Raw genomic sequence first — 279735 nt, forward strand, 5'->3', positions numbered from 1 at the left:
ACTCCGCCGCCCATCGCTACTCCACGTACAAGTTTAGGACCCTTCAAAAACAACTCCACCAAGGCACCAATAGCTTCAACTGGAGCCAAACCCAGCTTCACCGCCGAAGCTACAGAAGCCTCTCGTCGATTTGCACTGGAATGGGGCAAAAAAAAAACAGGCTCCTCCCATCCCCACTCTAATTTGACAAATATATGCCCCTCAAGGTTGTGAATATTACAGCAGAATTGCCACACATAACTGCTCACTCCACCGTTCGAGCACCTCTGGTGGCAGGGGAACAGCGTGGCGACTAGCGAGGCTGACCCGGAGTAGAACATCGCTTGTTGCATGAAGGAGATGGCGAGCGCATAGTGCGTAGGCTCGCCCGCAGAGCGGTGGCCAGAGACACGGGAAGACGGTGGGGTCGACAACCTCCTCCTGTTGAAGGGATGCAGGGACATGCCACCCAAGCCCCGCGTCGCTTGGCAGCAAACTCTGGGCAGTTGTGGAGGCGGAGTAGCAACAGAAATTGCCAGGAAGCAACATGGCGGAGCAGAGCAGTAGAGCAGGGTGATATTGCGATACAGGGCTGGGCGGCAAGGAGAAGATAAGCAAGTAGTAGGTGGAACAGCTGAACGGATAAGGGAAGAGAAAAAGAGGGGAGAAAAATTAAAGAAAAAAGAGAAAAAAAATTATTAGCTTAATCTATATTCATTAATATTTTTGTTTCATATGATTTATATTATAAATTAAGAGAGAACATAAAATTTGTACAACAAGTCAAATAGGTAGGGGTATATTGGATATTACATTTATGAAAAATAGAAGAAGTCATTCTACCAAACTTTTATAAAACATTTTCAGCTCTATCGGAGAAGCCACTCCACCATAGAAGCTACAACTGAAGTCGAAGCCCTGCCAAACAGGTCTAGATATTCGACACTCTGAAAATGTGGCTTTGCAGATTTGCCACGATCAAGATAGGTGTAGCAAAATTGCCACTTATATCATTGACTCCTTGATTAGCATACCAATAGCATATATTTTACTTTTTTAGTTTATTTCCCTATTTACCATCAGTCGAAAAGATCAGAACGCTCTTCGTATGTGCACGTACCTAGTTGCTGGATCAATTCGGTAGTATAATTAGTGCCGAAAGAATATCGCGTGGAAACGTGCCCCCCATCTCCCCTAGAACTTCATGGGCCGCTTGGAGGAGGCTGTGGCGTGGCACGCTGCCGATTGTCATCTCGTTCATGAGCCGGCAGCCGGCGGACGACATGGAACACATTTTAGATTCTTCTGCACGGTATCTACTCTTGTTTTGTTTGGCAGAGTACGTTGGATTTAGGAGCTTAAACTTTAGTACTCTCTCCGTTCCAAAATATAGGTCGTTTTGACTTTTCTACATTCATAGTATTTATTATGCATCTAGATATAACATATGTCTAGGTACATAGCAAAATATATGAATCTAGAAAAGTCAAAACGAGCTATATTTTGGAACGGAGCGAGTACACTTATTTATATGCTAAATAGTAGGACTAAAATGAATAAAAGAGAAAAATAGCATGTTTATCAAGGAGTCAATGATTTAGTTGGTAATTTTATGAAACCAATCTTGATGGTGGCATATCTGTAACGCCACATGTTCGGAGTGTTACATATCCAAATTGTGGAGATGCCGACCACGTTCTCTCGAGGTGGGCTACCGTAGAATCGTATTAAATATCCAAATATCCAAATTCTGTGCTGGGTGCCACATGCTTCATGTGTGGAGAACTCTGGACTTTTGATCGATGAATTTTCCACGTGTTCGGAACAGAGTAACAGACAAGACGACGTTGATCGTCTCACCTTGCAAAAAGCTACACTAGCCGGGTTAGCTTTGCTAACAGTCTCGGCAGCTCTGAACCACCTGCCTTACGAAAAGACCGAATCGGTAATAGGCGCATCAAACTGACGTTCAACTAACTGAATGCCACTGTGTATACTGCATTGTTATTAGTTTAGATTTACTACATTATTAACCACGCAAGTGTGGGCTCGTAATGCTCGTACTGAATTCTAGCCAGCACTTGCGCAATTGCTCTTGGCCAAGTACTTGCGCCTTGTTGAACTTACAAGCTCCGTGCTGCACCCCCTGATTTGTACATAACCTGCTGAACTTATTGTTTATAGAGCTTGCAAAAAGCTTATGATTGAATGAAGTTGGTGGAAATCTGAAGATACAAGCACTAGCAATAGGTAGCTAGTGCAGTGGCATATCAAGAGGCAAATCGAATGCAGTTTTGCTTGTTGTATTTGGGACTTGATCGAGATGGATAGACTACCAAAAGGACGTTCAGCAGGACATCGATGGCATCATGACACCAACGAACTGATCATCAGGACGTTCAGCAGCAGGAGCTACGGCAAACGCACGCGACCAGTTACCAATCAAGCAATCAGATTATCCTTGCAGAACTATTTTTTTTTTAGAAAAAGGATTACAAATCCAGCCTCTACGTTCATGAACGTACACAGTGACTTATTACAAAGTTTGAAAGAGAAAAAGAGCACAACCAATCTCTAGGACAGACAAAGAACTACAGCCTTGCAGAACTACCTACCAACACACATGTCGTCTCAGACTCTCAGTTGACACCGACAGCCTCGCGGGCGGCGCCGATCGGAGCGGCGACCTCCGCCGACCACGCGGCCTCGAGAGCCCACCACGCCAGGGACGCCCGGATAGGCCAGCAGCGCGTCGGCGGAGCCCAGGTGGCCGCAGCATCAGTACGTGTGGCCACCAGATTTTGAATTTCGTTTGTCAAAAAATTTCGGACATGGCCGAAATCATCGAATTTCGCGAAATTTCGATCGAAATTCATTTTTAGACTATTTTAAAAATACTTTTAAATATATTTAAATTATTATTTCTGAAATTTTTAAATTTCGGAGGGGGGCGAAATTTCGTCAAAATTTTGAACACTGGTGGCCACGCCGCCGATGGTCGACCGCGTCCTCGGTGCGCGCTCTGGCGTCCTGGGAGGCGACAACGAGGCGCAAGGGCGAGGCCGTCGTCGTCGCGGGGGTCCAGGTCGACGGGCCGTGGCAGCACCACCGGGCTGGGCCCTCCTCTGCGGAGCGCAACGAGCTCGAGTCATGGCGATGAGGGAAACAAACAGGGCGTATCGAGGGACGCACAGGGGGACGGAGCACGGCAGTCGAGCGAGGAAGAAGGGGTCTCCTTGTGTAATTCCCATGACTAATATGGACCGTACGATCTCGATCCGACAGTTGGTAGTGACCCCAGGGTGGACGGTATTTCATTTACCGTCCACCCCTCAGGTCGTTGTCTCGCCGGACACCGTCGCGTTCCGGCCGTTCTTGGCACGCTCGTCTCTCCTTCCGCGTGCTGGCGTCCTCCTGAAGGTCCGGCATCGCTTGGCGCGGCGAAGGCCCTCCGCGACCGCTGCTCGCCAGCCCGAGACGTGCGCGCTGTGCGTCGCGGCAAGCTCCGATGGCGTCCGCCACGGGGATGGGTCAAGCGACGAGGAGGCTGCGCTCCGCCGCCCGAATAGGCCAGAAGCACCTAGGCGGCGCCCAGGTTTCCGCGGCACGTTGCCACGCCGCCGACCGCGTCCTCGGCGCGCGCTCTGGGCCTCTGGCGTCCTGGGAGCTTGGCGACAACGAGGCACAGGGCGAGGCTGTCGTCGTCGTCGTCGTGGGGGGGGTGGCGGCCAGGTCGATCCGTCGATGGATGGACCGTGGCGGCGCCACCGGGCTGGGCCCGACTCTGCGGAGCACGCGACGAGCCTCGAGCCATGGCGACGAGGGACGCACCGCCGGGGGGGACGGAGCGCGGCAGTTCGAGCGAGGAAGAAGGGGTCTCGTTGTGTTTCCATGCCTAATATCGACCGTACGATCTCGATCCAACAGTTGGTAGGGGCCCTGGGGTGGACGGTATTTCATTTACCGTCCACCCCCTCGGACGGCCTCCTAACGGTCTGGTATCGCTCCGACGCTCCCGGTGAAAGGAACCGGCGCGGCGAAGACCCTCCGCCAGCCCTAGACGTGCGCTGTGCGTCGCTGCAAGCTCCGATGCCGTCCGCCACGGGGACGGGGCGATGCGGAGGCTGCGCTCCGCCACAACAGACCTCGCGGCGGCGGTGTTGCAAGTCCTCTTGGTGCCTTGGTGGCCATGGCGTGGTCGTCGGAGGCCGTGAGCCCGTGAAGCTCTCGCGCCATGCCGCTCGACGCGCGGTACGCCGGATGCGCCACGGCGCCACGCCGTACTCGTTCTGGAGTTCCTCGACGCCTGGACGGTTCTGATCAGTTGCGAGGCACGCGCTTACTGAAGGAAGGAAGCAACGAACCAAATCGATACTCGATAGGCTTCAAATCCTGCATCTCCGAAGGACCAAACGCCACAGAGCTCGCCACACGCGAGAGTTTCCAACGTCTGCAGATGATCGAACACGTAACCCTGTCCCTGTTGATCCGTCAGGAAGCATCTCTCCTGAAATGTTGCTACTCAGTTTTCTGAAATGCCTGATCCCGAACGCAAGTCATTTCCTGAATATAATCCGATTTGCAGGAATATAGCTTAATTTGATTTGATGGAATATAATCCGAACGCAAGTCATTTCCGTGCACCGCCATCAGTGGAGGTATTCCTTGATTTGCAGGAGGTATCTCTTCTGAAATGTTGCTCGCCGGTTGTATGAAAGTCTCTGTTCCTGAATGCAATGCAACCGAATACTTGTTCGATACCTGAATGCAACTGAAAGTCTAGTCACTTCCTGAATGAAACCGCATTACAAGATTCCAGACTTAATTTGGTAACTGAAATTAGAGTCTAAATAGCACGGTAACGAGTCACGACAATTCGACAAATTCATAACAAACGTCAAACTAATAATATTTCAAGGGATACCACAGAGCTCACCGCATGCTTAGGCGGAATCCCTGCTTTGTCAATTGTTTGGTCATGAAACGTGCTACTCAGTTATCTGAAGTCTGAACTTTCTGTTCCTCGACGCATGTCACTTTCTGAATAAAATCACGTTGCAGGATTACAGCTTATTTTGATGTGCTGCCGCCAGCGTGCGCATACCATACTTTCTTCTGAAGTGGTAGCTACTAGCGAGTGGTGCAAATATTCTGTTAATACACTTGAAGGGATTTTTCTGAACAATACTGACATTTGTTGTTTGTAACTCGAGTCAGACTGATGATTGCAAGTCTAATTTAGCAACTGCACTACTCCTTGCTGAGTTAAAAGCACAACAATGGCACATGTACTAAGATTGATCTTATCGCAACTGGCGCAAATCCAAATTCTACAGTCAAGAACCTATGCCTTGTTGCAGTAAAAATTTAACAATAATTGGTTATTCTTTGGACTCCAAAAAATTGGTTATCCTCCACTAAAGTATGCCATAAAGTTCTCGGATGGCATTATAATTTCATAGAACTAAAAAGGATAATGGCACCATGATCATGTAAGTACAGTTAAAAAAATCTGCATAAACGGGGGACAAGAGAAGACGAATCTAGGTTTAATATTTTGTGTCATTGCACCTGATTGAAATTATCAGAACAATTTGCACCTGCAAATCTGATATAACTGGTTGTGTTATGACTGGAAAAGTATACGTGAGGAGAAGCACAGCATCTGACTGAACAAGAAGCAAGAAGCCGCGCCCACGTTGTAGCAGTTCTTAGCTTTATTTGAATCCGTGTGTAATCAGTTGTAAAGATACCCTATAACTATTGTACTCAGTGGTTAATGAAGGTTAGACTTGGAGATCAGTTAGATCTCTGGGTGTCTTGCGCAACCTCCCTGTGCACACGCTCCTTCCCTTGCGCTCGTCCTCTGTTCTTGCCCGACGCCGGCCGCCAGGACGGCGTCGCGCCCGCGCCGCCGCCGGGAGCCGAGTCCCCGGCCTCCCATCCACCACGGATACGCGCTACGCCGCTCGCACCCTGACAATCTGGTATCAGACTTCTCCACGATGTCTGGGACCTCCGCCACGCCTCCCTCCGCCGCCATAACCGCTCCTGTGTCTAGCGCGCCACCGCCGCATTCCGCATCGGCCGCCGCCGACACCCACCAGCCCCCATTAGTGCCGCCGCCTACGAATCCACTACCAACCACCTCCGCTTCCCCATCCACCAAGAGCTCCTCCGCTCTGTACACACTCACGACCGCCATCTACGGCCTGCAGCGGCAAATGAGTCAATTTGCGACTCGTTTGGTCACAGTGGAAGGGCGGCCACCGGTGTTCTCCAGCGAACCGGCAGTCTCCGTGCGCGGGATGTCCAACGCAGGTGCGCCCCAACCACCGCCGGGATATCCACCCCTCGGCATGCCGGGCTACGGCGGGATTCCGCTTCATCAGCCATCGCCGTCGGTCGTCGTTCACACCGAACCACCACACCAACCCATTCCAATCACCCAGATTCAGTTTCCCCACTCCCCATCCCAAATCCCCACCTTCCAGCACTCGCCACAAGATACCTACGATGAAGATGGAGAGGGCGTCGCTGTTCCACGCTACCACAAACTGTCGTTTCTGACGTTTGATGGCAAAGAAGACCCCATCGGCTGGCTCAACCGATGCGACCACTTCTTCAGAGCTCAGCGCACTCGTGAGGCAGACAAGGTGTGGCTTGCATCATTTCACATGACCGGCGTCGCACAACATTGGTTCTATATGCTAGAACGCGATGCCGGCAACATCAATTCCATCTCCTGGCCGATGTTCAAGTCCTTGTGCCAGCAGCGCTTTGGACCACCGCTTGGCACCAATCATCTCACTGACCTTGCGCGGCTGCCATTCCGTGGGTCTGTCTCTGATTACCAAGAGATGTTCCAGACACGTTTGGCACACGCTGGTCCTCTGTCCGCGGCACAACAAGTCCAACTCTTTACTGGGGGTCTTCCACAGCCTCTACGCACTGACGTCGAGTTACTACCACCTGCGGACTTGCAGCGTGCCATGGCATTGGCGCGCGCATTCGAACGCCGTTCGTCTGCTCTTCCGCCATCTACCTTCAGTCGCGCGTCCAGACTGCCGCCACGCCCAACAGCCACATCGGCCACTACTACAGCAGTCACGGCACCGGCTCCTACATCAGGTTCAGTCACTCCGTCAAATCCACCACGGCTGCTTCGCCGTCTCACTCCAGCCGAGATGGCCGAGCGCCGACAGCAAGGACTTTGCTACAATAGCGATGAGCAATATACCCGCGGCCACAAGTGCCCCCGGCTGTTTTACTTGGAAGTGACAGATGCTGAAGAAGATGACACTGAAGAGTCAATAGAACAGCAACAACACAAGGAGCAGCCTCCACTTATCTCTCTGCACGCCATTGCCGGCATGACAACGAATGACACGATGCGTGTTCGGGTCAAAATTGGAGAACATGAGCTCACAGCACTTCTTGATTCTGGATCCACTTCCAATTTCATCAACCGAGACATGGCTCATCAGATTGGTCTTCATTTTCATGACAGCCCGGGCGCTAGTGTGATTGTGGCAAATGGTGACCGTGTCGAATGTCAGGGCCTAGCTCGTGATGTTGCCACCAGAATTGGCTCTGATTTCTTCTCTGTGGAATGCTACGCAATTAACCTTGATTGTTTTGACATGGTGCTCGGCATTGCATTCCTCAAGCACTTGGGCCCCATCCTATGGGATTTTGATGAGCTGTGCATGTCCTTTTGGCATCGTGGTCATAGGGTGATTTGGAGAGGCATTGGTTCCCCCCAACGTCCTGTGTCCCGGCTTTACTCAATCACCCAGCCAGAACATCCATTGCTGGATCAACTACTGGAATCCTTTGATGATGTCTTTCAACAACCCTCAGGCCTTCCACCACAACGTTCCTGTGATCATCATATCCATTTGCTCCCAAACACAGTTCCAGTTGCAGTTCGTCCATACAGGTACCCACACCTACAGAAAGATGAACTAGAAGCTCAATGCAAAACTATGTTGGAGCAAGGTATCATCCGTCCAAGTACATCACCATTTTCAGCACCAGTTTTACTTGTCAAGAAACAAGACGGAACATGGCGCTTTTGTGTTGATTATAGAGCCCTCAATGACAAGACAGTCAAAGATAAGTTCCCCATTCCAGTGGTAGAAGAACTGATTGATGAGCTACATGGAGCTCGCTTCTTTACCAAGCTAGACCTCCGAGCAGGTTATCATCAGGTTCGTGTGCACCCAGATGATGTGGCCAAGACTGCTTTCCGCACACACCACGGCCACTTTGAATTCTTGGTTATGCCCTTTGGGCTTACAAATGCACCAGCTACATTTCAAAGCCTCATGAACAGTGTGCTACACAAATTTCTCCGCAAGTGTGTACTTGTTTTCTTTGATGACATTTTGATCTATAGCAACTCATGGACAGAACATCTTCAACACCTTCGTGCTGTGCTCACTGCCCTAAGAGAAGCCCAGCTTCATGTCAAGCGTTCCAAATGCTCATTCGCCACCAATTCAGTTCATTACCTTGGCCATGTCATTTCAGATTCAGGGGTAGCTATGGATATAGACAAAGTGCAAGCCGTTCAATCTTGGCCACAACCATCATCAGCTCAAGCACTTAGGGGTTTTTTGGGTCTAGCAGGTTACTATCGCCGCTTCATTAAAAACTTTGGTATACTTGCTGCCCCTTTAACAAACCTCCTACGCAAGAACAATTTCCAGTGGTCTGACCAAGCAACTGAATCATTTGTGGCACTCAAGTCAGCATTATCTTCAGCTCCAGTTTTACATTTGCCAGACTTTGCCAAATTATTCATCGTCGATTGCGATGCATCTGGAACAGGATTTGGGGCTGTCCTCCATCAAGGAGAGGGACCATTAGCCTTCTACAGCAAACCGTTTGCTCCTCGCCACCTGAAATTGGCAGTGTATGAGCGAGAACTTATTGGTCTCGTACAGATCGTGCGCCATTGGCGCCCATATTTGTGGGGCAGACGATTTCTTGTCCGGACAGACCACTATGCTCTCAAGTTCATGCTTGATCAGAAGTTATCCACAGTGCCACAACATCAATGGGTTAGCAAACTCTTTGGTTTCGACTTCTCAGTGGAATATCGGCCGGGCCGCCTCAATACAGTAGCCGATGCTCTTTCCCGCCGAGATCAACAAGAAGAAAATCTGCACGCCCTTTCTGAGCCATCCTTTCAGCTCTACACTGATCTCCGTCACGAAATCAATGCTGATCCAACACTTCGCCACCTCCGTGACAACATTGTGGACATCCGCGGCCAACAATGGCGCGCCGAGCATGGTCTGATCCTCAATGGTTCCAGAGTATATGTTCCTCCAAATTCACCAAGCCTCTCTGCAGTCCTTCACATGTCTCACACTCAAGCACACGAAGGAATTCAAAAAACATTACACCGGCTGCGCAGAGACTTCATCGTCGACCATGACCGTACTGTGGTTAGGGATTTTGTTCGGTCCTGTGCAGTTTGTCAGCAACACAAAACTGAATCACTCCATCCAGCAGGACTCCTCCAACCCCTGCCTGTCCCTGACCAAGTTTGGTCTGATATTTCCATGGATTTTATAGAGGGACTTCCAAAAGTGCACGGTAAAAGTGTCATATTAACAGTGGTTGATCGTTTCTCAAAATATGCACACTTTATTGCTCTGGGACACCCCTACACAGCATCGTCGGTAGCCCGAGCATTCTTTCATGACATCGTCTGTCTTCATGGATTTCCAACTTCTATAGTCAGTGATCGGGATCCAGTATTCACCGGCCATGTTTGGAAAGATTTGTTCAAGCAAGCGGGAGTCCAACTGAAGTTGAGCACAGCATTTCACCCACAAACCGATGGACAATCAGAAGCTGTCAACAAAACTATTGCAATGTACCTCCGCTGCATCACTGGTGATCGGCCCCGTGCATGGTTAGATTGGCTGCCTTGGGCTGAATATGTCTACAATACAGCCTACCACTCAGCACTCTGTGCTACACCGTTTCAAGTTGTCTATGGGCGTGCACCGCCAACATTGCTACCCTACAAGCCCTCATCAGCGCGTACGGCGACAGTGGACACTCTACTTCAAGATCGGGATGAATTCATCGCTGATGTCCGCGACCGCCTGCTCCAAGCGCAGCAGTATGCAAAACGACACTACGACACCACCCACAGGGCATTGGAGTTCGCTGTTCACGACTGGGTGTGGCTGCGCCTACTCAACCGCAACACACACTCTCTTCTTCACGGTGCCAAAAGCAAGCTCAGTCCACGCTATGCTGGACCATTTCAGGTGATCGAAAAGATTGGCGACGTTGCATACAGACTTCGTCTTCCGGCTGGTGCAAGGATCCATGATGTCTTTCATGTTGGAGTCCTAAAACCATTCCACGGCAATCCGCCAGTGTCAACTCCACCACTGCCGCCACTTCAAGATGGCCGCCTACTTCAGCAACCAGCCAAGATTTTAAAGTCCCAACTCCGCCGCGGTGTCTGGCATGTGCTGGTCCACTGGAGTGGATTACCTGAAGCGGACGCAATGTGGGAACCAGTTCCAAACTTCAAGGAGACCTATCCAGAGTTAGCTCGAGGACGAGCTGTTTCTGGAGGGAGGGAGAGATGTTATGACTGGAAAAGTATACGTGAGGAGAAGCACAGCAACTGACTGAACAAGAAGCAAGAAGCCGCGCCCACGTTGTAGCAGTTCTTAGCTTTATTTGAATCCGTGTGTAATCAGTTGTAAAGATACCCTATAACTATTGTACTCAGTGGTTAATGAAGGTTAGACTTGGAGATCAGTTAGATCTCTGGGTGTCTTGCGCAACCTCCCTGTGCACACGCTCCTTCCCTTGCGCTCGTCCTCTGTTCTTGCCCGACGCCGGCCGCCAGGACGGCGTCACGCCCGCGCCGCCGCCGGGAGCCGTGTCCCCGGCCTCCCATCCACCACGGATACGCGCTACGCCGCTCGCACCCTGACAGGTTGCAACATCAGAACAGCTAAAATGGGTTAGTCAGAACTCAGAATAGCTATTACCACACCAGAACGTTCTAGAAGAACTCAAGAATCTTCTGCCCTGTTGCTGTAAAGATTATTCTCTGATTTGGCTGTCCCCTGAACTTCAAAACTCTGATGGTCTTCTATAATAGTTAGGTCATTACAGTTTTCTGAATGCATTGAAATTTCTGAATGAAAGTGTGCAGAACAATCCCCATAAAGATCATGCAAGTGTTGTCACGAAATTGAAACAGCAAACTGATCAATGTGCTTAATATTTTGAATCTGCTTTGGAACTTAAAGTGGCCACATCAACAGCTACCCAAGCAACAACAATTGGGAAATTCAATATGGAAGTAATCCGTTCAGAACATTCACATCAGAAGTTTCATGACGAGAAAAAGGTGTATATGCATCAACGAAGTCCAATCGTAGGATCCAGAAAAAAACAGCAGGAATCATCTTTGCGATGACAGTTTCAGAAGATCCCCAAGAACACTAAAGAACGGAGGTCATGTAATCTACGCCAAATGCAAGCGGGCGATCAACTAGGGATGAAGCAAACAGAGCCTTACAGGAACAGGACCAATAGTCAATAGACCTCTCAGTTGACGCCGACAAACACCTGCACCATCCAGTCGGCGGTGTTGGCGAGCGCGGCGCTCACGCCCGCGAGTTGCCGCGCGGCCTGGAGGTTGATGTGGGCGTCGAGGCGCTCGGTACCGACGAAGGGCAGATCCGGGTGCTCCAGCAGGATGCTGATCGCGCACAGGCGCTCGCAGCACCGCACCGTAACGAACTCCTCGTGGTAGAAAGCCAACCGACTCGCCAGAAGTAAATTTGAAAATTTCCTTCCCCTCTTCTTCTCCACCCACGCTGCTCACGCTCGAAACACGACTACACGAGACGGCGAGAGAGAGAGAGAGAGAGAGAGAGAGAGAGAGAGAGAGAGAGAGAGAGAAGAGGAAGAGCTCGCCGCGCGGCAATGGAGGAGTGGAGGGAGCTGGCGCGGTCGGTGCCGGGAACCCTCTTGCTCGTCGTCGACGGCACCACGACCCGCCGGCTGCTCGCGTCCTTCGACCGCACCCACGGCAGGCTCCAGAGGGTCGTCAACCTGGCGGTCTGCCTCCAGAGCGGCGACACGGACCTCGGCAGACCCAGCGCCGGGCCCTGCCCCAGCTTGAACGTCGAGGAGACCCGCCGCGAGCTCGACCGCCTCACCGCGCTCCACGGCGCGGACGGGCGAGTCTTCGTCCTCTGCGCCATGTTCCTCGGGCACCGGGCCGACCCGCTGTGGGAGAGCTGGGAAGTCCACCGCGCCGCCGCGCTCGACCACGCCGCCGAGGCGCAGCGCTTGCTGCGCTCCGCCGCCACGCATGCTCGGGCGGCGAGGGCCGCCGACCGCATGGCCGACTCGTTTCACCGCCCGTCCCCGGCGTGGGACGCGTGGGTCGCCGCGTCCCTGAGCCACGCGCGCCGCACCATCTGGGTGGAGATGAGGGCACAGGCCACGGTGCGCCGGATGTGCGACGCTGTTGCTCTCAAGTTCTTCGACGCGTGGATGATTCTCAATCGCTGATGAGAGCGCGGCGTCTTGAAGCCTGCAACTGCCGCGCGCCGCCTCTGTTCGTCCCTGCAGGTCTTGGGTTTTTGCAAATCTGTCGATCAGATAATGTTGCTGAGTAGCTGAGCTCGCTGCGAGTTCCTAAAGCTATGTGATCGCGCTGATCATATCTTCTTCAAGAACTTTTGCCCTAAAGTGATCTGATTCCTGATTTTCTCTCCTGGAAGAGTTTGCTACTCAGTTTTATGCTTGTGCAACGTTGCACATTCCTAAATGCATGTCGATCCTTTTCTGAATACGTAATGGTTAGTTGTTCATTTGATGGCATCGCTTACAGCATGATTCTTCCCTGAAATGTTACTGTCAACCTGTGTGGAATACTGAATGCTTGAAATGTCTCTTTCTAAATGAAATGCCTCTTCTAAATGGTACTGAATTGTCTCTTAACTCCTGGGATTGTTCCATAACTACAACAACAATCTCCTGCGAATTGGGGTGGTTACTTTGTTGTGTTTCTTTCAAATGCTTCCTCCAGCATAACCTTGTGTCGACTGATAATTAGTTGCACAGTCACAAACTGAATAAATAGTAGCGATCTTCAACAGTTGCTCTGCACATCCTTATGATTTCCATTTCTATCTCATAATTACATAGTCCCCTGTTCTTGTAATTGATGATAGTCTGGTTATTTGATACTCGTACTTGACCACCAAACTTTATCTGATCTTTTACATTCTCTGCTGAAATGCTCCCATTCAGTCTTGTATAGTGTAAATAAAATGCCCGCTCCTGAGTGCAGGATGCTTGAAATGATCAGAAAGTTACTTAACCTAACTAGTTGTCACATCAGAAAAATATCATGGAAAAAGGGGCATGCACCAAACATTATCTGATTTGTCAGCCAACAATGCGTGCAAGCCCAAGTGTATCTAGCGGTCTTGCAAATTCTGCTTTTATCTGTTCCTAAGCCTAAGTATAACAATGGTCTGGTTGAATGATGGAATCCAGTTCCTGAAAAAAAACTGACGTTTTTAGTTCAATACTCCCTGGTAATCACACTGAACTCGCCAAAGGGATTCTGAAGAAATAGATATTCTGAAGACTCCATGTCTGAATTTTCTGAATGCTGACAGGCACTTAAGATGGTCATGGCTATCAATGCAACCACTGGAAATATCACGAGACGGAAATAACGAAGACTGAATATAGAATAGCATGCTTGAGACAAAAGTAGGCACAACAAGCACCATGCTAACACCAGTCAATCTAGAAATGTACAGACATTGGGCAATAGTAAGACTATACTCTCATAGTCTCATCCAGCTATTGCAGTAACACCTGCTCAGACTGCAAGCTTCAATTCTAGAAGAATTCAAGAACCTACTGCCCTGATGTTTTTATGACTGTCATGGAATTTCTGAATGATACTGAACAGCAGGACAATCCCACCATATCCAATTAACCATACATGTATATCATTCACTGAATTCAGGCAACAGCAGAAATCATTTGCACGATCACAAGTTTCTCGGCGTTCATCGTGAACAGGCAAGAACACAAGAAAACGTAAGAACGCAGGACAAGTGTTGTATGGCAATCCATCAGGTAGCCATCGAGCAAATCGCGAGTCCTACAGAATTCAAGAGACCTCTTCTCGTTGACACCGCCTATCTCACCAACCAGTGGGCGGTGATTGCAAGCGCGGCGCTCACCCTCGCGAGATCCAGCGCGGCCTTGACGCCGGCGTGGAGGGCGATGAAGCGCTCAACGTCGAGTAAGCCGTCCATGCCAGGGAGAACCGGGACGGCGAGCAGGTCGTCGGCCGTCCGCAGGTGAACGCGGCACGTCTCCACGCAGCCGCACGCTTCCTCGGCGCAAGCCCTGGAGCTCTGGAACAGGCTCAGAGCGAGCCGCGGCCGCACGGGGTGGTTGCCGTCGGGGACGTGCTGGACGGAGAGCAGCGGGAGCATCGGGTTGGCCGAGGCGCCGTAGAGCGCGAAGAGCTCGGCCGCCTTCATCGAGGACGCGGCGAGGGCTAGGTCGTCGGACGCGCCCGAGCTCGTGCCGGGCGCGCACGTCCTGCGCGTCGGCGCCGTGCATCCGCGACGCGAGGCGCGCCGCCGCGTCGGCGAGCACCCCGCGGGCGCGGACGCAGCGGACCGCCACCTCGCCCGCCCGCAGCCGGAACAGCACCGTCCAAGGCGCCGCCATGTCTCCCTCTCTCTTGGCCTCTTCTCTCTGTTGCTCGGTGGGTGTTCGACGGGTTGGTTGTGGAAGGCCTGGGCTTGCTCTGCAGAAGTAGCCAGCCTGGCAAGGTAAACCCCCGCGGCCGTAACGAACTTTTTACCTGGGGAAGAAGTGAATTTGTCACCCTATAAATCTCCCCCTCTTCTTCTGCTCGCACGCGACCACACCGCCACACGCCTGCAAGCAGAGACAGCGAGCGAAGGGGCGAGGGATCAGGATGGAGGACTGGAGGGACCTGGCGGGGACGGTGCCGGGCACCCTCATGCTCGTCGCCGACGGCGCGACCGGACTGCTCGAGACCGTGCGCACCGCCCACCGGAAGCTCGCCGCGTGCGCCCGCGTGCTGCGCATCCTTGAGATGGGCGGCGCGATCAACGCCGCCGACCTCCAAGAGGCGCCTTCCGCCAGGGCGTCCCTCGACGACGCCCGCCGCGAGCTCGCTCGCCTCCTCGAGCTCCACGGCAGGGCCAGGCGCGCCTTCGACCTCTACGACGTGCTCCTGGGGCTCGGGGACGAGCCGCGGTGGCGGCGCTGGGAACGCCACAGCGGCGAGACCTCCCGGCACGCCCGCCACGCGCTGCGGGGTCTGCGATCCGCCACCTCGCATCTCCTGGCGGGCCGGAACGCCCTCCTCGTGGCCCGGTCGTTTCCTCACCTGTCCGCCGACTGGACGGCGTGGGTGTCGGCGGCCCAGAACCTGCTGCGGCTCGCCATGTGGGCGTCGGCCATGGCGATCTTTGCGACGCGCCAGATGCTCGGCGCTGTTAAGGTGGAGTTGGAAGACGCCTGGATGGTCTTTTTCCTTCTGGATCGCTACCCCTAGGCGCTCGCTCGGCGTCTCTCGAAACCTGCAACTACGCGGTCGCAACGAACTCGATGAGTCTCTGAGATCATGCGTTTCCCCCAGTTCATGTCGCCGCGAGCTCGCCGCAAGAGTTCATTTCATTTCTGTACGTAGACGAACATACGTGAATCCAAGTTACTTCTATTAGGATCTCTTCTCGGATGTTAATTGCATGCTACTCTTTTGTTCATAGATGTTGCGACACGCATGTCATAATTGGTAGCTTAATTTCTGAATGCTTGCCAGTTGGTAACTTGACGGCGCCGCAGGATTGTATGATTCTTTGCGGAAATGTTACCAGTACCGACTTGTGCCTTGTCACTTGTCAGAGGTACTGAAATGTTTTGGAATTCTCTTCCTGAATGATACTGCAAATTGCTGCTTCCAACCCCTTGGAAAAAGTATGGATTCTTTCCTGAATGATACTGTTGTTTGCAGTTACGTTTGGCATTGCAACTGTTGATTCTTAGGAAAGAAAATACTGTTGTTGGATTGATCTCTTTCCTAATAGACCCAACGGTCTATTAGGACCTTGATTTGCGCCCTGATCGGGGGCGCCCAACCTTAATAGTTGGTGGGCCCCCGCTGCACAGCGCTAAATAAAGAGGGGTGAAGGGGCCGGGGCACCGTGACCGAAGTTCATCGCGCCGCCAGTACCCTCTCCCACATTCTAAACCCTAGCCGATCTAGAGGGTGCGCTGGAGCAGCGGGAAGCTACACCACCGCCTCCACCGACGTTGATCAGCGACACCACTGCCCTGCTCGTCGCTGCCTTAGAGCAGATCGTCATCAGCGAACCGGAGATGGCCGCCGGATCGAGCTCAAACGCTGGTGGTGATGGTCTCTCCCTCTACTCTCTCACTGCGTTCCTTCATATATCGTTTATGCAATAGATCTAGAGTCTTTTGTTCTTGATGTAAAGAAAAGGAAAGAAATCCTACTCGGTTTATGCACTGTGTCGATCCTAGAGGTCTTTCATTGGTATCAGACGCCTACACTAAGTGTAGATCGAGATGGGAAGTGTAGATTCGGTCACGAATCAAAGAATCAAAAGACAGCAAAGGCAAATCGGAGAAAAGAAAAGAAAAGTCAAAACCCTAACCCTAACCCTAAGGGAAAAAGGGTGGCGGGACCTTACCTGGGTCCAACCGCCGGCTCCACCGACGGCCACCGGCCGCGTGGGAGCCCAACAGAGGGCTGGCTCGCCGGCACACAGATCGGAGCCGTCGCTCGTTGACTCGGGACACCTTCTCCACGCGCGGGCTCGGACAGGGCACCACCATCGAGCCGCTCGACGGCGGCGTGCTCCCACACGGGGGAGCACGCGCGCCGGCGAGAGGGCCGGCGGCGGCGCCGCAGCTACCTTCCCCGGCGTTCACCTCGTGGCTGCCGCGTTTTTTCGTGGAGAGAGAAGACGGGGAGGGAGCGAATGAAACTAGGGTTCGGGGGCAGCCGGCGCTCGCCGGTTTTGATCCGCCGTGAAGGGCGGAGGGCCGTCGGATTCGATCCGACGGCTCACAGCGCTCGCGAGCGAGCAGGCCGGTTTAGGCCCAGGAGGGTGCCTCGCGCAGGCCGATTAGGCGGCCCAGGCCCACGCTGCGGCCTGGGCGCGGGGCGCCGCGCGTGTGCAGGCAGGCCGGGCGCCTGCTGGTCCGCAGTGGCGTGCTGCCGCCGGCCCAAAAAGGTAAATGCGCGCACAGTGTGGACATCGGGCCAATTTCTGGTCTGGGCCGTTTAAACAGTGACAGATTCAATTGTTTTTCGATTTTTCAGAAGCCCTTTCATAGTATTTTGATTATAGTTTAATCTCTATTCAATTTTGCACCAACGTGTTTATTGTTTAGAGATAAAAGTTTACAGTTTTGCTTCTGGAAATAGAAATTACTACATGTTTCCGCTGCTAAGATTATATAGTTGCTTTTATACTTTAATTCGAACCAACGAAACAATTAAAGTTTAAGAGCATGGTTAAAAGCTTATTTTAAGGATTATGGTATTGTTAATTTTCTGACCAACGTTGTTAATTACAATACTGTAATTTCATAGTTTTTGTGCATTTATTTCTATTTCTGCCCAACGGTGATATAGATTTAATTGCATAAACAGTTGTATGTTCTATTTTGACCAACGTTGGATTTTTACATGCAATTATTGTTATTATGTTCTCACTATTTTTTGAAATTTTCAGCGGGGATGAACTTGATGGGATTCATCAGTCACATCCCGACTCTAAAAGGAGACAACTATGGCGAATGGATCAAGAAGGTTGATCTTGCTTTCGTCTGTGGAGAAGTGGATGAGATAATCACCACTCCAAAGCCCACTGAGCCACCGGCTCCAGTGAGAGGGGAATCTGACACTGATGCTGAGTGGCAGAAAAAGCAAAGGGACTATGCTCCCTTAAAGATGGCTTATGATCTCGAAAAGACAAAGTGGAATAACGCCAACAAGAAATGTGTGGTAGTTATAAAGAACACAATTGATCCTAACATTTTGGGTTCAATTGGAGAGTGTGATTCAGCTGCAGAATACCTTGCAAAGATAAAGAATCAGTTTACTGGTTCTTCAAAGACTTATGCCACACAGATCATAGAGCAGTTGGTCACAAAAAGGTACTATGGCAATGCCGGTACGATAAGAGATCATATCATGGGGATGTGTGCTTTGAACTCCAAGCTCAAACCAATGGACTTGGATCTCAAAGAAGAGTTTATGGTGCACCTGGTGTTCGTCTCTCTACCAAAAGAGTTTGCAACATTTGTTGTAAACTATAACTCACAGCCAGAGAAGTGGAACATGGAAAAGGCAATTGCAATGTGTGCACAAGAGGAAGATAGACTCAAGAAACAGAATGGTGGGTCTGTCAATTTTGTGCATAATAACAAGAAAAGGTCTTTCCAAGCTGCTTCTTCCTCTAAAGCTAAAGACAAAGCCCCTATGCCACAAAAGTATCAGCAACAGCGTCAGCAACAGCGCACTCCAGCTCAAGATGAGTGCTTCCACTGTTTTGACAAGGGGCATCGCAAAGCAGATTGTCCCGCTTATTTAAAGATGATAATGGCAAAGAATGGTGAGAATGTAATTTCATTTGTTAATGAATCCCTATATTTAAAGTTTTCTAAATCTACTTGGTGGATTGATTCTGGTGCAACTGTGCATGTTGCAAATTCTTTACAGGGATTCCGTTCGACAAGGACTACGCTAAGAAGCGAAAGACAAATTAAAGTCGCGAACGGAGTACAAGCAGATGTGGAAGCTGTTGGCGATGTCTCCCTCGAGCTAGTTAATGGTTTCATGCTTGTATTAAAAGATGTTTTATTTGTTCCTTCGCTTCAAAGAAACTTGATCAGTGTATCACGCTTAGACACAGATGGTTTTGGTTGTCATTTTGCGAATGGCAAATGTGAAATATGGTTTGATAATAATTGTATTGGTGATGCTGTCCTTTACAATGATCTTTATTTATTATCTATGCGTGATAAAGTGCATTCTGTATGTAATGTGAATGTGAATGAATCCTTGTCAGAGAAAGAAACAAAGAAAAGAAAGAGAACTCAAGATACTTCATCGAAATTATGGCACTGTCATTTAGGCCATATTTCGAGGGGGGAATTGAAAGATTAGTGAAAAGTGAAATTCTTCCACAGGTAGAGTTTTCTGATTTTGAACAATGCGTTGAATGTATTAAAGGAAAATTTGTAAAGCAAATTAAAAAGGGTGCCAAACGAAGTGCAGGAACGTTAGAAATAATTCACACTGATATATGTGGACCGTTTCCTGTGAAAAGTGTGGATGGCTATGATTCGTTCATAACATTCACAGACGATTACTCCCGCTATGGTTACATTTATCCAATCAAAGAAAGATCTGAAGCATTGGATAAATTTAAAATATTCAAAGCTGAGGTTGAAAATCAGCTTGACAAAAGAATTAAAATAGTAAGATCAGACCGTGGAGGGGAATACTACGGTCGACATACCCCTTATGGACAAGTTCCTGGACCTTTTGCGAGATTTTTACAGGAAAATGGTATAGTTGCCCAATACTCTACACCGGGGGAGCCTCAGCAAAATGGAGTAGCTGAAAGGCGCAACCGTACACTAATGGATATGGTGCGCAGTATGATGAGTTATTCCACATTGCCATTAAGTCTGTGGATGGAGGCGTTAAAAACCGCCATCCATATTCTCAACAGAGTGCCAAGCAAATCGATGCCCAAAACGCCGTATGAGCTATGGACAGGAAGATAACCCTCACTGACTCACCTACGGGTCTGGGGGAGCCCAGCTGAGGCTAAAGTGTTTAATCCAAATATTGGAAAACTGGATCCCAAAACTGTAAGCTGCCATTTTATAGGCTATCCTGAAAAGTCGAAAGGTTTTCGTTTCTACTGCCCAGACAGACATACAAAGTTTGTAGAAACGAGACATGCTGTCTTTCTAGAAAGTGAAATGATCAGGGGGAGCATGGTACCTAGAGAAATTGACCTTGAGGAGAAGCGGGTGTATGTGCCTACTCCTATGATTCAAGAGCCATTTTTCTCACTACCTGTTGATGCTGCACCAAAAGTTCCTGAAATAGTGACGCCAGTACCTTCTTCGGTTGTTACTGCGCCAACTATTCCAGTTATTACGGTGTCAACACCTGTCGCAACTCCAACCATACCAATAGTGAGCGAAGGTTTGGAACCTGTCATCCAGGAACCTCCTGAACCCGCGGTTGGACATGAGGAGGAGGAGCTACAGCCCCCTATGGAAAATGTGCCAGAAGTTGAGGCACAAAATGTGCCACAAGCAGTGGCCCTTAGAAGGTCACAAAGAGAAAGAAGGTCGGCTATTTCTAGCTACTATGAACTTTATAATACAGAAGAGGTTCATATGGAGGGTGATCCCACTTCATATGAAGAAGCCATGAGAAGTATTCACTCATCTAAATGGCTGGAAGCTATGAAAGATGAGATGAAATCAATGAGTTCCAATGGTGTTTGGGACTTAGAGGAAATTCCTAAAAGAGCCAAAATAGTAGGCTGTAAATGGGTTTACAAGATAAAACATGACTCCAAAGGGAATGTAGAAAGGTTCAAAGCACGACTCGTGGCAAAAGGCTTCACGCAAAGAGAAGGGATAGACTATAACGAAACTTTTTCTCCGGTTTCGTGTAAAGATTCCTTCAGAATTATAATGGCATTGGTGGCACATTATGACTTAGAGTTACATCAGATGGATGTAAAGACGGCATTCCTTAACGGTGATTTGTATGAAGATGTTTACATGGCACAACCAAAAGGTTTTGTCGTGAAAGGAAAAGAACATATGGGGTGTCGCTTAAAGAAATCCATTTATGGATTAAAGCAAGCCTCTAGGCAGTGGTATTTAAAGTTTGATGAAACCATAAGAAAATTTGGGTTTAAAGAAAATGGGGAGGATAATTGCATTTATGCAAAGTTCAGAAGTGGAAAATTTATTTTCCTGATCCTATATGTGGATGACATTCTACTTGCTAGTAGTGATGTTGGTCTGCTACTGGAGACAAAGAAATTCTTGTCCTCAAACTTTGATATGAAAGATCTTGGTGAAGCTTCATTTGTTTTGGGAATTGAAATTCACCGAGATAGAACAAAGGGGGTATTAGGACTGTCACAAAAGGCATACTTAGAAAAAGTTCTAAAGAAATACAGTATGCATATGTGCAAGCCTTCACCTGCTCCAATAGTCAAGGGCGATAGATTTGGGAAATTTCAATGTCCCAGGAACCAGTATAAGATCGATCAAATGAAAGCGGTTCCATATGCTTCAGCTGTCGGAAGCCTACAGTATGCTCAAGTTTGTACACGCCCTGACTTAGCTTTTGTTACCGGGATACTTGGCAGATATCAAAGTAATCCAGGACAGGCACACTGGATTATGGTAAAGAAAGCATTACGTTATGTGCAAGGAACAAAAGGCCTCATGCTAACATACAGAAAATCCGATTTCCTAGAGATAGAAGGGTACTCAGATGCGGATTTTGCGGGGGACATCGATGACCGAAAGTCCACATCCGGTTATGTGTTCACACTCGCAGGGGGAGCTATATCGTGGAAAAGCTCCAAACAAAGCGTCACTTCATCATCAACGATGTACGCTGAATTTGTGGCATGTTATGAGGCCTCGGGGCAGGTTGAATGGTTAAAGAAATTTATACCCGGTTTAAGAGTGGTAGACAGCATTCAAAGACCACTCAGGATGTACTGCGACAATGAACCAGCAGTGTTTTATGCCCACAACAATAAGTCAAGTGGTGCTGCCAAACACATTGACATAAAGTTTTATGTTGTGAAGGAGAAAATCCAGAATCACTCTATTACACTCGAGCATATAAGTACAAAGAAAATGCTTGCGGATCCGCTCACTAAAGGCTTACCACCCAATGTGTTCATGGAACACATAGCCGGCAAGGGTTTAAGGGAAAGCCTGTGATTTCTGGAAAACAAAAGGGCCCAAGAGATAAAGAATTTGTTTCAAAACAGTGATGTGTATGGTAGCTGTTGAGTCCATCGGTCTTGGACCGTGACGATAAAACATGCTCTATTCATTAATCTGTGATGGAACAACTAAAGGAAAAAGTTTCAAGTTAAAGTATAAAGTTAAAAGAACAAAGTGAGATCAAGGGGGAGAATGTTGGATTGATCTCTTTCCTAATAGACCCAACGGTCTATTAGGACCTTGATTTGCGCCCTGATCGGGGGCGCCCAACCTTAATGGTTGGTGGGCCCCTGCTGCACAGCGCTAAATAAAGAGGGGTGAAGGGGCCGGGGCACCGTGACCGAAGTTCATCGCGCCGCCAGTACCCTCTCCCACATTCTAAACCCTAGCCGATCTAGAGGGTGCGCTGGAGCAGCGGGAAGCTACACCACCGCCTCCACCGACGTTGATCAGCGACACCACTGCCCTGCTCGTCGTTGCCTTAGAGCAGATCGTCATCAGCGAACCGGAGATGGCCGCCGGATCGAGCTCAAACGCTGGTGGTGATGGTCTCTCCCTCTACTCTCTCACTGTGTTCCTTCATATATCGTTTATGCAATAGATCTAGAGTCTTTTGTTCTTGATATAAAGAAAAGGAAAGAAATCCTACTCGGTTTATGCACTGTGTCGATCCTAGAGGTCTTTCAAATGTATCATATTGATAGTGTCTTCTGGTCTGTCAGAGCTGTTTCCAAGAAGGAAAAAAAATCTCCCTCCAAATCACGCTTTTGATCTCGGTACTGCCCGCTTGTGAAATCCTGTTCAGTGAGGTTACTCTGAATTTTGAAACATCCTGTGTGGTTTAAAATTAATTGTTAGGCAATACAAGATTTTGGCTGGTCGGAGGCTCGAAGCATGAAACATCACGAAGTAACCAATTCGCTGGAGATTGTGGTTGTAGTCCCAGATATATTCGTTCAAAACAACAATTTCATCTCATACGCATGCCACCATTAATTTTTTTTCTGCTGCCCAAAGATATTAATTAGAACTTTAGAAGCAACAATATCAACTCATGTCACCGTGAACACTCAATTGGGAACATTAAAGCAAATCAAAATTCAAATAAAAAGATTCGACGCCCTAAAATTACATAGCACTACACATTATTATTAAGAAAAGATAATTAAATACCAACGTGCTAATTCGACCGACTGCAGAAAATACCAACGTGCTAATTAAATACCAACGTGCTAATAAGCTGATCTAAAAAATTCATCCCGGCACTAATCCTCCTCATCGTCCCTGAGCTTCAAGTACTCTTCCAGCCCGGGGTAGAAGCCGGCCGGCGGCGGGTGCTTCTTGGCGACTCTGGCGCTGCGCTTCTGCAACTCCCTCTCGGGATCGTACTTGTCGAGCTTCCCCGCCCGGCGGTACTCCTCCTCCACATCGTCCTCCGTCATGGCCGCGTACACGTTATAGTCCTCGATCAATGCCCTAATGAACTCCTTCGCGGCGTTCCGCTCCTCGGGCGTCCAATCCTTCTTCCGCTGCGGAGGAGGAGTAGAGCTGGCACTTGGCGTATCGTTCTCCACCCTGGCTGCCTGGCCGCCCGGCTGATTCGCCATCGAGATCGGTTTGTCGTTCTCGGGCTGATTCGCCATCCCTGATCCTGCTGCTCCTTTCTCCATCGAGATCGGTTTGTTGATCTTCTATCAGATGAACTGAAGAATAGCCTGTCTGAATTTATAGGCGGCGCCCTCGAGATCGGTTTGTCGTTCTACCAGCAGAGTCCCTCTGAATTTATTTATAGGCGCCCTGCGCGTGCTCGGCCCTCGTACCCTCGGAGATTCAGGCTCGGATCGAATCCGGTTGGAGGACAAACGAGAGACGGCTCTCACCCTCGGAAAGTCGGACTCGGATCGAATACAAAAGAGAGACGGCTTCGTAATCGTATTGTACACTTATCGAATACGCCGCTGCGGCGTCCTGCGGGGTGGTCGCCGACACGGCTCGAACTCGGGTGCGTCCGACGACCTCGCGCTCGCCGCATGCTCTACGGAGGCGATCGAGCTCTTCGCGGTCCGCGGCCAACCCGACGGCGCCGCTTGCCTGCACATCCCCGGCGGCGACCACGGACGACCAGAGCACCAGGGGTTTCGCCGAGGACGCGTGCGACGGCGTGGAGTGGTGCTGCGGCCACCTCTGGACGGCCGACAGCCTGCTTGCCGCCGTACCGGCCGGCTCTCCCCGGCGTGGACGGCTTTCTCGACGGTGAGCACTTCACCGACCTGCGCGACGACGTCGAGGCCGCACTGAATGTCGCGAAGGTGGGCGCCGCTCTGGCCATGACCGCCAACTGGTAGGTGGGCGGTGCCGACGAGAAGAGCTCGCTTGCGTTTGCCATCGAACACCTGTCCTGTGTTCTTGTCTGTTCACGTGAACGATGAGAAGCTCTGCTCGCAGATCATTTCTGCTGTTGCCTGGGTCCTACTATTGATATTCCGTGGATGCATGCTTGCCCTTTGAATTGTTTTAAGTTTTTCATTCTGACCGATTAACTAGTTAGTATACCAGGTGGCATGTGCTTATGGGATTAGTGCTGTAGGTCTTGTTTTTTGAATACTCCTCCTAGTTATTGGGTATTTCCCCATCTTGGTATAATGGTATTGCCTTAATGTATATTACTCCAGGAGCTGTTGGTGTGATCATGTTAGGTGTCGATGCAGAATAATTGCAGATTCAGAATACTGAACGTAGTGATAACTTTCTATTTATTTTTCCTCCCTTACGCAGATATTTTGAACTATACCAGCGAGGTGAAATTATCATGAATTAGATCTATCGGGAAATTCAGATATAGCCTGAAAAATGCGATGGCATCACAATACTAGACGGCAACGAAATTAGAGTCCAAATCTTGGCGTCGGGTCAAGCGAATGAGAGTTTAGTCTCGCATGCAGACACGCAGTAGTGGAGTATCTCATGTGTTTCCCCTGGACCCGATGCTCATTTTTGCAGTTGTTTAAGTCATGTTTTGCCAATTGTCGTTGGTTTCACGGATACTGAATAGTCATGGTCGTGCTAACTGCTAAGTACCTATCAAGTGTCAAGTTTCAGGATGATACTTACATGGATCATTACAGTGTGTTGACGTAATGCCATTATCAGTTTACTTAACCTGATCATAGTGCCAAAATCGTCCTTTTGGCTATCTTTTGTTGTGCATGTTACTACTTGCTAGTTCAGTATATGGTCAGTACTTCAGTATGATTTCCAGTCCTCCAGGGACTATAAACAAACAATGTCAGGTTGTTCAGAAATGAATTTCATAACGAACAGAAAATTTCAGGGCCTCAAATTCAGCTGTGATCCTGCGATGCGATGTTTTTTTCCAGAATGTGACACGAATTCATGATTTGATCTTTTCATAATGAGGTCTGCCAGATACAGTGGTCAAAGAATCATGTAGAATACAGGGTCACGTCAGGCTTGCTATGCTCTCTCCATCTCAAAAAGTAAGTTATTCTAGGATTCAAAATTTATTCTAAAAATAAATCATCTTATCCTATTTAGAAAGAGTACATGCATGTAAGAATTAATTAGTGTCAAATATTGATTATAAATATGAACAAATATGATCATTTTTAGGATGATTTTTTTTATTTAGACGGAGGGAGTACCTCCCAACGAAGTATCCGTACTTGTATTTGGTAGTCAAAACAAGATTCAAAGCCGAGTCTCAAAACTGCTAGGGGTCGTGTCACACTATTCGAGGTTCTTTTTAGACTAGGACTCAACGTTTCTGATTTCGTTTCAAAACAGAAACAACGTTTCTGATTAAGAGGAAGCTAGTATTTTGTTCCCCTGGGAATCAACGGTGCAATGGCGCAACGGAACAGCAAACAGAACTATCAATCGGGAAAGAAACCAGACTTTTTCCAAGCGGTTGGAAGCAGCAAACAGCAGTATCATTCAGATCATTCAGGAAAGAATTCCATTCAGAAGCAGACATTTCAGTAGCACTGACAAGGCACAAGTCGGTAGTAACACTTCAGCAAGGAATCATGCAATTCTGCAGGGCCATCAAGTTACCACAATTGACAAGCATTTAGAAAAGGTTACTTGTAGTCAGGAAGGGACATGCGTGTTGCAACAGGCACACGAAAAAGAGTAGCATGCAATTAACACCCGATAAGAGAACAGAGTAACAAACGGCGCCACGTAAGAAGCTCAGCAACTAAGTTTCGGACTCAATGCTCACTGCTGGGCGCTGGCCCTCCGTGGCCTCCATCCAACTCAAAATCAGTCCCAGATGCTTGCGTTCACGATGTAGCTTCATAAGGCTTCTTTTGTTTGTTTCCTCTCTGAATTTTAGACTGACGCGTTGGATCGAATCCTGAACGCGGTGGCTCTTTCGTCCTTCTGTGGAGCTTTTGGTTTAGGAGGGATACCAGAATTGTGGCCTCCATGCTGGTGCAGAAAGGGAGTGAGGGCGTTGACGCGCACGATGTTGCGACGAAAGCCTGTCATCTGTCCTGCAAACGGAGATCCCATCACCACTTCCAACGTGTCAGCCCCTTTCGTCCCACTGCCACCTGCATGCAGAGAAACATCAACAGTATCAAGTAATTGTTGGGTCAGCAAGCGATTAGCAATGTTTTTATTCCATTATTTAAAAAAAAAGCAACAATGCTGGGCAAGGTGCTCGCAATCCGATCCAATGTTAAAATCGAGGTATGGAATAACAGAGGTATGAAATGCGCGTACCGTCTGGTGCAGGATCCTCGCCGGAAACCGTAGGTGGCAGCTCCCACTCCCACTCCCACGCATCGACGAAGGGCGAGTAGTGGAAGTTGCGGTCCATCAAACGTTCCTCAGCGCAGGCAAGGACCCGCCTCGCGCGCACGTCCAAGGCGAAGAGCGCCGTGTCCTGGAAGAAGTAGACGACGTCGTGGTTGGTGGGGTCGACGAGGGCGAGCTTGGGCACCTTGCCCCGCGGCAGGCCGGCGGCGACGTAGCTGTCGTGGGCCCAGATGTCGGCGAAGGATGCCTCGCACTCGAACCTCCAGGTATGCGGGCCCGCCGGGTTGACGAGCGTCCACATCGTGACGGTCGGGGGGGGGGGGGGGGGGGCGTTGACGGCGTCGCTGTCGTAGGAGAGGCCCTGGATCTCGACGTAGCGCAGCATGCCCTGGCTTGGCCTGACGAGGCGGCGGTGGTCCATCACGCTGGTGGGGCGGGGTCCGTCGACGAGGCCGTGCATCTTGCAGCCGGGCGGAAGCGGGATGAAGCGCAGACGTGGGTGGCCGTCGAAGGGGTTGCAGACGAGCATGCCGTAGGCGACGTCGACCCACCAGAGGAGGCCGTCGTGGGCGAAGACGCCGTGCTCGCCCCAGGGTTCGTGGTCCGGCGCGGAGACCAGCGGCTTGAACGCCCATTGGGCGGTGGCGGTGGAGTAGTAGAGGAGACCGCTGTAGCGTCGGGAGGACGACATGGGCGTGGGATGCAGGTAGACGACCATGTAGTTCCCGGGGCAGCGCGGGTCGGCGATGAGGCCGATGGTGCGGCTGACGAAGCGCTTGACGGGGAGCTCGGGGGGCAGGACCGGCAGCAGGGTGGCGGTGCCGCCGACGGTGTCCAACAAGTAGTACTCGGCGTCGACGACGTCCCGGCCCTGGCCCTTGTGGGAGACCCTGAGCAGGAGGCGCCCGGGCGCGGAGCCGAGAATGCACGGCCGGTGCAGCATGGCGTCGGGGACGAGGCGGTCAGGCAGCTTCAGGTAGGAGGCGCGCGGCGGATCCTGGAGCTTGAGCAGCAGATCGCCGGTGCCTGGGGCCATCGCCTCGGCCCCCGCGTCGTCGGCGCCGTACATGAGGGGGATCGTGGCAAGCGCCACCCACGCCGGGCGCTGCTGGCGCGCCAGCTCCTCGCGCGCCTCCCGCTCCGCCGCTTCCTCGCGGGCGCGCGACGACTCCGCCGCTTCGGACGCCATGGCTGTCGCGACGCGAGCGGCTACGGCGAGGCGCCTCGGTGCTTGGGGGTTGGGGGTTTTGGAATTGGGATGCTGCGCCGGGCGCTCAACTGGTGCTTTTGTTTCCGGAAGCGGAAGGCATCGCGTCGGAGCGGCGGCGCGGCGTGCTCTGTACGTAATAGCTGATAGATTCTAATCTTCTCTGTTTCTGGACTAGGATCACATCTAGTGTACGAATCGAGTACTAGGGTACAAGTTCTAGGTATAATATCAAGTGATTCATTCTAGACCTAGTACAAGAGAGAGACAGAGAAAGAGAGATAGGTGGATGAGAGACACAAACCATCCGCGGGAGTGGATGCAGAGGAGCCGTTGCCGGTGGGCGCCATCGCGTCGATGGAGCCGAGGATGGAGGCGAGGAAGTCCGGCTCTTCGAGGCGCTGATCCGGCGGCGGCAGTGGACGGCGCAAGTCCCGGCGTCCTTCAGGCCTCCACCGGCACTGACCGATGACGGGGTTGGCGGAGGAGGACGTCGTGGTTGCGGTGGCGGAGCTTCCCGTCGGCCTCGCGCTATCCCTAGATCGGTAGGGACTGTGGGAGAGGGTTATGGCGGCGGTGAACTTGGGATGCCGTGCCCCGGGCCCTCTACCTATTCTTTATAGCGCGGGCGACGGGGGCCCACCAGCCATGTTTGGCTGAACGCCCCCGATCAGGGCGCAAATCAAGGGATTGGCCAGATCTTTGGATCTGGCCGTTGGAGATCAATTCCAACATTCTCCCCCTTGATCTCTCATTGTTCTTATTCTTGTTCTGTATCTGAGTTTATCCATCCCATCGCAGATCAGCGTATAGGGCGTGCCTCGTCATGACAATTATTACTGTCAGATTAACAGCCACAATCACCTTTCCGGTCTGAAACAGATTCTTATTCTAGGGCCCTCTTTGTCCAGGAATCATAGGCTCTCCCTTAAACCCATGCCGGCTAAGTGTTCTCTGAACACATTGGGTGGTAGGCCTTTTGTAAGCGGATTCGCTAACATCTTGTTCGTTCTGATATGTTCTAGACAAATAGTTTGATCCTGGACTTGCTCCTTAACAACATAAAACTTGATGTCGATGTGTTTGGCAGCACCACTCGACTTGTTGTTATGAGCATAGAATACTGCTGGCTCGTTGTCGCAGTATAATTTCAGTGGTTTTTCTATGCTGTCGACCACTTTCAATCCGGGTACGAATTTCTTTAGCCATGTGACCTGCCCCGAGGTCTCATAATATGCCACAAATTCAGCATACATCGTGGAGGATGCTGTAACTGTCTGTTTGGAGCTTTTCCATGATATTGCTCCTTTTGCAAGAGTGAAGATGTATCCAGATGTGGACTTTCTATCATCTGCATCTCCTGCAAAATCTGAATCTGAACACCCTTCTATTTCTAAAGTTTCTGATTTTCTATATGTTAGCATGAGGCCAGTTGTGCCCCTCACATAGCGCAAAGCTTTCTTTACCATTTTCCAGTGCTCTATACCTGGATTACTCTGGTATCTGCTAAGTACCCCGGTAACGAAACTTAAGTCAGGGCGTGTGCACACTTGTGCATACTGTAAGCTTCCGACAGCCGAAGCATAAGGCACTGCCTTCATTTGCTCGAGCTCATACTGGTTCTTGGGACACTGATGTTTCCCGAAACTGTCGCCCTTGACTATTGGAGCAGGTGTGGGCTTGCTCGCATGCATACCATATTTCTTTAATATCTTTTCTAAGTATGTTTTCTGTGATAATCCTAAAATCCCTCTTCTTCTATCTCGATGAATCTCAATTCCTAAGACGAACGAAGCTTCACCAAGATCTTTCATATCGAATTTCGAGGACAAGAATTTCTTTGTCTCCAGTAGTAGATTAACATCACTGCTAGCTAGCAGAATGTCATCCACATACAAGATGCGGAAAATAAATTTTCCGTTCTTCAACTTCGCATAAATACAATTGTCCTCTTCATTTTCTTTAAATCCAAACTTTCTAATTGTTTCATCAAATTTCAAGTACCACTGCCTCGAGGCTTGCTTCAAGCCATAAATCGATTTTCTCAAGCGGCATCCTAAATTTTCTTTGCCTTCCATGACAAAACCTTTGGGCTGTGCCATGTAGACATCTTCAAACAAATCCCCATTTAGAAATGCCGTTTTCACATCCATCTGATGCAATTCTAAATCATAATGTGCCACTAAGGCCATTATTATTCTGAAAGAGTCTTTACATGAGACCGGAGAGAATGTCTCATTGTAATCTATTCCTTCTCTTTGCGTGAAGCCTTTTGCCACGAGCCGCGCTTTATATCTTTCTATGTTCCCTTTGGAGTCACATTTCGTTTTGTAGACCCACTTGCAGCCTACTGTTTTGGCTCCTTTGGGAATTTCTTCTAAGTCCCAAACTTTATTGGTATTCATGGATCTCATTTCATCTTCCATGGCTGCAAACCATTTGGATGAATTGGCGCTTTTCATGGCTTCTTCAAAAGAGGTGGGATCACCCTCATTCTGTATTTCTTCACTATGATAGACTTCATAGTCTTTAGAAATAGCTGGTTTTATAGTTCTTTGTGACCTTCTCGGGGCCACTGCGACTGGTATTTCTTGCACAGGAGGCTGTTGTTGCTCCCCCTCATCCATGGCAATGGGTTCTACTTGGTCCTGAGGAACAGGGTCCTCATTTCCATTTAATGCCAAGCTAGGAGAACCAACAACAGGTGGTGGCACCGCAGTTTCTTGCACTGCAACATCAGGTAGACTGACAGCAGGTGTTGGCACTGCAGTTTCCTGCTCTATCGGTGCCACAACCACAGGTAACGAGAAATAAGGCTCTTGAATCATCGGAGTGGGAACATATACCCGCTTCTCCTCAAGGTCGATTTTTCTGGCTACTATGCTCCCCCTGATCATCTGATCTTCTAAGAAGGCAGCGTGTCTTGTTTCTACAAACTTCGTGTGTCTGTCGGGACAATAAAAGCGATATCCCTTAGACTTTTCTGGATAGCCAATAAAATGGCAACTGACTGTCTTGGGATCTAGTTTCCCAATGTTCGGATTAAACACTTTGGCCTCAGCTGGACAGCCCCATACGCGAAAATGATTAAGCGAGGGTTCTCTTCCTGTCCATAGTTCATACGGTGTTTTCGGCACCGATTTACTTGGCACCCGATTAAGAATGTAAATGGCGGTTTTTAACGCCTCCATCCACAAATTAATCGGTAACGTGGAATAGCTCATCATACTTCTGACCATATCCATCAGGGTACGGTTTCTTCTTTCTGCTACTCCGTTCTGCTGAGGCTCGCCCGGTGTAGAATACTGGGCAACTATGCCATTTTCCATAAGGAACCTTGCAAAAGGTCCTGGAACTTGGCCATAGGGGGTGTGTCGACCGTAGTACTCTCCCCCACGGTCGGATCTGACTATCTTAATCTTTAAATCATGTTGGTTTTCTACTTCTGCTTTGAATATCTTGAATTTGTCCAATGCTTCTGATCGTTCTTTAATTGGATAAATGTAGCCATAACACGAGTAATCGTCTGTAAATGTTATGAAAGAAACATAACCATCTACAGTAGTGACAGGGAATGGTCCACATATATCTGTGTGAATTATTTCTTTAATTCCCGCACTTCGTCTGGCACCTTTCTTTATGTTCTTAACGAATTTTCCTTTAATGCAATCAATACATTGTTCTAAATCTGAAAATTCTAATGGTGGAAGAATTGATGTTGTCACTAAGCGCTCTATTCTCCCCCTCGAAATATGGCCTAAACGACAGTGCCATAATTTCGACGAAATTGCATCAATTCGTTTGCGTTTCTTAGTAACATTCTCATATGAGGAAACATTTTTATTCTCAGAACATACTGCATTCACATTCTCAGATAATGAAAGCAAATATAATTTGTCTTGTCGGAAGGCAAGACCAACACATTCTGAATTAACTTGTATCTTACACTTGCCATCACCAAAATGACAAGCAATAGCGTCATCATCTAATTTAGACACACTTATTAAGTTTCGTTGCAAAGACGGTACATAAAGAACATCTCTCAAACAAAGTACAAAGCCACTATGTAATTCTAAATGAAATTCTGCAATGGCTTCGACTTCAGCTTCTACACCGTTTGCAACTTTAATTCTTCTTGCGCCTCTTGGCAGGGTCCTCCTCATACTTGATCCCTGTAAAGAATTAGCAACATGAGTAGTTGCACCAGAATCAATCCACCAAGTAGATTTGTCATAACTTAAATACAGGGATTCATCTACAAAAGTAATGGTGTCCTCACCCTTTCTTAACAACTCTTTCAGGAATTCTGGGCAGTCCCTCTTGTAGTGCCCTCTCTTTTTGCACTTCAGGCACTGGTCTTGTTCAACTGGAAAATTTTTCCAGTCTTTCTGTGGAGGTGGTCTGAAAGGTCTCTTGTTATGCTGGAAGTTCTTATTCTGGAAATTCTTTTTCTTGTGTTGAACTTGGAAAGCAAGCTCACCACCATTGGAGTTCTTAAGGCGATCCTCTTCTTGAACACACATGCCAATCAGCTTGTCAATACCCCAATCTTCTGGAAAAGCGTTATAGTTGACATGAAATGCCTCAAACGCCTTTGGTAGGGACTTGAAGACTAGCTGAAAAATGAACTTTTCTGGCAAAGGCATGTCCATTGTCTTAAGCTTGTTGGCCATGTGGCTCATTTCTAAGATATGTTTATGATGCCACCGCCAGTGTATTTCTTGGTGATAAGCTGCTCAGCAAGAATGGCAGCATAAGCCTTGGAAGAACCAGTAAACTGACTCTTCACCTTTGCTAAATATTCTGAAGCGGTGTCACAATCTGGGATCGCCATCTTGATGGCATCTGAAGTGGAACCCTTCATGACCATAAGACACTTGCGGTTGGAATCATTCCAACGTGTCTTGTCAGCATCATATCTGGTCATAGCAGAGTCATAATTCTTCTCTCGGATAGCCCAAGCAGCAGCTTCTTCATTCTGTGCCCTTACGGGCTTTTCTGGTTCTTGTGGAGCTGGTGTTGGGATGGCCAAATCTATATTGGCCATCGCCAGAGCTATCTCCAATTTCTGGTACCATTTCCCATAGTTGTTGCCATCCAGTTCAGGAATGGCATTCACATAAGTCATAGCATTGGAGCCTGAAATTTGAATTCAAAATTTGTGAGGACAACAATAAATGCATGTATCAATTTAACGTTGGTCAAAATTAAAACATGCAATAATCTGTACATTAAATCTAAATCACCGTTGGGCAGAAAAAGATATAATGTATACAAAATTCTGAACAAAATTATAATATTACAATATCAACTTTGGTCAGAAATTACAACATTATAATATACTGAAAATTCTGAGAAATAAATTCTATAGGCCTCAATTTCAATTCTCTCGTTGGTTCAAATTAACATAGAGACAAAATAAATTCTTTGTAGCGGAAACATGTAAAATTCTAAATATTCAGAAGCATAATTCTTGTAAATTTTTGCTCTAAAAATAATACACATTGGTGCATTTATTTACAGAGATCAAATTCTAAGCAAATTCATTCAAATTCAAATTCAAAATGCTTCTGAAATAAAAGAAAAAGCGAATTCTGGAACTGTTCATGCGGCCCGAGACGGAAAAACGGCCCACGGCCCGTTTTCGCGCGGCCGCTCCCCCGCGCCTGGGCCCGCGGCCCAGCAGCCGACGGCCGGGCCGCCGTAACGGCCTGCGCGGTGCGCCCTCTTGGGCTTCTTCTGGCCTGCTTGGCCGGCGACCGCCCCCAGACCGTCGGATCAAATCCGACGGCTGGGAAACGCCCTCAGCGGAACAAAAAGGCCGCGGCCGGCCGGATCTCCCGGAAACCCTAGCGCCATTCTATTCCTTCCCCCCGTTTCTCACGCCCGAGCGAGCGAGCGATGGCCATGGCGGCCCGGGGAAGTCGGCAGCACGGCGGCGCCCCCCGCCGGTCCCCTCGCCGGCGCGCGCGCTCAACCGAGTGGGAGCGCGCCGCCGTCGAGCGGACTGGAGGTGGTGCACGGGCCGTGTGCCGGTTCTGCTTGGCGGACGCGGCCCCGCGCGCGGATGCGCGACGTCGAGCGGCGGCGGCCGGTTCTGCACCTTACGCGGGCGAGCCGACGGCGGCCGAGGAGGTAAGTCCCCCCCTTTCCCCGGTCGGGTTCTTGATTCTGCAGGTGGGTTTTTCTTGGGTCTAGGGTTAGGGTTCTACTGTTCTTGTTCGATTCGAGATCGAAACTCGATTTCTTTCATCTCCTTCTACTTTCTGAGCATAGATCTGAGTAAAACGAAACCCAAAAACCTCGATCTACAACTAGATCGGCGAATGATACCAATGATAGATTCTAATCTTCTCTGTTTCTGGACTAGGATCACATCTAGTGTACGAATCGAGTACTGGGGTACAAGTTCTAGGTATAATATCAAGTGATTCATTCTAGACCTAGTACAAGAGAGAGACAGAGAAAGAGAGATAGGTGGATGAGAGACACAGACCATCCACGGGAGTGGATGCAGAGGAGCCGTTGCTGGTGGGCGCCATCGCGTCGATGGAGGCGAGGAAGTCCGGCTCTTCGAGGCGCTGATCCGGCGGCGGCAGTGGACGGCGCAAGTCCCGGCGTCCTTCAGGCCTCCACCGGCACTGACCGATGACGGGGTTGGCGGAGGAGGACGTCGTGGTTGCGGTGGCGGAGCTTCCCGTCGGCCTCGCGCTATCCCTAGATCGGTAGGGACTGTGGGAGAGGGTTATGGCGGCGGTGAACTTGGGATGCCGTGCCCCGGGCCCTCTACCTATTCTTTATAGCGCGGGCGACGGGGGCCCACCAGCCATGTTTAGCTGAACGCCCCCGATCAGGGCGCAAATCAAGGGATTGGCCAGATCTTTGGATCTGGCCGTTGGAGATCAATTCCAACAATAGCCACCCTGGCGGGGGTGGACCCCACAACCGTAACACGACTACACGAGTCGACTGCCGCGCTCGTCTCTGTTCGTCCCTGCAGGTCAAGTGTTTTTGCAAATCCGTCGATCAGATGTTACTGAGCAGCTGAGCTCGCTGCGAGTTCCTAGTGCTATGTGATCGCGATGATCATATCTTCTTCAAGAACTTTTGCCTGAATTGATCTGATTCCTGATCTTCTCTCCTGGAAGAGTTTGTATGCTTGTGCAACGCTGTAGATTCCTGGAAGAGTTTGCCTTTTCTGAGTACTGCAAGTCTTCCCTGAAATGTTTCTGTCAACCTGTGTGCAATACTGAATGCCTGAAATTTCTTTTTTCTAAATGAAATTCATCTTCTGAATGGTACTGCGAATTGGTGTGATTACTTTGTTATGTTTCATGCTCCCTCCGTTATATCTGGTGTTGATTGTTGACTGATAATTAGTTGCACATTCACAAACTGAATAAATAATAGCGATCTTCAACAGTGGATTTGCGCATCCTTTCGAGTTCCATTCTATTTCACAATTACAGAGTCCCCGCGTTCTGCCGTTCATGAAACTAATGATAGTCTGGTTGTTTGATCATCGAACTTGACCACCGAAATTTATCTGATGTTTTTACATTCTCTGCTGAAATGCTGCCATTCAGTATCGTACTTGTGTGAAATGTCAGTTCCTGAGTACAGGCTGCAATTCAGTCTTGTACTGGTGTGAAATGTTCGTTCGTGACTGCAGGGCAGGCTGCTTGAAATGATCAGAAAAAAAAATTATGTTCATAACAAGCCCTAGTACAACACAATGGCCTGGTTGTTTGATGGAATCCGTTTCTGAAAAATACTGACGTTTGTTGTTTAATACTCCATGGTACTCATACCGAACTCGCCAAAGGGATTCTACAGAAATAGATAATACTGTACTGTGAAGACTTCGTGTCTGAATTTTCTGAATGCCAATAGGCACTTAAGATGGTCATCGCTATCATGCAACCACTGGCAATATCATGCGAAATAACGAAGAGTGAATCACAGCCAACCTACATATGTACAGACATGAGGTACTGTAATAGTAAGACTGACCTCTCACCCAGCTGTTGCAGTAGCAGCGCCTGGTCAGACTACAAGCTGAAATCAAGAACCTACTGCCATCATGTTTTTATGACTATCTTGGAATTTCCGAATGATACTGAACAGCAAGGAAATTCCACCATAATCATACATCTCATCCACAGGATTCAGGCAGCACAGCAGAAATCATCTGCACAATCACCAGTTTCTCAGCGTTCATCGTGAACAGGCAAGAACGCAAGAAAAGGTAAGAACGCGGGGCAAGCGACGGCAATGGATCAGCTAGCCTAGCCGTCGAGCAAATCGCTAGTCCTACAGAACTCAGAGACCTCTTGTTGTTGACACCGCCTATCTCACCAACCAGTGGGCGGTGACGGCAAGCGCGGCACTCAGCCTCGCGAGATCCAGCGCGGCCTGGACGCCGCACGCCGGCGCGGAGGGCGATGAAGTGCTTGGTTGGCATAATTCTCATTTGAACTTGTGATGAAAAGGTTATCGCTAAGTTATTCTAAAAAAATAGTGGCATTTGAGTTCTTGCCCCTATGTTACAACGTTACATAGCAATTGTGATTTTACCCCATTCTTTTTAACTTTGTGGTTTTAATATTAACTATTCACAAGTTAACGTGATTTTACCCTTAGTCAATAAGATTGGGACCTTAGTCAACGGTGAAAATATGGGCAAAATCGTATTGAATAAGGGCAAAATCACGTTGACTTATGAATTACAACGGTAAAATCACAACATCAAGGATAAAATTACAAAGTTAAGAAAAACAAAGGTATAATCGAAATCGCTTCAAAGTAGAGGGTAAGAACGCCAATTTATCAAAAAAGATATAAGGATAAATTATGCCTAAAAGTATATGGATGCTAGGAGGTTCTCCCAACAAAACTAAGTAGGAGGTTTTATCAACTAATAGGAAGAAATGCCAAATTTCAAGTAACTTTTAGGGGATCTTATACAGTTTAACCTATCCAAAACCGAAGGAGCTTGATGTACCAAACCCAAAAGAGTTGGAATTTCAAGTGCACGGCAACATAAAACATCAGGAACACATTTGCGTGCACGGATTGCCTCTTCCTCGATCGTTCTATTCCTTTCAAGAGGCAAAAGCGTCTGCTGGTTGCTGATATGGACTCATCACGCTCGAAACCCACGCGTACGCATGGTTCTTGGAATGAAATGGACATGTGCCCATTTCCCCGGCCGGATCTGGTGCTCGGAGAAAATTAAATGTGTGGTGCGGTGCACTGGTGCAGTTCCGCCCCGTGCTTACTGGCCTAGACCTGTCACGCAGTGTGCTCGACGACGTGTCACTTCAAAACGGAACCGCGTGCTGCCAAAATTCTCCTTTTTTTATCATTCGTAGGTACACGAACTAAACTAGTTTTTTTTTTTTGAACTGAGCGTTGCTATATAAACATCGGCATATAATTGTTTCATTTTTTGACAAAGTTTATGGGTTCCGGAAGGACCTTGTTTTGACATCTTTATAATCCTTTATTTTCAACTCATCCATAATTTCCAGTTGGGATAATCCGACGTGTCAGGCGGAGGGCCAAGCAGCCAACCGGAGCCCCACCGACTTTGACGAGTCGGGTCCGCCGAACCGGGGGCCCACGCGCGTGGCCGCGCCGGGGGAGTCCTACCGGCTTTCCGAAACGGGAAATCGCCCTCGCGCGCCGCGCACATGGCCGCGTCCCGGTCTCGCTCCGACGCGACACGAGCGGAGCCGCCCGCGCTTGCACCAACCCGGCACCCTGCCCCCCGCGGCGACAGCCACTCCCCTCCACCGAGCCTTGCCACTTCCATGCAAGCACCCGCCGCGCTCTACGCTACGCGCCCCGAGCGCGTTCCGGCCGCCTAAATCCTAGCCCCTGGCCGCGCGCCGCCGGCCGGCTTCAATTCCGCTCGTGCCTCAACTCAGCCGCCGGCCGCCGACCGGCCATCCGCGTCGGCCTGCTAGGAGACGGCTGGCCGTGGCTGTGCAAATTTCCAGATGGGTCCTTCTTCCTCACTTGCTCTCCTTGGCATGCGCGTGCGTGTATATATAGTCCGAGTAGAGAACCAATCAGCCTGGGTTTTGGGGGATTCCATTGCGTCCAGTTCGTCGAGAGGGGAGATGGAGAGGGGCGACGATGCGCCGGGGAAGAAGGCGAGGAAGCCCTACACCATTACCAAGCCCCGGGAGCCATGGAGCGCCGAGGAGCACGGCCGGTTCCTCGACGCGCTGCTCATGTGAGTGAGAGCTGAGGACTAGCTAGAGCATTCAGAGCAGCTTGTGCTCCGAATGATGTCTGAATCTCTGCTTCTTCCTTTCGGTGACGGGCAGGAAACGGTGCTGATGGCCATGGCTCTTTCTTTCTTCTTTCTTCCTATGCAGGTTCGGCCGCGACTGGAAGAAGATCGAGGAGCATGTCCGCACCAAGACCACCATACAGGTAACAACAGACAGATCCTGATTCCTGGAAACCCTGATCGAATGGGTGTGTATGTCAGTGCGTGTGTGGCTACTTCCATTTGGGGGGGGGGGGGGGGGGGGTCCAACGAGTACTGCTTCCACGGGGAGGCTGAATCGGCGGTGGCAACGTCGTGACGGACGATGTGCGCCGTGCGTGCAGATACGGAGCCACGCGCAGAAGTACTTCATCAAGGTCCAGAAGCTCGGCCTGGCCGCCGGGCTGCCGCCGGCGCACCCGCGCCGCCGGTTCGCCATGGAGCTGCAGAGCTCGGCGGCCGGGAGCAGCGCGGCCGCCGTGCCGATGCTGCACGGGGAGCCCCACGGCGCGCCGGTCGCCGTGCCAGGTCCGCCCGACGCCGTTGCTCACGGCTGCATCGGTTGGAACAGCCCCGGAGGTCTCCCTGCAGCTGCAGGCGGCAGCAGTAGTGGCAAGTCCTTGTCAATTCTCCATTGGAACAGTACCATTCAGGCAGTGGCTTTCTGAATGGTGATCTGACAGTGTTTCAGGATGTTTTTCAGAGATGCGAGGGTTGGACTGGGCAGGCGCTTCAGCTTCAGGGATTCCAGCATGGCTGAACAGTGACGCACAGAGCCAGATTGCACCACCTACAATACTTCCCGGTAATTTCGTCAGTCAACGAACTTTACTGTACTTTCTAAGTACAGACTTGCAGCCATGCTTTCGTGAAAAAAATAACCTGTTGCTACTGGTTCAGGTGGCAGCCAGTTCGTTGGGACTCCAAGCTTCAGCAGCACGAGCATGGTTTGGGCTGGCAGCAGCAGAAGCGGAGGATCGGCAATTGATTCTGCGCAGGACGAAGATGAACAGATTGAGCTTCCATTGTCGCCGGGTACTAACTCCATTCCGGTACCAAATAATTTATTTTTTGGAGTAAACATGAGCTGATGAAACAGCACAGTTGATTCTGAGATAACTGCAAGCTGCATCTTCTTCTGCAGATGATCTGCATTTCGCGCAAGTGTACAGGTTCGTTGGCGACGTATTCGACCCGAACACGCCGATCCCAGTTGAAGCCCATCTGCAGAAGCTCAGGGACATGGATGACATCACCGTCAAGACGGTGAGTATTCAGTGCCAATATCTTTCCCGCATATTGCAATTCACACTAGTCTCTCCTACTTAGTTTAAACCAAAACTTTCTTCTGCAGATCTTGCTGGTGCTGAGAAATCTGGAGAACAACCTGTCAGCCCCTCAGTTTGAGCCCATCGTAAGTGAAATTATCTGGCTGCTGGCAGCTTATTTTGTTAACTCTGCACTCTCTGAATCTGAATTTGCCTTAAATTGTGTGCCCTAATCCCACTCTGTTATTTTTGAACTTTTTATAACAGAGAAGGTTGCTGTCGAGTGTCGACGTATGATCCGAGAAGAGGGCTGTTTGGCCAATTGTAGAGTGCATAAGGTACAGGCATACAGCATGAAAAATAAAAACTGCAACTAACACATATGATGGACGTTCAGGCGTTCCAACCAAAAGAGAGAAGACTGAAGCGCACAAAAATGGTTAAACACCAACATGCCCTCTAGTCTGGCTGACACATATATTAGCAGATTCTAATTTTCTCGGGGTCACGTACCATAGCTTAATAATAGTCGTATGTAAAAGGCTCTGCTTTTTAACATGTACACCTACATCACGGTCTCTCATTGTCCTCTGTAAATTCCAGGCTGCAGATTCTACAGATTTATCCGGTACATGTTCGGATTTGTTTGGGGAAGGATTCATGTCTGAACTGAACATGCGCCGGAACGGCGCTGGGCTTGCGCGTGTTGCCCACACGAGAAACTTGTTCGGCGAAGTTGGTTGGTTTGGCGCACGTGCTGTATTTGCACGCGGCAAGAGGGCCTGCTGGTGGACGGGAAGCACTTGCTTTGCTCAGGCTGTCAGGCAGGTCTTCTTGGGTTTTTTTAGAAACACAGTACAGACGCGGACGCTCACAAACACACACGCAACCCTACCCCTATAAGCACCTCCGAGAGACTGAGCCGGCAAATCCTCGAGATTGACGAAGTCATCACAGGCGCTCCGCTGTCGACGGGAACGTCGCCTACCACTGAAAGCACAAACGCCATTAAATCCTAGAAAATTCGCTTCCACGGAGAGTCGAGCCCAGGATCTCAGGTGCTACCGAGGCTCTTGTAACCACTAGACTACAAATCCTTTCGCGGCAGGTCTTTTTCAGGTGTCGTGTTGCTTCAGCCGCGCGATTCAAGGCGGCGCAAAAAAGAAGAAACAACCCATGAGCCTATGATAACGTTTGCCGTGGCATTTGGGCTCCGCGTTACACGCAGAACGAATTTTCGGCCTAATAAGCTCCTGTCCGCCCGATTCAATCGGCGGGCCGATTTGGTTGCACTTGGCAAGTTTCAGGCTTCAGAATGAGAAGACAGCAGCAAGTACCGCAACAGCCAAGAGGGCATGGAGTATATTGTTATACGACCTGTATTATTACACTCGGCCTGTAGATACGCCTGTGGTAGTACGTACAACCCAAGCACACGTGAATTACATGAACACACACGACCACTCGGGCAGACCTGTTTTTATGACTAGACACGCACATGTACCTTATTTCGTCGTCTCGTACTGGTACGCCACCACGACAAGGACTCGATCTGCCTGCTTGCACTTTATTCACGAATATATATAGATGGAGTGTGTGTGTGCATGCTGCACCGCATGACTAGCTAGGCAGCGCGAGCGAGAGAGGCGTCGGTCGGCCGGCGCTCTACTTCCACTTCCTGTACTTGCCGCCGCCGAACATGCCGCCCTTGTGCTTGCCGCCGCCGTAGCCGCCGTGGTGGTGCCCGCCGCCGTGGCCGGTGTGGTACGACCCCATGTGCCCGCCTGCCGCACGCACACACCGCCGATTAATTATCTCACGTTATTATTAGAAGCTAAACCTTGGCTGTTGCATACTGTGATGTAACGTATACCGTACCGTAGTGCGCCGATGAGTGCGAGGGGTAGGCGGCCGGCGGGTAGCCGCCGTGCGGCGGCGGAGGGTACGCGCCGGCGGACTGCGGAGGGTACCCGTGCCCGTGGCCGTAGCCGTGCTCGTACCCGTGCCCGTGTCCTTTCCCGCCGTGGACGAGGTTGGACACGAACCCCGTCACGCCGCCGTTGTGCCCGCCGTGCATGTCGTGCCCGCCGCCCATGGCCGCCGCCGTACGCGTGGTCAGGCGGTCTAGCTGGCTCAGATTATCAAGCGCCGCGAGGTTTCACTGGACGTGAGAGATGGATGCTATGGCTCGCTCGAACCGGTGCGCTGGCTGCTGCCCTCTGCGGCGCGCCCCCGCCCGAATTTATACCGGCGCGCCCGCGGATTCTTGCTGCGCCTCCGGCCGGGCTCCCTTTCGAGGTGTGCCGGCCGAATCTGCACACGTACCGCTCCCCCCATGCAATATTCTTCCAGGGGCTTCACCAGGCTGATAAGGACAAGATCATGCATTGGATTCCAATTCTCTTGCCAAAATTCAAAAGGTGAGCGAGATGCTCGTCGCGTAGTATTTCACGGGTAGGCCGCAACTAAAGCCGCACACCTGGCACGTCTGATCGCCGTGCATTTTTTACGACCACCTCTGTGTTTTTTTTTTGGAGAAACAACGAACACCTCTAGTAAACAGGCCTCATGTTACGACGGGCCTCCACTACACCTACCAAGCTACAATTCTGTGGGCCTATGGGATAGGTGGGTCTTCCCTATAAGTAACTGGGCCGGTGCCTCAATGGGCTTACCGAGTCTGAATCGAAGACCAAGAGGCCGAGATCCTCCCAACGCCCGCCACGGCCGTCCATGACTTCGCCTGCGCAATCCGAGCCGTCCAACCCTCAAGCCGCGCCGATATAAACATGGTTGCCGCCGACGCCGTCCCGGGTCCCGACACCAAAACCGAGCTCTCGCGGTCTCTGTCCCCTCCCCTTCGCGTGGGGCTAGGGTTTCGTCCGCTTCGCGCGCAGGTGCCCCCCGGTTCCGGATCCCATCTCGTTCCCGTCGAATTCGTCCCTGATTCCGTAGTATGTTGGCTTGCGCTGTTCGATCCTTAGCTGGTTCGCGCGCCTCGGTGTCTCTGGGAATCGGGTGCGGTAGGATCTGCTAGACTTGGACTCGTTGGGTTCGCGATTGGTCTGTTTTTCTTTCCTTCGATTCGTACTTTGAGCTAGTTCGGGTCGATATTGTTTTGTGGTACAAGAATATAGTGGAGGTCGTCTCGATTCGATGCAGTTTTGGTGTTGGTATTGCGCACAACCACAAGAGGATCTGCAATACATGCTAGGTTTCTTATGGAGCAATCTGCAAGATTCGGGGCGTATCCGTTTCAGCGTTTTTGCTATTAGATGGTTGCAGTATTTGCTCTTGCAAAGACGTGATTCGGAATACGCCTTGGGTTGTTTTGACGCTGATGGAGTCATGGATGATAGTTTCCTAATCCGTGGACTTTTCTTTTCCCACTATGTTCCTAGTACGGATTCTGATGTATTCGATTATGTGTCGCAGTCAAGATGCCCCGCTACGATGATCGGTATGGTGGGAACACAAGGCTGTACGTGGGTCGTATCTCCTCTCGTACAAGGACAGAGGACCTTGAAGACATTTTCAGCAGATATGGGAGGTTAGCACGCTGGTTCCAGATCTTAAGTTGTTTTATGTGCTTTGAGTGCAGCAGAGTTTTTTTTAGTTTCGATAAGGCGAGGCTGCTGCTGCTGCTGCTGCTCTGTATTGCGACAATTTTTGAGTTCCGTCCAATTTACAGACCCACGCGATGCCTAAAGCAATGTTTGTTCTGGGTGGGATGGATGTAAAAGTATACTTGGTATTAGCACAAAACATGTCTTTCCCATCTGATTGAAGTGACACCTATTTGCACATGATCCTACATGAATATATACTAAGTTACAAGGTCTAGATCATGGCCAATTGCAACCACTTTCTTCTTGAGGTTTTATCAATTTTCCATTGCACATTAATTTTTATGTTCCAGATCAGATAGCACCAATTGAAATGTAATAAAATACTTTTTATTCTTTGCTTCCGTCTTTTTTGGAAATATATCAGCCTCTTCATTTTTCTTTTTTCTGTTGATGTTGGCATACACATGGTTTCTTGACTACTTCTGATGAAATGTCTAGGCTGCAGTATGCTGTTAAGCTCAGCATTCGTTCAGTTAGCATTAGATATCCACACGCCCTTCATATTTTAACTCAGATGATCTTGTTGAAGGTTTTGGGGGCTTACCCAACCTCGGTGTCCATGGTGGGAGGGTGTCCTTGGTGGCATTGCTGGCTGTTCTCCCAAAGTTTCTAGCAGGCTTTGCCGATTCTTTTGAAAAAAAAATCATCTGCCTTAATTGAAATCCACAGTTATCACTCGCATTTAGTTCCTTCTGACTGGTGATTCATTTATCTACCCATTTCCTGATGGCGTTACTGTTTCTGGAAACCATTTCCGCAGAGTGCGTTATGTGGATATGAAGCATGAGTTCGCATTTGTTGTAAGTATTCTTGCTCTAGTCATTTGTCTGAGCTAACGAGTTGTTTTGTCAGCTCATGACAAATTTCACATACGAGACCACCTTTTTGTATCTGGATTATATTGCAGGAGTTTAGCGATCCCCAGGATGCTGATGATGCAAGGTACAATCTTGATGGTCGGGATATTGATGGAAGCCGCATAATTGTCGAGTTTGCTAAAGGGGTAATCTACCAAGGCTCTCTTGCTATGCAATTTACATTTTATTCCTTTTCTATATTCTGATGCTGATTCACTGTTTCTTCTGAATACAATTTTCATTGTGGTCTAGGTTCCGCGTGGCCCAGGAGGATCCCGTGAATATATGGGCAGGGGACCACCTCCAGGTTCTGGCCGCTGCTTTAACTGTGGTATTGATGGGCATTGGGCTCGTGACTGCAAAGCTGGTGACTGGAAAAACAGGTGCTACCGCTGCGGAGATAGGGGCCACATAGAAAGAGACTGTCGGAATAGCCCTAAGAATCTCAGGTACCTCCTGTGAGATTTCTCTTTGTTACATCTGGATCATATCTGATTGTAAGTTTCCTTTTATGAAAATAGGCGTGGAAGAAGTTACTCAAGGTCCCCATCCCCTCGTCGTGGAAGGGGCCGTGATAGGAGTTACAGCAGGAGCCGCAGTAGGAGCTACAGGTATGCGTATCATCCTTACTTTGGCCAATTGGTTACTATGACATTTTTCTACCATACTTTTGCTATGTTTGTTATTTGTCATAATGTTCCATTGAGCCTGATTGTCAATGAGCTTACTGCATCTCAAACATTTTTTAAAACTTTATACGTTCAATGTGTTGTAGTGGTGTCATGCATTTGTTTTCTGATTGAGCACCTGTAGCTTGTTTTGACTTTTGAGCATGAGTATGGGCTGGACTTGAGAGTACATTTTACTAAACTAGTCAATTTCTACTTTGAGTGATCTGACCTCAGTTTCCTTTATCCTACATATAAATATACATTTTGAGTTATTTGATATGAAATCTCCTGTTCTATTTGGCCGCAGTTTCGCATATCCTACATATAAATATACTTAATTTGATTAATTTATGTTCTGCTTCAGTTGTTTCTCCCCCTTCGTACATGTTGGTATAATTTGTAGCATCAAGCACTGACATTGAATTCTTTACATAGCCGCTCCCGATCTCCAAGGAGGGATACCTGTGACGAAAGGCGATCAATGAGCCCTCGCGACAGCCGCAGCCCAAGGAGGAGCCCTCGCGACAGCCGCAGCCCAAGGAGGAGCCCTTCACCATCCAAGGGAAGGGGCCGTAGCCCCAGCAGGAGTCCTGCACCAAGGGAACGCAATGGCTCAGATCACAGCATGAGCCCAAGGAGAGCTGACAGCCGTAGCCCAGCAGATCACGAGCGCCGTGACCTCAGTCCGGTGGCCAATGGTCGTAGCCCAAGCCCCAGGGACTCCAAAGAAAATGGCAACCAGCACCTTTCCCCCAGAGGAAGTGCATCCCCCTGAAATGGTTTTTGATATTTTTCCTATGTTCATGGACCACCCCAAACATCCTTATGATTGGATCTGGTATCAATCTTTTCAGTGTCAGTTGTAACTTTAAAGTGCACATGAATCATTTTGCTTTCCTTTTATGCTATGAAAAAAAATTGTGTGCAAATCTTGGGAAGATTGTTTTCGTGACTAATCTAATTGTGTGGCACCGTACTCTCTTTATGTTCTATCATATTTTCAGGCCATAAAGGGCTTCTCGGGTGGTACCTGTCCGAGTGCTCCACAAATTGAAGCTGATTCAAGTTCTGATTCTGGAATGTTACAAAAAAAAAAGACTTTCCAGTATTCATATATTGCAGTCTGACAACGCTGAACGTTAACATGTTTCTTAATCTGACGATTCTCTGCGCTTCACCTTCACCTCCCGCCCCCATTGACCATCTGCCAGAAGGCACCTTGCATGGACACATCGGTGAGCTCGCCGTCGGCCACACCCTCCCCCTCACCACCGGCTTCGTTCTCGTGCGAGCTTCTCTGACGAGGATCCAAAGGCGGCGTGAGCTCACGCACAAAGTTGAGGCTGTTCACGTCGGAGAAGTCAAGGCCGCTGTCGTCCTGCAGCCGCATTACGAACTGGAGGCTCCACACGACGTCCTCCATCGCCGGCCTGTCCGCGCCGCGCACCGCCAGGCACCTGGCCGCCGTCTCGCCGTACTTGGCCAGGGCCTGGGGCCTCACCGCGGCGGCGATGCGGCGGTCGACGACCTTGCCCAGCTCGCCCCTGCTCTGCCAGTGCAGGGCCCACTCCACCAGGTTCACCATCGGCTTGGGGAGCCTCGGGTCCACCACCGGCCGCGCGCACAGCGCCTCCAGCAGCACGACGCCGAACGAGTACACGTCGGACCTGGCCGTCAGCTTCCTCGTGCGGGCGTAGTCCGGGTCGACGTAGCCGAAGCTGCCCTTCACCGCCGTGCTGACGTGCGTCTCGTCCAGCTCCGGCCCGGCCCTGGACAGCCCGAAGTCGGCGACCTTGGCGGCGAGGCCGCCGTCGAGGAGGATGTTGGACGACTTGACGTCGCGGTGGATCACCGGCTTGGCCAGGGCCGTGTGCAGGTAGAGTAGCCCCCTCGCAGCGCCCGCGCACGCCTCCAGCCGCTGCGCCCAGCTGAGCGCCCCCCCGGCGGCGGCGGCGCCGCCGTACAGGCGGCTCCGGAGCGAGCCGTGCTCCATGTACTCGTACAGCAGGATCATCTCGCCGCCGTCGTCGCAGTAGCCGATGAGGGACACGAGGTGGCGGTGGCGCAGGCCGGACAGCAGCTCGATCTCCGAGCGAAACTCCCGCGCGCCCTGCCGCGACTCCGGGCTCGCGCGCTTCACGGCCACCTTGGTGCAGTCGGGGAGCACGGCGCGGTACACCTTCCCGAAACCGCCGGCGCCGATGACCAGGTTCTCGTCGAAGTTGCCCGTCGCCTCCTGCAGCATGGCGAGCGGGAAGCGGTAGCTCGGGGCAGAAGAGCCAGCAATGGGGATCGCTCCTCCTGGCATGTCCTTGTCAGCGGTGATGCTGGGCAATCCTGCTCCGCTGGCACCCGGTCCTCTGCTGCGCAAGCTGAACCGGTTGAGGAGCGGCATCCATGGCGTCGACGACGGGCTCTGCGACGGTGACGGCAGCAGCTTCCCCTCTTTCTTCCTGAGGAAAATGACAAGCACAACGGCGATGGACACGACGGCGAAGGCTCCACAGATTGAGCCCAAAACAATGGCCAAATTCTGCTTCTTCGATCTGGCCGATGATGGCTCGACGACGACGACGGGACCCGAGCCGAAGTGCATCTTCATGATCTCTATCCCGTTCAGGATGGGGCCTGGGAACGCGCTGCTGTTCTTCTTCATCGACGACGACGACCCAACGTAGATTATGATCTTGCCGAGTGGGTCGCCGGAATCCAAGATGAAATCCATGTGGTATGGGACGGCCAGATCGCCATTCCCGATCGTGGACAGATCGAGACCGGTCACCACCGTGTGACTGCCCACGTACACATCGATGCTGAGCAGGTGAGGTGCCCGGCTCACGACGTCGCACCAATGGAATCGGATCAGGTAGCTCGCCGACGGCTGCTCGTCGACGTCGAACTGCCACGTCATCTGGTCCACCGCGCGCAGCATGACCAGCTCCCTGGCCGTGGCGTACACGACGCCCGGCGCGTCGTCCGGCGTCGCCTCGCCGGCGAGGTAGTTCAGGCTTCCGTTGTAGGCCAGCACTCGGGTGACGACACCGGCCTTGGCTGACGCGGCCAAGTAGCTCTGGTCCTCGGTCCACCCCCGCCAGAGCGTGTCGCCGGCGGCCGCGACCGCCGGGCCGCCCACGTTGACCCTGTACGCCGTGTGCAGCGGCAGCACGATAGGGACGAGCTGCTGGCCCAGTGACGCTGACGTCCTTGCCGGGCCAGCCATGAGGTTGTCGGGGACGGAGACGACCTCGACGGCGTTGACGAACGCGAGGCCTCCGGCGGCCAGCGGCACGAACGTGACGATGAGCGTGCCACGGGCGACGTCGAGCAAGAACTCGTGGGGCACCGGCTGAGGCGCGCCGCTCTTCGCCGGCGCGTAGCTGCCGATCAGGACGGCGTCCTGCGTCGACACCTTGAAGCTCGCGGCAGCGAGGTCGTAGCTCCGGCTCGCGAAGGGGAACAAGTGGAGGCGGACGAAGTGGCGGCCGGGGCGGCTGATCTTGAACGCGTAGGACGACGGCGCCGTGAACACCCTGGCGGTCTGGTACAGCGCGGCGATCTCGAGGCCGGGCGTAGCTCTTACGGCGGCGCTGTGAGAAGAGGTCAGGGTGACCGAGCCGGAGTCGTCGGGGACGAAGACCCTCTCGCCGACCGTCGTGGCGACCGAGGAGCCGCAGCTGATGAGGTAGTTGTCTGCAGGAGTGTATGCAGCGGCGCTGAAGCAGCAGAGGGCTGAGATGATCCCCACGAGGATCAGAGCTAACTGGAGCTTATCCATGGCGGATTTAACGTCCGATGGCAAGCTTGAGGTTGACGAGGAGTAACTACATATTAAATCAAGGAGATTGTATTTCGTCAATAGGTTGGTTCGTGAAGTCAATTAAGTTGCATAAACCGAAGAACAATTGATGGCGAAAGAAGAAGTACCTTGAGAAGTCTTCTGAATCTGATCCGAATGACTTACTGCTGCGCAAAATTCACAGGCTTACTTGCATGCGAGCATCCAAGTCTTGATCAGCTCTGAAGAATCTCGATCTCACGGACAAGAACTCACACAACCAAAGTACCAAACCGCTCCTGGACAAGGGCTACGCAGCAGAGAGAACATCGTGCTTCAAGATTCAAGCAAAACTATAAGTCCAAACAGAGCTCTCAGCGATGACAACATTCTACGCTTGTCGGAAGCTTTCAAGCAGGAACGCCGAAGAAACACGACGATGTGTGCGTCGTGTTCTGAATGAAAGGAACAGTGCTGTGCTAAATTCAGTCATTTAGCAAGCAGCAGTGGAGTCCACCATGGCTAACTGGATGGGTATACACAAAACTTCCTGCTACAGTATGTTACTATCACTTGACTGACGCTGCTCTTATCGGGTTTTTTTTTTTCTTTTGGAGTCTTGGTTGGCATGCGTATCTTGCTAGGAACCTACTAGGATAGAAATAGAATATAGATTGCAGGAAGAACACGACAAAGGTCAGAGAAAGACCTGCAATGGTTTCCACGGCAGCCAGAGACTTCAACGCGAGGATAGATCGTTATCAAAAGCGACCGACTTGGAAAGGCTGCTCCCCCGTGCTAATCCTGCATGCCGAACTAATTGACAGCTGCTTTATTTACTGTTTAGAGAGGTGACGATTCCTTCTGTCCAAGTAAACGGACACTGGTGTGGTGTCAACAGATTTGAAAGAAAGCGGCAGCACAACACTACTTGGGCTCACTGGTTCAGGAAAATGAGCAGACAAACTTGGGCCATATTGGGCTGGACGCCCTGCTGAAGAAATGTCTGTTGCGCCTGTGGGCTGGAAGTATATTGGGCCGAATGTATAAAAATTAGTAGATTAAAACAACGAAGGACATTTCACACAATTTTTTTTGCATATTAACCCTGAAGTTAGAAAAATTATGAAAAAAACATATATACTGGTACTGTCTTAAGGTCAGTGATGCTCATGTGACCTGTGAATCCATTTTTTTCCTTTTTGACAACAACCTCCAATCCATTTTTTTTTTGAGACGGGAGCAAGACATAAGTTGACTATTAAAGTTTGTTAAGGAAGTTGATTAATCTTAAAGATACACTCGCTCACATGATCACTATCTGAAAACAGACAACAGAACTACTGTACATTGCTTCCATTTAAATAAAACAGTGAGCACCGCTTTATTCAAAAAGAAAGTGCAGACAAAAATATAAGGCCCCGTTCAGTTCGCGAAAAAGTGACGAAAAGTTATTGTAGCACATTTCGTTGTTACTTAACAAATAATATTCAATCATGAACTAATTAGGTTTAAAATATTCATCTCGTGCTAATCAGTTAGACTGCGTAATTAGTTATTTTTTCAACTACATTTAATGTTGCATTTAATGTTCCATGTATGTGTCTGAAAATTTAATATTATGTTTACTGTAGGAAAATTTTTGGGAAGTGAACGGTGCCTAAAGGGGAATGAAACAAAAGAGGGGAAGAAATAGAAAAAAAAAGGGAAAGCGCAGGACCTGCTGGTTTTGAGCTCTGAAGCGCCTCCCGCAAGAGGAGTAGAGGACGCCGCGACCCCGCCGCATCCACCTGCTCCCCTCGCCGCCGTGGTCGTGATCCCATCCCGGGATGTCGTCGTGGCTGCGGAGCGCGGTCAGCAAGGCCGTCGAGGCGGGCGGCCGCAGCGGCGTGGCCCGCACGGTCCTGGGCTACGCCGACGCCGTCGCCCACCACGCCGGCCAGGCCGTCGCCGAGGGCGCGAAGATCATCAACGAGCGCATGGTGAGAGGCTCTCTCCCCGTCCCCCGCCCCACTTGTCCGAAACCTTTCCGATTGGCCTGAAACGTTCTTCGTTTTGGCGTTGAGGAGGTGCGAATTGGGAATGGATCAAGCGTGAGACTTTTGGGCTGCCGTTGCTAGGTTGCGTGTGATTCAAGCTAATGTTCTATTCTCTTAATCTGTATATGGAAATAGGGGAGCTTATAATTCGAGGTAGCAATAGAGTGATAGGTGATCTCTGTCACATTGCTATGTACTGGACGGGTGCCAAAAGGGGGGAAGGGTTAAAAAGCCAGGTGCTTTGGTCTTGGTCATTCAGGGTTCTTGCCTGCATCAATATGTTTCGACTGATTGGCCAAATTCCCGATTTACTAATGGCAGTTTGATCTTGGTAACATGTCTGCATGTTTTTGTGGGATTTGCAGAGCACTCAGAACTACAAAAGTGTGAAGCAAACAGTGAAGCGATTGGAAGAGGCGGCGGTTTCATCGCGTGGGGATGAGAGAGTTCAGGTGTTAAGGCGCTGGCTCAGGGCCCTACAGGAGGTTGAGGCTGAAGTTGGAGGTTCAGGTGGTACTCCCAGACAGAACTCAACTGAGCCAAACTCCTCGAAAGCATCTTTGGCAAGGGTACGCATCTGCCAATCAGATTTCATTTTCTTGGTCTTTTTCCTTATCATACGGGAAAATTATGTGACTTTACATCGTCATTTATAGGCTTGATGTCTGTGTGCTTTTTCTTCCGTTATAACATATCTGCAGGTTTTGTTTTATGATGCTGATATTGGAGGGCCTCCTATGAACTTCCGAGATGTATTCCTTTATAGCCAAGCGCTTGAGGGTATCACTCTGTCCATGGTGAGTTAGTTTAACGATGCTATCCTGGCTGTCAAGAACTCAAGTTACCATATACTCCTGTAATTTGTTTTTACTCAACCAGAAAGTGCTTGCTGTAAAATATCGCTGTTAAGCATGCCCTACTTTTCCCACCTTGCACAGGTTCTTGAAGCTCCTAAGGAAGAAGAGGTTTCCCTTCTTCTAGAAATTTTCGGGTGAGCTTTGCCCAAAACATGTCCAAATAATGTTGCTATGTTTTCCAACAATCCAAGCAAATTTCTTCGCAACCGTTGGTTCAAGACTTCAAGTGGATCTAAGTACACTAACAAATTACTCTGCTCGAGTACTTTATCGTTTTGCTTTAACAATACTTAAACTACTTAAACCTGTCTATTTTCTCCTTAAGTTCCCATAATAAAAACATATAATTAAGTGCACTTGGTCTGGATAGAACAGAGAAAGAGCATCTACACTCTCTTGTTGACTGGTCTAAGAAATAACATTTGCACTTGACTTTAGGATGTACAAGACTCTAGAAACTTACTACTTTGATGTGAAAAATTGTACTTTACCTTTAATGTTAAAAATTGATTTTATGAGCTTATGACACTGTTGTACGATCTTTTCCTTTTTGTAGTTCAAACTCTTACTGAATGTGTTATCTTCTCTTAGAAAATAATATTTTCAGCCTACAATTTTTTAATTTAGTTGCAGAAAATTCAGATTAGTCGCAACTTATCCATGTGTCTGGAAAAACCAAAATCATTGGTTTAACTGTGGCTTGATTCTGTCTACTGTCCTTTGAGTCACTGTATTCTTTTTCCTTCATGAGCATCCACTCCATTTTAACTAACAATCATTTCCTACAGAATATGTCTTACAGGAGGAAAGGAAGTTAATAATGCTATAGTGAGCAGTATACAGGACTTGGCAAAGTCATTCTCAAATTACCATGATGAAGTCCTGGTGCGTCTTCCAGCTGTCTGGTGCTCTTATGCCAAGTAAATAACAAAAAAAAAGGCTAAAATTATCATGTAATACATGGCACAAATCGTTCGGGCTATACAGTTGTTGTTATGTACTTGGTAGTCTACAACACTGCAAATGCAGTTCATATATGTTTCTATTCTTCTTTCCTGGTGAATTCAGTTTCCTTTTCTGTTCTGTGCCACATATTTTGCTTACTGCTGAAAAGGCATAATTATTTATCCTACCCTACTTGATTAGGGCTATATATTTTTTTGAGTGGATTAGGGCTATATTGCTTTTATGGAGAAAGAGTGGGGTATTTTATTTCACATTTTGAACCAAAATTTGCATAAATTTCTTGTCAAATCATTTTCTGTATCTGTATACAATGTAGGTGAAACGTGAAGAACTACTACAGTTTACGCAAAGTGCCATTTCAGGTCTAAAGAGGAATGCTGACATTGTGAGGTGATCACTTATCTATTATTCTTCTTGTGAACACTGATTTTTCATGCTGGTTGTCAATATCGTCTACATTTCTCATGTAATATGAGATCACACTTAATTGTTCAACACCAAATGCCAATAAGGAGATTTAGCCAATCATGGTGTTATCCCATGCAATTTCTAGCCTACGTGTCCTCAACCATCTTTTTTTTGTGACTTCAAGTTCTATGTTCCATTATTGTTTCTGCACCAGCAACATATGGAAAGCCTGAAAGAGTAACATGGTGCTTTTACCTGTCTCTGGGCTACCATTAGTCCTTTTGTTGTTACTCTAATATGTGTATTTCACTTCAGGATAGATGCTGAAGCTGTACAATTGTGGAATAAACTAGATGAAAAGGAGGCATCACGAGTTCAGTCAATTGATGATCCTGATAAAGTTGCAGAAAAGACTGCAACTGTTGAGGTGTTTACTCTGTGACATGTATTCGAATTAAGTAATTACTTTGTTTTACTTGTTTCTGCAGTGTAATTTGTCAATGCTTGGTTACATGTTCACAAAGGTACTTGAGATATAGCAATTAGCAGAAACTGCATCATTATGCACACATAAACTTTGAATTAAGTGCTTAATTATTTCATTTAAGTTTCTTACGATCCAGGCTCATTAAGAAAATACTCCATCCAACTATCCAAGGCCCATTAGCAAATCTGAAAAATCCATCTATCTAAGGCCTATTCCCGTTTTTGCTCCAAACGCCATGCGGGGCGATGCTTCGGTGATCGGTCTTGCAATTACTCCCTCCCACACGTGCATCGGGCTCTCTTCATGGTTGATCCGATGCTCCCGTGGCTGACTGACGGGCGAGCAATTTTTCACGAGCCTGTGCACAATCGATCCCGTCCATTGGCCGGAGTTAATACGGGATTATGGCACATCGTGTCAAAAGAGGAGGAAGTTAAGAGCTCTCTCTCCCTGTTAATTGTTTCTTGGTCTTTGAGTCATGAACAAATGGGCCTTGGATACTTGGATGGAGGGAGTATTAGGCAAGCAATTACATTAGCAGATGGCTTCTTCCTGGAACTAAATGTTATTAATACAAAGCCAGCCAATTTGTTTTGACCTGTTGCATCTTTTTATAAGTAACCTTGTTTTGGCTCCATAATGCTTTAGTTTGAAACAAGCTAACTCTATCTTCCACCTTGCCCAGTATTTCAAAGAAGCACTCACTGAAGTCCGGTTCTGCTCTAGAATGGAGGAAATTCTATTGAAGAAAAAATCGATTAATACGGGGGACTCCCTAGAAATCCACTCCCAAAAGGCATGTTTATTTTTAATCTTATGAATTTCATTTTTGGATTAGGTACACCTTTATGTTATGCTTATATTCAGTTTCACATTGACCAAACACCAGAGTTGCATGGACACTTGAACAAAGACAGGTTTATGTTTGTATTCAGTGATAGTTTATGAATCTCTTTAGTTCTAACTATGATATTCATTCATACTTTGCTATTCTTTATATAGTTCTTGAATCTTCATTTCTGAAGAAAGTGAATTGTTGAGTTATGGGATTCTGAGCTTCACATGTTTGTTCTTTATTACATTAATTTTCCATTGAACAGTCTATATCATCTGTTGTGTGGCCCATTCTTGTTGCAGCTTGATAACCATACATCAGTGTTGCACTGTAATTGTGGCTAACTTTCATGTTAGCCTTTGCCTCTGCCTCATTAGTTTGGACTTGCGAATTATAACTTGATAGTCATTCTGGATGAACTTTGCTTATATATATGGACATTTGGTGAAAAAAGGTGGTTTGCTATAGTAAGTAACATAATGGAAATGTTGCAGGTTGAGAAATTAAAGGTACTGGCTACTTCCCTTGCTAATTCATCCTCCAAGGCAGAGAAGCGTATTTTGGATCACAGGTTTAACTTCCTTAACTTTTTTATAGGAGTCTTTTAAAATTATTTGTTGATTCTTGTTAGAATCTTGAATCTTCTACAAATTTATAAGGACCCTGCTATCCCTTGAAATTTATGTTTCTGGTTGATGAAATCTAGTATGTATAGATTATTTCAGGAGATTATCATTTGAGAAATGAACCCCCAATTAACACTTGCTAAAAGAACATGTCTATGAACACATCAGACTTTACCTGTATTTGCTGTTACAGTACAATCTGCATTCTGTGTATTATGACATGACACTGTCTTCAGTGTACCAATTCAATTTATACTCCAGCTCACAGTATTATGCCAGACTTGATGTCTTTTTGTTTACAGATTAGCTAGCTCTCTGTTATTCATCAACAATATTATCAATATGCAACTCCTAGTCTATGTGAAGTCTGCTCACTAGAGACCACACCATGAATACATGTCGTGCTGATCACTTGCCACTATTGTTGGCTTTATGATTTTGTTTGATTTGTTTGGTACATTTTGGTACAAATAAATTCGTACAGAAAGCTTTGTGATGACCTTTCATATTTACTACTTCAGACGCCAGAAAGAAGAGGCCCTTAACTTCCGTGCTAAAAAGGATAATGAAGTGGTCGCAGTTGAAAAGGTAACAATTCAATGTCATATGTAAAATCTGTTTGTAGCTCTTATATACTATAATAGGCCATGTGACACATAATGTAGTAGAACTCTGGTTGCAATTTCAGTCTAGTATATAATTGTAACTATGCAGCTTTGCAAGCTTTTTCAGCTTATTTCCATTGCATCTGATAACTGTGAGGAAAACCGTTAACTTTACCTTTTGGTGCACTAGTGTTTGCACAATTCTTCATAAAATGAATGCACATGTAAGTTCTGCTTTGTTGTGATCTATTGGTCCCACTACCAAATCCTTTTTGCCATTGTGTTTCATATAGGATTTGACTGCTGAGATTTCTGAATTGGAGAAGCAAAGGGATGAACTTGAGGCTCAGTTGAAGAAGGTACATTATCCTGAGACCTTTGTGAAAAAGTTTACTTTCTTGTTGGCTTCTCCTGCTATTACTATTCTGTAAAAGGCAAACACTAATTTTGATCTCGATATTGTTTCTAATGTTTCATTATAAACAGGTTAACATTTCACTGAATGCTGCTGTTGGCCGGCTCAAGCAGACAAGGGAAGAGAGGGACCAATTTCATGAGGCAAACAACCAGATGGTCATTAGTTTACAAGCAAAGGTGCCTATACTTTCCTGATTATCCAGTTTCAGTTTTAATCCTTTTGTACTTGATGAGAGTGATGCTTTCCAACATGTTGCTAGTTTGATATTTGTTTTCTGCATCAATTCAGGAGAATGAACTTTCAAAATCTATTGACTCATGTAACATGGAAGCTGGTGTAGTCAAGACTTGGGTAAATTTCCTTGAGGATACATGGCAACTTCAGTCCTCATACAATGAACAGAAGGAAAATAAAACCAAGTATGTCGTGATTGTGGCCGTACATGCCTTTAACAACTTGCTTCCCTTTTGTCCTGTTGCATTTTTCGCCCTGTTGTAAAGCTACAATTAGAAATTGCATAATCCATTTCTGTTTGTGCTGCATATTGTGACCAAAAAATATGTTCACCTGATTCAGCTTTACTTTTTGTTCAGTGATGAGCTGGAGAGATGCACAACGAGTTACCTGAAGTTGACCAAACGTCACCTTTTTAATTTCAAGGTCAGTGGTTGGATATATGCTGTTCAAAACCCTTGTTTGAGTTTGTAGTTAAGACATTATAGTTTTGGAGTATATTCGATTCAGTTGTCATATGCAACTTTTTGTCTTGGGCAGGATTTTCTTAGTCCATCAATTGATCGGATCCGCACATATGTGGATAATTTGGCAGTCTTAAATTCAAGGTTATTCATTTTTTTTTTTGTAATGCCTTTCACGTTCTCTCCTTTTCTTACAAGAATAATGGAACTAACGGTATTGCATTCTTGTGTTTTGGACCAAATCTTGTAGGGAGGAATCAATAGAACATGGAGCGGATGATGAAATTTCCGAAAAGACAAGTCCACAGAAATCCCTTGAGGAGGAATATTTGGAAACTGAAAAGAAGGTTCTCTTTTAGTACCCACAATTGATATTGCTCTCTTTAATTTGTTGTTTCTAAGTTCATAACCTACTCAAACAACATCCTAGCTATCTGTATATTTGAGCAAAGTCAAGGTATTACAGAATGTGTGAACAGATATGTGTTTTAGCCTGTTCAACAATTTATAGAGAATGGATATCTAGCTGGCTGATAATCCCCACCTTTTCAGATTGTGGTTGCCTTTAGCATTGTGGATCGCACGAAGAAGATGTTTTATTCTGAGCAAGGGGCTAATTCTAGGTATTGCTGACTATTCTCATCTGTGGTTACTGGATTTTTTTTAGTTCTTATTTGCTGCAGTTGGACAAGTCATATATCCCCTCTTTTTTCAGGCAAGATGATGAAGAGATCAGGAACTTATTTTCTGAGATAGAGAAACTGAGAGAAGCATTTGAGTCGGTAGAAAGGCCAACACTAGACATTGAAGTCCGCAGGGCAAAGGACCCAACCAAGGACAAATCTGAATCGAATCGTCCAGCCAAGGACAAATCTGGATCGAGTCATTCACCTGTTCAGGCACCTTCCTCACCTAAAGATGTGCCTGTGGATTCTCCAAAATCTCCAGTGAAACCTGAGCAGATGCTGGACCCAGATTCAGAACTTGCGAAGTTAGAATTAGAATTTGGCAAAGTTAACAAAGACCATGAAGACATAAGTGGTTGGGACTTCGATGAGCTTGAAGAAGAGCTGCGAGCAGACATATCCAAATCAAGCAATCCAAAATAACCTCATGCACCCACCATTTGTGGGACGCATGTTCCCAACTTTCCGCGTGCTGGTTTTACAAAAAATCTGTACATACTTTGAGTTATTGAGTGTACATAATGTTGTTTCATTGTGTCCATGAGTGTTGTATACTCCCTGCAAGGGAGGCGGATGTTACACTGTAGTGGACATTAACAATGACGAGGCATTAGGTATTCGTTCGTTCTTATTATGTACATGAACACATGAATGGTGAAACTTATGTAAGCATTTTTTTTAAAAAATTTGGACTTTGGAACTTAACTAAAGCTGGTTTCCTAGACCGCAACAAGTTGATTAATCTGTAAAATCACGAAACAATAAAATTCAGAGTTTTCAAACCAAAATCTACTGAAAAAAATGAGCAATAGTTCATTTCAAAAATTAAAACTAAACAGTAACTATAAGATAGCAGTTAAAATGTGAGCTTCAGCAGATGTGTGATCAAACATACTAGATTCGACTTTGGTATGAGAGGAAGAAAAGCAGCAATGGCATTCGACTTTAAAGGGGAGCAATATTCCGAGTTAAATAATAAATGTGCATACAAGTGGTTTCCTTGCATATTTTCAGAAAGCAATACATTTTACGCATGTATCAGTAACACTAATTACGCATGAACACTTAACACAATCATACAAAACACTTTCAGAAGCAGTACATTCTAGTTTTGCATGCAATGCAGCATGCTACTTGTTGCAGCATCAAACAACTCGCATTCACAACAACCTCCCTGGTTGCTTTGCTGCTAGTAGCTCGATCTCTGGCACACACTTAGACGAGGAACACGGTGAACTGGAGCACGGTCTCGACGCCGTCGGTCTCGAGCAGCGCGCCGGACGCCGCCACGCCTCCGGGCCTGACCACGGCCACCTTGGCGAAGCCCTTGGCGCCGACGTACTTGCCGGTGCCGCCGACGATGGCGAGGTGGGACTCCGAGTCGGCGGTGCGGTGCACGCCGAAGAAGCTGATGGTGTCCTCGAAGCCGCCCTCCTTGAACATGGCCGTGACCGCCACCGTCTGGCTGACGCCCTCCTGCGAGCTGGCGATGTAGAAGCCCTGCGCCCGGCCCACCGCCGCGGACCCCAGCCCCGGCGCCTCCGTCAGCTCGTCGTCCACCACCGTCATGGTCCCGAAGAGGAGCTTCTGCAGCGTGGTGCCCTGCGGGAGGCTGCCGCCGGCGAAGACGGGCACGCCGCTCCCGCCGTTGCCACCGTTGCCGTTGTTGCCGACGGACTTGGCGGCGTTGGTGGCGCCGCCGAGGCCCGTGAGGAAGGGGATGTTGTTGTTGTCGATGGCGCCCGCCGCGCCGGAGTTGACGTTGACGCCGCTGTTGAGCGGCAGCACGGCGCCGTTGGGGCGCGCGAAGGGGAGCTGCGCCGTGACCGCCGCGTTGTCGACGATGCCGGCCACGATGCGCGCCGACGGGTTCGTGCCGCCCAGGATGTCGTGCATGAAGAAGACCATCCCGTGGTCGCCAGCGCCGCCCGCCCCCACCGGGATCGTGCTGGCGGCGATCGGAGCTGCCGCAGCCGGGATGGCATTGGCATCGACCGGTGCGTCAGCAGCCACGGGCGCCACGGCCGGTGTGGCAGCTGGAGCAGCAGCGGCGGCACCAGCACCGGCACCAATGTCGTCGGAGCTCAGTTGGCGCGTCAGCCTCGCCGCGGCGGCGCCGGACGCGATGAGCAGCAGGACAAGGAGGGAAGAGAGGGTGACGATGGCTGGCTTCTTGAACGCCATCTGAAGCTGTCTCTCTCTCCGCTGTGCCTGCACTGATGGTGCTGTCACTGGCTGCTCTAGTGCTCTCCCTGCTCTCCGAGCTGCGACTGTGAATGATGTTGGGTTGAGTCACTCGGGCATGAGATCTCTCGATATATAGAGATGCTCATTTGAAAATTTTGATGGCTTGATCGTTGAGTGGTTGGTGGCGGAGGAGTCGCTCACTTGCTCATCGGAGGAAGAACCAATGGTTTGGTTGCTGCGCTCGCGTGTCGTCGCGCTGTCTCTCTGTTCGCATGGGCGCTGGACAGCACACGTCACGTGCTGCGCAACTGCTCCACCACGCGCGCGCTGCTCATGGGCGCGGGCGCGGGCGCGGCCCATCTTCAGAGCCCCGTTAAAGGCCCAGCAATATTGATTTCGCGGGAGCGGGGGCCCAGTGACTCCGGCAGGCTGGGCAAACGTTTCGAGTCAAGCTTTTTTATTGGCAACTCAATAAAAAAACCATCAAATCACCTCATGTGTGACTGTCGGTCAAATCATCATAGAGTTGAATAAATTTTCTATTGTTAAAATAATTGAAAAATAGTTTCACAACTAAAAAAATTGTTCTAACAAAACACGAGTAGACATATTTTGTTAGATCAATTTTAGGCAAAAAAAATCTGAAATTCCGAAGGAGTAGGCTGCCGTGAGTCTACTCGGTCACACGCGTGATCCGAGCAGCATCCGGTCCAGACGGCACACAGAGGCGGAAGTCACGTTCTTCGATCCGATCGGACCTGAACCCCGGAATGCTGAGTTTAAAGTCGACCGTAACTCTAGCAACTTACGGTCGATTCTTTTTCCTCCCCCTTTCCCTTCCCCGCACCTTTCCCCTTCCTTTCCTCCCCATTCTCTCACGACGGATCGGGATCCCGCGCCTCCCCGCTGCCGACTCCCCGCCGACCGTCGCTCCCCTTCCTCCCCCGGAGCCGCGCTCCCTTCCCTCCCCCTGAGTCTGCTCCCCTTCCTCCCTGGAGCAGCCGCACCTCCCCCGCGGCCGCCGCCGCCTCCATCGTTGGACCGCCTCCATGGGACGCCGCGCACTCCCTCGCCGCCGGCGGCGCCGGATCCGCCTCCCTGGGCCGCCGCGCGCTTGCCCGCCGTCGCCGCCGCCGGATCCCGGCTCCCTGTGCTGTGCGGCGGGGGATGGGCAGCGCGGTGGGCTGCTGCGCGCTTGCCCGCCGCCACCGCCGCCGGATCCGGCTCCCTGCGCTGTGCGGCGGGGGATGGGCGACGCGGTGCACCGCCGACGGGCCGGCGGCGTCGGCGGGGGAGGTAGGTTTTTTTTTATTATTTTACAAATTTTTTTTACCGACCAAAATTTTACCCAAATTTTTTTTCTTTTTGATTTTGATGCAATTTTTTTTATTCTAAGTATTTTTTTTCGGATGCAAATTTTTTTCTATTCTGGATACAAATTTTCTCAAACTTTTTGTCTCTCAAATTTTTGTTTCTAACTTTTTCTCGTCAAAAAATTTTCTCTCCAAAATTTCTCTTAGAATTTTTTTTTCTAAAATCGGAAAACGACAAAAAAATTACTAAAAACGAAAAAAACAAACAGTCGGGAGATTGAAGCCCCTCTCTACGGTTAGCCGTAAATTAGCGATACCACTTGAACCCGACCGATGCGGGCTCTAGAAGACTGTAGAGATTTTTTCCCCTGGCCGGCTGGCCGCACCTTTTTCTTGGCCGCTTGCGTGGTGAAATGGCTTCGAATTCCACGGACCACGGGCGAGTCGAAGAAGGGTGGCGCGGTGAAAGGACACAACCCCCTTCGTCCAACCAGTGCCGTCACCATCGGGGCGTCGAGAGGTCTGCGCGGTTTCCTGTCAGCGGCCGCCGGGTCCACTGCCATCCGCCGCCGGTGGCGCCGTCCGGGCCAGTGGCCACCACCGTGCCGTGCCGGAGAGCGGATTTTGTGCCGCGCGCCAGTGCGCCGGCTATCTGTACGGTGGGGATGACGTTGAGATCAGCGACGGGAGGTACGATGGTGTACATTAAGTGTATGTAGGAACAGCTTGCAACGTATTCGAGTTTGTCGTTATATTTTAATGCACATGGACCGAGGGAGCAGGTGGACGCGTGGCTTCGGAGGTTTCCGGAGAGAGAATCTCGCACAGTACAATACCACTTGTAGAACACCACTTGTATAACCCAGTACTCAGAGTTGGAATCTTCAACATTAGAACCCATAGTAAATAGGACTGGCGGTCCAATTTCATCACGCCCTAGCAGATTAAAATAAAGAAAAATAAAGAAACTTCAACAGTTGAGCAATTAAATTTCTCCTCATACAGTGCGCCAACTTTTTGTGAATCACAAAATAAAGGAAAATAACTTTGTGCATGAAGAAATAAAGAATATCAAAATATTTAACACACGAATACAAATATTTTTGCAAGAAATTGAGAGCATCATCCAATCAATTATTTGGTACACTAACACGTACAACTAATTACATGAGGTCATGCACAACTATTTGTGCATCACACGATTTGAGATATTATTTGTTCAAGATGCACATATATTTTTGGATGCTAAAAATATTTAATTATCTTTTAATCAATATCTATGCAAAAGATATTTACCAAAATTTGCGGGTGACGCAAATATGTTATCAAACATGAATAATAGTAATTGTTACACACGTGCTCTTTGCTCTATGACATATGTGGAGGACTGCAGGTTGGGCTAGATGAGAGGTCGAGTGCTTCCCTTGCGCACCTGACTTGATCCAACTGTAAATAATAAAAACATGAATATGCACATATCATTTTGATGCAGATAGAAAAATGTCCAAACCATGGAACATGTGAGATGCATATATTTTAGTGCAGATAGAAAATGTCGAGACTATTGAAAATAGGAGATGCACAAATTTGTGTGCACACATCATTTTTTACAAGCTATGAAATAAATCAAGCAATAGAAATATACTAGATTGCACATAGTTTTGTGCACACGGAATATCACAATAAAATGTGTGTTGATCCTCATTCTTCATAAACAACTAATACAAATTAAAAAGGTACAAGACTCCGCGTATTCTTGTGCAAATAGACTATTGCCTAAAATATTTAGATGCATATTCTTTACAAACCACAAAAAGGAATTAGCCAAGAGTGGAATAAAAGGCTGCACATATTTTGTGCCAATAAAAAATTTCGAAATTTGTTCACCTCAATATGATGAGACTGTTTCTCAAACAAGAATCAATCTAAATGTTCGATAGACGATGAAGCATCCTATTTGGTGTAGAAAGTTATATCTTTTTCTTGCAATAAACGAACACACAAGAATCATAAATTGAGGTTCACAGATTACCTCTTGGCCGGCATTGTGCTGTGATGCCTAGCATCGCCCTCCACCGGTTACTGCTTATTGAGGCAATGCACAAGAACAAGTGATGCTCCCTCAAGGAAGCACTGCAGCTTGCGCACCCAGAGGCAGGAGCTCGAGCTTCAGTGCAGCGTGAACACATGGAGCACTTGGCCTGGATGCCAGATCCAGCCGCAGCAGCTTTGCTAAGCAAGATTCAACACAATGCACGAGATCTGGCTGCCGTTTAGTCGTCATCACCGTTCCTCTGCACGTATACGAACAATTTGTTCTGCCCCCCATATGGTTTGCTTGATTCACTGAAGCCACATGATGAATCATGCTGCTCACTGTCTAAATCATGGAACATTTGCAAATGCACACGACTAATTCATCGAGAACATGACTACTCATATGCTAGAACGTACCTTCCCATTCCGTCTTGTTGGCCCAGTGAGCCCGTTTCCAAATCCTCTTTCGTTGCTGGCGCATCCAAGGCTTGCTGCTCTGATTGCATCATATCTTCGTTAAGATCCAGTAATTGATCTTTGTTGAAATCGATACCGATAACACCTGCATGCTCCTTGCCTATCCGTTGCGCCATCCACTTGAGCTTAAACTGGAAGCACACCATGAGCCCCACGCCCCTGTGAAATCAACAGATCAGATCACTGCCAATCGACACGACCAACCAACGGATTGGAGGGGGCAAAAAATGGGGGAAATCGTTTCTAGTCCCCTCGAATTCCAAGGTTCAGGATCCAACCTTAGTGCGCCGAGGGAGACAACGTGCCGGGCAGCCGGCCGGCTTCGTGAAGTCAACGCCGAGGAAGATTCCACCAACCGCTTCCCCGCCGCGGTCGAGAGGCTTCATCGCGGCGGCCCCCGGCGACACTAGAGCTGGTCGGAGGCCCCGACAAGATTAGCGCTGGTCTGCGGTCCGCGTCGAAGTCGTATGCGGCCGCCTCCTTATCCGCCGGCCGCCGGCGCCACCACTGCGCTCGCACCGGCACCCCGGTCACGCCGCCTCCGAGACCTCCCCAGTTCCTGCACCTCGCCGGCGTGGCGGCGGCTCCACTGTCCTTGGATCTCTATCTCGAGGCCAGGAAGATGCAAGATGGCCGGTCGGAGAAGAAACATCGAGATCAAGATTTTTTTTGCCCATCATGTGGGGCCGTATACTGATGTATTCTTCTTTTAATAATTTAGGTATATATAATAGAGAAGGGAAGAAAATTCAATGACGGTTCCGTATCCCAAGAACGAGCGGTCGAACAGGATAGGTGTCTGTCCGTTCAGATACCCGGCGGAATGGCAGCGGGCGGCTCATTTTAATTTCCCGTGCCGTATCGGCCGCGGCGGAGCCACGTGGCTGCCCGTAACCACACATGTTAAAACCACCAGCTCCGCTGCTCTGCACGCTTCCTCACGGCACGGCCGTTGCTCTCGTCTCCCGTTTCACCAACCGACCATGCCTGCTTCCGCTACCCTGCCCGCGCTCGTCGTCGGCCTCCCGGCCCTCCTCGGCGCGTGCCGCCCCGCCGCCACGACGGACACCATCTCACCCGGCCGGGCCCTCGCCGGCGGCGGCGCCAGGATCCTCTCCAACAACAGCAAGTTCACGCTCGGCTTCTTCAGAGCTCCCGACGGGAACGCCGTCTGATCGCCCGACAAGTGGTACCTCGGCGTATGGTTCACCGCGGTCCCCAGGCTGACCATGGTGTGGGTGGACAACGGCGCGAACCCAGTCATAGACGCCGACGCCGCCTCGCCAGAGCTCACCGTGTCCGGCTCCGGCGGCGGCGACCTCGTCGTCGTGAACCAGGCCGGCGCCGTCAAGTCCGTAACCTGGTCTGCCAGATCCGCCCACGACGACGACCCGGCCAAGAACGCCACCAACACCACTGTCGTTGTGCTCCTTGTTGGGATCTTAGCTTCTTAGACGCCCAGACAGGGAGCATGAACAGTATGGAGATGGCAATAAAAGTAGGTGCTAAATTCTCCAATAATAATCAGAAAATTCAACCTTTTACACTTTGGAGAGGGGGGCTATTTATACCCCTAGCCCTCGGTTAGGTTTTCCTAAATTGCCCCCTCCCAACTTATTTACAGCTCACTTTTAGCCGGTTTCGGGGTAAAATTACAAGATGAGAGGTGTACAAATCCGACCTTCTCACGTATTCGAGAGGTGTACAAATCCGACCTTCTCACATATTCACATTTCACACACATATCTACAACCGACGAAGGTTTTCACAACATTCGGGGACCTCCGGGAGTCACAGCCATGAAGGTTCCATCAACGAGCAATCAGCCGTCACCTTCGTTCCCGAAGTTGATCCCTTTACCCGAAGGTCCTGGTCTTCGAACTTGTGTTTCTGAGCAACCGTTCGTAGGCGATATCCTTCGTCACCGAAGGTATTGGTCTTTGCGCTTGCGCTTCTGGGCAGCCATCCGTCACCTTCGGCCTACAGAAGGTGATATCCTTCATCCCGAAGGTCATGATCTTTGAGCTTGCGCTTCTTAGTATTCATCCGATACCTTCGGGTATGCTTGGCTTCCTCTCGTTGGGCCCTGCAAACGAGTTAGGGAGCATTTCCGAGGGTGAGGGCTTGACCCGAAGGTCCAATCCCCAACATTAGCCCCTCGAGGGCGAGGTCCGAAGCCGACGGTCCGAACCTGCGTTGAAGAAGAAGATTGCAAGTAACCTTCGGGAAGCTCCCGAGGAAAAACGTCTCCCGAACCATCGGCTGCAACGGTAAGTTTTGGTGTTGTACGTGTCGGGCTCCTATTGCGCCGCTTGGGTGGCCGACTCCTCGATTTTACCGTTGGTACTGTTGCTTTCCCTCGCCTATATAAGCGGAGGGGGGGTAAATTCTGTGCCCTCTCGAGCTTTGCATACCTTCGGCGCTTTCCACTATAAAGCGTTTCTTTCGAAGATTCCGTTTTCATGCGTGGTCAAACTTGTTGTTTTCCTTGGTGTAAGTGGATTTGTGGTTCATGGCTCGTACTAAGCAAACAGCGAGGTTGATCGAAGGTTCGTTTGAACCCTTTTTCCTAATTTGGCTTTCTTCGTTTTTGTGTAGATATGGCATTCATTAAGAGGGCAGTTCTTCGTGTAGACTCTGGTCCAGCTCCCGAAGGAGAGGCGGGTGGTTCGCAGCCTTCTCAGCAGCAGCAGTCCAGCGAGAGCCTTTCGGCGGTGTCCGCGGACGTGTCGGAACTAATGGCTCCGGAGAAACGTAAGACTTTGCTTTTCGAGCCATCTGTCGTTTCTCAGAGCACGATAGACTTCTACGTTTCGATGGGCTCTTTCGCCGAGGGGGTTTGTCGCCCTCCAGGGGCAGAATTGATTCCTGTACCGGAGACCGGCGAGGTTGTGGTCTTTAATGATTTTTTACAGCGGGGCTTAGGTTTCCGATGGATCCAATTGTGCCGAAGCTTTTGGAGCCATTTAACGTGAAGCTCCACCACTTTACCCCGAACGGGATTGTTGCATTGGCCAAGTTTCTGTGGGTGGTGCGGACCTTTGGAGGGGAAGTGTCCGTGGATGCCTTTTGTAGGCTTTTTCAGCTGCACTGCCAGCCTCGTAAGGTCTATGTAGATGATGATGCCGAGCTTAGCGAGGTTCAGAACGGCTGCTGCACCTTCGTTCCTCGCAAGCCGAACAAAAGGACCGGCCTAGAGAGGGTTATGCTCTCGACGGCTTACAAGAACAAGTGGGAGGGAAACTGGTTGGGATACTGGTTTTACGCCAAGATTGGCTTCCCTGATCCCGAAGGTTCTGTCGAGGAGAAGTATCTGCTGGCTTCGGACATTGAGATGTTCAATCACGTCTATCAGCCTGCCTTCAGCAAGTGTGGGCCGGGTTTCAAATCGTGTCTGGAAGCCTTCATGACGGCTTGCCAAGTTTGTGGGGGCAGGGATGCTCTCGAGGAATTTCTGGCTGCGAAGGTTTGGCCTTTGGCTGCTAGTTGGTCTCCGTCGAGGTTCGAGCGCAAGCGCTTTGCTGGCTTGAAGTATGATGTGACTTCTCTGTTTTTGGGCTTCGGAGGCCCGAAGGTTCCAGTGACGAAGTTATTGTGGGTGAGCTGGAGCGGCAGGCTGCGGAGATACTGGGTCCTTGGAACAAAAAGGAGTATCATTCCTTGGTGGAGGTGTACGGCGGTAACCTTCGGTTGAACCGGTGTTTGACTGAGATGGGCGTGGCCTACGAGGCTCGGCCGGTGCCGGCGAACACCGTTCCAAGAATGACTCCGCCGGGGAACGTTGGTTCGGAGGTTCCTGGGTCGAAGTCCAGAGGTAACGCTAAGGTGGAGTTGGCGGGGAGCTCCGGGGCTGTTGGCATGCGAGGTCGCGGGCGCGGTCGGAAACCTTCGAGCACGAAGGTTTCTGTTGTTAGGGCTCAGAGCGCCAAGAGGAAGGCGCAAGATGAGGAGGTTTCTTCGGGCGACAGCGGTACGCCCTCATTCATGGAAGAGCTCATGGGGACGGTGGGCGGAGAGATTGTAGTTCCCGAGGGGAGGCTTTTTAGATCTCGTTATGATCTTAGCGATGAGTACGGGACCATGCTTTTTGGTTCCGGCCATCGGGTTGAGGTGGCGAGAGCTCTGATTAACTTTCACTGTTCCTCCAAAGGTATGACAAAACGCCGGAGGATTCAGAGCCTTGTCAAGACTGGGGCCAAGCCTGCGGACATTCCGATGCCGCCTGAGCCTAAGCCTACTAGGCCTGTGATTGGTGTCCCGAAGGATGCAGCGCCGACGGCGGCGGTCGCCACACCTTCCCTTGCGGCGGGTGCCGAGGAGGGGGAGATCGCGGTTGGTGAGACGTTGCTCTCTCTCAAGGGCGGGGATTTCCCAAGCGGAGCCTCGGCTCTACCTTCGGATAGGGAGGTGGAGGTTCTGGAGGGGTTGAGCTTCGATGAAGCCGGTAAGCTTTGTTTCCTTGGTTTTGACAACCCTTGGTTTGTTTGTGATCTTAGATGGCCCCTCTTTTTATTTCCTTCGCAGCTGTGTCTGCGTCGATGAAGCAACTTTTGGCAGTGATGCATGGGCCTGGAACGACTGGGATTCTTCCCCCTGAAAAGGGTAAGGCGGGGTCTGATTGTGTTTAGCTTTTGTTCTCTTCTTGTTGTCCCCGAAGGTGATTTAGTGTTTGATTCAGAGTTTAATGCAGTCGTGGCAGAAACGTCCACCTCTGATGCTGCATTTATCGTGGCCGACTTGAGCAAGAAGCTTGCCCACGCTAGCCGTATTTTGATGCAAAAGGCCAAGGCGGACGCGGACCTTCGGGTCAAGAGCGTCACTGAGAAGCTGAGCCTGTCGGAGAAGCTACGGCGGGCTGAGGCGGAAGTTCTCGCTCTGAGGGATGAGAATGCACAATTGAAGGGGAAGTGCACCAGGCTGGTGGCGGCAGTGAGGGACAACGAGAGGGTTCTTGAAAACCTTCGGAAGACGGTAGAGGATGACGCCAATGAGAAGAAAGCTCTTAGGGATAAGGTTAGTGAGTTGGATGCGATTCAAACTAGGGTGGCGGAGCTCGAGGGGGTTTTCTCGGAGGTTGCCGCTCGGGCCGACGTGGTGTACCAAGAGTACAGGAAGGCTCTTGCTGCCCTTGGAGCGAAGCCTTTGCCCTTGCCTGAGCCGGCCGAAGGTCCCCAAGTTTTCTTTCAACTTTTGGACTGGTTGCTATCGGAGTTCGAGGGCCTCGGGGAGGTGATGAGCGTTGCGAATGATAACGCGGCGTCCATCTCCTTCAAGGGGCTTGTTAGGAACCTTCTCCGTGCCGGCGCCGTCGACCTCTCTAAGATCGAAGGGGACTTTCAGTACGTTGCCTACGAGGGTTTGTCCGAAGAGGTTGACAGAATTTAGAATGTCAAGATTGTATACTTCGAGCGCTTCTGGGAGCCTTCGGGGAAGGTTGCTGTTAGGACCCTCGCGGCTGCTGCGACAGGGGTAAGCTTTCTTTCAGAAGGCTCTGAGTTTTTTCTTTGTTTTTGGCTTTCTTGTAGTAAAACTTTGTTATTTGTGCAGGAATTAAATCCTGATCAACCTTCGGGGGTCGATGGGACACACGAAGCGAGCAGGTCTCCTTCGGGACGCAAAGCGGACGGATCGCCGAGAGCTCAAGTGTAAAGATTAGCTTGTAGGGGTTTGTTTTGGGGGCTTTAGAACTTGTTTGTAAATATTCCCATGCTGCAAGATGTGAACAACGCTAGGGTTTCGATGAGCTGGGAGGCTTTCAGCCTTGCTCGTCCTGGATGCAGTGTTGCAGAATACTTGTGCTGGTCCGGACGTGATTCATTGTAACCTTTTTTTCTTTCGTTCGCGTGTTAACTTCGCGTTGCTTCTCGATGCGTATATACTCTCGGGATTGTTTTTTCCGGGTCTTCTTGTTGCCCATCCTTCGGGCTGCCTCTCTGTGTGCATCCTTCGAGATGCCTCTCTGTGTGCATCCTTCGAGATGCCTTTGATCGGGAATCCTTGGAGATGACTCTTTTGAATGCATCCTTCAAGGTGCTGTGTTTTGTGCACCATTCGAGGTGCCTTGTGATGTGCATCCTTCGAGGAGCCTTGTGATGTGCATCCTTCGAGGTGCTGTTTTGGTGCATCCTTCGAGGTGCCTTGTGATTTGCATCCTTCGAGTTGCCTTGTGATGTGCATCCTTTGTGGTGCCTTGTTGTGTGATGTGTTAGGCATATTTGCACCTGAGGTTTGCAGAGTAGTACTGTCGTGGGGCTCTTGGAGAAAAACGTCTCCCTCCCCAGCCTTTGTTTTCTCTTGCCGAAGGATCTTCTTGGAGGTAATTTGCTATTGTCCGAGGCGACGCTCGTTAGGGCGGTTCTTGAAAAAACGTCTCCCCCCTTCCTAACGAGTCATTGCCCGGAGACATTTTGTGAAGAAGAAGTGTTTGGTATTCCGATAGATGATTTGTTTGCTAACGAGGCAACGCGCGGAAACTTTGTATTTTGTGAAAAAACGTCTCCCCCCTTTCTTTGCGCGCTGTTGTCTTCGAAGGGTTTTGTTCTTTTCGTTGCTGGGTAAATTGAATGATGTGTGCCGATGGTTAGGATGGAAAAAACATCTCCCCCCTTTCTAGCATCCATCCTTCGATTTTTCCTTAGTTATTTTGGGTTCGGACCTTTTGAAAGGTCGAAGCCCCTTGGCGTTTTTGTGATTGTTTCCGTTTTTTGCCGAATGTTTTTTGGTTCGGACCTTTTAAAAGGTCGAATCCCCTTGGCGTTTGTTTTGCATTTATTGTGCCTTTTGTGCCGAAGTTTTTTTTTCGGACCTTTTTGAAGGTCGAAACCCCTTGGCGTTTGTTTTGCACTTATTGTGACTTTTGTGCCGAAGGTTTTTTTGGTTCGGACCTTTTTGAAGGTCGAAGCCCCTTGGCGTTTGTTTTGCACTTATTGTGCCTTTTGTGCCGAAGGTTTTTTGGTTCAGACCTTTTTGAAGGTCGAAGCCCCTTGGCGTTTGTTTTGCACTTATTGTGCCTTTTGTGCCGAAGGTTTTTTGGTTCGGACCTTTTTGAAGGTCGAAGCCCCTTGGCGTTTGCTTGGATAAGTATGCAAAGTTTACGGATTTTGTTTACTTTACTAACTTATTGTTTTGTGTAGCATATAGATATTTGCCGAAGCTTGCCATTTGGGCTGGTTAGGCGAAGGTGACACTTTGTTTGGGGGAATTTCATTTCATTGAAATGGTTTACAATGGGTCCGCCTCGTCAAAAACCTCACCTCCGGTGTGGAGTTTCCTCCCTGTGAGGAAAAGAGTACGCCCCTTTTACAAAGTAAAGAGAACTGAAAGAGTTTGCGAAGGTTTGCAATCGCTTATAGTTTCGCGGTGCGACCTTTTTACAATCTTAAATGTAGTACTTTTTAAGGCTGTCCGCATTCCAAGGATGCTGCAGCTCATTGCCTTCGGCGTCAGACAGGTGATATGACCCTCACCTGTTGCACTTGATTACTAGGAATGACCCTTCCCACTTGGATTCAAGTTTGCCGGAGGTTTCTGCGTTTGGTTTTCTTTTTAGGACCCAGTCTCCGATTGTGATGCTCTTTTTTATGACCTTCTTGTCCCTCCATTTCGTGGTTTCTTGCTGATACTTTTCTATGTTTTCCGAGGCTTGTAGGATGTCTAGCTCCATGAGGTCTTTGTCATCCGAGGGGATGGCCTCAACTTGGTGGGTTACCCTTAGGTTTCGGTTTTTGAGCTCCTCTGGTGTCATTGCTTCGGCACCGTAGAGGAGCCTAAATGGGGTGAACTTGGTGGTTCTTGATTCTGATGTGTTGTGGGACCAGATGACCTTCGAGAGTTCATCGGCCCATTTGCCCTTTTTTGATCAAACATGCACTTTTTGATGCTGCCGAAGATGATGCCATTGGCTCTTTCGACGGCCCCGTTGAATTGCGGGTGGTACACCGAGGCAAAGATTACCTTCGTACCCACACTGTAACAGAATTCTCTGAAAAGCTGTGAATCAAACTGTTTGCCGTTATCTACAGTGATCTATCTTCTCACGTATTCGAGAGGTGTACAAATCCGACCTTCTCACATATTCACGTTTCACACACATATCTACAACCGACGAAGGTTTTCACAACCTTTGGGTACCTCCGGAAGTCACAGCCATGAAGGTTCCATCAACGAGCAATCAGCCGTTACCTTTGTTCCCGAAGTTGATCCCTTTACCCGAAGGTCCTGGTATTCGAACTTGTGTTTCTGAGCAACCGTTCGTCACCTTCGGTCGGACGAAGGCGATATCCTTCGTCACCGAAGGTATTGGTCTTTACACTTGCGCTTCTGGGCAGCCATCCGTCACCTTCGGTCTACAGAAGGTGATATCCTTCATCTCGAAGGTTATGGTCTTTGAGCTTGCGCTTCTTAGTGTTCATCCGATACCTTTAGATATGCTTGGCTTTCTCTCGTTGGACCCTGCAAACGAGTTAGGGAGCATTTTCGAGGGTGAGATCTTGACCCGAAGGTCCAATCCCAACACTCCTCAACAGCTGGAACCTCGTCCTCCTCGACACCTCCAACTCCTCGGCGCCCCGCACGCTGTGGCAGAGCTTCGACCACCCCACCGACACGCTGCTCCCCGGCGCGAAGCTCGGCCGCGAGGCCACCGGCGTGACCCGTCGCCTCGTCTCCAGGAAGAGCGCCGCCACCCCGTCCCCTGGGCCCTACTGCTTCGAGGTCGACCCGGACGCTCCCCAGCTCGTGGTCAAGCTCTGCGGCTCGCCCGTCGCCTACTGGGCCACCGGCGCCTGGAACGGCAGGTACTTCGGCAACATCCCGGAGCTGGCCGGGAACGTGCCCAGCTTCCACCTCGCGTTCGTCGACGACGCCCGGGAAGAGTACCTCCAGTTCAACGTGACCGCCGAGGCTACGGTGACGCGCAACATCGTCGACGTCGACGGCCAGAACAAGCACCAGGTCTGGATCGACGCGTCGCAGGCCTGGCTCACGCTCTACGCCGGCCCCAAGGCGCCGTGCGACGTGTACGCCGCCTGCGGGCCTTTCGCCGTCTGCAGCTACGCCACCGGGCTGCAGCCCTGCGGCTGCATGAAGGGCTTCTCGGTGAGGTCGCCGGTGGAGTGGGAGCAGGGTGATCGGACAGGAGGGTGTGTCAGGGATGCAGCTCTGGATTGTACTTCTGGTAACAGCACGGCATCTTCAACTGATGGGTTCCACTCCATGCCTGGCATTGGGCTGCCTGACAGAGGGCGTGGCATGCAGAACGTTAGGAGCTCGGCTGAATGCTCAACGGCTTGTCTGAAGAACTGCTCTTGCACCGCGTATTCCTATGGCAGCCAGGGGTTGTTAGAAGTTTTGGATCAACTAGCAGTAGATCAAGTGGGAGTACTCACTGATTCTTGAGGAATTCGACCTTGCCATCACTGGTTCGTTGGGGAATGACTGCTCTAGGGCAGCGACGCAGGGCACAGAGGCGTCGCGGTGGCGGCGGCGATGGCGAGGTCGGTGAGGGCCGTTGACGCAGCGGGTCGCCGAAGTTGTGGATGGCGGCTCCGGTAGCGGTGACGGCGCGGCACAGTGGTGCTTCCCGTCGCTGACGGCCCCCCTCTCTAGATCGGGTTAGGGTTTGGACGGTGGGAAACTGTAGCGGCGGCAAACCTTGTTGCCAGAGCCTCTAATCCCCACCTCCACTTTATAGGGCTGCGCGACGGGGGCCCACCAGCCTCATCTTGGGCTGGGCGTCCCCGATCAGGACGCGAGTCAAGGTTGGCCCAGTCGTTGGACTGGCCCGGTGGAGATCAATACTAACATTCTCCACCTTGATCTCACATTTGTACTTTAAAATTTCTCAATTTGAACTTAACTCTTTACTTTCTCTTTAGTTGCTTTGCTATTGGCCTCATCTCATTGCAGATCAGTACGTAGGACGTGCCTCATCATGACGGTTATTAGTTACCGTCAGACTTAACAGCCACAATGTACCTTTCTGTATTGAAACAAGACTTTAACCTTTCTTTGGGCCCTTTATTAATCCAGAAATCGTAGGCCTTCCGAAAAACCCATGTCGACTTGGGCGGTAGGCCTTTGGTAAGCGGATCCGCAAGCACTTGCTTGATACTTTGGTGCTCCATGATTTCATATGATTCTGGATTTTCTCCTTTGCAACATATAATCCATTGTCAATGTATTTGGCAGCACACTTGACATGTTGCAATAGGAGTGAAAACATTCGAATGGTATATTGCTGTTGTCTACCATTATCAATTCCGGGTAATAATTTCCTTAACCATTTTGCCTGTCCTGTAGCCTCATATAATGCTAAACTTTGGGTACACGACCCACAATATCACAACTATTTTGCTTTGGAGTTTTTCCACAATAAAACTCCAAACTCGAGTGTTAGCTACTACTGTGGGCTTCACTAAACTCGCCAAAACTTGATTCTTTTTACTCATAACTTTTTGAGAGTAAATATTTCTTTCTTACTTAGCATGAGGCTGACAATATTTTGCAAAATTGCAAAACATTCTATAACTCCATTCCAGTGATCTATTGCTGGACTGGACTTCTGCCAAAATGTCCCGGATACTTGCACTATGTCAGGGTAAATTCTTTTGAGCACTAATTTTGCTTCCAACAGCTGAAGCACATAGAATCTTTTCTTTTGATCGATCATATAACTGTTCCTGGAATCCTGAAAATTCCAAACCTATTACCCTTGACAATAGGACAGGCGTAGGCTTACTCGCATACATACTATATATCTTTTAGAACTCTTTTCTAAGTATGCTCTCTGCGATAGTCCTGATACCTTTTTTTCCGGTGAATTTCCTTTCCTAGAGCGAATGACTCTTCACAGAGATTATTTTTATCAAAACTAGAGGTCAAAATAACCTTCTTTGAACCTTTTCAGGAAAAGGATTTCCCATCTTTTGAACTTTGCATATTTGCAAATTGTCATTTTGCATTGACCTTTACTTAAAACCCAACTTTTCTTTGTTCTCATAAAACTTTAGATACTACTATTCTATGATCTGATATCATCAAGTGGTATCACAATATTCTTTTTTTTCACAACAAAACTATTTTGGTTATGTCATGTATATACTTTCTTGTGCAAATCTCCGTCGGGAGATATTGCTCCAACATCCATCTGATGCAATTCTAAAAGCAGTATGCCATCAATTGCATTTTGATTCTAAAAGAATCCTTTTATGAGACTGAATAAAATATCTCATTATAATTTATTCTTTTCTTTGCACAAAACTTTTTGTCATAAGTCGTGCTTAGCAACTTTTCATATTCCCTCCGGAGTCACGTTTCAATCTTGTAGACCCATTATAGCCTACTATCTTGGCTCCATTAAGAACTTATTCTATGTTCCAAAATAAATTTGGAACTTTTAGGTCTCATTATATCTTCCATGGCTTCTCGCCACGTCGATGAATGAGACAACTCAATTTATGACATTCATACAATGTCAAAACATATGTTGAGACAATTTCAGTGCTTGAATCATAGAAGTGAACATACAGTCCCACTTCTCTTCAAGCCTTAGTTCTCGGCATACTTTACTCTCCAGATTATCCCATCTATTGCAAAGATGGAATATCTTCAAACTTTTGTTTGGGTTTGTTCTTTACAAGCCTCAAAGGGTGCTATAAGCACCACCTTTTCTTTCGGGTGTTTTGAGCCTCAACTTTTTTTCTTTCTATTTAGAGCTGAAAAACTCCAAGAATCTTGTTTATTTTCATGGTTGCGGTATCAACATTATGACCGTTGTACTTTTTTGTCATATTCACTTTAATAGATCATCCTTGCTTTTAAAATGCATCGCATTTAACTTTGCGGGAAAAATTCTCTTTAAATTTTAATCTTTCTTGTCTTTCTAATCTTTCTCCCCCTCGAAATATGGCACAAACTTTGCTGCCATAATTTCGAAACTATTTTTAACACTTGTGAACGAGGAGTCTTTTATTACTTGGTTTATTCACATGATCAAGTCATGCAAACACAACGGGAGTACCATTTCCTCGTTCCATTTCAAGAGCTCATCGGAGTTCTTCTTACTGTTACACTTTCGAAGAACTCATCAGAGTCCTTCATATTACTATACCTTTGCAAGTCATACTTGCAATCTTGACTTTTGGTTCATATAAAACCTTCTTTTGTCCATCGACTATTTTCAAGTCACTATCCAACATGACACTATTGAAGTGCATGAGTATTTCTGGGATAGCTTAAAAGGCTCCCCCAGACTTTTTCTCTTTTCTGTGATACTCAAGTAGCACATGAGTCATCACAAACTTTCCCTGCCATGCAGGACATGAATGGCACACATGTTTAATTCAACGTTGGTCAAATTGAACATGCATCTTACTCATTTCAACCATTGTCTTCATTATTGAAGGACAAAAAAAAACATTTTATAGTGACAAAACTTTAGTCACAATGACTAAAATATGCATATATACTTTCTTTTCTGATTAAATCTTCTCGTTGGTTCCAATTTAATTAGAAAATTTAACAAATAACAATACCATGAAAAACTTTCGAAGCAGTTGCTTCTCTTTTCCTTATCAACCAAAAAGGTCAGAATGACACAAGCTCTTTTCTTTCTTAACCTCAACAATGCAGCTGAGTAAACTAAAAAAAAATTGTCTGTAGCATTGAACAAAATCAACTTTTCTTTGCTTATTTCTCTCAACTGGGAAGAATTGTATGCCTTAATTTAACGTTGGTCAAAATTAAAAACATACATTTTTCCGGTACTTTCAATTCTATATCACCGTTGGACAGAAATAGAAATAATGACTAGAATTAAAATTATAATATTGTCATCATCAACTTTGGTCAGAAAATGACAACATTAGAATTAACTTTAATCTTTCTTTTCTTTAAGAGCAAAATAATGCTCAACTTGACACTTAAAATGACAAAATAATGCCAAAAAGTCAACTTTGACTTTAAACAGCGGAAATCTTTCTAAAACTTAAACTTTAAATGTGGATTTTACTTTTTCTCACAGGGAAAAACTCATCTTAGCCTTTCTTTCTTTATTGCAGCGGAAAACTTTTCTTTCTTTTCAGAAGCAACCCTTTATATTTCTCTGTTCTCTGAAAAATTGATCATATTGATGCAAAATTTGTCAGAGATTTAACCTTGAACTTTAAACTCATAATAAAATTATAATATTGTTATCATCAACGTTGGTCAGAAAATAACAATACCATAATTTAACTTTAAATCAATATCTTTCTACTCCTCTATTTAAATTTTCCCGTTGGTTCTAATTTGAATAGAGGATAAAACTTTTACTTTGCAGCGGAAACATAAAAAAAACTATATTCAGGAGCATTATTGTACTCATTTATTCTCTAAACAATATACATGTTGGTGCAAAATTGAATAGAGATCAAATTCTATACAAAATTCTCCCAGAAATGCTTCTGAAAATGATGAGAGGAAAAAATACTGATCTCTTTTCTTTACTGTGCGCTCGACCTGGTCTTGAAAACGGCCCAAGGCCCGCTCGGCGCACAGCGCCCCCGCGTCCTAGACCACAGCGTGGGCCTGGGCCGCGAATTCGGCCCGCGCGCTCACCCCACCTGGGCCGAAACCGGTCCGTCTGCGCGCCAGCCGATCGTGGCCGTTGGATCTCATCCGACGGTCGCCCGTCACTTTCGCCAGGGCAAAATCGGCGCTCGCCCGCTCGCCCGGAAAACCCTAATTCCATTTCTTCTTCCCCTTCTCTCTCTAGCCCGGACCGAGCCGGCGGCGCCGCCGGCGGTCTGACGCCGCCACGCCGCGGCGGACCGGCCGCCACACCATGACCTTGCCATGGTGGCGCGCAAGGCCCTGGGCTTGTTTTCTTTTCTAGCAACGGCTCCGAGGAGCTCATGCGGCCGCCGTCGCCTGCGCCCTTGCGGTCCTCCTCGCCGGCGCCGCGTGCGGCCGGGTCGCGCGCGGCTCCGCCGAGGAGCTTCGCCGGGGTGCCCTCATGGCGGGTCCAAGATGGACGGCGCACAAATGAATGCCCTTTTCGGAGCCCGTGCGCACGGGCCTCGGCGGCGAGCGGCGGCTTGGTTCTGCACCACGCCACGACGAGCGGCGGCGCGGATCTATCCCGCACAACGGCGGTGGCTTCGGCGGTGAGAAGACCATGAAGATCCCGCCGCCCTTTGACTTGGCTAGGGTTAGGTATTGCCTTTCTTCCTTTCTGTCGATCCAATTCGAATCGGAATTGTTTCTTTCTTCAATCTTTCTGATTCTTTTTTTTCCCAACCGAGATCTACTCGCTAGATCGAGGCATCTGATACCATTGTTAGAAGTTTTGGATCAACTAGCAGTAGATCAAGTGGGAGTACTCACTGATTCTTGAGGAATTCGACCTTGCCATCACTGGTTCGTTGGGGAATGACTGCTCTAGGGCAGCGACGCAGGGCACAGAGGCGTCGCGGTGGCGGCGGCGATGGCGAGGTCGGTGAGGGCCGTTGACGCAGCGGGTCGCCGAAGTTGTGGATGGCGGCTCCGGTAGCGGTGACGGCGCGGCACAGTGGTGCTTCCCGTCGCTGACGGCCCCCCTCTCTAGATCGGGTTAGGGTTTGGACGGTGGGAAACTGTAGCGGCGGCAAACCTTGTTGCCAGAGCCTCTAATCCCCACCTCCACTTTATAGGGCTGCGCGACGGGGGCCCACCAGCCTCATCTTGGGCTGGGCGTCCCCGATCAGGACGCGAGTCAAGGTTGGCCCAGTCGTTGGACTGGCCCGGTGGAGATCAATACTAACAGGGGTGCCTTGTTTGGCACGATGGATTGATCAACGCAAAACAACCTCAAAGCAACGGTACTAACGCTGTTTCTAATGGAGGAATTCTTCATCTCCGTCTGGCTGCAAGAGAATTTCAGAAATCAGGAAACAACAAACGAGGAGTCATCATCGGCGTCGTCACCGGCGCATGCACTGGTGCTTTGAATCTGCTTGCGCTGTTCGTAATTTTGGTGGCCAGGAGGAAGAAAGCCAAGGACAACAACATCCAAGCGGGTGATGGCCGGCTTGTGGCCTTCTCGTACAGAGAACTGCGTTCTGCAACCAACAACTTCTCCGAAAAGCTCGGGCAAGGTGGCTTCGGCTCCGTCTTCAAGGGGCAGCTCCGCGATTCGACCGCCATCGCGGCCAAGAGGCTCGACAGCAGCTTCCAGGGAGAGAAGCAATTCAGAGCTGAAGTGAGCTCGCTCGGCATCGTCCAGCACATGAACCTGGTGAAACTTGTCGGCTTCTGCTGCCAAGGCGAGAACCGGTTCCTCGTCTACGAGCACATGCCGAACCGGTCCCTCGACGTCCACCTGTTCCAGAGCACCGGCGGCGGCGTGTTCCTGGACTGGGCCTCCCGGTACCAGATCGCCGCCAGGGTCGCCAGGGGCCTCGCCTACCTCCACGACGGCTGCCGGGACCGGATCATCCACTGCGACGTTAAGCCGGAGAACATCCTCCTCGACGAGTCGCTCCGCCCGAAACTCGCCGACTTCGGGATGGCCAAGCTCGTGGGGCGGGGCTTCAGCCGCGCGCTGACCACCATGAGGGGCACCATGGGGTACCTCGCGCCGGAGTGGATCGGCGGCGCGGCCGTCACGCCCAAGGTCGACGTGTACAGCTACGGCATGGTGCTGCTGGAGCTCGTGTCGGGGAGGAGGAACGCCTCCGGCGGCGTCGGCGAGGAGTGCCGCAGCACGGGGGCCTCCGGCGGCGGCGTGTATTTTCCCGTGAAAGCGGCGAGGGAGCTGGTCGAGGGGGACGTGGGGACGCTGCTGGACGAGAGGCTGCGCGGCGACGCGGACCTCGAGGAGGTCGAGAGGGCCTGCAAGGTGGCGTGCTGGTGCATCCAGGACGACGAGGATGACCGGCCGGCGATGGGGGAGGTGGTTCAGATGCTCGAGGGCGTGCTGGACCGCGGCATGCCACCGCTGCCGAGGTTGCTGGAGGCCATCTTGGGAAGACCACACTCGTCAACGCAACAGACGACAACTGTTTCAAATACGTCAGCAACCTTTACTAGTGCTAGTGGATCATCACAAAATTAACTAGAGGGCTGCAGCTGTTTTTTTCATAAATAATTGTATTGCATAAATCCACCTAAAAATCATTTTCTATTTTTCTTCAAAAAAATCATTTTCTATTGTCTCACTCCAGTAAAATCGTTCTTTTTTTAATACAATTACTCCATGTCACGCTTGCACGGATCTTCTAGAACAATGCTCAAACTTTCCTTTAGAATGCTCAAATTTCACCGAGCCTCAGTCCCACACTCCCACCTATGTCCATTGTGGCTCATGGTGGTGGGGGAAAAATTGCATGATGGTGGTCTGAAGCCCATAGTTATCAACATTTCACAGGGTTACTTTCTAATCTAATCTTGTAAAAAGACTACTTGGTGCTGACAACATTAGTGGATCAAGAAATTCGACATGCCACCATTGCCGTGAGGTTGATTGAAACCATCTTTGTGAGACCACAATGATCGTTCAAGCCATTATGTCATTTTACCACTCTTCAAGTCTAAGGCCAGTCTCAGTGGGAGTTTCATGGGCACAGTTATCTAGACTGAGAACTGACAGATGGGTTTTATGGTGATGAAACTCTCCTCACATCCCATGAAACTCCAACCTTCTCTCCTTGCCATGTCAGCAAAAGTGAAGGTATTTAATGTCATGAAACTCTCCATGAAACTTCCATTGAGACTGGCCTAAGAGGTTGCAGTCTTGCCTGGATTCTTGATCAGAGAGTCGGTTTGCTCATATATTGTATAAGCCCATGCTTCTGTTTATCTAAGCTCTACTACTCTCTGTGCAGTAACAGGGGTGTGTGAATTTCATGCCATGCATCCTGCTCCTGTGATATAATGCACAGAGAACTCTTGCTAGCGCTGATGGTAAATGCAGTTCAGGATAGAGGCCCTGAATCATACAGCAGGGCTATTGTTTGATTGTTTCTATTCAAAAGGGAATCACTAGCCAAACAAGTCCGATGTTGGTTCCTTTTAAATGTTTATAATCACTAGGTGTATGCCCGTGCGTTGCTACGGACAAAATAAACATAAAAGAAGCCATCCTACTCTGATCACCACTATATTCAGCAAGCAGCAAGCATTGCCATATCTCATGTTGAGCAACTGATATCGGTTCGCTGCAGTGAAGTATACTCAAGCATATTGGCTAACCATTGGCTTAGCATATTGCCACCCATAGACAAAGATTTTTCAAGCTGCACGAACACACCATAGTTGCAATCAATGCTTGTCGAATAACCAAGAAATCAGAAGGATGTTAATTCTTCATTCTTGTGATTCATGGTTGTGATGAAAACAGGAAAGGCTAACCGGAGGTTTAGCGTAGACACAATCACACAACATAAATTTCTTCCTGTACCAAGGAGCTAGTATGGTGAACCCTTTGTCCTTCCATTAGCTGCTGGGTTTACAGTGCAAACTGCTTGTGCCAGCTGCCAGAGGTTCATCACTTCCTTTGGGCCCTTACCTGCCAGAAACAATATTGATCGGGAAAGAACTGTTTTTATGCAAGAAACCAAGCAAAAGCATGGGGCTTGTCACAAGCATACGGATGAAATGAGGCCTCTTATTAGGACTTTTTGTATCATGCATGGATCACAATCTTCTTAACTAAATAGGAGTGGAGTTTCAGAACATTTGGAAAGATTAGCAAAGCATATTGATCCAAATATATATTATCATATATCAGTCATTAGGCCATCAAAGTTAGTCGGTTCTATGCATAGTAACAAGTCTTAGGTTGGCTAATCTAGTCAGCAGCTTTTTATGTACACATGAAGTCATGCATCTCTGTTATATTAATGTGTAGTTTTGATAATATTTTCTGCTAAATCGTGAAGCAACAATAAATTGAGCACACAAATAACCAAAGGAACATCTTGTTGCAGACTCCCTTCAATACTACAATAGTAGCGAATAAGGTTACATCTTTCATGTTTGGGGTAAACACCATGGTTATGTTTCAATCATTCATCTTGTTCAGGTCCCATCCTTTGACAATGCCAGACATTATAAGAGTGCCACCGGAGTCGGATGCAACCAGCTCACAAGCTTGAGGCATTTCCCTTTAGAAATGCATTATTATTGCAGCAGTTTCTTGGAGCCTACAGTATCTGAACCATGCAAGCTTTTCCAATCCAAATGTATAGAAGTTTCAACTCTTTCCCCGTTATGCAATATCTTCCTGGAATAAAGCAATCCACATGCTTCTTGCTAGAAGTAGCAGTTCGTGAAGAAGGCTCAGAATTCAGAATAAAAAAAACATTTGGACATCAGTTGTGTGATGAATCTTATATGCCTTCATGCACTGAATGTGGAAGATTGCAGTTTATCCAATGTTAGGTGGATAAGAGGCAAGTGTAAATTCTATCCTAGTATTTGAAAAAGAAAAATTAGTACTGAAAGCAGACAAACAGAAAAAGGAAAACAAATTAAGAAAATTTATTGTTTTCCATTCTATTCATTTTTGTATATATTGCTATCCACCTCCAAGACTCAAATATGCCATGAACTTAAACAAAACTGCAAACTCATGATAGCATGGAGACACCAGAATCAACGGAGAGCACCAAGTAAGTAATTGAAGCATTTCATCGAATATGTAATCCAAGTTCTGGTTGGGCCATAGCATCAGTAAAATGCTAATTTGGTAAGAATTCAGATAACTTATCTACTGACTTGTAGTGGTTGGAACAGGCCATCGCTCATCACAATCATCAGATAATACATGGCAATTCCTCCCTCGCTCAGAAGGTCCCTGACAGAAGCAAACCTACATGAAAAAAATATATCAAATAAAACCTTTGTGTGCATATATGGAAGACTCAAATTAGGAGCAGTGGATTTCAGAATGAGTATGGAAGGGAATGAAGCTCTTCTTCCAGTATTCAATTATAGCCCCGTTGACATAATATGTAGATTCGAGGAAAACCTACTGAGGTGGCATTTGTACCAATACAAATAATAGTGACAGAGAATCAACCTTGTTTTTTAGAATTCCAATTACAATTGCATCAAGCATATTAATCTACAGTGATAGATCAAGCATTGCCAATGCAGTGAATGTAGGAGGGGTCTGAATTGAAACCAATATGTGCTTGACCGAAGTGGATGAACAACAATTTCTCACAGGCTTCACAGACCTGTATTATGCCTCCTGAAAGCATATATCCCTTGCTCGAAGCAATGGACAAGTGATATTCATCTAAACAGAACAGAAATCCATTAGTAACCACAAAGAAGATTTTATCAGTCAGAAAAACACATTCACTCAGGAGTAATATGCTTTTTTATAACCAAAACAAGAGTCATATGAAAACAACTATTTTTTTTTTCTTCTAACAGATTTGCAAGCATGGAGGAGAACGAGAAGAGACTTTTACAGTCAGAGATATAGCTCATGGGGAAGGGTCTTCTCAGCATCGCTAACTGACTTATGCAATCACATCACTTCTGAGCAATGTTTTAAATAGCCGGCTAATGCATTTAGCTATTTATGTCCAAAAACAAGCTATAGCCGGCTACAGTGGGCTATAGCCGCAGCTAAGGGCTAAGTTATACATGAAAAATCTTAGCTAAATCTCTCTCAAACAGCTATAGCGGGAGATAGCAGAAGTTATAGCCGGAGATTTAAAACCTTGCTTCTAAGAAGCCTAGCACCATGTTCATCCCCACATTCACAGCCTAGCTGTGTCCCTTGCACTATGAAGAATTTTTCTTGGATGGTCGTTCTAGCACTCTCCTGTTAAATAGATCGGTGAAGCATTTGCACCCTACTGACTTCAATAATATAATATAATCTATCCTGTTCAACAGATGGGTCGGGCATCGCGCCCAGAACAATATGAGAAACGGAACTGTATTTTCTCTCCAAATTGATGCCCCAACGAACTGATAGAAGCAGGGTGTTGAAGATGAGGTCACCGGCGCGCGAAACGGTGACGACCGTGGGCGGAGATAGCGCAGAGATCGGCGGCGAGCGGAGGCCCTCCGATCCGCGCGACTGCAGGTAGGCGATTGCGAGTTCGCGGGCCGGCGTCATTGGGCAGTCGGCCGGGAGCGGCGGTGCGCCGGCTTGTCGACCCGCGCGATTGGAGGTCTGCGGTTCCGGTGTGCGGCTGGCGTACTATATCGACCTGAGGGCCGCACGTCGCTTCGGGCGCGGGTAGGATAATGGCCTCCGACTTGAGGCGGGCCGCCAGCGATCCGGGCGCTACTGTGACAGCAGCGGGTGTCGAGGTGGTGAGGCCCGCTCGCCGATCTGGACGTGGTGGGTATGGCGATGTCAACGCGCGGTGGCGATCCTGACTGGTGGGGACAGTGGCGTCAACCCAAGGCAGCAAGACGGCGATCCGGGCGCGGCGAGGACGGCGGCAGTAGAGCGGTGGGGAGCGCGCGCGGAGGAAACGAAGAAGGAATCCGGCGGTAGTTTCGGTAGTCTTCCTTTCGTCAGACGATACAATCGCGTGGGACGGGCGGCCAATGAAATCGTGTGGTGCAGGCTGGTCGCAAGCAACACCACGATGATCAGACGGGTAAAAATCGCCGGCGGTGAGACGACGGGGAGGAGCGACGTACGAAGGCTGGAATGACGATGGAAAAAAGAAGTGACCCTTAGCCTCTTTTTTATTTTTAGTAGTAGAGAAGAGATAGTACGCTGTATAAACGGCATCAGCGAGTTGACTCCTTCCAATTCCAGCTCGTTTATGCATTTACAGTCAGGTGCTTGCTTGTACCAACAGAATGAGTGGCATCAATCACAATCCACATCACAAACACAGCAATTCTCGCGAAACCAATCATTGTATTCCATTGCAGTGAGGCCTACGGATACTATCATCCTGAACTGCTTGAAAGAAGGTTGATCGGCTCCTCTGTTCAGCAGGGAGCCAATTCCTTCCAGCTCGTTATGCAATTCATATTCCATTGCAGTGATTCTTGCAAGAACAAAGCCAACACATTGCAGTGAAACCACCCATCAATCATATTCCATTGCAGTGAGGACAATGCATTCAGAACATTACTACAAGAAAGCACAGCAAGGAACGAACGGCCCGTGCATCTAGATCTAGTCCTCCCACCGCGGGCAGGTAAACGAGCACCACGACGACGGACGAGCAGCAGAGGCGGCTCTAGGCCCTCTCGCCCCTGATGCGGCGCGCGAGCTGGATGTCCTTGGGCATGATGGTGACGCGCTTGGCGTGGATGGCGCAGAGGTTGGTGTCCTCGAAGAGCCCCACCAGGTAGGCCTCCGCGGCCTCCTGCAGCGCCGCCACCGCCGAGGACTGGAACCGCAGGTCCGTCTTGAAGTCCTGCGCGATCTCCCGCACCAGCCGTTGGAAGGGCAGCTTCCGGATCAGCAGCTCCGTGCTCTTCTGGTACTTGCGGATCTCGCGCAGCGCCACCGTGCCCGGGCGGAAGCGGTGCGGCTTCTTCACGCCGCCCGTCGCCGGCGCCGACTTGCGCGCCGCCTTGGTCGCCAGCTGCTTCCGCGGCGCCTTGCCGCCGGTGGACTTGCGCGCCGTCTGCTTCGTGCGGGCCATTGGACGGGAGGTGACGGAGCGGCGGCGAGCGGGCTGGAGGATTTGGGGATTGGAAACTGGAATTCGATTTGCTGTGGGAGGATTCGGTTTTGCTTGGGGTATTTGTAGCGGCGAGAGGGTGGGGGAGGCGGGATCGCGAAAATTTTTGGGAGGCGCGGGCGGGGGAGGCGTTGTGGCCGTTGGATGGAGATGGACGGTGGGGCGTGGCGCTTCTGGGGGTGGTGATCCGCGTGCTGGGTGGTGGTGCGCAGCCATTGGCAGACGCGGCTTCGACGAGGATCGGTAGCCCCACCTGGTGATTTCGGCCGCGGCTGACGGGCTCAGCCCACGATGATTATTTTGAGCCCATTAAACACCCACCGTTTCTCTCTTCTCTTAATTCTAATACAGCCCAGCTCGCCGGGATAAACGGGCCAAAAGGAACGTGGTCCAATCGAACCCAAGGCCCCACCGAAATTCCTCGCCGCCGCCGCCGCCGACTCGCCGTCTTCCTCCTGGAGGCCGGCGCCCCTCCTCCATCCATCCCACCGGCAGGGATGCTGAACCCCTGCCTAAACGTTCTAGGCCGACACGACGTAGGCGTCGAGCTCGTCAGTGGCAACGGGCAACATCCACTTCCTCGCCAAGCTCCCCCTGGTCGGTATTGGTTGATGTCTCTCGTGTTTACTTTGACTGAGCTGCGATTGGTGATGCTACCTATATGCCACGAGGGAGGCTCTCCACGAGCACGACGAGGTGGATCTCCTCTACTGGACGGCGAGCGCGTGAGGAAGCTGCAGCAGAAGCAGACACCTGGTCTATAACACCGGCCGCAACGACCAGGTACAAAACTTTCAGGCCGCTGGAAAGCACAAAGGTTTTTTCCTTTTGATCCTAGGAGTTGTTTATCTGTGAATCTGTGATTGCGCTGCTTAATTGAACCTGGACGAAGCTTATCTTCTGTGAGTACAATATAAATCTGCAGGCACTGAAGACGATTGTTCACCTCGCACTATCTGACATTCGCTGCACTGCAAATAACGTAGCACGGGTCCCTTCCCTGATGTAGTCTTTCAGCTGGCAGATTGCTCACTTGATGAATATCAGATAATAGAGAAGTTCCATAACCATGTTGTGATACAGATGGACAGTTGGGCACACTGAGAATGAGAGACTAAACCATGATGACAAACACAGAGATCATCCATTGGCTTGGACAGTGAATAAAAGAACTAAAATAGAAACAGGAATGCAAGGACAATAATGGAAAATAGCTAGTATTCAATCTTCTTTCTATAGTACCTTTTCGTATTGGATATCGGCACATTGTTGATTAAATGGGTTGCGACAGTCCGCAAAATCTCATAACAGCAACTTATTGCAGTGCTTGGATCATGAGACAAGACACGGATTTACAGCCTTTTACAAGATGACAGTAGAGACAAACCTCCCTACAATCGCGATAACAGAACCAATCTTGCTCCTTGTGTTCACTAAACTAACAAATTTACAGAGAAATGAAGAGGAGAAAAGGAGAGGCGCGGCAATTGCCGTCCTTTTGGAACAAAAAAAAAAATGGAGAGGAGCAGCAAGTGTCATGACTTCGACTTTGGGATGGCACCAATGATCGACTGGAAGGCTTGGGTTGTGCAGGGGATATGAAGGATCCCCTGCTGCTCATACCCGAACTCCTGCACCGCCAGATCTAGAAGCTCAAGGAAGTAGGGTTGCTTCAGGTGCTCCATGGGCACGAGGATCTTCTCCCTCTCCTCCCCCTGCCCTATCAGAATTGGTACATACCCTCGTGGAACCCTATCCTTCCTAGCCATGCCCTCCTTCCTTCCTCTTCTCCCTTGTGGCATAGAATAGAACTGATCTTCCTACCCCTGAATTATATACAACTCTGTTCCTTAACTGCATCGCATAAAGACATACATGACTTGCATAAATATATTAGGCTGCCAGTCTCCATTTGAATCCTTGGAGAGTTGCATATTTGTTTAAGCACAGGCAGTATTGCAGATAAATCCCCAAATCCAAATTTATTCCACATGACTCCTGTGTTCTATGCCAATAGCCCAATACTTATAGATTCTTCCCTTGGCTTGAGATGTTGACTTCATCTCTTGTTGTGCCACCTGTCTTGTTCCATGATGTCAATCATTTTTTTATGCTGTATTATGAAGGTTAAGTTGCTGCATGAATAGGTCAACCAGTGTTTAAGGAGCTACTTGATGAATGGCGAGTACACGAGGTCCTGGATTTTATTCTCCACATATACGAGTGAATATACGACACGGATGTACTAATGTGTTTTGCTCCTTTTTATAGTTTGAAGATTCATTTGTTTTCCCTCATCATTGAGCTGATGTCGTGGCAAGCAAGCAGCTTGATAGAGCTGCCTTTTTGTTTATGCCAAGTCAATATGGTGATATTGGTATTCTGCGTGTATTATTGTAGCCACTTCCTCTAGTTTATGTCGTTATGACACCCTGTTAGTTGTGGATAACTGGGGATGGACTAAAGTGTCTCCAAGTCAACTCATTAGTAACCTTTACTATTAAGCTTGGATGTATTTGATGCAATAAGCTATAGTGTGATTTGTCCCTTTGCAGCGTTACCTGAAACTTGTCAGGTAAAATGTTAGGGTACCTGTTCCTTGACTTATCCATTCGCTCATGTAAACTACAACTACTGTTCGTGCAGAGCGAATGCTAGTACATGAAAATGCTGTTCGAGGCTTAAGCAGCACCGCTCACCGAAAACCAGCGTGCACGGTGGATATCTTGCACATGAGCTTGCAGGGTTTTTTTTTTTATACCGGAAATGAACTCTGCAGACTTGCTGTGTAAGGATCTTTCGCGACTCGATTGAGTTGGGTTTTCGTTAGAACTAGAAAGATGGCGCGGCATTGGTGCGCCTGAGGGCCATTTGCTGGTGTTTTATACATGAAATGTAATGAAAGGTTGCCTCTTAAGACGAAGTTATTATAGATCAATTTTTTTAGTTTATATAATTTGTATTTCTTATGTAAGAGTTCATATGAAACATGTTGGTTCACGGTTGAATAGTAGCATGAAAAACTTGAGAACAAAAGGACAGAAGTATAGGTCCCATAGGCCTTATTTCGTGTTGTAGGATTGTAGTGCTTTGAATTTGAAATTGTAATATATAATAAAGCTGTAGATTTTGAAATTCTAAGCAATTTTTGTATTCAACACTTTTTAATTTGAATATGTTTGGTATGGTGTACATATTGTAGGTACGACGGACCACACAAGCATTTGTGCAAACGAATTGCGAAATCATTTTGAATTTTAAAATTTGATCTATAATAAAGTTGTAGTTTTTGGATCTTTTATCAAATTCTATATTAAACAACTCTTGATTTCAACATATTTTGATGTTCAAATTGTAATGGAATAGGGTTTGGTTTAATTTACTTAAAATCTGAGGATTTTTCTAAAAGAAATCATAAGAGAGGACTAGGACGGCGGGTTGATTTTATAAAGAAAATTAATGTTTACTTTGCAAAATTCCCTAAGTCGTGATGGCTAGACTGTGTATTGATTTCTCTAAAGAAAGAGGATTTGTTCGCAAAACTATCTAAGATAGGAGGTCGGACCGTCGGACTGCAAATTGATCTCTCTAAAACCAAAATATCTTTTTTACAAAACAAGCGGAAAAAATCACAAAAACTGTCCACACGGTTGTTCCAACGATCGCAAACATGGGCAGCGTGGCCATGCTCCAGGCCATGGATCGGCCGTGCTAGGACGCACTTTCGTGTTTTAGGATTAGAGATTTAGGGCATCGATTTTTTTTTCAATTTAAGTCTCATCACATCATATGTTTACACACCAATTTAAAGTACTAAATATATTACAAAATTAATTTCATAAGTCATGGCTTAATCACGAGACGAATCTATTAAGCTTAATTAATCTATAATTTGATCACTAATTGCTGCAGTAACCATCAGCTAATTTTGAATTAATTATTCTTAATAGATTCGTCTAGAGCCCTAATTGCAATTATACAATTAGTTTTATATTAAATTAGCATCTGAACATTCGAATTGACATTCGAATATTCGATATGACAACAACTAAACGAGACCTTAGAGGACGCGTGTCAACAGAGTGCACAATCTGATCAAGCCCAGCCCGACATTTCCTCCCAGCCCAGCCAACCCTGTCAGAGTTTCAAAAAAAAAAAAGCTAAACCTGGCAGCACGGCGCACGGTGCCGAGCAGCGAGCCGGCGAGAGTCCTTGCCGCCGTAGCAACCACAGCTGCTGTGCCGTGCAGCCTCTGCCGCTCCCGTGCGCCGCGCGCCTGTACCCGCCGCCGCCCAAAGGCCCCAAACGGCCTCGCGACACCGCCGAGGCAACCGCTGCCGCCCGAGCAGCCCCCCCACCCCCGCGCGCACCAGTGGGCCCGGCCGTTAACCTCACCTTCATACACCGGGTCTTCATAAAGAGGCTTTTACCTATGTGCCATTACAAATTGTTGGAATGATCTTCGTGCCATCCAAATTTTTGAAAGTTCCTCTGTACCTTTCAAGTTTCTTTTACTCAGGTGCCACTACCGTTAACGTTAACGGGTAGCAGAGAAGCCTGCAACTAGATGTAAAATTATATTTGTACCCATCACTCTCCCAGTCAATCACGGGTCCTCCGCTTCACCTTTCTGTTCTCTAGAAAGAAGGTGAAACCGGATCTCATCTGGAGCGGATTTGAGCGACGGGCAGGCGCCTCACGCGGTGGCAGCAGCGGGCATCGCGGCGCAGGAGGGCCGCGCGGCTCCTCGCGCTGCAGGGGGTGCTGCGCTGCAGGGGGCCCCGTGCTGAGGGGGCCCGCGCGAGCAGGGAGGGGCACGAGGCCCTCGCGCCGCGGGCGGGTTGGCGCGTAGGGGCGTGGGCCCACACGCGAGCAGGGAGGGGCGCGGGACGCCGGCGCCTCCTCGCGCTGTAGCGTCCGCGGCGGCTGGTGCGGGAGCAGCGCCCGACGCGGGAGCGGGCCAGCGTGACGTGCAAGCGAGAATTTGAGCAGATCTGACCAGGATGGCGGATGAGCGACCAGCTTGGCTTCCAGATGGGTGAGTTCTCGTTTGTGCCTTCAATTCTACAGCATCAGTGTCATGTTTGGTGTTGGTTGGATTTGATTAAACTGTATAGATATGTATGTTCATATGTAGGAATGACATCGAGACCAGTTTCAATTTAGAAATCAAGATAATTAGTCCAAGTATGCGAGGACCATGGTTTGGCTTTAACAAAGTTGTTGATTCAGACACCATAAATTTTAATGACCTTGTTGATGAAATTGTGGATAAGTTTCCTAGTGGGTACGGTGATGTGGTGAAGCTATTCTATTTCTGTGCTGATAGCAAGTCTAATATTGAAATTCATTCTGACCAAGACTTAATGAATATGTTCACGAAAGCGAAACATATGACTTCCAAATGTTGTCGCATGTCAATTGCATACCATAAACCTAATGCTAATCCACCAGAAATTCCATTATGGGATAATGTTTAAATCCCATGCACCTTGTCAATGCCAGCCCCTAGCTATGTAGAACATAGCAAAGCAATTCAACCTAGGACTGTTACAGAACCAGATCATGACATGGGAATTTCAGCCGCCCCTAGCTATGTAAAACAAATTGAATATGTGGGGGTTGATGAAGACCTTGATTTATACTTTGACGTCGCACCTACTTCTCATGGGAATGTTGACACAAGTGAGTAAAAGGATGAAGATTATGATTCAGGTTTGAATTCTGAATCTGATTCTATGACTGACTGCGATATGAATCCCGAGGTAGATGAGACTGTTAAGGATACATTACCATCTCACATACCTGAAGTTGCATACAACAAAGATGACCCTCCTATGGAAGTAGGGAGCATCTATCCAAACATATTTGAATTTAAGTTGGCTCTTGCAACACATGCTATCAAGAATGAATTTGAGTATAACATTGAAAAGAGTGAACCAGGGAAGTATCGGGCATACTGCACGGGCTATGTAGATGGTTGTAAGTGGAGGATTCATGTATCACGTACAAAGGGCGATCAGACTACTATACAGGTAATTTCTTTGTGCATATTTTGTCACTTATACAAAGGACATGTTCATGCAGAGCATGGCAAGTTTCTGGATTACCTTGTAAGCATGCAATTGCTTTTATCACCTCGATACCTGGAGAGAAGATAGAAGACCATGTGGACAACAACTACTCAGTACAGATGTTCAAAGCTGCCTATGATGGTAAAATTCCTTCTCTACCAGACAAATCCATGTGGCCCAAATCAGAACATGGTTTCTTCATGCATCCTCCATTGTTGAAGTCAACAACTGGTAGGAGAAAGCAAAATAGATACAAGGCAGCAGCAGAGGGTGGCAGCAAAGGAGCCAAGGGAAGCCATCAGTGTCCAATCTATCAACAGTATGGACATCGTTGGTGGAAGTGTAAGGATGGTGACCCAAACGACATAGCTGCAATGCTTGCTGAAAGGTAACATGGAAACTAAAGTTTGTAACTATTTTTACATGTTTGTTGCATTACTAGTTGCTAACATATTTGTCGTGCAGAGGTTCCCCTAAAAAGAAGAAAAAGAAGGTGCCACCAGCTAATATTGAGACTAGTATTGTGCTTGCAGCACCTGCACAAAAGATGGTCTTCCCTGTTGTACCTAGTGTTGTGGATCTATCAAAGAAAAGGAAGAACAAATCATCCTCAACAACTGGTGCGAAGAAACAAAAGAGAACTTCAGCTGCTGAGACTAGTGACCCCTCTGTGAGGTAAGCTAATTTTTAGTTCTATCTTTTTACCATTTCAATAGGTTTACTAATATCTCTCCTTTATCAGGGGGTCTGCAACAGGTTCAAATCAGCTAAATCTTTTGGCGATTACATATCCTTCTGGACCAAGTGAGCAGCACATGGATGACAAGCGAACAAGTCAGCAGAAGAAGAAAAGGTCCATAAAAAAATAACTCCAAACAAGTCTAGTCCAGCCATGGCAACTCGCAGCAAGGTCCCTAGTTCTCCTTCTAGTCCGGCCATGGGAACCAGAAGCAAGAAAAAACTAGATCTTTGATGAGTTTGCATGTGTATGCCATGCTTTTGTAGTACTTGAATCTATGTTTAGAGTTCAGACTAGTAATGAGGTCAATATGGCCATCTTTTGTGTGCAAACTTGACATTTGATCAAGCTGACTATGCACGTTGATGATGTATTTGGACCTCTTTTATGTCTAATTCTGTTTACTTAAATACTAATTGTGGTTGTGTCGATTGTTCAATTTTTGCCTATCTTGCAATATTATATTTTGATTATATGATGCGGGTAATTTTTATGTGCGCATATACATGATTACTCCACGTACACCCTGGCAGAATATGCTTGGCAGAATTAACAGTGGTACACAGGTAAAAACATGAAAATGTGTTGCATTCTACAACTAGGGGCAAAATCATCTTTTCCTATGCAAGTTAACTGCTGTTACAAGGAAAATTGATGGGAGTGGCACCTGGGTAAAAGAAACTTCCATGAAGGGTACATGGGAACTTTCTAAAATTTGGATGGCACGTAGGTTATTACAACAATTTATAATGGCGCATAGATAATTGCCTCCTTCATAAACCACAGACACGAACACCCACCAGTCCACCGAACGTTGACTGCTCAGCTGTTGGCTGCTGAGAGTGGACCACCACGTGTCTAATAAATCCGTGTCCTCTTTGTTTTGTGATCATCTGTTTTTTTTCTTTTGTTTTAATTTGCAAGCTTTGTGGTCGCCTTGTAATCTTGTTGGGGCTTTAGTTCTCTCGAATATGGCAATGGCTAGACTTAAATCTGGTTTGTAGTGGAGTAAAATCGTCAGGGCAAGTAGTTTATAACTGTCTTTCAGAAAAAAAGAAGTTTATATTTGGTTTTTGAACATTTGCACAACAATGCCTCATGGTATGTATGTATGTACTCAAACAACCTCCTGAGTCAAAAATTTGACCTCCTTTCTTACCAGAACTAAGCAGCTCTCTCCATTCCTACAAGTAAGCAGCTCTCTCTCAATTCCTACCAAACTAAGCAGCTCTCTCCCTCTCTTAAAAACAAGCCCCCCTTCGTAAAACCTGTCAGCAGCACCCTGAGTCAAAATTTCTACCAGAACTAAGTAGCCCTCACTGTAGGGTCTGCAGCCCGCCGCTCAACGATGACTTGAAGTTGAGCACTCCTCGGAGAGCCCTGCCAATACGGCTCCAGGGCTTGCCGTTGTCGCAACCTTCCAAGATGACCAAATACAATTGATCAGAAGTCAGAATGGTGATCGATTCAGAAATAAGCAAGTGGTCTGGTGGTGATTGATGAATGATGAGATACAATCTCAAGCCGTGCAAATTAACCAAAATCGATCACAAGTGATCAGTGCTATTGATCGATTCATGCATATATAGTAACAAGCCGGACAACATGCATGGCAAAACAGTACGCAGGCAGCACTAGATTTGCATCAGACATCAGTGCAGGTCAAAGCTTATTCTAAAAAAAAAATCTGTGCAGCTCAAAGTGAAAACTACGTACCTGAAGGGGAAGACCTGACGCGTCCAGGAAGAGCAGGTGGCACCTCCCAGGCGAGCACGCCGACGGCGGAGTGGAGGGCCTGCGCCACTTCCACTGACTGGCTCACGATGATACATTTGTTCTCCAAATCGACGCCGTATATGCAAGCCGTCCCGTTGAAGTTCTCAAAGAAGCATACGATCCTACTATCCCTGGGGTGGATGACAGCAATGGCATCTGGACGGGTCTTCCTCAAGAGTTCTGCCCAGGTACAGTTCGGGTCAGCTCGGATCTCCAGGAACGGCACCCGGTAGTCATCCACGAAAGTGCCCGCGGTGGTGTCAAGCGTGGACGCGATGATGGTACCAGGGGAGTCCGTCGGCCCAACGACTTTGACAAGCCGGATTTTCCCACCACTTAGCGCCAAGCTCGTGTGCTTGGCCACCACCTCACCGGACGTCAGCGTTGCTGTGGGGGCAGCGAGCCCGGGCACGCGGACCCGGCGCAGGCGCGGCTGCTGCGAGAACGGGTCGCAGGACAGGATGTTGCCATTCAGGAGGTCGAACCACCAGAGCTTCCCGGCTTGTGGAATCACGCCGCCGCAGCTCCAGAGCTCCGGGAGGGGCTCGGTGCAGGTGAGGTTCTTCTCTTCCCACGCTCCATTTCGTGTGGTGTAGCAGACGAGAGTGGCGTGCCTGGTGTGGTGCCGCAGAAAGGCTCGAGGAGGGCCACCATGCAGTGGCCCCCGCCGCGAGCGTCCTGGATCAGCCCCAGGCTGCGGGCGATGGGGGTAGGACCAGGCCCCGCATCAGGAAGTCGAGCGGTCGATCTTCTGCTGGCATCGCAGAGGATGAGAGTGATCTCACAGCCATGGGTGGCCTCGAGAAGCAACCAGCCGGAGTGGTCGGCTGCGCGGATCCGCACCGTCACTTCGGGATGTTCTTGGGCTTCTGGGACTAGGCTGGCGTCGATGATCAATGTTGAGACGCGCGGGGGAGCCTCCCAGTGGAATGTGATGCGTTCTTGGACACTGCTGACGCTGGCAGTGGAGTTCAGTATCACCCAACGCCCTCTCGGCGGCTGTAGCACCGTCCCTGCATCCGGAAAAGGCTCCGATACAATTCATCAGTGGGTCACAATCACAGGCTCCACAGCCTCACAGCAAGAGCAAGCAATGCATGGCGTGATGCTCCCATTTGAAAGCACAAATGTTAAATCGAAAGAAACTGATGATGCAAAGCAGAAATAACTTATCCTATATGTTCGACTCATTATCCAAAAGTAGCCTACGCGCAACAGTTTGGATTATTCACAGTTAGTTCTAGATAGACGACAGCCTTGAAGTTCCACTCTGTTCGCTGCATCCAGCCAACAGTATTTTTCTTTCACACCAAACCAGCACCAGCCACCAGCCACCAGCCAGCCAGCAGTACCAGTACCAGCCACCAGCCACAGCACAGCAGAGTGCAGCACGTGCATTGATTATGGAGAACGAAAAGGACTTCGTAGGTCCAAATGTGTCATTCATGCAAGATAATGTAATAATTAAGAAGAGCAAAGTACTAGGTTTGTAGGCCCAATGTACTTATCATTCATGCAAGTAATAACATCACTCGCTTAGAGGAGAAAATTTAGAGCATAGCCAGAGAATTGCAACTAAGGATAAAACATCTCAAGATGTTGACATCATATATAATCTGAAATGAGTACAAGATCAAGTTTTACACACAGGCCAGTCAAGGTTTTTCTCTCTCTGTAAGGTGGCCAGCCTTCCAATATCTGAGATGGCAGGATAAGGCAATGAACAATCAAATATCTATTTCTTTTGTGTTTGGTCAGCATATCAAGTTACCACACGCAAAATTAAAGGCCCAACAACAGAGCCTCAATTAAAAGCGGGGATGCACATCATGAGCATGCGGCTACACGGACAGCACCAAGAATAAAATTCAGGAAACAACTGCATTCGATCGACTGGTTAACCAAAGGAGAAAGGCAGGTGAATAAAATTGATTGATGCGCGTACCGTCGGATGAAGCAGGATCGTCGCCGCGAACCGTGGGTGGCAGTGGCAGCTCCCAACCCCACGCATCGACGAAGCGAGAGCCCTGCAACTCGAGGTTCTGAACTTGACGGTCCACCAAGCACTCCTCGCAGGCAAGGACCAGCCTCGCGCGCACGTCCAAGGCGAAGAGCGCCGTGTCCTGGAAGAAGTAGACGACGTCGTGGTTGTTGGGGTGGACGAGGGCGAGCTTCGGCACCTTGCCCCGCGGCAGGCCGGCGGCGACGTAGCTGTCGTGGGCCCAGATGTCGGTGAAGGACGCCTCGCACTCGAACCTCCAGGGATGCGGGCCCGCCGGGTTGACGAGCGTCCACATCGAGACGGTCGGGGGGGGGGGGGGGGGGGGGGGGGGGGCGTTGACGGCGGCGCTGTCGTAGGAGAGGCCCTGGATCTCGACGTAGCGCAGCATGCCCTGGCTTGGCCTGATGAGGCGGTGCTGGTCCATCTCGCTGGTGGGGCGGGGGCCGTCGCCGAGGCCGTGCATCTTGCAGCCGGGCGGAAGCGGGACGAAGCGCAGATGGGGGTGGCTGTCGAAGGGGTCGCAGACGAGCATGCCGTAGGCGACGTCGACCCACCAGAGGAGACTGTCGTGGGCGATGACGCCGTCCGCGCCCCAGCTCTCGTGGTCCCTGTCGGAGGCGAGCGGCTTGACGGCCCACTGGCCGGTGGCGGTGGAGTAGCAGAGGAGGGCGTCGTGGCGCCTGCTCACGCTAGCGTGGAGCTGGGCGACCATGTAGTGCCCGGGGCGGCGAGGGTCGGCGACGAGGCCTATGTTGAGGCGGGACAAGAGCTTCAGGCCCATCTCCAAGGGGACGACGGGAAGGCGTGCGGCGGTGCCGGCCTTCACATCGCAGAGGAAGTAGTCGGGGTCGCCCGGTCCCCGGGTGGCCATGAAGAGGAGGCGGTCCGAGCCGACGGCCACGATGCGGGGGAAATCGTTGCGCTCGCGCCGCCTGGCGTTGGGGACGAGGCGCTCGGGCAGCGCCAGGTAGGAGGGGCGCGGCGGGTCGTGGAGCTCGAGCAGGAGGTCGGCGGTGCCGGGGGCGATCGCCTCGGCCCCCACGTCGCTGGCGCCGTAGACGACTGGGACGCAGGAAAGTGCGACCCACGGGAGCGGAGGCGCGGCATCGCACGGCTCCCGCTGCGCCGGTGCGGAAGCCATGGATGGTTTTGCGTGGAGGCGAGTTGATTGGCTTCAGGAAGGGGTTGGAGGGGAGGGGATGGATTTATTTAGGCCGGAGCCCGGAGAACGGGAGGCGGTGGTGGAGGGGAGAGGCGAGATTGTTCTTGTTCCGCAGCAAATTCGGGGGCACGGCGCGCGACGGCGACGGCGGGGTGTTTCTGCTGCCAGCCTGCGCGACGGCAGTTGGGCGCAGTGGGTCCACTGAAGAAAGACTTGACTACTTGAGACATCACCCAATTTTTTTTCTTGTATATTGTTGTTAAGACCACTCACATCTGCTCTTCTGTTTTTAAAATGGAAATTGAACAGGTATGAGATCTGCACTTTCTAGTTTCTAGGATGTGCGTATCATCCACTTTTGTTTTTTTATGATCACTACTACTACCGAAACCAACATGGAACATCATTTTGTTGCATAACGTTAAAAGTACAATCACAATTTGAGAATTGAGTCACTTCGCGTCTAACGGTGTCGCAAGATCCCTCCAACGCACGTCAACGTCGCCCGCAAGACGAAATCATGTGTACACGGTTACCAACTTTTGATGAGTATTAGAACTAAATGTGATAAGAGTTTATGAAATAGCAATCATGAAATAATACATTGTGAAGTGAGTTTCATTTGTATTTTAATGATATGGTACTCCTGCAAACAACAAAATGAAGCTACCCACCGAGATTAGTTTTAAAAAAATACTACCCGAGACGTTTGTCTAGTATTTCTAAAATCTACTCTAAATTATCATTCAAGTAAAAATTATTTTCTATATCCTTTTATTTTTCAACAACTTTTCTATATTTTGTATGTAGTCTAGAGAGTTATTCTCATCCTCCATCTTTAATTAGCGAGAAATCCGAAATAGAGAATATCTATATTTAGATATCCAATTGAAGATGCTGTTCAAAAATATTTTTTTACCAAAATTTCTATTTCTATAATTTAGAGATGCTCTTTATTAATTTAGTCCATGGCTCCATGTGCCGGACACGGGAACCCGACCCTCTCGGAGTCGGAGGTTCAATTCGACCAAGGTGAATCGGTATTTGATTCCACGCAATAATAATGATAAAATAAAAATCGATCCACCTGCCAACCAAGCCGTTCGGCCACGAACGTAGCCAGCCGTTGGGCGAACTTTTTGATTACGTGGCAGGTGGGTGGCACTGCTTGGCACGCCGCCGCCTCTCTTCCCTCCTCCAAGAGCATCGGCACCGTAGATCCAATCCAACAGCCGCCGAGGCGCTGCCCCCTCAACGTCGCCGTCTCGCCGATCTCCTTTCGTCCCCTGTTCCCGCGAGTTCGGCGACGCGGACCCCCTCCTCTACGTCTGATCGGACTCGCGATCCCCGCCGCAGAAAGCTCCGTCGAGGGAGGGAGCAGAACAGCGCGCCATGGGGCCGTCTCGGCAACGCGGGGGAGCTTTCGACATCGAGGCATTGGCACCGGCCATCGCCGTCGATCACAACATCAGGCTCCCCAACTACTTCCGCATCGCCGACAGCCTCCTCACCAAGGTCCGCCGCCCCTGCGTTAAACCCTAACCACCGCCTGCCCCCCAAACCCAGCGCCCCAAATCTCCCACGTTAACTATAATTCTCTGATAAGAAGACAATCTTTCAACCATTCCCTGTCCCTGCACATAAAACCACTTCTATATCGCGATTTGGTGATTGTTTAATCTGGTAGACTTCACGCGACTGGCACGCTACAATTGATCTGATCGCAAGTCGTATTAAACAATTTTCCATGCTATGCGCAGGCTAACGTATATAGGGAGGAGAAGAACCTCATCCAGCTGTATGTTCTTCTCCTGAGATACTCGAGGTGTGTTGCTGAGCGACATTGTGCATTGCTACGCCTAGCTTTTTATTTCTAAATCAGTGTAAATGTTAAGCTGCAATGCTGCATATGACTTCTGATTCGCTGCAGGCTTGTGTACGAGACTATTCCAAAGCATCGCGACTACCGCACTTTCAAGTCAGGAGAAAAGGACTTCTTCAAGAAGGTATGTAGTTCCGACTTACAGCTGCACTACATTTGAAAAATGCGCAAGAGAGCAATTAATTTTGTACTTAACTGCTAAAATCTTCTAGTACCTTTTTTACACTTGACATGATCAGAAAGAAACAAAATGCAATCCTTAAAGCTAATGGTTATGGGAAAACAATTGGAAATAAAAATCATCTCCTGCTGAAGTTTGAGACATTTCTGTGTTTTTTGTGCATCACAGTGCCATTGGTTTTGTTGTAGAAATTATTGGATGTCATCGATGAGCTAGAGTTGCTGAAGCCAGTCGTGCAGCAGAGGATTGCAGAGCTTGATGTGGGTGATATTACAGAACCTCATTATTTAAATGGAACCTATGCTGCGAGTTGCAGGATTGACAAGCATTCGGCAGACTCAAATGCACCACAGGTATAAATGGCACTGTACTGCATTTTGTAGCTTGTAAATATATTCAGAATCAACTTGATGGAACAGTTCTGTTCTTAAAGTTCTCTAGTTCCTGTCATTATACTTCACCTTTTATTTTTCTATATATCTATTTATTGGTGATGCAACTGGGTCATTGCAGGATGTTATGAGACATCAAATGGCATCATCACCGAGTGTTAAACCTGTCAGGCAGATCTGCAAACAGTATGTGTATCTTCTGCCATATGCATGCCTTTGATATGTTGAGTTTCCTTTAATAGAATTGAGTGTTAATAATTGATGTTGAATCACGGGTGTTAATAGTTAAAATTGTTCTTTATAGATATTGAAATTTAAAAATTCAAGAATTTTTCAGAATATCAGAAGTCAAAGATTAATCCTGTTACCTTTCGCAAAACCATTCATACTGCTACTATTCCGTTCAGCATTTACTTCATTTCCAGTGCAACATTCTACTGATGAAGAACCTTGTTATCTTTTTACCATATACATTGCCATCCATTCAAATCAATTGGGTGTCTTGTTCAGTAATGCATCTTTTTTCGATTGCTAAATTGTGACTTTTGTTTATTCACTTGTGTAAATTTAACAGAAACATCGGTCGACCTTATCCAAAAGAAGATACGCTATCCAGGCACTCCATATTAGGGCCTGATGGACTTTCTGGGCAGGGAGTAGGATCTGTTGTTGCAATGAAGGTATAATGTTACTAATGTGTTTTCTTGAGAATTTAATCCTATCCAATATAACTAGTGGCTCATGGATTCCCTTACTACCTTTTGCAGGTTCAGTATCCAACTAATAACGAAATAACACAAAGTGATGTGTCTAGGTAATACTTGGATAAATCATAGATCTGTATTTACTATCTGCAAAAGTAATTATTCATTGTTAACATTTTTTTTCCAAATCTTGTGCACAATTTCTATGTGAAAAGTACTCCCTCAATTAAATGTACTATTTTAAAACTTCCCTAATCAGCTCTCCACTCACCATTACTCCAATTCTATGCAGTTTACTACCAACTATCTTGAACCAAGATAGCTTGAATTGCGACAATAAAGCATTGCTATATGGCTCCAGAACTGACAATGAAATACGGTTGTCTGTGCCAGTAGAAGAAGAATTGTACCAATTGAGTATCCAACAGCCTTCTTACCCACCAATGTTGTCACAAGTACATGTAGATCGACCAATATTTTCCTCAAGAGTTGCTGATTCAAAACCAGAGTGTGATATCTCAGATATTGACCATTATCGGCGTGTGGATGTTGTAAGTTCAAACTGCAAATTTTACCTTTATAAAATCATGGCATTGTTCGCGAGCTATAGCTTAGCAAAAATATGAGTGTTATGTGCTCTATACTTTTATTTTGAGTTTTGACCAATGGTTTCAATGTTGCTCATGTCAGCCAGAGGAGTTGACAGCATGTTTCCTGAAGGCTGCTGAGGCAAATACCATAAAAACTCTGGAAACATGTGGGCTTATTTTTGGTGCGCTGCTCATGGACCCAGAGGTATGTTTCTTTCTTTTTTTTTTTCCTATGGAGGCTTGGACAGTGATTTGGTTGGACAACTGACATTACCTTCTATTGTTATGTAGGTAGGCGAGCATTTTAAGGTGACAGCCTTGATAATTCCAAAACAGAAATCAACAAGTGATACGGTTAGTGTTTTTATGCTATCTATAATCTATTCTTGCATGTTCCCATAGTTCTGGCTACTCATTTTATTGCAGTACAGTGCCTAAAATGCAGCACTTTGTTAATGAACAACTTTTTTTTTGTTGCAGTGCGAAGCTACATGTGAAGAAGAAATACCGGAAGTTATTCAGAGCATCGGCTCACCTTACCAGCTTGGTTGGATTCATGTAAGCTCAACTTAATGCAACTTGACCACCTTAGATATTTGTTTGTTTCATGCCCATCGACCATGCACATATTTGGGATAGACATATGCGCTTGCTTACCATATTTTTCTCTCTTTTTTCAGACACATCCAACACAGGACTGTTTTATGTCTTCTGTTGATCTCCATAATCATTATTCGTATCAGGTAATGCAACTGTATCCTATATTGCTTTTGCCAATTAGTTGGTGCTATGGTTGATAAATGGATATATAGGTTTGTGTCATTCTTATCAGTTCATGATAACAGTTGTCTTTTTTTTTATTCAAACAAGAAAAATATCACTGAAGTATATGCGGCCATGTACAAAACAATCTTGTATTTTGTTATTCTTGAGTCACTGTCCATGCTTGGAAGTAATTCAAAATTAATGTTTGCAGTACACTGGTCCAATTGTTTATTTCAATGGCTAAAAGATATTTGGTTCATGTTACTTAATGCTTACTCTATGATTTTCTGAGTCTAGTATCAGGGAATCCTTTTTTGACTGCTTGTTTTGGTCAACCTATATAGAATACTATTAGATACAACGTGCACACAGATAATTTGCTTGTTTAATTGAACTTTAGTTTCCTTTTCACAATTTCTTCTTAGAAAATCTTTTGAAAATTAATTGCTAATATTTGATCATGTCTGGTCTTATTAACATACAGAAGGAGCTACACGAAGCATTTGCGATAGTTCTGGCACCTTCAAAACGAAGGTATCCTATCAATTTTCATCTTTGGCATCCCTTTATTGTGTAGTATTTCCTTTCAAGTATGTGTGATTCCTTTCATGGAGTTAATATTAAGCACTCATCTCGTCGTGCTTCTTCAGATTATGCAAAGTCAGTAACCCAATTGACAAATTGATGGAATGCGTTGTTCTGATCTTGACACTTTCTTAATTACTAGAATTTAGTACATACAGCATGGAGCTTCTCTGGCTGCTATGTTGTTCACTAGCTCATTAGTCCAAGGCAAATTTGCACAGATTTTGTAGTTTTGCTCATGATAATCAATTTGTGGTGCCCCTGTTGAACTGAAACTCTGTTTGCATGAGATGGTCATGTGGTCTTAACTATATGTTTTATTTGAACAGCAAAAAAGACCGTGAGAAAATATTTCAGCTCACGGATCCAGGTGGTATGCGTGCAATTGGTGATTGCGCTAAGAGGAGTTTCCATCCGCATGACTTGGGAACCTACAAGGAATGCTCCCACATAAAGTTGAAGTCTGCTTTAGCTTTTCGTGTTATTGACCTTCGATAACGCTGTGTGGGTTAGCACATTGTAGACTGTACAGGTAGGCCATAGCTTCTTCCAGTTGACTGGAAGTGTGATAGCCATCTACACTACATTTGAGGCTAGCTTTTCCTGAAGTGGTGGTATATATACAAAGGGCATTGCAGATGTGTGCCATGCGAGCGATTTGGTTCCATGGATCTTGTGTAGAGTTCTTCTAAAGACACCTTGGTTTGCTTTTGGTGGGAAAATGTAAATTGTCTGTACAACTGAATCATATGTCTTAAGTGCGGGTTGAAGGAGTTTTGCATGTCTATTCTTCTACCTACTTTGAACTGTTGAGTTATTTATCTACTGTTGTTGAGTCGTCTGGTAATACTTGATATTTGCGACTGCATTCTGTTAATTGAGGAAGGGAATATCTGCGGCTTTTCAGGTGCCGAGAAAATTACTTGCTGCGTGAAAAAAGAAAAGAAAAAACAATAAAGATGAGCAAACACAACAACTTAGTTTAGTCTTAGGAAAGTGAAATTTACACAGCTCAATTGGAGTATCATAGTATCATTTTTATTCTTTTTAGCTCCATAATATTGAATCGGTGAAATCACTACAGGGGTCTCGTTTTTAATGGGCACATCAACTACCACTGATTAAATAAGTAACTGAAAATGAGTATCTAAGATGAGTTAGAGAATCTCAAACCCAGAAGGGTATATTTTACCATTAGAAACCTAACACAAAAATTCCTAAACTTAATCATTTTTTGATCATTTATAGTTTGACACCGTTCGACTAACAAGATAATTCACATTCGCATCACTAAGTATAAACACAAACATGCACGTACTCTAGATAAAAAAAAGCATATATGTGTGGGTTTAAAATTATATAATATACTGCGGTTCCTTCATCTGAAAATGACTCGGAAAATGCGTGTCGCGCTATGTGGCAATGGACGTGTGCACCTTCGTCTTGTTTGTAAGTTTGGCGCATCAGTTCAATTCCTTTCTCCCAAAGTTTCCACAAGCACCAAATTAAATACTACAGTAGTACTCAGGATTACCACAGAGTCGCCAACATTTTTCTTGGATAACAAGAGTCACCAACATTGACCGTACAAACCTATCACACCTGCTCCCCTGACTTGGTGTAAACGAAGTGGCTTCATTCAGCTTATAAATGCTCCTAAATGACAACATGATCCTTTCACTGAGGCAGCAACAATCAGTGAAGAGACGTTCGCGAAAATCAGTGGAGTGACGCTTCGTGCAGTCGAGCACCATGTCCGGCGCCGGCGACACGGCACCACGCGTAGTCGAGGACTACCGCGGCGTCATCCAGATCCTCAGCGATGGCACCATCGTCCGGTCGGACCCCGCCGTCCTCCGGCCGCCGGAGTGCTTCCCCGACGTCCCTGGCATCCAGTGGGAGGACGTCGTGTACGACGCCGCGCACGGCCTCAAGCTGCGCGTGTACAGGTCGGCGGCGGCCGGCGGGGACGCCGGGAAGCTGCCGGTGCTCGTGTACTTCCACAGCGGCGGCTTCTGCCTCGGGACGTTCGCGCAGCCCAACTTCCACTCCGGCTGCCTCCGCCTCGCGTCGGAGCTGCCCGCCGTCGTCCTCTCCGCCGACTACCGCCTCGGCCCCGAGCACCGCCTCCCCGCCGCCATGGACGACGCCGCGGCCGCCCTGTCCTGGCTGCGCGGGCAGGCCGCCTCCGCGCTCGGCTCGGGCGTCCCTCATCCCTGGCTCGCCAAATCGGCCGACTTCACCAGGGTCTTCGTCGCCGGCGAGTCCTCCGGCGCGAACATGTCCCACCATGTCGCGGTGAGGCGCGGGTCGGGCCAGCTCCCCCTCGACCCGCTGCGCATCGCCGGGCACGTCCTGCTGACGCCGTACTTCGGCGGCGCCGAGCGCACCGCGGCGGAGGCAGCGGAGCCCCCGGCGGGCGCGCCGTTCACGCCCGAGATGTCCGACGCGATGTGGCGCCTGTCGCTCCCGGCCGGCGCGACCAGGGACCACCCGGCGGCGAACCCGTTCGGGCCGGACAGCCCGGGCCTGGAGCCGGTGGCGTTCCTCCCTTCCAAAAATCCGCTTAGATCCCAATCCGAGCCGTCACCACCACCAACCATGTCGGGCGACACGGCGGCGCCGCACGTCGTGGAGGACTTGTTCGGCGTCATCCGGCTCCTCAGCGACGGCTCCGTCGTCCGCGGCGACGAGGCCGTGCTCATGCGGCCGGAGCAGCCGTTCCCGGAAGTCCCCGGCGTCGAGTGGAAGGACGCCGTGTCCGACGCGTCGCGCGGCCTCAGGGTCCGCCGGCGAAGGGGGTAGTGTTAATAATAATAAGCTGCCGGTGCTGGTCCACTTCCACGGCGGCGGCTACTGCATCGGCTCCTACGACCAGCTCGGGGGAGCCGACCACCTCCGCCGGCGCCTCGCCGCCGAGCTCCCCGCCGTCGTGCTCTCCGTCCAGTACCGCCTCGCCCCGGAGCACCGCCTCCCGGCGGCGATCGAGGACGGCGCGGCGTTCCTCGCCTGGCTGCGCGCGCAGGCGGCGCTCGGCGCGGGCGCCGACCCGTGGCTCGCGGAGTCGGCAGACTTCGCCCGGACGTTCCTGTCCGGCGTCTCGGCCGGCGCCAACCTGGCCCACCACCTCACCGTCAGGGTCGGCTCGGGCCAGGTCGCGCTCGCCCCGGCGCGCCTCGCCGGGTGCGCCCTCCTGTCCGCCTTCTTCGGCGGCGTCGAGCGCACGGCGGCGGAGTCGGATCCCCCCGACGGCGTGTCCCTGACGGTCGAGATGGCCGACCAGTTCTGGCGCATGGCGCTGCCGGCGGGGGCTACCAGGGACCACCCGCTGGCCAACGTATTCGGCCCGGACAGCCCCGACCTGGAGCCGGTGGCGCTGCCGCCGGTGCTCGTCGAGGCGCCCGAGGGCGACGTGCTCCGCGACCGCGTGCTGCTCTACGCGGCGAGGCTGAAGGAGATGGGGAAGGCCGTGGAGCTCGCCGAGTTCAAGGGGGAGCAGCACGGCTTCTCCGTCCTGCGGTGGGGCGAGGCCAACGAGGAGCTGATCCGAATCTTGAAGCATTTCGTAGGCCAGACGAAGTGAGAGCTGCTGGGGGCGCTTTGGCGAACTGGTGATAAACTAATAATCCTTTGTTCCAAAAATAAAATGATATTATGTTTAAAATCTATATATCTAGGAAAGTTAAAACAATCTTACTATTACTGATTGAGGCTCTTTTTGGAACCTTCAGGTGATGCCACCTAGGATCCTAGGTGGATAGTCTAAAAAAATAGAGAAATTCTACAAATTCTCAAAAAAATCAGAAACATCTGGCCATCAATTCGGCAACTCTAATCATAATAGCATTTGTATCTATTATCTTTTTCTAATAAATTATCCAACTTTGCCATTACGAAAATAAACTAAAGTAACTCTATGCACATGTATCTAAATTATCCACCTCTGACATTATAAAAGATAATCTAAAGTAACCCCCTAATCTTCATATAAATTATCCACTTTTGTCATTATAAAATAATATCAAATAACTCCCTAAGTTTTCGTATATATTATCCAATGATATCATAATAAAAAATTGAAATAACCCCCAAATCTGAATCAAAATTATATTATTATAATAAAATCTTAAACACATCAATATAAAATTCTAAATTACTATTTCTATCTTTATTAGTATATTATTTATGATATTATTTATATAAAAATACTAACCATAATGGGCGTGTCACCATATATTCATGTATAAGAGAAGAGATAAGAATACCAATTTTCATGTTGTTCACATAGCTCAAACAAAGTGTTCAATTAAATACATATCAAACATATATGGAAGTATGATGTAAAGTAAGAAAAAAAATTATTAATAAATAAACCTATCACATTTATTATAATTATATAATGATAAATATGTATCTTTATAATACTGGATTAGAATATCTAATTGGTTAAAGTGAGCGTGAGATAGATAATTATTAGATATCTCTAGCTAGCCCGTACGAGAGCACGGGTTAATAGACTAGTTAATAATAATGGAATGAAGGGAGTATCAATTGAGTGTCGGTAGGTGTTGTTCCAATAATAGTGTTTCTGCTGGTGGAAAAGCCGGTTAGTTTCGGCTGGTTCAATAGTGTTCTGTGAGATGGAATAAGCCGAAAACAGAGAAGCCGAACAGTGTAAATTTAAAGTTCGTTGAAATACAATTTTAGTTATGATGTACCCCTAATACAGTATTGATGTCCGGTTAGAATGTTGATGATGTTCTAATACTAGGCCACGTTCAAACTAGCTTGCCATTGCTTCTCTAATAAATGTGTGCGCCTGTTTATATTGCGTTTCAGAATAGGTTTTGTTTACATGTATAAAGTTTTGGGTGCAAAGTACTGCAGCACTTTTGTTTATATTTAGTAATTATTGTCTCGCCATGGATTAATTATGCTCAAAAAATTTATCTCGCAAATTATAGACAAACTATATAATTAATTATTTTATTTAGCTATATTAAATATTTTATGTATGACTTAAAAGATTCGATGTGATGAGAAATCTTATAAAAATTTAAAAAGAGCTAAACAAGGCCTAAAAGAATCTTGGCTGTTGCGACTGAAACTAAAGTGGCTGACCAACCATATGAAAAATGGTGTCAAGTCACGGTCAGTTGGCACGCACGTCCTGCCTCGATTACGAGGGTGACGTGAGCGCGCAGTAAGAACCTTCGTGCACGGGGAAATCTATTCCTTGGCCCTGTGGAGTCTGTTCTTGTGGCCGTAAGTAATATTTTGATCGTTAATTACGGTGTCAAATAAAATCAGTTTACAAAATCAATTTTAAAAACCTTGTGCTAGGAACTCTGAAGAATCTAATAAGATTTTTTGACCGCATGATTAGAGGATGGTTACTGTAGCATTGCTATAGCCAATCATCGATTAATTAACGTCATTAGATTCGTCGCGAAAAACTATACACATTCCTTAAAAATGTTTCACAAATAAATTTTATTTAATACTCTATGCATGCAAGATTTTTTTTTCGGAAATTGTGCGCGCTGGATTAGTAGCAAGAACCAAACACGGGCAATAGGTGAAATCGATCCAATCGCTGAGAGTGCCTCCTGCCTCTGTTCATCTACCTCCTCGAGATCGAATCACAGGGAGCTCCTCCCGTCCCTGTTTATCTTCCTTCCCGAGCTCCGATGGCGAGACTTTGGGAAACGAGGTTGTTGGCAGCGGCTCTGGCCATCGGTGGCCTTAGAAGAGTGGGGAGGGGGCAGGGAAGCCCGGTGGCAGTGGCGGTTTGCTGGGTGGCGGCGATCGTCGAGGACACCATTACCCAAGGGGGGTTGGGGGCAGGGTTAACCATTTCGTTTTCGTTGCAAATCCCGGTGTTTAGCGGAAACGAAATTTCGTTCCGAAATTTCGGTAAATTTCGGCGAATTTCGGTGAATTTTGGCCGGATTTTTTTGAATTTTGAATTTTGAATTTTCAAACGAAATTTTCCGAAAAATACCGAATTTTTTTTCCCGGTAACTAGCGAAAACGAAATTTTTCGCCGAATTTCGGCGAAATTTCGCCGAAATTTCAAACCCTGGTTGGGGGGATGCGGGGGCGGCGACGTATCTCTAAAACACGAAACCTGGATCAGGCCTCTCATTGGGCCACGTCGACTGTTTTTTCTTGCCGTCCGATTTTGATCGGGCCATCCAAAAGCGAGCGTAGCATCCGACGTTTCCAGAGCCGTCCCGAGCGCTGTCTCCCTCAACCGGGCGACTCGTCGCCCCTACCCTACCCCGCCTCGCAGCCGCACCCCATCGGCGGCGCTCGTCCAAGCGGCAGCTGTGGCAGCATTCCGGAAGGAGATCATGACAGTTAATTTAACTTCCTGCCGCCATCCCCCGTGCAATCCGAGTACTGGGTCGGGCGCTCCGCGCCGAGAAAGATTGAGGCGGCCGGAGGTGCGCGGCTGAGGAATGAGGTGTGGCGGCCGCAGAGCACGGATGGCCTCCATCGCTAGGAAAGAGCACACATATGGCCGGAGGAAGGGCAATTAGGCTCATCGTTTCTGGATTTTCTCCTCCCTCTGGTCGTATTCAATGCTCCGGAAGAGCCGCGGCATCCGCGCAGAGCTAAGAAAGCACATGCGACGAAGCAAGCAAGTAGGACCGCGGCTCCACCGCACCCCTACCTATACGCCCTCCGCTTCGCAAAGCGCAGCCGGCCATTGCTCTGACAGGCCGAGCGGCCGTCAACACCGACGATGCCCAGCAGCTGCTCGATGAAATGTCTTCAAGGAAAGCTGGCTGGACCATAGACGTCACGCGACCATGTCTTGCTTGCATTCGATGAAGACTGCTGCTGCTGCAAGAAGTACAAGCTCCAAGAGCTAATGAATAATGGCAAGTACAAACAAATTTTTACTTATTTCCTGCACCCTTTGCAACAGTTATAAAAAAATCATACAAAGAATACTTTCTTTAAGCCTATATATTACTATAGAAAAATTGAAACTGATTCAGAGTTATATATTGCTGCTATAGCTTGTATTCAAATTATAATTTAAGCTACAGTATCCAAGAAAGAATTTATATTGGTGCTATCTAGAGCTTCGTCTCTAGCCAGTTTATTCAACAAAGCCAAATAGTCAATGCAGGTCACTAAGATTAATTTGTTTTAAGTATCACTAGATTCAGAGTTATGTATATTTCTGTAATATGAGCATTGACGGTCCATCTCTGCCTTGCTCGCCTATTGTTTCATCTCTACTTTTTCACTATTGTCGCTGTTCACTTGGAGAGCTGTTGCTATTCCTCAATGCACGGTGTCACAGACGGCAGGTCACAGAGCACGAATGGCAAAGACATGACCTCTAGGTATTCCACAGTACTGCTCCGTAAACAAATGTGACAACCTACAATTGATATTTTACTTCTATACCATTACTTGACAAATAAAATGCGCCTTTGTTTTATCATCTTAATATTTGTTTAATTGCTGCTAATTCCAAAAAGGAAAACAAGCGCCGCTCATCATTGTCCTTTGATCATATATCTATACTATTTTCTGTGCATACCAGGTCAGTGTGTTGGATTCACATGAAGAAAAGAAGAAAAATATATCGAGTACTCAAATATATCTATGTAGTTCTAGAATTTGGATAAGGTTTGCTGCAAATTCAATTCACTGAAAAGTGTTTAACTGGCCCAAGGTACAGCATGATGGTCCATCTATCTATGAGATATTTATAGGTATAACAGCATTAAGGTGATGCATCATCCATTCCACAGTCGTCATGTGCCAATCTGTTCCATTTTGATCAAGAAAGTTGAAATAATTTTAGCTTTGGCCTTAGATCCATAAAGATAGGACCGATCTTATATAGGAACTAGAATCGATTAATAACTTGCTAGCTGACACCTCCAATGTATTACACTTGCAATATAAGATCAAATTGATACAATTTTCTTTAATTTTTTTGAATCCAGTAGTAATAATTCAAACCAATCAAAGCTTACGCTAACAGACATTAGCATCTGAATGAAAATAGAGATTCTGCACTGTATGACTGCATTCACGTTGTGTGATTTTGGACATTTATAACTGAATTAATAAGTGAGGACATGTACAAGTGTGATTGGTCAATGGTTACATCGGAAGGATTTTTTAAATAAATGATCTAAAATGGCTTTTACGGGCCGAACCTTATGCCTAGAGCTGCATACAATTGATCCTGCAGCTGAATACATTGACAAATCTCAACAAGCTACTGATCTCAAGCTGTACACTAAGTGATAGTTCACTGTTAGCGATGAATCTGGCGGGAAAGGCCTTTTTCATACACAATGCCAGCGAGTGATATGAATAATGCATACTTCTGAGCCAAGAACGAAGTATAAAGAAAAACCTGCAGGAGTAATCTCACTACTAAAAAAACACAAATAAACATCATAATGTCAAATAACGCTAAACAAGCCAACTATGTAACAAAAAAAAACTGGCATTTGCATCAAAAATAAACGGAGGAATATAAATTTGAGGTATTGTTATAACGAAGATCTTCCTCGCCGCTCTTCTTTCACAAACTACCTACAAAATTTAAGAAATGACAATAAACAGAAAAGAAATAGGACAAAAAATAATAAAGATGGTAACATACTCTTGGAAAGATATGGAAAGATTCAGACTCTGCAAGAACAATATTAGTAGTCCGCCTCGTACCGTCATGCGCTGGCAGGCTCATGACAGCGCGCGGCAACGCCGCGCCTAGGTTTCTAGTGTGATTGAAATTGTTCCAATCGTGTATGCTACGAATAAGCCCAACTCTGCAAACCATTAGTTCTCACTTCTCAGCAAGCTCCAAAGCAGTCTGCATCCTCGACGTTCAATCACCAATTCACCTATCTGGCGGTGAAGCGCAACATGTCATGGAGGACTTTTTCAGCGTCATTCGGCTGTTCAGCGACAGCTCCATCGTCCCAGCGACGAATCGGTTGACTGAGCTTTTGATAATATAGTTAATTATAAATTTCATAGGATCATGGTATTTGTCTGCTGATATATCACTTTTACTCTGAAAAATTGATCTTTAAGGATTGCTCTTTTTTCCGGTGTAATTTTTATAAACAATTAGGATGTGATGTATTTCCACCATTTCAAATTATTAGTAGTTCATTTGTTTGACTTTTTAACCTCAAGTTTAACCATTTATTTTATTTAAAAAATTGATACGGATGGGGTATTATCATTTCATGAAAATATATTGATAATCAAAAGAAAAATGGCTAGGGGTGCCTTGTTGATCGTGCCATTTCATTGTCCGGTATTTTTTTCCTGACACGTCATTGCCTAGTACTAACTTCTATTTGTCAGAATCCCAGGCGGCGTCGCACTTGCGGGGCTGTGCGGCACCGCCGCAGATAATTTTACTCCCTGCTTTCACCTTCGCCTTGTTCGTTGGGCTGGAGCTGATTTAAGCTGATTTATGTGAGGAAGAAGTACTATAGCGCTGGTGGTACTGTAGCGACTGGTTACCGCAGCGGTTGATTACTGTAGAGTTTCAAATACCGAGAATCTAACCATATGCGATGGTACTGTAGCAACAGTGGTACTATATCGCTAGTCCGGCTGGACAAGCCAAGCGAACAGTGTGCGGGTGGTTGCCCCTGAAACCTCGCGGCCGTATCCCACACATGCGAAGCGAATACAAAATGCCAGACAGTGAGACACACTGTGATCAATCTGGTAGCTCTGGGATCCGATGCGAGCCGTCTTTTTTATTTTTATATTTTTCGAAAATATTTTTTATAGAAATATATTTTCAATTTCACAATTTACAGTTTTGTACATCTACCGCCCGCCAGGGGGCGGCAGGGGGCCTGCCGCCCTCCTGCCGGGCGGCAGGGACTTATATGTAAATAAAAAAAAATTTATTTGCGCGGTGGCTTTTGGCGGGAGCCTGCCGCCCCCTGCCGGGCGGCAGGCCTCTTGCCGCCACTCCACTGGGCGGCAGGGGGCCTGCCGCCCGGCAGGGGGGCGGCAGGCTCCCCACCACTGTATAAAGTCTTCTCTCCCCCCTCCCTCCTTATTTGCTTCCCACGACATCCAGAGAGCGGGAGGGAGAGAGGAGGGGTGAGGGAGGGAGTTGTAACGGCGAAGCCCTGCCGGAATTTGGATCGTAATCGCAGGTAATAAATATTTCTCAACTTTCTCGATCTAAATTATTTGTATGTTTAATTCTATAATTAGTGTATGCAGCATTAATCATATTTTAGTGATTTAGGTAATATTTTTAATATAATTTAGGTAGAATTAAGATTAGTTTTAAGAAAAACCAATTAGGTTTACCAACCAATTTTGTGGTATTGATTAGTTGTTTAATACGAGAAAAAATTTCGAGAAATAGTCAGAAATTGTAGAAAATGAAAGAAAATGTTAGAAAAGTTTATGGAAATATAAGAGGCTGGTCTTCTTACTATAGGTCATCTTGCTGAGAGTGGTTCAGTAAAGCTGGACAGGTCCCTACTGACGGCTCTGGTTGATAGATGGAGGCCTGAGAAAAACACCTTCCACCTCCCTTGTGGGGAGATGACACCGACCCTTCAGGACGTTGCGATGCTGCTGGGTCTTCCTATCAGTGGGGATGCCGTAGGGTCTCGCGTCGTCTCGCCTACGTGGTTGGACGATCTAGAAGAGCGTTTTGCAAATATTGACATCGCGATTGATGTAGAAGAGCTCCCAAAAGCAACAGGGCCTGCCAAGGCATGGATCCTGCAGTTCCAGGTACATACCTTGTTTTGTTACGATTAATGTTAGAGTTATGCTTTTGACTAGTGCAGTTATGGTTTTATTTTATAATGATCTCGTACTCATAAATGTTCATCTTTTCTATGCAGCCCGACAATTTGGCACATGATGCTGATGATGATAGCGTCACTCGATCCCTTGAGGCATACCTGTTGTGGTTGTTTGGATACATAATGTTCAACAACTCACACGGGGCCTATGTGGATAGGGTGATTGTGCCTTACGCACAGGAGATCGCAGAGTAAGAGTCGGCCTGGACCAGAGTTTCACAAAGAGCTCATTCTATGCTTGAAGCCTTTGGTAGCCAGACATCATACGATGACTCGTACGGTTCGTCTCAAGTCTCGACCTCGTTTCCTTGTGGTCCCACACAGCAGCAGCCTTCCCAAGCACTTTATTGGTCTCAGCAGCATTATCCAGGTACGTGAGGATACTTACTGACTTCCTACTTTGAAGCCAACAATTAATTCTCAGTCCATACAGGTGATGCACACCCACTTTATCAACCTCACGGAGGGACTCAGATTAGTACCATGGCACCAGCTGCAGGGATGTCATTTCAACCAACACAGGCACCACCACGACCTTTCGGTAAACATATAGTCGATATCTTAATTTCAATTAATTGTGGTATGAAGTCTAATTCCTTTTGTATTGACATATAGGATCACAACAGTTATATGATGCGGGACCTTCTTCGTATTACCCTACGGCGACAGCAGAAGAAACGCAAGGTAAATACCTAATCCGTAACCCGAATTTATCATGTTCTTCTTATTTATATGAATATTTTAAATAATTTGAACGGTTTACAGGATCGCACCACCAGCTTCCTGATATGGGTCATTCATCGTATCCACCACCAATAGGTACTTATGATGAATATGTACCCAAATATATGACTTATAAGACGATGATTAAGATATCTTAATTGCTACTGTATAGGGCCCACACAGAATACCTTTGAGGCGAACTTCGAAGATTGGAGTCGGTTATTTTCTACACCTAACCCGCAAGCCGATCCTACCTTCCAGACATCTGTGCCCACCGGACGTTCAGGTAGAGACGTAGGGCCTCCAGAGCGACACACCTACTCTACAGAACACGTCCACGCTCAGCTTAAAAGAGGTCGACATGGCCGGGGTGGCCGGGGTGGTTAGGAGGTGCTTCTAGCTGTTTCTGTATTTTTGTTATGTACATGTCATCATGTTATACTTATTTTGTTCTCATACATCACCTATTTCGTTCTCATTTGCGTATGTGTGTGAATTGCTAGCTTATACTTTTCATATTCATGTTCTTTACTAATTGTTTTTATTTGTATGCATATCTAAAACACATCTAATGGTGGCACTGCAATTTTGTTGGGGAGCCTGCCGCCCCCCTGCCGGGCGGCAGGCCCCCTGCCGCCCGGCAGGGGGGCGGCAGGCTCCCGCCAAGGGCCACCGCGCAAATAAATTTTTTTTACATATAAGTCTCTGCCGCCCCCTGGCGGGCGGCAGGGGTACAAAACTGTAAATTATGAAATTGAAAATATATTTCTGTAAAAAAATGTTTTCGAAAAATATAAAAATAAAAAAGACGTCCGATGCGAGTGTGACGTGATCACGGGAGCCACGTTTGAGTCTTCCACACAGGAAAGCAACAAACCAACAACTGAGTCCGTCATTGCATCGATCCAAATCCAATCCAACACCGCGATCGTGTGTCGTCAGTTAACCAAACCGGTGGTAACCGGTCTGGTCCGGCCCGATTTCGGTTTGGGTCGGTACCAAACCGGTCCAAATTTAAAATTCGAATTTACTTCAAGGTGCGACGAATCTAATTGTGTCAATTTTTCTTAAAAATTCGTCCATTTAGTATAATTTGCGGGCATATGAAGTTAAATAAAAAAATTGGGCCGGCCCATTAAAGCCCACCGCATATGGCGACCGATAAACCAGTCAAACCGGCTGGTAAACCGGTCAAACCGGAAAACCACTTTTAAACCGTCGATTTTTTGGTTAAAACACCAGTAACCGGTCAGACCGGACCGGTAAGCCGATCAAACCGGCCGGTATACCGGTCGGAACCGGTTACACATGTCATTTTGAATTTGGATTTGAATTCAATTAGTTTCCACCGATTTCCGGTCAAACCGGTCCGGTAAACTACTACCGAAGGACGACGGTTTGACCGGACCGGTCAATTTTGTAAACCCTGGTCTCCCCAAAGTCGTCGATCGACCACCGTCCACCACCATGTCGAGCGGCACCGCGCCGCCGCACGTCGTGGAGAACCTGCACGGCGTCCTCCAGCTCTTCAGCGACGGCTCCGTCGTTCGCGGCGACGAGTCCGCCATCATGCCGGCGGGGCGGTTCCCGGACGTCCCGGGCGTCCAGTGGAAGGACGTCGTGTACGACGCGACGCGCGGCCTCAGGGCGCGCGTGTACCGGCCGCCTGCGGCCGCCGCCGGCGAAGGCCGCAAGCTCCCCGTGCTCGTCTACTTCCACGGAGGCGGCTACTGCCTCCGCGAGTACGACCAGCCCATGTTCCACTCCTGCTGCCAGCGCCTCGCCGCCGAGCTCCCCGCCGTGGTGCTCTCCGCCCAGTACCGCCGGGCGCCGGAGCACCGCCTCCCCGCGGCGGTCGAGGACAGCGCGGCGTTCCTGTCCTGGCTGCGCGCCCAGGGCGCTCCCGGCGCTGCCGCCGCCGAGCCGTGGCTCGCGGAATCCGCCGACTTCGCGCGGACGTTCGGGACCGGCGTGTCGGCCGGCGCCAACCTGGCCCACCACGCCGTCGTCCGGGTCGCCTCGGGGCAGCTCGTGCTCGGCCCGGCGCGCGTCGCCGGGTACGTCCTCTTCTCCGCCTTCTTCGGCAGCGTCGAGCGCGTGGCGTCGGAGGCCGCTCCCCCGCCGGAGGTGTCCCTGACGGTGGAGACGACCGACAAATTCTGGCGCCTGGCGCTGCCGGTGGGCGCGACCAGGGACCACCCGCTGGCGAACCCGTTCGGCCCGGACAGCCCGACCCTGGAGCCGCTGCCGCTGCCGCCGGCGCTCGTCGTGGCGCCCGGGCGCGACGTGCTCTGCGGCCACATGCTGCGCTACGCGGCGAAGCTCAAGGAGATGGGAAAGGCCGTTGAGCTCGCCGAGTTCCCCGGGGAGCGGCATGGCTTCTCCAAAGGGCAGTGGAGCGAGGCTACAGATGAGCTGATCCAGATCTTGAAGCGGTTCGTCCGTTCGTGCACAAATGACTCTGAATGAGGTGAACCGGGTCTTGAGTTGGTGAAAATGGTGTTGGTCTTCGTGTCTGCCATTCATCTTCAAATGTAATCATGTCTTCCCTCCCAACTCCCATGAGGCCATGACTACCTCTACCTTCCTCTTTTCTGGCTTGAACAAAATCACCATCTTGCCTCAAGCCACTCTGATGCCGTCACATCTCACCTGGCTTATCCTAATTTAAACACCTAAGCAGCCCTTGATATTTCTGTGCCGGCCGTGTCTGCCACGGAACTGACGCGACCTCGCAACGTCGCAACCACATCCCACATGCCAAGACCGATGCTTGCTTGTCCGGTGTTGAGTGTGAGATGACGTGGACCATGTCCTCTACGCTTTGAGTCTTCCATTAATCCATTCAGGTTTCAGAAAGAAAAAACAACCACCCGGAGAATAATCCAGCGCTGCAGTCGTGAGTGTGCTGGCGGTGTCGCGACGTTCTTAGCCACCAGTCGTTCCAACGCCGTCGCCGATCGGCCAACCATGTCCAGCGACGCCGCGCCGCACGTCGTCGAGGACTTGTTCGGCGTCGTCCGGCTCCTCAGCGACGGCTCCGTCGTCCGCGGCGACGAATCCGTCCTCATGCCGGCGGGGCCGTTCCCGGACGTCCCCGGGGTTCGGTGGAAGGACGCCGTGTACGACGCCACGCGCGGCCTCAAGGTCCGCGTGTACAGGCCGCCGCCGCCGGGGGCCGGTGGAGAAGAAGGTAGCAAGCTCCCCGTGCTCGTGTACTTCCATGGAGGCGGCTACTGCGTCGGCTCCTACGACCACCCCATGTTCCACTCCTGCTGCCAGCGCTTCGCCGCCGAGCTCCCCGCCGTGGTTCTCTCCGTCCAGTACCGCCTCGCCCCCGAGCACCGCCTCCCCGCGGCCGTCGAGGACGCCGCGACGTTCTTCGCGTGGCTGCGCGGGCAGGCCGACCCGTGGCTCGCCGAATCCGCCGACCTCGCCCGGACGTTCGTGTCCGGCGTGTCGGCCGGCGCGAACCTGGCCCACCACGTCGTCGTACGCCTCGCCGCGCGGCAGCTCGCGGCCGACCCGGTGCGCGTCGCCGGGTACGTCCTCTTGTCGGCGTTCTTCGGCAGCGTCGAGCGCACGGTGACGGAGGCCGAGTCCCCGGCCAGCGTGTCCCTGACGGCCGCGGTCGACAAGCTCTGGCGCATGGCGCTGCCGGTGGGCGCCAGCAGGGACCACCCGCTGGCGAACCCGTTTGGCCCGGACAGCCCGAGCATGGAGCCGCTGCCGCTGCCACCGGCGCTCGTCGTGGCGCCAGGGCTCGACATGCTTCGTGGCCATATGCGGCGCTACGCGGCGAGGCTGGAGGAGATGGGGAAGGCCGTGGAGCTCGTCGAGTTCGCGGGGGAGCAGCATGGCTTCTCCGTGAGAGGTTGGGGCGAGGCGAACGATGAGTTGGTCCGGATCTTGAAGCGTTTTGTAGGCCAGATGAAGTGAACGGGTGATAATAGTTAAGGGTGTGTTTAGATCTTTACCTGTAAATTTTTTAAAAGAAAATTTTATTATTTTGGAGTACTAAATGAAATTTATTTATAAAACTTTTTGTACAGATGGGTTGTAAATCACGAGACTAATCTAATGAGACTAATTAATCCATGATTAATTTATAATTAGCAGATGATTACTGTAATATCACTGTTGCAAATTATGGGTTAAATATGCTCATTAGATTCGTCTCGCGGTTTACAACCCATCTATGCATAAAGTTTTATAAATAGACTTCATTTAGTACTTCATGCATGTGTCCAATGTATGTGTCCAAACAATTCGATATGATGTTTTTTGCCAAAAAAATTTTGAATCTAAACACGGCTTAAGTTGGTGTTGGCCGCTCTACCGTTCTTGGTTTGGTTTGTTTCACTCGTTATTCACAAAGTATGTTTTTTTAAACGAACCAGGCGGAAGAGCTGCCGATTATGTTAAAAAATAGATCAAGCTCAGATTGAGCAAACAATAAAAGGAAAAAAAAACTACAGAGCAACACCGGCCGGTTGGATTGGGGCATCAGCACGCGCCACACAATGCTAAAGAACACTCAACTAAACTCCACATCGGCCGGTTGGATTTGGACAACAACACATACTGAGATCAACTCATCTCCAACAACTGCTCGGTCGGATTGGGACATCGACCCGAGCCTCAACTTACTATATCCGGTTGGATTGGGACATCGACACGAGCCTCAACAAAAACCCCCGCTCAGTCGGATTGGGTCATCGACGCGAGCCACCACACACCCACCAACTCTTTTTTGTTTTTTCAAAGTTGAAAAGGAAAGGAAAGGAAAAGAAGAAACACCCCTGCTGCAGCTAGCCGGAAGAAGCAAACCACCACGCCGGAAATGCCTAGCGTCGTCTTCAGGACGGGCCACAAGGGCACATCGACGCCAGCCCAAGATGGGTTAGATTTTCATCCGCATTAACCACCGCACGTAAGGATGGTGAGGTATGAGAGAAGAGTAGAAGACGCCTCCAAGGAGGGAACGGCGTCCGCAGACGTCGTCGTCCAAGTTTTCACTTTGACCTCCGCCGATCCCACCAGAAGCTGAGCTGAGATGCATGAGACGGCCGGCGCCGCCAGCTATGCCACCACGGCGCCCAAGAAACACCTCCGTTTGGTCGCCATCAGCCACATCACCATGATGTCTCTGACGAACAACCGAGCAAGCTGCCGTCGGCCACATCACCACGATGTTGACGACACATCTCAGTGCGGACAAGCCCACGGTGTTGCAACAAGGAGAGGGAGGAGGAGAAGGAGGGAAGGGATTGGGGGAGGAGGAAGGGGACGATCTGATGGCCCCGCCGCCGCTCTCCTCGTTGCTCGCCGGCCTTCGGGCAGGCAGTTCTGGCGGCGGCGAGGGTGGGAGCGTGGGAGGCTGGGGGGAGGCGAGGCGGGGCTCCAGTGAGCCGCCCGTGTCGCCCCCAACGGGACGACACGGGGGCAAGTTTACTACCTGAAACTATAAAGTATGTTGTTGTTGTGTTCTCTAATTGACAGTTGGCGTGTCGACGCATACAGTTTTGGGTTAAAGGCTTAAAGCTGATGTGACTGAATGTTCTTTTTGTGAAACTAAAAGAAAATACTATATAGTAGATATTGAGATGTTTGTGATGATTTCGATCTCTCGGTCACACATCTAGAGATAAAGGTTGCGTCCGTGCTTTCATTCATAAATTTTGAGTATGCGCGCATATTTATAATTTTTTTTCTAGAAGGAAGACCGCGGAGGAGACTCCCGGTGCCAATCCCGAGGATGGAACCCGGGCTGCCGGCGTAAGAGTAAAAGAAATATGCATGCATATTTATATTTTAATTTGTGTTTGAGAGAAAAAGAATCTTGGCTGTGAAACAAAAGTGTCGAACCTCATATGTCACGCACACAACCACATCAAAAATGGCGACAAGTCGCGGTCAGTTTGAGTGTGACGTGAGCGCGCGGCAAGAACCTTCATACATCGCGTGCCTCACTCAGTGACTTTGAGTTTTCCATTTAGAAAAACCATCTGGTATATACTATTCCATAGAGCCTAGGTCCAGCTTTGCAAATCGTCGGTTCACGGCAAGCTGCGTCGAGCAGTCGTCTGCATCCTCGACCGACGATCACCAATTCACCAGCATCACCATGTCCGGCGGCGGCGAAGCGCAGCGGGTCGTGGAGGACTTCTTCGGCGTCGTCCGTCTCCTCGGCGACGGCTCCGTCGTCCGCGGCGACGAATCGGCCCTCGTGCCGGCAGGGCCGTTCCCGGACGCACCGGGCGTCCAGTGGAAGGACGCCGTGTACGACGCGGCTCGAGGCCTCAAGGTTCGCGTGTACAGGCCACACGCGGCCGCCGGCGACGAGGGCAAGCTCCCCGTGCTCGTGTACTTCCACGGCGGCGGCTACTGCATCGGCGCCTACGACCAGCCCATGTTCCACTCCTGCTGCCAGCGCTTCGCCGCCGAGCTCCCCGCCGTCGTGCTCTCCGTCCAGTACCGCCTCGCCCCCGAGCACCGCCTCCCCGCTGCCGTCGAGGACGCCGCGACGTTCTTCTCCTGGCTGCGTGCGCAGGCCTCGCCGGGCGCTGGCGCTGGCGCCGAGCCATGGCTCGCTGAATCGGCCGACTTCTCCCGGACGTTCGTGTCCGGCGTGTCGGCCGGCGCGAACCTGGCCCACCACGCCGTGGTCCGGATCGCCGCCGGGCAGATCGTGCCCGGCCCGGCTGTGCGCGTCGCCGGGTACGCCCTCTTCTCCGCCTTCTTCGGCAGCGACGAACGCACGGCGACGGAGTCTGATCCCCCGGCCGGCGCGTCCCTGACGGTGGAGATGTCCGACCAGCTCTGGCGCATGGCGCTGCCGGCGGGGGTCACCAGGGACCACCCGCTGGCGAACCCGGTCGCGCCGGGCGGCGCGAGCCTGGAGACGCTGCCGCTGCCACCGGCGCTCGTCGTGGCGCCCGGGCGCGACGTGCTCTGTGGCCACGTGCTGCGCTACGCCGCGAGGCTCAAGGAGATGGGGAAGGCTGTTGAGCTTGCCGAGTTCCCTGGGGAGCGGCATGGCTTCTCGGTCGGACAGCGTAGCGAGGCGACGGAGGAGTTGATGGGAATCTTGAAGCGGTTCGTCAACAAATGACTGACTGGATGAGGTGGACGGAGTCTTTGTCTGCCATTCATCTTCGAATGTATGGTTCTAGTATTCATGCTTTCGTCGTTCCATACTCAGCTAAATGTATTAGCCTTTATAAACCGTGGGTGTAATTCAGCTGGTAAGATTTCTTATAATGGAATATATCCATACAAGTTTGAATTCTAGATTCGGCATGATTGTTTGTTTTTTTTGAATTTATTTTAGAATTTAACGAGCGCTATTTTTTTCAGTAGTAGGTTAGGCGATGTACGTACCCATCGACAACGAGATGTTTGCGGCGATTTTGACAATTCAGAGAATTTGCCGACATAATTTCTCAGATGTGCTCATAAGTCATAAGGATACTGTATGTGAACGTCTACGTCTGTACTGTGTTTCACGAAAGAAAAAATCTATTAGTTGTTATTTGCCGTTTATATTTATCCATCTTTTCCTCATCTAATTTCTTCTGCGAGAAACATTGCAAAAGGATACGCGTATATAAACGCACGCGCACCCTCTCTATCTTTGAACACCTATTGGAATTAAAGACTTATAAGGACATGTTTAGTTGCCGGTCACATCCTGCCACGGTGCAGGTGTGGCGGCGTCCAAGTCCAAGGTTAGGCGCTGGAAATCGGCCCCACATTTGTGGCATCAAAATGAACTGGCTGGTAAACCCATATTATATTATATTTTGAAACAAGTAGGGTATAAACATGTGATAGGGCCTGGTAAACCCATATACTATTTTTTGGAATATATTTTGTACTATATTATCATTAGGTAGATATACTTTTATTAAAAAAAATCAGGTAGATAGATTGATTTGAATGAATTATTTAATCATGTTGTTGCTTTCTAATTTGCTTGTAGCTCAAGCAAAAATGGACCTTAACGAGCACGGCAGCTCTCACATATGCATACGGGTCGTTAAATAGTATAATATTTTGCCAAAATGTTTAGACATGTGTAAAAATTTGAAAAAAAGGAAAATATTTCCCAAAGAAAAGAAAAACCCATTTTCTATTAATACTCTATTGTTGCTTTGTTGGTCGCTCGAGTACTGACATGTTTTCGCTTTACACAATCGAATCTAATAATTTTTAGTTCAAATTGTTGTGGTAATGCATCCCCTCCCATGAGTACCTCTCTACCTTCCTCTTGTTTTGGCTTGAACAAATTTTACCATCTCACAACTTGCGTCATGCCGTCACATCTCGAGTGTGTTTTATCCGGATTTAAGCACAAGCAGCCCTTGATATTTCCGTGCCGGCCGAGCCGGCCACGGAACTGAGGCGACCTCGCAAAGTCGCGACCACATCCCACACATGCCAAGATTGATGCTTATTGCGTTTTATTGGTTTGATTTCAAAATTTATCTTGCTAAAATTAGGGTAGGTCAAAATATTGGCAAGACAACGGACAACAGAGCCGTCGCTTTTTTTTAGGGGGCGTGCCAACTTTACTCAAACAGCGTAGCTAGTACAAACTCCATCAGAAGGATCAAAAAACCAAACATGTCTTCCTAATGATTCATAAAACGAGCTTCTAGCTAAAGCATGGGCATCAGTGTTCGACTCCCTCCCTTCATGGACAACTTCTGCTCTTTCGAAATTCGCCATACCAGTCTTCATCTCTCTGATTACATGGCCGTATCGACCCATTCCAGGCCCTGCCATGCTTTGGACAACACAGGCGCAATCTGTGGCAATCCGCACCCTCCTGATCATGAGGTCCGCTGCAAGGGCTAGGCCTTCACGGCACGCCAGCACTTCCGCCGTCTCCGGGTCGGATATGCCCTTCACCACTAGGGCCGACGCTCCCATGAAAGCGCCCGCCCCATCCCTCGCCACCGCCGCCATCGCCACAATATCAGAATTCTTCGAAAGTGCGGTGTCGACATTTACCTTCATCAGGCCTTGTGGGGACGGAATCCATTTGGGAGCTGCAGCAGGTGCACTGCCCGCACCCGCGTCCCCCTTCCTCTCCACTGTCGGCATAGCCGTCTCCAAGTCTGCAATAAACCTCTCTATGAAGCTATGAGTGGACAACGGGCTCTGAAAAATATTTTCATGAATTGCCTTCCTCCTCGCATGCCAAATTGCCCACAAAGTTACAACAAGTCTCACCAACTTATCATGAGCGAGACCTGCTATTGCTTCGTGGATCCACCCGCGTGCATTGTCATCTTGTGCCTGACTGATGAAATCAACAAGTTTATCACATTGTAAAGCCCAAACGCACTTGGCCATATTGCATTCCAGCAGCGAGTGCTTCCACAAATCCTGACCGCCACAGATAGAGCAATTGCTTGTTTGTGCCATATTTCTGCGATGACGCACATCGCCTGTCAGAATGGAGTGCTTAGCGAGCCTCCATAGGAACACCCGGATCTTCGATGGGACCTTGACTGACCACAGATCCGTCCAGTCTTTCTGGTCCGCCTCGACATCTTATCTCCCCGGATTGTGTTCAATCCAGTTCGACCGCCGTTCCCGTGTCGTGACCGGCATCCGGTAAGCCGATCTAACAGAGAAAACTCCGGACTTCTTGTAATGCCAGGCCCATAGATCCTCCTGCCTCCGCCCAGACAGCGGAATGCTTCTGATCAGCTTGCCATCCATCGGCAGGAATTATGTGTCCACCGCCTGTAAGTCCCATGTAAACGTCAGCGGGTTAATCAGTTCACTGACCTTTCCCGGCGGTGTGTCACTGATGCAGCATATTGGCCGTAGCTGCCCATTCCTCGGAAGCCAATTTGACTGCCACACCTCCGTACCTTCCCCGGTTCCAATCCTACGAATTAAGCCTTGTTTGAGCACTTCTTTGCCATCGACAATAGCCCGCCAAACTCTAGATGGAGAGGGTCCCAGGTCTGCCTCCAGAAATAAGTTGCTCGGGAAGTACACTGCCTTGAGAACCCTTGCGCTAAGCGAGTCAGGATCTTGTAGGATCCGCCACGCCTGTCGTGCCAGCAGTGCAAGGTTGAAAATCTCTATGTCTCGGAAACCCACGCCTCCCATGTATTTTGGTTTGGCCATCTCCTCCCATGCAACCCAACATGTCTTCCTTTTACCCTCCTTGCTTCCCCATCAGAAACTCCGGAGTAGATTGTCAATGTGCTGGCATAGCCCCCGTGGTAGTCTGAAGCATGACATAGAAAAAGTTGGGATCGCTTGCGCTACAGACTTGATCAGGACTTCTTTTCCTCCAGATGAAAGAGTCTGTTCCAGCCAGCCTTGAACTGGCTTCCACACCCTATCTTTTAGGTACTTGAACGCCCCATTTGTTGAGACACCAACATCCGAGGGCATGCCCAAATACTTCTCACTCAATGCAACATTATGGACCTGTAAGGAGTCAGAGCCTCACGAATGCTCCCGCTGACACCTTTTGCAAAATGTATCGAAGATTTATCCATATTAATCCGCTGCCCAGAGGCTTGGTAGTAGATGTGTAGCACATCCTTCACCTGATCCGCACTCTCCCTGTTTGCCTTAAAAAACAGCAGACTGTCATCTGCGAACAGTAAGTGACTAACCATCGGAGCCGAGGCTGCCACTGTGATTCCCCTGAGGTTCGATGACTGGATTCTGGACTTCAAGAGGCACGAAAGGCCCTCTGCTGCTAGCAAGAACAAATATGGTGAGACTGGATCCCCTTGGCGGATCCCTCTACAAGGTACAAACCTCTCTTGTCGCTCCCCATTAAAAAGAACAGAGAAAGAAACCAAGGTTACCAATCTCATAATGGTGTCGACCCACAAACAATGAAAGCCAAGCTATAACATAATAGCCTGTAAATAGCTCCACTCTACCCAGTCATCGGCTTTTCTCATATCCAGCTTGAGGGCAGCGAACCTGCTGTCGCGGGCTCTCTTCTTCTTCATGAAATGCATACACTCATAAACTGTAATTATATTGTCAGTAATCGAGCGCCCTGGCACAAAGGCTGACTCCTCATCTGAAATAAGATCAGGGAGCACCTTGTTCAGCCTATTGGCCATCACCTTGGAGGCAATTTTATACACCACATTGCAAAGACTTATTGGCCGAAACTGGCCTAGCTCCTCCGGGCTATCGACTTTTGGAATGAGCACAATACAGGTGTTATTAAATATTGATGGATCATCCTACCCCCTCAGTACTCTGAGGACAACCGCAGTTACCTCATCGCCGCATAATTCCCAATGGCACTGGAAAAAATGTGCTGGCATGCCATCTGGCCCAGGTGCCTTGGTCGGAAACATTTGGAAAAGAGCTATTTTTACTTCCTCCTTCTCGAAGGGCGCCAACAGTCCCTCATTCATAGCCGCTGTCATCTTAACATGGACTGTGCTCAAAACACGGTCCATATCAGTCGTGCCTTCTGATCGGTACAGCGTCTTATAGAAATCTGTCGCCATAGCTCCCATCTCGTCCTCATTCTCAGTGAACTGACCATTTGATTTCTTGAGCTTTGATATTTTATTTTTCCTCCTTCTTTGGCTGGCCCTAAGATGGAAGAATTGTGTGTTCTTGTCGCCCGCTGATAGCCACATTATTCTGGATCGCTGTTTCCACATGATTTCCTCCCTGTAGTTCAGCTCCATAATTCTCTCCACCACCTTGATTTCTGCATGCGACGGCCCCACGCACGAAGGAACTGATCTCATACGGTCGAGTTCCTCATTTAGCGCCTTCAACTCCTGGCGGACATGGCCAAACGTCTGTGTATCCCACAAATTGAGACTCCCAGCTAAAGATGTTAACTTGTCATGCAATTCTCTAAGAGTATGCGCCTTCCCAGTGCCCTGCCAAGTTCGAGCCAACATGGCCTCAAACTCGTCGCGAGACTCCCACATCACCTCATATCTGAACATCTTCTTCCTGTGTTTCCTTCTTCCCCGCTCCACCTCCCTATCCCAGCGGAGGAGGATGGGGTCATGGTCCGAGGCAGCAGCAGTGAGGTGCGACACCTGTGCAAGAGGAAAACGAGAACACCAATCTGCAGTCGCTAGTGCTCTGTCCAGCCTCACGCGGCAGAAAGTTCCTCCCGCCACTTTCTTCTCGAAAGTCCACTTCCGACCCACAAAACCGAGGTCGTACAAACCACAAATGTCAACCATCTCCCGGAACCCCTCGATCTGCGCCCGGCTTCGTTCTTGCACCCCTGAGTGCTCATCTCTATGCAAGACCTCATTAAAATCGCCGATACAGACCCACGGTAAATTAGATGATGCCTTGATAAATTTCAGCATATCCCATGTCTTAGGGCGCTCTGCAACCTGTGCCTCGCCATAAACACACGTCAACCTCCAGGGGTCATGCCCATTCTCCGTAACAATAGCATCGATATGGTACTGGGAGAACGGTAAGATCTCAACTCTAGTATTATTGTTCCAGTAGATACCGAGTCCACCACTGCGGCCAGCACTACTTACAACAAAAGCATTATCATACCCTAGAGTATTCTTCAGACCTTCTACCCGTGCCTTGTGCACCTAAGTTTCGAGCACACAGCACGGTCGGGGAAACCTTCTTCGCGAGATCGTGAAGTTCCTTCACCGTCAAGGCGTTGCCTAGTCCTCGACAGTTCCAACTTAAGCAACTCATTGCTCCTGGCGGCGCTCCGACATGGAGCCCGCCTCATCGTGTGAAAATTCACCCCCTGCGTCTCTCGGCAAGACGTACACTGCTGTCATCCATTTGATCGCTGGTAAAACCGCACTGTCATCCTTTGTTAGCAACACCCCCTCTCGTTCCGTCTCACTGAGGCAGAGCTTCTGCTCCTCCACCTCGATGTCCTGCTTCCCTGTCTTCGTGCGCGAAAGTCCCGCCGCCATGGTCACCCTCATCCTCACAGATCGAAAACTGAAACCCACCAAAGCCGGGCAGCTGAGTCAGATTAGCCCCATAGTCAGCCCGAGTAGGAACAGATCGAACCCAGGTGAGGAGTAGGTGCGGCGTCGGTGGAAAATCCTTCACCCGGCGGAGATCACCGACGGAGTCGCTGGAACCCTGGCGGTGGCGCAGCCAGGTAGATTTCTTTGGCGCGCGGCCGTCTATGTGTCTGTCTGTTTACGGAGCCGTCGCTGGACAGGGTTCTTGGATCAAGGCCAATTGGCAGCCCACCTACCTTGAAGACGAAAAAAAATATTCGATGCATCTTTTTACAACAAATTAGTAAAAGATGAACCATAGCCCATTAGCCATCGGCTTGAAGAGCCTACCGCAGCCCAATTACCCGACTGCTCCAAATCAGCTTCAAGCCTTCATTCAACCCACGCCTGTTCTGTTCTGTAGCAGGGGCGATCCTCGCCGGCCGGTTCCGGCGGCGGGCATTGACGGCGACATCGTAAGCGATTCCTCCTCCACCACCATGCTCCTCCTCCTCGTTAACTCAATTTTGTTTATCTTTCCATTTCTCTACTCGAGATGAATCTGCCCTGTCTGATTGAACCCGTTCCCCCCTTTTTCGACGAACCAGAACCCGTTCCCCCTTTTTTGTGAGAATGTAGTTGTCGCTGATCTGTGTCCCTATATCCAGATGGTGATTCTCCGGTTATTTATGCTCTGATTGTATCAGTTAGGGTAGTTAGGGTTTTGGGGGTTTGGAAGGGGGTTTTGGGATTGAGTGGATTGGGTTTGGATTCGGGCTAGGGCTCTATGGGGTGGGGGGGTTAGTGGTACTCGACTCAGCCTCTTATGTTTCATAGTAGAACAATGCTACATCTCTTTGCTTAAATTTGGCACGTTTTCTTCGCAGTTCGAATACCAGCATGGAAATTCTGTTTTGCTGCTCTATATGCAGAAAATTGACTGATGCAATGAAAAGGAGCAAAGAGATATTTTTCAGTCAAGTATAGTTGTTTTGTAATGGAATTTGTCATGAATAAGGAGAATTGGATAGAGTCAATCTGTAACAAGTAGTGTTTTTAACTTGGAAACCTGATCGTTGATCATCCTTTCTGGTGTACCATTTTACAGAGTTCAAGAGTTCCAGCTCTCAAATAGAAGTCATTTGCATGATTTGTGTTAGAGTTGTGCTTTACAATTGTTCTCTCGGATCTCTGTCTTCTACTATGTTCCTAGTGTTTTACTAAGCAATATACTACCTGCGTTTACCTGGAAGAACGGACTCCTGATATCATGCCTATTCCTTCATCCTTTTCTGCTCTTCTGAAATGGTACATTCTGAAAAGCAGATTATAACCTGGATTCCTTTTAGCGAAAGTTTAACATTATTCCCTGTTGCTATTTACCATTATAGACATGGATTGCTCTATTCTTCTGCGGCCAAAGTTGTATATACTTTTGAGCTAATTGCCTCTCGTAACTAACCTGCAAAATAATGTTAGTCTATCTGATTCAAACATCTTGAAAAATGAATTGTTCTCCTGAGAAATTGGTATGCATTTTCCTCAGCGTTGTTGATTTGCACATCTGAACTATTTAACGGCAGTTAATCCGGAAGCATGTGTAACTTTCTTTTTCTGGTGACAGGTGAACCCTGAGAAATCATAAGACTCGACAAAGAAGGGATTTCATGGCTATTGATGGATTAACGATCAAGCTCTTGATTGACACCAAGGCTCAGAAAGTCTGCTTCGCTGAAGCTGGCGATGATGTCATTGAGCTCCTCTCCTGCCTCCTATGCCTCCCAATGGGCACCATCGTCAACCTGCTTACCAAGGAGCGCATGGTTGGTAGCATTGGTAATGTGCTTGACAGCGTGCAGGAACTGGACGCCAAGTATGTATGCTCAAGCAAGAGCAAGGAGCCCTATCTCAGCCCTGCCCCTGCCATGCTTTGTCCTTTGCAACAGCTACTGGATGCACCGCTAAATGTGAATAGCAGTGTCTTCACTTGTTTAGGGGAAATAGACAGCCAGACCGGTAGACGTATTATTTGTGGATATTTTTCAGATATCAAAGGCAGCGTATGCCCATCTTGCTACTGTTACATGGATGAGGAAATGTGACATGTCAGGAACAATGGGCTTGTGATCGGGACTACCAGCAAGGGGTTTGTGGTTGGGACTACCACATACACCATCACTGATGATCTCTCGATAACCCCAGCATCCAGCGTATCGAGCATCAACCTACTTGCACAGTGTGGTGTCAAGGACCTGAGCACAGTGCAACAAAGAACCGTGACTATTGGCAGGGAAGAGGTGACGTACTTTTTACATCCGCATTAGAAAAGAAAATTTGCACTAGCTGTTTTGCTCATATGTTAGTGCATTTGATGATTACTTTGTTCAAGTGCAGGCACTGGAGATATTCCTCGCTTCCCTGAAGTCCAAGACCGTACTGACTGATGTCTTTCTCCCAAAGAAAAAAGTTTGTTGCAAGGAAGTTGCTGCTTAGTTATTCATGAATGGGCAGTTTTTTCGAGGATCTCATGTAAAAATCACCACCACAACTTTAATAAGAAGGGTAGTTAATGGTTACAACTTAGAAGTTAAACTACTGCAGGAAATGGTTTTGTCAGAGCTTTGCTGGAGACAATATTCTATACATCCCTGCGGTAAGATGAATAACTGCCACTTGAGCCTTTCCTGTTAATTTGCACTGCATGGAAGAACGTCCTCTGCCTTTTCGTGTGCTATGCAATGTGGCAAAAAAGCTATGGATATGTGAGTTTGTCTTGTTTCACTGATAGCAGTGCTTGAAGAGTACTGTAACTGAGTTCATGACTAAGGGTGTGTTTAGTTCATTTTGCAAAAATGTGTAAAGATGTAAACAGGGCATTTGAAGTACTAAATGAAGTCTATTTGCAAAACTTTTTGCATAGATGTGTTGTAAATCGCGAGACGAATCTAATGATGCTAATTAATCCATGTTTAATCAATAATTAGCGGATGGTTACTGTAGCATTACTGTTGCAAATCATGGATTAAGTAGGCTCATTAGATTCGTCTCGCGATTTACAGCCCAACCATGCAAAAAGTTTTGTAAATAGACTTTATTTAGTACTTCAAATTAGCAAGATTTCTTTTCACTTTAATGCGTTTACGGTTTTTTGCGTTTACATGTAAAGAACTAAACAGCGCCTAAACAATTTATGGCAGGCAGTTGATTTCTAGTACTACTTGTCATTTCAGTTAATAGTAGTTTCTGCATCCTATGAAGTTGCTTACAACTGCAGGCTAACTGTGAGTTATGAACGTTTCTTCAAATTGCAGTCTCCCGATTCTGTTTAAACCAGGAATTCTTTGGTTTGGAACACGAGAAATGTTGATGCCAAAAAATTTAAATGTACAGTCAACATGCAAATATCTGTCTCGTTGGCTACTTGGCTATCAGTGTCATCTTCTCTGATGGGAATGTCTGCAATGTTGTTGGCTACTAGAGCATCGTTGTTTTTCTCGACAAAAAGAGTGCCGCCGCAACAAATCAGGCAGCGGCGTCGCCGTGGAGGCGACGCATACAACGCGCGTCGAGCCGTCAATTGCTTCTCGGAGCACACGCATACGCCGTAGACGAACGAGACGCCGACCTTGCTCTCTTCAATAAATGCATGTCGTGGGGGGTGTTTTTGTAAAAAAAAATCTGCATGTCTACAGCGCCGGCTAACTGTTGTACTTGCCCTAAAGATCTGTAGGCTAACCGTTGTATTTGCCCTAAAGATCTGTACGAGGAAGAGGATAGCTCTGTCATGATTCTGTTTGTCCAACGGCCTCCATGTTTTCCTTAAAAAAAAACGGCCTCCATGTTTGCCCAAGATAACTTATTTCGCAACAATTTAGAAGCAAGTATAGCCAAACCCTCTTGTGGTGTTGGGCTTGATTCCTGTGAAGTTTCTTCTGACAAACAGTAACCCATAGGATGAGGGTGACTGCTTCGCACGGTTGAACTGGATCATATTTTCGTTCTTGTTTCAGGTGCACACGCACATGCTTCCTGACTTCCTGGATTCATGCAGCCCAGGGGGTGGAATCGACACGGTCGCGTACTCGCGTCCGCGCGGTGAATTGAACGAAGCGTTTGGCCGCCGTCGCCCGACGGCCAACCGTGCGTGTCCAGCACTCCAGCTGCGTCGCAGGCGTGGCGCGCGCTGCCATCGATGCAAGCACGTCGACCTTTTCGTCTCCCAGGAGACCATTAAATCTCGTCTCCCTCTCGCCTTCCTCCGTCTCACGCTCGAGCTCCCCCCACAAACTGCTCGTCTTGCCACCGCTTCTCGGACTTGCCGAGACTCCGAGATGGCAGCGGAACCCGCCGCTCCTCTGACCATGAAATGTAGCTGCTGGTGGACACCAAGGCCGGGCGCGTGCTGTACGCGGAGGCCGGCAAGGACGTCGTGGACTTCCTATTCTCCCTCCTCGCGCTCCCCCTCGGCGCGGTCGCCAAGCTCCTCACCGCGGGCGCCGGGGCCGGCTCGGTCGTCCCGCTCGACGGCCCTGCCGCCCCCACCACCGCGGTGGCGGCCAAGCTCCTACTGGCCGCGGGCGCCATGGTCGGCTCCGTCGGCAACCTCCACCGCAGCACGGAGGCGCTCGACGCCGGCCACTACGTCTGCCGCCGCGAGGCCACCGGCGCCCTGCTCGAGCCGGCCTTCCTGCAGCCGGTGGCCGCCGCGCCGGCGCCGAGCGGGCGCCTCTTCAGGTGCAAGCGCTGCCCCTGCTCCCCTCGCTGCTACGACTACGCCGCCAGGGTCCGCGGCACGCCGTGCCCCGTGTGTAAGGGCTGTTGGGATTGATCTCACAACTCGGCCGAGTCAGACCCCTTGACCGCGTCTGATCGGGGCGCCCAGTCCGTTTGTAACTGGTGGGCCCTCGTCGCCAGCACCATATAAAGAAGGGGAGGGTGCCGGGCACCAGTACCAAGGTTCGCCGCCACAACCCCTCCCCACAGTCCCTACCGATCTAGGGTTTTGCGCTTGGCCGACGGGAAGCGCCGCCAGCACCACTGCAACCACCACCACGACCTCGCGTGCTCTCCCCGTCGACGGCCAGTGCCGGTGGAGGCCTGAAGGGTACCGCTACCCGCGCCGACCACCGCCATCGCCGGACCGCGAGCTCGTCGACCCGCACCTTACTGACTCCGACTTCCTCGCCTCCATCCTCGACTTGATCGATGCCATGACGCCCACTGGCACCAGCTCGTCCACTGCGCCACCTCCTGCGGACGGTCTGCTCCTCCTACCCTCTCTCTCTTTCCCTTTGTACAAGAGCTAGGACCCGGATCCCTTGTATTTCTACACTAGAACCATATACCCTGTACTCGATCTTGTATGCCTAGACTTGATCCAGTCAAGAACTCAATGCAAAGAAATCTAACAATGGTATCAGATTCCGATCTACAGTATAGATCGGGTCACGGGTACTCAGAAATTAGAAGGAGATGACAGAAACTCGAATCGATTTCGAATCGATCAAGAACCCCAACTTAGAAACCCTAACCCTAGAACCCCAGAACATCCAGAACCGAGCACCGGAGGGGGGACCTACCTCCTGGCCGCCGCCGCACGTCGGGGCGCGGTGCCGAACCCGGCAGCCGCCGCTCGCCGTCGCGCCTCCGCACGCGGGGCCACGGCCGCCACGCAAGTCCAGAACCGATTCGCGGGCTCGGGCACCGCCGTCAAGCCGCTCGACGGTGGCGCGCTCCCACACGGGTGAGCGCGCGCGCCGGCGAGGGGGCCGGCTGCGGCGCCACCGCTCACTCTCCCTCCGGCCGGCCACGGCGGCCGCCGCTCCACGCGAGAGAAGAAATGGGGGAGAGAAGAAAATGAATCTAGGGTTTCCAAGGGAGTCGGCCGGGGCAGGTTTTTGATATGCCGAGATCCAAGGAGGGCCGTCGGATTCAATCCGACGGCCAGCAGAAGCCGGCCGGCAACGGGTTGCTTCCGGCCCAAGGGGGGCTCCGCAGCAGGCCGGTTTCCCGGCCCAGGACCAGGCTGCGGCCTGGGTGCGGCGGAGCGGCTGCGCGGGAACGGGCCGCGGGCCACAAGTGGCAACGGGCCCGATGAACAGTAGAAGAAATGATTTTTTCTTTTATTTTAGAAACATTTTGAATATGATTTTGAGATCTTTTGTTTAGAATTTGAATCTCTACAAATAATTACACCAACATGTATTATTTTTAGAGCAGAAAACCACAGAATTATGCTTCTGAAATTTAGAATTTTTACATGTTTCCGCAGCAAAGAATTTGTTTTGTCTCTATGTTAATTTGAACCATCGAGATAATTGATATAGTCATATAGAATTTATTTTTTTTCAGAATTTTCAGTATATTATAATATTATAATTTCTGACCAAAGTTGATATTGCAATATTATAATCTTGTTCAGAATTTTATATACATTATAATTTTTTTGCCCAATGGTGACTTAGATTTAATGTACAGAATATCGCATGCTTTAATTTTGGCCAAAATTAAATTGATGCATGCACATTATTGTTATCCTCACAAATTTTTGAATCTGAATTTCAGGTCCGAATGCTATGAACCTTTTGAATGGCATCCCAGAATTAGATGGAAGGAACTATGAGAAGTGGTACCAGAAACTAGAAATTGCTCTGGCGATGGCCATCAATACGCCTCAGCCACAAGAACCAGAAAAGCCCATGAGAGCTCAGAATGAAACTGTTGGTGCATTCACTGCTCGTCAGAAGAGATATGATGAAGAAAAGACCTTGTATGACAATGAGATGGCACCGTGGGCGGATTCAAACCGCAAGTGATTATTGATCATTAAAGGTTATATCTCAGAATCCATCAGAATGGCAATCACTGTTTGCCCCACCGCTGCAGAATACCTCCAGAAAATAAAGAGTCAGTTCACTGGCTCTTCCAAGACTTATGCTGCTACTCTTGCAGAGCAGCTAATTACAAAGAAATACACTGGTGGTGGAATCAGAGATCATATCTTAGAAATGAGCCACATGGCTAACAAGCTAGCGACAATGGACATGCCTTTGCCAGAACCGTTCCTTGTCCAGCTTGTTTTCAAGTCCCTTCCAAAGGAGTCTGCGACTTTTCACGTTAATTACAACACCTTTCCAGAAAACTGAGACATTGAGAAGCTGATTGCCATGTGCGCTCAGGAAGAAGGAAGGCTGGAAAACGCCAATGGTGGTGGTGAACTTGTCTTTCAAGTCCAGCACCAGAAGAAAAAACAACCCCAGAAGAATTACCAGAACTACAAGAGGCCCTTCCCGCCAAGCAAGAATCAGCATGAAAGTGGTCCTTCCAAACCACCTCCATGAGAACTTGATTGGTCAAATTTTCCAGTTGCTAAAGACCAGTGTCTCAAATGTAAGAAAAAAGGGCACTACAAGAGGAAATGCCCAGAATTTCTCATGGAGCTGTTAAAGAACGGTGAGGACACCATTACTTTTGTAGATGAATTTCTATTTTTGAATTATGATAAATCCACCTGGTGGATTGATTCTGGAGCAACTGCTCATGTTGCTAATTCATTACAGGGGAAAAGCGGACCTCTGCCAAGAGGAGGAAGAAGAATTTAAAGTGGCGAACGGTTGAAGAAGCTGAAGTTGAAGCCATCGCAGAATTTCATTTAGAATTACATAATGGCTTTGTACTTCATTTGAAAGATGTTCTTTATGTACCTTCGTTGCAAAGAAACTTAATTAGTGTGTCTAAGTTGGATGATGATTTGATTATTTGTCATTTTGGAGATGGCAAGTGTGAGATACACTTTAATAAAGAATGTGTTGGTCTTGCCTTCCGACAAGACAAGTTGTACTTACTTTCATTATCTGAGAATGTTAATGTTGTAAGTTCTAAGAATGAGAATTCCTCCTCATGCGGGAACGGCACTAAGAAACGAAAAAGAATTGATGCAATCTTATAAAAATTATGGCACTGTCGTTTAGGCCATATTTCGAGGGGGAGAATAGAGCACTTAGTAAAAGCATCAATTCCTCCACCGTTAGAATTTTCAGACTTAGAACAATGTATCAATTGCATTAAAGAAAAATACATTAAGAACATAAAGAAAGGCGCCAAACGAAGTGAGAAAATTCTAGAAATAATCCACAGAGATATTTGTGGACCCTTCCCTATCACTACTGTAGATGGCTATGATTCATTCATAACATTTACAGACGATTATTCGCGTTATGGCTATATTTATCCAATAAAATAACGATCAGAAGCGTTGGATAAATTTAAGATATTTAAAGCAGAAGTAGAAAATCAACATGATTTAAAGATCAAGATCGCCAGATCCGACTGTGGGGGAGAATACTACGGTCAGCATACCCCATATGGCCAAGTTCCTGGACCTTTTGCAAGGTTTCTACAGGAAAATGGTATAGTTGCCCAGTATTCCACACCGGGCGAGCCTCAGCAGAATGGGAGTAGTAGAAAGAAGAAACCATACCCTTATGGATATGGTAAGAAGTATGATAAACTACTCCACGCTACCGATTAACTTGTGGATGGATGCGTTAAAAACTGCTATTTACATACTTAATCGCGTGCTAAGTAAATCGGTGCCGAATACACCGCATGAACTATGGACAGGAAGAGAACCTTCGCTCAATCATTTACGAGTGTGGGGCTGTCCCGCTGAGGTCAAAGTGTTTAATCCAAACATTGGGAAACTAGATCCCAAGACAGTCAGTTGCCATTTTATTGGCTATCCAGAAAAATCGAAAGGGTATCGCTTCTACTGCCCTGACAGACACACGAAATTTGTAGAAACAAGACACTCTGCCTTTCTAGAAGATCAGATGATCAGGGGGAGCATGGTAGCTAGAAAGATTAATCTTGAGGAGAAGCGGGTATTCGTCCCTACTCCGATGACTCAAAAACCTTATTTCTGCTTACCAGTGGCTGTAGCACCAGCAGTACAGAGAACTGCAGTGCCCACGCCTGTCGTTAGTTCTCCTAACGTGACAGTAAATGAGAATGAGGATTCCATCTCTCATGCTCAACCAGAACCCGTTGCCGCGGATGAGGGGGAGCAACAACAGCCTCCTAGACCAGAAATACCAGTTGCAGTGGCCCCCACAAAGGCCACAAAGAACTAGAAGACCTGCTATTTCTGACGATTATAAAGTCTATAATAGCGAAGAAATACAAATTGAGGGTGATCCCACCTCATTTGAAGAAGTCATGAAAAGCGCAAATTCATCCAAGTGGTTTGCAGCCGTGGAAGATGAAATGAAATCAATGAGTACCAATAAAGTTTGGGACTTAGAAAAAATTCCCAAAGGAGCCAAAACAGTGGGCTACAAGTGGGTCTACAAAACGAAGTGTGACTCCAAAGGGAATATAGAAAGATATAAGGCGCGACTTGTGGCAAAAGGCTTCACACAGAGAGAAGGAATAGATTACAATGAGACCTTTTCTCCGGTCTCATGTAAAGACTCTTTCAGAATAATAATAGCCTTAGTGGCTCATTATGACTTAGAATTACATCAGATAGATGTGAAGACGGTATTCCTAAATGGGGATCTATATGAAGACGTCTACATGGCACAACCAAAAGGTTTTGTTTTGGACGGCCGAGAAAATTTAGGGTGCCACCTAAAGAAATCAATTTATGGCTTGAAGCAAGACTCAAGGCAGTGGTACTTGAAATTTGATGAAACAATCAGAAATTTTGGATTTAAAGAAAATGAAGAGGACAACTGCATTTATGCAAAGTTTAAGAATGGAAAGTTTATCTTCCTTATCCTGTATGTGGATGATATCCTGCTAGCTGGCAGTGATGTTAATCTACTACTGGAGACAAAGAAATTTTTGTCCTCGAATTTTGATATGAAGGATCTTGGTGAAGCTTTATTCGTTTTAGGAATTGAGATTCACCAAGATAGAAGAAAAGGAGTATTAGGATTGTCACAGAAAGCATACCTAGAAAAAGTATTAAAGAAATACGGTATGCATGCGAGCAAGCCCACACCTGCTCCAATAGTCAAGGGCGACAGTTTTGGGAAACATCAGTGTCCCAAGAATCAGTATGAGCTCGAGTAAATGAAGGTAGTGCCTTATGCTTCAGCTGTCGGAAGCTTACAGTATGCACAAGTGTGCACTCGCCCTGACTTAAGTTTTGTTACCGGGGTACTGTAAAGATACCAAAGTAATCCAGGCATAGAGCACTGGAAGATGATAAAGAAGGCTTTACGCTATGTGAGGGGCACTACTGGCCTCATGCTAACGTACAGAAAAACAAAATCTCTGGAAATAGAAGGATATTCAGATTCAGACTTTGCAGGAGATGTAGATGACAGAAAATTCATGTCTGGATACATCTTCACTCTTGTAAAAGGAGCAATATCGTGAAAGAGCTCTAAACAGTCAATTACAGCATCTTCCACGATGTACGCAGAATTTGTAGCATGTTACGAGGCCTCCGGGCAGGTCACATGGCTTAAGAAATTCGTACCCGGTTTAAGAGTGGTCGACAGTATAGAAAAACCACTGAAGTTATACTTCGATAATGAACCAGCAGTATTTTACGCTCATAACAACAAGTCGAGTGGTGCTGCCAAACACATCGACATAAAGTTTTATGTTGTTAAGGAACAAGTTCAGGATGAAATAATTTGTTTAGAACATATTAGAACGAACAAGATGTTAGCGGATCCGCTTACAAAAGGCCTACCACCCAATATGTTCAGAGAACACTTAGCCGGCATGGGTTTAAGGGAAAGCCTGTGATTCCTGGACAAAGAGTGGCCCAAAGAAAAGATTTTTTTTTCAGACCAGAAAGGTGATTGTGGTTGTTAATCTGACAGTAATAATTGTCATGACGAGGCACGCCCTATACATTGATCTGTGATTGAATAATTCAGATGAAGAACAAGAATAAGAAACAAGAAGAGATCAAGGAGGAGAATGCTGGGATTGATCTCACGACTCGGCCCAAAGGCCGAGTCGGACACCTTGACCGCGCCTGATCGGGGCGCCCAGTCCGTTTGTGACTGGTGGGCCCCGGTCGCCAGCGCCATATAAAGAAGGGGAGGGTGCCGGGCACGAGTACCAAGGTTCGCCGCCACAACCCCTCCCCACAGTCCCTACCGATCTAGGGTTTTGCGCTTGGCCGACGGGAAGCACCGCCTGCACGACTGCAACCACCACCACGACTCGCGCACTCTCCCCGTCGACGGCCAGTGCCGGTGGAGGCCTGAAGGGTACCGCTACCCGCGCCAACCACCGCCGTCGCCGGACCGCGAGCTCGTCGACCCACACCTCACCGACTCCGACTTCCTCGCCTCCATCCTCGACTCGATCGACGCCATGGCGCCCACCGGCACCAGTTCGTCCACTGCGCCAGCTCCTGCGGACGGTCTGCTCCTCCTACCCTCTCTTTCCCTTTGTATAAGAGCTAGGACCCGAATCCCTTGTATTTCTACACTAGAACCATATACCCTGTACTCGATCTTGTATGCCTAGACTTGATCCAGTCAAGAACTCAGTGCAAAGAAATCTAACAAGGGCGAGATGACGGCGGAGGTGCAGATCGTGGAGCCCTCGGCCGCGGCGGTGGCGGGCGAGGGGAGCACCACGGGGTACGTGCGGGACATGGTGACCTACACCGTGATGGACGACCTCTCGATGGCGCCCATGTCCACCATCTGCGCCGTCGCCGCCCTCGCCGGCCTCGGCGTCTCTGACATCACCGGACTCCAGGCCAAGACGGTGGAGATCGGCTACAAAGAGGTGATTATATATCTTGAGGTCATGTATGCTTATTGGATTGTGCAGAGATTAGTGTGCTCTGATCTGATGCAAATTCTGACGTTTTCGTGCATGCGTTTTGATCCATGATGGGCAGGGCTTGGCTTTGCTGAAGGCGTCGTTGCAGTCGCAGACGGTGCTCACCGACGTCTTCCTCGGGGCCAAAGGGAGTAGTGGTGGTGAAAGAGCTGCTGGATTGGGGTCTCGGAATCCGTATAGGTTTAGGGGCAACTTTTAATTCAGGGGCTGCCAAAGCACAGTTGGAAGTTGATGCATTTTTGTTTCGAACTTGTTTGAACTTGGCACGGCTGAATATGCGTTCAATCGAACAGTTCCATGTCCTCATTTGCTATGCCAATTAGTGGCTTGCCAGTTCCTCCGATCCCTCAGTTCTAACGGTGCTTAATCTTGTGAGCATATTCTATTAGTAGGATCGGTAGGGGTACATACATGCAGCCAAACAAAAGGATGAACAAGTTGATGCAACACTTCCATATCTACAGTTGCTACTTGCTATTTGCCTATCAGTGTATGCATGTATTCCCTCTGTTCTAAGAGCATCTCCAAGAGCTCTTGTATCCATGACTAGTTAAAATCCTGATTTAGCTATTATGTAAAATAAAATGGCTAGTAAAACAGTGGTGAAATCCAACAGCTTCTCTAAATCCAACTGCGAGCACAGTTCATCTTCTCGGCCTCCCAGTTGCAAGGTCAAAATCGTCCGGCCGGCAGTTTGACTGGACGATTCCTCATCGCCGGCGAGGTTTCGGTGAGGGAGAAGAGACCGGTGTGCATCTTTGGCGTGAGAGGAACCTATTCCCGGAACCGCCGGCGAGCATCCCTGAGCAGCTTCTTGCCCCGCCTCCTCATCTTGTCCTTGGTGATGAAGCAGGCGCAGCGCGACGGGGTTCCCCGCGACCTCGCGCGGGGCCTGGGCGCCGCCACCGTAGACGACGGCGACGGCGACGGCAGCCGTGAAGGTGGCTGTCTCCATGTTGAGCTCGTACGCGCGCGTTGCCGATGAGGTGTCCCGCCGCCCTCCAGAATGCGGCCCCGACAGGGGAGGCCCGTCGGCGGAGGGATGCCGCGCCGGAGCAGAGGAGCCGCGGCGGCGGGCCGCACCGGCAGGGGAGTCACGAGATGGGGAAGGCCACGCCGAAGCGAAGGAGCAGCGGCCCGGGATGGCGGGGGCGGCGTTCGCTGGCGGCTCAGGATGGCGGGGCGGTGCTCGGGGGCGGCCCGAGAAGGCGGGGGCGGCGCTCGACGGCGGGGCATGCACGGGGGAGCAGGCCACGGAAGGTGTGCGGGGGAGTGGGCCATGGAAAATGGCTAGCGATACATGTCTTCTTTTTTTGCCCAGCGAGGAGGAGAGAATAGAAAACAGCCAAGCAAAATAGAAAGTTTGTTGGATCTGAGTTTTAATAAAAAATGTCTTCTTTTAACTAACTCATCAAGTATACAAGAGCTCTTGGAGATGCTCTAAGACATTTAAGGCTAAATTATGAAATGTCAGATGACTAAAAAAAATTGAGTCAGCATATCTGTAAGAAATGTTAACTCAAAACATGCTACATCGACATTTCTTAAAAAAATTGTTAACTCGACAAATCTCATAAAAGAAGTTGAACCAGTAAGCCAACAAATTGCTAAGAAAGGTTGAATCTCTAAAAGATTGAGGCAGCAAAAATGTTTAGGCCCTGTTTGGTGTCATAAGTTAGGGGACTAAGTCAGTAGTGACTTATAAGTCATAGCTGCTTGATTGTATATGACTTATAAGCTCATTAAAGATCATGTTTTATCCCATCTCCCCTCCTATTATGGCTTATGTGTGGGTCGCACGCGGAGAAGGGAAAAAGGAGGTGACTTATAAGTTTTAAATAGAGGTGTACCAACTTATTGCTTATATGTCTCATGACTTAAGCTAGTGCTGTTTGGCAAAATAAGTTACTTTTTACACTTTTCAACTTATAAGCAGGTGACTTATTTGAAACCAAACAAGACCTTAAAAAGGTTGACTAAAAAATCGAGCCAACAAAAGCTGAGCACTCAAAAACAGAGCAAGGGAAAGAACACCCTAAAAAAAGGAAAAATATGGAAGTAGTACTAGCATTTGACAAAATAACAAACTCGTCCTGTGGTGATTATTCAATGCAGGTCGAGTATTAGCAGGACTACGGTCTCATTTAACTGTACATTTATTCGATCTCCAGCTGAATTCTGCGTTGGGACTGCACGCGTACTCTGCATTGGGACGGAACGACGGTCTAGGTCTTCGATGGTTCCCAAAGAAGCAAGGAACGGTGCAGTATTTACTCGATCCCCTCTTCCCCAGGAATCACCTAGACGCTGTCCATGCTCCTCCTGCCACTATACAATGGCAAGGCTGCACACCTGAGTACTACCAGTCTACCACCAAGTCTCCAGCCTCCGAACCAACATGATGGCTCCAACCGGCACCATGCCCACCATGAAGCTGCTCGTGGACACCAAGTCCCAGCGCGTGCTGTACGCCGAGGCCGGCGAGGACGCCGTCGACTTCCTCTTCTCCCTCCTCAGCACGCCCAATGTCGTCGTCGGCGAAGGCGGCCGCGCCGGCGGCTCCATCCTCAACCTCTACATCGGCGCCGCCGCCAGGAAGCTTGTTGGCGTGGCCTCGAGCGCCGGGCATGGTGGCCACGAAGCACCACCAGCAGCAGCTGCGCCGCCGCCGGCAGCACCAGCTGCTGCCATGTTCACTGTCATGGACGACCTCAGGATCGCGCCGATGTCAACCGTCTCTGCCATCGCTCGGCTGAGCACGCTGGGCGTCAAGGACATCGGCGCGCTCCAGGAGAAGATCGTGCAGCTCGGCTACGCTGAGGTTAGTAGCATTTGACAGTGCAGAGATAATGATCCTTTGGTAGTTGCTAGGATTTGTAAAACAAGGAAGTTTTCTCGTGCAGGGTCTGGAGATGCTGACGGCCTCGATGCAGTCCAAGACGGTGCTCACCGACGTCTTCATTGGGAAGAAGAAGTCACTGATGTATGGTGTGCTTAGCAAGTTATGCGGTTCCAAGTTACTCTGGCATTTTAGCCTTGCTGCCTGTTATCGGCGCTCTAGGTGAGCTACTAGTCACCAAAGGCTGTAAGATCTGATGTGATTTGGTTGCTTAGTTATTTTGGTCTTTCTTCATGCGTGTGTCGCATAGGTTATCTGCCTCTTGCTGGTGTGCTTGAGATGGAGAGTTATTGGAAATCATGACGTTATAAATTGCCTGTTAGAAGTTTGTGATGAGTTTGAAAAAAATGCAATCCTGTGTTTGGATACCTTTAGATGAATCTTATAAGTTGTGAAGACATGTCTTCAGAAATAGCTCTATCATATGCGAAGCACTGATTTATTTTAATCGAACGGATCAAGGTTCAGAACGCTCGGCCAGTCGCGATTCGCGAATGGATCAAGGTTCGAAAGGGGCAAGCAAACTGGTAGCGAATAAACGCGAGATGCCGCGTAGCATCGATCTGCAGACACAGCGTGCCGCTGGGGCGCCGAGATAGAAGATGCGTGCCTCTCGCTGTCGTTCGCCGACGAGCACGCGTAGAGCGAACTCAGCGAAGGGCGGTGGCGGCGGCGCCACGAGAGCGCCCGAGGAAGAAGAAAACCCGCCTGCGTTGGAGAGGGGTAGAGACTTGAGAGCCTGCCGCGGCCGGATGCGGAGCGCGCGCGCGTTGGGCTAGCTAGGCCGCCTTCCTTAGTGGGCCGAGCCGAGCTGGAACCCGCTGCCAAATGCGACAGTCTGGTTTTCGGCACCAGGGCCCGGCCCACTACGGCCTAGGAAGTTTCTTGGCCGTCCGGTGGCAGAGGGCCGAGGCGCGCAGCGGAATTCCTATATATCTTCCTGGATTTTAACCTCCTCGTCTTCTCCACATCTTTTAGTGTTTGAGATTTAGAGTTTAGAGTCATTAGAGCTTCTCCAGTGGCCGAACCATACGGTGATGTGGCATCTGATGAATCGATTCATCCGCTGGAGAAAGCTGATTTTTACGATCTGACACAAGGTTCGACTCTCAGTTGGGAGTCGACTCCTGCGGAGTAAAAAAACAAAATCAAAACTATCTACGGTGAGAATCAACCAGGAAAAAGGTGAACTGTGGGCCCTTTGATCAGAATTGCATTAATGAATTCAGAGGAGAGAGAAAATCTATATTAATTTGGAGCATACATGGCGTCTATGATTCGGTTCATGCGAACCAACCACTGCTGATGCCCTTAGATCCATCTCAAACCTTAGCTTCCTCTCTCTCCCCCCAACATTCTTCCTCTCCACCGCCGACATCTCACGCCGTCTTGCTCCGCCGCCGCTCACGCCGCTCGCCCTGCTCCGCCGCCGCCTGCTTCTCATGCGCTGCTGCTCCGCCGCCTACGCGCTACGCTGCCTCGTCGGAGAAAGCTACCATCTGGTTGCTGTTCAACATTTTCAATATTTTCGTACTTTCAATTTCAACAATTCGTCTATACAATTTCAACATTTTGATTATCAAATGTTGAATCATTCATTTAAAATGTTGAACATATTTGCAGAAATTTATATAAAATAATTGTGCCAAAATAGACCTTAAAATGAATGGATTATCATCTTGATGCCCCGGGGCGCAGACCTGAGAAAATGCCTACGGGAACGTGGGAGCATTCCCATGGACCATGGGGCCATCAAAACGTCAGATTTGCCGTGCAGTCCCAATGCAGGACCTGCGCACGCTGTTGCAGTCCCAATGCCGAACAAATTGTGGTCTGCTCCATGCGTTTGGTTGCTTTTACTTCAGCTCGAGGTTGGCGCCCCAACCTTCTTCCCCCTCCTTCCCATTCAGACATTCAAATTCCAGAGGCCGCGCTCGATCCCTATATAGTACTCCCGAGCGATGGCCCTGCACGGTCACACCACAAACCTTCCAGTACTACATACACTGCTCGCACAAGGATGGCCCTGACGATCTGCCCAAGAACAAGGGCAAGCAGCTCGCTGAGCATGAGGCTGCTGGTCGACGCCAAGGCCGGGCGCGTGCTCTACGCCGAGGCCGGCAAGGACGTCGTGGACCTCCTCCTCTCCTTCCTCACCCTGCCCCTCGCCACGGTCGTCAAGCTCCTGAGCGCGGACGCCATGCCCGGCTGCGTCGCCAACCTCTACGGCAGCGTCGAGCGGCTGGACGCGGCCTACGTCCGCTCCGCCGACGCCAGGGCCGCGCTGCTCGCGCCGGCCGGTGGGTACGAGAGCGGGAGGCTCCTCCAGCTGCCAGCCGCCGCCGCCGCGGTGCCGGCGCCCGCCGCCGTGGAAGTCTACCAGTGCGGCAAGGGCGGCACCGGCGACTGCTACGGCTACGTGGCCGCGGTGAGGAGCACGCCGTGCCGCCACTGCCGAGGCGCGATGAACGAGCCCATCGAGCTCGTGGGCAGCTCCGGCGGCGGCGAGACGGAGACGGCGGCGGCTTCGGTCTCTGATCTTGCCGGCACGGGGTTCGTGAAGGAGGTCGTGATGTACACGGTCATGGACAACCTCCAGGTCGCGCCCATGTCCACCATCTCCAGCATCGCCGCCCTCAACGCCCTGGGCATCACGGACATCAGCTCGCTCCAGGAGGGGTTTTTACATTTTTACCATTATAACGGATGTCGCTCATCAGATTATCACTCTTAGAATGACACCTACATCTATACCAGCGGAGAGAAGTTTAAGTTACTTTTTTACCACATTTGCTGATGTGGTAGCCACGGCAGCAGGCCACGCGAGCGCCGAGTCAGCAGTGTGCCAACGTCGTGCTCCCACCGTTACTGCACGCTGGACCCTGTGCTTGATTTTAGGTACCCGCTGACCAGATTCTTGAAAAATCCCTTCTTGCTGAATCCCAGAGCATCAAGCAATGTATCTAGCTCATCAACCCGTAGCATACAAGAAGGGCGGAGGCCATGGACGCCGCCGCGCGCCTGGATCCGGAGGCCAAGTCCATCGTGCCGCGCCGCCAAGGCCACCGTGCCGAGCCGCCATGGCCACGGGCGGCAGGGGCGGAGCGCAGAGGCCGCCAGATGGGGAGGGAGGAGGAGGCCGCCTCGCCTCGCCATGGCCGCCGTGGAGGAGGTCCTCGCCGCCAGCTGCAGGGCGCGCGTGCCGAGCTCGCCGCCAGCTACAGGGCGCCGCTCCTGTTCGAGCCCGCCGCCGCGCGCCTGCTCCGCAGCCTGCCCGCGAGCGCCAGCGTGGGCCACGCCGCCATAGCGTCTGCGCCTGCGTCGCCGCCGCGGCCCCCGCACACGCCCGCCGCTGGCTCGCCGCCGCGGTGCGCAGGCCGCCGCGGTCTCTGGCGCGCACCAGCCGTCGCGCGCCGGCCGTCGCCCGCGCGAGAGGGAAGGGAGAGGGAGGGGTGCGCCTGGCCGGATCCCGGGCGTGGCTCCTCGGCCCGGCCACCGGCCACCGGCGAGATCAGGGCGCATTGCCGCCGCCTCAGCAGGAGCCTTCTCCTCCACCACGAGCTTGCAGGCTTCGTCGAACACCTTCAGGAACGCCGCAAAGGCGCCGACAAGGTGGGAGACGAGCGCGGCAGCGGCTTGGGGCGAGGGTGGGCTGGAGGACGCGGCCAGGGACTTGAACACGATCCACGCGTCGTCCGAGCGGTCCTCGGCGACAACGGCGAGGAGGTCGGACTCGAGTGCGGCGGCGGCCGCGACGGGGAGCGTCTTTCTGGGGGCGGGGTCATGGGCCGGGGGTGGGGGCTGCGGTGGCGGTTGGGGCCTCTGACGCGGCGCGAAAACGGAGTGCTGGAGGAAAGAGGAGGAGGAGACCCACGCGGCGAGGGGCAGAGGTAGCCGGCGCCGGAGGCGGAGTAGGGCGCTTATTTGGCGGCGGTGTTTTTGCTGTCGAGGTGTTCTGTCGGAGGGTCGGGCGTACCCAGGCGGGAGTCGGGCCCAGCGTGCAGTAACGGCGGGAGCACGACGTTGGCACACTGCTGACTCGACGCTCGCGTGGCCTGCTTCCGTGGCTACCACATCAGCAAATGTGGTAAAAAAGTAACTTAAACTTCTCTCCGCTGGTATAGATGTAGGTGTCATTCTAAGAGTGATAATCTGATGAGCGCCATTCGTTATAATGGTAAAAATGTAAAAGCCCCGCTCCAGGAAAAGTCTGTTCGAGTGGGGTACAACGAGGTACGTTCAATTTTTCTTTCGAAAAAAAAAAAGATGTCAACTAATTCGCGTGCTAGATTTCAACTAGTTCCAGTGGGGTACATCATGTTGTGCAGGGATTGGAGATGCTGAGAGCGTCGCTGCAGTCCAAGACCGTGCTCACGGACATCTTCCTCGGGAAGAAGACACGGGAGGCTGCCGCCGCGCCTTTGGAGAAGAAGAACCTGGAGGTCGCTGCCGCCGCGCCTTTGGAGAAGAAGAACATGGAGGTCGCTGCCGCCGCGCCTTTGAAGAAGAAGAACGTCGCTGCCGCTGCGCCTTCGGAGAAGAAGAAACCGAAGGCTTCCCCGTCATCAAAGAATAAGAAGAAATCGGATGCGACCCCGTCGAAGAAGAAGAAAGGGAAGGCTTGAATCTCGATGGCCTGTGCATTCGATCCACTCCTGCTATCAGTGCGGCAGTAGTTGATGCAACGCAACTTGTTACTGTTGCCTGTGCTGGTCTATCCTAGATGGCCGTTGCTACTGTTCCCAGTGATGTGTGACATGAATTCCACCAGTTCTGTATTTTGCCATTAACGTCACGTTTCGCTCTGCGTCGTTGACGTTGAGTTCTCGCACTATCCATTTTTTTTAACAAGCAAAACCTGGTGGACGTAAAAACGATTTTCATTCCTACTGGGCACCAAATAATTACTGAATTGGAGACCACCCCTGTACCTCAAAAGCATGTAGAAAACAGGTTGTCATCTATAAGACCAGTCTCAACGGGAGTTTCATGGCATTAAATACCATCACTTTTACTGACATAGCAAGGAGAGAGAATGATGGAGTTTAATGGGACCATGAAACACATCTGGCACGATTGCCTAGTTCTCAATCTAGGTAATAGTGTCCATAAAACTTCCACTGAGACTGGCCTAAAACCTATATAGGGTGTGTTTAGTTGGTGAAAAGTTTGAATTTTGGTATTGTAGCAAATTTCATTGTTACTTGACAAATGATGTCCAATCATGGACTAATTGGGCTTAAAAGATTCATCTCATGGTAATCAGTTAGACTGTGTAATCAGTTAGGCCAGTCTCAATGGGGGTTTCATGACATTAAATACCATCAATTTTGCCGAAATGTCAAGGAGAATAATGGAGTTTCATGGGATGTGAGGAAAGTTTCATCACCATGAAATTCATCTGGCACAGTTACCTAGTTCTCAGTCTAGGTATCTGTGTCCATGAAACTCCCACTGAGACTGGCCTTATATTTTTAACTGCATTTAATACTTCATGTATGTGTCAAAAAATTTTATGTGACGAGTACTGTAGGAAATTTTTTGGGAACTAAACAGGGCCATAGTTAGTTTCCACTAGAAATTTCTCTCAACATGCAAGTTGTCCACCTCAGCAATAATGCACTATCATATATAATTAAAACCCACTACACTAGTATTTTGCTATCCAGGTCAACATATCATGCAATCCACTAGCATTAATTAATAATAATTTATTCATTTATAAAATTATTAGAATATATATAATTATTTCATTCAGCCACGTTAACATGTGCGTCACTATTGGGATTCATAAAGATTTATTACTATTTCTTTGTTCTCCGAATCAGCCACATCATCTTCACTATTGTAACAATCCAATCAACTTCATGCACGTCTTATAAAATGTGTGTCTTATTTATTTATTTTTTTCTCTGAGAATAACTTTAAAAAATATTATTTTTCTTCCAAGACATTTCTCATATGGCTTTCAACGTAATCTCTACAAATACACCATTTATACGAGCTTTTTTTATTAAAAAAATCTATCACTTTTTTGTTTTTTTAACATTCTCGATCTAAATGTTTATTTGTTTTACTACATGCTCTCCATAGCATTTTATTTGAAGAATTATTGTATTTTTTTATTATAGTTTATTAAAAATCTCTCTGAAATCTAGCAGCAACACACGGGGGATCGCCTAGTTTATGATAAGGATAAACCACATATTAGATTTGGCAGCATGTCCCCCTCCATGAAGAGTTCAGGTTGGCTATAGCAGAGAAATATTTTTTGGAAAAAAATTGTGGCCGTCGATTTGGGTTGCAGGTGAACGAGGAGAGGAGGAAAATGAAGAAGAGAAGATGCTGTGCTGATAGGGTAAGGGTATAACTGTCATTTCGAATGCTAGATTGATGAAAAAAATGATAGATTAGAAAGGTAGAAACATCGCGGATACGAGGGAATTATTTACAGTGTCAAAACTACAAAGCGAATTATTTCGTGTGTCAAGAGTGTAAATTTCTCCAAGTGCAAGGAGCGAGCGCTCCGTTCAAACTTACTCCAGCTCCAGACTCGAGTAGTTGGGAGATCGCGATCATAAAGTCTAGTGATGTTTCACCTGACCTGAACGCTTCGGGTGAAGGGGAAGTACATCGAGAGCAGTGCGCAAACCGATTCGACCTCCGGCCGGCCGGCCAGCTCCAGCTGCATTTCTGCATTGGGACTGGATGCCAAGCATCGGTTCTTGAGCGGCGTTGCACGCCTCCCCTCCTTTCCTGCATCGGGACTCCATGAAAATAAACGGTCTTGAATTCTTGATCGTTGAAAGTTCACTATATGAGGTCACCCCCCTCATGTATCAGCAGCACACTCCAATACTCCAGTAGTTCAAAAAACAAGAGACAGTAGTGACACCACCACTATCCACCAGTGGCCATGGCCCCAACCACCTCTGATGCTAGTGCTTCCCCGCTCACCATGAAGCTGCTGGTGGACACCAAGGTCGGCCGCGTGCTTTATGCGGAGGCAGGCAAGGACGTCGTCGACTTCCTCTTCTCCCTCCTCACCTTGCCCGTCGCCACGGTCGTCAAGATCCTGAGCCAGGACGCCATGGTCGGCTCCATCGGCAACCTCTACCGCAGCGTCGAGACGCTTGACGACACCTACGTCCGCTCCGGCGACGCCAGGGCCGCGCTGCTCGCGCCGGCCGGAGGTTACGATGGCGGCAAGCTGCTCCAGCTGCCAGAGGCAGTGGAGTCCTCTACTGAATTTTACCGGTGCTGCTACAACAACTATACCGAGTGCTGGACACACATGTCTAAGGTGAGCGGCACGCGTTGTAAGCATAGCAGCTGCAGCGGCAAGATGACCACGAAGATGATCGTCGTTGCCGTGGATTCGAGCCGTGCTTCTGGTGGAGAGGCAGCGGCGGCGGCAGCCCAGTCAGGTCATGCAGGCAAGGGGTTCGTGCAGGGCGTGGTGACGTACACGGTGATGGACGACCTGAAGGTGGCGCCCATGTCCACCATCTCCGGCATCACCCTGCTCAACACCTTCGGCGTCACCGACATCGGCACGCTCCAGGAGATGACCGTCCAGCTGGGCTACGACGAGGTAACAACACAGGTGCTCATCATTTGCTTCCGCCGTACTCGAAATTTTATGTGTTTGTGATTCGTGTGCGTGCAGAGCTTGAAGATTCTCAAGGCGTCGCTGCAGTCCAAGACGGTGCTCACGGACGTCTTCCTTGTGAAGAAGTAGTCGTACTCGTCGTCGAGGTCTTGAAGGAAGCTGCCGCCGTCGTGCCAGAGATCTGATCTTTGTGGTTTCCGTCTCGTCCCAGCGTCAGAGTCCTGTCGCTTGGTTTACTTTGCATTGCAAGTCCTTTTTGTGTTGCTCCAAATAATCGTGTTACTAGATGTCAAGTTTCGAAGGGCATGTACTCAGTTGGCAACGACTCAGATTGGAAACTGAAAAGATCTGCGCACTTCCAAATTAGCATTGTTTTGATGAGAGTCACGTTCGTGCACGGCAAACGTATCCCTGGACTCTCCATATATATTCAGTTGTTTTACCTGCTCGCGGAACAACCTGTGCCTCGCAACACATCAGCCGAGATCGATCTACCGAGAGACATGGGCAACGCCGCCGCCATGCCGGCGTTCGCTGCCGCGCCGTCGGCGGCGGCGACCCCGACCATCAAGCTGCTCATCGCCAAGGACGCCGGGGTCGTGGTCCTCGCCGAGGCGGGCAAGGACGTGGTCGACTTCCTCCTCGGCTTCCTCGCCATGCCGCTAGCCGCCGCCTGCAACCTGACCGTCGGCGCCAAGGACAAGGACAGCCCGCTCGGCGCGCTCGCCAACCTCCACGCCAGCGTGCAGTGGATGGACCCCGGGTACTTGCAGAGCCCGGAGACGCGGGACGCGCTGAAGCATCGTCGTCGCCGTGCCTGTCGCTCAAGGGGCTGGCACTCCCGCCTTTCGGCGTCGTCGGCGGCACCTGCGGCTGGCACTGTCAGGACTGCCTCGCCGCGCGGGCGCAGGAGAGCAAAGGGTTCGTGCGGGGCCTGGTGACGTACACCGTCACCGACGAGCTCGCCGTCGAGCCCATGACCCCATGTCCAACATCTCACCGTCAAGATTGGCTACCAAGAGGTAATCTTTGCATGCAGTTTGGCTAAACACTTTCCAAAAATTTGTCATCTAGTTCTCTGTTTTTTTAGAATACCGTGGAAATCGAACTTTAAATTTCTTGTAAAATTTCTACCTTGCAAGTAGAATCTAAACGCGTGCACGGATCCAATTGCAGGGTTTGGAGATTCTGAAGGCGTCGTTGAACAAGTCCAAGACTGTGCTGACTGACGTTTTCCTGACCAAGAAGAAGAAGGGGGCGCGAACATCCGGCGACAAGAACGCCGGTACTAGTCAACAGCAGCAAGAGAAGAGAGCGCGGACTGATCAAGCGGCGGGAAAAGGGTTGGCTATTGAATAAATATAGTTTACTTACGAGCTTAAGTCGGATGTGAACAGTTTGATTTAGATTGCTGATGGCCTGAAAAGAGTGATATTTTATCTATTTGACGATTGCTGATGGTTTGAAAGCAGTGATATGTTTATCATAGAATGGCAGGATTTAGCACCCCACCACATGGCACACATCACGTTTCTTAACTAATGAGAAAGTTCTTTAATGCCATTTAGGATGGCGCGCTGATGATCCTCTTCCCATTTCTTATTGTCTATTTCTCTTGGATTTTGAATCTTATTGTCTATTTCTCTAGGATTTTGATATTTCAGTATTAGTTGTTAGATGTTGAAATGGTTCATATGCGGTGTCCCAAGATTGTGGTGGCTTTAGAAGAATATTTTTTAGTATTTTTTTCAATTTTTTGCTTGGTTACTGGGTGGTTACAGAACATCATTGTGGATGACGATGTGTTTTATTTTTCATGTTGCAGTGGCAAATTATTATTGCAACATTCACCTATGAACCATGCAATATCAATATATGCAACATCAAGATTTCTGATGTTAGTGCGATATTCTTTTTCTCTTGTTGGATGGTAATGATATACTTTTGTTCGTGTTTTTTCATGTTGCGATCTATGTTTTGGCGTGTTGGTGGATGGTGATGAAATTTTCTGCTGTCGCATGCTGTGTTTCTAGATGTTGCAACAAATATATTTTTCTAAAAATATTGCATGCAACATAATACATATGTTGCGGTGGGAATTTTGAGGGAGTTACTGTCCGATGCTAGTGTTCAGATGTCGGATGTCACGACGCTAGCAAGTCCATTTATTTAATGATCATCGAGTGAAACTAATTTAGTGTTCCTATTTATGCATTTTTTTATAAACTTGATCAAAAATAAAAAAATATTTGTATAAAACTAATAATATTTATAGTGACTGGTTCATGGAGATGGCAACCAAGGATTGTAATCGTGATGTAAATTAATATGAAGCTCTCAAATTGCAAAAAAGAAAAAAATAGGGGCAGGCCCGGCCCTGTAGTGTTGACAGGTGGGGCAGTCGCCCTGGCCCCCCAAATTGTAGGGGCCCCATCATGTATACGTTGTGTATATACAAAACTACTAAGATCTAAGTGCTAAACTGTGATATGATGTTAGCTTGTTACAAAATAAATGACCACTATCGATTTAGCTCAAACTGTGATATTCAGTTACAAATCAGCCCATCGACAACTTTGGGCCTTGAGGATGGGTGAGGCCATCCATATTTCAAGCGTACAGGCCTGCTGGCGTATCATCGAAGCTACCGAAAAATCGGTACTGCGCGCCTGTGTACCTCCTCATCGGATAGGAAGCATCGATCTCAAACTAATTAGTGCTCGATTCGTCGTTAGTAGGATTTTCATTTGTTCTAAGAGAAAGGGAATAGGGATGCAAGTTCTTGTAAATGTTAGTTGTGCTCTAATTTTGATGTAATGATATAACATTGTTTTCACTGTATGGTTTTTTTAATATCAAGGTTTTTAATCACCGGCTATAAGGTGTTTAACGGTAGGGCTGCCGTTATGGCGTTTAGCGGGCTATAGCCGTCATTTAATGGGCTATAGTCAACTTTAGTATGCTTTAAATGCTATCGCGGCTGCCCTTCTTAGGAGTTATAGGTGTCTATAAAGGTAGTTATAGCCGACTATTTAACACTTTATTTTATATACATCGAAATTAACTTTTGCAACTTATCTAGTTGGATACCTATATCAATTAGGGGCCTTCGATTTTGGCTTTGCCCCGGGCCCCAAAAAACACAGGGCCGGCCCTGAATAGGGGTGTCAATAGGTGAGGTGACCTTTAGGGGTACCTCCAAACCTCTTTAATTAAAAATTTTGTACTACTTCTCCAAAAATAATATTTTATTTTAAAAAACTAGTACAATATTTTGAACTGAGGGCTGGAGGTGCCCCTAAGGGTCAGCCATTGGCACCCCTAAAAAAATCAACTGCCAATAAAAGCATGCTATATCACTAGGAAAAAAAAACATGATTCCATCGAGAAGCCGCAACGTCAGCATGTATATACATTGCGCACGGGTACGGTGAAGGGAAAACACATGATTTTTTCTCAAGAAATGCCATGTCTTACAAATGGGAAAACCGTGAGTATCCAAAAATTTCCGTTTCGATTCGGAAAAAAAAATCCGTTTCAATTTGATCACGACGACGAGTGCGGCACTGCAATGCAACACGGTGACCAAGTAGGACACGAACACGAACACTCTGGCGGCTCCTACGCCGACTCGCCGCCTCCAACAACCGACCGTCTCCCATCTATAATACCAGCCGATCTCCGAGGGAAGGGCGTACCCCGTAGCACGTCTCAACATGAGCGACGCCGCCGCCACGCCGTCGTCCGGGACCTCCACCATGAAGCTAGCTGCTCGTCGACAGAGCGTCCCAGCGCGTCCTCTTCGCGGAGGCCGGCAAGGACGTCGTCGACTTCATCTTCGGCCTCCTCGCCATGACGCTCGGCGCCGCCGCGAGCCTGCTCCGCGCCGAGGGCGCCGGCGCCGGCGCCGCCACGCTCGGCAGCGTCGCGAACGTCTACGCCAGCGTGGAGAAGATGGACGCCGCGTACCTGCAGGGCCCCGAGGCCCGGGACGCGCTGCTCGTCAACGACAGCTTGCCGTCGGGCCCCTCCACCCGGCTCCTCCCCACCACCAGCAGCGCCGCCGCCGCCGCCGCATCTACTAGCACCACCGAGGCCCCGACCTACTGCAGCATGTGCCCGCCGCCCGGGATGCACATGCCAGCTCCTCTTGCCGGCCAAACCTACCTGCCGTACCAGTACCAGAACCCGTATTACGCTCCCACGCCGGCGCCGGCGCCGGCTCCGGCTCCCGAGAGCGGCGTCGCCCTGCTGCCGCCGCCCGACGCCGGCCTCGCCCTGCTGCCGCCGTCGCTGTACCGGTGCCACGCGTGCCACGCGCTGGGGTCGCCCCAGGGGAGCAGGGGGTTCGTGCAGGGCGTGGCAAGCTACACCGTCATGGACGACCTCACCGTCGCGCCCGCGTCCACCGCGTCCACCCTGGCGCTGCTCCGCCGGCTCGGCGTCAAGGACCTCGACGCGGTCGAGGAGAGGACGGTCACCGTCGGCCGCAAAGAGGTGACGCTCTTGGTGCACGCTAGCTTAATGTTATCAATTACCGATTCATTAATCACATGTACGCATGCCTGGTAATTAAACTCGTTTGCACGGCGTTTTTGCAGTGCTTGGAGATCCTCAAGGTGTCGCTGCAGTCCAAGACCGTCCTGACTGATGTCTTCCTGGCAAAGACGACGAACAAGAGGGCGCGCACTGCCGGCGACGAGAACGACGACGACGCAGCTGGCATCTCTAATTCTGAGTAGGATCTCCTAGTCGTAGAGGCAGATTGGAGATAAATAGACAGTGTGGATTCGTCTGAAGCTATTAGTCTCCAGTAGTTCGTTTTAGCCATGTTTGGCCTCCTTGTTTGATCATCTCAAGCTATTTTTATTAGCTGATTAAAAATTAACTCCTGAATTCAATCATGCATAAAATCGGTAGAAAACAATTCAAACAGGCACACAGAAAATTCAAGCATCGTCGCCATCTCCGTCTCTTGCACGTTGCAGACCCTGCGACCAGATCGAAGTAGCACGCTGTTAAGCCCAAATCGAGTCTTATTATTTTCAAATCTGATTGAACGGGCACATTAATGCAACGGCACAAGATCCGTATATGAATATTTGAAAATAGTCGGTGTTTTCAAAGTAATAATGAAACGTTTTGAATTTTAAACTTTTTTCCGGACAAGTTTGTCTATATATATTGTTTAATTACATTCCATATTCTCTCTTGGATCAAGATCTGAAAAAAGAATCGGTCCACATAACTTATATTTAACAGACCACAGATTTTATCTCAACTTTGGATACACTAGAATTTGAAATTATGTGTACACTGGAGTAGCTGAAAATTAAATAAAGAAACAAGACAAAGAAAAAAGCGATGAAATCAGAAATCATGGCCTCATGGGCCGATGGGCAAACTTTTCTATTGGTGGGCTTTCAGGCCTGGCGGCGTCAAGGACCTCGACGCGCTCGAGAAGAGAACCGTCGTCAGCATCGGCTCATACTCTCATTGATCCGTGATTGATTTCTTTACTAAATACTAATCGACGTCCTGTTGTTGTTTCTTTCAGAAAAAACTTTTCGCAGGCTCTTCGGATTCTCAATGCGTGTTTGCGCTCCAAGACCCGTGCTGATAGACGCGTTTCTGCCCATGAGGAAGAGAGGCCTAGTAGTCGTCAGGCAGTCATGACAAATGTTACATGACGCAGTGCAGAATTATAGAGTACGTTTGGAAAAGCTTATTTCACTTCAATTTCACCTATTTTGCGTCGAGACAAACAACCCTTTAATATAGGTGCTACTACCGTGGCACATCAGCACATGCTACTAGTACAAGCTAAGCAGCACTAAGCTCTTGATGAATCACCATCCAAACAATGGACGGTCAGCAAAAGATGGTCACACACTACTAGTAGCCTAGAATGCATCTAATGCATGCGCATACACTTGTGCACATTTCCAAGACCCAATAACGAGTGTGAGACTGGCTCAAATTCGAGCGTCGGTGCCATCCCACCTCGGAGGAAAACATCCGTGAAGACGGTGCTCGACTGCAGCGATGCCCTAAGAATCTCCAAACCCTGCGGAAAACAACGACCAAAGTTCTTAATCTATGTGTGTGTTTTTGACTTTTGTGTTGTATGGGCAGCAGAATCATCAAATTAGCAAACTATCTTCTCACGAGCGTTTTACCGAACACCTTATATGCATCAAAGCAACAAGTACCTAAGCATCAAACCATACATACAACAAACTGAGCAATGGTCAAATCACAAGAGCGAGTAATCACAACAGCTAATACATGCCTTTCATGGTTAGTCTCCAAAGAACCAACTACTAGTACTTCAATATGAGGTAAGATGATAACTGATCAGCACGCATGATAAGAGACATCCGGAGTTGATTCCAGAGTATCAGAAACAGCCACATCTCAATGTGTGTGTGACATGAAAGAGCTAGGCAGCTAGCTGCGTACCTCCTCGTGGCCGAGCCGCACGGTCGCCTCCTGGACCGCGGCGGGGTCGACGACGACGCGCCTCTTGCCCGCCGCCCCCGCGGCGCCGGTGGCCAGCGCAAGGACGGTGCGGGCGGGGGGTCCGATGGAGAGGTCGTCCATCAGGGTGCACGTCAGGGCCGCCGCCGCCGCCCCGCCCTGATGCTGCCCGCCGTGCCGGGAGCAGCCGGCCCCGGGCGCGCCGCGCGGCGCCTCCGCGTCCATCCGCCCCCGGCAGGACGGGCACCTCGCGCCGCGCCTGCCCGCTACGTACTCGTCGCAGCTGGCCCCGCGCCTGTCACTGCACACGAAGAAGCGCCGGGCCAGGGGCGGAGCCAGAAAGTCATTTTTTCCATTGTTAGGGGGGGCCAACCATACAAATTTATATAAAAATTTAACCAAAATTTAAATTTCTAATGTAAATTTTTGGATCATAGGGGGGGCCAGGCCCCTGCCCGCCCCCCCTCCCTCCGCCCCTGCGCCGGGCCTGCGGCGGCGGGGGCGGACGCCCACCAGGCGAACGGCGGCCGGCGGCGGCGTCGAGCTCGTCGAGGCTGTCGGAGATGTTGTAGGTGCAGCCGTCCCAGGTCACGTCGTCGAGCGTGATCGAGGTGTCCGGCGAGACGAGGAGGGAGTGGAGGAAGGCGACGGTGTCTCGGCTGGCCTCCGCGTATAGCACCCGCCGCTCCCTGGAGTTGATGACGACCTTCATGGTGACCTCGTCGGCGGCGGCGGCCGCCATTCTTGGACGACTGTGCTCGTGCCCACTAGTATCTTCCTTCCCCTCGGGCCTTGGCACGAACGGACGCGCGGCTGCAAGAACCGCCCAATTTGATACCATTTTAAACGAACCGCCGGTTATTATCACCCAGATGAGAGTTAACACGTGCTTGCCATAGAACGTGCCACGTGTTATCCCACATCTAGAGACACAAATAACCGACACGTCATTCGTTCAAAATAATATCAAATCCGGTAGTCCCGGTATGTGCTCCAACATACGCCCAGAATCAGCATATGCACATACCGTATACAAACGAATACATAGCCAACAATCCACAAAGAGCAGTTATATACTATCAGAGTTCACAACTTAATATTACAACTTTACATAGGTGGGTTTCAAACTTCACTTACAAGCCTTGGGCTCACGAAAGTCATATTAAACAGAAACATAAAGTTTATTGCATTTACATGCTCTCACGAAACTCGATTACGATAAAGACTTACTAGAGTAATGACGCCTTGCTCAAGGACATCATTACCGCCACCACGACCTACTCTTCCCCCGCGTTTGGATCAGCGGGGTAGAAGTGGCCAAACACCACCTCTGGCTCACCTGCAACTAGGTTTAGAAAGCACCCTGAGTACAAAAGGTACTCCGCAAGAGTTACGCGGTTAAATAAGCAAGGATCATGCATTGGCTCAAGTAAAAGTTTTAAGGTTAAGTAATTATTGCATAAGCACGAGCTCTCCACACTGGAGAAAGCTGATTTTTACGATCTGACACAAGGTTCGACTCTCAGTTGGGAGTCGACTCCTGCGGAGTAAAAAAACAAAATCAAAACTATCTACGGTGAGAATCAACCAGAAAAAAGGTGAACTGTGGGCCCTTTGATCAGAATTGCATTAATGAATTCAGAGGAGAGAGAAAATCTATATTAATTTGGAGCATACATGGCGTCTATGATTCGGTTCATGCGAACCAACCACTGCTGATGCCCTTAGATCCATCTCAAACCTTAGCTTCCTCTCTCTCCCCCCAACATTCTTCCTCTCCACCGCCGACATCTCACGCCGTCTTGCTCCGCCGCCGCTCACGCCGCTCGCCCTGCTCCGCCGCCGCCTGCTTCTCATGCGCTGCTGCTCCGCCGCCTACGCGCTACGCTGCCTCGTCGGAGAAAGCTACCATCTGGTTGCTGTTCAACATTTTCAATATTTTCGTACTTTCAATTTCAACAATTCGTCTATACAATTTCAACATTTTGATTATCAAATGTTGAATCATTCATTTAAAATGTTGAACATATTTGCAGAAATTTATATAAAATAATTGTGCCAAAATAGACCTTAAAATGAATGGATTATCATCTTGATGCCCCGGGGCGCAGACGTGAGAAAATGCCTACGGGAACGTGGGAGCATTCCCATGGACCATGGGGCCATCAAAACGTCAGATTTGCCGTGCAGTCCCAATGCAGGACCTGCGCACGCTGTTGCAGTCCCAATGCCGAACAAATTGTGGTCTGCTCCATGCGTTTGGTTGCTTTTACTTCAGCTCGAGGTTGGCGCCCCAACCTTCTTCCCCCTCCTTCCCATTCAGACATTCAAATTCCAGAGGCCGCGCTCGATCCCTATATAGTACTCCCGAGCGATGGCCCTGCACGGTCACACCACAAACCTTCCAGTACTACATACACTGCTCGCACAAGGATGGCCCTGACGATCTGCCCAAGAACAAGGGCAAGCAGCTCGCTGAGCATGAGGCTGCTGGTCGACGCCAAGGCCGGGCGCGTGCTCTACGCCGAGGCCGGCAAGGACGTCGTGGACCTCCTCCTCTCCTTCCTCACCCTGCCCCTCGCCACGGTCGTCAAGCTCCTGAGCGCGGACGCCATGCCCGGCTGCGTCGCCAACCTCTACGGCAGCGTCGAGCGGCTGGACGCGGCCTACGTCCGCTCCGCCGACGCCAGGGCCGCGCTGCTCGCGCCGGCCGGTGGGTACGAGAGCGGGAGGCTCCTCCAGCTGCCAGCCGCCGCCGCCGCCGCGGTGCCGGCGCCCGCCGCCGTGGAAGTCTACCAGGGCGGCACCGGCGACTGCTACGGCTACGTGGCCGCGGTGAGGAGCACGCCGTGCCGCCACTGCCGAGGCGCGATGAACGAGCCCATCGAGCTCGTGGGCAGCTCCGGCGGCGGCGAGACGGAGACGGCGGCGGCTTCGGTCTCTGATCTTGCCGGTGTTGGAGTAATGGGCTTGGCCCATTTATTCTAAAGCATTAAAAGAATTTAGAGCCCACTATTAATGCTAGGGAATCAATGTTTAATTCCGTACCGGGAATTGAGGAGGATCTCAACCGACTTAAAAGGTGGACTTCTTGTACACCACTTGTGAAGCCGGTAAGAGGAGGACGGTGAACCACACGCGCGCGCGTGCTCGCTCGCCTCGCCGGGCCGGGCGTGGCCGTGGCCGTGGCCGTGGCCGTGGCCTCGGCCACGGCGCGGCGCGGTGCGGCGCGGTGGGATGTGATGGCTATTTTGCCGTTGATAGCAATTAATCGTGCAATTAAATCTGTAATTAATGGCCATAACCGCATCACCTAAATGACTCTGATGGTGTCCAGGTTCAATGAACCTGAGCACCTGAGTCACTATATAAGGAGTGTCATTCCCCTCATCCATCCTGCACCAGAGCACTGAGGCAACTCGGCTCCTCTCTTCTCCCTCTCCAGTTGCAACAACTGAGTTCCCCAACGCTAATTTCTGCGCGCACAGAATTAGCGTGAGCAGGCCTCCGAAACCTTGCTCGCCTTGAGATCCTGCACGGGATAGGCGGGCAATCAGGGTTTTGGGTAACGCTTTGGCGTGACTGCTCAAAAATACTAAGGCTTTGCCCGATTGTACGACTACTTCCTGGTGGACGAGCCGAACGACTACGTCGACTACATTCTGGTGGCCGAACGACTACGTCGACTACATCTTGGTGACCGTTCGTGGGACTGCACTGCGAACTTTTTCCTGCACCGATTTAGTTCGACTACTTCGACTGAGGCCAACCGAGTAGATGTCTACTCCAGTTGGTAACAGCGCAGCCAATGCCTCCGGCAACGGCCCCGCTTTAGGGTACTCCCTGAAACTTTGGTTATTTATATTGTTTATGCTTATATGTGTGATAAGTATAAACATATTCACATGTTTTATTTTACTCCTTAAAGTCATAGAAATATTGCTAGTTTATACATTTAATTTTGGAATTAAAATATATCGAAAATTGCCTAGATTTCTAACAATCCAAAAACCTGATTATGTTAATAGGCTTTCGGTATCTAGCTTTGCTGCATCAATCAAACCATCACCTTTTGATGGTTCAAATTACAAACGTTGGCAAGAGCGGCTTATACTGTGGTTAACACTATCGAGAGTGATCCATGTGAAAGAGGGTAAGCCTGAACAATTCTCTCCAGAGGAAGGGAGTGCGTTCGATGAGGCTGATATCCTCTTTCGAGGCTTGATCATTAGTGTTCTCGGTGATAACCTGGTGGATTCTTATATCCGGCTGCCAACTGGCAAAGCTTTGTGGGATGCTCTTGAGGCTCAATATGGAGTATCTGACGCCGGGAGTGAGTTGTATATCATGGAGCAGTTCCTTGAGTACAGGATGGTCGAAGACCGTTCTGTAGTGGAACAGGCTCATGAAATACATACTCTGGCAAAAGATCTCAAAAATTGCAGCAAAGAGTCCCCATGTGTGTTACCCAATAAGTTTGTGGCTGGAGGTATAATCTCTAAGCTGCCACCTTCTTGGAGGGACTTTGCTACTTCTCTAAAACATAAGAGACAGGAGTTCACAATAGATGGACTCATAGGGACTCTTGATGTTGAGGAGAAGGCGAGAGCAAAGGACATACGTGGGAAAGGAGTTGTTGGTGCTTCAAGTGCCAATCTTGTTCAGAAGAACAACTCCAACAAGAACAAGAAAAAACCACCGCAGAACCAACCAAAGACTAAGAAGACAACCACTTTTAAGAAGAAGAAGAAGACGGGAGCTTGCTATGTGTGCGCTAGTACGGATCACTTTGCTGCAAAGTGTCCGAACCGCAAAGGCAACAACTCCGCCAACATGGTTATTAGCAAGCCTGGAGGAACTTCGGGGTACGGTAATTTATTACCTACTGTTCTTTCAGTCTTTGGTTCACCCGAGTGGTGGGTTGATACTGGTGCTAATATTCATGTTTGTGCTGATGCTTCTTTGTTCTCTTCTTACCAGACCGGCGGGACTTCCTCCTTGCTGATGGGGAACGGATCACATGCGCGTGTTCTTGGTGTTGGTACGGTAAATCTGAAGTTTACTTCGGGGAAGACCGTGCAGCTGAAGAACGTGCAGCATGTCCCCACCATCAAGAAGAATTTAGTCAGCAGCTCTCTACTGTGTAGAGATGGTTTCAAATTAGTCTTTGAGTCCAATAAATGTATCTTGTCTAAGTTTGGTACTTTTGTTGGAAAAGGTTATGAAAGCGGAGGTTTGTTCCGTCTTTCTTTGTCAGATGTTTGTAATAAAATTGCATACAATGTTATTAACGTTGATGAAACAAATGTTTGGCATTCGAGGCTTTGTCACGTTAATTTTGGTTGTATGATGCGCTTAGCTAATTTGAGCTTAATTCCAAAGTTCACTTTTGTCAAAAATTCTAAGTGTCATGTATGTGTTGAATCAAAACAAACTCGTAAGCCTCATAAGATCGCGGAGGCAAGGAGCTTGGCACCCTTAGAATTAATTCATTCCGATTTTTGCGAAATGAATGGAGTCTTGACAAAAGGTGGTAAAAAATATTTCATGACTTTGATTGATGATAGTACTAGATTTTGTTACATCTATTTGTTGAAGTCAAAAGATGAAGCTTTACACTACTTTAAAATCTATAAAGCTGAAGTAGAAAACCAACTTGAGAGAAAGATCAAAAGAGTTAGGTCAGATCGTGGTGGCGAGTATTTCTCAAATTTATTTACTTTATTCTGCGAGGAACATGGTATTATTCATGAGAGGACGCCTCCCTATTCACCTCAGTCAAATGGGGTTGCCGAAAGAAAGAACCGCACTCTAACGGATTTGGTTAACGCCATGTTAGATACAGCGGGACTTTCCAAGGAATGGTGGGGTGAGGCTATATTGACTGCATGTCATGTCCTAAACCGTGTTCCTACAAAGAATAAAGAGATAACTCCTTTCGAGGAATGGGAGAAGAAAAGGCCAACACTGTCATACTTACGTACATGGGGTTGTTTGGCAAAAGTGAGTGTGCCAATAACCAAGAAACGTAAGCTTGGACCTAAAACTGTGGATTGTATCTTTCTAGGTTATGCTATTCACAGCGTTGGATATAGATTTTTAATAGTGAAATCTGGAGTACCTGACATGCATGTTGGTACTATAATGGAGTCCAGAGATGCTACATTTTTTGAAAACATTTTTCCCATGAGAGATGAAACAAGTTCATCTAGGCAAGAGTTCATCAAGGATGATGGCTCTGCTGAGCCGATAGAACACAATGAACATACACTTGTAGAAAATCCTGAGGAGGATAACAATGATGCTCCGAGAAAGAGCAAGAGACAAAGGACTGTAAAGTCTTTTGGTGATGATTTCATTGTATACCTCATAGATGATACACCCAGAACCATTGAAGAGGCATATTCATCTCCTGATGCTGACTATTGGAAGGAAGCAGTAAGGAGTGAGATTGATTCTATTATGTCTAATGGAACCTGGGAGGTCGTTGAACGTCCTTATGGATGTAAACCGGTTGGATGCAAGTGGGTGTTCAAGAAAAAGCTTAGGCCAGATGGTACTATTAAAAAGTACAAGGCTAGGCTTGTGGCCAAGGGTTATACACAAAAAGAAGGAGAAGATTTCTTTGACACTTATTCACCAGTTGCCCGATTGACCACAATTCGAGTGTTACTTTCCTTGGCAGCCTCTTATGGTCTTCTCGTTCATCAGATGGACGTTAAGACGGCTTTCCTCAATGGAGAGTTAGAAGAGGAGATCTATATGGATCAGCCGGATGGGTTTGTATCAAAGGGTCAAGAAGGAATGGTTTGTAAGTTGTTAAAATCTTTATATGGTCTCAAGCAAGCGCCTAAGCAGTGGCATGAAAAGTTTGATAGAACTTTGACCTCTGCCGGCTTTGTTGTGAACGAAGCTGAGAGATGTGTGTACTATCGCTATGGTGGGGCTGTAGGAGTGATTTTGTGCTTGTATGTGGATGACATACTGATCTTTGGCACTAGCCTTAATGTGATTAAGGAAGTCAAAGAGTTTTTATCTCAAAATTTTGAGATGAAGGATCTGGGAGAAGCTGATGTTATCCTTAATTTAAAACTGGTAAAAGAGATCAATGGTGGGGTGATTCTTACACAGTCTCACTATGTGGAGAAGGTGTTAAGTCGCTTTAGTTATAGTGACTATAAACCTGTCTCAACACCATATGATGCCAGTTTAATTCTTAGAAAGAACAAAAGGATAATGCGAGATCAGCTAAGATATTCTCAGATCATTGGTTCATTAATGTATTTAGCGAGCGCTACAAGACCTGATATCTCGTTTGCTGTAAGCAAACTGAGCCGGTTTGTTTCAAACCCGGGAGATGATCATTGGAAGGGTCTTGAAAGAGTAATGCGCTATCTGAAGGGGACAATGAACTATGGAATTCACTACACCGGGTACCCAAGGGTACTAGAAGGGTATAGTGATTCAAATTGGATTTCTGATGCTGATGAGATAAAGGCCACAAGTGGATATGTGTTTACACTTGGTGGTGGAGCTATTTTCTGGAAGTCTTGCAAGCAGACCATCTTAACGAGGTCAACTATGGAAGCAGAACTCACAGCATTAGATACCGCCACTGTTGAGGCTGAGTGGCTTCGTGAGCTCCTTATGGACTTGCCGATAGTTGAAAAACCGTTACCAGCAATCCTAATGAACTGTGACAATCAAACGGTAATTGTCAAGGTGAATAGTTCAAAGGATAACATGAAGTCATCTAGACATGTGAAAAGGCGGTTGAAATCTGTCAGAAAATTGAGAAACTCCGGAGTTATAGCCCTGGACTATGTTCAGACGGCTAAAAATCTGGCAGATCAGTTTACAAAGGGTCTTTCACGAAATGTGATAGACAATGCATCTATGGAATTGGGCTTGAGACCCACGTGAGTCATTCTATAGTGGAAACCTGTCCTATGTGATCGGAGATCCCGTGAATTATGATGGTGAAACAAACTAAAGTCTGACTGTGAGAAGAGAACCTTTGTGAAAAGGGCTCATTCCGTGTATAAGGTGCATTTCTCTTCTAATCTGTATGGCAGGTTGGTCTATACCTTAATGTGTGCCAGGTGGTTTCTTTTAAACAAATGAGTTGTTTTCTTGAAACAAAGATGTTGTCCTACAGAACATCTGAAAGGAACACACCTATATGAGTTTGACCACTGGTCATGGTCTATGAGAATTGGGTATTCTCTAGAAACTCATGAAGGGCCTGGAGTATGACTTATAAGCTCCAAACCGCGGGGATGCTTTTGCAGCCTAGTACCAGTGTAGGGCTCTGGTCAAACTTGTTTGCACAAAACTGGCAATTCAAGGCATAGTCCATTGCACAGTTGTGAATAAGTGTAGCCTTTGTCCTAGATGGAAGTTCAACTTAACAGTCTCTGTCGAATACTGGTATATCAATGAGAGAATGAGGGTATTTCTAGTGTGGCTTGAATTTCTTGGTGGGGATTGTTGGAGTAATGGGCTTGGCCCATTTATTCTAAAGCATTAAAAGAATTTAAAGCCCACCATTAATGCTAGGGAATCAATGTTTAATTCCGTACCGGGAATTGAGGAGGATCTCAACCGACTTAAAAGGTGGACTTCTTGTACACCACTTGTGAAGCCGGTAAGAGGAGGACGGTGAACCACACGCGCGCGCGCGCTCGCTCGCCTCGCCGGGCCGGGCCGGGCCGGGCCGGGCCGTGGCCGTGGCCGTGGCCGTGGCCGTGGCCGAGGCCGAGGCCGAGGCCGAGGCGAGGCGCGGCGCGGCGCGGCGCGGCGCGGCCGGCCGGACGGGCGGTGCGGCGCGGCGCGGCGCGGCGCGGCGCGGTGTGATGTGATGGCTATTTTGCCGTTGACAGCAATTAATCGTGCGATTAAACGTGCAATTAAATCTGTAATTAATGGCCATAACCGCATCACCTAAATGACTCTGATGGTGTCCAGGTTCAACGAACCTGAGCACCTGAGTCACTATATAAGGAGTGCCATTCCCCTCATCCATCCTGCACCAGAGCACTGAGGCAACTCGGCTCCTCTCTTCTCCCTCTCCAGTTGCAACAACTGAGTTCCCCAACGCTAATTTCTGCGCGCACAGAATTAGCGTGAGCAGACCTCCGAAACCTTGCTCGCCTTGAGATCCTGCACGGGATAGGCGGGCAATCAGGGTTTTGGGTAACGCTTTGGCGTGACTGCTCAAAAATACTTAGGCTTTGCCCGATTGTACGACTACTTCCTGGTAGACGAGCCGAACGACTACGTCGACTACATTCTGGTGGCCGAACGACTACGTCGACTACATCTTGGTGACCGTTCGTGGGACTGCACTGCGAACTTCTTCCTGCACCGATTTAGTTCGACTACTTCGACTGAGGCCAACCGAGTAGATGTCTACTCCAGTTGGTAACAGCGCAGCCAATGCCTCCGGCAACGGCCCCGCTTTAGGGTACTCCCTGAAACTTTGGTTATTTATATTATTTATGCTTATATGTGTGATAAGTATAAACATATTCACATGTTTTATTTTACTCCTTAAAATCATAGAAATATTGCTAGTTTATACATTTAATTTTGGAATTAAAATATACCGAAAATTGCCTAGATTTGTAACAGCCGGCACGGGGTTCGTGAAGGAGGTCGTGATGTACACGGTCATGGACAACCTCCAGGTCGCGCCCATGTCCACCATCTCCAGCATCGCCGCCCTCAACGCCCTGGGCATCACGGACATCAGCTCGCTCCAGGAAAAGTCTGTTCGAGTGGGGTACAACGAGGGACGTTCAATTTTTCTTTCGAAAAAAAAAAGATGTCAACTAATTCGCGTGCTAGATTTCAACTAGTTCCAGTGGGGTACATCATGTTGTGCAGGGATTGGAGATGCTGAGAGCGTCGCTGCAGTCCAAGACCGTGCTCACGGACATCTTCCTCGGGAAGAAGACACGGGAGGTTGCCGCCGCGCCTTTGGAGAAGAAGAACCTGGAGGTCGCTGCCGCCGCGCCTTTGGAGAAGAAGAACATGGAGGTCGCTGCCGCCGCGCCTTTGAAGAAGAAGAACGTCGCTGCCGCTGCGCCTTCGGAGAAGAAGAAACCGAAGGCTTCCCCGTCATCAAAGAATAAGAAGAAATCGGATGCGACCCCGTCGAAGAAGAAGAAAGGGAAGGCTTGAATCTCGATGGCCTGTGCATTCGATCCACTCCTGCTATCAGTGCGGCAGTAGTTGATGCAACGCAACTTGTTACTGTTGCCTGTGCTGGTCTATCCTAGATGGCCGTTGCTACTGTTCCCAGTGATGTGTGACATGAATTCCACCAGTTCTGTATTTTGCCATTAACGTCACGTTTCGCTCTGCGTCGTTGACGTTGAGTTCTCGCACTATCCATTTTTTTTAACAAGCAAAACCTGGTGGACGTAAAAACGATTTTCATTCCTACTGGGCACCAAATAATTACTGAATTGGAGACCACCCCTGTACCTCAAAAGCATGTAGAAAACAGGTTGTCATCTATAAGACCAGTCTCAACGGGAGTTTCATGGCATTAAATACCATCACTTTTACTGACATAGCAAGGAGAGAGAAGGATGGAGTTTAATGGGACCATGAAACACATCTGGCACGATTGCCTAGTTCTCAATCTAGGTAATAGTGTCCATAAAACTTCCACTGAGACTGGCCTAAAACCTATATAGGGTGTGTTTAGTTGGTGAAAAGTTTGAATTTTGGTATTGTAGCAAATTTCATTGTTACTTGACAAATGATGTCCAATCATGGACTAATTGGGCTTAAAAGATTCATCTCATGGTAATCAGTTAGACTGTGTAATCAGTTAGGCCAGTCTCAATGGGGGTTTCATGACATTAAATACCATCAATTTTGCCGAAATGTCAAGGAGAATAATGGAGTTTCATGGGATGTGAGGAAAGTTTCATCACCATGAAATTCATCTGGCACAGTTACCTAGTTCTCAGTCTAGGTATCTGTGTCCATGAAACTCCCACTGAGACTGGCCTTATATTTTTAACTGCATTTAATACTTCATGTATGTGTCAAAAAATTTTATGTGACGAGTACTGTAGGAAATTTTTTGGGAACTAAACAGGGCCATAGTTAGTTTCCACTAGAAATTTCTCTCAACATGCAAGTTGTCCACCTCAGCAATAATGCACTATCATATATAATTAAAACCCACTACACTAGTATTTTGCTATCCAGGTCAACATATCATGCAATCCACTAGCATTAATTAATAATAATTTATTCATTTATAAAATTATTAGAATATATATAATTATTTCATTCAGCCACGTTAACATGTGCGTCACTATTGGGATTCATAAAGATTTATTACTATTTCTTTGTTCTCCGAATCAGCCACATCATCTTCACTATTGTAACAATCCAATCAACTTCATGCACGTCTTATAAAATGTGTGTCTTATTTATTTATTTTTTCTCTGAGAATAACTTTAAAAAATATTATTTTTCTTCCAAGACATTTCTCATATGGCTTTCAACGTAATCTCTACAAATACACCATTTATACGAGCTTTTTTTATTAAAAAAATCTATCACTTTTTTGTTTTTTTAACATTCTCGATCTAAATGTTTATTTGTTTTACTACATGCTCTCCATAGCATTTTATTTGAAGAATTATTGTATTTTTTTATTATAGTTTATTAAAAATCTCTCTGAAATCTAGTAGCAACACACGGGGGATCGCCTAGTTTATGATAAGGATAAACCACATATTAGATTTGGCAGCATGTCCCCCTCCATGAAGAGTTCAGGTTGGCTATAGCAGAGAAATATTTTTTGGAAAAAAATTGTGGCCGTCGATTTGGGTTGCAGGTGAACGAGGAGAGGAGGAAAATGAAGAAGAGAAGATGCTGTGCTGATAGGGTAAGGGTATAACTGTCATTTCGAATGCTAGATTGATGAAAAAAATGATAGATTAGAAAGGTAGAAACATCGCGGATACGAGGGAATTATTTACAGTGTCAAAACTACAAAGCGAATTATTTCGTGTGTCAAGAGTGTAAATTTCTCCAAGTGCAAGGAGCGAGCGCTCCGTTCAAACTTACTCCAGCTCCAGACTCGAGTAGTTGGGAGATCGCGATCATAAAGTCTAGTGATGTTTCACCTGACCTGAACGCTTCGGGTGAAGGGGAAGTACATCGAGAGCAGTGCGCAAACCGATTCGACCTCCGGCCGGCCGGCCAGCTCCAGCTGCATTTCTGCATTGGGACTGGATGCCAAGCATCGGTTCTTGAGCGGCGTTGCACGCCTCCCCTCCTTTCCTGCATCGGGACTCCATGAAAATAAACGGTCTTGAATTCTTGATCGTTGAAAGTTCACTATATGAGGTCACCCCCCTCATGTATCAGCAGCACACTCCAATACTCCAGTAGTTCAAAAAACAAGAGACAGTAGTGACACCACCACTATCCACCAGTGGCCATGGCCCCAACCACCTCTGATGCTAGTGCTTCCCCGCTCACCATGAAGCTGCTGGTGGACACCAAGGTCGGCCGCGTGCTTTATGCGGAGGCAGGCAAGGACGTCGTCGACTTCCTCTTCTCCCTCCTCACCTTGCCCGTCGCCACGGTCGTCAAGATCCTGAGCCAGGACGCCATGGTCGGCTCCATCGGCAACCTCTACCGCAGCGTCGAGACGCTTGACGACACCTACGTCCGCTCCGGCGACGCCAGGGCCGCGCTGCTCGCGCCGGCCGGAGGTTACGATGGCGGCAAGCTGCTCCAGCTGCCAGAGGCAGTGGAGTCCTCTACTGAATTTTACCGGTGCTGCTACAACAACTATACCGAGTGCTGGACACACATGTCTAAGGTGAGCGGCACGCGTTGTAAGCATAGCAGCTGCAGCGGCAAGATGACCACGAAGATGATCGTCGTTGCCGTGGATTCGAGCCGTGCTTCTGGTGGAGAGGCAGCGGCGGCGGCAGCCCAGTCAGGTCATGCAGGCAAGGGGTTCGTGCAGGGCGTGGTGACGTACACGGTGATGGACGACCTGAAGGTGGCGCCCATGTCCACCATCTCCGGCATCACCCTGCTCAACACCTTCGGCGTCACCGACATCGGCACGCTCCAGGAGATGACCGTCCAGCTGGGCTACGACGAGGTAACAACACAGGTGCTCATCATTTGCTTCCGCCGTACTCGAAATTTTATGTGTTTGTGATTCGTGTGCGTGCAGAGCTTGAAGATTCTCAAGGCGTCGCTGCAGTCCAAGACGGTGCTCACGGACGTCTTCCTTGTGAAGAAGTAGTCGTACTCGTCGTCGAGGTCTTGAAGGAAGCTGCCGCCGTCGTGCCAGAGATCTGATCTTTGTGGTTTCCGTCTCGTCCCAGCGTCAGAGTCCTGTCGCTTGGTTTACTTTGCATTGCAAGTCCTTTTTGTGTTGCTCCAAATAATCGTGTTACTAGATGTCAAGTTTCGAAGGGCATGTACTCAGTTGGCAACGACTCAGATTGGAAACTGAAAAGATCTGCGCACTTCCAAATTAGCATTGTTTTGATGAGAGTCACGTTCGTGCACGGCAAACGTATCCCTGGACTCTCCATATATATTCAGTTGTTTTACCTGCTCGCGGAACAACCTGTGCCTCGCAACACATCAGCCGAGATCGATCTACCGAGAGACATGGGCAACGCCGCCGCCATGCCGGCGTTCGCTGCCGCGCCGTCGGCGGCGGCGACCCCGACCATCAAGCTGCTCATCGCCAAGGACGCCGGGGTCGTGGTCCTCGCCGAGGCGGGCAAGGACGTGGTCGACTTCCTCCTCGGCTTCCTCGCCATGCCGCTAGCCGCCGCCTGCAACCTGACCGTCGGCGCCAAGGACAAGGACAGCCCGCTCGGCGCGCTCGCCAACCTCCACGCCAGCGTGCAGTGGATGGACCCCGGGTACTTGCAGAGCCCGGAGACGCGGGACGCGCTGAAGCATCGTCGTCGCCGTGCCTGTCGCTCAAGGGGCTGGCACTCCCGCCTTTCGGCGTCGTCGGCGGCACCTGCGGCTGGCACTGTCAGGACTGCCTCGCCGCGCGGGCGCAGGAGAGCAAAGGGTTCGTGCGGGGCCTGGTGACGTACACCGTCACCGACGAGCTCGCCGTCGAGCCCATGACCCCATGTCCAACATCTCACCGTCAAGATTGGCTACCAAGAGGTAATCTTTGCATGCAGTTTGGCTAAACACTTTCCAAAAATTTGTCATCTAGTTCTCTGTTTTTTTAGAATACCGTGGAAATCGAACTTTAAATTTCTTGTAAAATTTCTACCTTGCAAGTAGAATCTAAACGCGTGCACGGATCCAATTGCAGGGTTTGGAGATTCTGAAGGCGTCGTTGAACAAGTCCAAGACTGTGCTGACTGACGTTTTCCTGACCAAGAAGAAGAAGGGGGCGCGAACATCCGGCGACAAGAACGCCGGTACTAGTCAACAGCAGCAAGAGAAGAGAGCGCGGACTGATCAAGCGGCGGGAAAAGGGTTGGCTATTGAATAAATATAGTTTACTTACGAGCTTAAGTCGGATGTGAACAGTTTGATTTAGATTGCTGATGGCCTGAAAAGAGTGATATTTTATCTATTTGACGATTGCTGATGGTTTGAAAGCAGTGATATGTTTATCATAGAATGGCAGGATTTAGCACCCCACCACATGGCACACATCACGTTTCTTAACTAATGAGAAAGTTCTTTAATGCCATTTAGGATGGCGCGCTGATGATCCTCTTCCCATTTCTTATTGTCTATTTCTCTTGGATTTTGAATCTTATTGTCTATTTCTCTAGGATTTTGATATTTCAGTATTAGTTGTTAGATGTTGAAATGGTTCATATGCGGTGTCCCAAGATTGTGGTGGCTTTAGAAGAATATTTTTTAGTATTTTTTTCAATTTTTTGCTTGGTTACTGGGTGGTTACAGAACATCATTGTGGATGACGATGTGTTTTATTTTTCATGTTGCAGTGGCAAATTATTATTGCAACATTCACCTATGAACCATGCAATATCAATATATGCAACATCAAGATTTCTGATGTTAGTGCGATATTCTTTTTCTCTTGTTGGATGGTAATGATATACTTTTGTTCGTGTTTTTTCATGTTGCGATCTATGTTTTGGCGTGTTGGTGGATGGTGATGAAATTTTCTGCTGTCGCATGCTGTGTTTCTAGATGTTGCAACAAATATATTTTTCTAAAAATATTGCATGCAACATAATACATATGTTGCGGTGGGAATTTTGAGGGAGTTACTGTCCGATGCTAGTGTTCAGATGTCGGATGTCACGACGCTAGCAAGTCCATTTATTTAATGATCATCGAGTGAAACTAATTTAGTGTTCCTATTTATGCATTTTTTTATAAACTTGATCAAAAATAAAAAAATATTTGTATAAAACTAATAATATTTATAGTGACTGGTTCATGGAGATGGCAACCAAGGATTGTAATCGTGATGTAAATTAATATGAAGCTCTCAAATTGCAAAAAAGAAAAAAATAGGGGCAGGCCCGGCCCTGTAGTGTTGACAGGTGGGGCAGTCGCCCTGGCCCCCCAAATTGTAGGGGCCCCATCATGTATACGTTGTGTATATACAAAACTACTAAGATCTAAGTGCTAAACTGTGATATGATGTTAGCTTGTTACAAAATAAATGACCACTATCGATTTAGCTCAAACTGTGATATTCAGTTACAAATCAGCCCATCGACAACTTTGGGCCTTGAGGATGGGTGAGGCCATCCATATTTCAAGCGTACAGGCCTGCTGGCGTATCATCGAAGCTACCGAAAAATCGGTACTGCGCGCCTGTGTACCTCCTCATCGGATAGGAAGCATCGATCTCAAACTAATTAGTGCTCGATTCGTCGTTAGTAGGATTTTCATTTGTTCTAAGAGAAAGGGAATAGGGATGCAAGTTCTTGTAAATGTTAGTTGTGCTCTAATTTTGATGTAATGATATAACATTGTTTTCACTGTATGGTTTTTTTAATATCAAGGTTTTTAATCACCGGCTATAAGGTGTTTAACGGTAGGGCTGCCGTTATGGCGTTTAGCGGGCTATAGCCGTCATTTAATGGGCTATAGTCAACTTTAGTATGCTTTAAATGCTATCGCGGCTGCCCTTCTTAGGAGTTATAGGTGTCTATAAAGGTAGTTATAGCCGACTATTTAACACTTTATTTTATATACATCGAAATTAACTTTTGCAACTTATCTAGTTGGATACCTATATCAATTAGGGGCCTTCGATTTTGGCTTTGCCCCGGGCCCCAAAAAACACAGGGCCGGCCCTGAATAGGGGTGTCAATAGGTGAGGTGACCTTTAGGGGTACCTCCAAACCTCTTTAATTAAAAATTTTGTACTACTTCTCCAAAAATAATATTTTATTTTAAAAAACTAGTACAATATTTTGAACTGAGGGCTGGAGGTGCCCCTAAGGGTCAGCCATTGGCACCCCTAAAAAAATCAACTGCCAATAAAAGCATGCTATATCACTAGGAAAAAAAAACATGATTCCATCGAGAAGCCGCAACGTCAGCATGTATATACATTGCGCACGGGTACGGTGAAGGGAAAACACATGATTTTTTCTCAAGAAATGCCATGTCTTACAAATGGGAAAACCGTGAGTATCCAAAAATTTCCGTTTCGATTCGGAAAAAAAAATCCGTTTCAATTTGATCACGACGACGAGTGCGGCACTGCAATGCAACACGGTGACCAAGTAGGACACGAACACGAACACTCTGGCGGCTCCTACGCCGACTCGCCGCCTCCAACAACCGACCGTCTCCCATCTATAATACCAGCCGATCTCCGAGGGAAGGGCGTACCCCGTAGCACGTCTCAACATGAGCGACGCCGCCGCCACGCCGTCGTCCGGGACCTCCACCATGAAGCTAGCTGCTCGTCGACAGAGCGTCCCAGCGCGTCCTCTTCGCGGAGGCCGGCAAGGACGTCGTCGACTTCATCTTCGGCCTCCTCGCCATGACGCTCGGCGCCGCCGCGAGCCTGCTCCGCGCCGAGGGCGCCGGCGCCGGCGCCGCCACGCTCGGCAGCGTCGCGAACGTCTACGCCAGCGTGGAGAAGATGGACGCCGCGTACCTGCAGGGCCCCGAGGCCCGGGACGCGCTGCTCGTCAACGACAGCTTGCCGTCGGGCCCCTCCACCCGGCTCCTCCCCACCACCAGCAGCGCCGCCGCCGCCGCCGCATCTACTAGCACCACCGAGGCCCCGACCTACTGCAGCATGTGCCCGCCGCCCGGGATGCACATGCCAGCTCCTCTTGCCGGCCAAACCTACCTGCCGTACCAGTACCAGAACCCGTATTACGCTCCCACGCCGGCGCCGGCGCCGGCTCCGGCTCCCGAGAGCGGCGTCGCCCTGCTGCCGCCGCCCGACGCCGGCCTCGCCCTGCTGCCGCCGTCGCTGTACCGGTGCCACGCGTGCCACGCGCTGGGGTCGCCCCAGGGGAGCAGGGGGTTCGTGCAGGGCGTGGCAAGCTACACCGTCATGGACGACCTCACCGTCGCGCCCGCGTCCACCGCGTCCACCCTGGCGCTGCTCCGCCGGCTCGGCGTCAAGGACCTCGACGCGGTCGAGGAGAGGACGGTCACCGTCGGCCGCAAAGAGGTGACGCTCTTGGTGCACGCTAGCTTAATGTTATCAATTACCGATTCATTAATCACATGTACGCATGCCTGGTAATTAAACTCGTTTGCACGGCGTTTTTGCAGTGCTTGGAGATCCTCAAGGTGTCGCTGCAGTCCAAGACCGTCCTGACTGATGTCTTCCTGGCAAAGACGACGAACAAGAGGGCGCGCACTGCCGGCGACGAGAACGACGACGACGCAGCTGGCATCTCTAATTCTGAGTAGGATCTCCTAGTCGTAGAGGCAGATTGGAGATAAATAGACAGTGTGGATTCGTCTGAAGCTATTAGTCTCCAGTAGTTCGTTTTAGCCATGTTTGGCCTCCTTGTTTGATCATCTCAAGCTATTTTTATTAGCTGATTAAAAATTAACTCCTGAATTCAATCATGCATAAAATCGGTAGAAAACAATTCAAACAGGCACACAGAAAATTCAAGCATCGTCGCCATCTCCGTCTCTTGCACGTTGCAGACCCTGCGACCAGATCGAAGTAGCACGCTGTTAAGCCCAAATCGAGTCTTATTATTTTCAAATCTGATTGAACGGGCACATTAATGCAACGGCACAAGATCCGTATATGAATATTTGAAAATAGTCGGTGTTTTCAAAGTAATAATGAAACGTTTTGAATTTTAAACTTTTTTCCGGACAAGTTTGTCTATATATATTGTTTAATTACATTCCATATTCTCTCTTGGATCAAGATCTGAAAAAAGAATCGGTCCACATAACTTATATTTAACAGACCACAGATTTTATCTCAACTTTGGATACACTAGAATTTGAAATTATGTGTACACTGGAGTAGCTGAAAATTAAATAAAGAAACAAGACAAAGAAAAAAGCGATGAAATCAGAAATCATGGCCTCATGGGCCGATGGGCAAACTTTTCTATTGGTGGGCTTTCAGGCCTGGCGGCGTCAAGGACCTCGACGCGCTCGAGAAGAGAACCGTCGTCAGCATCGGCTCATACTCTCATTGATCCGTGATTGATTTCTTTACTAAATACTAATCGACGTCCTGTTGTTGTTTCTTTCAGAAAAAACTTTTCGCAGGCTCTTCGGATTCTCAATGCGTGTTTGCGCTCCAAGGCCCGTGCTGATAGACGCGTTTCTGCCCATGAGGAAGCGAGGCCTAGTAGTCGTCAGGCAGTCATGACAAATGTTACATGACGCAGTGCAGAATTATAGAGTACGTTTGGAAAAGCTTATTTCACTTCAATTTCACCTATTTTGCGTCGAGACAAACAACCCTTTAATATAGGTGCTACTACCGTGGCACATCAGCACATGCTACTAGTACAAGCTAAGCAGCACTAAGCTCTTGGTGAATCACCATCCAAACAATGGACGGTCAGCAAAAGACGGTCACACACTACTAGTAGCCTAGAATGCATCTAATGCATGCTCATACACTTGTGCACATTCCCAAGACCCAATAACGAGTGTGAGACTGGCTCAAATTCGAGCGTCGGTGCCATCCCACCTCGGAGGAAAACATCCGTGAAGACGGTGCTCGACTGCAGCGATGCCCTAAGAATCTCCAAACCCTGCGGAAAACAACGACCAAAGTTCTTAATCTACGTGTGTGTTTTTGACTTTTGTATTGTATGGGCAGCAGAACCATCAAATTAGCAAACTATCTTCTCACGAGCGTTTTACCGAACACCTTATATGCATCAAAGCAACAAGTACCTAAGCATCAAACCATACATACAACAAACTGAGCAATGGTCAAATCACAAGAGCGAGAAATCACAACAGCTAATACATGCCTTTCATGGTTAGTCTCCAAAGAACCAACTACTAGTACTTCAATATGAGGTAAGATGATAACTGATCAGCACGCATGATAAGGCGACCTCCAACGGTCCCCTGTAAATGGCCCTCCCTCCAACGGCTCCCCCATAGCTCCCTCTATATATGGGGGGAGTTGGAACTCTCCCCACATATAGAGTGAGTTCCAACTCCCCTTATATTTTAATCACACCATTTCGTCGCGATATTAATCTCGTTTGAGCCCCGTAACATGATAATAATACGTATTATGGCAGTACAAATACTGTATGATTTTTTTAAATTCAAAAACGATAAAAAAATAGTTAGTTAATGAGTGATAGTATATAGGGGGAATAGACATGGGGGAATGGTTGGATAGAAGGTGTTATAGAGAGAGGAATCTTTTGGAGGGAGGTAGTAAAATATAGTAAATAGTACGTTTGGGGGGAGTTGAATTGGGGGAATGGTTGGAGATAACCTAAGAGACATCCGGAGTTGATTGCAGAGTATCAGAAACAGCCACATCTCAGGCCGTGTTTGGTTCCATAAATCAAAATTCCACAAGTCGTTGGCTCGGTCGCCGGCTCGCCGCAGCAACTCAACAAGCTTGTGTTGTCCATTCTTTTGTTCTTGAGAGTTCGAAGCCCGCTTGTTCGACTGCACTACTGCTGCTACTCCATGCAGCGAGCAAACTCAGGTCACGAACAGACGCGGTTACTCCATGTGTGACCCGTTGACTGCTCACTCTACTCTTCCCGTCGAGGAGGAAGTAACCACCCGCATATACATATATATATATATATATATATATACAACAAGCTTTTTTTCCCAAGGACCCGCTCACTCTACCTCTACCCCTTTTTACTATATATATATATATATATATATATGGGAGAGGCCAAGCTTTGATCGCTTGGACGTGGGTGTGCAGTGCCCCGCGGCCAGCTTGCGTAGGGAGAGCAAGAGAAGAGATTGTGCAAACAGTGCTTGTAGTCAGGCGAAGCTTGGATGGCAAGGGAGCACTGTGCCCAGTAGATGGGATGCTGCTGTGACTGTGACTGTGACTGTGTGTGAGCCGTGAGCGGAAGGAAGCTGCGCGTTTGCACCTGTTGTTTGTACAATTGTACGTACTCCGGCCTGCACATCTGTGGTGCCAATGCCCAATGGTGCCGCTCGGCTCCGGCAGCAGGCTGCAGTGATGTCATGATTGGGTCTGCAACTGCTGCAAGCACTCGAAGAGGATGCTTCTGCCTTCGCGGAATGTTGGCGAAAAGTCACTATATCACGTTTCGTTTTTACTTGACAAATAATATTTAATTATAAATTAATTAGATTTAAAAAATTCATCTCGTGCTAATCAGTTAGACTATGTAATTAATTATTTTTTTCAATAAAATTTAATTTTTTATGTATGTGTCCAAATATTTGATGTAACGGGTACCGTAGGAAAAATTTTAAGAACTAAACGGGGCCACCTACTACACTGTAGGACTTGGCGCGGGGACCAAATCGACGTCGTTGATCGTCATCCGCGCGCGACGCCGCTCCAGCTCACCTCCGTCCTGCTTTCCCGTTGGTTGTCGATCGCCGTGAGGGCGTCGTGAAGGATTGACGGGTGTGTTCTTGGCCGATGCCGATGTCGTTGCGTTGGGGTCTGGGGACAATTTTGGGCAATCTACATCTTGTGATTGCATGAGCAGAAAAGAGGAAGCAGCAACGACTAGCCGGTTTGATCTGCGGCTGAATGTTCGAGGACGACGAGGAACTTGAATGTTCAGTACAGGAGCAGCGCGCGAATTGATCCTGCCACACGGTGATCCCGAAGAAAGTTGCACCTGCACGGGCCGGCGCACTCGCGAGTCGCGGGCTTGACTTATCACGCCACGCGTTTACCGCGTTGACCGGTGGCGGTGGGATTTACTTTACATACAAGGTCTTGTCTAGTCGATCTGTATTTTTATAGGGTAAATTTGCCGCTGGATACACTCTTCGGGTGTGTTTAGTTGGTGAAAAAAATTGGATTTTAGTACGTTAACACATTTCGTTGTTACTTGACAAATAATGTCTAATTATGAACTAATTAGGTTTAAAAGATTCATCTCGTAATATTAAGTTGGACTGCGTAATTAGTTATTTTTTCAACTCCATTTAATACTCTATGCATGTGTCAAAAGATTCGATGTGATAAATACTGTAGAAAATTTTCTGAGAACTAAACAGGGCCTTCATGTTTGTACATTGACTGCCTTCCATTTTTTTAATATAATATAATCAGTAGGGGGCAACCCCTCCTGTTTCATCAAAAAAAAATGAGCGAGTGTCCTGTCTTCATACGTGTTCTGCTAGCTGAAGGTGTGATCAAACACACGACTAGCGCTCCTCCCTAATACTGCAGCAGTATCCTATGCTATGACTGATGCAGTTCCTAAGGGTGCCTCTTCCTGCAGGGTAGCTTATCCTTAGATCGCAAATTCATAATGATTAGATGTTATTTTTTCTCTTGGAATGCAGCTGTTCGCTCTCGCTATCACCCGTCATCTTCTTGTCATCTTCTAGTGAAACTTTTTCCCCTCTCTTAATGAACATGTGCTTAGGCATGATCGCTAAAAGAATTCTAACACGTTCTGATTATCAACTCTTCTTCTACAAAAACTATATTTTCTATAAATTTAATCAAAGTTAGATCAATGCCTTTGCAGAAATGATATTATTTTTCATAATGTTAAAAAGCAAATGGGTTTGCAGATTCTTTGCAGAAAATGATATTATTTTTTATAATGTTAAAAAAGCAAATGGGTTTGCATATCCTTTTCAGGGCCACACACTTGATAAGGACGTGGGTGATATTTCACAAGGAGGAGGATCGAGACACCATCTCAGCATCATGTCAGGTCTTGGAATCAACCGCTATGGAGATCTTCACGAGGCATGGGTGGCAGTTTAGAAATAGACTTTGCTTTTAAAACTGTCTCTCTTTCTCATTTGGGGCCTTGTTTAGATGAATAAAGTTTTGGGTGTAAAGCACTATAGCACTTTCGTTTATATTTGATAATTATTATCCCGCCATGGGTTAACTAAGCTCAAAAGATTCGTCTCGCAAATTATAGTTAAATTGTGTAATTAGTTATTTTGTTTAACTACATTTAATACTTCATGCATGCGTAGAAAAATTTGGTGTGACAGGAAATCTTGTAAAGTTTTGGAATTTTGATGGCAACTAAACAGGGCCTGGATGTGGTGGTGTTTACTTTGTAATAAGAGCTGGATATAACTTGCGATACAGAGGTCGGGACATGACTATTCCATTATCTATAAAAAGATCAATACAACTTCGAACAAATCTAAAGTGGTGTCATCCTCCACGAGACCATCCATGAACTTCATACCAAGAAAAGAAACAGGGTCATTTTCAAAATTGATTTTGAGAAGGCCTACGATAAAGTAAAGTGGTCATTTCTCCAACAAACTCTACGCATGAAAGGATTTTCTTCAAAATGGTGTAGATGGATTGAAGAAATGGTTACGGGAGGAAGCATAGGGATTAAAGTCAACGATGATATTAGTCCTTACTGTGACACCTCAGGTGTCTATCATCATAGAACATAGGATAATGTGTGAGTTGTGTGTTTACCTTTGTTTGTTAGTCAAAAATTTACAGTGCAAATTAGGGGTATATTCATAATTATACAAAATTACTAGCCCCCTTTTTGCAAAAAAAGTTTTAACTTAGGGAGTAATTTCAAAATTTTGAAGGGTTTTCTTGAAAAATGCAAGTAATCATGATTTTGGCAGCTTTATTGCATTTAAGTCCAAAATTGTGATGAATTTGCTATCAAAAAGTAATTTTCCTTTATTAAATAGAGTTCTTTCAAAATTTTGAAAATATTTCAAAATCCTTTGATCTAGTGCAAATTTAAACAACATGAAAGTTGTAGGTTTTGAAAAACTAAACAATTTTCATTTTGGGCATATTTTCATTTGAGCCCTAGATCAACGGGAATTTTTAGTGTACAGATAGCCCCCTAAACTTTTTCCATTTTACAAACAAGTCCTCCAGTTCATCTTCTACCTCCCGACGGCTGGGGACTCGGCAGGCCGCCGCCACCGGCGGTTTCCCCCCGCCGTGGCTTAGTCTCGCCGCCTCTGGAGTGCCACCCCGGCCTCCCTGGAGTCCTCCTGGTCCCACCCTCTCTTCTGCAGGCCCGCGCGAGCCCGCCACGCCACGCCCCTAGACCCCCGCCTCTGTTTTTCTTCCCCGGCGAGCGCGCCGCCGCTGTTTTCACCCCTGGACTCACAGCACCGCCTCGGATCTCCATCCACCAACTCCACGCGTCGCCCTAAAGCCCCCGCCGCCGCCCCAGCTGCCCTTGTTGGCCATTCGAGCATGCGCCACGCCGCCGCACCGCGCCACCTCACCGGCGCCCACGGAAATACCAGTACCGTTGCCAATCCGTCCTCCTCTGCTGTCCAACTCGATCCCCAGACCCTCCTGGTACTCATCCCCTTCCAATCCCCGACCTATAAAAGCCCGACCAGAGCCCCAGCACCGTTAGCCACCACCGCCGCCCTTCAACTCCTACTTCGGCGAGCTCTGTCATCGCTGATCCATCGCCACCGCCCTTCCCCAACCACCCCAAACCCCGAGCAAGCTTCGCAGTGGCCCCGTGAAGCTCACCCGCTGCTCCTCGCCGCCCATCCTGCGCCGAAGCACTCTCGCCGCTGCTTACCCCCGCCGTCGCGCCCTGTGCATCGCCGACGAACTTCTCCGGCCATTCCGAGTCCCAATCAAACCCACCCACAGGTGCGCCTAGGCCCCCTCGAGACCCTGGCCCCTTTTCCCTCGCCGCCGGTGATCGCCGTCCCCAGAATCGGCCGATCAACCCCTCTCCTCCCCTCTGACCCGACCCAGGGACCCAATTGCTTTGATTCAAAAACTTTTAGGGTCCTTTCTGCAAAAAGACCTTTATCCTTTTGTTCTCTTTGCATTGAACTTCAAAAATTCCTAGAAAAATAAAAAAAATGCCAAACCAATTTTGTTGTTTTCCTTGTAATTAGCTTTACAAGTTTGATGTTATGAAGTTTTGCTAAATCTTTGTGTATTTAATTCTAAAAAATAGGATTAGAATATGGCTCTTTTTGTTTATAACTTTTATTTTAGAGCCATGTTTCAAATGAGCTTTGAACTATGTGTCCTTTGACACATGTCAAGTTTTACAAAAATTTTCAAAACTCATTAATGGACTTTAATACTTGCTTTTAAAATTTTCTTCTCTATGTTTTGTTTATATCTTAAAAGATTTATTTAAAAACCTTTATGTGGTTTATTTTGTAAAAATAAAAAACCCTTTTTCATGGAATTCTTTGTATTCCTTTTACTCTATAAACCTTTACCAAATAAAATAATACTTTTAAGTTTAATCTTAAATGGTTTTCAACTCTTTAGTGAAGGAAAGCTATACTCAAGCACTTCATTAATTTTCAAATATTGCATTGCATATAGAAACAAACTCACTAGCAGACGGAACATACGAGATCATCCAGAAATGAAGCGCCCCAACCCGAAGATCAAGGCTTAACCATGTATTAATTACCGAATAAGGTCTCCGGCATAATACATGTTACATCAAGTGGAGTCCAGAGTCATACAGAGCTTTATTTAACACGTACATGAGGAGTAAAGTGACAACACAAAGCTACACAGAACAACCATAGGATAACAACTAGCATAGCGACATGCAGGACTAGCTCTTCATCCATCACGGCTCCACTCGATCAGCTTGGGTGCGGACACGATCTACTCGTAGTCTTCTGGCACAAAGTCAGGATCCTCTGGAGAAAAATCAACAGGGGTGAGTACAAAAGTACTCAGCAAGCTCCACCTCACCCTACGGGAGGGGAAATGTCATGCACGACGCACATTGAGCAAAATGCATTAGCAATGCAACTAATGGTATGCACATTGAGCAAAATGCATTACCTATGAGTGTCATGAAAAAGGCAGGGGCATTGGTCAGACCAAAAGGCATCACTGTGAACTCATACTGGCCATAACGGGTCCTGAAGGCTGTCTTAGATATGTCCTCTTATCGCACTCTGAGCTGATGATAACCTGACCTCAGATCTATCTTGGAGAAGAACTTAGCTCCCTTCAGCTGATCAAATAGGTCATCAATCCGAGGCAGAGGGTACTTGTTCTTGATGGTGACTGCATTCAGATCACGGTAGTCCACACAAAGTCTCATGCTTCCATCTTTCTTCTTCACAAAGAGCACTAGGGCTCCCCAAGGAGAAGCAGCGGGTCTAATAAATCCCTTTTGTTGAAGCTCTTCAAGCTGCTTCTTCAACTCGGCAAGCTCTGGGGCTGCTAACCGATAGGCATTCTTTGCTATAGGCTTGGTTCCAGGGACTAAGTCAATAGTGAACTCTACATCTCTTTCTGGAGGCATACCGGGTAATTCATCTGGGAACACATCTGCGAACTCCCGAACTACTGGCACCTCTTCTGGGGATTCTGCTTGGATATGGTTCACCATGGAGTCTGACAGGCTAGGCTGGATTTGGCATGTGACTGTTAACCCTTGGCGGTTGGTGACTGTCACGGCTCTCTCAGCACAGGCTATGTTTCCGCGGTGCTTGGTGAGCCAGTCCATACCGAGTATGACATCTATCCCTTTGGAAGCAAGGACTACTAGGTCGGCAAGGAATACTACCCCACTTAGGTTTATAGGGATATCTAAAACACCTAAGTGGCAAGGTATATGACCTCCAGGGGAACGGGTCATTAGTGGCCTCTTAAGGGCTATAGTAGGTATATCATGTTTTTCCACAAAGTGGGAGGATATAAAGGAATGCGATGCTCCAGAATCAAAAAGCACTGAGGCTAGAGCTGATTGGACCAGAAACTCACCGAGAATCACTCCTGGTGCATCCTCTGCTTCTTCAGCATTCACATGATTCACTTTTGCCTTGCCGAAGGACTGTTGCTGGCTCTTAGCTGGTGTTGCACGATTGGCTCCAGTTGGCTGCTTTGGTCCTTGAACAGAGTTGGAGAAAACAGAAGGAGCGGGCTGACTGAGATATGGACAGTTGGCTTTGTAGTGTCCGGCTTCACGGCAGTGGAAACAGGTCTTCACATTGGTTACTTGACTTCCGCCAGTCTGTTGGGTGCGGAAGGTACTCTGGGTCTTCATAACAGGAGCTGACTGAGTGGGCTTCTGGAAAGAACCGGGCTGCGCTTTGAATGAAAAGGCACCCTGGCTCCTTGGACCTGAGTGAGCCGGATACTGGGTCCTCTGAAACTTCTCCAACTGCTGGGGCTTCTTGCTTTCAAACCGACGTTTGCGCTCACTGAGTTCTGCCTTTCTGTTTCTCTCAGTGGTGATGGCCCTGTTGACCATAGCATTAAAGTCACTGTGGGTGGTGACTTCAACCAAGGTCCTGATTTCAGGGTTAAGCCCACCAAGAAAGGCTTCTTGCTTCTTCTCGTCATCATTGATATCCTCTGGTGCATAACGAGACAACTCTGTGAACTTATGAAGATACTCTGTCACAGTCATACCACCTTGACGAAGCTTTCTGAACTCATCCCTCTTGAGCTTCATAACACTGCTGGGAATGTGATGTTCTCTGAAGATCTTGACAAAGTCAGCCCATACCATCTCATTAGCGTTTTCATTTATTTCCCGGTAACTCTGCCACCAAGCAAGGGCTGGTCCCTTTAACTGCTGTACTGCGAGCAAAACCATGTCTCTATCATCTGCATGGACCACTTCGAGCTTCATTTCAATCTCTCGCAGCCAATCATCTGCCTCAATGGGGTTATCAGATCCTCCAAACTTAGGTGGCTGCAAGCGGTTGAAATCTGCAATTCTGCTGCCATTGCCATTATGATGCATTGCAGGTCTATTATTGCCAGGATTGCCTTGAGCTTGGGCTGTGAGAGTGGTCACAAGAACTTGGAGGAGTTGGTTCTGCTGCTGTAATAGGGCTGCCAGATCAATGGGTGCTGGGGCACGTGGAGGTAACGGCGGTAGGTGTCCATTTTCTGGTGCTTCTGGGGCTACATTCAGAGGGGCTTGGTTTCTCGGGTTGACCTCATCACCGTCTTCCTGAGCATGGAGTCCCTGGACTCGGCTCGAGCGACGAGACATCTACGGTCAAGGAGGGCAAGATTAGGTGACTCCCCTAGTATATTGCTGGGGTAGATTTGTATAATAGCACACAACACAAACGAATCATTCAAGCACCACACAAGCATTCATTCAAACAAGCAGGGATACATGACACGACGGATTACAATAACGCGGCTCGACTTTTAAGGGTCGGCCGGGACGACTCGACTACTGAACCCTACAACACGGTCTTCGGGGTCACTGTTTCTGGGATCTCGGGGAGATGCGGGAGGCGTGGGCGGCACTGATTCACAAATCCTCCTGCGCGGTTGGGACGAGGAACATAGCGGAACTCCCTCTAGGATTGGCAGCTCCGCGGCAGTCCTGGGATGGCATTCCTTGCGTTTGGCACGGTCCACTAGGTAGACACCCCTAAGGAGCTGACTGTGGCGATCTGCCTGCTCCCAAAGGTTCTCTTCGGCCATGGCAAGGCGGCTTTCAGCTTCGGCTGCTCGGGCTTCTGCCTGGGCTACAGCCAGTTTAGCCTTACGCCAACGTGACTCCGCTCCCTCAGCACGCTGGATTAAATCTCTCACACGCTGATGCAGTTGGTCGCACAAATCGTCGAGGCTAAGCAAATAGCCAGACATAGCGACAACTGTGGGGTTCTTCTCTGTCCCTGCGGGGCTCTCCAGGTTGCGGATCCTCGCCGCCCAAGCAGGACGGTTTCGATCCAGCGGGGGAAAGTACTTCATGGGAGTGGAACCCAAGTGCCATTCAAACATCTGGCACAAGTACCGCAGCGCCTTGCGAGCTGCAAGTTGAATGGTGTCAGGCATACAGGCTCCAGTGGCGGTGACGCTCCAGGGTTGCATCTCCAAGTACTTATCACTGGCACCAATATGGATAGTGACCTCACAGCTTTCGGTGCCATGCTCCACGAACTCGCGACCCACGTACTCCGGTCGTTCCGGAATACCAAGTCGCACCGTGGCAGCATAAAGCACCCTGGGGAATCCATCTTCGTTGATGCAGTAGGTGGTGGTCCAGTCATCCGCCATCTGATTTTCAAGGGTAGGGTTAGCATAACAAGGATAAAGTTTAAGGAGTAATATATTTTCAAGGATTGACCATCCTAGGGCTCCTACGGTCATCGTTTACTACCGGTTCGCGTCCTACAGCCAAGCATGGCTCTGATACCACCTGAAGCGCCCCGACCCGAAGATCAAGGCTAAACCATGTATTAATTACCGAATAAGGTCTCCGGCATAATACATGTTACATCAAGTGGAGTCCAGAGTCATACAGAGCTTTATTTAACACGTACATGAGGAGTAAAGTGACAACACAAAGCTACACAGAACAACCATAGGATAACAACTAGCATAGCGACATGCAGGACTAGCTCTTCATCCATCACGGCTCCACTCGATCAGCTTGGGTGCGGACACGATCTACTCGTAGTCTTCTGGCACAAAGTCAGGATCCTCTGGAGAAAAATCAACAGGGGTGAGTACAAAAGTACTCAGCAAGCTCCACCTCACCCTACGGGAGGGGAAATGTCATGCACGACGCACATTGAGCAAAATGCATTAGCAATGCAACTAATGGTATGCAACACCTTCCCAACACAACCCACAATAGGTAGCTCACTAGTTGTCAGGACCACACCGTAGCCTGCCCATACCGTGGGCACGGACCATTCGAATGGATTATACACTCTGCAGAGGTCGTACACTGTACCCACACGCTCGGCTGCCCGAACGGACAACCGACATAGCCGACACCCAGCCGTGGTCACGCCCCAGCCCGGCCGCACAAACCCTCGGGTCCTGACCCCAATGGTCTATACCCGTAAACCATCCCTGCGACCGTCAGGCTAACCAGTGGGATTAGGCTAAGTCCGGCCCATACCGGAACCTGTGGTCGTACTAAAGTAAGCTAGGTGAGATGTCAAAACAACTCGGTCCTTATGGTTCACCAGGGCAGCAACCATCCCTCAACATATCAACTCGAGCCTACCACCACGGTAGCACTCAGCTGCCAGTCTACCACCACGGTAGCGCCGGCTCCAGCATACCCAGCTGCCCTGGTCTCAGCCAGATCCCTTCGTATCCTATTATCAGCTCTGGATATGCATGACTACTCAGATGCATGCATGAGCACACTCAATCACTCAAGTACTGGTATATGTAATCGATCCTAGACCCAGGCTACAGCTAAACGTCCTCACATGGATGCAACCGCTCACGTAGGGGTCGATGAAACTTGCCTTCGCTTGCGTACGCGTCGGCGGCGGCGGCTTCCTGCTCGTGGTACGGGTCTTCTGGCTCCTTGGCAGGCTCCTCCTCGGTCACTCCGTGATCTACGAGCGAAAACGGCACAACCGGCAAACAAACACAAGCAAGCAATAAGCTCAAATGGAGATGAAAATAAGAGGAATAGATAATATATGATTTGAGGAGAGTTTAGGAAAAAGAGCTACGTAAAAAGGAGTTGATATGAAGGAGATATTGAGTTTTTTGGTTGGTAGAATGATTTGGATTAAGTGCTCACGGCCTGGTGGGTGTTTTGGGCTTTTGTTGTGGAGTTAATGGTCGGGAGAGCTGCCTGCCATCTCACCTTGGCGCGGAACAGCTCGAGGAAGGGGACCAATTGTTGGAGCTTCGTCTCGTGAGTGAGTTGGGCTCGGGAGGAGTGGTTCAGCTGGTGGAGCGAAGCGGCTCGGCGTGCTTGGGCTGGTGACGGGGCTCGTCACGGCCTTGCTCCTTTTACAGGTGAGGAGAGCAGCAACGGCGTCGTGCAAGGACGTGCGATGGCGTGGGCTGCGGCAGCTCATCGTCAACGTGAACAGTGGCAGCACTGAAGGCGTGAGCGCCGAGGCGGCAAAGCCGGCGAGGGCGCTGCAGCGGCGTGGGCGAGGTAGGGACGCGGGAGTGGGCGACACGGCGTGATGCCGGCGGCAGTGCGCGGTCCCGTCGTGGGGCCGGCGTGTCGCGCGTGCGCGAGCGAGAGCGAGAGGGTGAGGCGGTTCGGCGGAAAAAAATCTCGGCCGGCACTGTGCGTGGCGACCCCGATTTTTAGGGAGGTGAGTGCTGCCATGACGGGTCTTTTCAAGGTCAATGGTGTGGGTACTCTGTGGCTTCCAGGGAATGATGAAGTTATGACAAAGGAGGTAGGCGCTGTCATGATTGTCTGGGAATTATGGCATGGTACGGTGACTTGAGAGGCTTTTATGGAAACGAGATGATTTTTGTCGTAGGTGCAAGCATGCGTATGCTGGTTATTGGGGGGAACAAATGTACTAACACAAGGCAAGCGTATAAGATAGATTGCCTAGTAATTATGTAATACCTCGTATAATGTTAGTATTATTTTACGTTGCTAGTTTAATTGCAACCTAAGTTTTACTTTAGTGATTATTGGAAATGGAGGTGGCCCTACTAAGTTGATGATCTACACCAACTCACTTCAGAGTCGGTCAGCTTCTAGTTACTTAGTGTACCGGGTCCTTTTGACGGTAGAGCCGCCTTTTGCTTCCGGGAGGCAGAGCCTACCAACAAATGGAGCTGGCTTCCGGGTGGCAGAGCCAACCTTCGATGAAGCCCAGACCCTTTTGTGATCCCGGGTGGCAGAGCCAACCTTCGATGGATCACAACTTATACACTAAGTACTTAAATTTAACCGGGAGACTAACACTTATAAAGACGCTTACCTTAATGAAGCAACAAAGGATCACACACCTAGCACACTCTACCTATGCTCACTTCTACCATGCCCTTGGATGTGTGTGGGATGGAGTGGAGTAGTATGGCATGGCAAGGGGTGGCACCCTCCTTATATAGGCACCCATACCCTCTTGGATGAGTGACACTTGTCACAATCTAGGAAGCTCCCTACAAATATCTAAGTTCCCTACAAATATCTAATTCTAGAAAATTCTAAATTTTACCATGACGAGAAAATATCCAAGCTTCTTGTCTTCTTATGATTCTTGTGGAACATTCTAGAACCTTGTCATGGTGAACAAAATTACGCCATGGTTTATTCATATTTTTATAGAACCTTCTAGAAGTTTGCATTATAAATTTCAACACTCCCCCTTAATCGTGATGAAAACTGGGATGTTACAAGAAACCAAACGAGGATTTCTCCGAAGCTCCGGCCGAAGTTGTTGAATTAACTGAAGCCCCGAACTCTGATTCGGAAGAACTCAAGTCCACTGACTTTATAAACACACTCCAGGCAAGCCCCGGTGCATAATCCCATTATTTTAAATTATGCAATTTATTTTTACTATTTGTTTGTGCATTTAAGTTATTGGAGTTGAATGGAAACCTTAGATGCATAATTATATGGACCTATTGATTGAACACTAGAACTGAGTCCGAATAGATGCTTTGCTAATAGGACCGGTAGAAGTCGAGTGATTGCTTATCACTCGCGAGCCTATAGGAGTTGATTGTTTACTTTCTGCAATCACTATAAGGACTATGGACGGATTTGGTTACAAGCTTCATTTGAAATCCGTCTGTGTTGATCAATTTTGATAAGGCCGCAGTGTGTGGTAATGTTGATTAAGCGTTTGAAAGTACTAGCCACATGCCGTAAATATGGTACACGGCAAGCCTAGTAACTGATCGGCCCAGCAAATGGACATACCTCCCACTCTCTCTTAGGGATAGGAATGTTAATTTATGTTGAAAGTTATGTTAAGTAGCGCTACGACTATGACTATGAGGGACGAGGTGTGGTGCCCTATAGTCGGGGAGAGTGGCACTGATCCATCAACCGGAATGAGAAGCCAACAGTTGCTTGGGAGTTACCCAACGGTGCTCCAAGCGTGTGTGTTAGGTTTACCTTGCAAGGATTGGAATTCGGTTTGAACTATTCCGCCTCTCACGGATATTGAGACTGCTTAATCTCTTTGCCACATAGAGTAAGAAGTGAAACAAATATGATACTCAATATTGTTGGATGCAAATAATTTCTATACCATGCTTGTATAGATAGGTGCAAATCTAGAATGGTTAATGAAACTAGAACTTGAAAGCTAAAATTTGAAATTAAGGATCCACTCTTTGTTGCTTTTCAGCAAAAGAAACTCCAGAGCCTTCACAAGCCTTGCATGTCTAGCTAAAGGACTATGTTATACCCTTAGACGGGTCAGTCTTGCTGAGTATTAGTATACTCAGTCTTGCTTGTGACCATGTTTTCAGGAATAACTTTGGGAGACCCCAACACTAGCTTAACTTGGCCTAGTGTTATACCTGCTGGCTGGTCTATGGAATGAGAACCATCTACCAGCTATGGATCGGATGAATAATGTCATGTTTGGGCTTACCATGACATCTACCCTATGATGTTTGTGTATAGTCGTGTTTTACCTTTCCGCTGCAGAACTTTTCTTTTACACTTAGTTTCTGTAAAACTTCTTTAAAGTTCTTCAACTTTCTAGTTTCAACTCTGATTTAAATTACACCCTTATCTATGTGATGTAAAATACTGTGGAATTGTTGTATCTCTGACTCGCCTTCGTGCGGGATGTATACTTGTGTTACGATCCGATATTCAGTGGTTTTATCGGGATGTTACCCGACAGACCAGTGGTTATACCGGTTGAAGTGCTTTTAGATGTTTAGTGCACTCGAACTGGTATAATTCAAACTGGTTCTGCCACACTTACTTTCAAACTAAAAGAGGATTACGTCAAGGGGATCCGATGTCTCAAATCTTATTTAACATCGCGGCTGATATGCTTGCACTCATTATTAAGAGAGCAAAGTCCGATGGACAAATAAGTGGGGTTCATTCCTCATTTAGTTGATGATGGTCTATCTATTCTCCAATATGCGGATGACACCATCATTTTTCTTGATCATGTCCTAGAACAAGCAAAAAATATGAAACTTTTGCTTTGTGCCTTTGAGCAATTGTGTGGGTTAAAGATTAATTTCCACAAGAGTGAAATCTTCTGTTATGGTGCAGCTAACGAGATGGAAGATGAATATACCACCCTCTTTGGTTGTAATGCTGGAGAATATCCCTTTAGATATTTGGGGGGTACCTATGCACCCTAGACATCTACTCAATTCTGAGTGGCATAAAGTAGAAGAAAGATTTGAGAAAAAACTCTCTTGTTGGAAAGCTAAGTACCTGTCTTATGGAGGATGATTGGTTCTCCTAAATTCAGTGCTTAGCAGTCTTCCCATGTTCATGATGTCCTTTTCTGAAATTCTGAAAGGAGTTTTGAAAAATCTTGACCATTTCAGATCAAGATTCTTTTGGCAAGGATCTTCCGAAAAACATAAATATCGGCTTGCTAAATGGGACATCCTTTGTCGCCCTAAAGATCAGGATGGCTTAGACATCTTGGACCTCCAAATACAAAATAAATGTCTTCTAGCAAAATGGATTTTGAACTTGCTTAACACTGATGGTGTAGAAGAACCGCCCAAATTAAACTGGCTTAAATGCGCTAACTATCATCTTAATGGTTAATCAAGTTACCACACACTTAAAACGGTGTAATCCGGTCGTCTGTTGGGTTAAGGATTGAAAAACACTGGAAGTCTCGCACGAAGATGAGCACAGATGATTACAAGCAGACAAAAGTCGTCAAAGTTAATTTACAATGCGGAGTTTTACAAACAAGTTTACGTAAAATATCAGAGTTCAAAATGCAGCAGAAATTAAATAGAAGTTTAGCTTAGAAAAACAACGATAACTACGATGACATGAGGACATCACATCGAGCCCACCGATGTGAATCCTGGTTAGCTCCAACTAGCAGCAGTTACCTGAAAACAGGGTGACAACAAACCCTGAGTATACTAATACCCAGCAAGGCTTACCCGACTATGGGTATACTTAGCCCATTATCTAGACATGCAAAGCATCTGGCTCTGGAGTTTATTTGCTGAAAAGCTACTAAAAATTGGATCCTTACTTTCAATATTTTAGCTCAATTTAGGTTTATCAAGTACCAACTAGATTTGTCTGAACATCTAGAGCACGCATGATTGATCACATTATCTTTTCAAAAAACCACCGACATCTCATATGCTCACCTTTACATTCTTATCTCAAACCTTTACTACAATGTGACAAAGTGACCAAGGTTCTCTTAACCAAGAGAGACGGCGAATCGATCCGATTTAACCTTACAAGGTGGACCTAACTCACACGACACGTGCAGCCACGCCGGACCACATATGTCAACTGTTCCCATCATTACCCCGATGTCTGAACCACGCCTGCCAAAATCCGGGTGAATGGGCCCCTCACAGCGAACTCCCAGAGAACCCGAAGGTGACATACATTCCATCACCCGCCATCATCCCACTCCCAGAGTAGCAGGTCGCAGTTCAAAGTATCGTTGCAAATCAGATAATTAGCTTACCGGTTTCAACTACCTCCTACTTCCGGCATGTGATTAGTACTGTTCAAACTCGGTCAACGCTGCCAACAACGGTACGGTCCTCAATCGACACAGGCGGAGGCTTACTTTCCATCCATTCTATATCCATAACCAAAATCATCTCCGCCTGGTCCTCATTTCTCTTTCCTCATTGATTCATTCTCAAGTACTTTGCCAGAAGTAACAAAGACCTATAACTCGCGAGTGACAGGAATCACTCGACTTCTACCGAGTTCTGATTAAGCATTGCAATACTAACGACCTACACACTAGTAGAGTAACTGAAGAAACCTAGGGATCATACATCTACGGTTCCAATCAACTCCTAGAAACGTAAATGCACAATAATTATATAATAAACATTGAATACTAAAATTAGGGGTTACGCTCTGGGGTTTGCTTGAGAGTAACACTAAGTCAGTGTTAGTTAGATGATACTCGCTTGGCGAGCATCTTCCTTTGGTCATGCACATCGGGTCCATCCGTCCATCTTCTAGATGCATCCACCGTTACACCATCTTCTGGCTCGGCTCCAACCTTGCCCTTCAGATCCATGCATCGCACACCTAGCGTACCTAGGTGAGATGCAATGATGCAAGTGCATGAACTTAAGAAAAACACCACATGATGCATTTAAAAGGCATACAAAGCAAGAATAAGGTCACAATTGCATGGGTGCTGATGATGCAATGCAATGCAATGCGATTAAAAAGAAAGACATGACTGGGCAATCATTTATAGAGTAAGCACCGCATACACACTCAAAAGGCAAACTGGGTTGGTGCTACAACACGAGAGTTCATTCAATTTGTTTTAGCCTGAAGTATTTCCTACAAGAAGTATTACTAACTTATTTAAAGGATGCTAAGCAAGACATAAAGCAAGAAAGAGCAATTAGGACAATTTATTCAACTAACAAGTTACAAAAGCCTTTCTAATAGTCTAAGCAAAACTGCACAACCAAAAGTGGTTAAACCACTCAACTCATAACTCTATCTTAGAGATAGTAAGCACAACAAGCATGGTACATGAATTAATTGAAGTCAAACTATTGCAAGCAGTAGAACCGAGTTGTTTGAAAAATAAACCATATTTTGATCCTAATTCAGGAACATGAAAGGTAAATTGAACCAAGCGATATAAAGCAAACCACATATGATCTCAAATGAGTTAACACGCAACAAAGCATTTCCTAGTAACCGCATACAAGGAAAACTAACACTAGGAACCAGATAAAAAGTAAAAACTTAACTTGCAATCATAAACTGGTAACCAAATTTTACCAGCATGATAAGCTGCTGAGAAGGAGTGTAAAAACAATTAACCAAACAGAAAGTTTAGTATTTTTCTTAAGCACTACACGCAAAAACAAAGGTAACTCAACTAGTTTTATATTTTTCTCATGCTCCTAACTCCATTTATGCATTTAACAATCTACAAAAGCATTTATATAGCATAAATAAAATGGCGCAGCAAAAATTAGTAAACAGAAAATCTCATGGTTCTATCATATAGAGCATAAAAATATGAAGCTAACAAAACTGGTTTTGCATTTTTAGCATTTTTCTACTATTTTCTACGGATTTTCAAAGTTTCAAGCGATTTGGTCCCTAAAACACTATTCCTATGAGTCTATGACATTGCAGAAAACCTCCTGCACTTGTTTGAATTTCAGCCCAAGGTCCTTGGCGCTAGTTGGAACAGAGGAGGTGCTCGGGAGCTCGATTCGGCGAGAGGAAACTATGCTGGCGGCCAGGAAGTGGTGGAGGAGCACGAGGGACACAAGAGCTACCTGTGGGTGGTCTCAGTTGGGGTCGGGGACGGCCAAAAGTGGGGGCGCGGCAGAGCAATGCTCCGGCGGCCATGGGCGCAGCGCACGGGGGTGCTTCCGGCGAGGGAGGACGGCGTTGGCTAGACCGGGAAGCTTCAGAGCGACGAGGGGAACCCGTTCAGGGGCTTGGCTTGGGCGAGGGGTGGCCGGAGGAGGGTCGTCGACATTGGGGGCGGAGCTTCGAGAGAAGCTTTGATGGCGGTTGATAGTGGAGGGGTTGATTCCAGCCGAGAAGTGGCTGGAATCGCTCGGGGGAGCGGCAGAGAAGGTGCGGGAGGGGCCGACGCAGCTCCTTGCGAGAGGAATCGAGGAGCAGTCAGTCGAGCTGATCGGAATCGACGAAGGGGTGACGGTCTGCTCTGGCTCGGCTCAGCTCGACCCGAGCTGGAAGAAGTTGAGGAAGGGGAAAGAGGAACGGGGTGCCTGGGAAAGGATAAGGACGGACACGTACGCAGAGGGCGAGAATCGCCGGGCTGCCGGCGCTTGGAGTCGTCGCCGGACTGTGCCGGGTCGTAGGCATGGACGCGGTACGGAGGAAGCAGGAGAGCAGGTAGTGTAACACCCCGGTGTTAATCGAGACACTAATCATGTGTTTAACTCGCTAATTATGGATCTAAGCAAGGTTATTAGCATTAATCGAGTTTGCGTATTAAACATCAATTTAGCCGTGTTCGATCATGTTTTTCTCCTTGATCCGAGTCTCAAATCAACTTTCGCCCAAAAGCAAAGTTGTAGATCTTCTCTTCCTCTACAACTTTTATTTTGGCCAAATTTTAAGTTTCTATATCAAAGTTTGAGTTTCGGATGGTCAAACGCGAGCAAAAACCGGTCAAAATCGAGTATTGTGTTCTCCTGTGCGCCACTGTGCTCATCTGACGCCCATACCGTCGACTGTTGCCGTCGGCGAGCCTCCTCCACGCGTCGCGCACGCTGGCGATCCTTGAACTCCGCACGCCGCTCTTATCCGCTCCCCGCGCCGTCCCTATCCATTCCCCATCCTTTCTTCTTCCTCCTTGGGTTCACGTGGAGCAGAGCACGAATTGAGCCCACCGCCGGCAGTGCTCCGGCCAAACCTCGCCGCCCCGCTTCGATTCTGTGCACCCAGAGCCGCGCAACCTTGCCCCGGACCTCATCCATCCATCCCCGAGCTCGGCCGAGCCCTACACTGGCCGAATCGGCCCCGCCACCGCCAGCCGCCATTGCCGTCCCGTAGAAGCTCCGCCCCTCATGCTGACGACCCCTCTCTGGCTACCCTTCGCCCAAATCACGCCCGCTGTGAGCTCGGACGCAACGCCCTCATCCTCCCCAACCCCTTCCCCTTCGGGTTCTTGCGCTACCGGCGCCAGAACGCCGCCGCATCGCCGTCGGCCCGCCCTGCTCCTGCCGCCGCGGCCCGGCCGCGCTGGTGCTTGCCCCACCCCGCAGCGCGCCTCTGCTTCCCCCCTGGCCGCCCTGGCCATGGTTCGGCCAAGCCGCGCCGCCGGACGGCCACCGCCGGCAGGGGCAGCGCCGTGCCGCCGCGAGCCCGCCTGGCCACGGCGGGGCAGAGCAAAGCAAAAACAGGGGAGGGGCTGGGCCGGCTCCCACTGACATGTGGGGCCCTGCTGTCAGCCCCTGGTTTAGGGTTTTATTTATTTTATTTAAATGGCTGAAAAATTTGTAGAAAAATGTAGAAAAATGATAAAAATGCAAACTAAATTTTGTTTGGTTTTTTAAATCAAGATCTTCAGAGGAAAAATATTCATGCATGTGAAATATCAATTTTACCCCTGCTAAAATTTTAGTTTGTGCTCAAGCTAGTTTATTTTGTATCTGTCGTTCTTTTTGCCTGAAAATCCTGAAAATTTTGTGGTAGCCTACTCTTTGCTTGTATAGTTCACTGAAAAATTTTCAGGTGCATAGTCTCTGTGCATGTTTTTGGATCTATTATAGCTTGATTTCTATCCTAGGGCTAAAATAAATGTTTTCGGTCACCGATAAATGTTTGTAAATTTTTGTTGCGTGTTCTTTCAATATCTTGTCTTACTGATAAGTTTTGGGTGGCTCGATTAGGTCTGCAAGCTAGGTGTTTGCATTTATCTCGTTTCTAGCTGCAGCGTTCCTTATAATTGTGGCTAAAGAAATTATTTCGGTAATGTATCTTTTCAACCATTGCTTGGTTCCAATGGCTTGCTAGCTAATTCGAGTCTCCAGTTAGTTTGCATGTGCATTTCACTGTAAATTCCTCGGCTCATAATCTGTATGCATGTTTTTAGATCTTTCTTTTTCAACTTGTCTTGCTAAGTTCAAAACAAATGTTGTTTGTAATCAATAAATGTTGGAAAAGTTTTATTCCATGCTTTGTCAATAGCTTGTTTTGCTGGTAATTGTGTGTTACTAAATCATGGCTGCAAGTTAAGTTTTTGCATTGTTTAGTTCCAGCTCTAGTTTTCTTTTATGTTGTTAGGTAAATCCTTTTTCTGCATGTGTACTTTCTAGAAATGTATTTTGTTCAGTTGTAGATCATTCAAACTCTGTTATGATCAGTTCGTAGGTTGCTTTTGTTGGGTTTGCTGAAGTTGCTTGCTAGTGAAATAAATTGTCCTATTTGTTCTTTCTTGCTTTATATCTTTGCTTAGCCTTTTCTAAACAAGCTGGTAATGCTTTTTAGTAGGAAACACTTCAGGCTAAAATACTTGAATAAACTCTCGTATGTAGCACCAACTCCTTTGCCTTTTGAGCTTGGTTGTTGTATTCACTCGATAAATGATTGCCCAGTCAGGTCTTCTTGTAATTGTGTTGCATCATGAGCACCAATGCATCATGTGTTGTTTTCTTTATGATCATGGACTCGCCTCGTTGCATATCATTTAGGTACGCCAGACGTACAACGTGTGGACGTGGAGCATGTGCTGACGGAACCGAACCACAAAACGGTGTTGGGTGGATGCATCCTAAAGAGAAAAGGACCCGCTGGAGCAACCGAGGACCCGGCTCAAAATCAGAAGGGCCCAAGGCCTTGTTAGTACTAACACTGACTCAGTGTTATCCCAGGCAAGCCCCGGAGCATAACCCCTAATTTAAGTATTCAATGGTTTATTTATGTATTTGTGCATTAAGTTTTCTAGGAGTTGAATGAAACTATAGATGCATGATCCCTAGGTTTCCTCAGTTACTCTACTAGTGAGCAGGTCGTTAGTACTGCCATGCTTAATCAGGATTCGGTAGAAGTCGAGTGATTCCTGTCACTCGCGAGATATAGGTCATTTTACTTATGGCAAAGTGGTTTGAGAATGAATTTATGATGAAAGAAAATGGAGACCAGGTGGAGTTGAATTTGGTGGAATGGATGGAAAGTAAACCTCCGCCTGTGTTGATTGAGGACTGTACCATTGTTGGCACTGTTGATCAAGGATTGAACAGTACTAACCACATGCCGGAAGTAGAAGGTAGTCGAAACCGGTAAGCTGTAGACCTGATTTACAACAATAGCTTGAACTGTGACCTGCTACTCTGGGAGAGAAATGATGGCGGGTGTTGGAGTGTATGTCGTCTCCGGGTTCTCTGGGAGTTCACCGAGAGGGGCCCTTCACCTGGGTTTTGGCAGGCTTGGTTTAAGTGTCGTGGTAAGGACGAGAATAGTTGATGCGTGTGGCCCGGCGTGGTTTGCATGTGTCGTGTGAGTTAGGTCCACCTTGCAAGGTTAAATCGGATCGATTCGCCGTGACTCGCGGTTATGAGAGCCTTGATCTCTCTGTCGCATCGTAGTAAACAAGTGGAATGAGAATGGCAACGTGATGAGATATGTTTATGATACTCTGGAAAGATTAATGTGATCAACCATGCTTGCTTTATGTGTTCAGGCAAATCTAGTTGGTACTTGTTAAATTAAACTTGAGCTAAAATATTGAAAGTAAGGATCCACTATTAGCAGATTTCAGCAAAATAAACTCCATAGCCAAAAAGCTTTGCATGTCTAGGAGTCGGCTAAGTATAAACCATAGTCGGGTAAGTCTTGCTGAGTATTAGTATACTCAGGATTTGTTGTTACCCTGTTTTCAGGTAACTGCTGCTGGTTGGAGCTAATCAGGATTCACATTGGTGGGCTTGATGTGATATCCTCACGCCTTCGTAGTTATCGTTGTTTTCAAACTAAACTTCTATTTAAATTTCGCTGCATGTTGAGCTCTGATAATTTGTTTAAAACTCATTTTGTAAAGCTCTGTTTTGTAAATTAAATTTGAGAAATTTTGTCTGCTTGTAATCATCTGTGCTCATCTTCGTGCGAGACTTCCAGTGTTTTTCGATCCTTAACCCGACAGACGACCGGATTACACCATTTTAAGTGCATGGTAAGTTGATTAACCATTAAGATATTAGTTAACGCGCTTAAGCTGGTTTAATTTGGGCGGTTCTGCTACAGGTAGCACAGGAGAAAAAAATAGTTCAACGAAACTTAGCTCGATTTTGGCCAAAATAAAAATTGTAGAGGAAGAAAAGATCTACAAAATTGGTGTTGGACGAAAATTGATTTGAGCATTAGATTTGGCAGAAAACAGGGATTAAGACTGAGCTAACATGATATGTAGCTAAACAAGAAAGCTTAACACTAATGACCATGCTTAAGCGATGATTAGTGACTAAATTAAAAGATTAACACCTTGGGTGCTACAGATGGTATGTGGCAAGATTTGCTGAAGAACAAGTATTTGCGGTCCAAATCTTTAACGCAGGTTAAGGCTAAACTGTATGATTCCCATTTTTGGTGGGGACTTATGAAGATTAAAGATGAGGTCTTAACCAATGGCACCTTTTTTTTATTAAGGATGGAAGTGCCACGCGGTTTTGGGAAGACACTTGGGTAGACAATATGTCTTTCAAAGATAGACATCCATCTCTTTATAATATTATGAGAGATCCTCATGGGACGATGGCCAAAATTATGGCTTCTCAACCTCTTAATATTTCTTTTTGGAGAACATTGCTGGGACCTAAACTGAGAGACTGGTCTAATCTTGTAGTACAGATAGCACCTTTTAATCTAGTGGATGGGTCGGATTCTTTCAGATGGAACTTAACTAAATCTAGGTTATTTACGGTCCGCTCTATGTATCTGCATTTAATTAATACTCATACCCCTTTTAAACATAAAAAAATCTGGAAGATTAAGGTTCCTCTAAAGATTAAGATTTTCCTCTGATATTTACAAAAAGAGGTTGTCTTAACTAAAGACAATCTTGCTAGGAAAAATTGGAAAGGCAGCCAGAAATGTGTTGGCTGTAATTTGGATGAATCAATCCAACATTTGTTTTTAGATTGTTATTATGCTAGAATGGTTTGGAGAATGGTGTCTCTTGCTACGGGTCTAACTCAACCCAAATCCATTAGACATTTATTTGGTTCTTGGCTCTCTAATCAAAATATTGAGATTAGTGATTTGATTTGGGTTGGGGTCGCTGCTCTATGCTGGGCCATCTGGAATACCCGCAATGACATTATTTTTTATAGAATTAAATATGACTCTATTATGTAGGTTATTTTCAAAGGAACATACTAGCTATATTTTTGGACGCAGTTGCAGCGTGATGAGCACAACAAAAACTTACTATCATCGTTGAACACTAGAATTGAGATGGTCTCGTTGTAGCAGGCTAACAGTGGATTGAAACACTTATATAGACTGTGCTAGTTCGTTGTTCTTATTTGTAAACAAGTGTTGCTCTTTTTCCGTAAACGTTGTAATAATTGAGCTGTGTATGTCACTGGACGTAAAGACCGAATATTTTATCTATTATCTAAAAAAACATTCTGTTTACGCTTAGGAGGGACTGGAGGAGGCAACAAGGCGAACCAAACGACGACTGCATACAACGCATTGCCTGATCGCGAGTGGCACATCCGGTCCAAACCAAGGACATCGCCAGAGCTCTAACCTAACCTATAACACACTAACCCAAGAGTTTGAGCCGCAACAAAAGAGACCCATACATGGTCAACCATAAGCCTGGGTTGCCAACACAACCTAATACTAGTATACTACCAGGTTAGGTCCCAGGAGAGTCGATCCAGAACTCACACAGGAGCCTAACGGGTTGTCACAAAATACGCTTGAGCTGCTCAGCCGCGCACTGACCGGCGAGCTAGAGAGATTCAGCTTCAAGCACAGCCGCGGGGACGCTTGTTGCCGAGGAAGACGTCGGTGAGGACGGTCTTGGACTGCAGCGAGGCCTTGACAATCGCCAGACCCTGCAAACAAAACACGCGCAATGGATAAGCAAACGAAGCGTGCTTCAGTTCAGGAAAACCGATGATGTGATGCATAAGAAGGCAATTAAATGTCCATTTTTCTGAAGAAAAAGGTAAATCTCCTGATCACCTCGGCGTAGCCAAGCCGCACGGTCTTCTCCAAGAGCGCGGCGAAGTTGGTGACCCCGGCGGTGTTGAGCAGGGTGATGGTGGAGATGGTGGACATGGGGGCCACGGTGAGGTCGTCCCTCACCGTGTATGTCACCGCCTCCTTGACGAGCCCTTTGGCTGCTCCCGCGGAGGTGGAGGACGAGGCCTTCTGCACGTCGTGCCCGGATCCGCCGGCTACTGGAGCTACAAACTTGAGTGCAGAGTTCATCTTGCTGCTGCAGCTCGGACACCTCGTGTCCCTCGTGTCCGTCACGTAGCTGAAGCAGCTGCTGTATATGAGGCTGTTCCCGCATCTGAAGAAGCTCCGTGGCCGCCCGGACGACGGCGCCAGCAGGAGGGAGCTGCGGCTGGTGCTCGCGGCCGAAGGCACGACCGCAGGCTGGAGGACAGTTTTCTTCTCGGCACCGGGCAGGACGTAGCTGTCGTCGAGCTTCTCCACGCTCCCGTAGAGGTTGCCGAAGCTTCCGGGCATGGAGCCCTTGCCGAGCATCTCGACGATCGTGGCCACTGGCAGCGCGAGAAGGGAGAAGAGGAAGTCGACGGCGTCCTTATCTGCCTCCGCGAACACCACGCGGTTTGCCTTGGTGTCGATAAGGAGCTTCATCCTCAGGGTGCTGGTGGTGGTCGACATTCTCGCTAGGAGACCACCTCAGGCGATTCCTTCAACAATAACAACAACAAGAGAGTTGCTTTAGCACATCGATCGAATGGCCATACACATGGACATTTGGAGGGAGGGAGAGCAGAGACACGGAGCGCTCGCGCTCTTGCTCGCCATGGCCGAGCTTGACGCTCGAGCCTGGAGACGCCAGCGCACAAGGTCTGGAGCCTGGAGGTAATATCTGGGGGCGCGGCGGGCTCGGTCTCGAGTGGCGCTGTGAGGCTTACGGCACCGGCTTCGGTGACGATGGGGGCAGCAGAGGGTGGGCCGCAAAGTGGTGGAGAGTGGAGCGGGCGCACGCACCTGGGCACTGCCGCGGAGGGCTCGAATTGGGCGAGCGTCCATGCGAGCACGGCGCAGAGCAAGACGCGGGCACCCGGGATGCCATGAAATCGGCGGGGAACGCTTCTGGAAAGTTGTCTACCGTGGATCTCGGCAGCGCAGGGAACAGCTAGATTGAGATTTGAGAGTTGAGCGTTAGTAAATCGAAGAGCAGGGGCTTCGATAATGGCGGCGGTGGCCAGCTGAACCAGGGAGGAAGCGGGGTCAGCGCGCAGCAGCACCGCTGGGACGAGGCGAAATCGCTAGGCCCCAACCCCACGCGCTAGGAGCCTAGGACACTGGAGGGTGAGTAACTCTATGCCCGTGCGGTGCGAGTTGTCCTTGTCCTAGGGGCTAACCGGCTAAGAGAGAACGAGGTGCGGCTCGGATGCTCACCGAGGGGTCGAGGGGCGACGAGCTTGGCCGGCGGCGAGGAAGCCGGAGTGGTGGGGGACGCCGGCCTTCCGCGGCGGCGGCACACAAAAAAAGGGCGTTTCATCCCTGGCGCCTCCGGGGCAAGTGGAAACACGAGCACGGGTTAGAACGTGGTACGGCGAGCATGCCCGGGATTGAGCTCACCAGGTTGGGAGATCGTGCGCGGCGAGGGTCACGGCCGGCGGGCCGCGGTGTGAATGAGAGTGTGGAACAACGCACACGTATTGATCTCATGGAACATGTACATATACAGGCCGGCGCCCACTCGAGTGCCAACGATCACCAGTAAAAACGGATCGTGGAGAGTGCCGTAGGTACAGCCGAAAGACTCGGTCAAGTAACTGAACTAGCCTATCCACAATACAGCGTGATCAGCCACTTTGACACCCCCGCAGTTCGTGCGCCATCAGCGATGCACAAACTGGACCCGAAATCCTCGAACAGCATCTTGGGCAGGCCCTTGGTCATGATATCGGCGATCTGCTGTTGCGTAGGAACATGGCGAACCCGGATTTCACCAATGGCCACCTTTTCCCGGACAAAGTGAACATCCAGCTTGATGTGCTTGGTGCGGCCATGGTGAACTGGGTTGTCCGTAAGGTAGACCGCGGACACGTTGTCGCAGTACAGGAGCGTCGCCTTGTCAACCTTGACGTGGAGCTCGCCGAGAAGATGACGAAGCCAGCAGCACTCAGCGGCAGCGTTCGCCACGCCACGGTATTCGGCCTCCGCGCTGGAACGCGACACGGTGGCTTGGCGCTTGGAGGACCATGACACCAGGGAGTCGCCGAAGAAGACGTAGAAGCCCGACGTCGAGCGGCGCGTATCTGGGCATCCTGCCCAGTCCGCGTCCGAGTAGGCGACGAGCGTCGGTGAAGTGGATCGCCGTAGCTGTAGGCCCTTGGCACTTGTACCACGAACATAGCGAAGGATCCGTTTCACCAGTGTCCAGTGCCCATCATTAGGATCATGCATATGCAGGAAGGCTTGCTGCATGGCGTAGGTGAGGTCCGGGCACGTGAGGGTGAGATATTGGAGCGCGCCAACGATGCTGCGATACAATGTCGGATCAGACACCGGCGTGTCTGTGTTGGAGGAGACCTTGCCCTTGACATCAACCGGCGTGGAGGCGGGCGTGCAGCTCGTCATGCCGGCACGCTCGAGTACTTCATCAGCATATTGCGCCTGGGACAGGAAGAAGCTAGTCGCCGTTCGCCGGACCTGGATGCCGAGGAAGAAGTGGACGGGTCCGAGATCTTTCATCGCAAACTCAAGACGGAGTTGGTCGATGATGCGATGTAGGAGTTCCGTCATCGAGGCAGCAAGTACAATGTCGTCGACGTACAGCAGGAGATGCGCCTCAACCGTGCTTTGATGGAGGACGAAGAGGGAACTGTCGGACTTGGCAGGTGTAGGGTCGAGATGGTGGACTAGAGGGGGGGGTGAATAGTCATTTCTAAAAGTAATTGCGCCGGCTAACCGAAACTTATGCGGAATTGAAACTATTCGCTTAGCCAAGACTTCACCCCTCTAACTATGACTCTAAGGCACCTCCAAAAAGATCCTACACAAAGCAAATGGAGTGCCAAGCTAGCAAGAGCTCTCCTAACAATTCTAATACCAAGCTACACAAGTCTAATCACTAGTACTTCACAAACCGGGGGGAGCTCCTACACAATTCTAATGAGCAAAAGCAGAAAAGCCAAACCTAAGCTCATTAGATGCTCAAAATCAAGGATACACAATCCAAATCCAAGAGCTCAACTTGCTTAGTTACACAATCTAAGCAAGAGCAACTAATTAAGCTACACAAGCTAACTAGTTACACTATAGAGCAACTACACAAACACAAGATATAGATGAATATAAATACAAGGCTTGTGATTTGGAGAATGCAAACCACCGAGAAGAGTAGACAAAATTGACACGGTGATTTTTATCCCGAGGTTCACTTGGTTGCCACCAAGCTAATCCCCGTTGAGACAAGCTCCAATGTTGCCGCCGATCCTCTTGCTAGTGGTGACTCTCAAGTCACACTCTCCCACGTGGAGTGCTCACACCGAGCTCTAGCACATGATCCGGCTGAACCACTTGTTGCTCTTCACGTCTCGCTCAACTAGAGTTGCTCTTCGCGGCTCCCGCGGGGTGAGCACAATACCCCTCACAATCTCTTCTCCGGAGCACCGCACAATCTTCTTGCGGGCTTCAACGGAGCCCCTTGCCACCAAGCCGTCTAGGAGGCGGCAACCTCCAAGAGTAACAAGCACACCGGCTTACAACACGATCACCTAGTGCCACTCGATGCAATCTCTCAAAGCAATCGCACTAGAATCGCTCTCTCACTCGATCGGATGATTACTATCAAGTTAGAGTGAGTAGAGGGCTCTCAAGCACTCTCACACATGGACACCAAGTCCCCAAGGTGCTCAGCAACCTCAAATGGCCGGCCACACCCTCTATTTATATAGGGAGGCCCCAAACTAGCCGTTACACTCAATTCCCGTGAAAACAGAGTTTTCGCGGACTGTCCGCCTCACAGAGACCGGACCGTCCTCCATTCAAAACCAACGGCTAGAACTGCAATGATTATGTGTCAGAGTCGACCGCTAGAGCCCCTGGCGGACTGTCCGCACCCCTGGGGCGGACCGTCCGCGGTTCAAAACTTCGAACCAACCGATTTGCAAACGTCTCTGACTAAATCTGGAAGTGACCGGCGGACTGTCCGCTCCCCAGGGGCGGACCGTCCGCAGTTCAAAAAGTGAGCACACATAGAAACCGCAGTGTTTCTGTCCCAGAATTTTCAGTAGGAGGCGGACCGTCCGCCCCCAAGAGCCGGACCGTCCGCAGTACAATTTGGACATCCAAGACAGAACTGCCAAGTTTCTACGCCCGTTTCAGCTTTTAAAGGCGGACCGTCCGCCCCCATGGACCGGACGGTCCGCAGTTCATTTTGGACCACCAACAGAGCCAAAAACGGTTCTGTTCGAGATCGTACGAGATAACGGCGGACCGTCCGCCCCCAAGGAGCGATACGTCCACAGGTCTATTTCCAACAAAAATGTACCTCGGTAAAACGGCCATAACTCTTAGCTCCAATGTCCAAATTTGGTGATCTTGGACTCCATGGAAAGCTTATTCAGAGGGCTACACAACCCAACTGAATATTTGATCCAAAACACAATGGATCAAAGCAGTATTTCACTCCAAGAGCTAACCTAATCTCCGAAGAACACCGAAAAGCCTTTCTTGCTTCCCCAAGTTGATAAACATCAACTCCAACTCTTTCTCCTTTGCTAATGTGCCAACAACACCACGTGAACAACACCATGTGCATGTGTGTTAGCATTTCACAAACGTTTTCAAAGGATTTTCACTTGATCTCACCACGCCACTCGATCCTAGCAACATCGCAATGTTAGATCGCTCAAGTGGCACTAGATGACTGATATGTAAACAAGTTTGCCCCTCTTGATAGTACGGCCATCTATCCTAAATCCGGTCATGCATTTCTCTACACAACCTTTGACCGGTGCAATGAAATGCCCTACAAGTCATACCTTTGTCTTGCGCATTCCATTTCATCTTCCCAAATATTGATGCCACACAAGCACCAAAACCCATCAAGCCTTTTGATCATCATCATGAGTCAACACTTGGCTTGATCTTTCTTGAATGATATGATCCACTCCATATTATCACATGACCTCTTTGGTTCATCAATCTTTACCTTGCTCGCTCTTCACCGTTGCATCGGTCCATCGGCGCCAAATCTTGCCCAAGCTTCACCGCCTCGCGGTCCCTCGCTTCAAAACCTTGACTTGCCCTTCTCCATTGCAACCGATCCATCAAGCCAAGCCTTGTCTTGATCTTCTCCACTTTGGTCACATAACTCCATGTCATGTCTCATGTAATGAGCTCCTCGATCACACTATATGAGCATAGCATCAACCCTTAGCCATTTTCTCCTCCATGGCACATGTTGCTCATACTAGTGTCTTTGTGTGGACTAATCTCCTGTGTATCTCAACATAAACACTTATTAGTCCACCTAAGTTGTCACTCAATTACCAAAACCAAACAAGGGCCTTTCAGCAGGGACGAAGCCGAGCTGCTGCAGGTGTGTGGCGAAGCATTGGAACCAGGCACGGGGCGCCTGCTTCAGGCCGTAGAGCGATTTGCGGAGGAGACAGACCGCATCTGGCCGCTCCGGGTCGACTGAAGCCCGCCGGTTGTTGACAGCACACCTGCTCCGTCAGATGGCCATGGAGGAAGGCGTTCTTGATGTTGAGTTGGTGTAACGGCTAGTCCCGCACCGCCGCGAGGTGCAGGACTGTCCGTATCGTCGCAGGCTTCACCACTGGGGAGAATGTTTGGTCGAAGTCCAAGCCGGGGCGCTGGGAGAAGCCGCGCACGACCCAACGTGCCTTCCGGCGTTCCAACCTGCCATCAGCATGAAACTTGTTTTTGAAAATCCATTTGCCCGTGATGACGTGAGCACCGGGAGGTCGTGGCACCAGTTCCCAAGTGTCGTTCTCCTGAAGTGCACGGAATTCGTCTTGCATTGCCGCGAACCAGGAAGGGTCACACATGGCCGCGCGAACTGTGCGCAGTACGTCGTCGACCTCCGCAGTGTTGGCGTAGCGTGGATTGGGTTTCACCACGCCGGCCTTGCCTCATGTGATCATGGGATGATTTGGAGGCGGTGGCACAGGCGGTGATGTGTCCAGGATGTGCGCTGGAACGGGAGACGAGGTAGATGGTGGTGAAGACGGGGCCGGAGCTGGCGAGGAAGCAGTTGGCTGCACGGGAGGCGCCGGTTCCGGTGTCGTGGTAGCAGCTGGAGGGGACTGCACAGGTGTGGGTGTGCGGATGGCCACAGGTTGCACTGGAGCCGCATGGCGTCGTCGAGGGGTAGGGAACGGAACCTGCTCAAAATGAGGAGGTGGTGAACTCGCCGGAGCTGGAGGAGACGATTGACCCTGACGAAAAGGAAACACATGCTCGTCGAAAATGACGTGCCGTGATGTTAGAACACGTCGTGTAGTGGGGTCATAGCATCGGTATCCTTTTGTGTTATCGGGGTAACCCAAGAACACGCAGGCAATAGACCGCGGAGCTAGTTTGTGAGGTGCAGTCGCGGTAGTGTTGGGAAAACATTGGCAGCCAAACACCCTGAGGTGCGAGTAGTCAGGCTCCGAGCCGAAGAGAAGGAAGAATGGAGTGCAAGGTTGGCGATTGAGCAGATAGGTTGCTGTGTGCAGTGCGTCGGGCCAGAACAAGAGCGGCACTCCGGCATGGATAAGCATGGTGCGTGTGCTATCGTTGTGGGTGCGTAAAATGCGTTCAGCACGACCATTCTGTTGTGAGGAGTATGGGCAGGTAAGGCGCAGGACGATGCCGCGCGCGTTAAGAAAGGAGCGAAAAGCGGCGTTGTCAAACTCGCGACCATTGTTTGTTTGAAACACCAGGATTGGCCTACCAAACTGTGTCTGCACAAACGCATGGAAGGAAACAAGCGTGGCGAGGACGTCGGACTTGCGGCGAAGCGGGAACGTCCAGACGTAATGGGAGTAGTCATCGAGCACGACAAGATAGTATTGGAAACCTGAATTGCTAGTAACAAGCGATGTCCATACATCACAGTGCAAGAGACAGAAAGGAAAAGGGGAAACTGAATGTGATTTATTGAAAGGGAGACAAACATGTTTGCCAATGCGACAGGAGGTGCAAGAGTGCTTATTTGATGGCGTACACTGAAAATCTAAATGTTGCATGATGCGAGTGAAGGCAGGACGTCCTGGATGACCCAAGCGATCGTGCCAAAGGTCGACGGTGGCATGGAGGCCGAGGGCGGACGATGGAGCAGTGAAGCGCAGAGGGTAGAGGTCGTCAGAGCTCTCACTGCGGAGGAGAACCGCTTTGCTGTGAAGATCCTTGATGGAGAAACCAAGGGGATCAAATTCAAGAGAGACAGAGTTATCTTTAGTAAGTCGACGAACTGAAACGCGATTGTGAATGAGGGAGGGAGAAACAAGAACATCACGCAGAAGGAGGTTGGGAGAAGGCGAAGGTGTGGGAAGGGAACCATGGCCGGTGCACTGCACGGGCAAGGAAGCTCCGTTTCCAACGATGATCCGAGAGGAAGACGAGGAGATGGAAGACAGCATACCAGAGTTGCCTGCCATGTGGGTGGAGGCGCCGGTGTCGAAGACACAGTCGGCGGAGCTGGGCGGTGAGGGTTGCAGCGACAGGCCGGTGAGCGCCTGGTACAGTGCTGGCGGCAACGTGCCCGCCGGGGCGTGCTGGACAGTCAGCAACTGTTGTGGCGCAGCACCGGGGCGTGCACCGAGGACGCCGGCACCTAGTGGGGTTGTAGGGAGATTCGCGAGCGGCCAGGCTTGCACGACGCCGGTCCAGGGGTTCACCCAGGACGCCATGGGCACGCCGCGGGTCATGCCAGAAGTGGCACCCATGGTCTGGCCGCTGGAGGAAGAGCCAGCACGGTTGTACTGCTTCTTGCGCTTGCGTGGACGATCGTTGCCGCCGCTGACGGGGTTGGGGGTTGGAGCTGCAGTGGAGGAAATGGATCCGGCAGCGTACGTGTTGTAGGACGGGCTGGCAGATCGGGACGCAGCGAGGAGAGCGGTGGAGTTGTCTCGCTGCGCCCGATTGGCAGACCAGATTTCCTCCTGGAGGAGAAAAGACCGGGCCTGGTTGAACATCATGGGCGGGCGCGAGGCCGAGATCGTAGGGTTGCAGTTGGCGAACTTATCGTTCAGCCCACTCAGGAGGTTGATGACGAGATCTTGATCGGTGAGAGGTGCGCCGACGTCACGCAGCTTGTCTGCCAGGTCCTTGAGCTGGCCGCAGTATGCGACCACTGTCAGGTCGCCCTGGCAGATGGCGTGGAGCGCCTGCCGCAGCTGGACGGTGCGTTGCACGATGTTGTCGAGGAACTGGGAGCCAATGGTTGTCCAGGCGGTGTAGGCATCGTCGTTGGGCTGGATGACAGCGGAGAGCATGGTGTAGAGCCAGGAAATGATGCAGTTGTCGATCTGCGTCCACTCGGTGTCGAGGAGCATGGCGCGGGCGTCGACCGTGCCGTCGACATGATCCACGATGCCGAACTTGCGGAACACAATGTTGAAGAAGGTGCGCCAGATGGTGAAGTTGGAGTCGCTAACACCAAGAGTTAGAGGAACGTGCGACTTGATGTTGATTAGTTGCGCCGTTGTGACACCCCGGCCCAGGGCTTAATAGGATTAATAGGATACGCATACCAACAATTTGCAACTTTTTTTCCGGAAGCCGATCTCCAAAGAACTACAAGGTTAAGCGTGCTGGGCCCGGAGAAATTTGGGGATGGGTGACCGACCGGGAAGTTCTTTCCGGGTGCGCACGAGTGAGGACAAAGTGTGCAGAAAAGACTGGTGTTGGTCTGTGAGATGAGTCTATGTCCTAGAAAGTAACCAGATGTAAGCGGGCCCGGCCTCGGGGAGGCGGGACGTTACGGAATGGTATCAGAGCCGACTCTCGCGGTTTCACGAGCACGTACGGGCGTAAGTGCGGAGGCATGAGCACGGGCACGTGGGGGTGCAGATGCCACCGACATGTGCACGGGTGCGTGGCGGGTCAGTGCGCGGGCATCTGGGATGCGCCGTTGGCACTGGACGCAAGGACGTGGCACAGGGACCGTGGACTCTGGACGCACGGACGTGGCACATGGGCTGCTGGCACTGGACGTACGGGACGTGGCCAAGAGAGGACGTTCCTGGCTTGGGATTGACCGACGAGGACGTCGGTCTCTTAAGGAGGTGAGTATGTGACACCCCGGCCCAGGGCTTAATAGGATTAATAGGATACTCATACCAACAAGTTGCAACTTTTTTTTCGGAAGCCGATCTCCAAAGAACTCCGAGGTTAAGTGTGCTGGGTCTGGAGAAATTTGGGGATGGGTGACCGACCAGGAAGTTCTTTTCGGGTGCGCACGAGTGAGGACAAAGTGTGCAGAAAAGACTGGTGTTGGTCTGTGAGGGCAGTCTATGTCCTAGAAAATAGGCAGATGTAAGCGGGCCCGGCCTCGGAGAGGCGGGACGTTACAGCCGTTGCCGCCGAGATGGCCACAGGCGCGGCGGCGAAGGGGTTGCTGTCGTCGGAGGAGGCACAACTCGACGCCATGGCAGTAGGAAGAAGAAGGAGTAGAGGAGGAGCGGAAGCGAGTTAGGATCTAGTGGCAAATGGTACCATAAATGAGAGTGTGGAACAATGCACATGTATTAATCTTATGGAACATGTACATATACAGGCCGGCGCCCACTCGATTGCCAACGATCACCAGGAAAAACGGATCGTGGAGAGCGGCACAGCCGAAAGACTCAGTCAAGTAACTGAACTAGCCTATCCACAATACAATGTGATCAGCCACTTTGACACGGTGGTCACCGTGAATGAAGGGAGGTGGGGAGAGGGAGCTCTGTGCCTGGTCTGTTTTGTAGCTAGGGTTGGAAACGGGCGGAAATATTCTCGTTCCGACCCGTTCCGTTTTTCTTTTTTTCCATCCGTTTCCGTATTTGTGGGATCCTGTTTCTGTATTTACGGAAATAGAAATGAGATTTTTCCGTCCGTTTGCGAGGAATCCCGTTTTTACATGGAATTGACCCGTATTTATTCCGTTTTTAATCTAAATAAGATATATCTAAAAATTAATATGTACAAAAATATATCAATCACTAAGTATGCATGTTAATATGTTACCACATGGCATACTAGTGAATATTGGACTAATAACTTCGTACGTGTATATTATTTTGTGACTATGTTAATGTATACTCGAGAATATTTGATCGTGTTATTTTTTCTGGCTCAACGTCCGTATTGGTTCGTTTCCGTACTTCTGCGTAACCCGATCCTGTTTCTGTATCCGTATTTTCCGAATTCGATTCCGTTTTAAAAAATATAGAATCGAGAGTAGAAATGAGGTTTTTGCATCCGTTTCGGTCGTTTTGATCCTATTTGTAGCAGGCCCGGCGCATTGGCTCGGCTCCGCCGCGCAAGGACAGCAGGGGCGGTGGCGTGGCTGACGACTCCAACAGAGCACGCGAGGTGACACGACGGCAGCGCTGACCGCTGAGTCCCCATTACCCGAAGCCCGATTTTTACTGCAGGCTGCAGTCCTGCAAGTACCAGATGGTCTGAGGATTTTTTTTTGTTCGTGCTTGAGATTTGATTTGAAAGGATTAGGAATTTCTTATACTTTGTTTCGTTCCCTTCAAAATTTTAAAATTTTACGAGATCTTCGGTCGCATCAAATTTTTTAATACATGCATGAAGTATTAAATATAGTTAAATAAAATAACTAATTACACAGTTTGTTTTTAATTTGCGAGATAAATTTTTTGAGCCTAGTTAACTTATGATGCGACAATAATTATCAAATACAAACGAAAGTTGTAACAACTCATGAGCCAGATGGCCGGGCCGAATCCCGAGTACTGTAGTTCGATACTGTACCAGCCGATGCACTGTCCATCCCGCGGGAATTGTCCCATATTGAGAGTTGAATAGGAGCCAGACCAATTTAAATACCAGGACCAGGGAGACTAAATAACTTCGGTTGCAATTTTTTGCGCAAAGCGAGGACGAAAGCGCAAAAGAATTATTTAGCAGATGTGTTTTGCTCAACATGCAGAGTAGATCTTAACCGTTCTCCCAGGCCAAGTCGTCACAAAAGTACTACAGTACTTTACATCCAAAAGTTTACCCATCTAAACATGACCTTAGTTTCGTGAGCGATTGCCGGTTGGATTAGAATGGCACGCTCGAATTTGAATCTAATTCGAATCCCACCCATAAAACTTCAAAAATAATAGAATTGCGCTTTCCTCGGGAAAAAAAATTGCACATGAATTTGCTGTGCATCATTTAAATTTTTAAAAGGTTTTAATTTTTTGCAGGAATCTCGTTACTTAGCCCTGAGCAAATCACACTTGTTTCAAGTTATAAAAAGTTCATTACTGTGAATTTTGCTACTAGTTCTCCGGGAGCAATCTATTATTTTATTATTTGGCCAACAAAAAAAGTCTCCACGTTCGCTCTCAATGCCTATAAATTTCCATATTAATCGGAGAAAATAAGAGAAATTAAAATTACTCACCACTGCCATTACGATAAAATTTGCCCAAAATACCCATATGCCTAATTAAAATTAACCCACCACTGTTGTTAAAAAATAATCTAAAATACTCTATATCTTATTTATATGAATTGCGGTAACTTAAGTTATGAAAATAGAAAAGTTATTTGTACACACGAATTGGGAAGATTAAAATATGAAGCAACCACCTTTTGAGCCTACAATCCAATCGATCTCACATGTACAGATCGTTGAGTGTTCATCTTGACCAGTTATAGCTTAGCCAGATATGGGACACCAGAGTCGCGACTAGCAGGAGCAGTAGTAAGCAGTGTTGTTATTAGGCTTGAAGACGGTAATCACATGTAGTTGAGAGACAGGCGACTGGGCGAAGTAACATGTTGAGCAAGACGATAGAGAGTTCGATTCAGCGTGCGGCGACAGTGATTTAAGATATGATAACGAAGATGGAAAAAATCACAAATCATTTATTAAGAAAGCGTTCAGAGGTGCACAATACACGGTGGAGAAATACTGCGAAAAAGAATCAAGCGAGATAAAAAGTCATTTTCTATTTTCCAAATCTCTATTGCTAGCACACTTGCTTCTTTATGTATATTCGGTCTCAAGACATATTAATAATCACGCTAATCAGAAAATGAATAAAAAATATTGACCACTACAATTATGATAATATTAGCCAAAAATATTGCTATGCCTAACGGAAATAACTAATCATCGCTGTTATGTAAACATTAACCAAAAATACCTTTAGCTACCTTCTTTGTAAAGATACCTCAAGTATGTATAAATTATCAACTTATATTATTGATTAAAAAATAAAGCCAGCAAAAGTTATTTAGTTAGAATAGGAACAAGTTAAAAAAAAGAGAGATTGACCAATGGAGATAGTAATAGAGCCCTAAAAAAAACTTATGACAATATATCTACATTTAAATTACTTTTAAGAACTAAACATAGAGTGCGATAGTAAAAAACAACATAAAGAAAAATATAAATTTAATAATAATAATATATATATAAATATTTAGATTCTCGATACTACCCGCCCAAATGCGCGGGCCATCTCACTAGTTTGTTCCGTATTTATCAAACAGAGGAGAGCTTCGACATTGTCTACTCCAGAGACGATTCTCTTCCACGATGCAGCAAACTACTTGAAGCGTCACAAAATTAGCAGCCCAGTTCAAGGTTGCTTGAGCCCTACAGTAAAGGTGACCTTCAACGCCATCAGCCGGAGGTTGACTGGAGCATCTCCTCGCTGCTCTTTCCACAAGCTATTCGAATCGAGTCCAACCCGGGTCTGTTCTTGTTGACGCCGGCACGCCGGGACCTCGAGGTTTCGAAGGCAGCTCCACCAGGTCGTGGATATGGTGGTGCCCTCTCGCCGCGAGACCGCGCGGCCTACACGGCGCCGCCGGCCTCGCGTTCGCCCTCAGCGCGCCCAGGGGAATCTCCCCGGCCGTCATTGTGAATCGGATAATGTTGCTGACTTGCTGAGCAGCAGAGTTGGTCACGCGAGACCCAATGTTCAGAGTTCAGAGCGAGCCCTAGTAGTGGTAAATTCTTGTAGATCGTTCTGATGTGATAACTAGTTAGATCGATTAATTGAAGTGAGGAGCTAATCTGATATTAATTGTTAACAAAATGTTTCGACAATTTCAGGTTCCAAGATTCAAAATATAAACCCTGGAATCATTATCTATGTTTCCCTTCTTGTGCAGATTTTTTTTATTGCATTTGCATGATCATGGTGCGCCATTGCCTTGTTTAGTTCCAAAAGATCCCAATGTAACCTGAAAACATTATGGCATAATTTAGTGGAGAGCAAGAAAATTATTGGAGTTCAGAGAGTACCAGAAAAAAAGATTTCGGAGGAGTGCATATTTTTTAGTTAAATCTTTAGGACAACAATGCATTAGGTTCTCAACTTGCAACACCAAAATTCCTAATGAGTGTAACCTACATTTGTAGGTGTGCTGATGTTAGCGTGGTGTCTGTGCCTAATTTGTTGCAACTTGCAAGAATTATATGACGGGAACATATCAGGTGCAACCAATATCTCCGTGCAAACTATAGAAACTTCAATCTGAGCCATTGGATCAACATCTAAGGAATACGGGGGATTGGATAATTTTACAATCTGGACCCGCCCTTGGATTGGGTAATCACACTTTTGTAAATCTCCCTCCCACCTCTCTGCGCTCCTCCTCTTGGATGTTGATCTGATGACCCAGATTAAAGTTTTCGTATTTTATACAGAAAAATTGGTTTGCACATATATTCTCAAACAACAAATGTCAGTATAGTTTTGAAAACGCCGGGCAAGCTGGGAAAACGCATGAACTGTAGAGCCGCCTGGGCGTCTGAAAAGTTTTATTGTAATAACTGGAGCTCTGGCATTTGAAAGACATGAGAGCTTATTTTGCATCAGTAGAACGCTGATTTCAAAATATCATACAAATGCATCTCAACTCTAAATTTTAACTACAATGATTTTTCATTATCTTCTGTGAGACCGAAGTCGGCGACCAGAGGGGGGTAAATGGGAGCCGATCAAAATTTCTTCCGAAATTCAAACCGTCGGCCTATGTCCCAAAATCGCCCAAGCCCTCAAGCGTTCTGACCAAAGTTTGGAGTAACTATTGAAAAGCTAACCCAACACAATATGCCTCGAACGAGCGAGCGAACCCACGAAGCAAAACGAAAGCGAATCGGGAAAGCTGCAGAACTGATCTGCCTGGACCGGTCTGACCGGTGCGCTGTACCGGTCTGACCGGTGCGCTGTACCGGTCTGACCGGTCGTGCCTACCGGTCTGACCGGTAGCACCCAGAAAACCCTCGAGAAATTGGATTCAAACGGTGAATCCCGAGCAAACGACCACGAAATCCGACGAAACTTGGGGGAATGCTTCGCCCCTACCCCGTGAGCATATCCCCAAAAGATCTCATCCCAAAGATCAACAAATCGTGAGAATTATGGGGGAGATCAAAAGGGATTGGGGTTTTCTCAAACACTCAAGAACTCGAATTCGAACACGCCAGTGATTCCAGAGGGTTTAGGTTAGAGTTGGGAGCACGGGAATCACAGCAAAGAACTCATGGACTCCTCGCAATCAAGTGCACCAAAAACGAAATCGAAATTTCATCAAACAAGGCACAAAACGAGGAGATGGATTGATTCAAATCGCCCAGAGGGCACGAGGAGGTTAGTGCCTCCTTTCCCAATCAAATCCACAAGAGTTCTCACACAAACAACATTCAAATCTACCCTAAAGAGATGAACTGAGGAAGAGGAACACAGGCGCGGCGGCCTGGGGAAACAGAGAATTCACGGACGAGTTACAAAAGCCGCCCTTAACCTAACACAAGTGAAGGGGTATATATACCTACGGGACCGGTCAGAACGGTACGCTGGACCGGTCAGACCGATTGGTTAGACCGGTCAGACCGGTGCCAGGGACCGGTCAGACCGGTTGGCCTGCAACACCCCCTGTACAACGATCTCATCCGACGGCCGAGGTTCTTTCTTCGAAACGAAGTCTTCTCCGCGATGCCGCCGTCTTGATGAAGATCCAGTCCACGGTTTTGGAGGGTCCGCGAAACCCGGGTAGGTGGCCGGTTTTGAGAAAACCGCCAAAACCTCACGCGCGAGAAGATTCCCGCCTCCACGCCGTGGCCCTAGACGCCGTTCCCGCCTCGGCCTTCTGACGGCCCTAGACGCCGCCCGACGCCCGTCACCTCCTCGCCCACAGCGAGGCCCTAGACGCCGTCGACGCCCGTCGCCTCCGTCAGTCCCGAGACCGACGCTCGTGCCTCCACGACTTGGCGTCTTCAACCGCCGTCCGCCTCCTTGGTTTTGTGGCGCAAACCAAGAAACCCGCCTTCCGTCGCCGCTTGCGCCCTCGATCCAGGAGTGGACGCCACAGCTGCCGCCCGGTCCGAGCTCCGGTCCCGGCTGCCCTTCACCGCCGTCTACCGCACGGTCCATCGGCCACAGCACCTCCACGGCAGCTCCCCGTCGACACTCGACGCCCGTGTACCTGCAATCTAAAGACCAAGCGCACGATCACACCGCACGGTTGACAATTCACTCATCACAAGCAGGATAGAGTACTCAACATTCCTCATCTTCCTCTACCATCTGTTATGAGAGATAACGAGAACCTTCAAAGAAAAAAAATCATGGCCAGGTTTTTATTGCTGTTTTAAACTCTTAGCTCTGGTTTTTATTACAAGCTTTTAGCTCACTTTCTTGACCCTTTAGCACGCTTGCTATGCTTTCCGCATCCTCCTCCTCGAGGACCCTTCTGCAATGCCATTGCACCGACAACGTCATCCTCCGCTTCATCATCAGTGACCTCGTATGTGATGTAGCCTTTGGTCTCGAACTCACGCCTCAACCTATCCTGGAGGACGGCTATCCTCTCATCGCAACGCCTTGCCACGACTTCGGCCGCCGAGCAGGCGGTCGTCAAGTCGTCGCACAGCTCCTTGTGGTTCTCCACGAGATAGGCAGGCAGCTCCGCTTGCTTTGGCTGACTCCAACGGAGCAGTCAAAGGGCCAGGCAAAGCTAAAATATCTGCCGCGCGGTACTGTAGCAGCAGAAATCTTCTTCCAACAGGACAGCTAAACGGGCCAGCCAAAATCGTGGTAGGAGAGAGAATCAACCAAAATCGCTAGTGCTCTGGCCGGCAGCCATCACGCTGCTCCATCTCTGCTAGCATGGCCCCACGGCCTACCAACCCCGACCCAGCACCATTTACTACAAGAGGAGAAGGGAAAATAGCTTTGCTGTTTGATTCACTCGTGATATGGTTGGGCAGGCAACTTGCCGGGGGCAGGCAAAGCCCCGAATGGCTGGCCGAAATGGCTTGCGCCTGTTGGAGCCAGCCTTAGGAAAAGGCGTGCACTTGTAGTTGATGAGCGCCTCCACGAACGGCGGCGGCAGCCGGATCAGCTTCTTCTTGGTCTTCTCCTTCTTCCCCTTGCTTCCCTTGTTCTCCTCTTCGTTATTACCTTTTTGTTGACCGGCCGCAGGAGGCCGGGACGAGTTGGGGGTCGGATTTCGACTGAGCAGCCGTCTCAGATCAGCTCTAGCTTTCTGCAGCTCCTCGTCCGAAACAAGCCTCGAGGAGCTTTCCATGGGCACTTGTCGATGATCTCCAATCTGCAAGCAGCAAGCACCCGGCGATTCGGAGGATTCAACGGATCGGTTCAGGAGGGGAAAAAAAACCTCTCGGTCGGATATATAGCTTCTGGGTGTGTTTAGTTCATTTTGCAAAAACTTGTAAAGATGTAAACAAGACATTTGAAGTATTAAATGAAGTCTATTTGCAAAACTTTTTGCATAGATGTGTTGTAAATCGCGAGACGAATCTAATGATGCTAATTAATTCATGTTTAATCAATAATTAGCGGATGGTTACTGTAGCATCACTATTGCAAATTATGGATTAAGTAGACTCATTAGATTCGTCTCGCGATTTACAGTCCATCCATACAAAAAGTTTTGTAAATACAGTTCATTTAGTGCTTCAAATTAACAAAATTTCGTTTTACTTTAATTTGTTTACGGCTTTTTTGCGTTTATATGTAAAGATAGGCCTCTGTCATACAAATTGTTTTCGACGGAACCGAGGAGGAGACAGAATCGCACCCCGCCTCGGATTTGCATCCACGAGGGTTGGCAGGATACCGACAAGGCATGGAGAGAAAATTATTATTGTATGATCCCAAATAAGTGGCTTCACTAAAATAGAATTTCTAACATTTATTTCGCTAAAATAACTTCTAAACATTTGCACTTTGAAATACATAACATTATGCTCATTTTATTTCATTTGATAATCCTAAATACATGTATTTTTTCATAATATCCGTATTGCCCCTCATCATTTTTTTTACCTGGTGGATCCATTCATCTGCCGACCTTTCATCTGCAAGACGCGCCGCCTCCGATCCCCGATGTCTCTCGCGCCGCGACAGAGAGCACCGCCCCGGGAAGGCCCCGGCGCCCCGCCCGCCGATCCTTCCCTCGGATCGCCGCCGCCCGCCTGCGATGTCCCCTGGGTGAACGCCGATCCTTCCCTGGGGTTGGTGGGCGCCAGGCACGCGGACCCGTTGCTCATCATGAAGTGAATTGGGTAAATTAAGTTTTTATTGCCCTTTTCAACTCCACCACGGCGCCAAAAGTGCTTTTCTGCTGCTCGCCATGGCCTCCCGTGCAAGGCACGCGGACCCGTTGCTCATCATGAAGTGAATTGGGTTAATTAAGTTTTTATTGCCCTTTTCAACTCCACCACGGCGCCAAAAGTGCTTTTCTGCTGCTCGCCATGGCCTCCCGTGCAAGGCACGCGGACCCGTTGCTCATCATGAAGTGAATTGGGTTAATTAAGTTTTTATTGCCCTTTTCAACTCCACCACGGCGCCAAAAGTGCTTTTCTGCTGCTCGCCATGGCCTCCCGTGCAAGGCTGTGCGCCGATCAGGAAAGGGGAGCAGGCAGCGCGCAGGCGGCCGGCCAGCGAGCCGGCCAGGCGCCCAGACCAAGTGTCTTTTTAAGATCAAGGGCAAAACAGTCATATGAGCCCTCCAAACATGTATTATGAGGGACAATAGGGGTATTATGGAAAAAATATATGTATTTAGGATTATCAAATGAAATAAAATGAGTATAATATCATGTATTTCGAAGTGCAAATATTTTGGGAGTTATTTTAGCGAAGCGAACGTTAGAAGTTCTATTTTAGCGAATCCGCTTGTTTGAAATTCTATAATAGCAATTTTTTCGGGCATCGACGTTACTGCAGAAGGTAGCCTACTCGATCGCTCATAGAAAGTGACAAAGAAAGGGTATGCTCGTACCAGGCAGGCGGCAGCCGTCGCGGGTGGCGCTTGCGGATCGGTGGATGACCGGCGTCACCTAACACCCAGGAGGACAAGGGAGGCGGCGGCGCAGTGCCGATGCAGCGGCGCGTCGGGGACAGAGCGTTTTTTATATTTTTCAAAATCTTTTTTTACAGAAATATATTTTCGGTTTCACAATTTACAGGTTTATACCCCAGCCGCCCCCCTGCCGGGCGGTAGGGGCCTTCATGCGATAAAACATAAATTTTAATTACATATAGGCCCCTACCGCCCGGCAGGGGGGTGGCAGGCTCCCCACCAATATAAAAGCCGAGGTCCCCCCACCTGCATTTGCAGCAAACAACATCCATAGAGGAAAAAAAGAGAGACGTGGGGTGAGGGAGGGAGTTGCAACAGCGCAATCCTGCCAGATTCCGCACTTGTGATCTGCAGGTAAGTTACGTATGAATCCATTAATATTGTAAAGCAATTTAATTTAATTAATGCTATAGTATTAAAATTTCAGTTCAGTATTAAAATTTAAGTTTATTACATACTTGTTTCTAAATGAATTATAAATTAAAATAGAATTAAATTTTGGATAGTGAAATATAGTATTAAACTTGTTTCTAAATATTGCAGCATAAGGCAATGGCTGCCTCCAATTTTGGAGGATTTTCATGGACCGAAGAAAAATCTAATATAATACTTGAGATCATGACACATCTTGTAATCAGTAATAAGTTGGATGTATTAGCGGATGGTACGATAAAGATGGTGTTGTCAAAATTAGTTCAGTTTAAATATTTCACATTGTTTCGAGGTATTACAACGAAAGATGTAAAGAAACACCTGCTAGAAACGTCGAAAAATATACATGAGGGTATGTGAACTAGCGAATCATCCTAATGTTATTGGATTCTTACAAAGTACTTGTAAGATATGGATGCGGTCAGAGGTGTATGAGATGCACATTAAGGAAACTCTTATTCAGTTCTAATCCCGTCCGTCATTTGTAATCTATATTTACGAAATAGTAAAATTATTGTGTAATTATATGCTAGGATTACCCCGAGGACACAGAGTTGATTAACAAATCGATACCAAATTTCCGTAAATTGGTATGTATCTTCGGTGGAGTTATGCCGCAAACTAGACGAAGGAGGTGGAAAAGATCTTCGGGTGATAGTTCTTGGCCTCCGCAAGAACAGATGACCGGAGATTCGTCAAGTCATGCTACACCACCTCAAGCACCAACTTGTGTTAACTGGGATGACAATATGGATGACTTCATGCCCCCCAAATCATGGCATCCAACACATGATGTTCCTCCCCCTGTACACGAACCTAGAACCAGAAAAGAGAGAAAGGGAAAGGCAAGAGGTTCGTCAAGTAATGCTGCACCACCTCAAGCACCAACTTGTGTTAACTGGGATGACGAAATAGATGACTTCATGCCCCCAAAATCATGGCCTCCAACACATGATGTTTGTCCCCCTGTACAAGAATCTAGAACCAGAAATGAGAGAAAGGGAAAGTCGAGAGGTTCGTCAAGTCATGCTACACCACCTGCAGCACCACCATCTGTCAACTGGGATGGCGACCTAAATGATTTTATGACATGATCTATAACATATGATGTTCATCGTTTTTAGATTGTGATGTAAATTGTGACGGGACGGCAGACCTCCTGTACCTTTAATTGCAATACTTATATGTTTGCTATGTTTGATTGCAATGATTATATTTATTTATGAATCTTGAACCTCGTGTGGCTCTATGATACAATACCACGTAAGATACAATGAACGAAATATAAATAGAATGTTAAACAAAATACCACATAACATATTACATTGAAGGTTTCATTCGTTACAACCAAATTCGAGAGAAATACGCACTGCCAACTAATTAAACAAGACATCTAGACATAGTATATACATAATATACTTAGTTTCGTACACACAAATACATTGCAAGATGTTACGTGCACAACTAAATGCGGCGAATTCTTGTAGGTGGAGCCGATCCATCCGTCGGATTCCCGGAAGGTCCAGCCTCGGCAGCAGCAGTGGGTACTGAAAGCTGTGGGCACTTCTTGTAAGTGTGACCGTCTGCTCCACACAAGTTGCAACGTTTTTTCTTCTTTCCAACCTCGGACTCGTCCATTCCATTCTGGATACGACGCGTCTGCCGTCGGCCTATGCCCCTCTTCATAGCTGGATTTGGGATGAGCATTGGATGGGAATTTTTTTGAGTGAATGGTCCTAGAATACCGATGCCGTATATCTCATGACACCAAGTCTGTGTAGTGGCCTCCTTTGTGAAATAGTGAGAAACATACGATGCAGCATCTAACCCAAATACAGAACAAGCCGCGATGACATGGGAGCATGGTAAGTGATGCACCTTTGGCTTCTGACATCTGCAGAACACCCTCCCGTCAATGGTTATTAAAACTTATTGAACTACCCTTTGTCTGCGGACACTTTGTCCGGTCCTGTCCCTGCATGATACCTCAAACCTTTGCTCTTTTGTGCCCATCGATATAACTGAGTGAAATCGAGCCTTTTCCATCTTTTTTCCCATGTACTCATTGACCCTTCCGCAAAAACGCACTCCTGGATCATGAAGTAAGGAAGCAGCTGATGCGTACCGCTCCCTAAAATACCTTACACATCCATACATGATGAACTCAACAATGCCAACAAGAGGAAATCCATGAACACGACGCATTACCATATTGCAACACTCAGCATGGTTGGTCGTCTCGATCCCGTAACGCCCCCCTTCTGTGTCATACAGAAGTGACCACTTCTCTTTAGGTGCACCGTCAATCCACTGTGTAAATGGTTTGGCACCTCGAAATAATAAATCTGTAGAACGTCTCCTGTTGGATGATGAGGTCTGGCTCTTAATCAATTCAGCGCTCATGTCATCAATTATACCCCACAAAGCATCGAACTTCCTCTGCTGATTCTGAGTGCACAATCGCTTGAACAAATTCATCAGATCCTTATTCTTGAACCGCTCATAAAAGTTAGCAGGCATATGCCTCACACACCACCTATTGACAACATCTGGCCATATAGGAGATGAAAATTGACTAGCTTCTTGGAGCTGCCTTATAGCTGCAAGTAGACCTGCATGCCTATCACTGATAAGGCAAACATTAGGCCTTCCAGCAACAACGTGATTCTTCAGACGTTCAAGAAACCAGTACCAGCTTTCTGTGTTCTCATTCTCAACAAAGGCAAAGGCGATGGAAACTATCTGCTTGTTGCAATCAATTCCGATCGCCGTCAATATTGTTCCCTTATGTTTCCCTATCAGAAAAGTGCCGTCAATACACAGAACAGGAAGGGAGTAAATGAAGGCCCTCACACATGCACCAATGCAGAGAAAGCTCGCAGCAAAATGCTTGGCCCCCCTGACAAGCTCGGTACACTGTATGTATCATAAGCACTTCCAGGATTTCTGTGCACAATTACTTTAAGCATACGAGGTAGGTTGTCATATGAAGCCTCATAAGTGCCAAACCGCATCTCAAACACTTTTTATTTAGCCCGCCAAGCCTTTGCATAGCTGATCACATACTGGAAATTATGTTCAATGTCCCTAATTATCAATGCAGGCTCGTAATCCATTTTGTCAAGAATCACCCCATACATCTTTTTGACCACGAAAGTAGATGTGATATTACGGTGATGTCCCACAACACCTGTCAATCTACAAGTATGTGGTGTAACAATTGATCATTCTCAGTGTGTTTTGAACTTACCCTTGTAGGCATGCACTCGCCATGTACAGTCTCTATCTGCACACCTCACCTCGTATTCTTTGCTGCTAGACTTCAACACTCTAAATTTCTTCCTCAGAGATATAGCCCAGACCTTCACAGTATCCTTCACATCTTCAATGGTACGATACTTTGCCCCTTGTATGACCACATTCAATCTGTATTCAAACTCCGGACATCTAATATCTTGTACCACTGGATTCCCGAAACCCTCTTCACGCCATTCACCTAGCACTGGGAAGCGCTCATCGTTCTCATCGTCCGATGAGTCCCCACATTGCTCCATTATTTGTGCATCCTGGTCTTCTTTCTCCATATCCTCCACAATTCCAGGTATCCGCTCACCTTCATCTGCTAAACCTTATGGTTCTGGTTCTGGTTCTGTAGCTTGTACGTTCTCTTCTTCTTTATCCTCTTTAAATGTTGTGTGTGTTGATCCTTCTTCATATGTTGTGTGTGTTGATCCTTCACCTAAATCACCGACCTTCTGGTGAATCTGAATTACCATTGCGAGAGGCCACCCTCTTTGAAGAGCTGCGTGCATGTAATGTTTCCATTCTTCCGTACTACTTATCTAGGGGGTTTCCCCAGGAATCCCCATTTGTTTCCCAGGAAGTCACGGTATGAACCGTAAGCAAATGAGTCTTTGGATTCACATTGAACTTCCCGTGAAGCCATTTGCGTATGGAACCAAAACTCCTCTCTAGGGGGTTTATCTAGACTACATTGTCTTCGTTCCAATGATGATAGATTTACTTCATAGGAATCACAAGTAATTCTATAGAAATCACCGTAATAAACTTGAAACGCCACCTTGCAGACATATCTGGCCATCCAAAGACTTAATTTTAGTTAAACCAGTTTCTAAAACCATGGTACAGCTTCAATTATAACTACTAATCCGAACCTAAGCGGTTACAATTATAAAAAACACTAATTATAGAATTAAAAATACAAAAAAATTTAGAATGACAAAGTTGAGAAATATTGGTTACCTGCGGTTCGGATCCAAAATCTGGCAGGGCTTCGCTGTTGCAACTCCCTCCCTCACCCCACGTCTCTCCTTTTTCCCTTTATGGATGTTGTTTGCTGCAAATGCAGGTGGGGGGCTCGGCTTTTATATTGGGGGAGCCTGCCGCCCCCTGCCGGGCGGTAGTGGCCTACATGCGATAAAACAGAAATTTTAATTACATATAAGCCCCTACCGTCCGGCAGGGGGCGGCAGGGGGCCTGCCGCATGCCGGGCGGGGGCCCCTGCCGCCCCCGCCGGGCGGTAGGGGTATAAACCTGTAAATTGTGAAACCGAAAATATATTTCTGTAAAAAACGATTTTGAAAAATATAAAAATATAAAAAAACGCCCGGGACAGACGGGTTGAGTGGGCTGCCAGCCCGCCGTGATGAGGAGGAAGCATTATGGCCCATCGACAGTTAATGCGGCCCAGTAAAAACTTGCCACGCCAAACTTCAGCTCAGTTCGAACTCAGGCCCAATCGGGGGTTACTGGACGGGCGACAGGAGGAGGAAGCGAAAGCAATCTGGGCCTGCACGATGCAAATAGGAATCTTATCCTGCTGACCTGGCCTGATTTTGCAGCAAAACAACAGACGAAGCCCGACATCCCCCCTGGACCCTGGTGTCTGATCTGGTCAGCTGAAGCAGTGTAATTCTTTGAACGATTGAAGCAGTGTAATTCACTTGTGATGATTTGTGTTTACTGGTCGGCAGTGTGCATAGATACTCGTATGTATTTGTGTTCACTAGTAGGGACTCGTGGTGCCCTGATTTTACCGCTGAATTGGTGCTTCTGTGTTTTTTTTTAACTGATGCGTATAGAGCACTGGAGCTGCTACAAACGGAATCGCTGTTCACTTTTCTTCGATACGGAGTACAATACGGCTACGGGAGTAGTCTAGTGCTCGTAGGCTTGTAGACCGGAGCCGTTTGGTTTAGAGGTGAGAACCAGACACAAAGTTGAAAGGAAAATACTGTTGGGCTAGAGCTGGCTGCCGAAGCACCCTTCCAACACAAGAGAACAGACAAGCTGCAGCCTGCAGACCTGCTGAGAAGCGCCTCCGGGACAGGTTTTTTTTTCCCAACCGGTAGCCCCAAACCGGAGCACTCCGGTTCCGGTAAACCGGACCGGTTTGACCGGTTACCGGTAGAAACCGGTCAAATTTAAATTTGAATTCAAAAACCTCAGTTCAACCGGTTCGTACCGGTATACCGGTCGGTTTGACCGGTCGGTTTGACCGGTTTGAATTCAAATCCAAATTTAAAATCGCATGTGCAACCGGTATACCGGCCGGTTAGACCGGTTTATCAGTGGGCCTTAATGGGTCGTCTCATTTTTTTCTTTTTCTTTTTTGTTTTAACTTTAAATGCCTGAAAAGTATGTTAAACGAATGAATTTTTGAGAAAATTTGACACCATTAAATTCGTCACACCTTGAAGTATTTTTAAAAATTTTTTGAGAATTTTTCATTTTTTTTATTTCAAATTTGAATTTTGAATTTTGGCCGGTTTCATACCGGTCGGAACCGGAACCGGACCGGTCCGGTTTGACCGATAACCGGTCAAACCGGACCGGTTCCCACCGGTTCGGGTAACCGTGCTCCGGGATCGTACTGTACCGCGCCGCCCGCGAGTCGTCTTCCTCTTCGCCGATCGAGGACGTCTCCCTCGCCGGTAGCCGCCGAGCATGGCGCGGCGGCCGGTGGAGCGACCCGGGGTCTCGGAGGACTTGACAAGATCACCGTGAAAAACGGACGACAAGAAAATCTCGCGGACTCGCACCCCGTGCCTGACACCGAACACACACGAGACAAGGCGAGCCAGATGATGGCGATTATTGCGCACACGCACATTCGGATCCAGCTCAAAATCAAGGACATTGCCATCAAGGAAACAGAGTTTTTTTTTTGCACCTAGTCGTTGGACTAAATAGAGAGAGCCTCAGCCGATGGCCCATGAGCAACCAAAATGCAGCTGCCTTCGGCAGCCAGCTCCAGCTCCAGTCCAACAGTATTTTCCTCTCACACCACTCTAGCCATCAGCTCCAGCTCCAGCTCCAGCCAGCCTAACAGTATTTTTCTCTCACACCATTCCAGCTCCAGCCTCCAGCTCCTGCCAGCCGAACGCATCATGTTCACTCGAGTTGCTTAATTAGCCCATCATGTTCACACTATCAGATACTAACTAGATTACTACCCAACCAAATCCAGGATTCCAACCTCACTCGGGTTGCTTAATTAGCCCATCATGTTCAGCCAGGTCCGCCGCGCAAGGAACACGCTGTATTCTTCAACTATCATCGAATCCTTCACCTATGTCCTGTCGCCGAGGAAAACATCAGTGAGGACGGTCTTGGAGTGCATCGACGCCTTGAGGATCGCCAGGCCCTGCAGCAGAATCCATCAATGCATGCTTCAAAAATCACAACTTGAATGCAAGAGTCAAGACCAATAGTAGCTAGAACAAGTGAACAACTATCTTCGAATCGATCCATGATGATGGTAGATTCGCCGCTCACCTCGTTGTAGCGGAGCCGCACGGTCCTCTCCTGGAGCGCGGCGAGGTCCGTCACGCCCAAGGAGCCGAGCTGCGCGACGCTGGAGATGGCGGTCATGGGAGCGTGCGGCGTGATGGTGAGGTCGTCCAGCACAGTGTAGGTCGCCGCCGCCGTGGATCCATCGCTGGAGGTGCTCTGCTCCAGGATCTGGCTGGGATTGGCGAGTCCGGACCAGGCCGGCGACACGTAGTGGAGCTTGGCCGTCATCTCGTTGGTGCAGTTGGGGCAGCGCGTGCCACGGGCGTCCGTCATGTACGAGCCGCAGTTCTGGCCGCCGCGGTGGTGGTAGCTGTAGTTGTAGTGGCACCTGAAGAAGATCCTTGACGGCTCGAACGACGACGCCGGCATGAGGAGGAGGGAAGGGGTGGGGCGGGGCAGCTTGTCCTTGGCGGCGCCGGGCTGGATGTAGGCGTAGCCGAGCTTCTCGGCGCTCGCGAAGAGGTTGCCGACGCTGCCGGCCCCTCGGTGACCGTAATCCGTCTCGACCAGCGTGACGGCGGTGGCGACCGGCAGGGCGAGGAGGGAGAAGAGGATGTCGACGACCTCTTGCTCGCCTCCGCGAACAGCACGCGCTCGGACTTTGTGTCGATGAGGAGCTTCATGCAGGGCGGGGTGGTGGTCGCCGCCGCCATCCTCGACTGCTCGGTGGTGGTGGGGTGGAATTCGTAGGCGGTGGATTCCAATCGGGAAGGACCGAAGGAGAGAGCCAGAAATGTGGTGTGGGGTTTTGGTGTGTGTGCGTGGGGTGGAGTGGGGGACGTGCCTGGGAGGCGGTGACAGGAGCAGGTCGCGGCGGCGCAGCGCAGATGCAGGGAGGCCGACCAGTTCGGGGTAGCCGTCTGGCAAGCAGCATTGACGGGCGGCTTTTATATTTTTATATTTTTTAAAAACATTATTTATAGAAACATATTTTCGGTTTCACATTTTTACAGTTTTGTACCTATATGTAAATTGTTTTTGCACGGAGGCCCCTGGTGGGAACCTGCCGCCCCGTGCCGGGCGGCAGGCACCTGCCGCCCGGTGGAGAGGCGGCAGGCAGCCTGCCTCCCGGCAGGGGGTGGCAGGCTCCCCCAAATATAAAAGCTGAGCGAATTCTAAAGGGCGGATCAATTTGATACAATGAACGAAATTTAAATTGAACCTTAAACAAAATACCACATAAGATATTACATTGAATGTTTCATTCATTACAACCAAATTCTATAAAAATACGCACTACCAACTAATTAAACAAGACAATTAGGTATACTACATACACAATCACTGTGTTCGGCTGCTGGGGAGTGTGCTGCTCAGCAACAGCAGCCAGCAGCTTCGAGCAGCAGCCTAGCAGCGCACCAAGCAGCACAGCAGCAGCCAGCAGCAGCCCGGAATCAACCAGCCGAACACGGTGAATATACTTAGTTTCGTACAAACAAATACATTGGAATATGTGTCGTGCACAACTACATGCGGCGAATTCTTGTAGGTGGAGCCGACCCATCCGTTGGATTCCCGGAAGGTCCAGCCTCGGCAGCAGCAGTGGGTATTGAAAGCTATGGGCACTTCTTGTAAGTGTGACCGTCCGCTCCACACAAGTTGTAACGTTTTTTCTTCATTCCAGCCACGGACTCGTCCATTCCGTTCCGGATACGATGTGTCTGCCGTCGGCCTATGCCCCTCTTTGTAGCTAGATCAGGGATGAGCATTGGATGGGGATTTTTTTAAGTGAATGGGCCTAGAATACCGATGCCGTATATCTCATGACACCAAGTTTGTATTGGTCAGCCCCTTTAGAATTCGCTCAGCTTTTATATTTGGGGGGAGCCTGCCGCCCCCCTGCCGGGAGGCAGGCTGCCTGCCGCCCCTCCACCGGGCGGCAGGTGCGTGCGGCCCGGCAGGGGGCGGCAAACTCCCACCAGGGGCCTCCGCGCAAAAATAATTTACATGTAGGTCCTTGCCGCCCCCTGCCGGACGATAGGGTACAAAACTGTAAAATGTGAAACCGAAAATATATTTCTATAAAAAACATTTTTAAAAATATATAAATAAAAAAGTCGCCACGAACACGGCGAGTCGCGCCGGTCGAGTGGGCCGCCATCATGGCCCATCTACAGCAAAAGCGGCCCAGAAAAAACTTGCCACACCGAACCGTGTTGAGATGCCAAAAAAATTTAAAAAAGCATCACATCACATATTTGGACATATTAATAGAGTACTAAATTAAATTTATTTATAATTTTTTTTACATGGATGTAATGTAAATCGTGAGACGAATCTAATGAGCCTACTTAATTCATAATTTGCAACAGTAATGCTACAGTAACCATCCGCTAATTATGAATTAATTATAGATTAATTAGTTTCATTAAATTCATCTCACGATTTATAACCCATTCTGCAAAAAAATTTGTAAATAAATTTCATTAGTACTTCGAAATAGCAAAAAAATTTAAAATTTTTTTTTACACCTAAACATCTGAACACGGCCCGCAATTCGAACTCAGACCCAATCAGGCTCAGGAGTCACCGGAAGCTAAAGGCCGGCACGATGCAAATAGGAGTCTTATCCTGCTGGCCTGGCCTGACTTTGCAGCAAGACAACAGACCAAGCCTGAACAACAGACCAAGCAGTGTAATTTACTTGTGTTGATTTGTGTTTATTGGTCGGCAGTGTGCATAGATACTCGTACTTCCTCCATATAGAAAATAAATGACGTTAACAGCGACACGATCTTCAAAACAAAATTTTGATCTTTTTTTTAAAAATATTTGTTGAAAAGTGATATATGTATATTTTTATAAATGTGTTTCTTAAGACAAATCTATTCATATAATTTTCATTTTTTCAAACTCAATAACTTAAAAGTTATTCATAATTTATATTCTCAATGTTTCACTTAAATCTTGTCCAAAATGTCATTTAAATCTTATATAGAGGGAGTATGCATTTGTGTTCACTACTGCCTGAGTCTGGCTCGACGGCCGGTGGCCGGTGCCGCGACCTCGGGGCCTACTTGCCCAATGGGGTATTTAGATGAGGTGACAATGATATCTAAAAAACAAACGTTAAATATAGATTAATTATCAAATCTTATATAAAAAATTGATTATATTGGGCTACATTAAATATATAGCAATAATAAATTAATTAAATTTAATAGATTCATCTCATAACACTAGCAGACCGGAGCCAACACGTAGTATAATTATCTTATATCTAGTCTTTCTAGTTGACATCCAAATGTATCCAACTAAAAAATTAATGCAAAATAGTCAAAATGGTCCCCAAACTTTTTACAAGGGGTCAAGTTCATCCTTAAACTTTCAAAAGAGTCAATATGGTCCCTCATCTCTATTTTTTGGCCCAAACGTGTCCGGCGCTGCACGGTGCCATGAGATGAATGTGAAATATCCATTTTGCCCTTGATACTGAGAGCTTCTTGTGCTGCTCATCTTTGCTTGTGTCTTTCTTACTTTTTTTGGTTTCTATTTGTTTCTTACATTCAGAAGTCTCATGTACTTATATGTGCCCTGCTTCTATCGTATGTGCTCAACATTTAATATTATGTTTTCAATAAAATTCTATAATATCAAACACAGAGCCTTTTGTATGTGCTCTGCTTCTATCATTTTAGTTAAACAATGGGAAGCAATAATCTGATTAAGTTACACGGGCTATGTGTTTTTTCATGATCAGAGAAACCTGTAAAAAAAACCAGGCGGGTGCTTGCCCAACCGAAGGCACATGGGGCCGGCTGTATCCATTGGATCCTTAAACTACACTGCAAACACACAAAAAGAAACATAAAACAAGTAAGAAAGGCACAAGCAAAGATGAGACGCACAAGAAGTTCTAAGTATCAAGGGCAAAATGGACATTTAACATTCATCCCATGGCACTCCGCAGCGCCACATCAGCATAGGGACACATTTGGGCCAAAAACGTGAGTTCAGGGACCATATTGACTCTTTTGAAAGTTCGAGGACGAACTTGACCCCTTGTAAAAAGTTTGAGAACCATTTTAGCTATTTTGCCAAAATTAATCTTTGAATACAAACACATAGTACACCTCTAGATCACCATGAAAAGCGGTCAAGAAAATCTCGTGGACTCGTGCCTGACACCGAACACACATGAGACAAAGCGCGCCAATCAGCCAAATGAAGGCGACCATTGCGCACACGCACATTCGGATCCAGCGCAAGATCAAGGACATCGCCAATGAGGAAATAGAGTTTTTTTTTAACTAGTAGCCATAAAAGTATTAAACTAAATAGAGAGAGCCGCAGCGGATGGCCCATAAATCCATGATAAACCAAAGGAAAAAGTCCTTTTTGCCTCCCTGAACTATGGGTCGAATTTGAGTTTCCTCCCTAAACTCGAAAACCAGAAATGTTTGGGCCCCGAACTTACGAAACCAGGCATGCGACCTCCCGGAGACCGTTTTTAGGCGGTTTTGTCGACGTGGCGCCCTGTCACCAGTCCGCCGTGGAGAGTGGACCGAAGACGTGGCACTGGGCCCACCTATCAGTGAGACGACCTGGGAGTCCAATAAAAAATGGCGACGCCGCCCTCTCCTGCCTCTCGCTCGCCATTCCCCATCCAGCCGTAACCCTGGCGGGCTTCGCAGGCGGGACACATAGGGCGACCTCCGGCGAGCGGGACACATAGGGCGACGACTGCACACTGCTGGAGTTCCCAGGCGGACCGAAGGAGTCGACCGGGGGGAGCTTCGCCGCGACGGTGAGGTAGGATTCGATTATTGAAGTTGTGCTGGATTTCTTGAATCTGGTGGTACAATGTATAGATTAAGGGACTGTTAGGTAGATGCGGTTGGTTTTTTAGTCATTGTTGTTGTTGGGCAGTGGGGAATTGAATTCTTTTATCGTTGTTGGTGGATTTGTATATTGGTCGCGGTCTTTGTTTAATCGATGTTTGTCAGATTTGGTCTGAGTAGTAGCATTGGGTGTGCATTTGCGCAGGTAGGCCAGAACATCAGATATTGCAATGGATCCGCTAGACACACTTGCAGTGAGGTTCCATTTTGGGGGGGAATTCCTGAATGATGGCAAAAAAACGCACTACTGTGGAGGCAACGAGGCAATGTCTGACATAGATAGAGATAAGATTTCTCTACCAGAGCTAGTGGGTCACCTGCGCGACCATTGTGTGGTGAAAGAAGGAATGTTAATGCATTGGTTGTTTCCTAGAAAAGAGTTAGAGAATGGCCTGCGTGTTTTGGTTGATGACAAGGCATGCCAATACATGTCTGACTGCATCACAGATGGTGGAGTTGCAGAGATTTATGTTGAGGATGAACCAACAGAGATGGAAGAAGATGAAGATGGTGGAGAGGCAAATGCAAGTGATTTTGAGGATGAGCTAGTGGATATGGCTGATGGGGGAACAGAGACCGATGATGGTGAACCAGCATGTGATGAAATTGAAGAGGTGCAGACAGATCAGTTGGTTTGCATGAAAGCAAGATCTGAGTCTAGGGAAGAAATTGAGAGGCAGATCAAACAGCTTACAAATTTTTACAGGAGTCCAACCAAGAAGGGAAAGGAAGTCTGTGAAAGCAGTGGGAAGTCAAGTAAAGATGGCACTGGGCACAGGGATGGGTCAGAATCTTTAGAGGACAGTGACTATGTACCTGGTGATGCTTGTTCTTCTGAAGAAGATGAAGAAGCAGATGAAATATTGAAAAGGTTCAAAACCTTTAAGAAAGGCCTATTTCAGGTTAGGGACAAACTGTGACTCAGTAGATAATAATTTGTGTGAATCATTCAACAAGTGGATAGTTGAGGCTCGGTTCTATCCTATCATCACCATGCTTGAGACCATTAGAATGAAAGTCATGGTTAGGATCCAGGAACAAAGGGCCAAATCAGAAAGGTGGATGGGAAGAATTTGTCCAAACATTCTCAAGAAATTGAATGCCTACATAAAACTTTCAGGATATTGCCATGCAATAAGTAATGGGGCAGACAAGTTTGAGGTCAGGCATTGGGATCACAGGTTCATAGTGGACCTCCAGGAAAGAACTTGCTCTTGTAGGTACTGGCAGTTATCTGGATTGCCTTGCTGCCATGCAATATCCAGTATATATTTCAAGACAGGATCTCTTGAGAACTTCATTGCATATTGCTATCCAGTGGATAGCTTTAAACTGACATCCAAAGGCAACAAAAATGTCAAGAGTGGGGACTGTTATTAGATGTCAGAAGTGTAAAGGTGTTGGGCACAATAGGTCATCTTGTGAGAAGAGGAGTGCCACAGCTGCTGCATCTGGTGGCCAGTCTGCAACAGTGCCACCTGCTCCTGCTCCATCTTCACCACCTACACTTCCTCTAAGTTCCACAAATCAAAGCACCAACAACAGTAAAAGGAAGGTCCCCTCACAAAATGCAAGTAAAAAATCTGTTGGGACAGCTACTGTCACCAAAAAGGTAAATTCATTTTGTCACAAACTTTACAACATTGAGTTGCTGGACATAATCATATGACATTTTTCTTGCCAATGCTTGCAGTCAAAAACATTAGGCCTTGCGCATACCAAGACAAAGGCCAGGGTTAACACTGCTTCAACTAGGACAGCTACTGTCAACCTAAATGCTTCTGCAGCAACTTCCAATGTTACAATCAACATCAAAGCTGGATCAGCATCAGCCCAGTGCTCTGCACAAGAACCCTTAAAGAAGCAACATCAACAGAAACCATCGACTTCAAATGCACCAATCCTCTTTCTCCCTCCCTGGGATTCAGCTAAGCTTTGATAAAAGATGAGCTTGTCATCTATGCTACACTTGGTTGTCATGTATGCCAAACTTATGGCTTTGGTTGTGATGTCATGTATGCCAAACTTATGGCTTTGGTTGTCATGTGATGTATCTGAGACAAATTTGTGTTCTATGCAAACAATTTGCCTGCTATTTTCTATGTTTCACATTGTTGTCAACATAACTACCACTCTATTGTACTTGGACATAAATCAATATAACAGATTGCTTCACAGAATAGCACAAACCACAAATTGCAAACCACAGAATACCACAATATCACAGGTTCACAAACCTGTTAGATAGATATCCAACACATACCAGCATTGTTCACAAACCACACAGATCACCTACTACACCTTCAGCTCGATCATTGACCACACAGTTCACATACCAAAACCTACCACATTCAGCTACAATTGTCAGTCACCCCTAACCATGTTACCAGGACCATTTCCTAACCTAAGCACTTGAACACTGCTCCAGCAGCAACAGAAGCAAGGATACCAAAGATCCAGAACCTTGCCATCGCTGGCTTCCGCGCATTTGTCTTGTCGCCAGCAATCAAGGCTTCATTTGCAAGCTTCAGCCCACAGATCTCCTTCTTCTGCTGCTCCATTTTCACCACAACATCAGCAAGAGCAGCCTTCGGCTCCATCCTTTCACGCTTCAGAGTCCAAACTGCGTCACGCAAGTCGACGAGCAAAGAAGCGACGAACGGATCCACAGGACCTTCATACCATCCCATGAAATTGCAACCTCCAGACTGCAATGTGTACCCAAACCTCCAGACATTATATCTCGAGCAAGTATGGACAGAATGGGATATGTAAGTTTGTGCTCATGCCACCAGTTTAGAATGTTGAAATCATCATCAAAAACATGTGACAGTGTCACTGTCCAAGTAAGAAGACAGCTCAGAAACAGATGCAATAGCAGGAGCAGATGCAGATGCAAGGGGAGTTGAAGAATCAGAAGCAGGACCCCCATATATCTTACCCCATGCTGTTCTTTTCTTACCAGTAGATCCTGCTGCTTGAGAGAGCCTTTGCAACCGAACTGCACCAAACTTGGTTTCATACTTGTTAAACAGTTTGTATAATTCAATTCTTACCTCTCCGAAGTAATTGGTATAATCAGTACCAATGGTCTGAGAAAGAAGCTGGAGAACATTATGAAAACCTCTTATTTTGGCTCTAGGATATAAAATGAATGCAAAGAAATACAAAAGAGGTATGTTGTGCCAGTACTTGAGGAACTTTAGTTTCATTGGAGTAACAATGTTCATAAGCAAGGGATCAGTGAGACTGGAATGTAATTGACCAGCAATGTCAAGAATATGATGCAGCTTCAAAGGACTGGTAGGATAGTAAACACCAGATAAAGCAACAGTGGAATCATAAAACAATTCAAGAATCTCCATAATCTTTTCAGTAACAGCCCAATGACCATCACTTAGTAGTGGCTCACCATTAACCAAACCATAGTTAGCACCAATGAAGACAGAGAAGGTGGATCTGTATGGTATAAGGTGCTTGAGCATGATATAAGTAGAATTCCACCTCACATCCATATCCAAACCAAACTTACGAGGCTTAACCCCCTTAGCAAGACAAAAGTTATGAAATTCAGCAGTACGTTGGTTGGAAGAGTTCAAATAATAAATTGCAGTCCTAAAAGCCTCAAGATAAGACTTGATCCTCTTCAAACTAGACTTGACAATGAGGTTTATAATGTGACAAGCATACCGCTGGTGCAAGAGACCACGCAATGTTCTCTCAATGCCATGTGTTTGAGGGTCAGGACCAAGGTAACCAAGAAATTTGGGAATAAGTCTTGTCATAGCAGAAGTATTTGAAAAAGCATTATCAAGTGTGACAGAAAACACCTTATCCTTCAAACCAAACTCAGTAACAACAGATTCAATACGTTCAGCAATGTTAACACCAGAATGGGAGACATCAATAAGCCTAAGACCAAACACCCTCTTCTCTAACTCCCAATCAGTAGAAACATAATGGATAACATCACTAAGATAGTCTTCCTTAGCATTGCCAGACCAAATATCAGATGTAAGGCACACAGAAGAAAAAGACTTCAAGCATTCAATTAGAGAATAACGGCGATCAAGGATCTCTAGATCTCTAGAAGTGGTTTGCCTGAAACTCTAGCAAAATGAGGATTGTGAGCACGCTGAATGTATTCTTCAAACGCATCCTTGTAACCAAAACCTAGAGGCAAATCAAGTCTAGCAATTAAACAGCACAACTCTTTACGAGCAACATCAGGCTTATACTCCCATGTATGGACAGAACCATCATGATTGAATTGCAGACGAGACTGAACTAGAGCAGCATGCTTAAATTTTGCAAGACATACCTTCTGGTGACGGAGCAAATGCCCAGTACCAGCAGAAGACCGCCCAGAAAGAACAGAAGAGCAATGACGGCACTTCGCAGCAACTCTCACCTTCTTGCCGTTCGGCAAAGTTTCGAAGATCTCCTCAAAGTCATTTCAGGCACCAGATCTAGCACGCTTGAAGCTTGTGCTAGTGCCAGTATTGACGGATGGCGTCGAGGATGGCATCATGGGAGGGGTCGCAGCACCTACACCTCCAGCATCACCGGCATCATCACCGCCATCAACATTGATCGGAGCACTAGAGGTGCCGAACAATGCCTCGCCGCCAGACACGAGCCCGTCCTCATCGTCGCCAGGGAGCCCACATGCCCTAAGGTCGTCGTTGATGGTGTACTCTTCCATGTCGTTCATCAGGACGACCTCGTGCTGCAGGATGCAGCACGACTCCTCGGCTCTGTTCCTCAATGACGCGCGGCCCCGCACCACGCCGCAATGGCCACCGGCACAAGACTTGCACCCATGAAGACAGATTCAAGATCAAGATCCAAGAAGACAAGTTTCAGAATTGACAAGTTGAGATCTAGATCTAAGCAGTAAGCACTAGGGTTAGGGTTAGGGATACGGGATACCTGTGCAGCCGGAGCCCGGAGTCGAAGAAAGACGAGAGGGGGACGGCCGACGGCGATGAGATGCGTGCATATGGAGGAGAGGTCGAGATGACAGGGGAGAGGAGGGTCGAGGTCGAGCCAGGCGACGAGAGGAGCCCCGAGCCACGAGCCACGAGGGCTCGAGACGACGAGCGGGCGAGGCGGCGAGGACTTGGATCTACTTCTACTCACCGTCACCGGAGACGAGGGAGGCGAGACGGCAAGTGGAGGCGCGGCGGAGGAGGCGAGGAGCGGGAGGCGAGAGGCAAAGAGGCACGGCTACGGCTGCGAGTGGGGGGCGGGGGGTTAGGGTGGCCGCGGCGCGGGCATTATATATGCCGCGGCCTGCCCCCCTCCCCCCGACCATTGGGGGGCAGCGGGCCTTAATCGGGCCGGCCTGCTCCCCCCGTGCGGGGGGCGGGCCGCCTGACAAGCTGGGGTGGCGGGCCAAACCCGACACGCGCTACCGGGCCGTGCTGGCCCGGGCCCGAGTCAGCACGGGCCGGGCCGGGCTTGGGCCGGGCCAAAAAACCGAGCTACCAGGCGGGCTTGCGGGCTGCGGGCCAAATGAAAATCTATATCCACATTTCGCTTCGCGAGAGCAGGTATGCAGATGATCCAGTTTGCATACTGGATGCATGGAATTTTTTCACCAAATTAAGCTAAGACAGACAGCTCAAGCTATTCAATCTTCATGCTTCATATCAGCCGCAGGAGTAGTAAGTACCAGCTAATCGGCTTCAAGCATCGCCGGGAGCTGCCTTCTTATTGAGGAAAACATCGGTGAGGACAGTCTTGGACTGCAGCGAGGCCTTGAGGATCCCCAAAGCCTGCAGACGGAGCACGAACGTGTGGCGAACAGTTTCAAATGGGGACGAGATCGGTGAAGGGGAAAAAGCAAGCGATGCAAATGCGAGGTCACCTCAGCGTGGCCGATCCGCACGGTCCTCTCCTGGAGCGCGGCGAGGTCTGCCACGGCGAAGGTGGTGAGCAGGGTGATGCTGGTGACGGCGGACATGGGCTTCACGGTGAGGTCGTCCATCACCGTATACGTCACGACGGCCTGCACGAACCCGTCGTCGCCACCGCCGCCGCGGGGCGACTCTTCCTGTTCCGCCGGCTGCCGCGACCCGGCAGATGGGAGGAACTGCACCTCCTGGTCCATCCGGTGACGATAGCACGGACATGCCGTGTCGCTTGCGTCCGTCATGTAGTTGCGACATCTCCTGCTGCAATAGTCGGCGTATTCGTCGTCGGACTCGTAACTCCCGCCGGATCTGAAGAATTTGTTTGGACGGGGCGGTGCTGGGGCGGGGCGGGGCGCCGGCAAGCCGAAGAGGGAGCAGCCGGTGATGGCCGCCGGCGAGGCCACGGTGGGCGGAGAAGGGAGTTCCTGGAGGCGCCGGACAGGACGTAGGCATCGTCGAGCACGCCGACGCTGGCGTGGAGGTTGCCGACGCAGCCGACCATAGACTCCTCCCCGAGCAGCTTGACGGCCGTGCCGACGGGCAGGGCGAGGAGGGAGAAGAGGAAGTCGACGACGTCCTTGCTCGCCTCCGCGAACAGCATGCGCTGCGCCTTGGTGTCGACGAGGAGCTTCATGTTAAGCCCCGCGGCGGCGGCAGTTGTTGCCGCCATGGTTCTTGCCTTCTTGGTTCTCACAAGCTATCTTGGTGCCTTGGTGAAATGGCCGAGCGCTGCCAGAGACGTTGTCACGGGCTGAGAAAGAGCATCGCTCCGTCCCAATGAGCATCAATGTGTGCTCAGAGCTAGCGCAACTGCGCAAGCAAAAGATTTGGTGCCTCAAAGTGGTCGGGTGCTCTAGCCTAAGAGGGGGAGGGGGTAAATTAGGCACTAATAAAAACTTTGACTTATGGCTCCACTTAGTTTGCACAAAACGTAAACTAAAACCTGCTATCTAGATGTGCAACTAAGTTGTTCTAGTGTGAATACCCTATCCCAAAAGAGTTTAGCAACCTATAGCCTTTTCTATTAAAAAACTATTATATGAAAGTAAAGGCAAACAAATTGCTAGTATGAAATGCGGAAGCTTAAAGAGCGGGATAGGAGATAGCAAACTCTTGATGCGGGTGTTTATCCCGTGGTTCGGTTAGCCACAAAGGCACACCTACATCCACGTTGTTGTAGCACTCACTAAGAGTATTGCTACTCGGCCACCAAGTCTCTTCCGTGAACACAATCACGGTCACCTTGGCCCCGGGTTCCACTAAGGAGTTTCTCCACAAAGGATGGGGGTCTCCACGTCCCCCGCACAAAGATGCCGTCGCCGCTCCACACCAAGTCGGAGGGTCGATGACGTTGCCGGCGAGCTTCACGCTCCAAGATGCCGGCGCACCAAGCTCTTGTTTTGGTTCACTAGAGAATCACAGCACAAAGGCTCAAGGCCTTGCAATCACACTCACTAAGAGTTAATCGAGCACTCACACTTTATAAAGCTAGTGCTATAAGCTAAGGATATGATCTATGAGCTCTTGTATGGCTTGGAGATGTTCTTGGATGTGTATGAGGTGTCTTGGGACTCCAGCAAGCTTCAAATGGCCGGGGTGAGGCGTATATATAGGCCACCAAGTCTTGTAGCCGTTGTTCCAACGGTCAGCTGAAAATCTGCGTATCACCGGAAGAACCGATGCCTCTGGCAGGGGTAGCGTCGATTCTTCCGATCACTCATAAACCGAAGTAGTCGTTGAAGTTCTGACAGCTGATGCAGTGACCACCGGTTGAACCGATGCTTTGTTCCGATGCATCACCGGTTCATCCGGTGCTTAAGAATCTTCTCCTGGGCGCTGACGTCATTACACCGATGGTATGCACCGATGCCTCACCGGTTCAACCGGTGCTGAAGAATCTTCTCCTGGGGTCTTGACATCGTCTCTGGAACATAGGACGCCCAATGCACCGATGCCCCCTTTTTGACCCGTCGGTTCAACCGGTGCCTATAGGCTGACTTGGCTTCGATTCCCTTCTGCACCAAACTTCATAGCGCCGGTTCTTCCGACAGGCGTCGGATGCACCGATGCCTTTGGCGTCGGTTCTTCCGGTGCTCCTGATCCGAAGAGCGGAACCCCCGTAGGGGCGGCCCTTCGGGCCTTGCTACGCCTATTTTCTCTTTCTCTTTGTCATCACTTGAACCTAAAAACCTGAGAATGATCATCTTAACAATCATATTAGTCCAAGTGTTGTGTTGTCATTCGATCACCAAAATCATTCGAAATGGTATAAATAGTGCCATGTTCGTTACAGTGCCGGAGATGGCGATCGACTGGTTGAAGGCCTGAAGCCAGGCTAGATGTACGGGTACTTCGTAGGGAGCCAAGTGATCTTGTGCCGGCCAGCTCTTACCGTCCACCTCGGACGGTAGATGGAATACCGACCACCCCGGGAATCGGGCGTTGCCATGCTGGCCTCCATCGCATCTTCTGCAACGTGCGCGTCCACGGCAATTCCGACGGCGAATTCCTGGAGACCTTGCCCCAATAACCACGCGCCGGCGGCGTGCTAGCTATCGTCGGACGCCGGCTCTCGGGCGGACTCGTTGCCGCTGCCGGACGGGCGCGCGCGGGGCACACGACCTCAAGGATGCGTCCAACGATCTCACCCACGCCACGTCCTGGAGAGCTCGACGCGCTCCGCAGCGGCGGCGGGCACCGCCCGGCGGCGCCGCGGGGGGTCCATCAGTGACCCGGTCCGTCCCGCCACGGCAACGACATCGCCCTGCGCCTCGCTCTGGGCCGGCCAAGGTCCAGAAGGCCCGAGCGCGCGCCTAGGACGCGCTCGACGGCGGGCAGGCAGGTGCCGCGGCCTCCTGGGCGGGCGCCGCCAACGCGCTGCGTGCCGCTGGGACATGCGGGCGCCCTTGGCCCTGCTGCTAGATGAACATCTTGATGATCATCAGGTTGTTGGTTCCTTGATGCTTTTTTAGATAAAGGAAAATCCCGGCCTCGACAACTCACATGTGTGAGTGTCTACAGCCAAATTAGTTCCTTGATATTGCCATCGGTTGGGTAGTGAAGTGTGGAACTACCCATGGTCTAAAATCGAACTCGATGTTGCTGATTGCTGCTACTCTGATGCCTTATTAGCTTGATAGGTGATGTGAATTTTAGTTGATACATACTTTTTGGTCCATCTGGTCCAGCCGTACGTCTCCAAGTCCATGAATACATACACATGATCGATCTTCAGTTTTTCTGTGATCTGCCTCTGCACTAGCGAAAGCTAAACCTGGAGCTTGTAAGTTCAGATGTGGAAAAGGCGCAAGCACATGCGTAATTAGCCAATGAGCAATCTTGCATGGCTGACTAGAATTCATATAGTAAGCTAATGCATTTTGAGTATGGTATTTGCAGTATGTGTATGAGCTGCTGCTAATGCAGTACACACAGTTACACACGGCAGCATTCAGTTAGCTGAACGTCAGTTTTGTGCAAGAGCCCTACCGATTCAAAATTGAGTAGATATGGTCGGCCGGGTAGTCCTAATCGCTGGCCGGCTCAAAAGCTACGATCGGCGGCAATTGAATTCGGCATGGAGAGTGATTTTTATGCCCATGAGGTCATGTGCCCACCCAAACGTTTGGCCATCCGATAGGATACTGACGTTGGAGATCCATCTAGAGAGTCTAACAGGTCTCTGTGTCTGTGCCCGTTCGGACCTAAACTTTTCATCCATTCTAGTTTTATCTCCTCACGTCCGCTGTCTCTCCCTCACTTATCTCTCACGCACACTCTCTTCTCTCCCTAACTTTACGTCCTCTCTCCCATGGCACGCAGTGCCTTCGCCGGCGCAGGGGTCAAATTGTGTTCTAGTTTCAAATTGAGTTCTTCCTAAAATGCATGTCATGATTCTCAGTTTTGTCAGAATTTCAAATTGAAACAAGTGTTCAGAACGAGCGCATGTTTACTCGTTAGGAATTTTCTAAATAGCAGCTAGAGATCAACCTAGACAGCAGCTATAAAAAAGTATTGTGTTAGTAGATTATAAGCTCTTCCCATCTCCTCTCTGGAGCCTGTTGGGGTTCCTTGTAATTTATCATGTACTATATCTCATTATTGCAACAAAGTTCAGGGGTGCCGTAGTTTCTCTAAAAAAAAAGATTATTGTTGGATGATTTGGATTAGGATTTTGTAAATCTAGATTGGAATCGACAAAAAGCTTTTAAATTGAGTTTGGATTGAATTTTTTAGTCTAGATTGGACCTGGCAAATAAACCAGGTTTTATAAAATGGAATTGCACACGAACTCTTTCCTTTAACAAAACGCTAGAAACAAAAGAAAAGGCATATATAATTTGGAGATGTATTAATAATTTATTTTCCAAACCAAATGGTAGAAATTAATTTGGATCAAGTAATGTATACAGAGCTATACGTGTGTGCTTCTATTTGTGTGTATGAGGTGGGGTGGGAAGAGCAAGAGAAGACAGATATAAGAAGATAAAAAATATGAGTGCCTTGACATAAAGAAACTAACGGAGGGCGCTAACCGAGGTAAATGGGGCACGCACCTACCCATGTGGCCACAAAGTATTTACATGTAAAAGATCATCGCTAGCTGAGACAAGATTTTTCTTCTTTTTTTTTCCCCGAGAGAGAGAGAGAGCGCGCGCGCGATGTAAAAGATCATTGCTAGCTAGCTTCGTGGAAAGCACCATACTACCCATTTCGGCAAAAGCATACACCAGTCATGGTCCTGTTCACACTTGTCTATCTTACCGAATACGTGCATGCATGCAATGAATGCCTTACCGTCTCTCTCGATCGGTCACGGCGGACGAGGTCGCGGCGGATGCGTCGTGCCGTCATGCTGGAGTTCTTGGACGCCTAGGCGCTTCTGATATGATCATTTAGGCGCGCGGCGGGTCTACGGAGCAAGCACGCAACTACGCCCCCTGCTTCGGAAAAAGAAAAACACTGCTGCATTCATGCAATTGGTTAGATAAATAAAAAAAGAGGCTTGATCGTATATATATGCGCGGCAGCATATACATTTTCATTCCGATTGAAACAAAGTGTGCGCGTTCCTTTTTCTTTTGCGAGGAAAAATGTGCGCAATCGATGGGACTACTCGAACTGCTGAGATGCAGATGCCCATGAGAGCTGAGTTGAGATCACACACAAGCGTGGTGTTGGGCCACAGGCCAGCTGATGAGCTGATATATCTGAAAGCGACGGGGTGCTCTAACTTAAGGGGGAGAGGATGGGGTGCTCTAACTTAAAAGGGGGGAGAGGATGAATTAGTCACTATTAAAACCTTAATATATGGCTCCAACTTTGCACAAAACTTAAACTAGATCAAGCTATCTAGATGTGCAACTACGGTTCACCTTAGTGTGAAACCCTCATCCCAAAAGAGTTTTGCAACCTATAGCCAATCCTAACGAGATACTACACTAAGAAAGTAAAAGCATACAAATTGCAATATGAAATGCGGAAGCTTAAATGGATTGATGAGAGGAAGCGAACTCTCGACACGAGGATTTATCCCGTGGTTTGGATTGCCACAAAGGCGCCCCTACATCCACGTTGTTGAAGCACTCACGAAGAGTATCGCTTCTCGGCAATCAAGTCTCTTCCGTGAACACAATCACGGTCACCTTAATCCCGATCTTCACTAAGGGAGATTGCCCACGAAGGAAGGGTCTCCGTCCCCCGCACAATGTCGTCGACGCCGCTCCACACCAAGCCGGAGGGTCGTTGACTTGCCGGCGAGCCACCAAAGCTCCAAGGATGGCCGGCGCACCAAGATACAAGGATGGTTCACTCTAGAACCACAGCACAAGAATCTAAACCTTGCTTGATTACTCACTCAAGAGCTAACTTTGCACTAACACTCACAAAGCTTGTGCAAAGAACTAAATATTTGATCTTTATGCTCTTGGATGGCTTGGATAAGTTCTTGAGTGTGTGTGAGATGTTCAGCAACTCCAGCAAACTTCAAATGGCCGGGGGAGCTCATATATATAGGCCTCCAAGTCGAACTAGCTGTTTGTAGCCGTTAGCAGCTTTCTGCGTAGGCATCGGAACATCCGGTGCATAGTGCATCGGTTCTTCCGGTCACTCTGCGCTCTGAACTAGCCGTTGGCTTCTCTGACACGGCCGCAGCACCTTCAGGGACCATCGGTTGATCCGATGCTTAAGCGGCGGTTCTTCCGGTGACACTTGATCCGCAGATAGCCATTGGTCTTGCTGACGTCATTGCACCGACGCCTTGCTCCGACGCACCACCGGTTCAACCGGAGCTGAAGGCTTGGCTGCTGCACGCTTGACAACGTCTCTGGAACATAGTACGTTGAATGCACCGACGTTTCTCTTGACACCGTCGGTTCAACCGGTGCTTCATTCTTTCTTCACTTGATCTCCAGAGGCGCTCAGTCTTGCACCAAAGCCAGGCCGTCGGATCTTCCGACAATCATCGGATGCACCGATGCTATAGGCATCGGTTCTTCCGGTGCTACTGATTTCAGTAGAACTCGTCCAATTCAGCGTTTCTTTGAGTTCTTTCTTCGTGTTTTGCTTTGCATGGCCTTTTTACTTCATCCCTGGGATCTAGAAATGTTCACTTAATAAAAGTATTAGTCACATTTATTGCGTTGTCATTCAATCACCAAAATTACTCGAAATGACATAAATAGTGCCATGTTGGTTACAATATCTCTTCCTTCTCGGCCGCGGGCTGCGCGACACGTCGCCGGTGTCGGCCCCCACGCGGACGCGGCGTAGCTTTTGCTTTGCTTTGCTTTGCTGCGTGTCTCGATCGGCTACTTAACCGAGCTCCAGGAGGCAGAGGAGCAGCCATTTCTCTGTGCTCTGCAGTTGCTCTCTGCAATCCCTCACGCAGCAGAAGAAAAGGAACACTACAACACCAAGAGGCAAGAGCTAGCAAGCGAAGAACAAAGAACAACCGTCGAAAAAGGAAGGCCTCGCTCCCGTCCGGTGAGTGGTGACTGGCGAGTCATCTCCCCTTCCCATCCTCTCGTCCCCGTTCCCATGCATCATATCTCCGGCCGGCTCCTCCGAGATCTGCTCCATTCAGGCCAAGTTTGGAAGTGGCTAGCTTAATTAGACTTTCTTCTTCTTCTTCATCATCACCGAAACGGAACTAATTAACAGTGCGTTCGTTGTTGCTGTTGTATCCTCTTATTTGTAGGTAGCAGTTCGGATCCCATGGCCGACAAGATGGACGAGGGACAAGAAGCTGGCAGCTTCTCCGGCGGTGGCCGTGGAGAAGAAGAAGAATGCTCGTCCGTTCCCGGCTGTCCTGATCGTCAGTTTATGGGCGCTCCTCAACGCCGCCATCATCCTCGTCTGCTTCGCCTCGGCCACCGTACTGGTCGACCACTACCACGTCAACCCGGTAACTACTCTAGTGCTCTCTCGATGCCCGGATGATAATATGATACTATTAGGAATGAAAGACGATCAATCGATTTTTTTCCCTTTAATTTATGGTCAGGATGATCGATACTGTACAGTAATATATATGACATCGATTAACCTTGCGCTAACTAATTTATTTGGAGGTGCAGCCGTGGTGGTTAGTTTGCGAAGGGACCGAGCTGACGGCCGCGAGGGCCGCCGCGTTGAGCGCCATCTTCCACGGGGCGCTGTGGTGCAGCGCGGCGGCGGCCGCCGCCGCGGCGCCGGCGCTGCTGCTCCCGGACAGCCGCCGCCGGAGCCGCTGGGCCCTCGCCTGCGCCGCGCTCGCGGCCACCGCCGCCACCCACCTCATGTGGGCCACGGCAACGACCCTCTTCCTGACCGCCGCCGCCGACAGCTGCTTGTGGTGGATGTGGATCGTCGGCATCGTGACCTTGTTCTTCGCGGCGGCGGGCGACGTCGTCTACTTCCTGGCCCTCTCCTCGGCAGACTAGATGATGAGGTCAGCTGGCCGGGAGCTCCATGGACACGGATCAGCTAGCTCACTAGGCATCTGAACCTACTGATGATGTGATGATGATCTAGTTGTAATACATCCATGCCGGGCGTGTGGATCTAATTAGTAGTACGAACTGTTAGTTATTAGTTCGAGATGTCATGAGCTAGCTAGTAAAATAACTCATCATCAAATCTAGCTAAATTACTCATGTAATGCCATGATTAGCATGCGTGGATGGGATTGTGGTCTTTCTGAGATAATGTCAAACCAAGCTAGTATGTAGTCTTTGATGTATGCAACTTTTTTCATAGATAGTTATGTCAAATCCTGCACCAGTATAGTCTTGATGCATGGAACCACAAACACGTATACGCCTCTTGTCAGTTCTAGCTTGCTCTTGCACTAAAGTAACTAATTAATATAAAATATATTATTTTATTATTTGGCCAATAAACGGAGCCTCCACGTTCGCTCTCAAGGTCTAGAAATTTCCACGTTAATCGAAGAAAAAAAAATTTAAATTACTCACCACTGCCATTACAAAAAAATAATCTAAAATACCCATATACATATTTATAAATTACCCACCAGTGCCATTAAAATATATTTCTATTTATAAATATAAATCTATCCATCGTTTTGCATATCAAACTACATATCGTGCATGCCTATAGGATACTAGCGACACAAACAATTAACATGTTTTACCACATACATATCTTATTATATCACCCACTACTATAGAACAGGTCTTTAATCCTATACATTTATCCCAGTTATGGTTCAACCCAGGATCAATAAGGTCTTTTGTCCCGGTTCAAAAATCTAGGGTTGGTAGAAGGCAAAAAAAAATCTTTTGTCCCGGGTGAGCAGTTTAACCGGGACCAAAAGGTCCTTTTTAATCCCGGGTGGTAACCCCAGCCGGGACTAAAGAGGATCTTTTAATCCCGGTTGAACTGTCCGCCCGGGATAAAATATATAGGTCGGCTCCGACTCTCATGTTTTATTTACCGCAAGCTCCCTCACTGTCTTCCTCTCAACCTTATCTCTTTCTCTCATCCTCTCAGCCACAACTTTCTTCCTCCCTCATCTTCTTCCCTCCGTTAGCTTCCTCCGTCGCTCAGCGCCAGGGGCCGGCGAACCGCCGCCGCCAGCGGTGCTGGCGAGCCGCAGCGCGGGCGCGGGCTGCCGCCAGGCACCGGAAGGGACGCGGGTCGGGGCTGGCGAGGCTAGGCTCCGGCGGGGACTGATGCGGGCCGCCGAGCCGCACCGCGCAGCCAGGCGCCAGCTGCCATGGGCCGGCCCCAGCTGCCGCCGCCACGCAAGGACCGGCGCGGGAGGATGCCTGGCGATCCGCCACCGCAGGGCGCAGCAAGCTCAGGGGGGCGGGGACTCCTGCCGCCATGGGCCGGCGAGGGCAAGACTGGCGACGAACTTGTGCTTTGTTGGTGATTTTTTTTTCATTTGTGAATCTTTGTGTGATGTGAATCAATCAATTTTGGATCTGTGAGATAAGATGTGTTTTCTTGTGTGATGTGAATCAATCAATTTTGTTGTGTTTTCTTGTATGTACTGATATGTGATGAATTAGATCTTCATTTTGATATTACAATTTTGGATAATTTTTTAGATTAGGAGAACTGGCTCCCGAACACGAATGCCGGAGCTAGCGATATTATTTTTTCGTGAAAAATGGCTTTGTTCCCGGTTCAATAGCCATCGGGATAAAAAGATTTTTACATTTGTCCCGGCTGGATAGTCCCGGTTGAAGAACCAGGACTAAAAGCTGTTGGGAACCGGGACTAAATGAGCATTCTGTAGTAGTGTCCAAAATTCCAAATGGATCTTCATGATTATATTATTATTAGTCAAAATAAACAAGATAATTCTAAACTTTGTACTATATTAGACTACCACATGGCCTGCAGTGATCATGGTGAGAGGGTGGCCAAAGTTGGGCCAGTGATGAGGATCACATAGTTGGAGGCTAAGAGCAAGGGTAAGCGTCGTGCCGCAAGGTTCTTTATCCTCCATGGAGTCTGGAGACTGTCCATCATCTACTTCCTACTGGTGATTTTTGACATGCATATCCGCAGGCCCAATGCAAGCACAAGGCCACTGAACGTCCAACCTAACCCTTTTTCGCAATCCTCGTACATCACTGTCCTTGTCGATGGAGGGTTCTTGACATTTACTCCAAAGGTTTGTTGCCAACATTGCTACAAGACATTACCGCACCTTACAATTAACACCACAAGCTCAGAAAAAACTTAACACCACAAGCAGATCAGGAACCAGGACAATATCGATCAGACCATGATTGGTATAATAAGATCATCAGGCTTGAACATGAACATAGGTTGCTGAAATTCTAAACGAAATTTTGTGCTATGCACTATGGAGATTTGTTGGCTTTCAAAAAGCAAGAAACTTGGATAGATTGTTTCACAATAGAAACTAGACTATGGAGGCATGACGCCATGCAACAGATGACAGAATTAAACATAATAGCAACAGACGACCAAGAAGATCATAAAGTAGAAAAGCTAGCAAAAGAACAACTGAGTCAGTTGAACTGAGCAGAGGACAGCATTACTGCAGGGGCTGGCAAATAAGAAACATGTTACTACTACTAGTGAATGGTAGTAGCTAAGATCTAGAAAATAGGCAGTCGTGATAGGGTTAGCGTTGTGCGCTTGCTATATGGCCACATCACTGACAACAAAAGATGTAGGCAAAAAGAGGCAACATTGCACTAGCAGCACTCTTAATTACTGAAGCAAATAGCATGTGATGAGAAAGATTTAAATTTATAAATAATAATTAGATAAACAATATAAAATATATTTAGAATATCAATACTAGCCGCACAAATGCGCAGATCACCTCACTAGTTAAGAATGAACGAGTGTGGGTTTAGGCATATGCATGCTTTCTTGGCATGACCGAGCTAGACGGCTGGAGTGGAGTGCTACTGTAGTACTAGTCCAAAAGCAGCAGCCCAGATAGCCTTTTTTTCGTTGCACGTATTTGGTAAGATAGCGTGAACAAAAGCCGTGACGGACAGGTTGAATGCTTTTGCCAAAATGGGATAGTATGATGCTTTCCACGAAAGCTTCATGCGTTTCACAGTTATTATTACATTGCTCTCTCTCTAAAAAAAATCTCGTCTCAGCGATGTACCTTTCACATCGAAAATTTTTCAACAGCACCGATCACATTGAATCTTTACACACGCATGGAGTATTAAATACAGTTGAAAAATAACTAATTACAGAGTCTAACTGATTAGCATGAGATGAATCTTTTAAGCCTAATTAGTCTATGACTAGTCTATCAACCTGTGCTCCCGCACGGACTAGTTATATCTAATAATTATCTATCTCACACTCTCTTTAACTAATTAAATATTCTATTCCAGTACTGTAAAGATACATATTTATCATTATGTAATTATAATAAATGTGATAGGTTTATTTACTAACAATTTTTTCTCACTTTGCATCACACATCCATATATGTTTGATATGTATTGAATTGAACACTTTGTTTGATCTATGTGAAAAACATAAAAATTAGTGTTCATATCTCTTCTCTTATACATGAATGTATGATGAGACACACATTATGGTTAGTATTTTTATATAAATAATATATTAATAATGATAGAAGTAGTAATATATAACTTTATATTGATGCGCTTTAAGATTTTATTATAATAATATAATTTTGATTCAGATTTTGTATTTATTTTAACTTTTTATTATGTTATCAGCGGATAATATACATAAAAATTTAGGGGGTTATTATTTTATAACAGCATAAGTGCATAATTTACATGACGATTAGGGGTTACTTTAATTTTTTTATAATGGCAGAGGTGGATAATTTGGATATATATTTAGAGGGTTATTTTAGTTTATTTTCGTAATGGCATAGGTGGGTAATTTATTGAAAAAAATTACAGATCCAATGGCTATTATGATTAGAGTTACCGAATTGATGGCTATATGTTTCTGATTTTTGTGAGAATTTGTAAGATTTCTCTATTTTTTTAGACTGTCCACCTAGAATCTTAGGTGGCTTCACTTGGAGGCTTCAAAAGGAGCCTCCAATTAGTAATAGTAAGATTTAATATTAATTACCAAATAACAACGAAATATACTACAGTACCAAATTCAAATTTTTTCATCAAGTAAACGCACCCTTACATGCCGATTTATCGTAGCTTTGAACCGGACCACATCGATCTACTCATTCAGTTTAATAGGTAAGGCTCTCGCGCGCACAAAATCAACGTGAACTAATTGAATATGCTGCCGTATGTACTGCATTATCAGATCGTGTAAGGATCAGGTGCTCTAGGCTAAGAGGGAGAGGGGGTAAATCAGGCACTCTAAAAAATTTAGACCTATGGCTCCAACTAGTTTACACAAAACTTAAACTAAAACAAGCTATCTAAATGTGCAACTATGGTTGTTCTAGTGTGAAACCCCTATCCCAAAAGAGTTTAGCAACCTATAGCATTTCCTATCAAGAAACGACTCTATGAAAGTAAAGACATACAAATTGCTAGTATGAAATGCGGAAGCTTAATGAGCGGGATAGGAGATAGCAAACTCTTGACGCGGGTGTTTATCCCGTGGTTCGGTTAGCCACAAAGGCACACCTACATCCACGTTGTTGTAGCACTCACTAAGAGTATTGCTACTCGGCCACCAAGTCTCTTCCGTGAACAAAATCACGGTCATCTTGGCCCCGGGTTCCACTAAGGAGCTTCTCCACAAAGGATGGGGGTCTCCACGTCCCCCGCACAAAGTGTCGTCGCCGCTCCACACCAAGTCGGAGGGTCGATTACGTTGTCGGCGAGCTTCACAGCTCCAAGGGGCCGGCGCACCAAGCTCTTCTTTTGGTTCACTAAAGAACCACAGCGCAAAGGCTCAAGGCCTTGCAATCTCACTCACTTAGAGCTAATCTAGCACTCACATTTTACAAAGGCTAGTGCTAAAGGCTAAGGATATGATCAATGGGCTCTTGTATGGCTTGGAGATGATCTTGGGTGTGTGTGACTTCTAGCAAATCCAGCAAGCTTCAAATGGCCGGGGGATGCCATATATATAGGCCTCCAAGTCGTGGAGCCGTTGCTCCAACGGTCAGCAAAAATCTGCGTACCATCGGATGAACCGATGCCTCTGCATGGGGTAGCATCGGTTCATCCGGTCACTCTCTGACCCGAAGTAGCCGTTGGCTTCTCTGACACAGTGCAGCAGTTCCAGGGACCATAGGTTGAACCGATGCTTAGGGTGTCGGTTCAACCGGTCACACACAGCAACTGGACTAGCCGTTGGGCCTCCCTCTTCTGCTGACGTCATTACACCGGTACTATGCTCTGATGCATCACCGATTCAACCGGTGCTGAAGACTTGGCTCCTGCGCGCTTGACATCGTCTCTAGAACATAGTACGTTGGATGCACCGATGCTTAACTTGGCCTCGTCGGTTCAACTGGTGCTTTACTCTTTCTTCACTTGATCTCCAGAGGTGCTCAGACTTGCACAGATGCCAGGGTGTCGGATCTTCCGACAACCATCGGATGCACCGATGCTTAGGCATCGGTTAAATCGGTGCCCCTGTTTTCTGTCAAACTCGTCCAATGCATCACATCGATCAATTGGATTTCCACTATGCTTTGACATCTCTACGACGGATTGGACTTGTCATCTTAATGGTGGATTGGACTTGGCGTCTCGACGATATAGATTAGACATTGCGTCTTGACGATGAATTAGATATGTTGACTCATATCCATGAGACCTAAAAACTCCTACAAGTGTGATCTCACAAACTTGTTAGTCCCATTGATTATGTTGTCACTCAATCATCAAAATCACAAACAATGGCCTAAATGGGGCCATGTCCTTACAGGTCGTAATTAACGCAGATATCAGTTTTACTGCTGAAGCAAGCGTGTACATATACGTACTCAAAATGCATTAGCTTGTGAACTCTAGCTAAGCCATATGCACAACTGCTCTCTGGCTAAGTACGTACTTGCGCCTTTTCCTCCATATCTGATTGATATCTGTATTCTAAAAGTAAGACGAAAGAAATAAACGAGTATTGGTTTTGGTATATGCGCTTTCTCTTGGCATGACCGAGAGAGACCGTCTGCATTGTACAGACCAGGTAGCTTTTGTATAAGGCATTCATTGCATGCACGTATTCGGTAAGATAGAGAAGTGTGAACAGGACCGTGACTGGTGTATGCTTTTGCCGAAATGGGTAAGTATGGTGCTTTCCACGAAGCTAGCTAGCGATGATCTTTTACATCGCTCTCTCTCTCGAAAAAAAGGAGAAGAAAAATATCCTAGCGATGATACTCGTGATCTTTTACATGAAAATACTTTGTGGCAACATGGGCAGGTGCCCCATTTACCTCGGTTAGCCCCTCCGTTAGTTTCTTTTTGTCAAGGCACTCATATTTTTTTGTCTTCTTATATCTGTCTTCTCTTGCTCTTCCCACCCCACCTCGTACACACAAATAGGAGCGCACACGTATGGCTCTGTATACATTACTTGATCCAAATTAATTTGTACCATTTGGTTTGGAAAATAAATTATTAATACATCTCTCCGAATTATGCCTTTTCTTTTGTTTCTAGCGTTTTATTAAAGGAAAGAGTTCATTTGCAATTCCTTTTTATAAACCCTGTTTTGCCAGGTCCAATCTAGACTAAAAAGATTCAATTTAGAAGATTTTTGTCGATTCCAATCTAGATTTGCAAAAATCTAATCCAAATCGTCCAACAATAATCTAACTAGCACAACACTTTTTTATAGCTGCTGTCTAGATTGATCTCTAGCTGCTATTTAGAAAATTCCTAACGAGTAAACATGCGGAGGTGCATCAATCTTTACAAATACCCACTGAGGCGTTGGGGGAAAGATATCTTGGGCTGCCAACGACAATTGGCAAGGTAACGGATGGTGTTTTTGACTATGTCCCGGATAGGATCCGTAACTTTGTTAATGGCTGGGGAGAGAGGAGCTTGAGCTGTGCAGGGAGGGAGGTTCTCCTAAAGTCCAATGCATAGGCAGTGCCGACTTATCCAATGAGCTGTTTCAAACTGCCTGCAAACGTATGCAAGAAGATGAGGAAGTACATCACCAATTATTGGTGGGGCAGCTCTATTGACAGCAATAAGATACACTGGCAGCGGTGGTCGAAACTAACTAGAACTAAAGATGACGGTGGAATGGGTTTCAGAGATTTGCCACTGTTTAACCAAGCTCTGCTGGGGAAGCAGGGATGGCGACTGATGATGAGACCAGACTCATTATGTGCTAGAGTTTTGAAAGGAGAGAAGCTCTGAAACATGGCGAGCTATTCTGTGGGGCAGAGAAGCGTTGAAAAAAGGCCTGATAAAGAGAATTGGGCCTGGTGATACTGTCAATATATGGTCAGATAATTGGATTGGGGGTCTGCGATCCATGAAACCATTGGTGAGACAGGAGGGGGTGAATGTAGAATGGGTGCATGAACTGTTCGAACCAGGAACTCGATCATGGAATGAACAGCTAGTTCATGATTCCTTTACCCCTCATGATGCAGAAGAAATTCTAAAAGTGAGGCCGGGAATAAGGATGCAAGAGGACATGATTGCTTGGGCAGATGAAATGAATGGATGGTACTCGGTCCGGTCATGCTACAGAAGATTGAAAGCTGATCAGGATCAGAAGGAGTCGTTGGCAGAAAATGCAGTGGGCTCGTCTGACAATCCCCTATGGTGGACAGCTCTTTGGCGTTTGAAAGTACCACCAAAGGTTCGGATTTTCTGGTGGCGTGCATTGAACAATTTCTTGCCAACCAAAAGGGAGCTCAGAAGAAAGCACATAGAGCGTGAGGATCACTGCGAGGTATGTGGCGAGCCGGGTGAGTCCTTGTATCATGTGGCTCTAACATGTACCGTCGCACGTCAATTCTGGAGATCGGCGCAAGAGATTACTGGGTATAAAGTGCCGGTGTTACATCCGGAGGCTTGGACAAGGGATGTTCTGTCGGGAGAACTATGCACTGCAAGCGAGGCAGCACTGATTGTCTGCGGTGCGCGGTCACTTTGGTCGGGTCGGAATGCACGAAAACACGGCAAGACCAGGTGGAATCCAAGGGCAGCAGTACACCATGTGGCATCTATGGTTGAAGACTTAATTGTCCTGCAGGCCGAGAACTCGTTGAGGCCAGCAGGGCAACCTCGCCGGAGCTCGTGGAAGAGACCCCCGCATGGTTGGACTAAGGTGAATACCGATGCAGCATTCCAGGCCTCCTCGGCGATTGGAGCTTCAGGTGCTGTCATCCGTGATGCAGATGGGATTTTGATCGCAGCTTCGGCGAAACGATACTCCCATATAGCGGATGCACTAACTGCAGAGTGCCTAGCAGCGAGGGATGGACTTAAACTGGCGTCACAACAAAGCTTGGGTAGAGTTATCTTGGAATGTGACAGCCTATCTTTGTTCAACATGATGCGAGAAGGCACTGGTGGTCGAAGCGCAGTCTATGGTCTCTGGCAAGAGATCCAAGAGCTCAGCAGGTCTTTTATTTCTATAGAATTTTCCTTTGTACACAGGGAAGGTAACGGGGCAGCACACGTGTGTGCAAGCTTGCCATCGTTGCTAGAACCTGAGCTAGTGTGGCTAGATAGCTTCCCTCTGCATCTCTTGGAAGCGATTGGGTCCGATTGTAATCCTGCTGTGATTTAATAAAGCTCTTGTGATCTGCTAAAAAAAAACGAGTAAACATGCGCTCATTCTGAACACTTGTTTCGATTTGAAATTCTGACAAAACTGAAGTCATGGGCAGATCACCCGCAAAAAAAAAGGCAGATCAGCAGTTCCACCAGTAGTCCTATCGAATGCACGCACTTTTCTTTCAATCGGAATGAAAGCGTATATGGTGCCCCGCGCGCGCATGATCAATTCTCTTTTGGTCTTGTTTAGATGCATTATGTAAAGTTTTTGAAAAAAAATTTTTGTACATTTGAAGTATTAAATATAGACTAATTACAAAACTACTTACAGAATTTGCATGTAAACTACTAGACGAATTTATCAAGACTAATTAATCCATCGTTAACATATATTTACTGTAGCTTTACTGAAGTAATTTATTGTCTAATCATGCCCTACTTAGATTCACTAGATTTGTCCCGTAATTTACAAGCAAACTTTGCAATTAATTTTTTATTTCGTCTAGATTTAATATTCTATGCATGTGCCGTAAGTTAATTTTAAAATTTTAAATTTTGCATCTAAACAAAAACTTTATTTATTTTTACCATTTGCATGAATGTAGCATTGTCACTCCACCCACGCATGACTTTGAATGGGCAGCACGATGACAACACTCGAGTCTGAAGCTGCGAGCACGACCGTAGTAGCGTGCTCCGTAGAGCCGCCGCGCGCCTAGGCGTCCAAGTCCAAGAACTCCTGCATGACGGCACGACGCATCCGCCGCGACCTCGTCCGTGGCGCGGCGCAGCCTCCGACACCCACGCCGCCCTGGCCCGGAAACTGGGCAGCCAGCCTCCCGCAGACCATGCGGTCGGTGACGAGACGACGGCACGGCGCTCCTCCCACGCCTGCCGCCGCCGCGCCCCCGGCGTCGCCATCGTCCGGATAGACCTTCCTGCCGCAGATGACCGCGTCGTGGAGCGCGACGAGGCGCCTCTGCTGACGTGGATGACGTGGCTGACCGCGATGACGTGGCTGGGTCTGCTGGCCGCCGCGCTGCCTTGACTCGAGTCGCCAAGGGCGGATAGATCCAACCTGATCGCGCTCGCGGAGGGCGAGATCGAGGACGCGTGCGCAGCGGCATCGACCGATGGAGGGAGGGGGAAGAAGAAGCTAGACGAGGCCATTGCATTTTCCCCAGATTCTTCGACCGAAAACAAGCCATGGCGCGCTGATGGTTGGATCAATCTCGGCACCAAAAGCACACGCCCCCAAGATTGCGGCAAGCAGAGCAGCAAGCATCCGTGCATCAGAACATCTGAAAGATACAGTGACCGGCGCACCTTGGGTCCTTCTGAATTTCTGATACTGAAAAAAAAAAACAGCAATCAACCTTGGTGAACGGATCAGGCGACGAGCCAACGGCAGGCACAAAACCAGACTAGTAGACGAAGCAGAGTAACACTGAGAGCAGTTTTTGAGAAAAACATTGCAATTGCAACAAAGTATACCTAGGTGAACGGATCATCTATCATAGCAGACTAGGCCAGTCTTAGTGGAAGTTTTATGAGCACAGATACCTAGATTGAGAACTAGATAACCGTGCCAGATGAGTTTTATGGTGATGAAACTCTCCTCACATTCCATGAAACTCCAACCTTCTCTCTCCTTGCCACGTCAGCAAAATTGATGATACTCCCTCCATATAGGAAATAGATGACATTTTGGACAAGGTTTGAGTTAAACATTGGGAATATAAATCATGAATAACTTTTAAGTTATTGAGTTTGAAAAAGTAAAAATTATATGAATAGATTTGTTTTAAAAATACTTTCATAATAATATACATATATCACTTTTCAATAAATATTTTTATAAAAATAAGTAATCAAAGTTATGCTTCGAAGACTGTGTCGCTATCCTAAACGTCATCTATTTCCTATATGTAGGAAGTATTTAATGTCATGAAACTCTCCATAAAACCCCATTGAGACTGGCCTTAGAAACACATACAAGTATACGAGCAAGAGCGATTGAGCAGATTGAAGGCCATGTGTGGCGCGAGACCCATCGATCGATGTATCACCTCGCGGTAGCCGAGCTGCATGGTCTTCTCCTGGAGGGCGGCGAGATCGGTGACAGCGAAGGCGTTGAGCAGCGTGATGCTGGAGATGGCGGACATGGGCGTGACGGTGAGGTCGTCCAGCACCGTGTAGGCTGCCGCCGATCCTTGGCTTCTCAACCGATATCAGTCCGGCGAGTGTAAACCCGAGCCGATGGCACTGCCAAGCAGCGTGGGCAGCCTCTTTATTAAAGGGGCTGCCCACACCAGTGGAGCCACGCCAGCGCGGAGGAGGTGGCTCCATGGTTTTTTGGGGTCTAGGGGGGCTCTGCTGGAGCCCTCCTAGACCTAGTGCTGCCTCCGCCTTGATTGGCGATCGTTCTAAATGTAGTTTCTGTTGATTTTGAGCGGGATAAGCATTACTCCTCTGAACTGTAAGGATAAGCATTACTATTCTGAAAAGAAGTACTGGATTGGCTACATGCCATTTTTGAATCATTCGTGACCATTATTTCTATGGGACTGGGACACGGAAACTTTGGAATCTGATTGGCGAATATGAATAATAAAAAGTTCATATAGTACTTCACTGTTGATTAAAATTAAAATAAATCAACAATTTTATCATAACTTTAAAAAATTTCCAACATTTATTTTCTTCACAGGGAATTTAGTATAAAAGAAGTTGTATATTGGTTGTTGTTTTTCAAAACTAAACAAGGTTGTTCTGTTTGTGTTGCATTCATGCAGCCTTTGCATTATTTATTGATTGTTGTTCAATTTAAATTTGATTTTTTAAAATTTGAATTTAAATTGAATCTGTTTGATTCTATTTAAAAAATGCAAAACCCTTCCCCTTTACCCTCTCCCTTTTGCCCCAGCCCACTTCTCCTTCTCCTTCTCTTTCTCCAGTTCCTTTCTTTCTTTTCTCCTCCGCAGCCCAAACCGCGCCGGCCCATTTTCCTCTCCTGGCCCAACCCGGCGTGTCCCTATCCTCTCTCTCTCCCCTTGACGCCGCCGGGCGGGCCCCGCTTGTCGGGCTCGTCTTCCTTCCGTGGGCGAGTAGGACTCTGGCCGAGTCCGGCCGGGCCTCCGCGAACAGCACGCTTCGGGACTTGGTGTCGATGAGCAGCTTCATCTTGATCTCGAGCGCGGCGGGTGTCGTCGTCGCCATCCTCTCGGGGCTCGTCGTCGCCCTTGTTGGGGATTGCCGCCTCGCCGGATTGGGGGAGGAGGAGACTTGTTTGGACGGACGCGTTGCTGCGCGAGCGAAAAGGATGTTGATCCGCGGCCGTTTCGCCGTGCCGACCACGTGGAGGCAAAAGGGCAGAGAGAGCAGGTTGATCTTGTGGGGCCGCCACTACCTAGCTGGCTAGCTGTCTCCTGTCTCAGGCGAGGCGTGAAGGAGTTCGTGAGCGGAAGCGAAATTTCGAATTCAAGGCGACAGGCAAAAGATTGGCAGCGAGCGTAAATACAAAAAGTAGTCTGCAGTTTTCTTGCTTATTATCCCAATTTTGCAAAAGAAAACGAGCAATCGCTTTATTCTAAACACAATCCTAGGCAAAGTTAACCGAAACTGATGTTTTCTTGTAGTAATTGTTACAGCAGGCGAAGATACCTTCACACAATCGCACTGCACCCCATTTAAATTGGTTTCGCCCAAAATGCAACGGTACGATTTGATTGGAAAGCGTACATGCTTCTTATATAGTTGACTTTTTTATATAAATTATAGGGCCTTTAGCTTTTTTCCCCGCAATTCCCGCCCGATCGAATTCACCATTTGCAGTCTACAAATTTAGGAAATCTAGATGTTCCTAGAGAAATTACTTCTTCACCATATTCCTAGGGAAATCAGGTGATCCGCGATGTGCATTCAAAATTCAATCTCATCCCCTCATTCTCTCTTATCCTCAATCCTCATCTCTCTCTCTCACCCGGCTCCACCGTCGCAAGTGCTCCCACTCCCTCCCCTCCGATGCCAACGAGCAAAGGAGCTCGCGGAATTTGCAGATATATATCCAACATACATGTCCAAAGGAATTTGCAGACACATTGATCTTTTTATTTTTTTCCTTTTTTAAAGATCAGCACACGCATCGTTTTATTTTTCTTCTTCTTTTTAATCCCGGTACACTCATTTTTTAATTTATATTTTTGTGGGTACATCTTTTAATTTATTAGACAGATACATATAGCCTTGAACAGTCTTGAACACTACTCCCTCCGTCTCTATATATATGTAAGCATTCGTAGCATTCAATTTTTTTATTAAAATGTAAGCATTTGTGGAGACTCATGGGACCCATCATTCCTTGGATTCCTCTGCCTCCCACCGTCGTGCACAGAGAAAACAAGAAGGAAAAAAATCCCCAAACTCTATCCTCTTCCCCAGCCGCACACGGCTCCTCCTAGAACTCTCCGACCCCTGCTCCACCAGTCCCAAATCGGCCAGTCGCCACCACCTCTCCACCCTCCGTCGCCCCATCCTCAGCCTCCTCCCTCCCCTATGGACGACCCTCCCTCCCCCATGGACGAGACCAGTTGTGGCAGAACCACCTGAATTATCCCGGCTCAAGTGCGCAGGCCATCACCATAAAGGCAACACCGAATCAAACGCACTTCAAACGGAACAATTCTTGGTCTGTCGGGTAACGTCCCGATACAACCACCGGTTCTCGGATCGAACAAGCATACCCCGCACGAAGGCGAGTCCAGAGATATTACAACCACAATTTTACAACACAGGCATAATAAAGATTACAAACCAGTTCAAACCATTATTACAAAGCCAAATTTAGTAAAAACAGTTATACAAGCCATAAGTGTTAAACTTCAGAGTTTAAAACAGCGGAAGAAGAAAACGACGGCTACAACACGTCGCAAAGGTATACCAAGCTAGCCCAAGCAAGGTATCACTCGTCAAGGTCATTGCCGGCCGAAGACGTATCCCACTCTACGGACCAGCCAGGAGGCAAAGTGGAGGGATAGGTCAAGCTAGCGACCTGGTCCTCAAAACTCATACCTGAAAAAGGGTTTCAACAGCAAGGCTGAGTATTCTAATACTCAGCAAGACTTAACCGTCAACGGGTATACGTAGCCCACTTTAGCTAGACTATGCAAGGTTCTGTGAGGCTCTGGTTTTCCTTTTGCTGAAAAGCAATAAAGAGTAGGTCCTTACTTTCAAGTTTTAGCTTTCAAGATTCTAGTTGATTAGTCATTCTATGTAAGCAACTACTATCCAATCATGGTAGATCTTTAAGCAAATATCAAAATTGAATCTCATAATAATGTTGCTCTTATTACTCTGTGTGGCAAAGAGATCAAGCAGTCCCAAACTGTGGGAAGCAGACGATTCGAATCGAATTTGTTAACCTGGCCAGGCAGACCTAACACACACGTTTGGAACACCGTCAGGTCATTTCCAAACAACCGTTTGCCTTTCTTTCCGGCTTGTGGATAGGAACACTCTCCCTGACTACAGGGCACCAACTTCCTCCCTGCACCCGTGGTGTTGATCAACATAAACATAATTAAAAACCTATTTCTAAGAGAGAGTGTCAGTATATCCACTCCCCGGTCCAATCAGTTACTAGGCTTACCGTGTACCATATTTACGGCATGTGGCTAGTACGTTCAAAAACTTAACCAACACTACCACACACCGCGACCTTAGCAAGTTCATCAACACAGACGGGGTCTCACATAAAGTCATGATATCGAACACAACCCCGTCCGTCGTCCTTATATTGATAACAGAAAGTAAACAAGCAGTTCCTATAAAGCTCGCGAGTGACAGGCAATCACTCGACTTTTACCGGTCCTATAAGCTTAGCAATTATTCGAACTCAGGTCTAGTGTTTAGTACATAGGTTCCTAGGATCATGCATCTAGGGTTTCAATTCAAATCCTAAGAACTGTAAATGCACAAGTAAGTAATAACAATAAATGATAATAATTTGAAATATAGGTTATGTCCGGGGCTTGCCTTCTTGGTAGTCACTAACTATTTCAGCCCTGGGCTCTTCCGAACTTTGGTCCGGGGCTTCAGTTAGTACGGCAGTGTTCGCTTGAGCTTCGAGATCACCTCCTTCGGAATCCAGGATCAGCTCGTACGTCCCGTCCGATAAAGCAGTCGGATCTATATGTGATGCAAGAACAGTATTATAAACACGCTCACGATGTGGTAAAGCTAAGCAAACAAAATTAAAACACACATGGGCAATCGTTTATAGAGTAGTAACTCAACAAATCTAACTACACAAGGCATCATGATCAACAGCACAAGAAAGCTATACTAACTTCATAAAGTGAGTGGTGGTTGATTCCTATAGCAAGCAAACTATGGTTTGCTAATAAATAAACAACTCAGAGCACAAATAGTAATAAATTTAAAAAAAATTACACTAAACATAAAATGAACAGAGTAGGCTACCCTGTAAAATTCATGCCAAAACATGCAGCCATTTATTCATAACAAATCAATCATTCAGATCACACCTAGAACAAGAATGAATTACACAGGTTAAACTAGAGCAAAACAGAACCTAAAAATTTAACAAAAGACCTACATAGGGATAAGTTAGCTACTGTGAATTTTTCATGATTTTAACTACACCTAATTAATTATGAGAAAATAAACAAAACAGACATAAGATTAGAAAGATTCATTTTTAGCTCCTGTTCTAGTTATGACCTGGGGCTCAAACTTTATTTACAAGCTAAAATATTCAAAAATATCACTCAGAAATATTTTCATGATTTATCATCAGAACAAACTATTTATCATAATTAAAGTCTACTAAACAATGATTAAATCAAAGAAATAGCTACATATGAGAACTGACCACGAAATTTTTATAGAAATACTATAGTTTAAAGAACAAACCATCATAAAAATTTCACTGTAAGACATGGCTTCAAGCAATAGTTAAGAAAAAGATAAATCAACTAGTATTTATATACCTAGTGATACAAATCTAATTTTCCAGCAAAAACTTTCCACAAACATCTATCATATTTTGATTCTACTGGATAGAGCTTGACACAAGGATTCCAGAACATCAAGATTTGCTAATTTACGAATTTTCTATGAATTTCTATTGAATTTCAAAGTTCACTGCAAAAATTACAAAAGAGTCCTTAGAGGCACTATTCAACTGAGTCTAGAGCTATTCAAATAACCCCCTGGATTTTTGTCTCTTCTCACTCCGAGGTCCCTGGTCCGGGTCAGAGAGGGGGAGGCGGTGGTTGACCGGCCGTTTCCCGGCGAGGGGCTCACCAGCGGCGAGGGTGGAGGGGCGTGAGAGCTTCACGGGTTCAAGGCGCACCTCAGGGTGGTCTTGGGGTGCGGGGAGAGGCTCGGAGGCGGCGGCTTGATGGAGCAGGGTGGGTCGGCGGCGGAGGCAAACGACAGCGAGGGTGCTCCGGGGAGGGTTGGGCGAGGGGAGGTGGTCGAGGAGCTGCGCGGGCTCACGGCGGAGCTCGCTAGGGTGTCAGCACGGTCGGAGGAGAGCTGCAGTGGCGGCTCCGCGGCGGCGTGGAGCTCGCCGGCGTTCTGGGTGGAGCGGCGGCGCGTTCTGTGGCGTGGGAATGCGGAGCAAGCGAAAGGGCGAACGGAGTAGCTTGCTGGGGGTTTTTGTAGTGCCCGTGCGCACGAGAGATGAAGCCCTGGGGTGCTGCGGCGGGCTCTCCACGGCGGCGTTGAGGTGGCGACCAGCGGGCGGCTTTGGGCTCGGCGGGGCGCGTGGCACGGCCGGGGAGCACCAGCGCGAGCAAAGGAGGGCGGTGGGGAGGCTCCGGGGCGACGCGTGGGCTAGCAGGCAGGAGGTGGCACGGAGAGGCAGCTCTCCACGGCGGCGGGCGGCGCTCTGCACAGCGGCGGCGGGAAAAACAGAGGGAGCTGGAGGAAGGGAAAAGGGCTATTTTGCAATTTCTGAAAATTCCAGGGATGAAACTGTAAAGAAGAGATAACTTTTAAAATAGGGCTCAAATGAAAAAGTGCCCAACATGAAAGTTGTTCAATTTTTCAATATCTACAACTTTGATGTTGTGCAAAAATTTATTTGATCAAAGATTCAAGAGATAATTTTGAAAACATAGAAGGGATTTTGAATTCCAGAAATTTTCCCAATTTCAAGGTAATTTCACTTTAAATTTAGACTTAAAAGCAAAATTTGCTTCCATGCAATAAATGCACTGAATTTTGCAAAAACACCCTCCACAAAAGCAACAATTGCACAACCTATTCAAATATAACTGCAGACAGGACCTTGCATAAAATCATAATTACACATATAACCTTTATATTTACAAAAAGATCCTTTTTCAAGCAATTCAAGCATATGATGCATACAATAAATACACAACTACTGTGCAGACACCTAGGGTGTCACACCAGTGACTGGGAGCGTCGGCGCTGGTGAACACAGCGTCACTGGCGTCAGATCCACGAGCGGCGGCGGCTGCAGAGCCAGGCCTTGGCGCGGCAAAATAGAGCTATGGCACGATGAAGGGGAGGTCACGAGGCAGCAATGCGTCGTGCTATTGCGGCGTTGGCGTGGCTCCCTGAGGAGGACACTGGATCTAGGGCGGAGGCACAGGTGGGACTTCCTCACGCGTTGCAGGCGGGAGAAGCAGCGGCAGCGTCGGCGGCAACTAGGACGGGGGCGGGAGGAGCCGCTGCGTTCGCGGCTGCTGCGACAAGGGCGGGAGGCACGGCCGCGTTTGCTGGAAGCGCTGCGGCGGCGTTGGTGGGACGTGCCGCGGCTGCGGCGGCCACGGTTGCACCGGCACCTGCGGCGTTGACGGGCGGCACTGCAGCTGCGTGCGCAGGCCATGCGGTGGCTGTGCCGTGGCCGGCAGCAGAGGCGGCAGCCTTCGCAGGGCGTGCTGGAGCTCTGCCGTCTCTAGCCTCAGATGGCGGCGTCAGGGTCATTCCTGATGAGGACCGAGTCGCTGAGCACGAGGCCATGGAGTTCCATCTTGGAGGACACCACTGTCTGGACCTTGTGCCTACGAACAGGACCTCCACTGACTTGGTGTCCAACCAGCCAAGCAGCGATGATGGTTCTGCCTATGGCCCGTCATCAAATGGGTAATGGACTACATCTCTCCTTCATGACCATAGCTTGCAAAGTAATGTGGCATCTTTTGTGTCAAGCTACATATAGAAAGGATGATGGTAGTACCAATAGATTAGAAGTGTTGACTGGGTTGTCGATTGGATGATGCTTTTGGGCGTTATGTTGACATGCTTTTGTGACTTATGGATGCCATATCCTTATGAATAATGTTCTTTGTTTGGTCATAAGCCACAGCCAGATACTACTAGTGTTATGTTTCCAAAGTCCAAAGAAATATTGTGCTGCTAGAACCGGTCATTTACAAAATACTGCAGCCGTATAGATACATGCAAACGAGTTGCGCAGGCACTTCTAAACACCTAGGCTGCAATATACAAAATATATCCAGCAAAAGTCCTACTCCCCCTCGCATTAATATCTACAGCAAAAGACATATGTTCCCTCCTCCAAGCCTTCATGAACCAGCATCATGTACAACAAAAGACACAACTTTTCCTCTTCCCTCATCATGCAGCGGCCAGTTGTTGTAGAACAGCATGGTACAGATCATGATCGACACCAAGGCTATTCGGAAGCATTCCTGCAGCCTCTAGCGCATCCTTGTTCATATGGGGGATCTTATAACCATTTCCTCCTTTTTTTCATGATTTCTATCATGCACCCTTGTAGAGTCAAGAAGACATTTCTAATTTTGGATTCATCATAAGTACTGAACTCTCTTTGAACATTCTGAATTAACTCATCCATATAGATTGCACATAGCACCTATTAACATTAAACAAATTGGCTACTATTGTGGTGGTTCTTCTTTTCAATTTGCCATTCACGCTACAGAGAAGTAAAGCTTCATAAATTGCCTGACGTTCTTTGTCCGACAAATTCTTCCTTCTAATCGCCATGTTTGCATGTTGAATTTGGCTGCCTGCAAGATTATTTTCATTTCAAAGTCATTATGTGATTATTGATGAAACTACTGAATTTTGTAATGTTGTTTTAACCTTGTCCAACATGTTCCATGTCACTGGACCCATCGAGCACCTCTTCCTCCCAGGCATGGTTCAGATCAAAGGAGGTTGTTTCATCGGCGGCATGGAACACATCAGCTAGATGTACAAATCAATGAAAAATCAGAGGTAAAACATTTACATGAAGACTGAAATCCTAAAGCTGCTGAAACTAAAAAAATCCTTTCATTGCATGTACCTTGATCGCCATTGGCTATGGACACTTGGAGCTCCTCCTCGGCAAAGATGACATGAAAATCAACAGCATACACATCAGCGTCGTCATCTAAACGGTGGCAGCAACAAAAAATGTAAGACACAAAACTGTATGGCACGAATTAGTTGGAAACTACAACTTTCTTGCATGTACTCTACCTGCCTCCTCTTCCTCCAAATCAATGTTTGAATCAAAGTTAGTTGCTGCTGCAGCAGGTGCATTGAACCCAATCAAAGTTAGTTGCTGCTGCAGGTGCATTGAACCCATCCAGCACATCTACATGGAAGAGTGAGAAGACTCGGGTAAAACCCATAACCAAAGCAAATCAAGTGTATGCATGCATGAAAACTGTGTGCTTTTGTCCAACAAATTCTCTAACCTGATTCGTATGCTGCCATGTTGAGGTCAAAAGAAGGTGCTCCATGTCTATCTCCCAGGGGGTGGGCTCCAACAGGTGGTGGGAGGTCATGGCCATGAGCTAAACCTCCTAGAGGATCATCTTCTTCTGGTGGAACGTTGAGGTCCAGGGCCATGGGGGGCGTGGTGTGGCTGTGGAATTCTGGAGTGTTGGTGGTGGAATGCTGGTGGTCCACAGCTTTATGTACTGCTGCTACTTTTTGGTTGTTTGAAGTTGGCGCCTACATTTTTGGCGCCAGTAGAAAAATAGTGCTGCTGTACTTTTCTTTTGGAAGGTGCTGGAATGTAGCAATATTTTAGTCCTCCTTGCATGCGCCGCTGTCTGGAGCTCTGGATATGTCAGAACAACTTGGGGGCACATACGTAATTTTACCTCTCCACTATTTCTTGGATTTGAATGTCCCAAATGCTTACATATTGGGACGGAGGGAGTATTATCTATCTCACTTCATCCATGTGTATATTGAGTCATCGGATGACCGGGATATTATATGTAGCATATATTAACCATAAAAAATGAGACTATAAATTTTAGAGGAACAGTTTCTCAACAAAAAGAAAATGTGAGAACCAACTGAAAGCGTGAAGCTTCGTCGAAAGCAAAGCACCATATTGGTTGATTACGTACACTTGTCACGGGCCTTGTCCTCGCTCCATGCCTGATCATTGCTTAGCTGGTGGATATAGATGCTAGTGTTCGCAACAGCCACCACGAAGTCCGGTTATTACTGCTCTAATAACTTCAATTCTATTTAGGTAATAGTAGCCTGCATTGCTGCCTAGAAGATTTTATTGTGAGGTTGGAGGCACGAAGCTTCGCGGAAAGGCACCCTGCTACACAGTTTCGGCAAAACACGCACTTGCGATGGGCCTTGCTTACCCTGTCCTGACTTACCAAATACGTGCATGTAAATTGTATTGTCACTCTCATAAGCACTCCGTTCATTCACGTGCACCATCACACCCATCAGGCCATCACTCATCCGAAATTCAGAATGGTGCAGTGCATTCGTGCCAAAAGCAAGAAAGCTGCTGGCCTAGCCCAGCTGTACGTCTCCATCGATCGAGCAGACCACATGCAAATCTGCCGCCGCATTAGCTATAACTGATGTTTGCAGGACGACCTGATGCTGCAGTACACGCGGCAGCATTCCGTCAATTAGTTGAACGTCGATTTTGTGCGCGAGAGATCGAGCCCTACCGATTAAATTGAATGGATAAATGTGAACGGTAGATCGCTGAGACGAGATTTTTAGAGAGAGAGTGAGTGAGAGAGAGAGAGCGCGCAATGTAACTGCGAAGCTTCGTGGAAAGCACCATACTATCCCATTTTGGCAAAAGCATTCAACCTGTCCGTCACGGCCTTTGTTCACGCTATCTTACCAAATACGTGCAACGAAAACAAAAGCTATCTGCGCTGCTGCTGGACTAGTACGCGATTCCATTATGGAGATCGCGCGTCTGGAAGCTTCGTGGCGCGCGACGAGATGTCCGCGCTCTCCGCAGTCCGGTCTCTACGAGACGTGAGACTCCACGCACCCACGTAGGTATTTATTTTTTCTTTTCATTTTTTGTTTTTCCTTTTACGTTCCATAAGTGTTGTTATTTTTTTCTTTTCCAGTTTTTCCTTTTACCTTCTATATGTCTGAAGTTTTCTTGACAACTTTTATATGAAAATCGTATTAAAAAATTATACCAAGACTTGTGCTTAGAAGTTGCATGATAAATTTGTGCGTACAAAAGTTGTGTGAGAAATCTTCCGGATAACATCTTCGTACAATTTGTGCTGAAAAGTTATCCTCTATAAGTTATTTTAGAAAACTACACATTAAATTTTGTATGCACTGTGAAAGCTGTGTTAAAAAATATTAATTTCAAATTGTTAATAAAAAATTATACGTAAAAGTTATGTACAGCATAAAAAGTTATAATACGAATCTAGCTTCAGTGAAGATGATGTGCAAAAAATAATACTTGCAAATTATATATAGGTTATAATGTTCCAAAATTGGAAAGTTGTGCGGAATAATTTGTTTCCTAAAAAGGAAAGCGATCCCTGTCTGTATAAAATCAATTAGTTTTTTTCTTTGAAAAGTTATAATTTGTAAATTTAATTTTGTGTATAACTTATAACACACATGTTCTTAGACATAAAATCTCATCATAACTTTTACAGTACACATAACTCTTAAGTATAATTCTTTCTTAAACTTCTCAAAAAATAACTTTTTAGCACAACTTTTACAATACATAAAATTTTGGTACATAGTTTTTTCAAATAACTTGTGGAGGACAACTTTTTTGCACAACTTCTATGGTGTTAACTTTGTTAGAAAGATTTATTGCACAAATCTTTTAATGCAAAAGTTCATCATATAACTTTTGAGTACAATTCTCGATATACTTTTTTCTACAATTTCTATAAGAATTTATCAAGAGAACTTAGACACATGATAGAAAAAAAGGTAAAAAAAGAAAGAATCTGAAAAAAAAGATCTCTGTAATATAAATCTGTTTTATAATTTATGTATGTACAATTATATATAACAGTGGGTTTAAAGGAAATTCCGAAGGGGAATGGGGGAGGCGGGGGCCTACCACTTGGGGCCTGGGCTTCTGCGGACTCCCGCCGGGGGTGGGGGAGCCGTCCACGAGACCACGACCCGTCAAAGGAAAGGAAATATGGGCCTGCGCGAATCCGCTGTTTCCAGAAAAGGAAAAAAAATAGGATGTCGGAGATCGTTTGCTGGAATCTGTCCTGGCGCGCGCGCACATTAGCCAGCCCCGTACTACAGTAGCACTCCACTCTAGCCGTCTAGCTCGGTCATGCCAAGAAAGCATGCATATGCCTAAACCCACACTCGTTTCATTCTTTCCTCTTAATTACTTTAGATCAAGTGCAGGATTTGACTGATGACATATAGCTTTCTGCTAGGAAAAAAGTCGCATACATCAAAGACTACATATATATAGCTTGGTTGACAGGGGCGGGCCCATTATGTATCAAGGGTATTCAGTTGAATACCCATTATTTTTAGCAAAAAAATTTGTATATATACTATGTCAAGTATATGAAGGGAAAAATAAAAAAAGAACAGCATAATAGCATAACGGGCTGGAAAATACGAAGAAGCCCAACTTCCCTTCCCCACCGATCGGCCCACGTTGCCTGCACGACACTCGCCCGCACGCCATGGCCCTACTCGAGTACCCGATCCCTCGCCCCCCGGCCCACACCACTCGCCCACCTTGCCCCTGCCCTCCAGGCTCCAGCTCCCGATTCCCCATCCTAGCCGGCAACCCTAGGCGGCGGCGGCGCTCGGCACGGCAGGTCGGCGGCCGGAGGCGAGCCGGTGACTAGGCGGCAAGCCGACAGGGATGGAGACGCGGAGGCCGGAGGAGTCGCGCCGCTGTAGGGTGCAGGCAACGGCGGCCGCTCAGCGCCTCGGCTTCCAGCCTACTCAGCGGCCATGGGCGGCGAGCCGGCCGGCCGGCTGGCAAGGACGGAGCTGCGGAGGCCGGAGGAGCTGCGTGGCGCGGGCGCAGGCAACGGCGGCTGCTCGGTGCCTGGACGTCGGCCTTGCCGGCGGCCCGGCGCAGGCACGGGTGGGAGCCCGCGACCACAGATCGGCACAGGCGCGCAGCGCTGCATTCAGCAAGCAGAGTAGGAGACGCAAGCAACTAAAGCAGGAGGCAAGCCGAAAACCGAGCTATCGATTTGGGCTGTCCACTTGAAATTTTGAATACCCGTCGCTCAAATCCTGGGCCTGCCCCTGTTGGTTGACATTATCTCAGAAAGACCACAGTCCCATCCACGCATGCTAATTAATCATGGCATTACGCGAGTGATTTAGCTAGATTTGATGATGAGTTATTTTACTAGCTAGCTCATGACATCTCCAACTATGGCCTTGTTTAGATCTCAAATTTTTACACCCAAAAACATCACATCAAATATTTGAACACATACATGAAATACTAAATGAAGTCTATTTATAGAATATTTACCCGCGGCGGTCAGGAAGAGGGTCGTTGCCGTGGCCCACATGAGGTGGGTGGCGGCGGTGGCCGCGAGCGCGGCGTCGGCGAGGGCCCAGCGGCTCCGGCGGCGGCTGTCCGGGAGCAGCAGCGCCAGCGCCGCGGCGGCGGCCGCCGCTGCGCTGCACCACAGCGCCCCGTGGAAGTTGGCGCTGAACGCGGCGGCCCTCGCGGCCGTCAGCTCTGTATCTTCGCAAACTAACCACGACGGCTGCACCTCCAAATAAATTAGTTAGCGCAAGGTTAAACGTTGTCAAATTATCATCCATATCAGAGATTAAAGGGGGGGAAAATCTATTGATCGTCTTTCATTCCTAAGTATCATATTATCATCCGGCATGGAGAGAGTACTAGAGTAGTTACCGGGGTGACGTGGTAGTGGTCGATCAGTACGGTGCCCGAGGCGAAGCAGCCGAGGAGGATGGCGGCGGTGAGGAGCGCCCACAAACTGACCAGCGGCAGGACACCCGGATATTCCGGAATAACCCGGATACTCCGGATATTCTTCCGGATACTCCGGACTTGAAACTTTATATCTCTTGTTTTGGTCCTTTTACTGTCTCCAAACGTTATAAACTATCTCTCACTCTCTCCCTCTCGTTTCCTCCTCCTCCTCGACTCAAGCCGAGCTCGCTCACGTCGGCGCCCCGGCCATCTCCGGCTGCCGTTCATCGATCCCTTCCATGAGAGCCCTCCCAACCACTCCTCGCACTTTCTCCACACCTCCATGAGCCTCGCTCGAGCTTTTCCCGGCCGGAATCGGCCCTCCACCGCCGACCTCCATGGGAGCACCGTCCGAGCTCCACCCTTTTTCGTCGATCCGCTTCCTCGATCCTCCTCCGCCCAAATCGACCGCACAAATGGGTTCGTGGTGAGTTCCTCCATCTTCCCCACCATTTCCCCGGCCCTTTTTCCCTGCCGTGCGTCGCTCGCGTCGCCGGCCACCATGGCGTGCACAGTCGTTGGCCTTTTATCTAGGTTTGCCCGGAAACTCTGGATATAAATCCGGAATCTCCGGATTAGGGTTTCCGGAAACTCCGGATGAGCGTCCGGAAATTCCAGACATTGTGTCCGGAGAATCTGGGGTAAAACCCGGAGTCTCCGGTGGTTGTTTTATTTTTTATTTTTATTATTTCAGCGAAAACTTGCAGGTTGCCTAATAAATCAAGGAAAAATGGTAAAAATACAAAGTTAGTTTGGTTAGATTGGTTACGTCTGTATCTACAAGGAAAAAATGTTTGTTCTTGCGAAATGTCTTTTTTGCCCATAGTAGAGTTTAAGTGGTGTTTAGACTCATTTAATTAGTTTCAGCAAAATCTATTAGTCCAAAAATTATGAAACCGAGGTAGTGGTTTGGTTTTGGCATGTGTAGTTCACTCTACAAGTTTCCGGCCTAGAAAACATAGTGAGGTGTTAGTGAATTCTTCATGTGTTGGTATATTTGGAAATTTAAGAATAGTTTACAATTAAGAAGAATCGGGTTAAATTAAATTAGAGAGCTAAGCCAGTGTTATATGACTTAACTAGGGTTTATTTTCGGCCGGTCGGTCTAACCGGTTTTGTAGACCGGTCTGACCGGTAGTAGTAGTACTGGCAGGCGTAGTTGTATGCAAATCATAGTATTTATACTCGGTCGATAGTTATTTTGTGATTGTCAAATTATAATTGCATTACTTATTTCATGTGCATTTAATTGTCACGTCATATGCATTCATATAGAACCGTGGTGAGAACATCGTCTACGAATGGATCGTGAAGCCCAGGATCGGAAGGAGGATTGGGAAGGAACCCGTGAAGACCCGGCCCAATGGTCGGAAGGGCCCAAGGCCTTGATAGCTTTAACACTAACTTAGTGTTACCCTCAGGCAAGCCCTGGTGTATGTCCTATTATTTTAAATTATGAATCACTATGTATATGTTTTATCTATTACTTGTGCATTACGTATTAGGGATTGATTGGAACCCTAGCTGCATAACCCTTAGGTTTCCTTGAGTTTACTAGTAAGTCTAGATCGATAGTGGTGCTAGGCTAAATAAGTCCGGTAGAAGTCGGGTGGCTTCGTGTCACTCGCGAGACACAGGAAACTTTAGAAGCCGAGTAATTGCCGATTACTCGCGAGATACATTATTATCTTTGTACATCAGTATTGTTGAAGTGGTTTGAAATGGTTATGGAGATGTGAGGCCGGGCGGGTATGATGGTATTAGGTTTGGCAGCAGGACAGGGTTCCTGAGTGTCTTAGCCCCGTCCGTGTCGATTAAGGACCGGTCGTTGTGGCAGTGCTGATCGGGGATTGAATTGTACTAACCGCATGTCGGGAGTAGGAGGTAGTCGAAACCGGTAAGCCGAGTACTGCCTTGCTACGAAAGTACAGGAACCCGCACCCAACTCCTGGGGCGAGTCGAGTAGTCGCGGAGAATTGGGATGCATATGTTTACTTTTGGTGGTCTCACGTTGAGCTCGGCTGACCATATGTCGTTGGGCTGGTTCCTGTAGTTCGAGCCGGGGAGGGGAATGGTTGGCATGTATAGTCCGACGGGGCAAATACGTGCCGTGTTGGTTAGGTCCACCTTGCAAGGTTAAATCGGATCGATTCGCCGTGTCTCGCGGTTATGAGGGCCTTGATCTCTTTGTCACCTCGTAGCAAATGTGTTAGGGTATTAGAGATATAAAAATGATACTATCCTGAATCTTAAATTGGATGTTCCAACATGCGTGTGTAGATAGGCAAACATTAGTGAGAGTCTATCTATATAAAATATGCGGCTAAAACATTGAAAGTAAGGATACACCTCTAGTTGCTATTTCTGTAAAATAACCACCAGCCAAAGCTTTGCATGTCTAGTTATGTGGGCTAAGTTATACCCACTGGTCGGTTAAGTCTTGCTGAGTATTAGTATACTCAGGGTTTGTTGTTTACCTTGTTTCAGGTATAGGAGCTACCTAGGGTTCCCATCGGTGGGCTCGATGTGGCGCCTTGTCTTCACGTCTCGGTAGTTCTCGATTTATTTAGTGTGTTCTATTTATTCTCTAGTAAAAATGCTCTGTAAGTTAGATTCTCTTCCGTGCTGCCTTTTCTGTTTGAAATTTTTAAATTTAAAGCTGTTTTGTAAAAGTCTTAATATAATTTACTATTTTTGTAAGATTGTATCGTGCTGGTACCTTCTGCGCTCGCCTTCGTGCGAGACTTCTGGTGTGTTTCGATCGGCCTGTGGGTTGGAAACAGCCTGTCAAGTTACACTTAATTAAGCTAATGCGTCAGGTGATGGCGGTTACGTTTAATTAAGCGTTTTAACTCGGCAGGTCTGTCACAAGCTGCTAGCTTCTTGTCCTCGTCCACCTTGTCAGCCATGGGATCCGAACTGCTAGCTACAAATAAGGGGATACAACAGCAACAACGAACGCACTGTTAGTTCCGTCTCGGTTTTCTAATTTCGAGAAGAAGAAGAAGAAGAACGAACGAACAAAGTCTTCAAATTAAGCTAGCTACTTCCAAACTTGGGCCTAAAGGAGCTGATCGGAGGAGGAACAGTATGGCCGGCCGGAGACGAGAACGGCGACGAGAGATGGCAAAGGGAGGGGACTCACCGGACGGTGCTTCTTTGTTCTCTGCTTGCTAGCTCTTGCCTTCTTTTTCTTCTGCTGCGTGAGGAATTGCAGAGAGCAATTGCAGAGCACAGACAAGTGGCTCCTCCACCAGCTGCCTCCTGGGGCTTGGACGCTCGGTTAAGTAGCCGAGCCACGCAGCTAGCACAGCTTTGCCGCGTCCGCGTGGGGCCTAACACCGGCGACGACGTGTCGCGCCCACAGCGCGCCGGGAGACTCATGAAGAAATCAGCTGGCCTGGGGCCCCAACACCAAGCGCGTGATCTCATCTCATGGGCATCTCAGCAGTCCCCAACGGTTGTCCCGCCGCACGCGCACACTTTCCATGTGTTTGGTTGGAGAGCGGAACGAGCCGGGTCGGAGCGGACCCGTCCTCGCGGCTGTTTGGATGGAAGATGGGAGGGTTGGGTTGGCTCCAGGAGGGAATATTCCGCCCAGGGACGGAGCGAACTCAGCTGGGTTCCGTCCCTCACGCGCGCCTCCGTTCGTCGTCTCCATTTCGCTTCCCTTGTCCATGCGTTCGCGGAGCTCGCTCGCGGCCGGGATGGATCTCACAACCGGGACAGGAGGAGCTCGCGCCGGGATGGGAGGAGCCGCCAGGGCGGAGCTCGCGGTTGGGACGGGCGGATGTCGCAGCGGGACGGGAGGAGCCGCTCCAGGGCGGAGCTCGCGGCCGACGGAGCTCGCCCACGGGCGGATCTCGCGGCCGGCGGAGCCCCGCATCCATCCGCCATGGCGCCGCTGTGGAGGAAGGAGGGCCGCGAGCGCTGCGTTCGCCTAACCGGAGGTCGCGCCGGCAGCGGAGCTCGCCCAGGCCGAGCGCGCGCCGGCGGCGGAGCGCCGCATCTGCCCGGGTCCGTCCGCGAGCTCCGCCGACCGCGAGGAGGCCAGCGGTGGGGGGCCGGGCGCGGCCGGCGGGGCGAGCTGCGCCGCAGGAAGAAGATAAGGGAGAGAGAAAATAAAAATAAAAAGAAAAAGGTGAGAGGTTGACAGGTGGGGTCTATTGGTGGCAAATGGGACCCTCATTAACGGTGTTATCATGCCATCCAATTTGTATTCCCAATTCCTTCAACCAAACATGGAATGGATTCACTCCGTCCCCAAAATCAAAAGTACAACCAAACAATGAATGGGTCGGCTCCGCCCCCAAAATCCGGGTTGGATCCAACCCAACCCATTGAACCCGCAACCAAACATATGATTTGTTTCAATCGGAGCGAAAATGTATGTGTTGCCGGGCATATGATACGATGAACTCATGGCGAGAGTTTTCTGCTAGTGGATGAACGACAAGCCATGGCCCTGATGGTTGGATCATCTCTGCAACAATAGCACACGCCCCCAAGATGGCGGCACCTCAGAGCAGAAAGCACCCGTGCATCAGAACATGCGAAAGATACAGTAATCGACGCACCTTCGGTCCCGATGATACTGAGGAAAAAGAAAACAAGTTCAACTTACTGCCTTCAAATATAGTTAAGTTCTAAACTATAACTTGGTTCAATTTGCCCCTTAAACTATGCAGTTTAATTTATTTTACCTAATAATATAATTAATTTTATTTGTTTCTTCACAAGTTGAATTTTAATTTCAAATTTTGCGGAGTAGCAGTGTACATCGCAATGTATATTAAAAAATTATTATATTTTTTCATCATTATTGTTCGTATAATTTTGAACTCTAATGATTAATGTATTATTAAATATCCTAATCTATCAACAAAATGATAAATAGTTATGATTTATTTTTTCTAACATGTATTAGGATGTGTACTATCATCTTATGAAATTTCAATTTAAAACAACACCTACGCATGAAGAAATGAAAAAAAAATTGTATGAAGAGGTAATTTGAAAAAAGGCATAGTTTGGGGATTAAATGAACCCAACGATAGTTTAGATGGTTATCAGGGCTTTGACTATAGTTAAGGAGAGTAGTTTATACTTTTTTAAAAAAAATAATTAACTTTGAAGACAATTACTACGCCTCTGCATTGTTCATCGGAGGGGATTGTACTTTGCATTGCACATGATGCTAACAAACCACAGAATATACATGATCCTAAGAATTCCCTCTATGTTTGAGCATCCGAGCGACATTGGAGAAACAATCACTCTATTCGGCTTGTCTTCTTTTGGCTTATTCTCTTTCAAAGAAAACTATTGAACCAAGCAACTCGAGTGAGGTTGGAATCCTGGATTTGGTTGGGTAGTAATCTAGCATCTGCTAGTATTAGCAACAGACTGCATTTTGGTTGATCATGGGCCATACGCTGCGGCTCTCTCTATTTAGTTTAATTACTTTAATGGCTAGTTAAAAAAACTCAATTTCCTCAATGGCGATGTCCTTGATCTTGCGCTGGATCCGAATGTGCGTGTGTGCAATGGTCGCCTTCATTTGGCTGATTGGCTCGCCTTGTCTCGTGTGTGTTCGGTATCAGGAACGAGTCCACGAGATTTTTTTGTCCGCTTTTTCATGGTGATCTAGAGGTGTACGATGTTTTTGGACTCAGAGATTAAATTTTTAGTTTGGATACATTTGAATGTCAATTAGAAAGACCAGATATAAGATAATTCTACTACGTGTTGGATCCGGTCTACTAGGATAAGGTTACAAGATGAATCCGTTAAATCTAATTAATTTAATATTAGTATATATTTACTGTAGCCTAATATTATTAATTTTTTATATAAGATTTGATAATCGGCAACGTATGTTATGCAAATTATCTTCGTATAATTAATTTATATTTAATATTTTCTTTTAAAATATCATTATCACCTCATCTAAATATTTCATTGGGCAAGTAGGCCCCAGGTCGCGGCACCGGCCACCGGAAGTCGCGCCAGGCTCGGTGGCGAGGGAAACGGCCTCGATCGGCGGAAGAGGAAAACCACAAGCGGGCGAAACAGTACCGAACGATGACAAGCGGGCGAAACAGTACAGAACAATGACGGCTGTGTTTAGATATGTAAAATAGTAATAAAAAAGGTCACATCGGACACTGTGGCACATTGTAGCACTTTTCGTTTGTTTGTGATAATTGTTGTCCTACCATGACCTAACTAGGCTCAAAAGATTCGTCTCGTCGTGTACATCAAAACATGCAATTAGTTTTTTTATTTATATATATTTAATACTCTATACATGAGGTAAAAAATTTGATATGATAGATGAATAGTAAAATTTGGATAGAGAAATTTTGAAAGCGAACAAAGCCGCAGCAGGCAACTGTCTGTTCTCTGTTGGAAGGGACAGGGAGTGGGAGAGGCCTGCCTGCCAGTCAAAAGCAAAAGCAGGCGGCTGCTCAGGGACAGGGCAGAGCAGCTCACCTCCAAACGGCTCCGCTCTACCAGTACAAGCCTACGGCTACGAGTACTATCCTACTCCGCATACTCTTATTACTATGCGCCCTGGAGCGGGAGGGACGGCAGCGCTCGGCGGTTCCCCGGGCGACACGCGTCCTGGGAGAGGACGGCCGACGCGGCTCCTAGATTCGCCGTTCGCTCGTTTCGCGTAAGCCGCACGGCGCTCTCTGCGTGTGGGCCTTGCTACTGCCGCACCGCCTCCCGCTGTGTGTGGGACCTGCCGGCCTCTCCTCTCCCTGTCTCCACGAGACACCGCCCATCCATTGATCAAATCATTCTTCTTCTTCTCTCCCGTGCTCACCTCGACTGCTCTCTTCTCTCAGCATCTCCCTTCCAGGCCGCCGCCGCCCCCTGCAGCGCGGCCCCTGCAAGACACCGCCGCCCCTTGGTGCCAGGACACCTTCAGGCCGCCCCCCCTGCGAGCAGCCTACAGGGAATCGCCGGCCCCTAAAGGCCGCTGGACGCCGCCCCCTGCAGGTTGCTTGTCGCCGTCCCCAACAGGAGCTCTGCTGTGGGACATACTGTCCATTTTTTCTCCAAATTAAACATCACGGATCACCAAACCATATAGTTCAATGGTCACAACTCTAATTCATTGCATTGATAAATACATGGATTATCCATATTACAAAGATCTCCATTACAAATAGTCTACTTGAGTGCAAACCCCACAACCAACGACAACACAATCAGCAGCGGCATCGGTCCTCGAATCCTTGCCGGGGTTCCTGCATCGGGCGGGTGGAGGCTCCTGCAGCAGGCGGATGGCGGCGCTCCTGCAAGGGCAGCGGCCTGCAGCCTGCAGGAGGCGGGGCCGAGTGGCCTGCAGGGGAGCACGAGATGCAGAGGCGTGTCGAGAGATAGAAGAGCACGGGATGGCGGGTAGCAGCTGGCTGCAGCGGGGTGGCAGCGGCGGCGGCGGCGCTCCGGCAGCAGCAGGCGGGCGGTGGGCAGTGTACCTGCAGCGGTCGGGCGGCGCGGCTCCTGCGGCGGCCGAGCGGCACACTCCTGCGGCGCCCCGGCGAGCGGGCGCAGCTCCTCTGGCGGCCGCTCCGACGACGGGCTCGCTGCAGCCGGCGGCGGGGCCAAGACAGGCGCAAGACAGAGGAGAGGAGGGCCTGGAGATAGAGAGGGCTGAACACGGGAGAAGGGGATCGATCTAGGGTGCAAATGGATAACCCCGCACCTTCAACCCGTTCAAAATTTTGTACTTAATTTTTAGAGAATTAATATAAAATTTTAAACTAGAGAGGGTTGGAGAGGTACCTAATGGTTACAAAAAATCGTGCCTCGTGTCGGGTTGTCGGGCCTCAGGCTTTTTTGTACATATATATCTTCAGGAGGAAGGACCTCGCGGGTGAGGCCATTGGGACTCGCCGGCGCCTGGAGGGGAGGTTGGAGATGGGTCGTCAATACATTAACTATTTTGCTCAATAATTTCAACTGGGCGCGGCGTAGCGCGCGGTTGACCTAGTTGTACTAGTCTGTAGTGGTATTGGCTCCGGTCTACTAGTACAAGCCTACGAGCACTAGCCTACCCCGTGTTTATATTGAAGAAAAGTGAACAGCGAGCGATTCCGTTTAGGTAGCAGCTCTATACGCATCACAGAAGTCCCTACTAGTGAACACAAATACATACGAGTATCTATGCGCCTTTTCCTAAGCAGGCGGAGCTGCCTGCCTATCTCGCGGAGAACCATCAGGACCTGTGCGACGACTTGACGACCGCCCTCTCGGCGGCCGAAGTCGTGGCAAGGCGTTCCGATGAGAGGATAGCCGTCCTCCAGGATAGGGTGAGGCGTGAGTTCGAGACCAAAGGCTACATCACATACGAGGTCACTGATGATGAAGCCTAGGATGACGTTGTCAGTGCAATGGCACTGCAGAAGGGTCCTCGAGGAGGAGGATGCGGAAAGCACAGCAAGCGTGCTAAAGGGTCAAGAAAGTGAGCTAAAAGCTTGTAATAAGAGTTTAAAACAGCAATACCTATATGGGGAGCCCGGAAGAAGAAACCATGGCGCCATGGATGGGGAAGAAAAAAATAGTGACAAGAGAGACAAATTATAGGGGATTCACGAGGAATTAGACATTAATACCTATATGGGGATGTAGATCATCTTCAGTGCTTTCCATTTCGCTCCAAATCGATAGCCGTGGCGAGGTCTGCGAGGGGAGTGGCGGGCGGCGCTAGGGTTTTCCACCCCTAAGTTGGGCGGCACGGGAGAGAAGCGCCAGGCGCAGGGGGAGAAGTGACCGATTCTTTTTTTTTTCTCCCAGACCGTTATGTATAACCAGTGGTAAAGGTGGGTAATTCAACCAACTCCATGAGGTAAGTATTTTTGGAGCACCCCTTGAGGAGCTCCAGAAAAATCATGGAGTTCGCCTCCAACTCCAAGTTTTTTTTCGGAGTTGGAGTTTCTAGAGCTGGACGCGTTTGGCACGACATATTGATGCCTTGATGGAGTTGCTGGAGTTTCCAGAGTGGAGCTCTGTCAAATAAGCCCTAACTTTCCAAAAGTATAATATGCAACCATCATATTATCACGCGACGAGCCAAAAGGCAGGCGCAAAACCACAGACTAGTACAAGAAACAGAGTAATCATGAGCCCAATTCTTGAGCAAAACATTGCAAAAAAGTACATATAGGTGAACGGATCATCTATCACACACCCAGACTGATTAAAGCATCACAAAATAGCGGCCTAATTAACCCATCTTCAACTCAGCAACTCTTGTGTTGTGACCACTGTGACCACGCACGTACAGACTACGGAGCTTCACGCACGGCCGGAGCCGAGGAAAACATCGGTGAGGACTGTCTTGGACTGCAGGGAGGCCTTGAGGATCGCCAAGCCCTGCCGGCAAAATTAACGATCAGTGTCTCACAATCGACACGGATTGGAGAGCAGAATTAGAAACACATGAAAGCGAACAAGAGCGATCGAACAGATTGAAGGCGATGTGTGGATGTATCACCTCGGTGTAGCCGAGGCGCACGGTCACCTCCTGGAGCGCGGCGAGGTCGGTGACGGCGAAGGCGTTGAGCAGCGTGATGCTGGAGATGGCGGACATGGGCGTCACGGTGAGGTCGTCCAGCACCGTGTACGTCACCACCCCCTGCACGAACCCTCTCGCCGCTCCACCGGTGGAGGCGTTCGGCGGCGCCACCCACTGGCCGAAGCCGCCCGATCCGGCTGCCGACGCCGACGGTGAGACGTACTCGAGCGGCGCCGTCATCGGGCGGTGGCAGCTGGGGCAGGCGGCGCCGCCAGCGTCGGTCACGTACCTGGAGCAGGTGTCGCCGCTGTATCCGTATCCGTACCTGCCGCTGTTCTCGCACTTGAAAAAGGACTTCACCCACCCACCTTGCGACGGCAAGAGGAGGGAGCTGGTGACGGTCATGGCGGGCGAGGCCACGATCGTGGGGCGGAGGAGGCGACTCCTGTCGGCGCCGGGCAGGATGTAGGAGTCGTCGAGCCTCTCGACGCTGGCGTAAAGGGTGCCGACGCTGCCGGCCACGGACCCCGGCCCGACCAGCGCGGCGGCCGTGGCGAGGGGCAGCGCGAGGAGGGAGAAGAGGAAGTCGACGGCGTCCTTGCCGGCCTCCGCGAACAGCACGCGCCGGGACTTGGCGTCGATGAGGAGCTTCATCCTGAGCTCGGCGGGGGTGGTCGTCGCCATCCTTGTTGTGGGGTGGTGGGGGATTGCCGGATTGGGGAAGAGGAGACTTGAACGCGTGCTAGTACTCTTACTCCTATACACCCTGGGGAAGGAGAGCTGAGTGCGTTCGGACGTTCTCCGAGCGACACGTGGAGGGGAGACGCCCGACGCGGGTCCTGGACTGCCGGCTCGGTCGCTGCGCCGCGGCGCTCTCGCTGTGGGTGGGGCCGCGGCGGGTTGCCGCACCGTCTCCCCCGCACCGCCTCGCCTGCGACTGGGTCCCGCTGGGGTCATCGTGCTCGGTCTCCGAGGGGGCGCACGTTCCCATCCCGAGGCGGGGCACGGCGGAGGTTCGCGAGGAGAGGGGGAGAGGGCGAGCGGGGCGGCGGCGCCCGGGAGACCAGGCGGGGCACGGCGGAGGGTCGCGAGGAGAGGGTGAGCGGGACGGCGGCGCCCGGGCGAGGAGGCGGGGCACGGCGGAGGGTCGCCAGGAGAGGGCGAGCGGGGCGGTGTGGGTGCGGGTGCTCCTGCGGAGGAGGCCGTGCGGGCGTCGACGCCGGGGATGGCCGAGGACGCCGAGCGGCAGCGTTGGGGTGCGAGCGGAGCAACCACGGCGCGCGTGGCTCCGCCGTCCGCGCGCTGCTGCCTCGGCCGCCCCCGCGCTGCCGTCTGTGCGCCGCCGCCTCGGCCGCGCCCGCGCTGCCGTCCCCGCCTCGACCGGTCCCGTGCCACCGCGCCGCCATCCGCGCACGGGGGAGTGGAGGGAGAGATGGGCAGGGAGGGGAGTGGAGGGAGAGACGGGAGGGGAGGGAGGGGAGGGCAGCCGCGCCGCCATCCGCGCGCGGGGAGGTGAGTGGAGGGAGAGACAGGGCGCGACGAAGCACGCTGATGTCCTAGTACTAGACTAGATGGGATGGGATGGAGAGGAACTTGTTTGGACGGACGCGTTGCCGCGCGAGGAAAAAGGCTTGTTGATCCGCCGCCGTTTCGCCGTGCCAGCCGCGCGAGGAGGCACAATGGGCCTGTGCTGCTGCAGCCTAGAGGCCCAAAGGGCTTAGCCGAAATTCAATCTTCTAACACGCTTTATTCTATACACAATTCTAGGCAAAATTAACCAAAGATTGCAGGTTGGCTAGGACTTGGTTAGGTCATCTCGCCTGGGAGGGGCATGTTCCTGTCTTTCGCGGCAACTGCGTACAGAATTTGTGAGGTGTTTTCTGCCCCTAGCAGGCTAGCACAGGGATTCAGGATCCTGGGCTGGGTATTCTTTTGACTGAGCGTTGCATGAGTGCTTGTGTGCTCACGAAAATCGGACCGCTGTCCAGTAGAAGAACAAAGAGTAGATAGTATTAGCGGCATGTATATAAAAACATAGGTTTGTTGTGCTCGTCGCCAAAAGGGCCCTGATTCATTCGAATTTTGTAATGGCCAAAAGTGTACTATATAACTGGTTCTCTTGACTCCGTGGATGTTAAAAAAAAAAAGTAACTGTAACTTGACCTGTTACTGTTGTTAGCTGTGAGCAGAATGACCCTTGACCTTTGACTTTGAGCATCTGTTTGTAACTGTAACTTGCTTGATTGTCTTTTGGTGCTAGAGTGGGATCTACGGTAGTAGCTGGATTTCCTATCATGTACACTAGTATAAACTGTTCTGTACTAGATGATGGTAGTTTAATGACAGTATCACTCCTAGTATCAAATAGTTTGTGATGGGATTCATTTATTGTGCAATTTTTTCTTAAGCTGAACCAGACTGCTACGTACAAAAGCCAATCACCGTTCCAGCAGACGGCGCCCGGCAGCGGCGATGATCGGGCTTCTGACGACATGCTTCCCTGATACCCAGCTCAAGCTGCCTTCTAAGACGTCGCCGCTGCCATGGCTGCTCACCGTCACACTGAACGTCTTCTTCTCGCCGGCCTTGGTGAACACCAGCGTCCCGGGCGATACGCGTACCGTCAGGGACTTGGGCGCCTCCACCTCTGCCGTGTACGTCGACGCCGCTGGCCCCACGTTCGTCACCGTCCGCCTCACCGTGAACGGCGCCGGCTGCAGCGGCACCGTGATCGCCGGGTAGTTGAGCTCCACCTCCGGCGTCCTAGGCAGCTTCGCGCAGCTCAGGCTGGGGTCGCGCGCGATCACCGCCAGCGCGGCATCGCCCAGGAGCGCGCAGATGTAGCCGGCGTAGTCGGCGGCGCCGAGGTCGTACACCAGGCCGGGGTCGGCGGCCCTGGCGGGGTTGACATGACCGGCGCCGGTCGCGTACGCGTCGGCGTTCCTGCGCTGCTCGTCCAGGATCGGGCCGCCGCTCCTGTCGACGGCGTCTGAGGTCGTCATGATGGCCGACTTGACGGCCGCCGGCGACCAGCCGGGGTGCGCGCTCTTGATGAGCGCGGCGACACCGCTGATGTGCGGCGCGGACATGGACGTGCCGGACAGGACGTCGAAAGGTCCGGCTCCGAGAAGGGTCTTGGGCGGGTAGGCGGCGAGGATGTTGAGCCCCGGAGCCAGGACGTCCGGCTTGAGCACGCCCGGAGTGATGGTGCTTGGACCACGCGACGAGAACGAGGCCACGGTTGGAGATGGGCGGACGCCGAGCACCGTCGTCCTGTGGTTGATGAACCTGCTGGCCGCCGTCGCGGAGTTGGACGACGCGTACTTGGTGACTCTACCTCCGTCGGCGGCGGTCAACTGGACCACGTCGGAGCCGTAGTCGTAGAGCACGGTGGTGTACCCGTCAGCCTTGGTGTTGATCAGCACAACGCCGGCGGCGCCGGCGCTCTTGATGTCACGGAGGATGGACTTCTCCGATGTGTTG

General features: G+C 48.4%; 26 protein-coding genes, 4 long non-coding RNA genes and 3 pseudogenes across 31 annotated transcripts in view; 18 read left to right on the top strand and 15 right to left on the bottom strand.

The window, feature by feature from the left end:
• Nucleotides 1-31962: 31962 nt before the first annotated feature.
• On the bottom strand, nucleotides 31963-32464 carry LOC120710460. Its single transcript, XR_005689901.1, has 2 exons — nucleotides 32367-32464; nucleotides 31963-32259 (listed from the first exon to the last, which is right to left on the bottom strand). It is a non-coding gene; the product is annotated as an uncharacterized LOC120710460 (long non-coding RNA).
• A 5736-nt stretch (nucleotides 32465-38200) lies between these two features.
• LOC120709612 (protein REVEILLE 6-like) lies at nucleotides 38201-40216 on the top strand. The gene is made up of 8 exons (XM_039995296.1): nucleotides 38201-38330; nucleotides 38476-38533; nucleotides 38714-38981; nucleotides 39073-39174; nucleotides 39270-39404; nucleotides 39514-39635; nucleotides 39724-39783; nucleotides 39905-40216. Exons 1-8 carry the CDS (start codon nucleotides 38215-38217, stop codon nucleotides 39932-39934), a joined length of 891 nt encoding a protein of 296 aa, XP_039851230.1. The 5' UTR covers nucleotides 38201-38214; the 3' UTR covers nucleotides 39935-40216.
• Nucleotides 40217-40971: 755 nt separating this feature from the next.
• Nucleotides 40972-41896, bottom strand: LOC120705937 (holotricin-3-like). The gene is made up of 2 exons (XM_039990495.1): nucleotides 41516-41896; nucleotides 40972-41421 (listed from the first exon to the last, which is right to left on the bottom strand). The coding sequence occupies exons 1-2, from the start codon at nucleotides 41730-41732 to the stop codon at nucleotides 41303-41305; spliced, it is 336 nt and encodes a 111-aa protein (XP_039846429.1). The 5' UTR covers nucleotides 41733-41896; the 3' UTR covers nucleotides 40972-41302.
• Nucleotides 41897-42380: 484 nt separating this feature from the next.
• Nucleotides 42381-45732, top strand: LOC120705939 (serine/arginine-rich splicing factor RS2Z33-like). Of its 2 annotated transcripts, none has more exons than XM_039990497.1 (7): nucleotides 42381-42534; nucleotides 43073-43187; nucleotides 44027-44066; nucleotides 44174-44269; nucleotides 44376-44572; nucleotides 44645-44734; nucleotides 45230-45732. In XM_039990497.1, exons 2-7 carry the CDS (start codon nucleotides 43078-43080, stop codon nucleotides 45567-45569), a joined length of 873 nt encoding a protein of 290 aa, XP_039846431.1. In that variant the 5' UTR covers nucleotides 42381-42534; nucleotides 43073-43077; the 3' UTR covers nucleotides 45570-45732. The 2 variants fall into 2 exon arrangements, with proteins under 2 accessions (XP_039846431.1, XP_039846432.1); XM_039990498.1 differs by having other exon boundaries at nucleotides 42455-42534; nucleotides 43796-44066.
• Nucleotides 45733-45801: 69 nt separating this feature from the next.
• On the bottom strand, nucleotides 45802-49196 carry LOC120705938 (receptor-like protein kinase HERK 1). The gene is made up of 2 exons (XM_039990496.1): nucleotides 48719-49196; nucleotides 45802-48615 (listed from the first exon to the last, which is right to left on the bottom strand). Exon 2 carries the CDS (start codon nucleotides 48567-48569, stop codon nucleotides 45975-45977), a length of 2595 nt encoding a protein of 864 aa, XP_039846430.1. The 5' UTR covers nucleotides 48570-48615; nucleotides 48719-49196; the 3' UTR covers nucleotides 45802-45974.
• A 1096-nt stretch (nucleotides 49197-50292) lies between these two features.
• On the top strand, nucleotides 50293-57880 carry LOC120705940. Its single transcript, XM_039990499.1, has 18 exons — nucleotides 50293-50551; nucleotides 50974-51177; nucleotides 51310-51405; nucleotides 51547-51599; nucleotides 52254-52350; nucleotides 52748-52821; nucleotides 53155-53266; nucleotides 54012-54122; nucleotides 54656-54732; nucleotides 55309-55375; nucleotides 55686-55751; nucleotides 55879-55986; nucleotides 56099-56229; nucleotides 56404-56470; nucleotides 56585-56652; nucleotides 56759-56855; nucleotides 57061-57131; nucleotides 57224-57880. Exons 1-18 carry the CDS (start codon nucleotides 50399-50401, stop codon nucleotides 57615-57617), a joined length of 2046 nt encoding a protein of 681 aa, XP_039846433.1. The 5' UTR covers nucleotides 50293-50398; the 3' UTR covers nucleotides 57618-57880.
• Nucleotides 57881-58180: 300 nt separating this feature from the next.
• Nucleotides 58181-59467, bottom strand: LOC120710461 (dirigent protein 10-like). The gene has a single exon (XM_039996144.1). It carries the CDS (start codon nucleotides 59376-59378, stop codon nucleotides 58410-58412), a length of 969 nt encoding a protein of 322 aa, XP_039852078.1. The 5' UTR covers nucleotides 59379-59467; the 3' UTR covers nucleotides 58181-58409.
• Nucleotides 59468-62028: 2561 nt separating this feature from the next.
• On the bottom strand, nucleotides 62029-63311 carry LOC120705941. Its single transcript, XR_005688110.1, has 3 exons — nucleotides 63149-63311; nucleotides 62727-63040; nucleotides 62029-62140 (listed from the first exon to the last, which is right to left on the bottom strand). It is a non-coding gene; the product is annotated as an uncharacterized LOC120705941 (long non-coding RNA).
• An 8044-nt stretch (nucleotides 63312-71355) lies between these two features.
• On the top strand, nucleotides 71356-72604 carry LOC120709613 (G-type lectin S-receptor-like serine/threonine-protein kinase At2g19130). The gene is made up of 2 exons (XM_039995297.1): nucleotides 71356-71503; nucleotides 71709-72604. Exons 1-2 carry the CDS (start codon nucleotides 71356-71358, stop codon nucleotides 72602-72604), a joined length of 1044 nt encoding a protein of 347 aa, XP_039851231.1.
• Nucleotides 72605-77234: 4630 nt separating this feature from the next.
• LOC120709614 (G-type lectin S-receptor-like serine/threonine-protein kinase At2g19130) lies at nucleotides 77235-79280 on the top strand. Its single transcript, XM_039995298.1, has 2 exons — nucleotides 77235-77401; nucleotides 78209-79280. Exons 1-2 carry the CDS (start codon nucleotides 77235-77237, stop codon nucleotides 79278-79280), a joined length of 1239 nt encoding a protein of 412 aa, XP_039851232.1.
• A 1199-nt stretch (nucleotides 79281-80479) lies between these two features.
• On the bottom strand, nucleotides 80480-82716 carry LOC120705943. The gene is made up of 2 exons (XR_005688111.1): nucleotides 82408-82716; nucleotides 80480-82037 (listed from the first exon to the last, which is right to left on the bottom strand). It is a non-coding gene; the product is annotated as an uncharacterized LOC120705943 (long non-coding RNA).
• Nucleotides 82717-84224: 1508 nt separating this feature from the next.
• LOC120705944 (histone H3.2) lies at nucleotides 84225-84892 on the bottom strand. Its single transcript, XM_039990500.1, has one exon. The coding sequence runs from the start codon at nucleotides 84805-84807 to the stop codon at nucleotides 84397-84399; it is 411 nt and encodes a 136-aa protein (XP_039846434.1). The 5' UTR covers nucleotides 84808-84892; the 3' UTR covers nucleotides 84225-84396.
• A 4825-nt stretch (nucleotides 84893-89717) lies between these two features.
• On the top strand, nucleotides 89718-92084 carry LOC120705945. The gene is made up of 4 exons (XM_039990501.1): nucleotides 89718-89884; nucleotides 90934-91308; nucleotides 91386-91595; nucleotides 91663-92084. The coding sequence occupies exons 1-4, from the start codon at nucleotides 89850-89852 to the stop codon at nucleotides 91787-91789; spliced, it is 747 nt and encodes a 248-aa protein (XP_039846435.1). The 5' UTR covers nucleotides 89718-89849; the 3' UTR covers nucleotides 91790-92084.
• A 5679-nt stretch (nucleotides 92085-97763) lies between these two features.
• On the top strand, nucleotides 97764-102483 carry LOC120705946 (AMSH-like ubiquitin thioesterase 1). Its single transcript, XM_039990502.1, has 14 exons — nucleotides 97764-98114; nucleotides 98360-98424; nucleotides 98530-98605; nucleotides 98851-99015; nucleotides 99176-99240; nucleotides 99629-99734; nucleotides 99822-99868; nucleotides 100051-100309; nucleotides 100449-100553; nucleotides 100640-100702; nucleotides 100829-100906; nucleotides 101029-101091; nucleotides 101598-101647; nucleotides 102028-102483. Exons 1-14 carry the CDS (start codon nucleotides 97992-97994, stop codon nucleotides 102194-102196), a joined length of 1434 nt encoding a protein of 477 aa, XP_039846436.1. The 5' UTR covers nucleotides 97764-97991; the 3' UTR covers nucleotides 102197-102483.
• Nucleotides 102484-103184: 701 nt separating this feature from the next.
• LOC120705947 lies at nucleotides 103185-105400 on the top strand (annotated as a pseudogene).
• Nucleotides 105401-109765: 4365 nt separating this feature from the next.
• Nucleotides 109766-110465, bottom strand: LOC120705948. The gene is made up of 2 exons (XR_005688112.1): nucleotides 110374-110465; nucleotides 109766-110275 (listed from the first exon to the last, which is right to left on the bottom strand). It is a non-coding gene; the product is annotated as an uncharacterized LOC120705948 (long non-coding RNA).
• Nucleotides 110466-114732: 4267 nt separating this feature from the next.
• On the top strand, nucleotides 114733-115909 carry LOC120705949 (probable carboxylesterase 15). Its single transcript, XM_039990504.1, has one exon. It carries the CDS (start codon nucleotides 114733-114735, stop codon nucleotides 115732-115734), a length of 1002 nt encoding a protein of 333 aa, XP_039846438.1. The 3' UTR covers nucleotides 115735-115909.
• On the top strand, nucleotides 115784-117372 carry LOC120705950 (probable carboxylesterase 15). Its single transcript, XM_039990505.1, has one exon. The coding sequence runs from the start codon at nucleotides 116236-116238 to the stop codon at nucleotides 117202-117204; it is 969 nt and encodes a 322-aa protein (XP_039846439.1). The 5' UTR covers nucleotides 115784-116235; the 3' UTR covers nucleotides 117205-117372.
• A 1818-nt stretch (nucleotides 117373-119190) lies between these two features.
• LOC120705952 (probable carboxylesterase 15) lies at nucleotides 119191-120563 on the top strand. The gene has a single exon (XM_039990506.1). It carries the CDS (start codon nucleotides 119393-119395, stop codon nucleotides 120377-120379), a length of 987 nt encoding a protein of 328 aa, XP_039846440.1. The 5' UTR covers nucleotides 119191-119392; the 3' UTR covers nucleotides 120380-120563.
• A 6031-nt stretch (nucleotides 120564-126594) lies between these two features.
• On the top strand, nucleotides 126595-129017 carry LOC120705953 (annotated as a pseudogene).
• An 8609-nt stretch (nucleotides 129018-137626) lies between these two features.
• On the top strand, nucleotides 137627-138709 carry LOC120705954. The gene is made up of 2 exons (XM_039990507.1): nucleotides 137627-138002; nucleotides 138118-138709. Exons 1-2 carry the CDS (start codon nucleotides 137784-137786, stop codon nucleotides 138256-138258), a joined length of 360 nt encoding a protein of 119 aa, XP_039846441.1. The 5' UTR covers nucleotides 137627-137783; the 3' UTR covers nucleotides 138259-138709.
• Nucleotides 138710-143011: 4302 nt separating this feature from the next.
• LOC120709615 lies at nucleotides 143012-145714 on the top strand. Its single transcript, XM_039995299.1, has 4 exons — nucleotides 143012-143637; nucleotides 145083-145191; nucleotides 145287-145400; nucleotides 145682-145714. The coding sequence occupies exons 1-4, from the start codon at nucleotides 143027-143029 to the stop codon at nucleotides 145712-145714; spliced, it is 867 nt and encodes a 288-aa protein (XP_039851233.1). The 5' UTR covers nucleotides 143012-143026.
• Nucleotides 145715-147874: 2160 nt separating this feature from the next.
• On the top strand, nucleotides 147875-149929 carry LOC120709616. The gene is made up of 2 exons (XM_039995300.1): nucleotides 147875-148552; nucleotides 149747-149929. The coding sequence occupies exons 1-2, from the start codon at nucleotides 147875-147877 to the stop codon at nucleotides 149927-149929; spliced, it is 861 nt and encodes a 286-aa protein (XP_039851234.1).
• A 4383-nt stretch (nucleotides 149930-154312) lies between these two features.
• On the bottom strand, nucleotides 154313-155376 carry LOC120710462. Its single transcript, XM_039996145.1, has 2 exons — nucleotides 155033-155376; nucleotides 154313-154637 (listed from the first exon to the last, which is right to left on the bottom strand). The coding sequence occupies exons 1-2, from the start codon at nucleotides 155273-155275 to the stop codon at nucleotides 154485-154487; spliced, it is 396 nt and encodes a 131-aa protein (XP_039852079.1). The 5' UTR covers nucleotides 155276-155376; the 3' UTR covers nucleotides 154313-154484.
• A 12149-nt stretch (nucleotides 155377-167525) lies between these two features.
• On the top strand, nucleotides 167526-169580 carry LOC120709617. The gene is made up of 2 exons (XM_039995301.1): nucleotides 167526-168203; nucleotides 169398-169580. The coding sequence occupies exons 1-2, from the start codon at nucleotides 167526-167528 to the stop codon at nucleotides 169578-169580; spliced, it is 861 nt and encodes a 286-aa protein (XP_039851235.1).
• A 2357-nt stretch (nucleotides 169581-171937) lies between these two features.
• Nucleotides 171938-172963, top strand: LOC120709618. Its single transcript, XM_039995302.1, is given in 4 exon segments — nucleotides 171938-171985; nucleotides 171987-172448; nucleotides 172557-172718; nucleotides 172823-172963. Coding segments are annotated over 4 exon segments (813 nt in total).
• Nucleotides 172964-197706: 24743 nt separating this feature from the next.
• Nucleotides 197707-199776, bottom strand: LOC120710463. The gene is made up of 3 exons (XM_039996146.1): nucleotides 199654-199776; nucleotides 198235-198935; nucleotides 197707-198104 (listed from the first exon to the last, which is right to left on the bottom strand). The coding sequence occupies exons 2-3, from the start codon at nucleotides 198904-198906 to the stop codon at nucleotides 198015-198017; spliced, it is 762 nt and encodes a 253-aa protein (XP_039852080.1). The 5' UTR covers nucleotides 198907-198935; nucleotides 199654-199776; the 3' UTR covers nucleotides 197707-198014.
• A 267-nt stretch (nucleotides 199777-200043) lies between these two features.
• LOC120709619 (uncharacterized mitochondrial protein AtMg00810-like) lies at nucleotides 200044-201006 on the bottom strand. Its single transcript, XM_039995303.1, has one exon. It carries the CDS (start codon nucleotides 201004-201006, stop codon nucleotides 200044-200046), a length of 963 nt encoding a protein of 320 aa, XP_039851237.1.
• Nucleotides 201007-223817: 22811 nt separating this feature from the next.
• Nucleotides 223818-224694, bottom strand: LOC120709620 (annotated as a pseudogene).
• Nucleotides 224695-234572: 9878 nt separating this feature from the next.
• Nucleotides 234573-235566, bottom strand: LOC120709621. The gene is made up of 3 exons (XM_039995304.1): nucleotides 235099-235566; nucleotides 234755-234988; nucleotides 234573-234662 (listed from the first exon to the last, which is right to left on the bottom strand). Exons 1-3 carry the CDS (start codon nucleotides 235468-235470, stop codon nucleotides 234573-234575), a joined length of 696 nt encoding a protein of 231 aa, XP_039851238.1. The 5' UTR covers nucleotides 235471-235566.
• Nucleotides 235567-237694: 2128 nt separating this feature from the next.
• On the top strand, nucleotides 237695-243021 carry LOC120709622. Its single transcript, XM_039995305.1, has 3 exons — nucleotides 237695-237745; nucleotides 241999-242205; nucleotides 242378-243021. Exons 1-3 carry the CDS (start codon nucleotides 237695-237697, stop codon nucleotides 242720-242722), a joined length of 603 nt encoding a protein of 200 aa, XP_039851239.1. The 3' UTR covers nucleotides 242723-243021.
• Nucleotides 243022-273905: 30884 nt separating this feature from the next.
• The window catches only part of LOC120709623 (subtilisin-like protease), a 7056-nt gene continuing 1226 nt past the window's right edge, over nucleotides 273906-279735 (bottom strand). Inside the window, exons 1-3 of the mRNA XM_039995306.1 lie at nucleotides 278720-279735; nucleotides 274961-275060; nucleotides 273906-274440 (exon numbers count right to left, since the gene is read on the bottom strand). The exon at nucleotides 278720-279735 is cut by the window's right edge and continues 1226 nt beyond it. Of these exons, the coding sequence (XP_039851240.1) occupies nucleotides 273906-274440; nucleotides 274961-275060; nucleotides 278720-279735 (1651 nt within the window). The remainder of the gene's footprint in view (nucleotides 274441-274960; nucleotides 275061-278719) is intronic.
• Nucleotides 275838-276977, bottom strand: LOC120710464. Its single transcript, XM_039996147.1, has one exon. The coding sequence runs from the start codon at nucleotides 276934-276936 to the stop codon at nucleotides 276130-276132; it is 807 nt and encodes a 268-aa protein (XP_039852081.1). The 5' UTR covers nucleotides 276937-276977; the 3' UTR covers nucleotides 275838-276129.

The sequence above is a fragment of the Panicum virgatum genome, chromosome 5K, assembly GCF_016808335.1.
Source record: "Panicum virgatum strain AP13 chromosome 5K, P.virgatum_v5, whole genome shotgun sequence".
Taxonomy (NCBI): Eukaryota; Viridiplantae; Streptophyta; class Magnoliopsida; order Poales; family Poaceae; genus Panicum; species Panicum virgatum.

What these genes read in the sequence shown, in the direction of transcription:
- LOC120709612 (XM_039995296.1), top strand. Translation starts at nt 38,215, where the DNA reads ATGGAGAGGGGCGACGATGCGCCGGGGAAGAAGGCGAGGAAGCCCTAC. An exon ending in TGAGCTTCCATTGTCGCCGG is followed by an intron (nt 39,405 to 39,513) that starts GTACTAACTCCA and finishes CTTCTTCTGCAG; the next exon opens with ATGATCTGCATTTCGCGCAA. An exon ending in CCCCTCAGTTTGAGCCCATC is followed by an intron (nt 39,784 to 39,904) that starts GTAAGTGAAATT and finishes TTTTTATAACAG; the next exon opens with AGAAGGTTGCTGTCGAGTGT.
- LOC120705937 (XM_039990495.1), bottom strand. Translation starts at nt 41,732, where the DNA reads ATGGGCGGCGGGCACGACATGCACGGCGGGCACAACGGCGGCGTGACG. An exon ending in GCACTCATCGGCGCACTACG is followed by an intron (nt 41,422 to 41,515) that starts GTACGGTATACG and finishes TGCGTGCGGCAG; the next exon opens with GCGGGCACATGGGGTCGTAC.
- LOC120705939 (XM_039990497.1), top strand. Translation starts at nt 43,078, where the DNA reads ATGCCCCGCTACGATGATCGGTATGGTGGGAACACAAGGCTGTACGTG. An exon ending in AATAGCCCTAAGAATCTCAG is followed by an intron (nt 44,573 to 44,644) that starts GTACCTCCTGTG and finishes TTATGAAAATAG; the next exon opens with GCGTGGAAGAAGTTACTCAA. An exon ending in AGCCGCAGTAGGAGCTACAG is followed by an intron (nt 44,735 to 45,229) that starts GTATGCGTATCA and finishes TTCTTTACATAG; the next exon opens with CCGCTCCCGATCTCCAAGGA.
- LOC120705938 (XM_039990496.1), bottom strand. Translation starts at nt 48,569, where the DNA reads ATGGATAAGCTCCAGTTAGCTCTGATCCTCGTGGGGATCATCTCAGCC.
- LOC120705940 (XM_039990499.1), top strand. Translation starts at nt 50,399, where the DNA reads ATGTCGTCGTGGCTGCGGAGCGCGGTCAGCAAGGCCGTCGAGGCGGGC. An exon ending in AGGGTATCACTCTGTCCATG is followed by an intron (nt 51,406 to 51,546) that starts GTGAGTTAGTTT and finishes CACCTTGCACAG; the next exon opens with GTTCTTGAAGCTCCTAAGGA. An exon ending in CAGAAGGAAAATAAAACCAA is followed by an intron (nt 56,230 to 56,403) that starts GTATGTCGTGAT and finishes CTTTTTGTTCAG; the next exon opens with TGATGAGCTGGAGAGATGCA.
- LOC120710461 (XM_039996144.1), bottom strand. Translation starts at nt 59,378, where the DNA reads ATGGCGTTCAAGAAGCCAGCCATCGTCACCCTCTCTTCCCTCCTTGTC.
- LOC120709613 (XM_039995297.1), top strand. Translation starts at nt 71,356, where the DNA reads ATGAAGGTTCCATCAACGAGCAATCAGCCGTTACCTTTGTTCCCGAAG. An exon ending in GATATCCTTCGTCACCGAAG is followed by an intron (nt 71,504 to 71,708) that starts GTATTGGTCTTT and finishes CTTGACCCGAAG; the next exon opens with GTCCAATCCCAACACTCCTC.
- LOC120709614 (XM_039995298.1), top strand. Translation starts at nt 77,235, where the DNA reads ATGCCCTTTTCGGAGCCCGTGCGCACGGGCCTCGGCGGCGAGCGGCGG. An exon ending in TTTGACTTGGCTAGGGTTAG is followed by an intron (nt 77,402 to 78,208) that starts GTATTGCCTTTC and finishes TTTGGTGGCCAG; the next exon opens with GAGGAAGAAAGCCAAGGACA.
- LOC120705944 (XM_039990500.1), bottom strand. Translation starts at nt 84,807, where the DNA reads ATGGCCCGCACGAAGCAGACGGCGCGCAAGTCCACCGGCGGCAAGGCG.
- LOC120705945 (XM_039990501.1), top strand. Translation starts at nt 89,850, where the DNA reads ATGGCGGATGAGCGACCAGCTTGGCTTCCAGATGG. An exon ending in GCTGCAATGCTTGCTGAAAG is followed by an intron (nt 91,309 to 91,385) that starts GTAACATGGAAA and finishes TTTGTCGTGCAG; the next exon opens with AGGTTCCCCTAAAAAGAAGA. An exon ending in ACTAGTGACCCCTCTGTGAG is followed by an intron (nt 91,596 to 91,662) that starts GTAAGCTAATTT and finishes CTCCTTTATCAG; the next exon opens with GGGGTCTGCAACAGGTTCAA.
- LOC120705946 (XM_039990502.1), top strand. Translation starts at nt 97,992, where the DNA reads ATGGGGCCGTCTCGGCAACGCGGGGGAGCTTTCGACATCGAGGCATTG. An exon ending in GATCTGTTGTTGCAATGAAG is followed by an intron (nt 99,735 to 99,821) that starts GTATAATGTTAC and finishes TACCTTTTGCAG; the next exon opens with GTTCAGTATCCAACTAATAA. An exon ending in CTGGCACCTTCAAAACGAAG is followed by an intron (nt 101,648 to 102,027) that starts GTATCCTATCAA and finishes TTATTTGAACAG; the next exon opens with CAAAAAAGACCGTGAGAAAA.
- LOC120705949 (XM_039990504.1), top strand. Translation starts at nt 114,733, where the DNA reads ATGTCGAGCGGCACCGCGCCGCCGCACGTCGTGGAGAACCTGCACGGC.
- LOC120705950 (XM_039990505.1), top strand. Translation starts at nt 116,236, where the DNA reads ATGTCCAGCGACGCCGCGCCGCACGTCGTCGAGGACTTGTTCGGCGTC.
- LOC120705952 (XM_039990506.1), top strand. Translation starts at nt 119,393, where the DNA reads ATGTCCGGCGGCGGCGAAGCGCAGCGGGTCGTGGAGGACTTCTTCGGC.
- LOC120705954 (XM_039990507.1), top strand. Translation starts at nt 137,784, where the DNA reads ATGACGGCGGAGGTGCAGATCGTGGAGCCCTCGGCCGCGGCGGTGGCG. An exon ending in TGGAGATCGGCTACAAAGAG is followed by an intron (nt 138,003 to 138,117) that starts GTGATTATATAT and finishes CATGATGGGCAG; the next exon opens with GGCTTGGCTTTGCTGAAGGC.
- LOC120709615 (XM_039995299.1), top strand. Translation starts at nt 143,027, where the DNA reads ATGAGGCTGCTGGTCGACGCCAAGGCCGGGCGCGTGCTCTACGCCGAG. An exon ending in ATCAGCTCGCTCCAGGAGGG is followed by an intron (nt 143,638 to 145,082) that starts GTTTTTACATTT and finishes CCGCTGGTATAG; the next exon opens with ATGTAGGTGTCATTCTAAGA. An exon ending in TTCGAGTGGGGTACAACGAG is followed by an intron (nt 145,192 to 145,286) that starts GTACGTTCAATT and finishes CATGTTGTGCAG; the next exon opens with GGATTGGAGATGCTGAGAGC.
- LOC120709616 (XM_039995300.1), top strand. Translation starts at nt 147,875, where the DNA reads ATGGCCCCAACCACCTCTGATGCTAGTGCTTCCCCGCTCACCATGAAG. An exon ending in TCCAGCTGGGCTACGACGAG is followed by an intron (nt 148,553 to 149,746) that starts GTAACAACACAG and finishes ATCCAATTGCAG; the next exon opens with GGTTTGGAGATTCTGAAGGC.
- LOC120710462 (XM_039996145.1), bottom strand. Translation starts at nt 155,275, where the DNA reads ATGGACGCGGAGGCGCCGCGCGGCGCGCCCGGGGCCGGCTGCTCCCGG. An exon ending in TGCGGCTCGGCCACGAGGAG is followed by an intron (nt 154,638 to 155,032) that starts GTACGCAGCTAG and finishes TGTTTTCCGCAG; the next exon opens with GGTTTGGAGATTCTTAGGGC.
- LOC120709617 (XM_039995301.1), top strand. Translation starts at nt 167,526, where the DNA reads ATGGCCCCAACCACCTCTGATGCTAGTGCTTCCCCGCTCACCATGAAG. An exon ending in TCCAGCTGGGCTACGACGAG is followed by an intron (nt 168,204 to 169,397) that starts GTAACAACACAG and finishes ATCCAATTGCAG; the next exon opens with GGTTTGGAGATTCTGAAGGC.
- LOC120710463 (XM_039996146.1), bottom strand. Translation starts at nt 198,906, where the DNA reads ATGTCGACCACCACCAGCACCCTGAGGATGAAGCTCCTTATCGACACC. An exon ending in TGCGGCTTGGCTACGCCGAG is followed by an intron (nt 198,105 to 198,234) that starts GTGATCAGGAGA and finishes TTTTGTTTGCAG; the next exon opens with GGTCTGGCGATTGTCAAGGC.
- LOC120709619 (XM_039995303.1), bottom strand. Translation starts at nt 201,006, where the DNA reads ATGACGGAACTCCTACATCGCATCATCGACCAACTCCGTCTTGAGTTT.
- LOC120709621 (XM_039995304.1), bottom strand. Translation starts at nt 235,470, where the DNA reads ATGGCGGCAACAACTGCCGCCGCCGCGGGGCTTAACATGAAGCTCCTC. An exon ending in ATTCTTCAGATCCGGCGGGA is followed by an intron (nt 234,989 to 235,098) that starts GTTACGAGTCCG and finishes CGGATGGACCAG; the next exon opens with GAGGTGCAGTTCCTCCCATC. An exon ending in TGCGGATCGGCCACGCTGAG is followed by an intron (nt 234,663 to 234,754) that starts GTGACCTCGCAT and finishes CTCCGTCTGCAG; the next exon opens with GCTTTGGGGATCCTCAAGGC.
- LOC120709622 (XM_039995305.1), top strand. Translation starts at nt 237,695, where the DNA reads ATGCGGGCGCCCTTGGCCCTGCTGCTAGATGAACATCTTGATGATCAT. An exon ending in AACATCTTGATGATCATCAG is followed by an intron (nt 237,746 to 241,998) that starts GTTGTTGGTTCC and finishes TCTTATTTGTAG; the next exon opens with GTAGCAGTTCGGATCCCATG. An exon ending in ACCACTACCACGTCAACCCG is followed by an intron (nt 242,206 to 242,377) that starts GTAACTACTCTA and finishes TTGGAGGTGCAG; the next exon opens with CCGTGGTGGTTAGTTTGCGA.
- LOC120710464 (XM_039996147.1), bottom strand. Translation starts at nt 276,936, where the DNA reads ATGGCGACGACCACCCCCGCCGAGCTCAGGATGAAGCTCCTCATCGAC.